At 39.1% G+C, this 229,724-nt stretch overlaps 1 protein-coding gene across 1 annotated transcript; it reads right to left on the reverse strand.

Annotated features, from left to right (window-relative positions):
- Positions 1-36,843: 36,843 nt before the first annotated feature.
- On the reverse strand, positions 36,844-192,083 carry ITGA8 (integrin subunit alpha 8). The gene is made up of 30 exons (XM_045534060.1): positions 191,724-192,083; positions 190,903-191,036; positions 164,398-164,498; positions 161,304-161,427; positions 156,861-156,922; positions 155,819-155,864; positions 152,043-152,168; positions 151,045-151,089; positions 149,304-149,347; positions 147,530-147,586; positions 143,276-143,328; positions 133,141-133,346; positions 130,731-130,922; positions 108,836-108,881; positions 106,357-106,464; positions 101,637-101,692; positions 101,076-101,230; positions 99,682-99,819; positions 99,107-99,174; positions 96,996-97,143; positions 91,468-91,560; positions 86,817-86,896; positions 82,332-82,412; positions 73,687-73,792; positions 70,922-71,080; positions 62,325-62,453; positions 57,317-57,430; positions 49,216-49,317; positions 41,513-41,635; positions 36,844-39,759 (listed from the first exon to the last, which is right to left on the reverse strand). The coding sequence occupies exons 1-30, from the start codon at positions 191,930-191,932 to the stop codon at positions 39,673-39,675; spliced, it is 3,192 nt and encodes a 1,063-aa protein (XP_045390016.1). The 5' UTR covers positions 191,933-192,083; the 3' UTR covers positions 36,844-39,672.
- Positions 192,084-229,724: the final 37,641 nt, after the last annotated feature.

Below are 229,724 nucleotides of genomic sequence, written 5' to 3' on the forward strand. Positions count from 1 at the left end.
GTCCCCTGAAGCAGCATTTTGAATAAACAGCTCTTTCCTCTCATAAACCAAGACGTTAAGAATACTTCTGGGGTCCCGCTCGTTGCTTTGCTGGTCCTGTTTCCTGTGCTCTGTTGATACGTCCCTTCTGACTTCTGTCCTGTTGGGGTGTATCATCATGACTAATAGTATGGGGTAAATAGGCCACAACATTAATACTATTCCATTTTGGGAATGGTCTAAGTTACAGGAATCTTTTCTGTGTTTGGAAAGATACTGTGTTTTCTTAAAGGTCTTTTCTTTGCAGCAATCAAGATTTTAAAAATTCCACAAAGAAATATTTCCACTCTTGGTCATGCTTGATATCACGCATCACTTAGAATTGGATGAACATAATTAAAATAAGCAGGAGATTCAAACACACGCAGAAATATCAAGACTTCTGAATGTCAGTGCAGAAATGTAAAGTTGGCGTCTCTCATCAGCAATGCCTCTGTTCTGTTTTCCCAGCTCGGGGACTCCATCAATGGCTACATACGTCTGCACTACCGGCAGGCATGTGTGCACTGCTAAAATATGCGACTTCTAACTATATACAGACCCCCAGATTTTTGATGATGATGATGATTTCTTTAGGACAAACAAACACAAAATGTTTGGAGAAAAAAAATGTTCTGAAAATGTAAATAACATTTTGAATACCAGTCTGGCTGCTGCATGATTAAAAATCATTCTGTTTTCTGTTTACTCTAAGCTCATTACTTTAGAAACCACTGAACCTGGAGATTAAGAATAAGTTGTCTACTCCGTTAGGCTTCTCTTTGGGAGTCATCTACATGATTTTTTTTTTCTTTTTCACTAAATGTGTGTGTCCAGAGATGGGAACATTGAGTATTGTTCAACCTCTGGTCTCCTGGTTCATTTATCTGAACTAAATGGTAATGATGCCTTGTGAGTTTAAATTCCTTAGGGGTATTCTGGCTTCATCCAAGCTATCATTATTTCTTGCCCAAATGAGTAAGAGTCTTTATAATAGTCTCACTGCATTTACTTTTATTCACCATAGTCTATTCTTTACATAGTAGGATGAGAAATTTTAAAAAGGAGGAAAAAAACACAGTAGAAAACTGGATTATGTAACTCCCTTTCTCTCCCATGGCTCTCCGTCACACTTAAATTCAAATTTTTATTTTACCATAGCTTGCAAAGCCTTACTTACCTGATCCAACCCTCGCTTCTCTCTCTGGCATTACTTTTTAAAAATATTTTGTGTTTTGAGTTTTTATAAATTTATGAGTCTCATAAATTTACCATTTTTGCAACCATCACCACAGTACAGTTTTAGAACACTTTCATCATCTCAAAAAATGATCACAAGACCAGTTGCTGATCAGTCTCCACTCCAATTTCCAAGACAAGCATGTATCTGCTTTTATCTCTATAAATTTACCTTTTCTGTACATTTCTTATATGTGGAGTCAAACAACATGCAGTCTTTCATATCTGGCTTCTATATAAGCCCCAAGTTTCATAATTTTGGGATTTCTCCCCTGAAGTATAAATCTCATTGCATGTGCAGGTAACATCTGGCTCTCATTGCATTGTCCTATGGGGAGTTGGGGCACAGGAAACTGACATGACCTGATCTGTGAATAAAAGGACTTTACTTGAATCTCGAGGTCTCCTGTTTTTATTTGTATATGTGTATATTAAGAAATAAGTCATTAATAACATGGTTGTACCCCTGTATATAAGTTTGTTTTCTCTTGCTACTTTTAAGATATTCTCTTTGTTTTTCAACAGTTTGCGCTATGGTAGGTATACATGTGGATGTCTTTATATTTATGTTACTTGGGTTTGCTGAGCTTCTTGGATCTGTAGATTAATGTTTTTCATCAAATTTATCAAGTTTTTGGTCATCATTTCTTCAAAAAAAAATTTTTTTTTGCCCTTTCTTCTGTCTCTTTTTCTTCTTGGACTCCCATTATATGTATGCTGATCCTTGATGTTGTCACCCAAGTCTCTGAGCCTCTGAATATTTTTCTTCAATCTTTTTTTTTTCTGTCCTTTGGATGGGATCATTTCTATTGTTCTGTTTTCAAATTCATTGATTCCTTCGTCTGCCATCTCAAATATGCTGCTGAAACTCTCAGGTAACTTTTTTATTTCAGTTATTTACTTTTCATCTTCACAGTTTCCATTTGGTTCTGTCTTATTAAGTGCTTATCTTTCTTGAGATTTCCTATGCAATGAGTCATTGTTACCATACTTTCCTTTAATTATTTAACCATGATTTTTTTTAGTTCTTTGAATATATTTAAGCCAGCTGTTTTGAAACCTTTCTCTAAGTCCAACATCTAGCAGTGCTCAGGAACAGTTTCTTTTGACTGCCATTTTTTTTTTCAGTATAGCTCATGTCTTTTTGTTTCTTTGCACATCTCATACTTTTTTGTTGAATATTTTATAGTTTAGATGGCATATTTTAGCAACTCTCTATTCTGACTTTTCTTTTTCTGAGGATTGTTGTGGTGGTGTTGTTGTTATTTTCTTTAGTAATTTGCCTTGAAGGAATCTGTGAATTCTGTCTCCCCTGCATTGTGCAGACATTGATTTTTTTTTCATGATTTTATTTCTAAGTCTCATTCTTGAGGAATTGCTCCTGTATTTGCACAGTTTATTGTTCAGCGAAAGATTCGCCAGTGGTTTTGCTCCGATACCTCAAGACTATGAGGCTTCCATCCACTCTACCATTAGATCTGTGTGGGGCTATGCAGCAAATTCAAACATCAGGCTGTGCTTAAGTCTGTCTGGGCTTTTATTCCTCCATGCTCTTTTATGTCTCCTTTGTGCCTGTACACAGAATCTGTTAGCCAGAGATGTGTGGGTGGCTTAGGCTCCATTCTCTACTGTACAAAGAGCTTCTAGCCAACCTGAGATATATGGAAAAGTTGCCAAACCCCCTGGGGCTGAATCATCTCTTGGAACTCTCTGTTAAATCCTGAGCTAGTCTGCCAACCTGTTGCTGTTCCCAAGCCAGACCTCAACCTCAGTCTGCTGGAGTGGCTGATTTTCCTTTCACTTGCCAATGTGGACGATGACCGCTCTAACTGGCAATGCTTCAGGTCAAGTAAGCTCACTCTGAAGGCAATTGTGAAGCTCTTACTTTCCATGCCTTAGTCCATCCTGGCTGAACTATTGTACAAAAAGAGTTTGAAGGGAGGGGAATGGGGAGGGATAGGAGCAGCCCTGGCCAAGAACTCTGCTGTTTTTATCCAAAGTTCAATATTTTTCACAAATAAATGACTCTCAGTGTGTTGTGTATCTTTGGTTAAATTTCAGAATGCTGGGATATTGGTTGTTTCTGGCAGTTTTGTCCAGTTTTATGATTGCTTTCTGGGGAAGGATTTGTTGACCTGCTCATTCTGTCATTCTGATGGTCAGATGCTTCTCTCTGACTTCCTGGTATTTGTTTTTAGTTTTCTTTCCTTTTTTTTTTTTTTTAGTAAAGTCTCACTCTGTCACTCAGGCTAGAGTGCAGTGGTGTCAGCCTAGCTCACTGCAGCCTTGAACTCCTGGGATTAAGTGATCCTCCTGCCTCAGCCTCCTGAGTAGCTGGGACTACAGGTGCACGCCACCATGCCCGACTAACTTTTAAAAATTTTTGTACAGATAGGATCTCACTATGTTGCTCAGCCTGGTCTTGAACTCCTGGCCTCAAGCAATCCTCCCACGTTGGCATCCCAAAGTCCTGGGATTACAGATGTGAGCCACCGTGCCTGTCCTCTGGCTTCATTTTTACCACTCTTCCCTCATTCACTGTGCTCTGGTCTCACCGATCTTGTTGTTTGTTGAAGTCAATTTCTCCAGCTTGGCCATGTGATGGTTATGTGTCAACTTGCCTGGGCTAAGAGATGCCCAGATAGCTGGTAAAACATTATTTTCAGGTATATCTGCAAAGGTGTTTCCAGAAAAAATTAGCATGTGAATCAGTAGACTGAATGAAGAAGATCCATTCTCACCAATGCGGATGGGTATCATCCAGTCTATGGAGGGCCCGAATAGAACAAAAAGTGGAGAAAGAGTGAATTCTCTCTTTCTTTCTAAGCTGGGCCATCCATCTTCCCCTGCCCTTGGGCATTGGCACTGCTGGTCTTGGACCTTCCAACTCCGGGACTTACATGAGTGGCCTCCTGCCCACCCCCCCGAGTTCTCAGGCCTTCAGCCTCAGAGTAGGGGTTACACCCAGGGCTCCCTATCCTCAGGCCTTCAGAATTTGAATTATGCTACCAAATTCCTGGGTTTCCAGCTTGCAGGTGGCATGTTGTGGGACTTCTCAACCCCTCTAATCTCATGAGCCAATTCCCACAGTAAATATCCTTTTGTCTATTTACATCTTATTGGTTCTGTTTCTCTGGAGAACCCTGACTAATACAACCTTTACATCTCACCTAATTATTTCTTTCTCTTCATTATTCAAATTTCTGCTCAAATGTCATCTTTTCAGAAAGGCCTTCCTTGCCCATCTTAAAATAGCCTTTTGCTCTCTCTTCAGACTCTGACTCTTTATCTTGCAATCACCAATATTATGTTATTAATTATTTTTAATCATCTTTTCCCTCAAGCTCCTAAGGGCAGGGATTTTGTCATGTTTGCAGTGTGTCCCCAGCACCCAGATCAATTCCTGGCATATAGTACATCTCAGCAAGCATTTCTTGAAAGAATGAGTTGACAATGAAATCAAACTTTGTCCTCTACATCTATGTCTCTTCTCTATGCATGCTTGACACTCACTTTTCTTTTTCTTGCTCTGAAAATGTTTGCATAGAATGTCCAGTCTTAAAATTGAAGCTCAAATGTCTTCATAAAAAATAGGAGCCCTATTCTCAAGCATGGGGCAAGAGTGGATGCACCAAGGGACAGAGAACTTGCGCCATGTTAATGATTGGTAACAAGATACAGGAGACCATTAATGCACTTGAGCGTGTCTCGGTATAGTATTTATTGCAGAAATGGTAGGGACACTACATTCCTCTGAGCTTGCTGTTCTGTTTCTTTTATCTCACCTTCTCCTTTCTTAACCCCCATCTCTAGTATATAAACCAATCCACATCTCACCAATTTAGGTTGTAATGGATGTTTGCTGTAAAGACAGATAAAATGACATGGACACACTAATGGAAAGATTAATAGAATAATCAGAGAGACAAAAGAGAAGTTGCAAGATCACAGGTAAGAGGAAGGACACTTAGATGCTGGTCAATATTCCTTGCAACGAGTAGGAACTCATCTGTTCTCTGAGTGGAAGAGAAGATGCCGTCATGAGAGTGGGCAGAAAGGTCTATGGTGGCCTGCAGGAAGGAGGCTTGATCTGCTCTTCTTGGAGGAAGGAGGTGGGCAGGGATCAAGAGAGGTGTTTCCAAGGAAGTCAAGCCTGGTGTGAATTCTAGAGGATCGGCAGGGGTTTGCTGAGCTTGGTGGGGAGTGAGGGGTAGGATATTCCAGGCAGAATGAGTGGACAGTTGCAAGGAACAAACAATCCACCACATAATTGCTTTTCTACATTAGTCTTCAGAATTATGTTTGTTTAGGTTAATCTGATAATTAGCTTTGAGCACATAGCAACTGAGTGTGAGGGAATGAGGCCCCCAGATAGGCTACATGCTAAGGTCAGTGAGCCTAAGTTTGAAATGTCCACAAATAATACTCTAGAAGAAGAATTCACAGGGATATTTGAATGATGCTTGCATTGACATTTTATTATGAGATTTCCATTGAATATACATTTGTAGAGATGATTTCTCCACCATTTCCGACATACTGCCAAATATAGTGTTTTTACTTTGTTTTGTTTGTCCCAATGAATTGTCATACATTTAGTCCATTCATTTAGATGAGATTTTACTGACACAGTTGACCATGAAAATAAGTAATAAAAATAGGAAGTTTAGGGAAGTGTATTCAGAGCAGTCTGGTGAACTTTGATTAAATGAGGAATTATACTCCAAGAGCCCAATGAATTGTTGCAAAACCAGCCTGGCCGCAAGCAAGGGTTCAGTGTTAGGGAAGTTCAACACTGCCATTGTCTTCCGATAATGGCTTCTTCTCTGTCTCTATTAGTCATCTGACTGCAGTTAAAATAACATTTATTGCTTTCTGCTTAATGTTCTAGAACAGATCATCAGGAAGCTATTAAAGCAGAGACAATGGGTAATTTTAAAATGTGCACAATGTCCTAACCAGCCCTCCCTCAACTTGCTGTAATTGGTTAAAGTCAGAGGAGCTAGAGGACTAGGCTGTTTCATCCTTACCCTGGAGTATGCAGCTGGATCTAAACACAAGGTAGGAAGTTAGAGCCCAATAAGGGTCTTCTACCTAGAAAGGGTCAGAAATGGAATAGACAGAGCCTACTGGGGCATCTGCCTTTGTAAATCCCTGAACCTGAGACTGCAATGAGTTTTGGTGCGGGGCCTGGATTGGGGAAAGGTAAGAATGCAATGGTATCAGCTATTTTTCTTCCCTATGCAACTTTGGTTCCCCAGCCCCCTTGAAGGAAGGGACCCAGGACATCCATTTGTCTCACCACTTCCTCCTTAGGAACCAGTGAGATTGAAGACGTCAGTGTGGAAACTGAGGTGCTTCAGCCTTGTCTAATAAGCCCCATTTCACCTCATTTCATCTTCTTTTCAATAAGTGGTTCTCAGGTTCAATGCACATTTGTTTTCTTCTTTGAAAAATATACTGTAGCCTTCAGACTGAATATTTAGACATTGCCTTCTGAGTCACCAGCACACAGATTCTTCCCTACATCTGCCCCCTGCAAAAAGTATTTTGGGAAAATGAATTATACATGGTGTCCTGCTTGGATGACCCCAGCAGAGCCCTGGTGGCAGGCAGTCTTCTGGGAGACCCGGGCTAGATAGTGAGTCCTATGGTTGTGGACGGGGCTTAGGGAGTGATGTATGCCCCGGTTCCTAAAAGATCATGGACCAGTACTGGACCCTGGCCTGGGGGATGGGGACTGCAGGATTAAGCAATTCATTTGGAAATCCTTTTTCATGATACAATCACTCTTATGACCAGAGAGTTCTTTTGTTCTCTCTAAATATCACTAACATGTCCCCCTCTCCCTCTCTCCTGCCTACTGACTGCAAAGACCTCTCAGGGAAGAATTTCCACCTAAGTATGGTGCTGCGTTCACATAATTCTTCCCCAGTTGTTTCAGTCAAAATATGTACATTGAGTTTTTTTAAATTTTTAATAAAAAATAGTATAACCATATAATGGAATACCATGCAGCCATTAAAAAGAATGAGGGAATTCTATACAGGTTACCAGAGAAATACATTATAAGAAATATTTTAGACCAAAGAACAGGTTGCTATATAGTACGATACTATGATCTATTTTTGCTTATGTCAACAGAAAAGAACCCGAACTCTGTAAAATAATTCAAAGAGTTTTATTGTGAGCCAAGTATGAGTGACCATGGCCCAGAGCCACACCCAAGAAGCCTTGAGCAAGTGGTCTCCACGTACATTGAGTTTAAAAAAAAATTTCCATAGATCATTTGCCATTATGCATGAATTCAAGTACGCCATGTGAATGCACAAACATCACAAACTCTGAAACACAACTGTAGTGTTTGAGTGTGTGAGTGTCATATAATTATCATTCCAAGGGCAATACCTGTTATACTAAACAAATCCCAAATCTCCATTGTTCTCAGGTCACTGGGATTTAGTTTTTCTGTTTCATTAAATAGCAGGTGAAAATTAATCAACTTGTAGAGAGTAGGAAAATCATATTATGTTAGGAGGAGCACTTTCACGAATCCCCAAAGAACATTGGTCTTTGGTCCCCGATTACACAGAAAGAATTCACTGTGAGTTTCCCACACCCCCCTTAGATGTCTTGACTCCGTTTCAATTTTGCTCATACTTTTAGAGGTCTATGTTTTGACTAATTTTCAATTAGATGTAGAACTTTTCCTGGCATCTTTAATTCCATTTTGTTTCTGTCTGAGTTTTCTTCAAGTTTTGTTTATTTTCTCCATTTTTCATCTTCCAGGTCACTAACAAGGATGCCCGATGGTCAACTCCAACACTTTTCTCAAAAGACTTTATGGTTGATTTATCATCCACCCAATTTTCTCAAGAAAGCTACATGATGCATTTTCTCACCCATTTTATTGTCCTTTAACATTTAAAAAAAAAACACTAAATTATCGATACAATAATTTCACACTAACCTATACCATATCCTATTTCATTGTACCATCCAGGTTAAAGAATTTAGCCTAACATTGATTTCTCAGAGATGGGTATTGCTTTTAGTTCATCTGCAAAGCAGCAAATCATTTCTGAAATATTTTCTGGAGGTGTAAATGAGTGAGATAAAAGAATTTAAGAGGTTGCTTTTTGGAGGAGCCATCCGTAATATAGAATATGTGATGTAGCCCAAATCCTCAAAGTTGGCTAGAAATATCTTGTTTCTCCTTTATCATTTCTTTGCAAAATTCAGGCAATTTCACAGTCCCCAAAGCCTTGGTCTGCTTCACTATCTTTTTAGCCACTAACTGTAGGATTTCCCATTCCCCGACATCCACCACTTGATTTCTTCCAATTTAGGGGATTTGTAATAGAATTTAGATTTCGAAAGAATACTTTTGCAAGGAAGGGATTGCACCCATACCAATGAGGATAGAATCTCTTACATCTTAGAGAAGCTATTTGAGACCCAGGATTAAACTTGCTTAACAAGTGTTGAAGTTTCAGTTTAAGTTTACTAAGAAAACCCCAAACCTTGCCTGGATGGTGCATGAGGAATGCAGGTATTAGCAAGAGATTTACGCTTTGGAATAGGAGCTTCTCTGTTGCACAATGGCCTCCCCTCGGTAGGGCGGGAAGCGAGGTGGTGCATATCGTTGAGTGAGTCACGGGTGACTGGAAAATCTTAAGAGAGCCCAGCAGGCTAAAGAGATGGGCTCCTCCGTTCCACACACAGATGTCTTGCGGCTGCCTGAGGCCAATAGCCTTGTGCTCTTGGCGTCTCTGTCCAAGACCATGTTTTGGTTGTATGGTTGTTTATTTTGGAAATGTCATAATAAACAACTGAAGAGAGGATATTAGAGAAGGCCTCCTTGGGAAAGGATACAGATTCTTTGGGGACATGAAGCCTCATGCATGTGGCCTCTGATAAGAGGAAATCGCCATAGATAATATTTGCTTTTGCTACATTCCCTAAGGATAATAAAATAGAAACAGGAACAAGTGGTAGAAAAAAAATCTGTTATTTGTTTGCCTAGTAAAACCTTCTGTTTTAGTCATTTTGGTTAAATAAGGGAATAAGGACACTTGATCCTGAGCTGAGTCAGTGCCCTGAGATGACTGACAGGACCGGCTGGAAAGCCCAAGAGTTGTATCTGGTGGGATGAGACCCACTCTCACGCCTCCATGACCACGCCAGCTCCTTGGAGGATGTGGCAGGGCTGTTCTGCCTTTTCTAGGTCTCTGGTCCATCTTTTCTGCTACAACCTGAGAATTTCTGGTGTAGAGTGAGGCTGGAGACAGGGTTGCAGCCGTGGCTAAGGAGGAGGAAAGGAAAAACTCCAAGTATCTCTTCTCACGATGGCATGATGTTGTTTGTGCACATGCAGGGGACCGTCCCCTCCCCAATCTCTTTGAGCATGGCTCTGTAAGGGGTTTGGCACACACACAACAACCGCCACAAAAATCCATGAACCAGAGCCAAGTCTTACATCACCAGGAACATGTAACATTCCCTATGTGAGACCTGCAGCCACAGGGCCCATTGCTCGGGGGAGAAAATGGGGTGCTGGCTGCACATCTTAGTCTGCGACCCTCTCCAAGACCCCTGCCCCTCACCCAAAGGAGGAAATGTCTCCCAGGGAGTCCCTGAATTACTCAAAGCTCATCAAAGAAAGGACTCGAGTTCCCTGCACAGTTGTTTATTTTCCTTCCTAATTACCAAAGTTTAAGGTATCTTTCCTGAAATGTTTTGATTCAGAGATTCTGAACATAAATTTTGCGAGGCTGACTTCATTTAGCTTGCAATAGAGTTAGAACCTAAACGGCTGGGCAGGAAGATCTTTGGCTTCCAAAATCCTTAATGTGGAAGAAGTGGGTGGGAGAGTCCGGGAATGCTGAACTGCTGACACTTTCAAAGGGATTATTCAGGTGGACAAAGACAGACAAATAACCATGAAAGCCACAAGCCATCGCGTTAAAAATAGAGGACTTTAACAAGAAAGCACTCCCTAGCCATCTGAAGTGGGGGTGTGTGTGTCACACTGAGATGAAAGGGATTTAAATCTCAGAGGAAGTTTCCTCTCATGTTGTGGATGACAGAAATGAAGACTGAACTTTATTATCTGATCTGAAGTGGGGAGTTGGAATTTGCTGAAGGGATACATATGGTTGACCGGGGAGGAAGAAACAAGCAAGTTTCAAATAAGCCCAGGAAAAGCTTGTTTGTTTCTTTGTTTATTTACGCCTAAAAGCAATAGAATCTGGCCCTGTTTGGACTGTAATTGACATTCATTTCAAAAGGGAGAAAACAACAAAACAAGAAAGAAAATACACTCCTGGCGCCCAAGTTCTCTGAGGAGCTTCGTCCCCTGGGACGCTCTTTCTCGATCTTTCTATCCACAGGTGTACTCTGGGGAACCACCAACGCGCTGAGAAATAGATGCCAAGATGAGAGCAGTGTGGGGAGATTATATAGGAGAAACATTCGTGTAGAGAGAAAATGAAGAGGGAGGCAGGAAAGGCTGAGCGAGCCGTCAGACCCTTCTGTAAATATGACCCAGAGACAAGGAGCCAGAGAAGGAAGGTTGGGAGCAAACCTCCAAGACTGCCGTGCAGTTCAAGGAAGGCTCAGTGAGGTCACTGCAGGGTCCTTGAGGCAAAGTCGGGTCCCGTGTCTCTGAGAAGTGCTGTGTCTCTCAGGGGTGCTCCCCTGTGCCTAGTCCTTGGCTAAGTCATTGGGATCAGCTCATGAGAAGAGTGACCTTGATGCAAACCTGACTATGGATTTTAGGTCATGTATCTAGACCTCTTGGTTAGTCACACTTCCTGTAGTTGGAGGAGTGCAACATGCATCTCACGACCACCACCGTTATTCAATGGAGTATTCGCAATAGTAGGACCATCTGTGGAATTGGAAGGAGACTTGAAGACAATTGTCTGAACCTACTCACTGTGCAGATGAAAAGACGTGGGCACCCAGGGCTGGATGACTTTCAGGACTGGGCAACACTTGAGGGGTGGAGCTAATTTTGTCCCTAGAACATTCAGGTTTCTAGAACCGTAGAGCAGCTCCTCCTCCAGTGCTCTTTCCACTAAGCCAACTCCACTAACCAAGTTGTATGCTAGGTCACCATTTAAAAAAAAATAAAATTTATATTTGTGATGATAAAAACATATGCATTCTAGAAAATTCAGAAAATCAAGAGGAGTAACAAGAAGGAAAAATATTATTCATTACTTATCCAACCAACCACTCAAATTCTTAACTGTTTGGTATATTTCCTTACAGTTTTTTTCTATGAATTTTTTTTTACATATTGACATATCTACTGCATAAAATTTGAATCTTGATTTTTTTCACATGGCATCATAACAGGCATTTCTTATGTTGTAAATATTTCATAAGCTTAATATGAACGACTACACAATTCGTTCATCTTTTGGTTCATTTACTATGAACTATCTGAGAACGAAGGAATATTTAAGACATTTAAACTGAATGTAATTCTGCAAGTAAAAGTTTCTGAAACTTATGGCTTCAACCTGGGATATTTATCCGATGGGAAAAATCTGCAACAATTCTTCTAGTTCTTTCTTTGTAATGTCCTTCCTTTGACTTTTAAAGAAAAAAATTAAGAGTGACTTTTTAAACTTCATAGTACTTTTCAGCAGAACATTTATGTGTTCTCAACTGTTTCAATATACCTGCTTTGTGTATCTACCCATTCATGTTTTAGAGTTTTTGTTTTATTTTATTTTGTAAGCTCTTCGGAAGTTGAAAACAGGTTTGCTGTTTTCAGACTAATTGTCCGGGGGAGACCTTTCTTGAACTACACAGCAGTCTTGGAGGTTTGCACTCAACCTTCCTTCCCTGGCTCCTTCCTAGCCAGACTTTCCTAGTAACTCCGAATTTCAGGAAAGGATGAGTTAAAACTGGTTAAAAGCATGGGTTTTGGGGAATCAGACAGATCTGAGTGTGAACCTCAGCGTGGTCCGTGGGCATGAGATGTGGATCTGAGTGTGAACCTCAGGCTGGTCTCTAACTCCTGGCCTCAAGAGATCTTCCTGCCTCAGCCTCCCAAACTGCTAGGATTACAGGCGTGAGCCATCATGCTTGGCCTCCTGTACCTTTCAGATAGTGTCTTTTTGTAAAGTCTGTCCCCTTCTTTGCTCCTTCTTAAAAACCATGTGACACTGAGAGGTAACTGATCTGTGGGATCTTTGATGCTGAGACGGCAAAGCCAGTGGGTTCCACTGGTAGATCAGGAGCGGAGTATAGAGAGAGAACCAGGTGTCTTAGTGGACCCAGTCTAGTGATTGAGAATCTGGGCTCTCACCGATCCCTTCTAGTCCATTCACACTCTTCACAAAGGTAAATAGGAAAGGTTATTTGTGATGACTTGTGCAAAGGGGCCCAGTGAAACCAAAGCCAAGGCATCACTCCCAGAGGCACAAAGTCTCCTTGTTTCCTTCCCTGTTTCCTGGAGTGAGTTAATAAAATGGCACCATGGGAAGCAGCTCTGTTGATCCTAGCCAGGGGCAGGAGCTCAGCTGGAGTCTTCTAACTGAGCCAGAGGAACATCAGGTATAAGATTTTGGCCATTGTTGGTGGATACTCCACGTGCACAGAAAGATGCTTAACATCTCCGTAAAGTGTTGGAATATTTGCAAATAGAATTTTTTTTTTAAAGCAGCGACAGGCCTTGTAGAATGTTTCCAATTACTGCAAAGCACTAAAAACATTGATGAGAGATGTCTGCATGGTTATTAGACTTATAAAAATTATCTCACAGACTATAAGGCATTCCAAAGTCCTGATAATTATTAACTGTTTATCCCAAATACCTGGCTTATTTCTAACTGAGAGAAAACTGAAAAGCCATTCAATGTCTTGGGAAATTCAGAGTTAAAAATTAAGCCCACTGTTGAGGAGCAGTTAGAGAAGTTAGAGAAGCCCAAAGGCTTTAAGCAGCAATGGAAATTATGTCTCTGAATTGTATTTGTCATTGAGAATACTACTTTGGATTAAATACCAATTAGGCTAACTGTCCAAGTGACACATGAACCGTTTAAATTATCTATAGAGAGCTTCTGTTTCTTGTTGAGCTGTAGAAAATCTACAAAGTGGCTTCCTTCTTTCTTAAGTGGGAAGAGTGTCAATGAATTACTGTAGAAGTTACAGCCATTCCAATGGTGGTGTTTTTTTTTTTTTTCTGCCAAAGATTAGGATCAAATATCTTCTGTTTGTACCCTTTTCATTATTTTAGGCTCAAATTAGAATAAAGTCACTTCTGAAAAGAAAGATCAGGTCTGAGAAAAATAAAGTATTCCTAACTATTGGAATCATCCTTCTCATCCCTTTGAGCACTTTGTCTTGTGAAGTGTGGGAGGTTGAGCAAGTGAAATGCAAATTAAGTTTCCACCCTCCTGAAATTAGCATGTAATAACAGTAACAAAGAATTTATGTGATTTTAAATCTCCCCAAGGCCAGTATGGATTGACGGAGACAGCCTTGGGTGGTAAGTTAAGAAACCTAGACTTTAAACCTATGCTGTGCCACCAAAATAGCTATGTGTCCTCAGGAATGTGCCTGACACTTTCCATCCTATTGTTCTAGCACCTTCTGAAGGGCAGAGCCAGCATCTGATATGCCTGGGTCTCCTAAACCACCTAACAGATTCCTGTGTCTAATAGATGTTCAATAAATGTTGGTTGAATGAACAGACTTCCTACATTTCTGTCATTCTATTCAATGACTTATGGTATCATAGATTATTTTTGTCATGGAGAGTCAAGTTTTACTCTCTTAAACACCAGCTTTTAGACAAATCCCTTAAAAAAGGAAGGCAGGAGAGATGTCTCTCCTTCCCTGCTCTGCACACATGCTAAGAAAGCCATGGCTGTATGTTCTTTGAACTGGTATTCCCCTGGCTTCTCTATCTGTGCCAGAGCACTTCTATCCAGGATGAATTTCACTGGTCATGAATATTTCTTCTTATTTGTCCACTAACTAGGGTCACGGGCACCCATAAGCTTGACACTCTGAACCCCAGTATGCAAGTTGTCTCCCCGAAAGAAAGGGCCTCTGTAAACAATGAGTGGGTCAACTTTAAAATTCCATGTTACAAGTAAACAGAAGAATTTTTCCAGGATGGTGGAAGAGGTAGGTGATAGATACCAGCAGAGCCAATGAAAAAAATTCTCATTCCTCATTAGCAATTTCTCTTTCCTTCTGACCCCTCCTGTTCTGGTTGAGTGGACCCCGCAAACCCATGTTTGTCCTACACGTCCCCACAAGTCCAAAGGCAAGTCCATTTGCTGAACAAATGAACCAGCATCTTCAGGCTTAGTCTTATTTTTTCTTTGCTTTTCTCACATTACTATGTGTGTCTACATTTGTAAACTGTGTATTAGTTATAACCATTGGGTTTTGTAACCATTACCATGTTGAATTCTGGTTTCATTTCAATGTCAGCATTTATATCTAAATTTAAAATCCATTGGAATTCAAATCTCTACTCAAATAAGACAAACATAGTGCAGGTATTACCCAAATAAGTTATTAATAGATGCCTTTGAAACAATTGGGGAAACTTGAATACAGACTAGCTATCAGAAAAGTATTGATAATTTTCTCAATAGTAATAATATTGTGATTATGTGGGAAAATGTCTTATTTTTAGACAATGCATAAGTATAATATGGAGGAGTAAGTTTCATGATGTCTGTGATTTACTTTCAAGTGACTTGCAATATCTATTTATTATCTATTTATCTATTTACCCATTATTCTAGATAAAACAAATATGGCAAAATATTAACAATTTTGGGTTCTTGATGATGGGTCTACGTGCTTGAGAATTGTTATGAAAGCATCAGAAAAAGTGATACAGCATATGTTTCTGGTTTGGGGGATGAGTGTGACCCCAAAGGTCATCTTGCTCAGGCTCACCTCCCACTAGAATTGCCCTTGACTCATGGGTGTTGAAGAAGAACAATATTTCCTTCAAGGAAGCATTCCTTCATCTCTTTCGGCAGCTTTTTCCGTATTTTATTATCTTCACAGTCAAGACGTTTTTTCTTATGTCTATTTCAAATGGTAACTGAACTAGTTGAAGCTAAAGGCTATTTTGGTATCTTCTGATTTCAAAACTCAGTTGAGGGTGTGGAGAAGGTATTAGATTTTGACTTTTCTTCAGGATTCAAATTCCCACAGGCATCCTGGAATGGCTGGTAAGGCAGACCTCTCTCCAGTGAGGTCTGATACTTATCTGGAAACTCTGAGAGGAAACAGGATACACAAGTAGAACACTGAGCCAGACAGCCACATGCACCCCACAACTTCATTCAGTTCCTTCCCTGAGTGCCCTGTCTAAAAGAGCACCCCATTACTCTCTCCCTGTTCCCTTGATTTACTTTAAAAAAACTTATCTTTGATCATTGCCTGACATTATATTATGGGTTTGGTATTTATTGCCTGTCTCTTCTGCTAGAATGTGCACTGTGAGTTTGTGTTTGGTCTGTTTCAGTGGTTCTCCAACTTCAATGTGCATCGGAAACTCCTAGAGGGCTTATTGAAAAACAGACTCCTAGGGTCCCACCCCCAGAGTTTGTAGTTCAGTAGGTCTGGGGTGGAACTCAAGAATTTGCATTCCTAGCAAAATCCCAGGTGAAACTGATCCTCTCAGTCTGGGCCCCACATTTTGAGAGCCATACATCTATGCTTCACCAGATGTCTTCCAGCTTGTAGAATATTAAGTGCACCATAGGTACTTGCTGAATAGATGAATGGATGAATGGATGAATGGATGAATGAATAAGAGAATGAAAGAATGGGTGAAAGCCGGCTTGCTGATGTTATCCTTGGGTCCTGGAAATGGGTGAACTTTGAAATCCAAATGACAAGCAATGGAAGGAAGCAATTGTGGTTCCCACACTGGAGGCTTCTGACTCAGGGTCCTGTATGCTTTGCAAGGAAGAGCTTGTGCGCACAGAGTCATTGTTTTAAATAAGTAACAACCCTGGAAAAGAAATTTTGGGATGTTAAAAACATTTGAAGCTTTTGAGTATGATATGATAGAGGAAAAATTCTATCTAATTTTCTTTCCATTCTAAAGGAGGCACCCTTTTAAGAGATGCTTCATTTGGAGTTGTGTGGTTAGGGGGTACCTTGGTGAACACCAAGAGACAATTCTCCAATCGCATGTAATCTTTAGCATAGCATCTCATGCCCCAAATACTTTTGATTGTCTTCTACTGATACAAGCAAAACATGCTTTCCACCATGTAGAGAACTGGGTTATTGAACTGAATGCCAGAGAGTAAGAACAGAAGAATCATAGGTATTCTTATTAGCAGTGTGGTCTATTTGTGTGCAATGATAATTTCCAAATGACACAAATGATCTCATGTTTCTTGGAATTATTCTGTAGTGGACAATTTTGTGTTTAAGGAACTTTGGGAAAGTTGAGCAATTTATGTTTCCAAATGCACATTTGTTGGTCAGGCCTATGTGTACACATGCCCCACTACAAAGCTAAGTTCCAGTCTGGAAATGCATGTGTGCGTATATGTCACACACACACAAACGCACACACTCAGAGGCACCAACTAAATCCATGAGTTTGCACATTGGAATTTAGGCTGAAAAAAGTTGCATTGCCCTGGGTGAGCTCAGACAGTTAGGGGAGTGGGGGTCTGGTATGTTTTCAAGGTTCTGTTTTGGTGTTAGATTGAGTGGAGATAGAGTGACCATTAATTTAGCAGAGCATCTGGGATCTTTAAAGCCAGAAAGAGCTATACAATTTATCAATCTTAATTTGCTCGCACTGCAGTTAGACAGAGAAGAGCTCTGGGAAGCTCTGACAGGTCCCAGATGTTCTCTGTTCAGCTGATATCACACAGCAGCAGAGACTGCACAGCTCTCACCACCGACTTTCTCAGCCCTCCTTAAGCCTTGTCCATTGCACTTGGGGCTGCTGTGTTAGTGCCTAGACAGTATTTAGTAGCAGAGACACACTCCTTGGTTGGAATTCTCTGGGCAACCCTCTTTGCAGCAGGAAACTACCCTGTTTCTGGGGGCCAGGGTGAAATGTTCAATAGAATAAATATTTGTGTCCTTAATTGGAAGATTGAAAGGGCGTTGGCCAACCTACCCAGTGTCCAGGACATGCTAAGATCCCCACAATGCTTTCCTGGGTCAGCCATGTTTGAGGACCAATGGAAGAGTCATTGTTGTCACTTCATTATTTTTAAGTTCTTTGAAGGTAGGAATTGAATCTTACATGTCTTTTATTTTCCTACAGTTGCTCCAATGTTGCTGTATATGGCAATGCTCAATTCATGTGTATGGCTGGATCGGATCACTGGACTCTCCCCAACTTATCCATTTTCATAATTCATCTTCTCCTCGAAAATGAGGTCATTAGTTCCACAGCACTGAAAATAAGCAAACCAGTTTCTCTCTTCTTTTTCTTCATTTCCTATTCTGTGCCCCAACCTGGACCAGGTTCTGGGTGTACAGATGTTGATAAGATAGATGGCATTTCTGGCTCCACAACCTTTAAGGTGTGGTGGTTGACACAGAGAAGTAGAGACAGGTGTTGCACACAAAGCAGTAAATGCTCTAGGGGCAAGGATGAGGACTACTGGGTTTTATGAAAGGGGCTAGCTGAATTTTTTATTCTACTCTTGGGGTTGGATTGATTCCTAAAGCATAAGAAGTAGTGAGTCAGGTGATTCTTAGCATGTAGTTTACAGAGGAGTTGAGCATGGGGTTTCATTGTTGCTGGGTTGCTTTGACAGCAAGGAGAGAGGGATTAATTTCTCATTACTTTCCTAGTGGTGACCTTAGGCATGAAAAGAGGAAGTGACTTTTCCTCTGTTACATAGAGGCATGAGCTTGTTGGCATTTGCACTATTCCTTTGAATTAAGCCAATCTGTTTCAGAAGGCTTCAGTAAAAATGTAGCTGCTCTCAGGGAGAGGAGATACAAAAGTCATCAGCCATCAGCAATTTCAAATGAGTTAAATTATTTCTTCATGTTTTCTAGTCATCTCTCTGGTCTCGGAGGAAATGAACAATGAGGCTGTTGAATTTTGAAGAGAAGAAGTGAAGTTCCGAGGAAGGGAGTAAAAACAGAGATGGGAGGGTACTGGGTTTTGGAACACTATTTCAACCTGACGTTACTGGGTCTTCCTTTTACTCCTCTCAAAACATCCCATGATCAAATAAGTAGGATAAACACATGTTTAAAGAAAATGAATGTTTATTTATAGGGGGACTTTTCAGAGCTGTGATTATGCCAAGGTGCATTGTGGTTTTTCAAGGGATGTTATAAACATTAAACATTTCCTAAGTGGACTTGACCTCCGAATCTCTTTTCTGGGATTAGTTGTTTCAGGCAACACACTTTGAAAAATTCTGGTTTGGTCTGTGGAGTGATTGAAAGGACAGACAACTGCAGGAGAGGCCCCACAATGTCCCTGCAATGGCCAAAGCATTATATGGTAGAGGGTGTTGGGTTGACTCATTTTCAACAGGGGTCAGCCTTATGTCTTGCATGAATATATGCTTGTAACCTACTGTAGCGTTAGGGATATTTTAGTTCAGTAAACAATCCTTCTCTCATTTATTTCTTTATTTTTTTCTGATTTACTATTTTTGTAAAGTTTTCCAGTACATCCCTTAAGATGCGGTAGACCTGTAGAGTGTTTGAGCTCTGGTGCAAACGTTGCATCCCAGTAAAGTGTGCAAACTACATCTGTAAAGAGTACCTGGCAATCCATCTTGTCCACTTTGACCCTCCTTTATCTTGCTTAGTTTATCAGTTCATCTTGGAAACACACTTTCACCAAGCTGACCACGACTATTTGTATACACTTGGAAGACATTCCACTGGAAATTAACTCTCAAAATGCTCTGTCCGATCCAGCAAGGAAGTGGTAATCGGAGCCTACTGTTTCATCACTGTGTTTTCCTTCAGATAGTTTCCTGCGGTGTTATCAGCCGGTTGAGGATTAAGAAAATCTCCTGCAGGCATTCCAAAACCTCCTTCCAACTCTTGGGGTTTTCTTCTGGAGCAAGAAACGTTTACGATATGTCTGTGCTAAAAGCTGAGAGGGCAAAATCTCAGAGGGGAAAGCAGGGGAGAGATGTTTGTTTTCTTTATTTCAACTATTTAGACGTCCCCCCTGCACGAGAGGCGCTGCAGAAAATGTGGAAAGGCGGACGACGTGGAGATGTGACCCTTGTCATCTGGCAGCTGACAAGGGAGGAAAACAAGATATCTGTATGATGGATGAACTATGAGGCAGATAAGGGCCAGTACGAGATAACAGCAAAATGCCCTGAGAGTCACACTCTGGGTGGAGGGAGAGATTTTTGTGAAGACTTCAGGAGAGAGGTGGCACTTGACATAGGCTCCGAAGGGTGGATGAGATGTGACCTTGAAGACAGTTGGGGAGGGAAGAAATGGGAGCAAAGATGTGAACATAAGATGTGTTCAAGAAGCATGAGGCTTTTTTTTTTTTTTTTTTTAGCACCAGTAAGGAGTTATCCTGACTCCTCCTCCACCTCCTGCACGCTTCACTCAATGGGTCCGCGGGTTTTATCTCCCGAGTAGCTCCCAAACCCACCACCGATCCGTTCCCACCTCGTCTTTCCCAGCCCGTCTTCCTGTAATTGGCTCCTGACTGGTTTCCCTCTTTTCCTGCCCGGGCTGCCTCTGATCTCCTCTGCACACACTTGCTGCCAGAGAAAACTTCCTAAAGGGCAAAGCTGGCTATGTCACATGCCTTCTGTGGCTGCCCAGGGCCACCAGGATAGAGTCCGGATTCCTTATCGTGGCCTGGGCTCCATAGTTAGATGGACGTGGGCTCAAATCAGTTACAAGTTAGAGGACCAGCTGTGTTAGCTTGAGCTGGGTAAGCAAGCCTCAGTTTCCTTATCCATAAAGTGGGCATCATTATTAGTAGCCATCATAAATATTCCTGTTTTCTCTCCAGTCCCTCCCCTGCCCCATTCTCACATGATCACTGCCCCAGGTCTACAACTGCAGAATGCTCTCTTGGCCTTACCTTAACCTCCTATCCTTTTCCATTTCCCCTTCCACCCGTCTCTCCAGACTAGTGGACTCTCCAGCATCCCTGCCTCTTGGAATTCTGCTGGAATCCCCCTCTCCATACTCCCTGTGGTCCCCAGGGACATCTGTGTGTCCCATGCCACCCTGTACATACCTCCCAATGTTCTGTGCCTTCATCTTTCCATATCTGGCTATTTCTCTAGGATAAATTCCCAGAAGTGGAATTGCTGGTCAAATGACACATGTATTTTGAACTTAGACACCTAGTGCCAGATTGTCCCCTAAAGAGGGGTGTCAATTTCCACTCCCACAAGCATTGTATAAAAGGACCTTGTTGCCATCTACTTTGCTAGCCTTGGGTAGCATCATGCGTTTTAGTCTTTGCCAATCTGATAGGTGAAATATGACCTATCATTGTTATTGCATATGACTTCCTTTGATCTCTCTAACAGTGCTTCATGCTGTCAGTATTTCTACCTTCGTTTTTGGCCCATTTTTCTAGTGGGTAGTTTCTGATTTGTAACATACCCTTCTACATTCTCCTGCAAAAAGATGCACCACAAATATTTCCCCTAACTTGTTATTTACCTTTAAGCTTACGTTATGTTCCATGTCTTTTGTTTATTTTTGCCTCAGGGAAGTTTAAACGTTTTATGTTGCAAACAGCTCCATATTATCCTTTTCAAAATCTGACTATATTTTTCATACTTAAAAATGCATTCCTCATGGTAGGATTATAAGAAATATTCTACTTAATTTTCTACAAATATTTTTATGGGATTGTTACTATTTTTTAAAAATATTTAAACCTCAATCTAATCAGAACATATCTGGATACAGGATAGAAGATAAGGCTCACTTTCACTCCCCCCAAACTCATAACTCATTGTTTCAATAGTGTTGGGTAACAGTCATTTCCCATGAACCACAAATTTAAAATATTTGCATCATACAGTGTGTGTTTGTGTGTGTGTGCATGTATGTCCCTAGTTCCTGGACTCTTCACTCTTTTCCATTGGTCTATCTTTCTATTCCTGTAGAGGTCTATACCATTTTAGTTAATATAGCATGATGGTATATTTTGATATCTGTCAAGTCAACCTTCAACAGTCTTATTTTCTGTAATTTTCCTATAGCCCTGCCCTTGCTACCAGGAGTGAGAAAAGAATTCACACCCATCTGCAGTCCCAGGAGATGCTTGGGGTTCCGGGGGTGTCATTGGCCTGAATGCACTGGGTTGGTGTGATCTTTCAGAAATCCTCAAAATTGGAGGATGGCCTCAGATTTCAGGAAACTTTCAGGGTTCCTGGGTCTTGGTGCTGGGCCAGACCTCTGGGAAGGCCTGTGCACGTGTGGACTATTCTGTAACGGTGAAGGTTCTAGGGATTAGGCATGCACCTTCTGAGGCTTTTCCTATAAGAGGAAAAATTCCACAATCTTAAAATTGGGATACCTAAGCTGCTCTATTCCTCTTAAAATACGAAGGTGGGAAATGACAGATTGCAAACGTGAATGTGGGTGACTAGAACACTGTGTGAAATGTTCATTTCCAAAAGAAACAAAGTGTTGTTTATTCAGGCCATGAAATTCTTTTAATATTTTTAAGGCCAAGAGAAGAGAGACTCTACCCCAGTACCTTATATGGGCCCTGTTCCTGCCCTTTCGCGAAGAGAGAGCACTTGAATTCACCATGCCTTCACTCATAGCTTCATGTTTCCATTCACCGAAACTCTCTAGCTGTCCTAACTCAACCCAGGCCCCAAAATACCATCCACCGGACATAGATCTAGAAAAGCAACAAGCGAGGTTTGGATTAAGCCCGTGAAGAAGCCTGTTGCAGAATTATTACACGAGGAGGGGAAAATGGTTACACAGGTCAAATTCCACCGAAGCAAGACTTGGGCTAAGTCTACTGTGGTCTGCGTGTTCTTAGTGATCAATGGTTTTCCTTTTAATAGTTTATCCCCTTAGGGAGCAGCCATCTTTTGTTATTGTGCATTTTTGTGGTGACCAGATTTAACCTATAAATAGAACTTGCATGACTATGTTCTTCTGGGAATTAGGAGCTTATCAGCCCTAAACTCAGCTTTCCTAGGTGACTTGTCAGATTATGGATAAGGCTCCGTTTCTCCTTCCTTCGTTAGGAAATGACACATTTTTGAGTGGTGGTATCATCAGAAACTGTGCAATACACGGAATTTCCATAAAATGCTGCAACTGTGTTTAAGGATTTCTTCAGGCAGCTGATTTCTGCTCTGAGTTTACAAAATGAAACCCAGATTTCCTTCTGGAGATGTAAACAGAATTACTCCCATGTAGAAGCACGGCCAGGGCACATAAAAATGAGTAATTCATTAGCTTCCAATTGTATTCTATTGTGTGTCTGCATTCTTGAATACAATTGGTCCTCTGGGAAGGGAAACAAATGGATCTTTCAGCTTAACTCTTCCCGTATGGGAAAAAAAACTTGCTTATCAATAATCTAAAAAATTAATCTTCCCAAATCAGAATGAGATTGAGTGTGCAATGAAAGCATCAATGTGTATTGGGTGTTTTTGTTTGTTTTGTTTTGTTCTTTGACAGGCAGCCTGTCTTTAGTACAAATCCCAGGAAGACAACGATGCTACCTTAGTGGTAAACACAAGACATTTGTTGAGTGCCTAGATGTGCCAAGACACAGTGATAGGCTCTGGTGACACAGAGGCAAGCACAGAGTCTCTGTCCCCAGGGCTGACCACTGAGGAGATGGTGAAATGCACATGGAAGGAGCATATGTGATACTATGACACAGGAGGGCCAACTCACCCATCTTAGGCATGGGGCTCCGGGGATGACCACAGCCTTTTAGGAGCTGATGATGTCTGAACTGACTCTGATGGAGAAGCAGAAGTAGGTCCAATGAGGAAGGGGATGAGAAAGGTGTTCCAGGCAGAGGAACAGCATTGGCAAAGTCATGGTAGTCAGGTAAGTCACCCAGTGTCGGGGGACAGCTGGGAGCTGGCGGGAAGGGGGAATAGGAAGGAACACAGGCAGTGGCAGTGTTGTGAAGAGCCTCCAGCACCATTCTCCCCAGGGTGGTGCATGGCCTCCGAAAAGTAGGTGGAGAGTTGGGGTGGAGGGCGGGTGCGTGATCAGATTTGTACTTTGGGATGGTCATTTTGGCAAAAGGGTGGAAGAAAGGATGCTCTACTGGTGGGGATATGAGACCCACCAGTCCGACTCCAGAGTCTATGAGCTTAACCACCATGCGGTACTGCCTCTCGTGCGTCTGAACTATTGTATAGTATTTCACTACCATGGGAAAATTATTTTTAATTTTTTTATTTGTACATATTTATGGGTTACAAGTGCAGTTTCATTACATGTATAGACTGCATAGTGGTGAAGTCAGGGCTTCTAGTGTATCCATCACCCTAATACTGTACATTGTACTCAGTAAGTAATTTCTCATGCTCCATTCCTCTCCCTCCCCTCCCCCTTCTGAGTCTCCATCGTCCATCATTCCACACTCTGTTTTCATGATTTAGCTCCCACTTATAAGTGAGAACATGCTATATTTGTCTTTCTGTGTCTGACTTGTTTCACTTAGCTTAATCACCTCCTGTTCCATCCATGTTGCTGCAAAAGACATAATTTCATTCTTTTTGATGGATGAATAGTATTCCATCATGTATATACACTACATTTTCCTTATCCAACCATCCATTAACACTTAGGTGGATTCCAGATCTTTGCTATTGTGTACCATGTTTTTAAAAAACTATCAATATGAATTGACATTAAAGTGGTTCCAAAATTTTACTATTACAGGTAATATTACAGAGATATTTTGCTACACATATATACATATTTCTGTAGATTAGGCATTAGGCAGTAGGTACTGCTGAGTTATCAGTTAATGGATACTTTAACGTTTTATTATATACTACCATAAAAGCTCTACCAAATTGTATTCCAACCCACAGTCTATGAGGTTATCGTTTTCTTCACCTATACATGATATTAATATTTTAATTTTTGCTAATGTAGTGAGTAAAAAAATGGCATCTCCTTTAAAAAGGTTGCATGTCCTTAATTACTAGTGAGGTTTTATATATTTACTGATCATTTTAATTTTTTCTTCTGTGAATTGCCTATTAAGAGCCTTTGTTGATTTTTCTGTTGGGTTCTTTATTTTTTCTTATTGATTTTGGGATTCCTTTATATAGTGTGGATATAAATTTATTGTTTCTTTCAGGTAGCATTAAAAAACAGAGAGAAATGGCATAGGGTATGGGTTATAAGCACAGTCCCTGAAGTTACACTGTCTGATTCTAATCTTGGTTGTGCCACTTACTAGATTACTGTGTAAATGCCTAAGTTATTCAACTTCTCTGTAACTCAGCTTCCTGTCTTAAAAAATGGGAAGGATAATAATAGTACCTACTTCACACCATTATAGGATTAAATGAATGAGGACACATTACATTGGTACCTGGCACCTAGTAAGCACCATATGAAGCAGTAATTATTGTTATTTGTTGCAAATATCTTCCTATCCACTGCTTGTGTTCAACTGCGTGCTGTCCTTTGTAGTGAGCAAGTTCAACATTTTTGAATAATAAAATACATCAGTCTTTCTCTTCACAGCTTCCAAATATCATGTCTTTTCAAAAGGAGGCCTTCTCTATCGTAAGGTTATTTATTAACAAATTCTGTTTATTTTAATACTCACGTAGCACTCACCCCCCTCTTTAATCCATATGGACTTTCTTTTTTTTTTTTTGAGACAGAGTCTCACTCTGTTGCCTGGGCTAGAGTGCCGTGGCGTCAGCCTAGCTCACAGCAACCTCAAACCCCTGGGCTCGAGCAATCCTCCTGCCTCAGCCTCCCGAGTAGCTGGGACTACAGGCATGTACCACCATGCCCGGCTAATTATTTCTATATATATATATACATATATATATATGTATGTATGTGTGTGTGTGTGTGTGTGTGTGTGTGTGTTGTGTGTGTGTATATATATATATGTTTTTAGCTGTCCGTATAATTTCTTTTCTATTTTTAGTAGAGACGGGGTCTCGCTCTTGCTCAGGCTGGTCTCGAACTCCTGAGCTCAAACAATCTGCCCGCCTCTGCCTCCCAGAGTGCTAGGATTACAGGCGTGAGCCACCGCGCCCGGCCCATATGGACTTCATTTTTGTGTGCAGTGTGGGAGAGACGTCTGCCTGCTCCGTGAGAGAAGCATCCAGTATGATGTGTCCACCAGCAGGCTGGTCAGTTCCGCATGAATGTCGCCTTCTCGGGGGCTCAGCATGGTCTCTGCTGTTGGCTGGGTGGGTCCTCTGCAGTGGTGGGAGCCTACTATGTCTTGGGGAAGGAAATTCAATGTTGTTGAGATTCTGAGTGGCCTCCAGCCCATGGCCCGTTGTCCATCACACATGCTCTGTCCTGTGCCCCAGGAGGCTGACAACTATGGCCTGTGTTGCCCTCTGCCATCTGTTTGGGGCTGGGTGATGACGGGTATTGGTGGGAGACCAGAAGACGGGATGAAAGAGAGGTCAGAGTGTTTGTTCCCTTTGCTCTTTCCCTGACTGGCCACAGATTTGTCCTCTGTAAATAATCCTCCTTTTAACACTCTTCAGTTCAATCCTTTGAATATTCTATAGGTGTCCTGCAGGGACTTTGATTAATAGAGCACTAGAAATGAAATGAATGAAAATGTGAAACTACAAAGACAAAGGTTCAGACAGGAGGAAAACATGTAAGATAGACACATACAATAGAATTTGCTAGCAATCCAGCCAAAAAAATCTGTGGATTATAAGGAAATAGAATGAACAAAGTCTATAGTCTATGGCCACTCATTTCCTTGCCCATTGTGGGAGAAAGTCAACTATTTGTTTCAGCAATATGAGATGCTCAGTTGAGATTTGAAGTTGGTGATTGTGTGGTGTAGCACAGGATTTTCTTCTAAGATGAATATTTGTGTTATTTCTGTTGGGGGAGGAAAGTGTACTGGAGGAGGGAGTAGATGGTGCTGCTGTCAACACATAATTAAAAGGATTTTTTCAAGGTCATGTTTTTAAGGGACCTATGATTCTTGTGAGATAACAAGGATAAAATGTGGCTTGAGCTACAGAAGCATCGAAAGAATTTTTAGTGATTGTGTACAAAACCCTTTGACCTGTGTCCTAAGACTTGCTCCGTGCTGTAAACTCCTTTAAAAATAGCCTCATTCTAGCTGTGTGAAGAATTGCCATATTGTTACCCACCTCCTACAAATAAGGATACCATGCCATCGACTTGGTCAAGACGATACAGTAAGAAAGATTGAATTAAAAACTTAAGGCTCCTGATACAAGGGTGTATTAATTGTAGACAGATAACATTTAAAGAGCAAAAATCTATCCTACATAACTGTGATTATTTCCTTCTTGTTTCTCATTTAGCTGACTTATGGAACATGTCCCTTTTCTCCTCTCTAACTTGCTTTGAGTAGTTTGGTATTTTCTACTAATTCAAGCACTGCAATGTTACATGTGAAGTGAATAAACTGCAAGTACCCTTGAACTGCTGCTCTGGTATGGGAGTGGGGAGGTGTTGTAGTTTAAAGATTTATATGGAGAGTTGTGGGCCACCTGTTTCTGGGCCATGACAATCTGTTTCAGCTGGGACTCTGGGCAGGAGGTGCCATTTCCTATCCACCATGTTTTCATGAAGGTCATCTCCTCTCTGCAGTGTCTTGATCACCTAGAGGGAATGTAGACACAGAGAAAAAGCAGAGCAGTAGAATTTCCAAGACACAACCAATATTTTTCAAGCCAATTTGGAGAAAAGTAACGCCCCCATAAAAATAAATTAATGATAATTAAATATTTAACTATTTCATTATGTATTCAGTGCCTAAATAGTAGTGCTTGGCCCATGGTAGTTACTTAATGGCTGATTATCAAATGACTGAGTGAACAAATTCATGAATAAGGACTTAGCACAAAGGACTCTGAACAATAAAGATATCCTGGGAACATAGTGTGGGGTTAGTTAGATCACCTTGAGACTATGGAAGATAATTCAGTTTGTACCTTGTGGTAGGTAAAATAATAGCCTTGGATAGAGGCCAAGCTGGTGGACTAGAAGCAGCTCACACATGCCACTCTCATGGAGAGGCTTGAATGTGGCGAGCAGATATTCACCTAAGTCATTCTATGAAGCTAACATCATTTTTTACAGATCTAGAAAAAATAATCCTAAACTTCATATGGAACCAAAAAAGAGTCCAAACAGCCAAAGCAATTGTAAGCAAAAAGAACAAATCTAGAGGTATCACATTACCTGATTCCAAATCATACTACAAGGCTATAGTAACCAAACAACATGGTACTGGTATGAAGGTAGACACAGAAACCAATGGAACAGAATAAAGAACCCACAAATAAAACCATTAGCTATAATCAGCTGATTTTTGACAAAGCAGACAAAAACGTACTCTGGGGAAATGACGCCTTATTCAGTAAATGGTGCTGGAAAAACTGGATAGCCACATGCAGAAAAATGAAACTGGGTCCCTATCTCTCCCTATATACAAAAATTAACCCGAGATGGATTAAAGACTTAAATGTAAAACCTGAAATCATAAAAATTCTAGAAGAAAACATTGGAAAAACTCTTCAGGATATAGGCCTAGGCCAATCCAAAGAATTTATGACTAAGACCTGAAAAGCAAATGCAGCAACAATAAATATAAATAAATGGGATTTAATTAAACTTAAAGGTTTCTGCACACCAAAGGAAATAATCAACAGAGGAAATAGACAACCTACACAATGGGAGAAAATGTTACAAAGTATACATCCGACAAGGGGCTAATATCTGGAATCTACAAAGAACTCAAACAAATCAGCAAGAAAAAAGCAAATCACCTCATCAAAAAGTGGGAAAAAGACATGAACAGATTTTTCTCAAAAGAAGATAGACAAATGGTCAACAAAAAAATAAAAAATTCTCAATATCACTAATCATCAGGGAAATGCAAATTAAAACCACAGTGAGATACTACCTTACCCCTGTCTGAATCGCCATGAGTAAAAAGTCAAAAAAGCAATAGATGTCGGCACAGATGTGGTAAAAAGGGAATGGTTATGCAGTGTTGGTGAGAATATAAATTAGTACAACCTATATGGAAAACAGTATGGAGATTCCTCAAAAAATTAACCTACCATTCTATCTAGCAATCTGACTTCTGGGTATCTACTCAAAACAAAACAGTCATTATATTTAAAAAAAACCACCTGTGATGAATGTTTATTGAAGCAAAATTCACAATTGCAAAAATATGGAAGCAAACTAAGTGCTCATCAACTGATGAGTGGATAAAGAAAATGTGGGGTGTGTGTGTGTGTGTGTGTGTGTATATATATATATATATATATATATATATATGTGTGTGTGTGCCATGGAGTACTACTCAGCCATAAAAAGGAATGAAATAATGTTTTTTTGCTGGTTTTGTTTGTTTGTTTGCAGCAACTTGGATGGAACTGAAGACCATTATCCTAAGTGAAGTATCTCAGGAATGGAAAAACAAATACATGTTCTCATTTAAGTGGGAGCTAAATGAGGGATACATATGGTCATAAAGTGGTGTAATGGACATTGAAAAACAAAACTAAGAAAGGGGGAGGGTGGACGGGGAGTGAGGAATAAAATCCTACCTATTGGGTACAATGTACACTATTCTGGTGATGGGTACCCTGAAAGCCCTGACTTCAGCATGATACAGTTCATCCATGTAGCAAAAACACTTGTACCCCCTAAATCTATTGAATTAAAAAAAATAGTGTCCCAAAGGTATCCATGTCTGAATGCATGGAGCCTGTGAATATGTCATGTTACATGTCAAGGGAGAATTAGGGTTGCAGATGGAACGAAGTTTGCTAATCTGCTGATTGTAAAGTAAGGAGTTTACCCTGGATTATCCTGATGGGGGAGGTGGTGGGGGAGGTCAGAGTCAGAGAGATTTGGAGATTTGCTGGCTTTGAAAATGAAGCAAGGGGCCACGAGCCAAGGGATATAGGCAGCCTCTGGAAGCTGGACAAGGCAGGGAAGCAGCTCTCCCATGGAGCTTCTAGAAGGAACACAGTCCTGCTAACACCTTGATTTCAGCCCAGTGAGAACTATTTCAAGACCTCTGGCCTGTAGAACTGGAAGATAATAAATTTATGTTGTTTTAAGCCACTAACTTTGTGATGATTTTGTAACAGCAGTAATGGTAATTTCACTGTGTAGTAGATATTTGTTGATTTTCACCTGTGTGCTGATTCTTCTTTGGGGAAACACCCTTCTCAGCCCTCAGTCCATGTACTTTGGGATACAGTCAAGTTCCTCCTTCATATGAAATGTGAGCACGTGATTCAGACATGGCCCATTGAAGCACTGTATTTGTCTGGTCACAGCTATTAGCTAAGGATTGGACAGATCTGAATCAATTAAAAGTAAAAGACTTTTTTGTCTGTGACCTTGGTGAGCCGGGCTTCTGGGCTTGAACTCCAGAGATGTGCAGAGCCTGCTTGCCACCTGGGAGAGCCCAAAACTAAAGGTAACGTGGAGGAGCTCAGAGCCAAGAGAGGGGGACAGACTGGGTCTCTGGATCAAGCTGCTCTTGAAATTTTCTATTATGTGAGCTCATAAATTCCTTTTTCTGCATAAGCCAGTTTAAATTTGGTTTTCCAATTCTATCACTAAGCTTTTAGGGAGGAGGTATAGGGAAGTGATAGGAACAACTCTATGTCTTTTATAGTGCATATATGCATGTGTATATATATAAAATGTACTGTATATATTCTCATTATAGAGTGCCATTCTCAATCAGTCACTTTTTCATCTTTATAAAGATCAGAGCTAAATTCTCCCTATCCCCAACACCACATGACTTTACAGGTCTACATAGACAAGTTGTCTGTTGGACTTGACCTGACTGTTCTCATCAAGACTATATCAGGAAGACAGTTCCCTATTATGGGATTTTGCTGTAACAAGTCTTACTTCCACCTTTGTGTGGTCTACATTATAATCCTGCTTAGCATAATGAAACTCTTCCATCATTTGAACACATTTGCTATGAAAAGTTTTAAATATTACCAGGAGGTCATTTTGAAAGTGCAATAATTTTTTTAAGTGATTTTTCTTCACTAAATAGTTCCGCTTGGTTTACTTGTGGTTTGTCCATATTGAACTAATCTATTTCTTTAAGACTCACCAACTTGAGTTTTTACAAATCAGTGGCTTTATTAGTTGAAGCAATATCTTATCAGAGGATTATTCAGCATCAAAGGGCAAAATTCGCTCTCTGATTGCGTGGGAGCCTGTCTTAGAAGGCTTCATTTTAGACTGAAGGCTTGCCCTTCATTGATAAGGATAAACTCACCGGTTCAAGTGCCCGCCATGGCCAGGTGGGTAATGAGTGGAGTGGGCTGGGTGGGATTGTGGTTGACCAGAAAGCCCATGTGTGTCTGTCTTGAGGGGGCCCTGCCACTTGGGACCAGTGCTTGTTCTTATAGAATGTAGGCACTGTGCCTCATCTTTTAGGTTTTCAAAAGAGGCCAGAAATATTTGTGTGCAGCTTCAAAGTTTCACATATAGGATTCAAATTAAAATAAAAAATACTCTGTGAATCAAATAAATCTTAAGCAAACAATAAAAGTCAGGTCCATATGTCCATGGGCTGCACTGTGGCCCCCAGGCCACCAGTTTGTCCCCCCAGAATATACTAACTCACCTTTGTATCAAAAGATGGCATTAGTCTCACTTCAATCATGAATCTAGTTGGGTTTACTGTGCTCTTGCTTTATTTCCAGGTGTTTGGGGACATTATTAACCTTGGCATGGTCAAATAAGTGCAAAAGTGATGGCACTGTTGAAAATGCTAGTAAGAAAAGGCGTGTAGTTAGGATGGAAGAACATTCGGGGGAAAACACACAAGGAAATGGTGAAGAAAATGGTGAGAAAATGACTCAAGTTGCACATACGTACTGGATTAATCATTTGGAAGTTGGCATTATTCTGAAGGAGAAAGAGAGAATCCTATAACATGTGAAAAGTTCGTGCCCACGCAATCTACAAGCTTAGCAAGAAAAGAAGAAAAGTAATTGACAAAATAGAAACCATTTTGAGTGTTTGGAGGATTTAGCATAAAAAATAGATGCCTACTAACCTAACATTAATTCAGGAGGTGGCTACAGATTTGTTGAAGAACTTAAAAATTATTAACACCTTGAAAGTCCTGCTGACACAGCTTTTGTGGCAAGCCATGGTTATGCCCATTGGATCAAGGTCTATTTTGGTGAGGTGGGAAAATGATGAATATTGGAGCTATTAAGGAGTTTGTTGTGACATTTGTGGATGTCACCAATGAAGAGGGTTATTTTTCTCAACTTTGAGTACAGCAAGGAAAAGTGGAGATTTATAGCTAAGGAGCAGGGTGAGGGTCAGTGGATGGAAAATTACTAAGAGGAAACCTCAGGGGTGAGGGGGATTCTGGCTAAGGCCGACCAGGATCATAAGATGTTCCCTTGGGGAGGGAGGGGTTGAGGAATTTGGTCAAATATGGAGGATGGAAGTTCTTTCCGAACAGACTTAGGATTCTTGCTAGAACTAGACTCTGCAAAGATAGAGATAAAAGCCCAAATTCAGCTCTAATCAAGTAAGAGCTCCAGGAGAGCCTGACTAAAGTTTGCTCAAGGAGAGAATCTTTATCAATACTAGAATTATCCCTGTTTTACTGATGCGTTGAGGTCTATAGAGAGTAGGTATCTTGCCGGTTTACAGCAGAGTTAGTGGCAGAACTGACATTCAAATCCAGGTCTGCCTTATTCTAGAGACCAGGATCATACAAGTTGCCATCAGCAACAAATATCGAGAGTTCCTGCTGTTTTCTATGCTGAAAGCAGAGAAGGAACCGTTTAAAACAATGGGTTTGAAATGGCTTTTCATGACCTCAATAATCCCTTTGAAATTCCCCCAGAATTCCAGAATCCTAAGAGCTAAAATCTGTGAGGGGCTTCTAGATACAAAAGTACAAAGCAGAATCCTTCCTTCAGTTTACAAAGAGTTGGGAGTTAGAACCACAGAACTTTTGTTCTCTTCTACTTTCAGAACTCTATGGAGATTCGTGCAGGTGAGTAAACATTCTCAACAAGAGGAACCTGAGTAGGCTCTTAACAATTATGCTATGCAAGTCCCCTTAGGCTGCAGATGCAGGGCAAGTAAAGGGACAGTGACATGCCCTGAAATCTCAACCTGATGTACCTTATGTGGAGGGAGCAGCATCTCATTGATGGTGCCCTGGGAGTTCCCAGGGGTAGCAAGTGCCTGTGGTGACCTGGGAGCTGGGGAGATACATCCTTCCCCGCCCTCCACCCACCTGTTCATATTCAGGGTCTTAAGATACTCATGAGAAAATTCTCCCTAATATACACCAGAGGAGGGTTCCCTTACAGAAAAGGAAAAAAAAATCCATCTTGGATTACATGTCATGATTGAAGTACAATGAAGCATATACATATTATATTTTTAAAAATTTTGTAGGGAAGTGTATAGGTGTACGGGAATCCGTCAGGTCATTCAATCAGTTATGTCCCGTTAGGCTTCCTGTTCTTGAAGTCATCCAGTTATCTTTGTTTTCCTGACTCTGCCATCCATGGTAGTGGCTGTTTTTCCCAGTTCTGGGTCATGGCAAATTTGAGCAATGCCTTCTCTGTGTTGAGCTGTGGGGCTTGGGACCAAACCCTACAGCCCCAAGTTAAGGAAATCCCTTCTGCTTCCCACTCACTCAGTACTCAGCACCTTTTGGTTTCTAACCAGCGAGGAATGTACTCGCTTATATCACAAAACTCACATTTATCCCCTTTGTCCATGAGAATAAGATGATTATTTTAAGGGACAAGAAAAATGGAGAATGAGACTGTGGCTGATAGGTAGTAAGAAATCGCAGAGTAGAGCAAAGCAGATGAGTAAATTATATGAAAAATGCAATTGTCTTACTCTTCTAATATGTGCATAGAGGCAGTAAGGGAAGGGAAAACATATAAATATTTATAAATCTATTATATACTCAGTAACACTAGCATATTACCTGGGTAAGTAGAAATCAAAAAGACTGATAGGAATATACTCTCTTTAAACTCTTTGGGCTATTCTTAATTCAAGTGCTTTTTCGTATTGGGTTCATTGTCAAATTGTCTCATAGGATAGATACTTCTGAAGGAGGGGGTTAGGAGTTGAACTGTGTTCCCCCAAAAGGATATGTTGAAGTCTTAGCCCCCAGTATCTCAGAATGGGACCTCATTTGGAAAGAGAGTCTTTATAGAAGTAATCAAGTTAAAATGAGAAAATTAAGGAAGACCATAATTCAATATAACTGGTGTTCCTATAACAAGGGGAAACAAAGACACAGGTACACACAGAGGGAAGATGGAGTGAGGACACAGGAGAATACCATGTAAAGAGAGAGTACAGGTGTGATGCATCTACCAGCCAAGGAACACCTGAGACCACCAGCAGCCAGGTAAGAGGCATGAAAACAGGTGCTTCTCTGGAACTTTCAGAGGGAGCATGGCCCTGCCATCACCTTGATGCTGACCTCCAGAACTATAAGACAATAAATTTCTGTCGTTTTAAGCCATCCAGTTGTGACACTTTGCATGGTAGCCCTAGGAAACTAGTGCAGAAGAGAAACATGGAGTTTTTAAAAGTTAAATATCCTTATAGAAATACAAATTGTAAATATATATGTACCCTACAGTCAATTATAATAAATGACTGGAGGTGGAAATCTGAAACTTTGAAGCCAGGAAGGTCTACTGTTACTGTTTACAAATAAATCCTGCCTAAAGTTTGGAGAGAGCAGGACAATTTGCTGATGACTGAGTTGTTTCCATAATATAGCACATGATCAAAATAAGCCACAGCACAGAGAGCTCTTTAATATTAAGAACATTCCTAACTGCATCATATCGTGGCACCAATAGAAGTCAAATCCAAGACTTTTTATTATCAAGAGGCCCTGGTATCAGGCTACACTTCCATATGGATTTTGGCCAACAATCGTAAATAACAGAGAACTTACTTATAAACAAAGGCAGTGTGTCAGGCAGATGGTAGTTGGGGGCTGGGGCAGGAGAGATTAAAATGGCAATAGAGTCGTACCTCATGCATGCTGGTTATTCTGAATGCTCCATTGACTTATGCATCACAGGGAGGAATTATAGTTTTACTCAGCTCCCAAATGAGTCTAAAGTTTCAATGCTTTAAACCTCTCATGCTAAAGAAATCAACATTTTAATGTCATCAGAGTTCTGAAAAAGAAAATCTGCTGTATTTGGGAAAAAGAACATTGGACCCTAGGGAAGTACTGTCTTGGCATTCACAGGTATCAACCAAAGGTTTTCGTGGTTTAGATCTTTCTGAGGGGGCCAGAATGCTCTTTTCCATACGGGTAACCTGGGAACAGGGTGCCAATTTAACAGAGGAAATGTGCAACGCATGAGGGAATTCTACTTTGTCAGAGATTTCTTATCTCATTTTGCCCAGTCTAGGCATCCAAATCTCAACTCAAAATGTTTAGAAGTATTGATGCAGATGTCTTTATTATAGAATGTCTTTTTTTTTCCTTTGGATAGATGCCTAGTAACGGGATTGCTGGATCAAATGGTATTTCTATTTTTAGCTCTTTGAGGCATCTCCAAATTACTTTCCACAGGGGTTGTACTAATTTGCAGTACTCCTATGATATCCTGAATTAAAAACAAAGAGAAAAAAAAGAAAGCATTGATGAAGTTAAGTGTGTACATATAAAATGGCAGGAAGACGCAAAGATATTAACAGAATTTGTGGAGAATACTAAGCTACCACTTGGTACATCCAACTACAGAGCATTTTACTACTATGAAAGACCTCATAAGAGTATCTCTTCTTCCTCACTATGAGAGTATATGTAGGATGGATCTTTCCATCTGTGCCTAAGACGACTTTGTACTAGGTTGGGTGCTTCAATGTTCAGAATCAGTATTATTGAATCTTGGATTTGGTTTTGTATATTTTCATCTGGGATACACAGGCACCTCTGGACTACCATAAGCCTTTAGATAGTTTAGGTTTTGAAGTGTGAGTGATATACAATATGAAGTGAAGGGATCAGCTTACTGCTGGCTGTAGCCTACAGGGAAAGCACCCAGGCATAGGTTCATCTCACGGGGATTCATGAATGACAGACAGAAGTGGCAAGTATTTACATATCTTAAGGGGTATGACCAATCTATTGGTTTATATTGAGTGATATTATATTGTATATTATATTATATTGACTGATAAATATTAGAACCCAAAATTAAATGTGTACATTGTTTACTGAATTTTAATGAAATTACAAATTAAAATAAGGTTGCATTTGAAAACAATGACCAAACTATTTAAACTATGCTGACAGAGTTGTGAAGGAAATGGCACATTTAGGTTAATGCAAGCTGATTTAGTCCTCTTAAGAGCAATATGTTACCAAGAGCCACAAAACTCTTTATATGCTTTGACCAAGCGATCTCAAAGTTCATTCACTGAAATAAACAAAAGAAGTCCCAAGTATGAAAGCATTCAATTAAAAGTGTTTTTATAATAAACCTCTACACTCTGCTGACTATGGTAGCATTCAATTTAATACTATTCTTAATACATGAAACTGTGAACAGCTATTTCCAATAAGACAGGGACACTAAACAAATATGGTTCACTAATTGGATAGAACATTGGGTAACTATTAGAATAACATTGTATGGACATTGTAAATAGGTGTTTACACATTTGTCTGGTGCTTAGCAATGGAAGCAGATTGCAAAAGTACATGTTCACCATGATTATTACCATGCACATACATATATTCATTCACTCATTCATTCTAGAAATTTTTTGATCACTGACTATATACCAGGTGTCAGTGCTAGGTGTAGGAAACATACAAATAAAAGAAAATGGTTTCTGTTCTCACTGAGGGTCAGCCTAGCTGGAAGATAGTCATGTGAACACGTGGAAAAGTGTGGTAATTCACAAAATGCTACTGGGGGACAGGAATAGCCTGGAAGTTGGCTGAAGATTCAAGGCAAGGGTTCATAAAAGAGCTAAGGTGTATATATGAGCAAAATTTGAAAGGCAATGTGGAGAAAAGAAATCAGTTATGTAAGGGAGGCGGTATCAGAAGTTACTTAAAAATTTTTAATGTCTTTATTGAGATATGACTCACCGCAAAATTTAAAGTGCACAATACGATAATTTCTAGCTTACTCACAGAGTTGCGCAACCATCAACACAATCTAAGTGTAGAACATTTTCATCATCCCAGATAACATCGTATTTTTGCTCTTCCAAATTTCTTTCAATGTTCAATGTTTTTATAATAAGCTATCAAGGTGTAAAGACAGAAACCTTCGATGATGACCATTATGGGAAAGCTTTATGTTGCACATGAAATAAACCAAAAGCATGCCATCGTGTCTTTCAGTTTTAGTTTTATTAGTGACAAGGTAAATAGGTACACGAAAACCTTCACAGATATCTACACATGTATTTAAATAAAACACGAATTGATTTCTAAGAATGGGGTTTCAGTGGTGACAAGTACATGTTATTTATTTACTGTATAAAAACTTCCAAGTTTATAAAACAATTTGCCCATTTTCCTGTGTCTTAAAAACTAGCTGCAAGAATTTAAAAAGAGAATTCTTTGACGAGAAATACAGATAGACCCTCAGAGGCGCACAGCACGTGGTGAATTAGGAAAGCGATCGGCAATGGGAATCAGATACACCCAGCGCGTTGCCGGTGTGCTCTCCGGGTGGAGGTGAGGCTGAAGCACCGATTGCTGGAAAGTTCACCTGACTTCAGTTTCCCCCCTTTTTCCATTGGTTTCCATATTCTAAGGGGCAGAGAGGGCCTGTGTGCACGTGCATGACAGCCCTCTGCAATGCCCACAGGTAGCGACGCCTGTGGGCAGGTGCAAGGTGCCCTTCCCCCCCCAGGGAGGGGGCCACTCTTGGCTGAGGTTCCCGGAAGGCACAGGTCACCTCTGAAGCCTTCATGCCATGCTTCGTTCTGGGTCCCTGTCTTCCTCCTGGCATTCCCCAGGTATGTAAATGAACCATCTCTACAGCGGACTATGTTTATCAGGCTCCAAGAGTTCTGAATTCTGTCACAACTGATAGCTTAAACGAAGGGGTGCATTCTCTCAAGGGACCTTCTATGACTCAAAATCCTCAGGAGCCAATCTCTGTTAGTCACAAGTCAGGCAGGACAACTAGAGTTAGGCAGTAACTGAGGATAGAGAGAGCTAAGCTGCCTAGCGTCCTGCACATCATGCCCTAGATGGGCCACCTACCTGTCAAACCGGTTCTACCTAGAGGACTAACACCAAAGACCCCCAGAGGCTGGTGGGGGCCCCACAAACTCACTGAGGCAAGTTCAATCCTCATTTCCAACCAGCTACACAAACTGGGAGCCAGGATTCAGTTCCCGACAGACATGAAACCACTACCATGACAGGATTTAATTCCCAAGCAGGAGGAATAGGAACTGCACCAGTGTGTTTCTTCCATGTGCCTTTCATTTGCTTCCCAACGAGGTTCTGCAGCCGCAGCCAAATGGCTTCCCTCCAGGTTACGGCGTGACTTATAATTTAGTGTCTGTGGAGTTTGGTTCATCTTTCAAATAAAGTGTAATTGTTGAAATTGGAATACACATTTTTCTTTTTTTCCAACGGCTTTGTAATCTTAAGGATTTTGGTCAGCTTGTACTATCATACTTACTATTTAGGATATTAATTAAAAAAATAACTAATGCCAGTGTAAACATGCTTCAGATACATAGGTCTATAAAATATTGCACGTAAAAATGTATTCACCATTTCTTCATAGTAACTTTTCATGATAAAAAGGATACAAAGTGGTGCAGACTATCTATGAATCTGGCTGTTCTATTTTACTTCAAAATGATACGATTACGCATGATTATGGATTATTTACAAGAGTTTCAGACATCAAAAATTTTTGATGGTTAAATTCAAGGTGATGGGAAAAAATAGCTTAAATAAAAGATTATTCTTGCCAAAGTTATGTACTATAAAGATTAGCAGTAAAAATGAGTAATAAAGTTAGAATAAGTGACTTTAGAAATCAGTTTTCTTGGTTTGTCTCACACCTGTATAAATTTCTATTTCCATCTTACTTATGTTCAACGAGTTTTCTCTGTATATACAAGTATAAGATCTAGCAGGGAAAATAGGTATTTAATTTCAAGCTAAATATTGGCATTGCTTTTTATAGATATTAAAAATAATGTTTACTACTATTATTAAATTTCTTTTTTTTAATTAATGGACTTTGGGCATTTTTACCATTACTTTTAAACACTCGACAGGGTAGAGAGTACCTTGAAATTGATGTATTAGCTAAGTCAGTGGAAAGATTTTACATTTACATATATAAAAAAGGAAGTATAAACACATTTTGCAAAGCTGAATTAAGCAGCTGTGAGTCCCTGTACAGTGTGAATAAAAGTAATTTCAGATAGAAGGCAGCAAGGTATTAAGTGAAGCTGTCTCCTAATACCAATTTGCTTTTCCTTAACACCGTCTACATCCTGAAGATGCTCTGTTATGTTATTTGCACACAGTGGTTACCTTAGGAGGAAATTGAGTGAGTGATTTCAAAAACTAGCTAACCAAATCTTAGTTTCAAAATCCTCTAGATGACCAGATTTTCAAGCTAGAGAAATGGAAAATAAATAAATAAACTTGAATTCCTCACTTCCAAGGTTATCTTGGTCACTTCACAAGTACTTTCACAGTACCCATGAACATATTGCCTGTCTCCCTGAGCCACAAAATCACTAGAAATATTTCTTTTTCCATAGGGAGGTGTCAAATATTCCATGGGATACAGTAGTGTTGGACGGTTCGGTCTCAGTTCACCTTCTAAATTCTATAGTGATTCAGACATTTCATCTCAGCTGGATTTGCCTGGACAACAAGCTGAGTTCCCATACCCATTTCAAAGTGTCTGCCAGAAACAGAATGACTAAAGCAAAAGAAAATCTTGCACCATTTCTGATCATTTCTGCAGTGTTTGCATTTGCCTTTCCAAAAGTGTTCAGTGAGCTCCCATCACAACTTCTCCAAAGCGCAGTGCAGATGAAGTGATGTCTCCCGGGCCCCTCTCTTTCCCAGGTCATGGGCAGGTACAGCAAAGCCTTCATTTAACCCTTCCGTTCTCTCTTTTCTTTGAACAGGACCAGTGTTTGAGTTTTTTGGTCTTTTGCATTTCCTTGTCACGCGTCAGTGGTCTTGGCACTTGTCAGCTGTTCCCTGTCAGTCATCTCATCCTGGGGTGGTCTTGCTCTGTCAAAGAATCCGCACTGCAAAAAAGAAAAAAAACGGGCTATCGAATCAAGTCATTCTGGGAAATCGCGAAACCTCTCATTTAAAGAATTTTCACTATGTATTTTCTAAGGAGCTTGGAGTTCTGCAAATATAATCAGCCCAGTTCTCCATATTAGGAGGTAAAAGTGGCGTGTTTGTTACCTACAGAAAAGACTTCACTGCGTAGGGCAAGGCGAGCAGGAGGGCAGAGTGTTCATGTCCTTCCTCCTGTCATGTCATGGTAGGGATAGATGTCTCTGGACCTTGGATATTTTCCTGGGGTTACAGCAACACGTCCCAAGGATTCCCTCTCTGCTTTTCTGCATGTTTGCCGGAACCAGCAGCAGTGCTAACTGTGACCAGGGAAGGGACATTTCTCATGGAGTGTACTGTAGGCTACGCGGGATGCATTATAGGAAGAAGTGAGACCGTGTATCCTTCTGCACTTGGTGGAACATATATGATCTAGATCTAGATCTAGATATATAATATATAGAGGAAGAATCAATTTGTCATTTATTTCAATGCCAAAACCAGGCAGGCACAGATATCTTAGTGAGTTTCCAAAGATTAATCAGTAACCCAGGAAATTGGTTATTCTAGAATCTTCCTCCTCCTGAATTTCAAATTAGTACTTTGCCAAGTAGAATATCTCTTTTCCTAGAAACCTGGAACCTCTATTTTTATTGTTTCTCAGGTTGGAAGCCCAATTCACCAGGTTTGGCTTATAACTAACAGGTTGTCTTTCTTTCCCAGGGTTAGTGGAATATTGTATCAACTGGCACATATGATCGTATCTTATATTCCCTGGAAATACAGTTACTACAAATAATAGAATAACACAAAAATCCATTCCAAGGGTGTGTCATAGACTTTGTGGGCTCACGATGGCACAAAACAGCTGATAATGACCAGAAAAGCTGTCTTTAACTCAAAATCAAGGTTTTCTCAGTTTATAGGTCTATTAGGAATGCTGTGTATCGTTTCAGAATAAAAATACACAAGGTTTTTAGGGAACCACAGTAATAGCAGTTAACTAAGATGTGACTGGGTCACTTATAGTCAGGTACTTGTCATGTTTCTACTTTAGAATGGAAGGCTCTGTGCAACTTGGCAGTTGTGTAGGTTGTTGGGCCAGAAATTAATTCCTATTGTAGACTTTTAGACCAAACCTCGGTAAAACACATCAAAGAGTAAGTTCAGGTTTCCTAATGGAGACAGACTAATTGACAAAATTAAAAACTAAGTCCAAGGATCTTATAGCATACATGATATACTTGGCCTAAATGATAGTTGAAATAAGAAATCAGAACTGACCCTATGTTAATTACATCTGTGTAGCGCTTATAAAGAAAAATCCCAGAGGGTTGATGATAGAACCATGTCAATAAAAAGCTTAACGTTTTGGTTCATTAGACAGGAAAAAGAAGTCCTCAGAACATTAGCACTCGAACCATATTGGAAAGAAGATCACAGGTCTCGGTTAATAAAGCCTAACTCTCTATATATTTATTTACAAGAAATCTCAAGATGAAAGCAACATTAAACACCCCCAGTCATCTTAAATGTCAGCCATGTGAGCATATTAAGTATGCCAAAGCAAACACAATTTTCCCTTTATGCTCTTTAGACTGCTCAAAATCTCCAACTATGCCTCCAGCACTGTCTTTTAAAATCCCTTGCAATATCCTTCTAAACCCCCATAGTGGGCTCTCTAGTCCAAAAGGAAAATAAGGTAAATCAACTTACCTTCCATAGAGCTAAGGTTAAAAGGGCCAGAACCAACAATCCAAGAAGTATTGCTAGTATTATTACCCATAATGGGATTGAGAAGGAAACATTTGGGGTTGCCCAAATAACAGATGTCTTTATCTGAAATGGAAAACAAAGCAAATGAGCTCTGATTTGAAACCTATTTGGTAAAATAAAGCAGTAATTACTAGTACAATTTTGGGAGTAGTTCTGAAAGGATCCATATAATCATTGAAATAATCCTAGGGGAGATTTGAGAGATTATAGCACTTGAACATGAACTCTAAAAAGCTAGCACATTCCCAGGTCTGCCAGGTCATGTGAATATCTAATTACAGATGCTTGGTGGGTGGTTGGCTTATAGCCACAGAAACCCTAGAATAGAAATGAGGTGGGTAGAAAATGAACAAGGTGGAAAAGAATGACCTTAAATTGGGCTGTACCTATTATGGCAACAATAGCCAAAAGTAGCTTCCATAGAACACTGAGTCTCTCCAGTGTTCACTGAGCTTGTGAACAATCATGAATGGTTGTTTGTGCAAGAAGGGGAGAAATCATCTAATCTAAACCCTTCATCTCACAGATGAGAAAATTGAGCCCCAGAGGGATTAAGTGATTCACATAACGACTCAGTATCTTTAGCACTAGACTCTGTGCTCTATCAGTGAGGGAGAGCCCAGAGCATGAGGTTAGTCATCTTGTATTTTATGGAAGCAACTGCAATGTGCAAAACGAATGTTTAATTGTCCTGATGTGTTGAAGCTGCCCTCAACCCTAGATCCAATGTTTAGATGCAGAATTAAAGCATCTGGGGGTTGGAGCCCATTTTGTCCCCCACTGTGGCAAGGGAGTTTGGAAAAAAAATGAGACCTTCCCAACCAGACTCCATGCTCAGTGTCTATGAACCGACTCCTCCGTCCCACGTGGGCAAAAGCACTTCTGCTGCTCCTGTGCTGGGAGCTTGTGCCTCTGGAGGCCCAGAAAGCTAAAAGGCTACAGATTGCCAAAATAAACCAAAGAGAGACCCAAAGAAATGCTAACCACTTGAGGTGATGGATACTCTAATACCCTGATTTGATCATTACACATTGTATGCAATACGGAAATAAATATCACATGTACTCTATAAATATGTACAATTATTATGTATCAATTAAAAAATGATCCTTTGCACATATATGGCTATATGAGCAAATCGGGAACTAGATTATTTCTCTTTAAATCCTTTACCCTTAGTTGATGACACCTGATGACATGTACGAAATCCGTGCTCAATCCTGACATTTTAAGGTACTAAGCGAAAGGGCCTAAAGTAGCATAGCATGATGAACATGATGTTATTGGAAGCAGATGGACACAGTTTGGTAATGAGAATTTCAGAATTTTGGAACGGAAAAGAACAGAGTGGTCACCTACTCGCAAGCCAGTTACAGGGACCCAGGAAAGAGAAAATCTGGAACCATGCAAAATTCTGAGGTTTCCTATAAATGTTCCTTACCCCTAAGCTCTAAATCCACTGAGGAAACAACGTAGTTTTCATCCATATTTTGTGTGTGTGTCAGACTTCACTAAAATTTGCTAACAGGTGATTCATGGTAAGACAGGCAATGGTTGATTCTGAATCTTCCGTCTCCTGATTTACCTAATCCATATCTTAAGTCACCTCCTACTATTTCATGTTAGACATAGGAAACAGTCCTAGTTTGTTAAGTTAAAACAACCACCAAACATGCTAAAAGTGTTGAAACAGGGCCATAGACTTTTCCAATTTTTAGTTTAATAAAAAGAAATGGGATGGAAGGAGTGGATACCCACTCAGTGCTTTGCTACGTGTCTTTGCTACTTGGCTGTTGCAGGTTTTTGATGTATTGTCTATAAAACTTATCTGTAGAAATAAGCATGGAAGGTCACTTACAAAGAGCTAATAAAGATATTTGAAAGTTTTTGAAGCAGTGATGAAAGACTATAAATAAAACTTGAAATGCACCAGGATATGCTTATTAGGGTTCCTGGAAGCCGGGAACAACTTTATAGGGATAGCTACAAAACCTATTTGTTTACATTTGCTTCCAAAGATTCTTACAGCAGGGTCTTTAAACAGTCCGTGAGGAGAGGATCCTCAGGCAGTGATCCAAAATTCTGAAATTCTCGTTATTAAACGGTTGCAGGTCTGCTTCCAGTAACATTAGGTTCCTTTAAAAAAAAAATACCACTTCATACCCTCTGAGTACTTTAAATGCTAGGATTATGTGCATGTCATACACATATCCTACATGGCATCCTGGGCAACTCACGAGGGGGAGAGACACACAGTCTTCAAAGAGGATGATCTCTGAGTGACCCTCCTCCTGTACCTGCATTCTGCTTTCTGGGCCCTCTGACTTTAGGGCATCCATGTGGCACTGAGGCTGCCTGATCTTCTCAATCTACAATGGGTGCAGCTGCAGAGATCTTCCTTTGCCCCTGGTGTTTTCCTAAACCTACATAGGCTTTTTGTTGCGTACTCAAAAATCCATTACACTAAGGACAGTGGAAATATAGAAAACTAATAAGAGCATTTCTTCAGACGCCCAGTGCAGAGAAGATAGCTGACAGTTGCTGGTAAGAGGTGAACAAATGGTTGAATGTGACACGTCATTAGAAGAGTCACATGCACGTCTCAGAAAAAGGGGTTCTTTGGGAATAGAGTGATTGGAGAGTCATGTAACATATTCATGTCTCTGAATCTGTAAATGGGGATGGGGCTTTCCATCTGCAGGTGGAAACCAGTAAAGCAAAGCTTGTCCTGAAACTCAATGCTCTGTACAGATAAACTAGAGACATGAATTGTACAAGCAAGCTTAAAAGGAAAGGACCTAAATGATCACTGTTACAGGACCAAAGGTTATTTCAATATGCATTAGTGTTGTGGAACTGCAGGCTAGTTTTGGGGAAGCATAGACAAGAAATAAAATGTTGACAAATACTAAAACTTTATTACTTCTAATATTTGTATCTGTCTTACAGCTCATTTTGACAAGCCCACAGGAAGCTTAGTATCCATTGGATAATAAATAACGAAAAACTGAGTCCTAAATTTTAGAGTTTCTAATGACTAAATGCTGATTTATAGTAAGAATCTTTTATTCATGTAAAATAATATTTATTAAACACCCCATGTTCTCTGAAGCTCTGTGGGTATTATTATCAGCTCCAAGTTGCAAACTTATTCTTCTTTTTTTTTTTTGAGACAGAGTCTTGCTCTGTTGCCTGGGCTACAGTGAGTGCTGTGGCGTCAACCTAGCTCACAGCAACCTCAAACTCCTGGGCTTAAGCGATCCTATTGCCTCAGCCTCCCGAGTAGCTGGGACTACAGGCATGCGCCACCATGCCCGGCTAATTTTTTTTTCATATATATATTTTTAGTTGGCCATATAATTTCTTTCTATTTTTAGTAGAGACAGGGTCTCACTCTTGCTCAGGCTGGTCTCGAACTCCTGACCTCGAGCGATCCACCTGCCTCAGCCTCCCAGAGGGCTAGGATTACAGGCATGAGCCACCTCGCCTGACCGCAAACTTATTCTTGATCAGTGCTGCCTAAAAGAAATACAACGAAAGCCACATGTGTCACTTAAAATTTTCTAGCAGCCACATTAAAAGGAGTGAAAAGAAACAGGGGACATTAATTGTTAATAATATATTTTATTTAACCTTAAATATCAGCTCTATTATTCATTAATGGTAAGACTATTATTTTAACATGTAACTGATTATTATTAATCAACTATTATGTCTTAATGATAAAACTATTATTTCAACATGTAATTGATTATCAATCAACTAGTATTTAAGGATAAAACTATTATTTCAACATGCAATTGATATAAAGATTCATATATTACATTTTTTTTACTAAGTTTCCAAAATCCAGTGTGTATTTCACACTTGCAGCAATAACGATTGCTGAATTTTCAGTGGTTAAAGTGAAATGTCGTCCTATGAAAACAATAAAGCTGTGTTTCATGGAAAAAATATTTTATACTGCCTCCATTTCTAAGTTGACATTTAAATGAGTGAAAATGAAATCAAACTAGAACTTCAGTTCTTCCTTTTCACTGGCCATATTTCAGGTACTCATTATCCACATAAATAGTAGCTGCCATATTGGATTGCACGGATCTAGAGCATTTTGTATAATCTCAGAAAATGGTGACATTAGCTGAATTACTCAAGTCTTTCATTATAAGATTCTCTTACCAAGGAAGAATGCCTGTCTTAGGGCAGAAGATGGAGCGTCTTGAGGACCAAAGGTTTACTTTTAGAATGTGGGCTTGTGATTTGATATTTCAACTGCTTTAAGAAAGAAGTTGAATAACTGCAATACTTAAAAATCAAAGGAGAAAAATCCAATCGTGTGCTAACTCATCAACAAACTATTTTAGTACATTTTTATTTATCAAGAACTTGTAACTATTTAAAGAAATGGCATAAAATTTTAACAATTCTTGTATTATAATTATCTGCAATTTTAGGAAGTGGGATCTATAAATTTTAAGAGGTTTAGATTTTTTAAAAGTCATCCTAAGTAGGGAACATTTAATCTTACCTTCATCATGTCATAAATCTTGTTGTTCTTCATTATGGTTGAAAGACCATAAATAAACCTTTAATATGCCTACATTTTATCATTGACATTTATGATATGTTTTTGTATATTTTGACAAAAAAATGCCAAGGTAGAAGGAAAAAGCTGCCTTGTATTTGCAACAGTAATTAATGTTGACATCTGTATTTATGTATCACAAAATCTTGTGTAAACATACTTCAGTGGGGTCAGAAGAATGTTTTAAATAAATGTACCAAGACATCCTACCTAGAGTGCCATTTAGAACAAAATAATAACATAAAGTGGACCGGCTAAGCACACGTTTTAACAACATTTAACAGCTCCTATGGAAACAGTAGTTTGTGCCCCAAACAATTGTTTAATATAAGAGTTCCATTTTAAGGTGCTGAAGTTTTGCAAACAATTCTGAAAATCAGATGGATTCACCACTTATGTATGAGTTTTAAAATAAGGATTTCCATGAACTATTTTACAATAACCACTTTTGGAATTATACTGTAGAATACTACTCTCTCATAGATGTAAATTATAGAATTGGGCATTAGTTGCATGACATGCAAATGTCAAAATTCATTGGTAAGCCAAGAAAATATTCAAAAAATTGAATGATTTTTTTCTATTGCACTGTAGTGACTCAGTGTTCAGTCATATGTCTTTGAATCATGCAACCTTTCCATCGCCTCTGAACATGACAAGTGTCACGTTGCATGAGGAGTTTGTTGCAAACACAGACACTATGCAAGTAGCAGATGGGGATTGCTATGTTCTTCCATATGTAAAACTAATACAGGTCTCAAGAAATGGTTGAATTCTGATCCTGCTGGAAAGGGCATACAAACAAACTAATCATCCCACACAAGAGTCTAGGAAAACAGCAAATAGTATTAATATTTAATCTTAATGTAAAAGAAGGAAATGAGAGATTTTCCCCAGGGGCAGATTGGAGCTCTGATGAGTTCTTTCAAATCAAGCCACAGAAAGGCCATTTCCCGCACGAATAGCTAACTTTGTACTAGAAAGATCTTCTCCAGTTAGTCAAATATGGGGAGACTTGAAAGCACCTCCATTGAATGTTTTTCCAATAACCTTTACATAATTGACATGGTAAATCATCTACATCAAATAAACAGTCTGTTTTTTTTTTTTTCTTCTTGCAATTTAGTAACAGGGATGGCAGGACCGGGGGAAGCATGTATTAGATCGTTTTGTGGATCTTTTGAGATGAGTTGAGAACAGCAGGCTGTCACCTGCAGCCAGCCCAGCAAGATGCAGTCCTGTTGACGGAATGGACTGGAACATGTGTTTCTGTTAGGGAACACGTGCTCGGAGAAAACAAAAGGGCCCAGATTTATTTCCCTTACAGACATAAGCCTTTGAACCTCTTTGGATGAACTCTCTATATTAAAAACCCAAAGACTCTGTTTTCTAGGGTGAACATAAATCCAACCTATAGCAGACATCTCTGGAGAGAAAGAGGGGTGGTCTAAATGAAGAAAGATGTGGCAATGCTTGCTTTAAAACATCACCAGAGTTTACCGAAATCATTTGTGTGAATCTTAATTGCCATTTCCAGTTTGGGCTTAATGGACGTGGCCAGAGAAGGTGAGACATTTTGGGAAGGTTACTAACATTTATTGAGACTAAAGTCTTACTTGTTCTAGGTATTACATGATGCTAGATACTTTATATACAAAATACTCTTAATTTTCTTAACAATTCCATCAGGCGGATGTGGTTAACAGCCTCAGAGAAGTAACGTGACTTCCCACGGGTTTCCTAATTAGAGCAAGGTGGAGCCAAGATTAAGCCCAGGTGACTGTATCCTCAAAACCTTGGATTTCCTCTAGGCCACCTGCCTGTGCTAGAAGTTCTCAGCCCTGGCTCTCCTGCAGAATTGTCACTTGGGGAAATTTCAAAGCACAGCACCAGGGCCCCCCATACCTATTCAATCCCAATATCTGGGGGGAGGTCTTAGCATGTACATATTTTTAAAGTTGCATGCGTGATGGCTCTGCTGCACACTCAGGGTTGAGAATTACGAATCAGTGGATTAATTTAAATTACTCCAAGTAGATGAGGCTAGAAAGCTTCATTATTACAATTAAGATTGAGGCTAGAGAGGGATGAGAATAATACCAACTCATATACCATCTAAAGCAGCAGTGCTTCTTGAACTTTACTGTGCACATAGATGTATCGATGATTTTGATAAAACGTGGATTCTGACTCGGCAGGAATGGAGTGAGGCCTGCTTCTGTATTTCTAATAGTCCCCTGGTGATGCTCATGCTGTTGGTAAAAGTTACAAGCACTAAGGGACCAAGAGTTCAAGTTGGGTGTTGTAAATAACCCACTGAACGACCAAGAGATGAAGGCTGAAATCTTTAATTTTTTTTTCTTTTCAGAGCACTCTTTTTTCAGAAGTCTGGGATCACCTTCACAAATAAGCAAGAAAGCATAGTTTTGGTAACATTGCCTGCTGAACCCCTCATCCATTCCTCCCTCCTCTCTGCCTGGCCTTGCCAGGTTGCTGAGGATGTGAGAAGTTATTCTGTGACAGATATTTGGCTGTCAGTAATATTTAGTAGCCTCAAGTTTTAAAAATGACATTTCATTCAACTGAAACCCATAATGTACTCCTTCCCCTCCCATCATAGTTAAGATTCCTTGCATAGAAATTAACAACGACCGTTCAAAGTCACGCAGTTGGTCTGTGACCAACTCCCCATAAGGAAGATTCTCCTCCCCCCCACCTGACTCACCATGCTGTGTTTAAAATTAAGGAACCAGTACGATTGTGTTCTGACGATAATTGCTATCTATATGCATTTCTCTGAAACAAAATGTCTTGATTAAAAATGGTATTAGTCCGGCCCTATAATTTTTTGGGGTAGAAATTTATATGGAAAGTTTAAAAACCAGACCAAAAGGCACTAGGAAATTTCCAGGCTAAAGTGAGAAAAGAGTGAGCTGAAGAGGGACACGTTTCTCAAGTCAATATAAACACTCAAACCTAACACAAGTTGGATGGTGATTTTTAAAAAATTATTTCAATTAACTTATTTGTGCCTTTATGTATTTGTAAAGATACTCACTGCTATGCTTCCTCCGGGGAGCTTTGCTGGCTGGTCTTTATAAGGCATCTTCTTAACCTCAAAGGACACCAGTGACACAAGAGCATAGGGATCATTTTTTCTCTGAAAGTAAAAAAAAAATGACTTAAATGTATTCCTTATAAAGCTTTTAACAGTTATACTGGCAACCACCCAACTGTTTGCAGTGTTTTCCATTTCCAAAGTCAAATCTCCAAAAGCAAGGTTTCTTCCACCGTTTCAGCACGCAAAGAAAAAAGAGAGAGAAAGAAAAAAACATCTTTTTTTGTTAAAGAAAATGCCCTGGAGCTCTAAGGAATGGAAACCTGGGTTACTACACTATGATCAGCTGAGCTGGCATCAAAGTTGTGCTAGTTTTGCACGGTAGGTCAAAGGCATGGCACAGGTGAGTGTTTAAGTCAAGAAAAACAATTATGGGCAGAGTCATGATATATATAACAACTGTATTATTCTTATGTTAAAAATAATCTCCTCTTCCACACAGCAATCAGCTCATGTAATAGCAATCACCGGCATACCGTAGGCAATTTAGGATTGAAAAACCAACTGGGGTTAATATTCCTGGACAATATCTTGCACCTTCATCTTGCCCCAGCTGGCTAGTAATCCTCAGAAAATGCCCTGTTCCTCTGTCATTTCTGCACCATTTAAACTGTGGTTTGTAGCCCACTGGCTGCTTCGATGATGTACTTTTGCACAGTGATTTTCTTATGGTCATGGTACTAATAAAAGTGAGAGTTGTCAACCAATGGAAAGGCAAGTGAGGCTTTTGAGTTGGTGACGTACCTATTGTGGCTGCCAATGTCAACAGCTCTCACTTTCCCACCTTCCAGCTGCTTATTTCCTTCTCAATAATTATTTCTTACGCAAATATCCATTTTATGTAGCCCATACTTAAAGATTCAGCATTTACCAAAAACTAAGCCTTTGGAGAGGACAAAACCTAAGCAATAACTGGTCAACTTTTCAGCTGGAAAGGAGGTTTCGGTTTCAAGCAACAATCACAGCACAAGGGATCATTTAGGATAAACCTAAATAATAATCTTATTTTCTGGCTGGTTTGCATGGTCACCACATGGACAGAAACAAACATGGTGAAGGAAGTCATGTTAACCAGGAATTGTAAACCTTCTATCCTGGATCAGAAAGACAGAGAATGTTTATGCCCTTCTGGGTTGTATGACAGAGCCGTTAAAAGAGTCCAATAAATAGTACATTGATTGAGAGAGAGCGAGAAAGAGAAAGATTGCAAAAACACATTCCTCTTTGGCTTTGGCTTTCAAGGCTACAATAAGCAGAAACTGTGGAAGTACAGAAATTTGGGCTGGGTGGGGGGTTAGCACACAGTGACTTGTGCCACTCTCCTGTATCTCTGGAAGTTACTCTTTTCCCTGGAAGGACTTCAGTGTGTCGCTACAGATTGTTCTGGTCTGACTCTACTTGTGCTAAATATTTATTGTTGCAAAATTCCTCCATTACTATTGACTTTTTCCAGACACTGAGTCTTCTTTAACAGGAAAGGGAAGACGTAATTTTCACTCTATCGGCCTCCTACTGCAATGGACTGTTACACATAGAACTGAAGCTTGCAGGTTAGAATAACCATTCTTCCCTCGACTGTAGTGTCGTAATGACGGGAGTCGCGCCTCATTGAAAAGTTGTTCTCCCTCATTTCAGTAGGATGTATGGCTGTCATGTAGACTGTACGGGCTTGGGAATTCATTAAGACACTCCTCTTCCCTCTCTTAGGCAAGAAGTAACAGCCAAAAAGTAGTGACCATCAGCAAATTGATGACAGGCAAGTAGTTTAGTCATCCTTCTGGCTATTCTGTTAAAAAGTTGTGTAGTCAGAAAAATTGGCATTCGGGAGATGCCTATGTTTTTTATGAAAAGTGGAATTTAATTTGAAAAGGCCAATTACAATTTTCAAATTTATGACGTTATAGTGTTACAATGACATAATTTTTGTTGTTGTTCAGTCTTTGAAAAAACTGCAGTGCCAATAAATGCATGCCAATAAAACAATTATGTGATAAAAGACTCAGATGGTAATTTATCATCAGGAGGCTAAATAACTGGATTCTCTGAATTACTGTATTGTTAAAATAAGCTTTTTCTTGGACTCGAATTTTTTTTACCTGAAGTTCCCAATTTGATGAAAGACAGTTCAAGAAACCATCTGCCATTTCTCTGTAACATTTTCCCCCCTTTTCTTGAGAAGATAAGGGAATGAACAGACTAGTTATGAAATAAATTATACAGCAATCGATGTGTAGCTTTCCTGGAAGATAAATTTTACTATATCTGCAGAATATTTTGCAAAGCCTCTTTGCAGTACGTGTGTGCTTCTTCTGTATATTTCAACTACAGAATAGAGAGAAATTTGCTTCCCATTTCTTCAGAGTGGGAGGGAATTTGTGACTGGCTGTGATTATGGTACCTGCCTTAAAGGAGGTAACAGGGTTCTGATCGGATGTCACTGAGGGTCTCTAGTCTCTGTCCCAGCAAATGAAACAAAGGTGATCAAACACCTCCTCCCTTGGACTCTGTCCCTATTTGATTCCAAGGAGTGAAGCTGACAGTTTTAGGCAACGTTTTTCATGACCACACCCCCTGCCAAGTTAAGGCTAAATAGATTACAGGCGCCAGCTTCATGGGAAGGGCTCCTGCACTGCTCAGACATATGACACCCTCTCACCTTTGCAAGAGGGCTGGGGACAGATCCAGCAACACCCGATAGTGCTGGCCATCATTTGAGGCAGGAAATAAAGGGACAACAATGACCCTGTGGACCTGTCTCTGTGCCCTGGGATCCCGAATTGTCTGCCTTATTGAACTGAAGAGAGTCCAATTAGGATGTGGCTCAGAGAGGAGTGGCAGCCTAATTTTTTTAATTTACTTTTTTATTGATGTATGATGGTTATATGTTTTTGGGGTACATGTGATCTTTTGATACTTGTATACAATGTGTAATGATCAAATCAGGGTAACTGGGATATCCAGCACCTCAAACATTTATCTTTTCTTTGATTTAGGAACACTACACATCTTCTCTTCTAGCTATTTTGAAATATACAATCAATTATTGTTAGCTATAAATTCCCTACTGTGCTATTGAACACTAGAATGTATCCTCTACCTACCTGCTTTTTTTGTGCTCATTAACCAACTTCTCTTCTCCCCCCACTTCCCTTCCCAGCCTCTGGGAGTCACCAGTCCACTCTCTACCCAAATAAGGTCCACTTTTTTAGTTTCCACACATTCGTGAGAACAAACAGTATCTGTCTTTCTGTGCCTGGCTTATGTCACTTAACATAATGACCTCCAGTTCCATCCATGGTCTCTCTTCAGTTTGGAAACCTTGTCATCTCAACCTGGAAGGCTTCAGTTGGAGACAGGTAAGAAAATGAAATGCTCGCCTCTGCCTGAAATGCCAGAAGTTTTTGCCAAACTCACTGAACCAGAACAGCTTGTGGTTTGAGAGCGGGATAAGGTGGCAAGGATTTGGGAGAAAAGCCAAATGTCACAACAAGTGTGAGCCAAAGCTGCTCACGAAAGACCCTCACAGGAGACTGGCTGGCTAGGCACAGATGTCCATGCTGGTACGACCTTGGATTCCACTGTGCTTTTGCATCTCAAACCAACCAGTCAAGGCGGCATCTCCAGAGACCCCAGAAAAAGGTATCAAAAGTCACTTGTTGTTCCTGTTCTTGGGTATTGTGAAGTTTTTACATTTCCAGAATATCTGCTGTTTTTAGAGCTATATATCTTAGGCCAAGAAGGATAATTTCTTATGATTTTGTTTGTTGGTTAGCTTGATTGGTTTCATTCTGAATAGACAAGGACTTGTGGGCCAGCCAAGCCTAGCACTTGACGTTAGATATTATATTCATTAAACATGTTATGATTAGCTACTCTGGGCCAGGTGCTACAGGAGCCAGGCAGGAGATTCAAAGACAAAGAAAACATTCCTCCTGCTTTGAGGAGCTCACACTCTGGTGTCAACTATAGATATGTTTTCTAGGAAGCTTCCTCCCCTTTTCTCCCCCCCAAAACTTCTTAACATAACACCACAAGTTTTTTTTTTTTCCATTTCATATAGGAGAATTGCAGCATTTTTATTTGCTTAGCAGTTCTGAATCTAAAAGTTTACTTGTATTACTTGGATGATTCATGCTTATATCTAAGCTTTGAAGGAAAGCCAACACGTTTTGCCCCTTGGTCTGCATATCACATCGTTTTGTTGTCTTTGCTGGCTACTTGGGAAAGCAGGAGGCTGTTGTGTTTATTCAAACCACTGACATTGTAATGTAGGGATAAAGCAGAAAAGGAAGGTCAAGAGAGCATGAGTGCAGCCATTTTGACTGATACGAAACCCTAACCATCCTGAACAGGGAAGTTGCCAGCAAATCACCAGCCCGTGACCACCCAAAGATAGATGAATTACTAAACCAGATGCCTTACAAACTACACTTACCATTCTGTGATAGCATTTATGATTAACTTCTATGGCTTGACCACAAGACAATGCTGGTTGGGTATGGCTGTTTCAACAATGTTTTTTTTTAACATTTAAAAACATTACCATTGCCCCATAAGGAATCCCCCTCCTGCTTGAGAGAGGATCCCCACTCTGTCTGTGGGGTAGGATCTGTTGTCTGTCTGTCTCAATAAACCTTCCTGCAGCTAGTTAGCTTGCACTTGAATTCTTTCCTGCACGAAGCCAAGAACCCACTTGGTGAGTTCAGGGGGCTTTCCTATCTTCCTCCCCTGCATCAATTGCATTTAGGAAAAAGTGGATTCTTGATAAAGGTTTTTTATCCACCTTTTGAGATGGCAGATGACACTGCCATGAGGCAAAAGTGGGACTCATTATTACTTTATCACTTTATGAGGGGATATAAGGAAAGTCGTTAAGCTAATATTAAACACAATCCAAGTCCACATTCATAGATGTGACAATTGACTATATGATCTAATCATGCAATTTTGAAGGGAAATATACTTCCCTAACATTCCAAAACAGTGCTGTCCCATAGAACCTCCTTCAATGATGGAAATGCTCTTAATCTGCATAGATCAATACAGTAGCTGTGAGTGTACTGACTCCTGAACACTTGAGATGTGATTAGTGAGACTGAGGAAATGAATTTTTAATTCTATTTAAATTTAAATACTTGAAGTTTAAATAGTCACATGTGGCTATTACTGCTGTTTTGGACAGTTCAATTCAAGAACTACAAGATGCTTTCTTTACTGAGTTCTGAAATAGCATGCTATGTAATTTATATATCCTTGAAAAAGTTATAAGGCTTTAATACATGGTATTTAAACAATCTTTACGTAGTAGTCATAGTACAATAATCTATAATATAGGCGTTATAGTTGAGCAATCTATAGGGTAGTAATCATGGTATGAAATCTACAGAAGGCAGTTATAATATAGTAATCTCCAGCTATAATATAGCATAGTAATAAACACAGGACAAAAGCTCAAGATTCTCTCTCTTATTAGCTATGTCACCTTAGGAAGGCCACTTAATCTCTATGTCTCAGTTTTGGTCATCTGTAAAATGCAGGTGACAGTAATAGCACACATCACAGGGGACAGCTTTAAGAATTAAAATGAGTCATTCATATGCAAGCATTTATCATGGTGCCTCACTATATGGTAATCACTCAGTAGAAACCTGGCTATTTGCAGACAAACAGACCTCTCTGGAAAGACTGGCTGGCTGTTCCTTAAGTTTAGAGAACCACTGAGATGTAGTCTGTTCTGAGTCAACCAAAGTGTCAACACAATACCAAAGTAGGCATTAATAAAGCATATTGCTGACAAGCTAAGCAGAATAAACACCATAAATAACTTATTATAAGTGGTTCCATTCAAGCTGCCCATAGAATCAGTGAATTTTTAGGAATGAAAGGGGCCTTAGAGTCCAATCCCTCCATTTCACAAATGAGGAAACTGAGCCCCATGAAAGTTCAGTGTCCTTGAACACAACAGGCAAGAATGGAACTCATCCACCAAAGAGAAGAGAAAACAGATTCTGTTTAATTTAAATCAGGACCATTGCTCCTAGAACTTGATTTTAATATGTGTCCATAGTTTACACATCACTTTGCTAATAGGCAGTTTTCACATATGGATATATGTATATAAAATTCAAAAACATGCTCACCCATATGTTCACACATAAACTTTTGCCAATATTTACCAAAACTGCAACAGCGTCTACACTGACTTTGTTCTGATTCACAATTTTGCCCAAGATTAGTGATGATGTGTCTACACGTAGATGGAAAAATTGTGTAGCCAACAGAAAGAAAACAGAGTCATAACAAAAATGACTCAAATCCTAATTAATTACTGCCCACCACACTAGTGAGGTCAGTGGACTATTTTAAGAAGCTTATTTAGATGAAAGAAATTATTACAATACTGTGGCAAAATGGCGTAAGGCTTTGCTAGTGGGGATGTAAGACTGTTGTTGACTAAAGCGGGTTGAATAAGGTCCCTTAAAAATTCACATCCATCCAGAATCTCATAATATGACTTTATTTGGAATCAGGGTCTTTGAGATACAACTAAGATAAGGTTTGATGAGATTATATGGAGATTATATGCCTGACACATGGCAGGGGCTGCATAAGTATTTGCTGAGTGAATGAATAAATAATGGTTTGACTTAAAAAAAAGGAATCAAATAAATTGGGCACTACACCTCTCCTTAGGTCAGTGGTTCAAAACTGGGGACAATTTTGTCCCCAGAGGACACTGGCAACGTCTGGAGACATTTTTGGTTGTCACTGCTCGGGTGGGGCTACTACTGGCATCTACTAGGAAGAGGCCTAAAGCCACTAAATATCTTATAATTGGTCAAGACTTACCTAGTTCAAAATATTTCTAGTGCACAGGTTGAGAAACCCTGCCTTAGGTTTAAAAAAAAAAAGACGGAAAGAAAGAAAGAAAGGTTTCACAACACCTTGTAAAAAATAACTTACATTTTCCTCACATCTATTTTAGAAACACAATTCGATATTTAAGGCATAGAGAACACAAAACTCTAGAGACACAAAATTCTATGTTTCTAGCAAGAATCAAAAGGATTCTACCATTTGATTTTCCTATGGCACAATGAACCAGATGAATTTTTTTAGTGGTTCAAATATGAGCAGTAAGGAATGGAGGAGATTTCATTGAGGTTGTGTTTTCTTTTAAATATTCCCCCCAAACAATAAGGTCATAACACAGTCGTATCATGTAAATAAACAGGAATTTCTGAAAGGAAAAAATTCATTTTCTTAGTATAAGAGAGATTTTAAACTTACACAATCAGTGGAATTGTTCCTGGCTGTGCAGGAAGCAATGGTATTGGTAAACCGCAGCAGTGAGCAATCAATACATCGTGTGCACCTAGCCCATGTGGCAGGACCACCTGACAAGACGAACTTTCTAGAACAATCTTCCTTTTCCCTTCTAAACTGATTTCTATTTTTACTTTTCTGGTCAGATGGCTTGCACTGCTTCTCACATTCACTGCCCTTTCATTGACTAATAATTGCTGGCGCTGGGTATATATAGTGGTGAGCTGAGTATACATTTTTAAAACCTACTATCTTTTTTTTTTTTTTCTTTTTAAAGAGACAGGGTCTTACTATGTTGCCCAAGCTGGTCTTGAATTCCTGGGTTCAAGCGATCCTCCTGCCTCAGCCTCCTGAGTAGCTGGGATTACAGGCAAAATTTACTGCGCCCGGCTTAAATATCTAAAGGTCTAAGGGACCTAGGATATTTAAACTGTCTTCCCCCATGGGAAAGAGGACCAGTGCATCTTGGCTCAGCCCCTCCACAGAAATTTCCTTTAAAATTAAATGTTTTACATTAAAAATATAAAACAATTTTAAAGCTTAAAAAATTCCAAAAATACAAATTTTAAAAAAGATAGAAAAATTAAATCAAAAATTAAAAAAAATTTTTTCAAAAAAATTGAAAGTCTTTATAAGAAGGCTTCCTGCTGGGCTTTTGAGAAGAGAAATGGTTCCCTGGGAGGGGTGTGTATGTGCTTCAGTGTTTTTTTCTTACCTGGAGGAACGTGTGGGCCCATAACCGTGATCTGACTTTCAGGACTGCACTTTCTCCTCCTTCTAATCGTCCCACCGCACAGGAGATTTGCAAACACTCGATATTTGTACAATTCTGCAAAAAACAACAACAGCAGGAGTGCATCAATGTCTTTCAATTGTGGCAAAGAATCAACACTGAAGTCAGTTTATTTTCATTTTATTTCTTCAGAAGACATCATCTTATTCATAAAACAGTAATTTAAATAAAGAACAATACGTTTGAAACAACCGAGAAAACACAGTTCAGTACTAAGGATGTGTCAACTTTAGTGGTAATGTGGAGAGAAAATGGAACACAAAATACAATGCAAAATTTAAGTTCTTTTCTAAGGATTTTAAAACAATCTTTGTGTAGCAGTGATTAAATTGTTTTGTTTCATTTTCTCAGAATTGGGGGAGACATTTCTTACAGTCACAGCACCTGATGTTGGATTAGGCAAGTCCAGGAGGGTTTCAGAGCAAGGCCCTGAGTCTATATTAGACTCAAAGTGACTGACCTACTGACAAGCATCTGTTCCATGACATTCTTCTCTCTGTCTAAATTACTTCCGGTTGTAAAGGAGACCCTTCTACAAGTCACTCATTAGGCTGTTTTTCAAACCAGTTTTAAACTAGTTTCTAGAGTTGCCTGATGTAAAATGGGTAACCTTTAACATATGAAATCATCTTCTTGGGAGGTATTCATTCATGATGACATTCTATCTATCAAATCGGATTTTCTGATCAGATCCCAGCATGAAAATAATGTGTGTCCATTATTAATAATAATGGACACATCACAGTCCATTTTCCATGTGCCACACACAGAATAATACTTCTCCAATTATGCTCCCTCGCGGATTTGAATTCATCTTGTAGCCTATGCTTATTTATTTCTCCTGTCTCAAGCACTGAGCACAAACCTACTGGTGCTCAATAAAAGTCAATCTATTGGATATTATGGGAAGCAGATGACTGAGGCATTTCACTTTAATAAAACTGATAAACCACGGAATAACTCAAGGAACATATTACCATGAGAACCTTTTTCGAGATCTCAAAAGTCTCTGCAAACAAAGTGGTTTGTAATGTATATCTGATAAATTCCAGTGAGACAGATTTTTTATTATGTATGATGTTTCCAAACACAGGTGGCTGGGCTGTCCTTGTACCCACAGCAGGAGCAAGAATTCTCAAAGCTCTGTGGTTGGTGGCTCTTGGCAGGGCTGTCATGTTTACCCGCACTCCATGACTTACACGCTTATCCCACTCTCTGGAGGCAAGAAGAGAGCCAGGGTTAATAGTTGTTGTAAACTCCCTGGAAGTGGGGACCCAGTTAGTTAGCTTAGCTGGAGGATTCTGGTGAAGGCGAGGCTTGGAATGAACCTTGAAGAGATAGACGCGTAACCTGGCAGAATGGGACGACTGACCTGTGGTTCTGTCATACAAGACCAGGGCGTGCTCAAGATAGGGCAGGGCAGGGTATATGCAGGTGAGATGGACAGACGGAAATGAGAGAGCAACAAGGGAAAGTCTATGTGATGAAGTACCCTGGCCCTACGCCTGCTAAGGAGGTTAGATTTTATACAGAAGGTGCTGGGAAGCTGCGATGCTTTTAAATCAAGAGGTAGGATCAGGTTTGTATTTGAGAGGGACAGGTTGTGCATGAGGAAAGAGAGGGGAGAGGAGAGGAGGTGCAGGAGGGTGACAAGTGCCCGTTGCAAGAACCCAGGTGAGCAATGCTGAAGCCCTAAACTGAGGCAGCGGGACTGGAAAGAGAAAGATGAATTTTGGAGAAGTATAGAACAGCAGTCCCCAAGCTTTTTGGCACCAGGGACTGGTTTCATGGAAGACAATTTTTCCGTAAGTTGGGGGGTGGGGGGGAGATGGTTTCAGGATGATTCAAGCACATTACATTTATTGTGCAGTCAAACCTCTCTGCTAATGATCATCTGTATTTGCAGCTGCTCCCCAGTGCTAGCATCACCACCTCAGCTCCACCTCAGATCATCAGACATTAGATTCTCATAAGGAGCACAACCTAGATCCCTCGCATGCACAGTTTACAGTAGGGTCCACACTCCTATGAGAATCTAATGCCACTGCTATCTGACAGGTCAGCGATGCGAGTGATGGGGAGCAGCTATAAATACAGGTGAAGCTTTGCTTACTCACTCACCGCTCACCTCCTGCTGTGCAGCCCAGGTCTCAACAGGCCACAGGCCAGTACTGGTCCATGGCCTGGGAATTGGGGACCACAGGTATGCAAAGTGGAATCGACAGTCGCTGACTAACTGAAGGTTGGGATGGGGTGGGGTGGAGGGCACTCTCTGCATTAGGACTGATTGGGAGGTTGTGGTATTCCTGAGCCTGGGAATTCTCCAGAAGAGGCACATTTGAGGGGTCGTGGACACACGAGCTTTGGACACATGGGGGCTGGGGTGGCTATCAAACATCCAGACAACCCCTTCAAGCCTTGAATACAGTGAGGGAGGCCCCAAGAGGGCAGGAGGCACCTGGAAATGACTGGAGTTACAGTCATGCAAGAAATTGCCCTGAGAGGACAAAACCAATGGAAGAGAAGAGAAAAGGACCAGAGATGGAGTCCTGAGGGACAGGGGCATTGAAGAACAGGCAGAGAGAGAAGTCTTAGAAGAGAAATTCTAAGAAGGGGCCAGCCAAAAGGTAGGGAGAGAACCAGAAGAGAATGATTTTGGGGGAATTCAAAGGATGCGATAGTTTCAGGAAGTGGCCAGTCGCTCACAGTCTGGAAGGAATTAAGACAGGTAAGTCTGCTGTAAGCTGAGCAGTGAAAGGGAAGACAGGAAAGTTTGGGGAGAGGGAGATGGAGGTGACAGTTTCAAAAGCAGCAGACGCCAAGATGAGAAAGGAAAGAATATGCTTTCCTTCCTAAGCAGAGGAGAAATTATTTCCCAGTGTTATAGATATGAATTTTTCTTATGCAAATTGGAAATTATGATCCCAGCACAGGATGTTGACATTTTGAGCTTTCAGATTCCTAATCAGAAATGTGATGCAGTAAGTTGTTTTTAACTAAACAGAAACTGTAGGAGGTCTTATTTAGCTTTTGATTTTAGAATAAACTTTGCATAATCACTCTCACTCCAGAGTTGTTTTGACTTGAGGACATGGGGAGGTGAATGATTTGCAATATTTGAACCAATAAGAGAAAAAAGGAATGATATATGAGTTAAAATCAGATACAGAAATCAAGGATTGCCTTGGCCCTCATCTGTGAGTAAATATGTTACGGTGGTATTCAGAAGTTAAAAAATATCTTACGTCAAAAATATTTAATGAAAAACAACAGAAGGAGAAAAAAATTTGACTCTGCAACACAGATGCATAGAATTTTCCAAAGAATTTTAGTTATTGCTCTCCACTGCCTCCGTGTACCCATGAATGTCCAATGAAGTAGAAATCGAAAAACACTTCAATCTTGATTTTTCAAATTGTTAGTTTTGCACAGGTTTAGACACTGGCTTTCAGAGGGTTTTCCCATTGGTACAGCATATTAGAATTCTACAGATGTCAATTTTTATTTTCTGTTCTAATGATCCCCCTGGAACATTTTTTTAAGAGATAATATATGGAGTTTTATTAATTTATTCTAAAAGAAATAGTACATGAATTCCATACTTTTATGTTTTTTTTAAAAAACATTACAAAGTCATAAAAAATTTACAAGTACTTGATTCATAATCTTCCAATCGTCACAGCTTTTTGCCATGTAATTTCAGGTCCTCTTATTATACTAAATGCTCCTCGTTTGTAAGTTGAACTGATTATTTAAGTAAGACTTGGTCATTGTACTTTTCTGCCCATTTCCAGGTTAGAAACATCTTTGACTGTCGAGATGAAGTACATGAAGGTCAAAGAATGTTTAAGACACACTTTTTTAAAAACCATTTTCACCATTTTTAGGTGTATAATTCAGTGGCATTAAGGACATTCACAATGTTGTACCATCATCACTCCCATGGTCAGGGAAGAGGATGGATGTTCGCGTGGAGAGATAAAGCTCTAGAAGCTTCGGCACTGGGACAAGGGGGAGAACTGAATCAACAATGCTGACTCATGAATGCCGTCTACAGTTTTGCAAAGGGCTAAGCTCAAGTTCAAACGACCACAGACCCCAATGCTAAGTCTCTCCAGCAGTTTTGGCCCAGGAAACACGAACACACCATTCTTGCCTCTTCCACGCAAGCAGAGGACCCTGAGATTCTCGTCCAAGCGCCACACACCGAGGGCCCATGGGATGGGCAGTACCTTTTTATGATCACTTCAAACTCTCACCAGCTCGGCAGCTGTGAACGGGCTAATAACTGAACCTTCATGCTCTCGAAATGGATCAAAGGTCACATTTGATGTTTTCACCATTATTTCTCTCAAGTGGCTTCTATGGCACGTTCAGAAAAGTGAAAAGGTCATATTGCAAATGCTCCTCAGTCCTCACAAGAAAAGTCACTCATGGCCGGGTGTGGTGGCTCACGCCTGTAATCCTAGCACTCTGGGAGGCTGAGGCGGGTGGACTGTTTGAGCTCAGGAGTTCGAGATCAGCCTGAGCAAGAGCGAGAGCCCGTCTCTACTAAAAATAGAAATAAATTATACGGACAGCTAAAAATATATATAGAAAAAATTAGCTGGGCATGGTGGCGCATGCCTGTAGTCCCAGCTACTCGGGAGGCTGAGGCAGGAGGATCACTTGAGCCCAGGAGTTTGAGGTTGCTGTGAGCTAGGCTGACGCCACGGCACTCACTCTAGCCTGGGCAACACAGTGAGACTCTGTCTCAAAAAAAAAAAAAAAAAAAAGTCATTCATGTCTCGCGATATGTACCGCCAAAAAAAGGCATATCTGAGCACCAGAGAAGACTGAAAACAATACTTGGAGTTAAAACCATCTGTATTTGGGAGTTCTGGCCAATCCGATCTTTCGCCTCGCCTCTGTGCCCGCGCAGAGAACTCACCAGGACTTTTGCAGGGCTCTGTCTGTGGAACTCGAATCCGGGCGCGTCCCGCTTCCTGACAAGGTGAGGGATGGTGGCATTTCGCAGAAAGGCGCTAAGCTCGGGGGTGTCCTCCGGGGACGCGGCGGGCTGCAGACACAAAGCAGGGGACATCACATCCAACTGCATTAACAGCTGTTACCTTTTCATTAGCCTCGAAGGCCGGGCAATTTTTTCCCCTCAGTGGAATATGAATCATGTGACAGCTCAGACATGATTAATCGGCAGCCTATTCAACAGCAGAATGACCTGCACTGACAAGGAATGAGGCTTTCCACTCTCCAGTGACAGGATCTCCTGAAGCGTGGAGGACGCATTCCTAAGAAGTTTATCTTGCAAGGGGAAGATTTTAAGCAGAAGTCATTTCCCCTTAAGGACAGAAAACATAGAGGCGACTTGTCAGGTATGAGTCATAATTCTCTCCTTACTTTCCCATTATATAGTGGGGCTGGGTAAACTGAGGAACATTCTGTGTGGGGAGATGGATCCTGAGGTGGCAGAAAATCGAGGCGCCAGCCTCACTTGGGGAAACAGCCGGATGTGCCCAAACAACCCGACAGCCACATGGCTCAGCCCCACGTTCCTGTGCCCATGAGAAGTTCTCCTTCAAAACAGAACCGTGTCCTAATGAAAATGACTCTTCCAAAGCACGCTGCATGCCCACTGTGCTGGAAGGGATCTCCTTTTCAGCCCTGAGTTTGTTTTGCAAGTGTTCTAGAACTTCACGATTTTATCTCAGGTTCCGTGCTGGGTCCATCGGATGGCTGAATAAATATTTTGAGAGTTCCGATAAATCACACACAATTCTCCCATTAACATTCTTTATTTTAGACCCACTGAATATAGAAAACGAATTTTTTTGCTCCTCACTGCCACGCCAGAGAATTATGTCTTCCTTTCACCGTCTCTCTTTATATTCGAGGGAGCAATCGTAGCAGCTCATCTCTGTGCAATGCTGCAGATGTAGGAGGCACCACAAAAAGATGAAATAATAGTGCTCGGTAGGTCATAAGGATCTGGAAAATTTGACAGGACAAACAGAAAGACAAAGTCCAGACCCCTGGGCAGGGCACGCACAGGTCTAACGTGCTGGCTGTGGCCTTTGGTTGTTTTTCTAGACTCATCCCTCACTGAGAGCCCTCGTGTCCAGTTTCCTGGCGTGTGGAACTACTCTCCTTTCCTGACTGCCCAGGCACACGCCCTGGGCCTCTGTCTGCTGTCCTGCGTGCCTGCCCTTGTGCCCACCTGTGCCCATCGGGCTGCACTGCAACCCCCTGCTAACTGTTCTGAGTTGCCCAGTGAGAAAACGTAAAATGCAAAACATAGGGTCACGTAGAATCTCCCAGCATGCACCCGAAAACAGGGAGATGAAGAAGATTTGGGAATGAAAACTAAGACAGGGGAATCAGATATAAGAGGACAGCCAGGAAAGCATGGGTTTGTAGAAACCTAAGGAAAGGAAAATTGCAAAACTAAGAATGCCGAATCCTGCAGGTGAGTAAAGAAGGGTGAGGACCAAAATGGAGTGCACGGGGGTGAGGTGTCACCTTGGACGGGCCAGCTCCACAGGTGCTGGGACATTCCAGGACCATGGCAGAGCCTGGCACCATGAGGAGGAGGGTAAAGCCCAAGATTTGCTCACAGGTGCTCAATGATGGGGGATCTGATAGAAAAGCCTTTATAGCAGAAGATAAAAAGTGAGTCTAGAAAATTGAGAATTATGAAAATCCCTAACCTCTCATGTGGTTTCTATTATGTAACCTGTGTGCATGTGTGAGCATGCATGTATGTGCAGTGTTTGCTTTCAGATGTGCAATTCCTTTTTATTTTCTTTGCAACTTGCTGACAGTTATGTCACAGGTCAACTTTGCAGTTAATCACAGAGGAGAGGTGCTGGAAAGAACTAGGGAATGATTCTTTATTCTTAAGTTACAGCCTATTATTATCAGTATTATAGTAGCAGCAGTAATAGTAGTAGTAAAACAATATCCCCAAAAGAGGAACACTCAAACTTCCTATGTATTTTCATTGGCTATATCTTGTGTACAAATAGAGAACATATCCTATTAAGTGTATATCATTCACAAATATTCATAAGTGGTCTCGCAATAAAATACAGGGCTTACTCTGAGCCAGAAAATGAGCATGTCCCACGTCAGAGGTTGATAGAACATGTTCTTTTCTTTTTGTAACACTTTTACAAAAAGAGAGGAATGCCACTCTTAAACACCATGGTCAAAAAGTCTTCAACTGGCTTGTAAACCAGTTTTCTCAAATGGCATTCCAGAAATTATTTCAAAAAAACAAAAAAAAAGCAAATGGAATTGAAGAAGTTATCCAAGAAATGTAAACAACAGTTAAAGCCTATTTTCTAGATGAACATTTGGAACCTCTTTTACAACTGACCATGAACCCACAGGCCATGGTTTTCCTTTAGGGTTGGAGGATGCTGACCTCTTAGCACCCGCATTAGGCAGACACTCAGTTCTGAGTATAGTTTGTTAAACACTGTGAGAAGCTAGTTATAAACACTAAAGTATCTTCTTCAGAACAAATGAAAATGGCTTCTTTCTGCAATAAGGAAAGCCTTGTTGGGAAATATGTTTCTTTTTCCAGCTGCTACTCAGAATTTGACCCCAAAAAGAGTTTTCTATTTTCATAACTCTTCGCCAAACTCTTCACTCTGGTCTAGGTTTAAATTTATGGATTAAAGGGATACTCTGTAACCAGAATGTGCAATACAATTGGATGTAGCATTTGAAGAAAAGGATTGGATGAAATAAGATTAAGGGCACTGTGAATCCAAACAAAAGCAATGCATGCCATCATTTTCTTGTTTCTAATTTGTCTTTGGACTTCAGGTATTCCTAGCACACAGCAATGGTAGACTACACTCATGTACTTCTTCGTCTATAATTAAACCTAAGTGGATACAAGCCTAGGGGGTCAGTCCACCATGTAATTTTCTTTAAGACATAAATGTCGAGAATTTGTAGGAAAAGAAAAACCCCACTTTTTTCTTTTGCCTCCTGAAAAGTTCATGCAAAGCGTAACAAAAAGAATCAACTCCCTTCCTTAGTGATGTTGAAGCTTTTCTCAGTCTTTAGATATGGTGTTTCTATATTTTAAAATATACACACGAACCTGAAGACCATCTCAAAGAGAAGACAAAGCAAAAAGACATGGACCCCAGAGTGTATATTCTGTCTTTGGTGGTCTACAGGCACTGTTAAGAGTAGAAGGTGAATGAAACCCTCCAACCCTCAGAGAACATTCCCGTAAGAGAAAAAAAGCACAGGACCTCTGGGGGAGAGGGGGTCAGATCCAGGAGCAAGCTATACTTGCCCCTCGTGCAGCACAATTGCAGAGGAAGAATATTAAAATTGGGTACAGCTCTTCTGATCAGACCTTCTGAAATAAAAAACAGCTAATTTTTTTTTTCCTGGAAGGAGAGTTTATAGTAGAAGCCCAAGCATTAAAGGAGCAAATAACAGACATCAAAGAATGCTTTAGCTGTGAAATAAATTATGGCTCCAATGTTTAAGGGCCTTGAAATGATTAAAAAAAGAATCAGTAGACAATGGTAAAGATATACTAAATACTCTTCTTCCTTTTGTGCTTTGATTTTTAAGGGGTATATGTGTGTGTATGAGAGAGAGTGAGAGAGAGAGAGAGAGGACTGAGAACTGTTGTTCCAGGAAGTAACAAGTGTGCCCACATTCTGAATTAATGAAAACCAATAAAAGAAGGCAGTTATGAAGGAAGAAAGTACTCTTAAGGATAAGACAAAACTATGCAAATTTGCCAAGCCAAGCCACTGTCTGCAGGCCCACTGATTTTAAACACAGGGCTATAATCCTCAACGAATGAACTGTTTCCGTGTTCCTGTGCCCCATGTTTGTACTGTTGTACTATCTGGTTGTAATTTGGACTCCTGTGGGATTGGTCTTGTTCAGGAGACTAGATCTCCGTGGCAACCTCCCACTTTCCATGGCTCTAATGGCAGTTTTTATGAAAAGTACTGTCTTTCTCTCCTGTTATATTATTTCTCATCTATAGACTCTTTCAGACCATTTTTTGCTCCAGATTCTTCCTTCTTGAACTCAGGCCCAGAATGGTGTATTGTGATCTTAACACAGGTTATATTTCAGTATCTTATTTGTCCTCCTGTCCTAGGTACAGCTTTACATTCCATAGCATTTTTCCTTGGCATCTCACACTTGGCTGTTTATTACAAAATCTTGCCAATTTAAAAAAATCCTTTACTCTTTATGAAAATGTTGTTTCCTTAGCAGGGTTTAGTTTTTCAAGTTCATCTTATCTAAAGATTGTAGCCTGTTTGCAGGACTCTCCAAACCCTAGGCTAGAGCCCACCAAAATATGAAAACTGGTAGTTTGACACAATTATTTTACTGCCTTTAGCATAGTTGAGAAATACTTTACTCAACTCTAAAATTTTATTCCAAGAAGGATCTAGAACAAATTAGGTTTAATGGATTGGTTTGGATGGTGCAGATGGTTGAATGCTTCAAAATGTTTTAGATGGTACAATGTGAAGAAATTGCCACACTGAAATCCTCTATCTCTGACCTAGACCATAAAGCCTGGAGAAACAACCTTCATGGACGTCTGCTTATGCCTCGAGGTTTACAGAAGACAGAAATGAACTTGATGAAGTAGAAATTATCAGGAGAGGAACAGAGACCCAAAAAGGCAGCGAGCTTTGCACTGAGAGGCAAAAGTGAGCATGGGAGTAAATGAGTCCCTGGTACTTCTGTGTCCCTGTGCTGACTTCAGGTGGGTCTTGGTGTCCTCAGATAGGAACACGAGAGGTTGTGTGATAAGGACAGTAAGATAACTGTTTCAAACTACCATTTTCTTATTTTGGTGAGCTTTATCCTAGGGTTTGGAGAGTCCTCCAAACTCTCCAAAGCCTACAATCTTTAGATAAGATGAGGTTGAAAAACTAAACCCTCCTAAGGAGCCAAAATTTTCATAACAAGTAAAGGATTTTTTTAAATTGGCAAAATTTTGTAATAAACACCCAGTGTGAAATGCCAAGGAAAAATGCTACAGAATGTGAGGCTGGACCTAGAACAGGAAGACAAATAAGTAGCTCAAATGTAACCTATGTTAAGACCACAATAGACTGGTGTCCCCTGCTCAAACTTTGGGGAACATTTGGGTGACTTAGTGGGATACACAAAGTGTGCCAGTTCCTATTGTGAAAACTGAACCTTGCTGAGAGGTCTTACTGGATGCTGAGGCTTATGTGGGAAGACTCGGAGGCTTATGTTGTATTTGGAGCACCTATTCAATTTATAGACTGGTTATATTTCAGAAGGTTTTAGGCTAGATGTTTGGCATTTAGATTGCATTTCTCTTTAGAAATGGTGTTTTAAATGGTGGTTCAGATCTCAAGCCAGTCCACAAAAAATCTACTTAATCCACAATATGGCTTTGATGTTGCAAAATTGTGTATTTGTAATAAAAATAATAATACCCAGGACTGGGGCCATATGAGTAATTTAAAAAATAGCAAAAAAAAAAAAAAATCAATGTGTTAAGTACATTTTATCAAATGCTGATGTTTAGGTGCAAATAGATTTCATTAGAGGGGAATGAGAATGTATGTGGAAATTTTGTAGAGATTCTCAGGGGATATCTGAGAAATTTCAAAGGCTTTAGAGTTGGTGGCACTGGTTCCTTGGAATGAGTGGCCTAGAAAATGTTTCTAAGGAAATCTTGGTGGTTTCTTTTTCAGAAGCAAGTTTTCTTAGCGATCCTTAGGGATTGGGAAGAAGAAATGAAGGAAAGAGAGCTTTTCCAGTGGTAAGTGGGCAAACATGAGAATACACAAGGAAGGGAGAAGTTTACTAAAAAAGTCTATTTGAACATAAAAGAGGGATTTTGCGAAAAGGAAATCAACTGAATGGTCAAAGAGGCTAACATAGTGTGGGAACTGTGTAGATTCCTCTACTTCAGAAAGCTGGGATGCGGGCTCCCCTCTGACAGGTTCATGGTTGGCCTGGGACATTTTGGGGGCTAGTCCAGTAGGGGCTGAAGCTTCCTCAGAAAAGTAGAAGGACTTGTAGACATGAACTGTTCACAGGTGCAGGTGTTTTAAGAGACACTTGGCACCTATCATCTCCTTACAAAGACACTGTAGAATCAAACAGTAAGGAACTGGACCTTAGTTCACTCACTAGATACGTAAGATTGAAAACTGGAATTTAATTCCTGCCTTTACAAACATATTTCTGCCTCCCTGTTCGTTTTACTAAGCCTATCCTCTCTCTGCTTCTTACTAAAAGTAAAACTATCTATACTATAATTAAAAAAAAACAGCAACAAGATGTGATGCTAATTTGAATCTGAGATTGATATTATAATTACAAATTTCTCAAACCATTCTGTAGAAGAAAGCAACGGATTAGAACTAATTTGTTTTTCACTGATTTCTAACTCATATTTAAGACAGAGAATACTGTTTATCTTTGTGTTATCTAGGAAGAAATATTAATAAATTGCCAAGTAAGTTAATAGCAACTTCACCAAGAACTTATTAACTATTTTAAGAGGAAAATAACTTTCAAATATTCTCAATTGTTCGAAGCTACAGAGATAAAGTATACTGATTGTTAATTTTTGAAATTTATTGATTTATTAAAAACTCTTTTAGACTCTGGGGCATGTATTCAAGGTAGGCAAAAGTACTGTGAAAATCTGAAAATAATAACATTTCAACTTTTTTATAAATTCAGAATTTCAAGAATTCAAAAATTGTTGTAATTAGTTATTTTAGGGAGCTATTACTTCATATTGTAATCAAATCTTATATTCTATGTCCATAGATTGAGAGTTTTAGAAAATAATCAAAATTAAACTGCTTTTAGATTTTCAGTCAAAGTCTATACTTTAAAAAATAATGGGGTAGCAGGGAATGCCAGGTGCTTAGTATATACTACTACTGAGTTTGCATGCATCTGTCTACATTGAAGGTGAGTCATCTATTAGTGCTGTTCGAGTCACTGCAGATAATTGTTAAATTGCTACAAAGAAACAAATAACTCACAACCAACATGGGGCACATTAAACAAGTTACATAATATATATAAACATACATAAATAGTGTCAGATATAAGCTAAATATTATGCTCAAAGACAGTTAGAAGCCTTCTGGATATTCGTGACCTCCAAGACTCTAAGGCTGAAATATAGTATTAATATATGTTAAATATAGAGCAGGAAATGTGAATGTTTTAATTACTTAAACATTATACATGCACATTTGAAGATGTTATTTTATAATAAGCTACTGTCCCTGAAGACGTTAAAATCATCTCAACGAAGAGCAGAGAGGAAATGGGAAAAGAATTCCAGGGAGGAAGTATTTTAAATAATTTTGTGTCATACAAGTGGCCTTATTTATTATTTCCCCATAAAGAAGGAGGCTTGTTACCCCTTAAGTCTTTTACCATTGAACCCCCTTTTAGTCTTCCTGTCTGAATAGGAGGCGTGTTGGGTTGAAAAAGAAAGCCTTTCATCATGGGCGGTGACCCCGTGTCACTGGCTGGGAGGAGAGGCAGACCTGCTGTGTCTTGGATGGTTGAGTCACAGTATTCCACGAAGCCTGTCCTTGCGCCATTTCTAACAGAGACACTGTGTCCTTGTAGCTACTAGGAGAACGTTCTTTCTTAAATGAAGTTCTCTTCTGAGGACAACATCTGATCAACAAGGTTTTGTTTTTGTTTTTGTACAAATGAGACATTTTCGAGGGCTTATGCTAATTCATTGATTTCCTTCCCAGAAAGAGTTTAAAGCCAAATTTGGATCTTAATCTGCATGGGATCAGCTCTTTGGACACTTGAACGCCTTGTTAATGACAGCGCAGCCAGGAGACCAACATTATGGATGAGAGGTGGAGGCTTGAAGAGAGACAGACTCTCAGGTCCCATCCCAGACCCTGCATTTTATAGACCCCTGGGTGACTCAGACGCATTTTGAGAAGCTCTGCTCTAGGCTTCTCTATAAGCTTCAGTAAAGAACGATCAGGTCCTGAACATTCCAGTCTGGGAGTTGTCAGGGCACCGAGATGGCCCTTGGCAAATTATCACATTTCACCACTTGCAATTGGCAACAGCTGGAAGAGCCTGTTTTGGCAAAGATCCTCCTGTCTTTTGGCAATAGACCAAAAAAGACGTTAAAAATTGCATTTTGTACCAATTCTCCCAAACATAACATGTCTATTTATGCTTTCATGTTGGTTGTGCTGCTATCAAATCATATATAAAAAGTGCCTATTGAAATGGACTAAATAAATGACAAGTCACCATAAGCAATCTAAAACTAAAAGAAATTTAAGTTTTCTTGGAGGGATATTTTAAATTAGGTTTGACATTTTACGTATAAAACTAGAAGAAAAGGTCTGACCAATGATCATTGAAGAAACTTATTACTATAATTACTTCACTTAAAAAAAAAACTATTCACCATTTTTATTTTTTCCATCCTATAAAAAAAAATAAATAAAGACGCTGGTTAGACCAGACTCCTACCTTTATATCCTGTGGGTTGATATCAGGATTTGTTTGACAAAGCAGAGGTCCCAGAGTTTGAATATGAAAAATATAGAGAAGAAATTCATCCCGGGCAGCGAATGGCCAGCCCACCTCCAGAATGGTGTCGCTGATGGCACTGGGTCCAATATTGTGTAGCTGCAAACAAGTGGCATATTATACAATGGTGTAGCAAAAGGCACGGAGATGAAGTAAAACTCCATATACTCTTTACTTATTTAAAAAAGTAGGTATTATCGGTTTGAGGTCATCACTTTCTTTAAATGGAAAATGAGAAAGCGTCTATGCGGCAAGAAGTGCTCTGAAAGCATGGTATCCTGGCATTTAGAGAATATTCCTCAATCTGTGAAGCTCTAAGTATGGATTTCATCAGCAAAGACCATATGAACCATGTCTGATAACTGTGATGCTTACTTTGACTTTATATTAATTTAATCGTAGTGCTGGAAATGCAATGTCAATGATACGCTTTCGAAACTTAAGGATTCTTTCTTTACATTGAAATCTACCTCCTCTTTCCTGACTACTGACTTGTCAATTGCAACCATATGCAACGCACTCTCTTTCACCCTCTGGAAAAACAGCCATCCATCAAGTGACAAAGCTGGTGTCTGCTCACCATAGTTCATGCTGCGTGTGCGTTTCAAAGCTGAGCTCCGTCTGTTTCAATCAGCAAATCTCAAGGGAGGAAAGGCCACATCTCATAAAGAGATGAACATTTTTTAACACACGAAGCCTGTTCTTGGAGAACGCAAAGATTGTTGTGTTCCCAAAACACTAAATACGTTTACAATTACCATGGCTTTAAAAATTAACTTCAAAATTAGCAGGGATCTTCTTTTTCTTTTTTCTCACAGTTCTAACAATTACGATGATTTAAAAAACAATGCACAATTATGTTTGTTTATTAGGTGGCCTATTTAATTTACATTATCCAAGAAGCATGGCATCTGTTGATACAGTACAGTTTGAGACGTGAGATTAGCATGCAAGAAACATTGGATGATTGCTTTTAGCACTCCTAGTAATTATTCTAAACTTTTAGGATCCATTTATGCTAAGATTAGAAGCAGGGCTGCCCTAAGAATGATTGATTCTGAATATGTTTTCAAACTTTAAAGTTTCACCATTCTTACATGGAAACCAGTACACACAGCTTTAATAAATTATTTGACAGCTTTCCCCCGCCCCCAGTGAGGTTCTTAATGCAAATGGCCTTGGAGACTGTATTATCCTTTTGCTATCAAAAGAGCTTAAGGAAAAGCTTTGATCCACTTTGGACCAGGCTTCTGAATCTGCGCCACAGGTTGGGCAATGAGGGAGGATTTCACGATGACACTGCCCAGAAGTTGAGGCTTCTTCCCTACATATGCAAACAGCTCATCGGTGTTGAAAAGGCTTTATTATTAATCTCAGAGGTTGTTATTTACGTCCCTTGTAGGTTCAGATGAAAGTCATGGTCAGAATTACCCGATCGGTGGCATGAGTGTCACAGGGAAAGGACAGAAAGCATTAATTAAGAAGGAACCTGGACTAGAAAATGCCTTAGACATCGTTTTACCAACATTCCATTCTCGTTCCCTTGAAAATGAATAGGAATAACTACTTTCTACTGATAGCCTTGACTTTATCAAAAAACAAAACAAAACAAGCACCTGACCAACTCCTAAATTAACCCTTTACTATATGTTGGTTTCTAACCGTAAAAAAATTTAAAGGTTTCATGTGACATGTCAACAAATCTTTTCCTTATTCCCAATTCAACACTTGAGATGGGAAAAGAGCATCAGGTCCTTTTCATGCTTTTGGAAGACATTTTACTAATCAATAGACTATTTTAAATCTCAGAATAAGTTATTCATTTCCAATTTGGGTTATTTGAATGAAAAATAAAATTATTCTTATCTATCTACCACCCACCCATCTCATGTATGTGCATTTTTTCAGTATAACAGTGAATAATTCATCAAATTTTCTTTCTAGTACCTTCTAGCTGGTGAACTTCAATTTAGGAGATGTGTGGGTTTGAAGGATATCTGAAAATGTGGGGAAAAATGGAAGTCTAGAAAGCTAGCCCTTTTTATGCTTAGGCTATTCAAATATTAAAAAGACAGGAAGTAAAGAACATTAAAAAAAAGAATACTAACAAGATAAAATGCTTCTCATCATGTAATGACAACACTGAGAAGCAAGTGAGCGTATCTGGGGTTACTCAACAGGACACCTGCCCCCAACCCCCTCCCCAATATGACAGCAGAACAAGCACAAATCCAGGCAGCACAGAAAGCTCAGACCTTGGATTGGTGTCTTTTAAAATGCTATGCAAGCACACTGGGAGGCCGAGGCGGGAGGATAGCTCGAGGTCAGGAGTTTGAGACCACCTCTGAGCAAGAGCGAGACCCCATCTCTACTAAAAATAGAAATGATCTGGACAGCTAAAATTATATATATAGAAAAAATTAGCTGGGCATGGTGGCGCATGCCTGTAGTCCCAGCTACTCAGGAGGCTGAGGCAGGAGGATCGCTTAAGCCCAGGAGTTTGAGGTTGCTGTGAGCTAGGCTGACGCCACGGCACTCACTCTAGTCTGGGCGACAGAGCGAGACTCTGTCTAAAAATAAATAAATAAATAAATAAATAAATAAATAAATAAATAAATAAATAAAATAAAATGCTATGCAGCGTTTATTAGTACAGAGCTTAAGAATAAACCCCTGACGACAACTCTAACATAAACAACGACTACCTCATAGATATGTTCCACCAATGGTCCGACTTCCTCCTCCCTGCGGGGCTCCACTTCCAGCTCCCAATTATGAATGGGCAGAACGACCTGAGGCGGGTGCGACACTCTGAAACAGGGAACGCCGTGTTAGTCACCGAAGAAGGCCCAGGTAAAGAACCTTTCACTAGTGGGCAGTCCACCGACAGCAGAAGGAAAAAGCAGCTCTTAATTTGTTGGTGTGGATACTGCCTGCTTGGAAAAAATATTGAAAGTGATGTCCAGCTATGTGACTAAAGTGATACTGAAGGACCTGAAATATCTACTTTAGGCCCTTAATTACTGATCTCTAGCCCAGAGACTATTTTACAGCATCTCATCTCCTGGGCACCAGGGAGCAGAGTGGAGAGCGTTCCTGAGTTAAGACTAGTAATTGAACGTATACATGTATAAATATATACATTTATTTATCTAGCCTTGTAAGTGTAGGGGTGTGTGTGTGTGTGTGTGTGTGTGTGTATAGGTTGTATAATCCCTGGTTTAAGCCATATCAAGAAATGGGACTCCTTTTTTTTGTGGATAAAACTCTAGGATTCTGTGTTATGCTAAATGTCCAATCATGAAGAAATATAGTTTCTGGTTAAAGACTGCAGTGTGGAAAAGTAGCCACTGTATATTCCTCCTTCCCAGATTTCTTTGGTTTCCTGTTGGTGTAGTCATATCTTTCACAAAGCCAGGCCAGAGCCAAAACAAAATAAATTCGATTGAGTTCTAGAGGTTTTCTTATAGGTAATTCAAGGGTGAGAGAGAAACAGAGTTAGATGGTATAATCATGCAAGCGGGATATTAACTTGATATACAGTTATTTTTTCCTATGATCAACACCTAGAAAGTGAGCACTGGATGAATGAAATACAGTAAATGGTATTGTTCCATGTTAAAAGCTGATTACAAATCAAATTGTTATTTCTATGAAATCTTAAAAAGGATAATTCTCAAAAAAAACCCACATTGTTTTTCTAGCAGTTTCTTGGTAAAAGAATTCCTAGATCTATTCAGCTAAAAGTATCATCAACAAAAACTCTCTCTTTTGGCAATCATATGTCTTAAGTGCCCTTTTAAAGGTATCCAATAATTAACACAACCTCTAGTAACTTCAAATGCTATCTTTTTTCTCTTCATCTGGGTAATCTCTTTCTATATAGCAGAAAGCAAAATTTATTGGGTTAAATTCTAACTCTGGAGCAAGTAATTTAATTTATGTACGTCTCTATTCCCTCATCTGGAAAATTATGATAAACCCTTTGGGCTGTATACCACAAAGGATTGGTAAACGTCTCAAATGCTTTGGGTCAAAGTTAATTTGACTGAACAGTTTTCTAGGGGTAAGTACTTTTTTTGAAATGAACAACCCACAGAAATGTTACTAAACTGTAAAGCTCTTTGCATATGTCCTTAATGTGCAAATGTTAAATAAAATGTGCAGGGTACAAGTTTGCTGGGCTGATACTTCAAAAATTTCCACCTTTATATTGGTTTGTCATTAAGCTATGGTCCCTTTTCCTACTTGCTTTGACTAAATCATGTTAGATCCAACACAGAGTAGGATGTGGTAAGGAGAAGAGCAGAGGACATGTATGGCAGATTGTTTTCATCAGAGGGAAGCCCAGAGAGCATAGGCTTCCATTCCCATGGGGTTTTGACAACCTCACCACCCAAAGCTCCATTCATTCTCAGCTTGGCAACAGAGAGTTGAGTCTATGCTCAGTATTCATTGTCCATTGTGAGCCTCTAGGGAAACTTTTTTTTCCCTTAGCTCAGAGAACAAATATAGAACAGAAACTGAACACATTTTGTCTGAAAAATTTTGTTCTTATGGGCACTCATCATATAGGACTAGTCATAAAACATCTAGGACCACAAAATCATAAATATTTAGACTTTGACAGGTACTGTGGAGACAAGGTGGTCAAAACCCCTCATTATATACATGAAAGAAAACTGATGCACAGAGAAGTAGTGGGTTAGTTGCAGATGAGAAGTTTGCTCCAGCTCAGACATCTAAAGTATCACCTACTCTATCTCCAATATACAACACACCATGAGGGGCCCTAAGCTGCAGTGATATTTAGTGAACACAAACTTCCTGGTGCAGTTCTGTAACAAAGTCAGATATAAATCCATGCAGAACTATATTATCTATCACAGGCCACAGCAAAGTCATTCAAAAAGCGTGACTCACAAAACTCAGTTATTTATCCACTGAAGATTGATTTAGATCTGGGGAAACCATGGCAAAGAATGGCTCTCTCCAGATCCCAACTAAATCAGTGAAACACTGTTCACTGTTTTCAAAGTGAATGTTTTAGAAAGAAGGAAGAAAGCAAGGAAGAAAGAATATAATCAACTAATTTGCCTTGGATGAAGAGCCAATGCAGTAATCTAACAACCCTACTGAATAGCCTTCCAGCCTATGAGGAAGGATGAAGCATTCTTCCACTGAGAGCCTAAGAAGATTGGGGTACTGTCAATGGTAACCATGAACACTAAGAAGGGATTTTGGAGAAAGCAAGGAATTAGGGGTTTTTTTAAATTAAATTTTATTCTGAGACAATTGTAAATTCACATGCAATTGTAAGAAATGATATAGAGAGATTCCAGGTATCATTTAGCAGTTCCCCCAATGGCAATGTCTTGCAAAACCAAAACGTGATATTGTATATCACATCAGAATATTGGCATTGATATGGTCAAGAACATTCCTATCACCACAAAGATCCCCTTTTAAATAGCTATACCCACTTCCCTCTGTCCCACCCCCTCCTAATCTCTTGGCGACCACTAATCTGTTCTCCATTTCTATAATTCTGTCATTTCAAGAATGTTACATAAATGGAATCATACAGTATGTAATCTTTTTGGATTGGCTTTTTTCACTCTGCATAATTCTCTGGAGATCCATCCAGGTTGTTCTGTCTATCAATAGTTCATTCCTTTCTGTTGTTGAGTAATATTCTATGGCACGGGTATACATTGTTTAGCCATTCAACCATCAAAGGACATTTGGGTTGTTTGCAGTTTTGGACTATTATAAATAAAGGTGCTGTAAACATTTAGGTATAGGTTTTTATGTAAACATTAAGTTTTCATTAAGGTTTATTCTGGAATAAAAGAATTAGGTTTTCAATGTTACCAGGAAGTTCAAATATGAGGATTTGGTAGTATGGTGTGAACCCTATTTTCATAACCTTGTTATCAAACCCTATTAATCCCAAGTAGCAAAGTCTACCATTTATTGTATGGAAGAATTGTATCTCCTTTGGATAGTATTCTACGCTTGGTTATTGATGTTGTAGTGTCTCTTAATACAAACTTATTCAATCCCAATTATTTTACAAAGCCTGCAATTTTATTACTTTTTGTGAGCTCAATATATGTGGTAGGGGCCAGGCGCGGTGGCTCACGCCTGTAATCCTAGCCCTCTGGGAGGCCGAGGCGGGTGGATCGCTCGAGGTCAGGTGTTCGAGACCAGCCTGAGCAAGACCCCGTCTCTACTAAAAATAGAAATAAAAACTATCTGGACAACTAAAAATATATATAGAAAAAATTAGCCGGGCATGGTGGCACATGCCTGTAGTCCCAGCTACTCGGGAGGCTGAGGCAGTAGGATCGCTTAAGCCCAGGAGTTTGAGGTTGCTGTGAGCAAGGCTGATGCCACGGCACTCACTCTAGCCCGGGCAACAAAGTGACACTCTGTCTCAAGAAAAAAAAAAAAAAAAAAAAAAAAAAAAATATATATATATATATATATATATATGTGGTAGTGTTTGTTTCCTGTGGCCAAATTTACTTTTTACAGACCTATTTAAATTGATCCTTTGTACCAATAAATGGCATGTAAATCTGCTAAAAGACAATGTTGATGTTATCTAGCTCTGAAACGAATGGAACAATTCTCAGTATTTTTCCCCACTCAAAAAAATATGTTTTAGTTTATTTCTTAAATTAAAAAAGAACAATAAATTTTTAAAAAACAGTTTAAGATAGTGTGTGATAAAAACATTGGCATAAACACCATTGGCAAAGAAGAAAATTAGATTTTTCTGAAGACTGAACATGGAATGTTTTCAACACAGTAGCTGTTTGTTCCTTGGAGAATTAAACATTGGAACCAATATTTCTGCTGTATATTTGGAGGAAAGAGTTTTACCACGTAAAATGGCTAAAAAGAACCTCAAAACTGTATTTGCAGGATAAACTGTGGTGGGTTGTTGGACAATAGTCCAGCAGCTGAAATAATTGTACCCACATGAGAAATCCAATTTTAATTACTTGTTTTGATTATAGGCAAAAATGAAATTTCCTTCTTTTTTTACTGTAAGTGATGGCAGAAATACATTTGAAAATTTTAATCTCATAAAATGTATATGTGAGAATAAAGACAGTTACATTAACCCCTTAACTGCCCTGGATTTAGTTATGTCTTAACAAATAAAAACATTTCCCAGTTTTCAATTTATTTTGGAATTAAGAAACAGTTTCAATTTACGTTTGGTTGCCAAAACTAAGATACACGAAGCTTAAACAAGGAGACAAAAGTTTATACATGCTAGCTGTAAATTTTAAAAAGAAATAAAATAAGATAGTAAGAAATAATGCTTATGCTTGCTTCTTTGATTTTTTAAAATATTGTTTTTCTCATTGAGAAAGATATGAGAATGAAATTAGAAATCAACAAAAACAAAACATCTAGATTAGCTCCAAATGTCTGTAAATCAAACAAGTCACTTCCCATGAGTTAATTCATGACTTAAAAAAGAAATCACAAAGGAAATTAGGAAACATTTTGAGCTGAGTTATAATGAAAACCCAGCATATCAACATTTTGGTATGCTGCTAAAAAAAAGACTCTTAGAGGAAAATTACAGCACTAAATATTTGTGTAGGAAAAGAAGTCTCCAGTCAATGATAGAATTTCTACATAGAGGAAGTAGAAAAAGAAGAGAAAATCAAACCCAAAGTCAGCAGAAGGTAGGAAATAACAACAAGAAGAAAAAAGAAAACTTAATGAAACCAAAAACAGATTCTTTGAAAAGATTGCTAAACTCTAGATAGACTGATCAGAAAAAAAAAAAAAGAAAGAAAAAAGGAGAAGATGCAAATTGTCAATATTAAGAAGGATGGAGGGGGCGTCATGACATTTTAAAGACACTGAAAGAAAAATGATAGAATATTCTGAACAACTTTATGGCAATACATGTAACAACTTAGATGAAATAGACAAATTCCTTGAACAACAAACTACCAAAGCCCATTTAAGTAGAAATAGAGAATATGAATAGCCTTATATCTAAGAATGAAGTTGAATTGCTAAACATCTTCCTACAAAACAAAAACAACAACAAAAAACCCCTCTAAACTCAGCTGGCTTCACTGGTGAATTTTACCAAACATTTAAAGCATAAATAATACCAATTCTACACAAACTCTTTTAGAAAATAAAGCAGATAAAGGGATACTTCTAACTCATTTTATGGGGCTAGTATTCTACTGGTAGCCAAAGCAGAAAAAGATATTGTCAGAAAAGAAAACTATAGATCAATAGTTCTCATGAACATATATGTAAAAGTCACTAACAAAATTTTAGCAACCTAAATCCCAGAATGTATAAAAAGGGTAATAATCATTACTAAATGTGTTCCTTCTCCAGAATGCAAGTTTGGTTGAAAATTCAAAAACAAAAATTAATCAATTTACCACTTTAATGGGCAAACAAAGGGAAAACCATTTAATTATCTTCATAGGCACAGAAAAAGCATTTGACAAAATTTAGCACACATTCATGTTAAAAATTCTCAAGGAAACTAGAAATAAAGGGAACATCCTCAACTTGATAAAGGGCATTTAGAAACACCTTGCATCTGACATAAAACTTAACAGTAAAAGACTGAATGGTTTTCCTGTAAGATTGAGAAGAAGGCAAGGATGTCTCCTTTTACCAGTTCTGTACAGTCTTGCACTGGTGGTCCCAGTCTATGCAGTAAGGGAAGAAAATGAAATGAAAGGCATAACTATCAACAAATAATTTAACCTCGCCCAACAAGAGATCTGTCTGGCCTTTGACCTCAGCTTCTGGGGAGTAATTTCTAAGCTCAATGTAACTAATCATTAAGCAAATGAAAATTAAAAACTCAGTGAGATACACTACAGTTTTAATAGAATGACAAAATACAAACATAAGGCACATACTGGCAAGGATGTGGTGCAGCTGGACTCTGACACATTGCTGGTGGGAATGCAAAATGGAAATGGTATGGCCTTTCTGGAAAACAGTTTGATAGCTTCTTATAAACATACACTTACCCTACAACTCAGTCACTCCATTTGTGAAAACAAATGTCTCAACAAAGACCTGTGTGTGAATGTTTATAGCAGCTTTATTTGCAATAGCCTAAACTGGAAACAACCCAAATGCTCACCAACTGGTGCATGGAAGAACAATTCACTGGACATCCGTATAATGGAATACTTCTCTGCAATAAAAAGAAACAGACTGCAGATACACGTAAGAACATGGATGTTTCTCTCAAATGCATTACGCTAAGTGGAAGAAGCCAAACTAATTCTCAGTGACTTATATGACATTATGTGACATTTTGGGAAAGGCAAAACTATAGTGACAAAAAATCAGCCAAGGTCTGGGGGTGGGGGAAGGGTTGATTCCAAAGGAGCTCAAAAGAACAACGTGGGGTGAAGGTACTGTTCTAGATCGAATGTTCTCATAACTCTTCAAACTGGACACTTTAGAAAGTGTGAATTTTATTTTATGTAATTTATGTGTCAATAAACCTGACTTTTCAAAAAGCCCACAAATCCCATAAACTGTGAAAAGATAATTTGCAATCTGTATAACTGATACAGGATTAGTGTCTACACTCTGGAATAGAAAAGAATTTCTATATACTAATAAGAAAAAGTCAACTGCTTCAGTAGAAATATGTGCCAAAAAATGAACAAGAATTTCCCTGCATAGTAAGAATAGTCAACAAACATATTAAAAAATGCTGCTCGATCTCATTTAGGAATTGGGGAACTGCAAATTAAACCTTCTGTAGGACACTATTAATATTTCTTATCTATCAGGCGGGCTCAAAATTAAAAAGCAGATCATTTTGAGAGTTCATAATGTAGAGCAGTGGAAACTTTTGTCCACTTCTCATGGGAGTGTAATTTGGTATAACTGTTTTGAAAAAAGTTTTGGTATTATTTAGTAAAGTTAAATAGTATATACTCTGATCCCAAATTTCCACTTCTAAGCATATGATCTGTTGTCATTCTTCTACATGTATGCTAGAAGATATGTACAAAATAGTTTGTGAAAAGGAAAAAAACAAAAGCTCAAATTTTCATAAATAGTAGAACGGATAAAGTATGGTATATTTTTATAATGTAATACTCTTACACAATAGAAGTGAATGAACTACTGGCACATGCACTAAAATGAGTGAATCTCAGAAAAATTTGTATGAATGAAAAAAAATTTTACAGATGCATACATAAAATAAGATTTTATATAGATAGGTTTCAAAAAAACTCAGGCAGGATTTCAAAAAAAATCCCAGGCAGGATAGCATGCTCATTTCTGAGCATGAGTTCTAAAGATAGGTTGCCTGTATTTACATTCTTGCTTCCAATTTTCTAGTGTAACCTTCATCTCCTTGTGCCACAGTTCCCTCGCTTGCACAACGAGGATACTAGTACGTATTAGGGGATAGCATCTAGAAAGCATCAGAAAATGTTTGGCGTTATCATTATTCTCTAATCCACTAGGGGGCGGCTCAGCGGCACCAAGACAACGCTCACTCTGCGTTGGAAAATCCCAGTTGTCATCCTGGAGGAGTGTGAACCACTCATGACCCGTGGAAAAGGAAGGGATCCAGGATTCTGGAACCTCAGTGACAATTTGGTCCAAAATACCAGTTGGCATTTTTAGCCAAGTTGTTGACTGTTCTGAAGAAAACGGAATTGTAAGAACAAATCAATGAAGGACGTCCATCGTTGCACAAGATAAGAATAACACGCAGTCCATTTCTGATTTCCTTTTTCCCCCAGGCACGGATTTTCCAGCTGGGAGTCATTCTAAGCTTCTTCCATGAACCCTTCCCTCCCGTCTGTCATTCAATTTCTTACTAGTGCCTTCCTCAATGAATAGGATCGAAGGAGAAGGATATAGAGTGTAGATCCAATAGATCCAATCGTCCCTCTCATCTAAAAGTTGGCCATTTATTAAACTCAAGATGTGGTGAGGCTAAATCATTATGCTAAAATAATTATTAGAGAAATGATTTTTTTTTAGGCAATCACATGGTTATTTATTTTATCCGGCTTCTTATCAACTGGTCTTTATAGTTCGATTACCTTGTCAATTTGGGGAATAAAGTGATCTCTTGTTTTGATATCCTTAGAGTTTATTATTATTCAGGCTTTACTCCTCCAATGGAAGACTAATGATGAGCAGAAAAGAATAAAAATTGGTAACCAAAGTGAACTGTGATCTGTAATGCATTAAGAAAATTCCATGTCGTTTTCATTAGTATTTTATCATAACGCTTTACATACAGAAAGCTAGTATTATACTACTCCAATGCCTTGTTTATTATTATACTTACCCTCTTATTTCCACTTGTGCTATAGCAGTGATGTTGATTTGCAAACTCACAAAATTGCTGTCTGGATTGTCCTTGTTGGAACTAAAACACAGCAACAAATGATTTAAATATATTTTCTCCCATGTGTTACCACAATACACGGTAGCGAAATACATTCTGTATATCACAAGAGTAACACACATTGCTAACCTGATCATTCAGAAAACAAGAATATTCATTCTACAAAATCATAACCATTTGTACAGGGAAATGCTAAGATCCTTCATGATCAACAGCAATGTAACAACTTTCCATGAGAGGACACTTTATCTGGAAATACAATAGATATCTAGAGAACCTAAAACTTTTTTTGTTTCAATGGCTAAACCAAAGAGGCATCAAACTGAGTTCATTTTCCAGGCCTTGGACAAATTCCTTAACATCTCTGTGTATCATGCTCATTGCCCATCAAATAGGAAATGACAGCACAGTCAACTCCTGATTCTCCATGCTAATAAAGAGGAAAACTGGCAAGAATAATCCAGAATAGCCCATAATTGAAACAGCATTTGCATTTGGCTCTGGAATGCATCATACCATACCTTGTTTTGGCAGCAATTTTATCTTCCTTATGGTTTATTTCTTAAGTTAATATTAAAATAAGTGTACATGCAAACTCACTGGCTGACTAGGGCAAGGAGAGGGGAGTGAATTAAAAGCACGGCCAATGGCTAAAAGCAAGACCTAAGGAAGCTGGGCAATTCAGAGGCAATCAGGAGATGACACGGAAGTTTTGGAAATGCATCAGGAGTCTCAAGATAGAAGGTGTGCATCTAATAATACTTCTTTGAACAGTGGCAAAATTATTTTTTAAGTCTGGTGGTTGTTTTTCCTCTCAAGCAAATATAATTAGATACGGAACTTAACTTCTAAAAAATGCACGTGTTGAGCAGTTCGTGCTATAAGGAAAATTAACATGCCTCACAAGAGGCTCAACCAGTAACTGAGCTTTGGAGGCAGCTGCCATCTGCATTATTGTCCTATTGTGCTTCCATCGAAGTCACCAAAAGCATTAGGCTGCTTTTAGAAAACTGAGATGTGGTCACATCACCAATAGCAGGTCATGTTTATATTCAGGTCTCATTAAGAAAAGAGAACCTCCTTTTTTTCATCATCAAATTGGTCAGAACCTGCCAATTACCACCATCACATTGTTAGAGCTTGGGATATCATCACTAAGCTTCTGATTGAGCCTAGAAGGACTTGTTCACCAAAGTTTGAACCTCGATGTCCAGGCCATTTTATTATCAAATCTGGAGAGTGCTGGTAAACCAAAAAGTTATTTTTTTGTTATTTTTTTTAAAGGCAGGATTCTGAATTCTAACCACTAAGAAGTGATGAAGAAATTTTACTTATTGCAGAGTTTATGGTTCCAAATATATTACAGGTAACTCTTTAATTCAGAAATTTAAATGTAAAAATCATTCTACAGATTAACCAAATTTTGTTCTATTTCACAACTGCTTTGCAGCAATGGCAATTAGAATTATGAAACACCAAAGTGTCATTTCAATTACTGCATCATTCTACTGTGTTTTGTTTCCAGGTAGCTTAAATAACACAATTTTCATTTCACACAATACCCTGAATATGTAAATAGATGTCAAACATTGAGATCGTCTTTGAACATAAGTCTAATAGGAGACTTCTCGCAGCTGTTTTGAAATGCAGCAAGAACAATGGCAGATTTGGAGTCCAGACCTTCTGTCTGGCTAATCAAAATCATTTTCTGCCACCCAAATTTCCATGACACTTGCTACTGCATACCAGTGGGGCCAAAAAAAATCTCCTGGTAAGAAAGGAACCAGGCTAAATGCTTCCTTGACCTCTTTCCTGGAAGGAAACCTCCTTCACTGATAGCACTGCTACATCCAAACAAGCAATACATCACTGCTGTGGACACTGAGCTATTTATACCATCGGTGCTCGTTCTACGCAAGGAACGATGAATTTCCTCTATACGACTACACCCTATGTCATACACCAAGGATAAACATGTTTTTCACTTTATTCCTCTGATGCTATTTTCTTTTTCCTTTCTATTTCCTATTTTTGAACATCCCCTTTATGTTTTCTGTGGTCTTTGCAACGTCAGTAAAGATAACACATGCTCATTTCACCTTTATTAAGGAAGCAACTTCAAGGATGTTCGCAAAGATCTGTTTGCACGTGGGAATTGCAATCTGACACCCGCTCTGCCCCGGGAGGAAAATGTTTATGTCATATAGAGTGAGGGCATGGAGAGACCATTTAATGCAAATATTTGGTCACAGGAAATATTTTAAGTTTACTAACTTACAAAGCCCATTTCTCTTTTGGCTTTTGTTTGTGGAAACAGGCATTTAATGTAAATAAATGCTTATTTACATCCTTGGAGTCTGTCAGCAAAGCATGCAGATAAATGCTTACCTCTCAAACACCCTAGTATTCGAGTTGTACTCAAATACTGTATTCTCAAACACTTTTATCTCTATAATGTGTGTCTGAGAAATTTGATGCTTTATATAGATTGCAGTTCTTTCCAGTTTTTGCATTTTTATATTTTTCAGGATAATGTTAAAATTGTCATGAGTAGAAATGAAATATAATCATGACCCATTGTTTAGATGAATGGGGATTTTAAAAATGTGGCCATTTCTATTTTACATTGAATTCAGCACTTCATTACTGAATTGATTATTTAAATGATGATTTATAGGATGGATCTAAGGAAGGCATTTAGAACATCAGGTAGTATCTTTTGCTTCTTGAACGAGCTGCTAATTGTACTCATTCTCTTCTTGGTAACTGCAATCAAGAGTAAGGAGGAAATACCAGCGAATTTGCTTTGTATCTTTGTACTAGACTTTCTTTCTAAATAAAGGCTGTGTATTTTATGAGAGATGTATCTTTCCATAAGTCACACGAAGCTTCATGTCATTGCAGGATCAATGGCACAGACAATGATGGAGAGAAATGGAAACTTGCAGGCTACTGAATGGGGTGACACTGTTCCTTCACTGTGGCATGTTTTTTTTTTTTGGCTATAAATTTAGAAATATAAACAGAAGATCTCCAAAATGAAAATATTTAGGACTGCCTGAACCTTTTGGGAAAATATATATATTTTTGGACATAAAGAAGTTATTTAATAAGCTTTTGGTAAAATGAAGGGATATTACAGAATAATTCATTCCATCTGCACTCCATCACTAATTCAGATAAAATTTTTTTAAAATGTCTAAAATTCAGCAGAAAATATCTAAGTTAAATTCAGAAAATACCCCATGGAGTTTGTTAGGGTGGATTATTTTTGCAAGACTGCCCTTACAAAGTTCAGAAAAGAACACCCAAGGTAGTAAGTTAGAAAACCTTCCTCCCTAGAAATCCATCACAATTTGGTAGGAGGAAGTAGTTCGTGATGCAGGTTGCAGATTTTTAATCTGCTACATTCTTACAGAGTTTATATATATTTTAAAAACTCTAAACCTTTCATAGAAGTAGCTATTAAAAAGTAATCTGATGCAAACAGTAATTATTCTAAAAGTTACCACATTCTAATGACTAGAATTCTAATTCTGCAAAATATCAAGGTAAATTTAGAGATTAGCCATGGTATACACTAGCATGTGAGAACCAAATTGTAGATATCAACTTCATAGTCATTTTAACAGTTACAACAAGGGTTCAATACACTGGGATCTTCCTGCCTTAGCCTCCCATCCTTTTCTTTTAACATTGGTCTAGAACCATTCAATGGATTTCATTACCAGCTAATGGGTTGAAGTCCACAGCTGGGAAGCCCCAGCCTGCGTGCCACACTACACTCCTCTGTGGATCTTTCATGAAATATTATTTCCAGCCACAAACAAACAAACAGAAGGGATGGCAAGAGGGTAAAGTCACGGGTGAATCCTCGAACACGGTCAGCTTCAGAAAAGGAAGAGAGCTACCTGCATGTTCATCTTATTGTTGGTAGAGAAGGCTCTGCTCTCAAAATATAATATCTCACCTGCATCCTGCCATGGTGCCCCAGGTAAACCATCAGAGACTCATTCACTTTTGAAAATTAAGATTGCAAATGCAAAATCTATGCAGAGATTTTGTTCTCAGGTAGTGGCTGACACCCAGCTGAGGGTGTGGCGGGTTGGGTTGGGGGAGGGCAGGAGGGCATGTGCCTAGGAATGAGCAAAAGCAGAGGTGAAGCTGGTAGGAGGTTGCCCAGGATGAAATTTTACTATCTCATAACTTGGCCTGCATAATAGAATCCCTTTTTCAAAACGCAAAATATTGAAACAACCAAAAATGACTGAGAAAAACAAAGAAAAAAAACAGGCTGTGAAAATTTGGGCTCTAATTTCATAGGAGGTTTTAAGGGGAAGGACCTTGACAAATGACATCATTTCATTCTGGATCGTAATGTCATCATAGAGTGCTGTCAAGACTGTAGGCATTTAAAGGTCTAACCTTCTGATTTGGAGATTGAAGTTAATGCTCATATTTGTTTTCTCAAGACGTGGAACTGCAAAGCGGAGGCCCAGAGAATACTAAAAATAAAAAAAATAAAAATCACACAAGACACAAAGTTATTACATGGGGGAGACCTTTGACACAGCATAAAAATCTTTTCTAAGTCATCCCTGCAAAACTCCACCCTGGATTGCTGTGATTGTCCTTTTTTTCTGCTTCTACCCCAGGTGGCTGAGAGCCCAGAGGAAGTCACATAAGGGCACTGTGGGGCCCAGAAGGTTCAGGTTACTATACATTTTGGTTCTCCTTCTCCACTTAGTACTGCACCAACTCTTCTCTGGCTCTCTTCCTTATGCACTAAATTGAAAACAACTCAAATATACGAGAGGAGATTGATGTAGAAAACTAAGATGCTTCTGTTGGGTGGACAGTCATGTAGTCATTGACACTGTAGCTGTGAAGTCAATGCAACAATATGGAAAATGCTTCTAATGTATAATGAATGACCAATGACAAATAAAGGTTACCATGTTCTATGTGCCATCTGTTTCAGCTATGTTTTTAAGTCTATAAATGGAAAAATTACTGTACAGGAATGATGATGTACTATAAGAAAATATTCCAGAATAATATGTTGTCAGATTAAATTTATGGTTATATGGATTATTTTTCTCCTTTCTTTATTTTCTAAATTTTTTTTTTTTTTTTTTTTTTTTGAGACAGAGTCTCACTCTGTTGCCCGGACTAGAGTGAGTGCCGTGGCGTCAGCCTCGCTCACAGCAACCTCACACTCTTGGACTCAAGCGATCCTTCTGCCTCAGCCTCCCAAGTAGCTGGGACTACAGGCATGTGCTGTTATGGTTTTTATAATTTGAAAATAGATAAAAAGAGGGAGAGAACTAAATCCAACAATGATATAAATAAAGAAGTGAAAATAACAGCTAACATGTATATCCAATGATGTACTTTCTCTCCCAAGCTCTGTACTATACCTTCCATGCATTATCTCATGTAACCATGACACCCACTCTGAGGTAGGTACTGTTACCATTGGCATTATGCAATCGGGCAGCAATCTGAGGATTAGGGAGATTAAGTGCCTTGCTCCAGGTGCAGAGCAAATAAACTACCAAGTTGGAATTTAAATCCCTGCGAGCTGACTCCAGAATCCGTAATCTCAGCCACTTCAGTATGAGAATCAAACCAGTAACAAACACTTGTGTTAATATAAATCAGTAATAATATAAACTAATAATAAATGATCATCTTTATCGTAAGTCATCGTCAGCATCTCACTGGCCCTTACTGATGTGCTATGAGCCATGCACTGCCCTAGTGGCTTTGCATTTCTCATATCATCATATTGCTCCAAACGTTCCCACAAGTAGGTGTTTTCTCGTTCCAACGTGACTTGCTCAAGGTATCTCACCTGATAAAAGGCATAGCTGGTGTTTAAACCCAGATGTGTCTTAGTTATAAAGCATGTGTATCCTTATGCCCCAGCAATGATGAATTTTTTTTATAATTTCAAAAGAGCAATTTTCTATCAGGCCTCTGCATGTACCCTTTCTCTCTTCTTTAGAAGGCTTTTAGCTTTTTCCTGCTCTTTCTACTTAAAGAACTCCTACTCATGCTTGAAAGCTCAGGACAAGAGGTATCTCCTGCAGTGTATCCTCTGATCCTACAGGCTGGGCTAGGCAGAAAGTTTTTCCTCTTTATTCTTGGTTTCCTTCTTTACTACTCTTCCATCATGGAATCTATGATATTGCTAATTTTGAGTTTCTTATTGAATGGGGATTGTTTAGTTTCATCTTTATCTTGTCAGACTCTAGTGTAGGACCAGGCATATAGGAATGGTCCAAGACAAATTGTGGAAAGAATGATGAGCCTGTGCCCTTGTTTGCATACTTCCAGTGATGGGAGTCTTACTACATTGCGATGGAGGCTGCTAATATTGTTCTTCACTGCAGAGCCATTCAGCATGGTATGAAAACACAATGAAGGCATGACAATTTCATACTAGTTAGAGGTGTGAATGTGTTCTTAACTGGTACCAAACACCAGGTGTCTGGGCCATGGATTCTAAAGAGTCTTTGTTAGAACCATCATTTTCTTTCATTTTCCTGCTTGAGAAAATTTGCAAGTTGTTATGAGTCTTATTGGAACATAAATATTTTATATTACTATAGCTACTATATGGAAATGATTTTACTATTTAAAAATAAGAAGGAAAAACTTCTGAATACTACCTTGAATGTTTAATAAAAAGTCACTTGGAAACTATTTTTTAAAGATATTGGAATGGAAATAGATATTCCTGGTGATTTATGAGGCATTTTTAATATTTAGGACTGCTTTTACAGTTGGAATTTTACTACACTCCACTAAGAATCTTCTTTTTAAAGTACGAAATGAAGAAATAAATAAATCAAAGTGTTTTATAACAAAACAGAATGCAATAAAATTTGATGTGTTTAAGGGCATTAAAGGGTGAGATAAGAAAGCTATTAGGTTTCTTCGACTATAGACCTCAGAGATAAATGAATATAAACAATTTACTTTTCTGACTTCTAAAGATTATTTGCTGGTAAAATGGATTGGCATCCTTTCACATAAACACATTCGTGGTTAAGACCACACTGCTACTTCTCCTCCACTTTGAATGACACTGGTGGCCAGTTTTTGTTTCAAGTTTATTCTTAGTTATTGATGATCTTAGATGATCTCTGGTCTAAATGTTGCACTTCTAATACTGAGAAAGGAACGAGTGACCTACAGACGCTAACACTGTTGCTAGAATGTCAATGCATTTTTCTATTTGGTCTTAGGTAAACCTCCTCATATCCAGTTAGGTGGTAGGATTCTTCTTGAAAACTGGCAAAAGGATTCACTAGCTCTTAGGTAAAAGGATTCTAATAAAAAGCGTTCTAATATCTCAGTTTGGACCTCCCATTGTATCTTTCATGGCTTCATTTTAAAATATCATCTGTTATTCGTTAGTTTTTATCTGAGTACTTTTCATAATTTGGGGGACTGCATAGAACATGGGCTCTGTGGTCAGGCCTGGTTTGAACTCTGGTTGTGACCTTGATCACCTGTATGACTTTGGGCAATTCATTTGAGTTCTCTTGGCCTCAGTTTCCTCATCTATAAAGTGGAGGAAATACTTGATTCATAGGGTTGTTCTGAAAATTCAATAAAATGACATAAAAGGGACCTCCTGACCCCCAGTGATGAGTTTATAACACAAAAGACAGTCAATCCACAGTAAGCAATAATAATCTATTAGAGGAATTTACCTTTCTTTTAAATATTTATTTATTTTTGACCTAAGAAGTAAGTTTACTGGACTACAGTTTAGCACATTTTTTAAATGCCCAAGATCAATGTAATGTTATAATGTAAAAGAACAAAATTATTATTCTAGCTTAATATCCTAAAATATAAATTGGGAACGGGTATTACTTGAGAAAAGCTTCAAATGCTCACGTAAATGTGTAAAACATCGGGCTAAGAGATTTACTTACTAGAAGACTGATCAGCACCTTTAAAAAACAAATGTGTACCCGAATTTCCCAGGGAAGGATATATACTTAGCTATGACTACAGAATTCCCTTTGAAAGCCTTAACTCAAAGGACTAACACTCTTTGGAATATGCTTTGAGAAGTTGCTTTAATACAAGCCTACAGTTATAGCTTTCCATGAATTTTTTTTTTTCAAACAGGCCATTTCACCCATAAATAAACACCTAATTTTAAGTAGAAGAATATGTATGTTCAATTTATGTAAGATTTAATTATTAGGACTTTCAGACTTCAGAATTTTTGTCTGATTTATAACTTCATAAAATAATTGCTACTGTCATATTTAGTACAAGAAGGTACCATGAATATACTTAAACTACAATTGCATAAAATAAATTTATTGTCCACATTGTAATCCTGAATGGAAAGTTTTAAAACCTGAAAACAAAAAGGAGGAGGAAGAAGAAGGGGAGGAGGAGGAGAAACAACTCGTATTTTTTCACAAGCATGTTGGAGATCATTATTAACATTTTTTTTCCCTTGCTACAAAGCTACCAACAATTTTCTATATTATTCTTCAAGTAAGATAATGGAAAATATAAACCTGGTAAAGTTAACTTAAAAAGTGCATTATGGTAATATTTTTTAATATGGAAATACTGTGAATGATATTCATATAGGAAGTATATTGGAAATAAAGGTTAATTAATTATCCTTATTAGGGTCTTTGCTTTAATTAGGTTATTTTTAAAGTCACTTACTTTCCACTGTATTTATTTTTAAATTCAAAGAAAGACTATAGCTAAATTCAAAGAAAAAATATTTGAAGAAAAAATTCTATAGTAAAAGAAAGTCTTCATAGATTTGTTGTAACTAAAAGACACATAAGAGTAATATCTAAAGAGAAAGCATAGAAAAGTATGCATCTTTTTGTGTTTTTAACCTGAGATTATTTGCTCTGTGTAGGTTAGAATGCTAAATCCCACTACCCTGGTAATTTCCTGCGTAATTTGTTTTAGCTGCCATGTGCTGACTTGCTGAGTGCTAATTGGAAACTTTCCCTTAGTTCTCTGCAAAATTCAGGTAGAAGGAAATCAGCAAGTACTTCTGGTTTTCTCTTACATTTGTTCCAGCCACCATAGGGTTCCCGAGGTCACACACCACCATCCTGGTTACATTTTCCGCCTTGTACTCACAGCTCAGTGGTCGCAATTCCTACAAGGGGACAGAACACCAGCATGGAGTTCAGGGGGCCAGAATCAATTACATCCTGTCACAAAAGCAATGCTGGGGGCCTGGGGGGGGAGGGGGGTGCTCCTGATGTCAAACACCTGTGTGGACAACTGTGCACAAAGATTAATTTGTGACCATTAGCTCAGAAGAGAAACTTGAGAGAAAAAGGTAGAAGTTAAATTTTAAGAAGAAATGTATTGGGATGGTAAATACATTTATTGTGTTTGATTGAGGATGATAATGCTTAATACAGTATTTATGTTCATTATTTTCACCAATGTTAACATGAAACCCAGGGCATGAAGATCACAAATAATTAGACATGAGTAGACAAATGTATTCCTTAGGTTAGTGTTGCAAAAGCAAAATGACAATGATATGCACAGATGATTATAATACTCAATGACCGCAAGAAAATTGCCTTGAACACAAATTTCTACATTCCATGGTCCCACTTTGAGATAACACAATCAATTTAGTTCAATCCTTCAAACATATAAAGAGAACACCTTTATATTTAATCAGTACTTCTGATCTTCTCCCCCTCCCCCCATATCCTATTCTGATAGAAGTTTGTAAAAGCTCGAGTTTGAAGAGGTCCTTGGAACTATATGCTGGATAAGGTCTCAAGGTTGTGCAGAAGAGAGCAGGAAGTCAAGGTGTGTCCTCGAACTGCTGCTCTCTGCTCCCAGATCCACCCTGTGTCCTCGTGCACTCCTAGCCACCCAGAAATCCACCCCTCACTCTCCACCTCGGTTCTTTTTCCATTCTTCAAAGCCTAACGGCCACATTCTGGCCCTGCTCTGCTTTGGGTAAAGCATGTAACTAACTTTAAAATCCTCTTCCCAGAATCACCCAGGTAGCCACACACATCGAAAGTTCTGTTTTAATTAATGGGAAAGGAGTGAATCACTGATGTCTGGAGGTACCACTTAAGAACACGCTCTCCAAATACCCTGAATGTCATATTAGTTACACTGAAGGAGCTAAGATGTATATTTTCAAAAAGCCAGTAACATATTCTTTTTTTGTAAAGGGAGTTTTAAAACATATATTCAACTTCTTAAGGACCCATAACTAACCTTAACAATGCAGAGATGTTTTGTGTTGGGATTACTAACTCAATCACAAAAATAGAAGAGAACCACCCAGCAAAAGCTTTCAAAAGTCCCCATGTGTCCTTTGAATATAATTCAAGGATTTAGTTTCTACAGTAAATATTTTTTATCTTACCTAAAGGCTGAAAGTTAAATGTATATTTTTTCCAGCTTTCTATTCATAGAAATAGTTCTTTGCCATCAATCAAAGCTCTTTTCTCCTTCACACACCCTCCTGCCTTTTTCTTTTTTTAACCTTTATTTCCTCTCTCTTGTGAAACAATGACTGTTTTTCTAGATATTTCTAGATTATTTTCTTCTGCAGTTCCAGGGACATTCTTGTTCTAATCCATTTATAGCTCAGTATTATTCATTCACTAAAAATATTAACTGTGGACCTGCTATTTACAGGCCCTGATACATAAGACCACTTCTCCTCACTGAATTTTTAATTATTATAATAATTATAACAAGTAATTATAAGCAATTGTAACAAACAATGGAAACATGCAATTACAGTAGAGTTTGGTACATTTTGTGATAGGAGAAATAAATAATGGCAAAGGAAAAGGAAGACATGTGCATAGATTCAAGCAACCAGAGAAGGCAACTTGGAGGAAGTGGCATCTAAGCTGGTGGCAGTGCAGATCAGTGGTTAAGAACAGGGGCCTGGACCTAAAGCTGACGTTTGAATCTTGTTTCTGCTACATAATAATGGCACAACCTTGTGCATGTTACTTAATTTTTTCTTATCCATAAAATAGGGATAATGAGAGCAGTTTTTCCAGAGGCTGTTATGAGGATTAAATAAATTAAATACATGCAAGAACTTAGAACAGTACCCAGCCCATAGCAACTGTTCAATAAAGGTGAACAGTTTCGACTACTATTATGTCTCAGCTATCATTAAGTCTCAATTATTATATGAAAGATGAGTAGAAGAAAGAAGCAGAAAGAAGTAAGGTAGATAAAGAGGATGAGGGAGTAGAGTTGGTGTGTCGGGAAGAAGGAACCGTCGGAACAAGCTCTCAGTGGCAAGAGCAGAGGGACATTGCAGGCACTGAAAAGAAATTCAGTCCAGCCGGAATTTAGGGTGTGCGGGTAAAGGAAAGAATCAACAAGTAGCCATGAGGCTGAAGCGGTGAGCAGGGGTGATGGCATTAAGGGCCTCCCAGGCACCTTAAGGATTTGAATCTTATCCTAAAAGCAATGGGGAGCTGGAGAGGTTTTAAGCAAGAGAGTGACATACTCAGGTTTGCATTTTGCAAAGGTGGTTGTCTCTGCAGGGAAGGGGCCGCAGGCACAGAAATGCTGAGATAAAGCAGGAGACTTGCAATAATCTGGGCAAAAGATCATGCCAGCCAGGGTGAAGGTGGTGACGGTGGCACGCAGATGGAGAGAAGGCAGAACTAGAAAGAGTTAGGACTCACTTTAGGCTTTAGAAACCAGGGGGATGCGGGGAAGAGGGCGTGACTGTAGGAAGACCAAGAGTCTAGTTATGGACGTGGTGGAAGAGAGGTGGCTTGAGATTGAAGGGAGATGAGTATGAGGTCCCCAGAATAGCCAAATTCATAAAGACAGAAAGCAGAATAGTGCTTGCCAGGGCCTGGGGACAGGGAGCAATACGGAATTATTTTTAAGGGGTACAGAGTTTCTGCTTGGGATAAAAAAGTTCTGGGAATGGATAATGGTGATGATTGCACAACAATGTGAATGCAATGCCACCGAACGGTACCCTTAAAAATGGTTAAAATGATACATTTTATGTTACATATATGCTACCAAAATAATAATGATGATGATGTCAACAATAAAGATGAAGCACGTAGACTTTTATTCCTAGAAAAAATTTAGGAGAAAGGTCACCGAGGGGAAATATAAAGGCTGGCTCAATTATGGTTTCTAAAGAAATGATTAACATCGACATTTTCTGAAAGGTGAATCTCAACGAAAGAACAGCAAAACTTACAATCAGATAATTCCTAAGGCTTTTCCGCTTGAGAAAAAATTGTTTTTAAAAAACAACTTGAACTGAGTTTAAATAAAAAGGTACACAAACCTCAAACTGCTTGAAAACAAAGAAGAACTTGGCATGTGGCTTAGCCATGTAAAATTCTAAGAATAAGTCTCTGCCCAAGGGAAATTGATGGAGGAAAAAAAATAGTTAGGGATTTGTTTGAGATTATGGGTAATGTCTGTTGTAATGTTTCCGGCCAAAGATAGAATGATAAGCTCTCTCCCATGTTTTCCATGCAACAAAGTGAACAGTAAACTGGATGTTTTGCTGAAAGAAGAATATTTCAGAATAGAAGCTTTGTTTAATAAAGCCAGGGTTGGAATGACAAGAAGGGAATTGAAATAAAAATACAAATGGAACCCTGAAACATTTTTTTAAAAATGACATGCTTGAGCTTTATTTTTGCATTTGTTTATGTATTATTTGCATGGAAGTATTTGTAGGTGGTATTTATCTTTTTTCTTTTTTTTACTGGTAGAGATTTTATTATAAGATGACATTTTAAATTCAAAATAATTATTAATCATCATCTTTGTAAGTTGTATGTATAAGTGCTCCATTGATTCTTATTTTTTAAATCTTGAAGTGACTTTATAGAGAAATGAGGATAAAATCACATAATTAAAAAAAGAAGAAAATGGGATGACTGTAAACCATTCACTGGAGAAATTAGGGTTTAAATTGATTTTCATGTTTGAAATAGAAGAGAAATAAAAGCAGGGTGGAGAGCTGCAAACACTCTTGAAAAGAAGTGGAATGATTTTTCCTCTGTATTCAAGATCACTGTTAACATGGAAGAGTTAGAACATTTTTGGATTATTTTTTAAAACCCCTTTATTGAGATATGATTGACATACATAAAGCTCTATACCTATTTAATGTATACAACTGGATGGGTTTGGAGATATTTTTTCTATAAATTTCTTAAACAGAAACAATTATAATTTTAAATGACTGGCAAGATACTTGTTACTCAACTAGATTTCTTTTTTTATTGAGAAGATAATTCAACTACAACAAAAAATCATGAGACTAGAAGTGTGACTAGAGAATTTTATATTCCCTAAGTTTTTAAATGCCTTAAAAACACCAACATCACCACAGTTCGTTAACATCTCTTTGGAGGAATTACATTTGGTTACGATATTCAATCATTAGAATGTTTAATATCCTAATATTCCATCAAGGTCCTCAGAGGATGCAGTATTTGGAAACAAGGAGTCATTTAATAAATTTTAGTTAAATGAACAAATCTATCAGCAAATATTTAAGGAGCATCTATGATGTTCTCAGTCCTGTGAAAGAAATGTAAAATTTGGTCTTTACCCTTAATTGTGATTCTATGTATTTCTGAAACTGAGGGACTGTCTCCATTGTTCCATAATGTATTTATAATGGTTTTCTAGACCAAGGATTAAGAACACTGCAGAACCTAAGTATACTTTGGGAAGATTCATGTTCTGGTAATAAAAGGAAAGATTATAAATAGCCCTGTTGCCATTTTAATAAATAGTGGCATTGAGCACTGGCAAATGAGGAAGGCCAGGCTCTTCCTGGTCATCATTCTGACAAGGTGGACAAAGAAGAAAAAAATGAACTTGTTTCCCTTCCAGGCTGTTATCAGTGCCCAGCGGGGACTGGTTGGATCTTCTTCCCCAACCGATAATGAAAACCAGTCTCGGACGCCGCTCAAAACTGAAAGGAGCTCAACTCAAGGCTAGAAAAGCCAGCGAGGGCAAGAGAATTTAGCTGGGGAATTTAGCTGATCGATCACACCGGTAAACTGCTTCTTTTAGCCAGTTTTGTTCTCTTCCTTGCTTCAGCTCTCAGTCTTTGGCCAATTTATCTTTGCACTGTGGCCAAGAGACATTAACACCATGCAAGCCCATCCCCCTTGCTGGTTCATTGCTATGACCATGTAACAAAGTGAGGTACTGTTAGGCTGAACCCAGAGGCTGGTGGGAGGTTCCATGGGAACGGTCCCTTTAAACTGGCCCCACCCACTTTGAGGGCCTGCCCAAACTCCACCCCTTTGAGAGCCCGCCCAAACCCGACTATAAAAACCCCGGATGCCAGCCATATCAGGGTTGACGCCATCTTTGTCTCTGTTCATCTGTTTGCACACGTTGAAGTAAACTTTCCACCTGTCCCGGGCCTCGTGCGTTCCCATCGGCGTTCTGACAGGTACCCTTTTGCTCTCTTTTATGTAGAAAGCAACTTTCAGTTAAAATGGCCCTACTTCACATTTATTTCACATCAACAATATCCCTAGCTCTTTACTGCAGATAAGCGGCCGGCATTACCTTGTTGTTGCGTTCGATCCCAACGTAATCTGCCTCTTCTGGTATCATCACAAGAAGTTCTGCTTCGTAGGCTCCTTCCCCTTCATTTCTTGCGTTTATTATGAGCATAAGGTGATTTTCATCTCCGATGATGACCTGATGCTTATCTCTGAAAATGCAGTTTAAAAAGAATTATTATTAGGGCCGGGCGCGGTGGCTCACGCCTGTAATCCTAGCCCTCTGGGAGGCCGAGGCGGGAGGATCGCTCGAGGTCAGGAGTGAGACCAGCCTGAGCGGGACCCCATCTCTACTAAAAAATAGGAAAAAAAATTAGGTAGGCAACTAAAAATACATAGAAAAAATTAGCCAGGCATGGTGGCGCATGCCTGTAGGCCCAGCTACTCGGGAGGCTGAGGCAATAGGATCGCTTAAGCCCAGGAGTTGAGGTTGCTGTGAGCTGAGCTGACGCCACGGCACTCACTCTAGTCCGGGCAACAAAGCGAGACTCTGTCTCAAAAAAAAAAAAAAAAAAAAAAAAAGGATTATTATTAGGTCAGTCTGAGCAAGAGTGAGACCCCGTCTCTACTGAAAAAATAGAAATTAGCTGGACAACTAAAAATATATAGGAAAAATTAGCCAGGCATGGTGGTGCACGCCTGTAGTCCCAGCTACTCGGGAGGCTGAGGCAGGAGGATCGCTTGAGCCCAGGAGTTTGAGGTTGCTGTGAGCTAGGCTGACGCCACGGCACTCTAGCCCGGGCAACAGAGCAAGATTCTCAAAAAAGAAAAAAAGAATTATTAGGTAACTCTATTTCTCTGGCTTCATGAATATTTTTCTTAAGGATGTATCTGGGGGAAAAGAAGGGAAATGGTAAATACAAGACAGGACAAAAAAGAAGCTGGATTATCAATGAAGAGATAATGGGAAGAATCAAAAGAATCATTTCTGGATAAGAAGAGCAGGAAAACACCCAGGGGTGTGCTGGTAAATGTTTAACAACCAGTTCTCAAAAAAGGAAAAGTATTAATTTATAGCACTGTCAGAGTCCAGTGGTGTAAATCCACCCACTGTGATCAATTTCAGGCGACCAACGTGTAACAATTTCTAGCAGGATTCCTACAAATTTAACATTTGGCTTGCAAGCTAGAATGAGGCACCTTTGGCAAATCCCTGGAAACATACCCTAAGAAGAAGATGAATGATGGAAAAAAAGGAAGAGAGATGGTTTAGAAAGCAAGAGGGGGAGATTAACACAAAGTGGGTAATAAGAGGGAAGAAATAGATAAAATTAGATTTTAAACAGCCGACAGAGGATTTTGAGGTCTTCTAAGTAAACTTAATTCACTTTGTACTACAAACCCAATCAGCATTTGGAAATGCCTCGTCCACTTTTGAACCTTACTCAAAGCCATTGCCTTTGACATTTGAGAAGTTAAGAAATTTGGGAAAAGTCCCCTTGAGGAGTTACCAGGAAGATTCCAAACACTCCAGTGGGATAGTTCTTGGGAGAGAAAGGAGCCCAAATCTGCTTTTTCTACCATAGGATGTTTTACCTCTTAGTTCTGTGTCTTTCTATTAACGTAACATAGTACAAATTTCAGTGTTGGAGTAAGGCTTCCCATTACTGGCAACTGTAAAGCCCTTTGATTCTTATTTGATTTTGTGACACCTTCTGCTTTACTCCATAGAGTTCCATGTAAGTTATTTTTTTTTCAGTAAATTAAAATTAATTTTATTTTGACAGTTTTAAGGATGACTTTGAATCAAGGGGTGCTGCAAAAACCAGTTTGGTTAAGGTGTAGATGGAACCTGCCTTTGCCTGCTTGACTGAGGTGAGTAAATGTAACCCGAGCCATCCCATAGATGAATTTACTTTTAACAAAAACATTTTTTTTTCACTTCTGCTAAAGATGAAACAGCCCAGGCAGAATCCTAGGGCATGTCACTGGACACTAATGACAAAGAACTGACCCAAACCACAGGCTAACCCAAAGCATAGCTAAGCTCAAGAATTTCATGTAGCATATTTTTTTTGTAGTCATTGTAAGTGTATACTGTCTCCTTTAAGAAGCTTTAAGTAAACACCTGTATTCCATTAGATATAATGCACACGTTTATTTATTTAGACTTACGGTCTAGCCGACAGCTTCAAGTCAGGAACACAGAGGTTGTCTTCCCCACAATCCACCAGGATGTGAGCCTGTGTTGTGCAAACATGCATCAGGAACAACCTGGGAAAACCTGAATCACATCCTTTCTCTTGAAAAATCTGAACGATTCCACAAATTAAACCAAAGCTTTCATTTCACTGTGTACGACTCTGCCCAGCAATATATCCTATGTAACATGGTGACCTTCCAGTATAGGCTAGTTTACATAATAGCCCAATTCCAGTGCATTCTCAAATGTCTGCAAAGAATGCTACTCTGGGAATGTTTTGAGGATTACAGGCTGTGTTGCTTCTATTACAGTTACGTTTTGAACAAATTAAATCTTGGTTGCACAAGAGGAAGGGCTTCTGAAAAACACAATGATGCAGTGTTTTAGAAAACATGTTAGGAAAAACTCCCGAATGTTACATGTCTGTGTGCAGGAATAAAAACAAAAGGGGCTGACTTTCATCTTAAGACCACAGGAGCAACCCCACCCCCACCCCCGCTCCAGAGCTTGCTTGGGAAAGTGCTATCAAAGATCACCAGTGACTTACCTGTTCACTAACAACATTTTCCCTGTAGTGGTTCAGTATTGGTTTCACTTCCAGGCCTTCTTTAAAGGTGGATTCATTCAAACTGTAATTCAAACTAATGTTGATTGGAGATAATTTATCTCGGAATTCAGTTTCATCCTAGAAAAAATAATCACAAACTCCAGAGAGGGTCTATGAAATAGCTGCAAGATGTCAGTCTGCAAAAGGCAGGGAACACTTGATGTTACTCAGTGAAAGTGAATGATGTAGCAATTATCTTTGCAGCAGGCTTAGATGCGTGCAGATTTATGCAGTATATAGTAGCCAGCGTAATTAATATACATTCCATGATGAAATCATTTAGAGTCATGGCTTCAATGAAAGATACTTCTAAAGGTAATCTTTGGGTTCTCCAGACCTTCAGCAACTCACACAGAATCAGTCAGTTCACAGAGTAAAAGATTGCATTTATATACCATAAATGTCACAAAACCCATAATGAATTTGGATTTTTGTTTTCATGACGTTGCCACATTGTATGAGTCTCTTGGGCTCAGAGGAAGAAAATATCTTGGTTCCCTTCCTCTCTTACCAGCTTTTTAAGCCCTTACTTGCATGAACTTCAAAACACCTTCAGTACACTTGAAGTTCTCTTGGAAAAAGAAACAGAACTCCTCCCTAGGAGAAGGCTGAGCACCAAGCAGAAAGCACGAAGGACACAGAGGATATGTCATCCTTCAATTGTGTGCCCATCAAGGCCATTGTAAGACATAAGGGTCATGTGCCCAACTCTTCATTCTTGAGTGTGATTGTAAACTTGTGGTTCCCCTTGCTAAGTTCCTTAAAGGAGGAGAGGAAATGAGAATGGATGATCACGCCCTAACAACTGCCAAGGCGAAGATAGATCATTATGTTGTCAATATTTTCAATTTTTAAATTTCATGGTAGGTTTTGGAGTAATTGGAAAAATACATTGCTTTAAAAAATAATTAAAAATTACTTTTAATAAAAGTTTTGAATACCTAAATGTTTTCCTGAGTTGGCTCTGAAATGCACATTGATAAAATCTAACAAGACAGACTCACATAGGAGAAAAATTCACGTAAATTATGTTGAACTTTTATGTTTTGGGGGGAGGAGGTGGCTAGAAATGAAAACCATCTGAGTTTCATGCCCTTACAAAGATTTTGTTCAAAACAAAAAGAAGCCTTAGAAATTCATAGCAACACATCATTAGGTTAGTTGAAGTCAGGGTCATGAAGAGAGCATTTGATCTTCAAATCAAGTTTCCTCCTACGAAAATGGAAATAAACTGATGGATCTATGCAGACACATATGATGGTTAAATGGAGAAAAATGGTTGGAATTTGGATATGAATGTGAAAGGCCAGAAAAGTTATTTCTGGAACACTTACTCGAAGGTAAACAATAAAATCCTGGCACTGGAGGGGTTTCTGCCTCTTTATCACAAGAGGGAAGACACGATGGGACTGATGGTTGCCAAGGAAGAGCGTTCGTTTAATGGCCCCTTTTTGTTTCAGGGAATCTAATTGCACCTCAGCCACCATAGCTAAAGGACAGAAAGAAAGTAAATATAATTAGGAGAGGAAAAGTATTCAGTGAACATAGTGCTCTGTCAGATAAATTCCCATTTCAAGTTGCTTATTCAGGAAATTTTTTTTATTATTAGACTCAAACATGATACATGAACTGAAAAAATTTTATAAAACACTCTATAAGCTAAAAAATTTTTGTAATGGTTTTATACAAATTGTCATTTTCCTCATAATTATATCTTTGTATAGATAATATTATCACCAACTTTTGAAGTAATATTTACGTAGAAGTTTCCACAAAGGCAATAGGAATCCTGGTATTGATAAAGCCCTTGAGTTTTAAATGGTCTATGCAGAGAAATGGTTGCTGTTCAATTTTCTTAGTACAGTATAGGAGTGTAAAAATAAAAACATACTCACCTATTGTGTTTGGAATGCTCTGGCCTGCTACAGATGCACATACTCTTAAAGAAAAGCTATGGAAAATAATAGTCAATAATTTATTAGTTAATAAAGTTTTGAATCTGAAGTCGAAATTTTCCTTTACTTCATCCCAGATAAAATGAATACATCATTTTTCCTCTGTACTTCTAATTATTAATATACACACACATATCTTCCACAATGCTAATACAATTGAGACAGGTTACATTATTATATGGAAGGTGATAATTGAAAACATTACAAGAAATTAATTGATTTAGTCAATTAATTTCTGCCTTTATTCAATAAATACATATGAATATCTTCCATGTGTCAGGGAAGGAAGAATTAGGCAGCACAGCAAGCGAATAGCTAGAGAATACCTGGAGGTGAATAAGAACATGGCCGCATTTGAGGAACCTAACGACATTGTGGTTGGAGCACTGAGCAAGTTGGGGAAGTTGCAGGAGGTAAGGCTGGCTTGGTGAAACGGTGGGAACAGGGCTTTGAAAGTCATGCTAAAAAATGTGGGTTTAATTCTAAGAAGCACAGAGCACCAAGAGCACCAAGGTATGCTTAACTGCAATCGCTCACTCTGCTTGGAAGGAGATGGAACTTGGTGGAAACTTACTAGGGGTGGAATAAGCCTGTAGGTAGAGAGAGGATAAAAGGAATGGGAGAAAGTGAGAAAATACGGAGCTTATAGTGGCTGTGTCAAGCTAGGTGGGTGGAATGCTGTGCGTATAAAGACGAGAGGGTAGAGGCCCATGAGAAATACTTTATAGCTCTGCCTTGAACATGAGCTGACATTTCCCCACAGTCCGAGGAAATGTCTACATTGGCTTGTAGGATGACCTGCACTTGGCTTTCGTCTGTGGCCATGGAAGGAATGAGAAATGGCCAGTTGTCTCTGCCTGAGTTTGCTGAATGAATGTGCTTATCTCCCTCCTGAAAAATTCCAAGCCCTAACAGGCAGCATCAGAGATGGGGCCTTTCCGCATTTCTAAGAAAGTAAAAATACTTACATGTGATTTAATGACAGTCTTAAAATTTTTACTAGTAAAATATAGTATGATTTGACTATTTCTACAGAATTCAAAGGAGTAAATAATCCCTAATCATACTTTAATTATGTGTCAGCTTCCTGTGTCAAACATAATGAAAAAGTGTCACATCTGGGATTCATCTATCTACCGTGACCTCAGTCAATGTCTCCCTTCAGGGTAAATAATTTGCCACATACCATTAAGCCAAAAGTTTCCTGAAATGTCTGCTATTACAAGTGTTTATTCCACTTCCCCAGAGAAATCGCAAATTCCAACCCATTTTCCTTCAATTAGAATTATTCAAGAAAAACCAATAGTTAATCACATCTCTAAATTTTGTAGTAAGTCTGGCTTTTAAAATTAGAATTTTTCTGTGTCCAACTCTTTTGGAAGTACTTGGCTATGTGTTAAAATCATCCATTGACCTTTCTAATCTATTTACCATTACATTGAGTAGACAAAGCTCATTGGCTTTTATAAGATAAATTCCTATTTGTAATGAGCTTATCAACACATATCAATTAAAATCATTTTAGATGGAGTATTTTTAGCAATTCAAAGGCAATAACATTTTTGAAAAGGGAATAAATCAAAACTGTAAAAGTAAACATCATTTCCTCTTTGTGAGAATATATTTGATTAATGATGTTATAGCTGATGGTTTACTCTTGATTTGTGAATTACATGTTAGTATCAATCTATATTCTTTCTTAGAGAAAGTTTGTTACTTTGATATCATTAACTGGATGACTTTAACTTTTTTCATATAAGTTTAATATAGTAACTGCTACACCTTCCTGAATTATTGATAATAGCACCCCTGCCTAAATCTGCCCATTTATAGATAGCTTTAGCAGAGAAGAATTTGTCAAGTCATAACTTTTCAAGCACTCTGTTCTGATCTATAAAGAAAAATCTCAACATGTTATAGTAGCAGATTGATGCATTCATTCTGAACTTAGAAAAACATTATATTGTATATGTGTCATATATATTATATATATCATGTGTTTTATATGTATCATAGCATTAGGTCCATGTGCAGGTATACACCTGATTACAGAGTACACTTGGGTCATCAGGGAATGCTTTCAATACTTACTGAATTAGATTTAAAATTTCAAACTAGAATTTATGGTCATATTCACTTTGGCTCATTAGTCTAAATAGATCTGATTGGAACAAAAAACATGAAATCAAAGTCCCTCATTGCATAAATTCTAAATAGAACTATTTGTGATCAGTGCTTCTGATATGGTCAGAAGGCAAGACAAGACACTCTGTGACCTCTACCAGTAGTCTTAGTAGAAGCATAGTTGGAATAATGATTCTGTTATGTGACTGCTCATGGCCAAGTATGATGAGGAGGGAAATGAGCTAAATGTGAAACATGACTTAAAAGTACAAAGCAATTCATTTTCATTCTTACCAATTGAATCCTGTTTCAATGATAGCAAATATCAGATTTTATGTAAAGTCACTCATACCTAGAGAGTTTTTTTTCAGGTTTGACAAGTGGATAGTGATTAACTTTTACATGTATAAAATGAAAATTTTCACTAAATAGTTTTTCTTTCTCTAATTGATTAGCAACCAATTATATTAATATTTATTGAGCTGGCTTTTTTTTTCTAACTTAGAAATGCCAAGAAGATATCTTACAAAACTGCAAAGCTGTTTGAAAGACACAGAAATCCACATTGATGGATGTCAAGAACTATTTGCCAATTAGAGTTTACATAATAGTTTTCAGATGTCCAATACAAGGTTATATCAAATATAGACAGAAATAACAGCAAAGAAAATCAACAGAGGCCTTTCAATCATTTCAGAAAAACTAAGCTAAATTCCTAGAATAAAAAAAAAATAAAAGCATCAAAGAAACATGTTTGACATATTCTAGACTGAACCAACTGTTAACTTTCTATTTTCTGATACTCTGAGGCACCATTCAAAACTTTTGCATGTGAAAATAAAATATCTTTTAGAAAATACATGCAGTAGAATACAATAAATAATTGTAAAGGGATATATTATACATTTGTCCATATAACAAATTGCATTTTATCTTAATAATAGGATTTAATGCAACAAGAGAATGGTTTGTGAAAAGAAAGACATTTCCTTGTTAAAAAGTAATATTCTTTCCATAAAACCAAACAGATCCCATAATCTGTTAAAACCACTTCAATCTTGTAAAAATATCCAAACTAAAAACCCTTAGAAAAAAATTATCTAGTTCAAAACAAAAACATTACCAGAGTGTGCCACATATGCGTCAAAGAATGCAGCCTAGAAGTTCATTCAGTTGTGTAGGTGCAAACACGACACCATTTGGCGGAAAATACTAGAGTTTTAATACTCATGATGTAGTAGCAGCTCTCACAGTTCATTTACTGGTCATTTAATCATGCCAAGGTAAGGAAAAATGCTGGCTCTGTCACATACTTTCTCAGATCAGGTTTTCATTATACTATTTTATGGTTTTAAACTATTTAAAAATGTGCCCGGGGCATTTCCCAACTACTTTCAAAAGCAGTTAAAGGACAGGACATGCCTCCTAACTCTCCCTACCCCCAGCTCCCAGCAATAGGATATATTTTTGAAAGAATCCTTCAGGGTCCTCCTTACTCCCCACCCACCCACCACCTCAAAAGCTTTGACTTAGTATGAACTCCTGTCAAAAGGCCATCAACAACATGCTAAAATTGGCTGGAAGTAACTTCTTTGGGTCAAAACTGGTTTGTTGTGCAATTCTAACATTCTCAGGAACCATGCTGTCTGAGATAGAGCATATCTCCTGGAAAATAAGGGCAAATCTCAAACACCCAAGGATTGACTTTTTTCAGAGGATATACCCTGATGGTATCATCCAACATAATGATTTTTGACCTTTGAGATCCTACATATTGAGAAACAAAGCGATACTTTCTTCAGCTGTGTTACAATCAAGTTCCATTTGGCACTCCCTTCAGGTGACTGACATGATTCACAAGAACATGGCTTATGCGACTTCTCAAAGTCTAGGCAAAACTTCTATGGTCCAGGCAAGGAAGAATTCTACCACTGTTATTAATGATGGCTACAAAATACAGTTGAGGGCCCCAAAATCTCTACTTTTATAATGTTTCCCTTCTGTCTAGTTGTACATGATAAGTTACAGAACTGACATATGTTGTCAGCACAGGAAACTGTAATTTAACCCAGGCTTGACTGTTTAAAGAGGTGGCATTATATTTGTCTGAAAAGCAGTATCTATAAGCATATGTAAATGCAAGAGTCAAGGCATTTTGTTATATTTTTACTTTGGTTAATGTTTATTTTAGTAAACTGAGAATCTAAAAGGGATCTTTAAGATTTGTTTCACTGGGAATTTTCCCAAACATTTTCATGCTCTTCATCTAACCTAGAGACTGTAGATTGGAGAAGTCACCTTTGTATGATATATCCGTAGGCAAAGAGCAGCATCATGTCATAGATCCTTTTGAAAAGCTAACTCCTTGCTACTCAAATTTGGTCCACAGACCAGCAGGATCAGCAGCCTCATGGAGCTTTTTTTCTAGAAGTGCAAAGTCTCCCCAGACTTACTGAACCCAAAGTCTGCATTTTTCACAAGATACCCAGGTGATGTGAATTCACAGTAGAGTTTGAGAAGTGCTGGACAAACTCACCAGGCTGCAGGTGTCATAGAGTCTGGAATCTGGCAAGTTTTATTTTCAAGATTGATAATCATGGGGTGCAGCAGAAGCTTTGCATCCACAGTCACAACCGGCCTCGCTCTGTGGGGAGAAAACACAGGGTTTGCGTGAAGCACAGGAGTGACAGGCAGAAGCCCACTTCACCACAGGGAGAAATCCACCTCCAGAGGCCATTGCCAACGTTACCAGCCTTTGTGCCAAGAATTCTGCTCACTGCATGAATAGGTGGGCACACTCAACTAATTACCTCAAAACACACGAGTACAAATAAAGCATGCTAGGGAGCCACCAAGCAGAGTTGCATTCACCAACCTTCTTTCTTTATGGAGTGGGCTCTGGGTATCGTGACAATATTGCTGTGAAATACCGCTCTGTGATCTGCTACCATATCTCTATCCCTGGCTAAAGAAATACATCATCTTAACAGCCACTTGTGTCTGTAAGTACTTGAATGTCACAATTTTTGTTGCCTCATTGATAATTTTTTATTTCTAGCGATAATTTTCTAGCTGAGCTTTGCAGGTTGAGCTATGTGAAGGTGGTCTTACAGAATAATTCTGCACTTCACCCAGAGCAGTGGTTCTTAATCCTGACTGCACGGTATAATCACCCAAGCAGCTTTAAAACAAATTTTATGTCTAGACCCCACCACCGACCAGCTGAACCAGAACCTCTGTGGTAAGGGCCAGGCATTGGCACTTTAAACAAACTCTCCAGACGATTCTATTATAATTAGCTAACTTTGAGGAGAGAGGCTTATACAGAGTAAACTCAATTCCAGCTACCTAGATGTAGATGTAGGTAACAAAAAAAGAGAGTCAATCATGGGGGAAGGGAAAGAGTAATTTTTAAAGCTTAGTCTCAAGATATTTTAGCTGAGAGCCAAAGTCCCCAAATGATAGCATGAAATGATACCATGCTGGATAAGTTTTCCCCTGACAGAAAGGAGGGATGTGTCTTTGGGCAGAATGTCGTTTAGGACACTGCTCTAAACAATTGAAAACAGTGGAGCCCACTGGTATTTTTCCTCAGTTCCTTTATGCTGCATAATTTTATGTTTGATATTGTGTTAGCTCCAGGCCTTGGAAAAGCAGATGATAAAATGGAATTAGACTTGCAAAAGATTTATGGAGGGCAAATTCCTGTAAGGAAAAAAGGGGAGACGGTGGATAAGGCTGGAAGTTCTGGTCCTCAGAAGGACAGAGGCCTGGAAGGAAGGTGGATACAAAAGTTCTAGCCTGGGCAAGGGGTTCAAACTTTGAACCAAAGTTGCCCTTGAGAGTAGTTCCATGTCTTGCAGAAATAGGCCTACAATTTATTTTCTTGTTGTGGCCAATAATTGGCTGGGCACAGCTCATGGAAAATATGTCCTTGGCACAAAGGTGGTGGTGGATTCGGAGCGTAACAGCTGGGTCCTGAGTCAGTCTTGCTCCAGCAGCTCTGCGTGGTGCACCTTCTTAAACACCACACACCCAAGCACCATACTTCAGACACTCTGAGAGTTTCAACTGTCTGATTCTTTAGAACCTGAAGTGGGGAGGGGGCGGTATAAGTCAGCCCCCTTTGAGTTGATGAAGAAGAAAATCTTACCTATTTGAGGAAAGCTAGCCTTAGAATCTCTCTGGGAGTTGACCAGGTTAGCATTAATGCCTGGTACACCCAGATGTGCTCTTTCTTGGCCTTTTTTTGGAAATCCTGACCTCACAGTATCTTGAATTCTTAAAAAAGATTTTTTTTTTTTTTTTTTAAGAAGAGAAAAGAACCTAATGTTTTGGGCACCATGTACCAGTTACTATTCTGTGTTTTTCACGTGAATATTCTCACTGAATGTTAACAAAAGTAACCTTATAAAGTAAGTATTGGTATCCTCTTTTGTGGATAAAAAATCTGAAGCACAGAAAGTTACAGAAACTTGCCCAAGATCACAAATCAGCGTACAGAATGGCTAGGCTTTGAATCCATAGATGTTATATTTGAACTGTTTTCAGTACTTGCTTTGGGAGGCTACCAATTGCTAGTATGTTCTATTCCCTAATTTAGAGTCCCGTTTGAAAACAGAAGTCAGAGTAAATAGTAACATTCTTCCATCTTGCACCTCTTACTTACAAGTGAACATTTCAATGCATTTCCAAAGCAAAGAGAAGAAATCAAATACAGTAACACTTAAAAAGTGGGCCATTTTGTAAGTAAGATCTGCTGAATTTCATCTCTTATTTAACGTTATGTTTATAGGGTCTGGAAGTTTGGTCATGCAAAATGAGAATAAAAATACAAAGGGAAAAAAGAAAGGTCTAAACATTGAAAGCAACAAATACCTCCAGGCTTTAAAAAGAGCATCTAAATATCTTCCAGAATAAACAGTTGGACTATGCTTTTTAAGGCAAAACTAACAACAAAAAGAAAATGCATTTGAAACAATGAGAAGAACATTTGCATACCACCAACCACATACCTGTAAACAGCTACTTTTCCTGTTCCAAATGCACCCACAATCAAATCTAAAAAAGACAAAAACACAAAGGCACAAATCTTACAGAGACAATTTACTAAGCTCATAATCGTAAGTAAGACATAGAGTATCCGTAAGTGCTGGTTGTAGAATGAGAGCCACAAAATAAGAGGAAATCACACCTTTCTTAAGACATTTTGGAAAGGATATTGGAGCTTCACTATATCCAACCAATATGACAGGTCAATCAGTAGACCTGAAGCCATTCTGCACTTATGAAGGCCAACTTTCTAGAAATTCATCATAACGTCATTTATGCTATCCACCCGACTCAAGGTATACCTCTCAAGGAAAAGAACAGGGAAAAAGCATGTGCTTGGTGTCTACTAGGTACCAGGCTCATCACACATACTGCCTTACTAGCAGCAACCCTACAAGCAAGGATAATTAGCCTTACAGTGTGACATTCTGATTGTCATTTTGACACAACCATTTGCTCTTTATAAATAGTGTGGATGGTGGGTATACTTTGAGCAAAGCAACCAGTAGTATATAAAATAATTGACATATCATTATAATGATCTCAAATAATAACAATAATAGCACATTGAACACTTAACTCTATGCCAGAAATTCTTCCAAAGGATTTACTTTAATTGATTTCTAACAAGAAGTTAGGAAGTCTATGTTATGAGCACAATTATGCAAATGAGTAAATTGAGACTTAAGAAGGTTAAATTATAAATTCCCTCATGTTGGCTGGGCACATGCCTATATAATCCCAGCACATGGGGGGCTGAGGGCAGGAGGATCGCTTGAACCCAGGAGTTCAAGGTTACAGTGAGCGATGATTGTGCCATTGCATTTTAGCTTGGGTGACAGAGGGAGACCCTGTCTCAATCAATCAGTTGATCAATATAAATAAATAAATTCCCTAATGCTCAAACAACTAGGTAAGTGGTGGATCTGGGTTATAGTGATAGAGTGATCTTGGACTAGTTGAAGGGTAATGCTTCCAGTGATCTCAGTGTCTGGTCAACATATAGGTCAAAATGTTGCCTTTTCCTAATCTGATTTACAATGGTTACTCCTGGTGGAAGCAATCAAACAGAAATAAAAATGACAGTGCCTAAATCTGCAGAGTAACGTTCAGACGTAAGAAAATCGGATTTGGTAGAAACAAGGGCCATGGAAGAAAATTTAGAATAGTTGAAACTATAATTGTTTAACTCTATTAATAATAGGACATAAGTGAAAATGGAAAACAACAAAAGGGAGGATTTTATTTGTCCACTCCTTATAGAATTAGTATTCTATATGAATAAGAATTAGTATTGTTATTAAGGAATTAAATTGGTATAATATAGTTTGCACAGAAAAACAATTTATAGCCATATTCCCAGGGCACCCACCTTTCCAGTATGTGCAAACAGAGCCACACTACAAGCACTTATGATTCTTCTCCTGAGGGCTTAGTACTCCTGGGAATAACCTTTAGCCAGTTATGGGTGGGAATGGGAAGGTAGCCCAGCTACCTTATCAGTCAAGAGAGATAACTCTACGGTACATTCTCTATTTCCCCAGTCACATGGAGCCCCAGTTGCCTACAGTAGCAATCACTTGCTGATAATCTCTACTGCATCCTTCTTTTCCATGTCTCTCTTCTCTATTCCTGTACTAGCATCTCTCAGGATCATTTCTCAAATAAACTAGTTTTCTCATTTTTGTATTAATGTCTGTTCTGGGATGACCCAACCTAAGACACAATGAGCCATGTTAAAATTTTTATTAAAAAAAAAATGTACTCAAACATCCTCGTGATCAAGACCACAGTCATTTGTCCTCTGTTTTATTGGTACAGAATCAGTTCAGACCATAGGCTCAGGATTTGACTCCAGTGTTCCATATCTAGAAAGATGTGCATGCCAATGTTCACATAAGTCAAACAAAGGTCATCTAAAGAGCTCTGTATGCGTGAAATTGAAGACCACATTAAGAAAAGGGCTACAACTTGGCCAACCATGGCTCATGGAATAGACCATTCTTTTCCAAGCATTTAAGTCTTTGAAGCCAGAAGGCAAAGGTTCTAAGTCTGTTGATTTTTAAAATCATAATGCTAAATTATATCAGAATTTCAACTTTTCCAACTATGTTGTTCACATGTATTTCTGTTACATTGGTCCCTTCTCACATACAGTACATTTTGGTATGTCAGAGGAAAAAGAGCTACTCATTTAAAGAAATATGAACCCTGTTCTTCCTGTGTAATTACAAACTCCAATATTTAGACAAGTGTAACACAGGTGGCCCTCGCCTGAATCCATATCTGGTGACATGATGCCCAATAGGAGAGCTCTGTTATGAAAACTGATTCAAGAGGACTTATGTGCTTTGTTCTTGGCTCCAAATAAGGTTAAATATTTATATAATAAGATTAGACATTTTATAAATAGCAGATGAATTTTAAGAATTGACTCTCTGGAAATGGCAAAGAAAATAAGACTGTAAGCCCTTACAGGGCAGGAATCTTTAGGTTTCTATATCCCAAATTCTTCATGGAATAGTATGAGTTGAAATAAATAATCTTTGCATCCACAGTACCAGGCACAGTGCCAGACATGGAATAGGGACTTCATAAATGCCTGATTAAATAGGGGGATAAGTAATAATGTGATAAAGATGAGAGAGATGAAAAAGATGAGACAATTAAGACAGGCTAATGTAAACCACAGTTAAATTCTGCTGGGCTTTTGCATGTACACTTGAAGCTGTTGTGAGACAGCCACACACAGGTTCCAGATTCTACAAAGTAATACAGATCACAGCTAGATTGCCACCATAGGTGACAATTTGAGAGATACCTTCCTAATGGCAACGATGAAGAGGCCTTTCCTTTAGGAACTTTGAAGTCCTGTGCCTTAGGGTGGGAATTTTCCTACTCTGGAAAAATAAAATAACTGGCAAAATAGGCCACAATTTTCTTTATAAGAATCTGGCCACAGTTATCCAGAAGCCAAGAAAACAAGTTATCTACCACAAAAGTCTGTTTGCCTTTTGAGACGCTACCTTGGTATTGTGCCTGCTGGAAAGGCCAGAAGCATTTATACTCAGGACCTTAAAATCATCAGATCTCTATAGGGGAGGAGAATTGATTTGCTGATTTGTGCTTTAAACTGATTTCTCTTTCCAAAATAAGAGATTGGTTTTGATAAGCACTATTAAGTTTCCATATATACACACATACAGATGTGTGTGTATACAGTATATATGTTATGTATATGTTCCATTTATATACACATATATTTATGTTGGGGTGTGTATATATGTGTATGTATGGAATAATACTTAAATAATATTCAGAAATAATACTTAAAAATGTCATATCGTTCTGTGCTTAGGAATTTAAATGGTAATCTGGAGACAAAGTAATTTTGGTGCTGATATGTGGATTCATAACCATGCAAACTTTTTCTCCCTAACTTTGAGACAACAGGTCTTATACCATTATCTAATGCTTACTTTTTTTCTTATAAAAATTTCTTAAAGGCAGATTCTGAAAACAAACAAATGAAAACCTTTGCCTTTCTCTATACATAGACACTTAGCTGTTTTGGTTTTTTTCTTCTTGAAGAAATAACTGGCAGCTAAAATTGGTTCTTTCCCCTCAATCAAAAAATGTTCTCAAAGTGCTGGAGGACTTTGTTATTATGGCCTCACACTGCCTGAGAAACACTGTTTATTTTCCTTTTGGCTTTTGATGGAACAACTAAGTACTTTTAAGGAAACAAAAAGGGGAAATTAGCATGAATGCAGGATCAGTTGGCAAGAAAAAATAACCCTAAAAATGTGAGGTCATAGGGGATGTATTACACCTATGTTTTGAATTTTATTTCTCACAAATTGTTATTTTTAAATGAGGACGAAGGAAAGAGCCAAGTCTTTAAAAGTGGTGCTTGGACTGTAGAGTCTGATTTCACTAATCCATGAGTGAAATTTGAGAGCTGGAAGAAGTTCTATTTGAAAACATCAGCTTTGTTTTGAGTGTGGATTTGAGGTTTGGGTTCAGTGGGCAGGGTGTAGTGAGGACAGAGAGTGGAAACTTCCAAGGGAAGCAGCAGGCAGAAGGGGAAAGCAAAAGGAAGAGGTGACAGTATTAGATTAAAGAGTCAGCTGGGCATGTTGGCATGTGCCTGTAATTCCAGTTACTGAGGGAGAAGGATCGCTTGAGGCTGTGAGTTCAGTACTACAGTGTGCTAGGATTGTGTCCATGAATAGCTATTGCACTCCATCCTGGGCAACATAGCAAGACCCCATCTCTTAAAAACAAAGAATCACCCAGAGTCATTTTGTGGGAGAGGTCTCTCTGACCACCCAAGCACCAACCTTTCCTAAACTACACTAGCCTTTCTTACTGGTACCTTCTCATCTCTCACATTCTCATCTTATTGAGAAATATACTAATGTTGAAGTCTGCTGCCGAAATGCCATCAGACACCTCCTTTTTCATTTTGCAATTTAAAAATATTTACTGTTTTAAAATAATTCTAGACAATGGAATTGCCATAAAGAATTTTCAAATCAATGAGAACCATGAGCATGTAAATCTCACAGTTGTATGAAAAGAGTATGATTAATTAAAAGGGAAGACCGCCTTAAACATGACTAAAACATGTGGAAATCACAAAGAAATTTTAAAATTTAAACTTTTTAAACAAAAAAAAATGTAAGCAAGTTTGAAAGAGGAATGAAAGAAAGAAGGAGAAGTGTTTATAATGTATATGCCTGATTAAATGTCAATATTTTTCAACACTTAACAGAATGGCACCTAGTGAAAAAGTAAATGTTAATAATTATTATTATGCCTAATTTGTAACAAATTCATACAAGTTAATAAAACTATGAGCATTCTAATAAGATTATAAACAGGCAATTCGCATAAAAAATAAATATGTATGACCAACACATATATGAAAGGATGTTCAACTTCACTAGTCATCAAAGGAATACAAATAAAAGGAACAATGAGTTGTCATTTTTAACCTTCCAAATTGGAAAAGATGAAAATACTAGTACTAGGCAGTGTTGAGTAGAGAGCAGAGAACCAAGAACTCATATATGCTTTGTTTGTGGGAGTAGAAATTTGCATAATTTTCATGAAAGGTAGTTTGTTGATATATGTATGATAATGTATACCTTTGACCCAGTGTTTGTACTTTTAGGAATTTATCCTGAGGATAGTTTGGACAATTGTGCAAAGATACATCAAAAGCTAACATTGTAAACATTTAAAATGTAATTACCTCCTTTAATTGTTACAAAAATTCCATGAGGTAGACACTTTTACTATCCCCATTTTACAATGAGGAAAATGAGGTATAGAGAGGCTGTATACACTAAGTGGCAAGACCAAGTTTTAAACCCAGATAGTCTGTCTACTGAGCCCACACTGTTCCGTTTTGTCCACACTGCCTCCTAGGAGCATATCTACATGCTATTTTTGTCCTCTCTTTAAAATTTTTAAAAATTAAGAATGCAGTAAATTTCATCCTTTGTTGTATACAGATCTAAGAGCTTTGATAAACACATGCAATGCTTTCAGCTTAGTACATTTGCGATTCATCCACAATGTTGCATGTACCAATAGTTTGTTTCTTTTTATTGCTGAGTAGATTCCATTGGGTGGATGGCGCATAGTTTGTTTACCAGTCCCTGGCTAAGGGACCCCTGAATTGTTTTTACTTTGGGGAAGGTGACTCTAAACCTCTGTGTACAGGTGTTGGTATAGCTAACAGGCCAATTTTGATTCATACATTGTGTCTCATCAAATCTCTCTAAAACCTTTGAAGCCTTCTTTTAAATGCAGTGTTGTATTCAAGTGGCAAATTACTGAGTAGAGGTTGAGAAATTCAGAATTTTAAATTCCATTTCACTTTGCCACTGGCTTCTGAACAACCTTGAGTAAGTCACCATTCATTGCCAAATCTCTGGTGAAGTCTTTGAGGTTCTCTAGATGAGAAAATCAAGCGCTCAGTAACATTGGTTGGGGTCAGATGACTGCAGTCTGTGGGCTCTGATGTACCCTCCAGGACTCTCCTTTGCCTCTTTTTTTTTTTTTTTTTTTTTGAGAGAGTCTCGATTTGTTGCCCGGGCTAGAGTGAGTGCCATGGCTTCAGCCTAGCTCACAGCAACCTCAAACTCCTGGGCTTCAGCGATCCTACTGCCTCAGCCTCCCGGGTAGCTGGGACTACAGACATGTGCCACCATGCCCGGCTAATTTTTTCCATATATATTTTAGATGGCCAGATAATTTATTTCTATTTTTTTAGTAGAGACGGGGTCTCGCTCTTGCTCAGGCTGGTGTTGAACTCCTGACCTTGAGCGATCCACCTGCCTCGGCCTTCCAGAGGGCTAGGATTACAGGCGTGAGTCACCGCGCCCGGCCTCCTGTGCCTCTTGACTCAGCCTTGCTCCTGCATGTTTGGGGTCTCCTTGTGCCACCACTGAGAGACTGTTTCTGGCTTTCTCTCTGGCTTTGCAGCCTGTTCACCTGCATGACTCAGCTCCCTAGATGTCCAGCTCCAGTGTTGGCATTGCCCCTGCCACGGCTCACAGAATCTCCTCCAGGAAACATCCCTGCCAAGCCTCTTCCCACAGCACCCAAGCATTTTAAAGACAAGTAAAGCCTTTCAAGCAGAATTGTTTACCTGGACACACCCAGGGTCAGCTCACTTTTATACGATGATATTAAGAGAAATGACAGGATTTGAGATAATGTGTGACATGGTGGGGTTAAAGATGGCATGTGCATTTGTCAACGTCCACTCATAAGTGGGTTATAAAACTGGCTTAAGCATTTGGCATTGGAAAAACAGCTCATGTCTGTGGGAAGCAGGCATTGAGATAAGTCTCCTTGAGTTTGGCAAATAGTGTTAATCTAAAAATAGACAGAGGTTGCCTTTCTTCCTTGCTTTTTTATTGCAACATGCAAAATATTCCTGAGAGGAAGTTTATGGGCTGAGGAAGAAATGTTTGGAAAAAAAAAAAGAATGCATGATTTTATCCCAGAAAGTAATAATCCTAACAATCTGTCTGAAATGCTTCCAAATGAACTCTGAAGAAAAACATTTATGAGTTGGAACGTGGTATTAGGTTGCAACATTCTAATTTACTAAGAGTTTATTTTCCTTTTTTAAAAAATCCCACAAAAAATAAGAGCGAAATATCAAATGATGAGTCTGCTTTATGAAAATAGTTTTCTGTACGTTATTAGCATCCTGTGGCTACGGGGATAATCCCTCTCCGTTCTGTTGTTTGATCATCCACTTGTTGTTTTCTATGTCACTGGATCAAAGGCATTTAACTTTATCCCTGTCCTGGCCACACTGTATGTGTGCTGTCCAGTCAGTTGCTGAAAGTCCTAGAGAAAAGTCAGGACCAGTGTCACTTATAAGTGGCTGCCTGTTGAGAATGATTTCACAGTCTCCAGAAGAGGCTGACAGTCACAAGAAATGTCCCCCACATCCAGCCGGATAGACAAACTGCTCTGATTAAGACCTTATGGGACTTTGTACAATGCTAAGTGTTCTAGGTTGAATTGTGCCTCCCAAAAGTCATGTGTTGAAGTCCTAACTCCCAGGACCTCCTAATGTATCCATATTAGGGGACAGGTCTTGAAAGAGGTAATTAATTTAAGATGAGGTCATATGGGTGGTCCCTAATCCAATAGGACAGGTATCCTTATAAGAAAAGGAGATTAGGACACAGATGCACACAGAGGAGAGGCAATGTGAAGACGGGGAGAACACAGCTATCTATAGGACAAGGAGAGAGACCTTAGAAGAAACCAACCCTGCTGATACCTTTACCTTGGACTTTCAGTCTACAGAACTGTGAGGAAATAAATTTCTGTTTTTTTGTGCCACCCAGTCCGTGTTTTGGCAGCATGAGCAAACGAATACACTAAGATACAAATGGGGATGGAGTTCAAAGGCAGTGTGGGAGAAGGGTTCCCTACATGGGTACCTCATTCAACAACTCTTTATTGATCACCCGTCATGAGCCAAGTCCTGCCCTAGCCTAAGTGCCCAGAATTTGGCAGTGGGCATGCAAACAAACCTTCCCTCGACCTCCAGCTACTGATAGTCTATCAATCAACTCGCCAAGGAGGCTTGTTAGAAACACAGGCCAGTATCCACTGCATTAGATTCCCTGGGTGGGACCCACTTCCCCTGGATCACTCACATCCTGATGAGAATAAGGTCATTATATCTTTCCCCACCCCATGTTTGAGAAATGGTGTTAAGTTTCTGCAGTTGGTATGCAGCCATCGTCAGGGACAGAGGATGAGGGGCCTGAACATCCACCAACATGAGCTTCAGCTACTTCACAATTCAGTTGAAGTCTGGCTAGACTGAGAGCTTTCTGTTTCACACTCCATGAACTTCTCTTAGGTAACCAGCTATTTATATCATCACAGGAAAGTGTCAGTAAGAAAATCTAAAATGATTGCCATATAGAAAGAAGAACATCCCAAGAACAATGTTTGCAAATAAGAAGTCCTGAAGAGGATTTTATCACTATATTATTTTGAAAATCTCCCAACTATCATCACATAGGAGATTTTAGACAAAGATTACCTGAGTCATCACCTTACGGCGCATGCCTGGGTCTGGGGCAAAGAACCTGGACCTCGGCCTTGGAGCTTGTTTCCCTCCCTTCCACCTCCACTTGGTCAGCAGAGTTTAAAAATAAGAACGATGAGGTGCTCAAGGTGATGGATGTCCTAAATGCCCTGACTTGATCGTCACACATTGTATGCATGTATTGAAATATCACATGTACTCCTATAAATATGTATATAAACTATGTCTCAATAAAAAATTTTAAATATCTCAAAAAGGAACAAATGATGTGCAGAGTACTTTACAGTTTGCAAATTGGCTCCACAATAGTCCTGAGTGGAGGGGATTAGTCTGATCATCTTTCTGTTGTGGCTGGATACTCAAAGGTTAAGAGATGTATATCCAAGACTACAGAGCTGGGAAGAAAGGAGAATCGGGTCCCCTCACTCTGACTTTGGTGCTCTGTCCTTCACGCTGGCTACTGGTTCTCCTGGTCTAGCAGCTTGAGCAGCAATTGGCATCTAAATGCCTAAGGTCAAATGTCAGATGCTTGCCAAAAATGAGTCTGCCGCTTGGAGTGGAGCCTCCTGTTATCCCAGGAGAGGAATTCCAATGCTTACTTTATTTTTATTTTTTATTTCAGAGTATTACAGGGGTACAAACACTTTGGTTACATAAATTGCTTTTGCAGCACCCAACAAGCGTGCCCATCCCCCAGATAGCACGCACCACATCTGTTAGGTGTGGTAAATACCCATGCCCTCCCCCCTCCTCCCACCTGCTCAACATCCTATGAATGTTACTTCCCATATAGGCACATTAAGGTTGATCAGTTAGTACCAATTTAATGGTGAGTATATATGGTGTTTGTTTTTCCATTCTTACGATACTTCACTTAGAAGAATGGGTTTCAGCTTTATCCAGGATAATACAATAGGTAGTTCATCATTTTTGTTGTGGTTGAGTAATACTCCATTGTATACATAGACCACATTTTGTTAATCCACTCATGCATTGATGGGCACTTGGGTTATTTCCACATCTTTGCAATTATGAATTGTGCTGCTATAAACATTCAAGTGCAGGTGTCTTTTTTATAGAATGTCTTTTTTCTTTGGGTAAATGCCCAGTAATGGGATTGCTGGATCAAATGGTAGTTCTGCTTTTAGTTCTTTGAGGTATCTCCATACTCCTTTCCATAGAGGTTGCACTGGTTTGCAGTCCCACCAGCAGTGTATGAGTGTTCCTATCTCTCTGGATCCATGCCAACAAAGGCCACCATCACCATCATCTCTACTTATATTTCCATACTCATTCTACATGGGTGTAAAATACTTGACTGGATTTAAGCAGAGTTGGAGGTAAAGAGAGATGAGAATGACAGTATATGCAAAGGTGTGCAGCAGGTAGTTGGTCTAACCATTTATGCACATTTATTCATTCACTTATTCACTTAACAAATATGTTGACCATGTATGTTTTGTGCCAGCCACTGTCTTGGGCACTAAGATTCCAAAGTGAGCAAAACCAAATCCAGTACCAGCCCCAACCAATATAGTGTCCAGTGTAGTGGGGCAGAAGGAACATTTATCAAGTGACATGTGTGATTTCCATCTGAGATAATTGTTTTCAGGGGAAGGACAACAGTCAGGGAAGGCTTCCTGAGGAAGTGACATCTGACCTGAGTTTCTAAGTGGGAAGTGAACTCCTGGAAAAATGGCCAGGGTGCACAAGTACTTTGAGGCAGAAGGCATGCATCAAGTGAATCATGTAAAAATATGGCTTTTAGTTTGCATATTAATAAATTAAAAATGATGTATAGAAAGAATGTGCAGAGGGAGGGCAGAAATAATAGGCAGTTCTAAGCACAAGAGAAATTTATTCCAACTAATTCATATTCCACCTTTCCTCCCCCATTAAAAAAAAACATAACCATGAAGCAAGTTTCTATTAACTATATTTTTACAAGCAAGATCATGTATATAAGTGATGTATTATCATATTCACTGATGCCCTGGATGTCAGAAAGAAGCCAGTGTCTGTGACTATTTGGAAGGAAGTTAGTTCAAACTTAAGCTAACAGATGACGTGTAGCATATAAATGTAATAGCCATACAGTTAGATTTCTTCTACCTGGTGAGAGAAATGTGCTATATTTACTACCTACAGGTGGGGTATGATTTGAACTTGCTTTGAGACAGAATCTGGGGTGAAGCATGTGGAGGGATGCAAGTCAGGTGTGTGAGGGAGACACAGCTTCATTTTTAAGATCATCGATTCAGCTCAGTATCCAAGGCACAACTTTTCAATAGGTCTACCTCTTCGAAGGTGAGTCAGAAATGAGGCAGATGGAGGTACTCATAGGTCTTCATGCCAGAATAAGCAAAATAAGAAATTTCTGTTTTAGAGAGGTGACAGTTCCCAAGGTTTCATATTTTAATCTAAGGCCGGGGAAACAAAAGTCATCATATTATGTTATTGGACTTCAAAATGACTGTAGCTAATAATCTTGGTTTTGGTCTTTCATAAGTGCAGTTGTGAGTATACCCAACAGTCACTCTCAACTTGGATCTGTGAATTTCTGAACAGGAATAGAAATTCCCCTTTGGAAAGACATCACACAAATAGGTTAGTGTATTTGTGAGTGGCGGGGCAGTGGCAGGTAGATAGGTCAGGTTCATCTCAGCAGTGCATGTAGCAACCATACAACTCTTACCATGTAAGTCACGACAGCTTAAAAGCAATCATGATGAAGATATTTACACCATGGAAATTGGAAAATGCTACAAATCTGGGTTTTTCTTTTCTTTTCCCTGGACAGGTACTTGTTAAACATTTACCAACACATCTCTGAATATAAAGGTACATTTCAATGTTGAAGATATAGACAGTGGGATCTCTTGAGAAGTGTGCAGAATAGCTCCTAGACTCTCCTCTGATGGACAGGAGATTGGATAGCTAGCTGGCAGTCTTTGTGCCCTAGGAGTTGAGAGTGGCCCTGGGTCTCTTAATCTCCAGACATCCCCTGTTTCCCCAGAGTTGCTCCTGCACTCATCTCGGGTCAGTTCATTATCCTCACCTGGAATACCTTAATGACTTTCGACCTTGTTTATTTTTCATTATAACTCCTCCTGCTCATTGCTAAAGATTGAGGTCCTTAAAGCATCATTTTGAAATATGAAACGTCATCTTTTCCACTATTTTTCTAATAAAGTCCTAATTATTTAACAAGCTATTCAAGGCCCTTTGTTATTTGTCCTGGACCTACCTTTCACCTTTACCTCTCTCCATTTATGCTTCCATCTATTTAGATCAATTCACTTCCAAAATTGCCTTTCTTTAGAGATAGCAAATATTTCCTTTGTGTATGGCATTTATTTTTTTGAATGATCAAAAAATACAATAAGATATGTTTTAAAAATTTTGCAGTGCGTGCCAACAAAGACAAACTAGGCTCACGCCTGTAATCCTAGCACTCTGGGAGGCCGAGGCAGGAGGATCGCTCGAGGTCAGGAGTTTGAGACCAGCCTGAGCAAGAGCGAGACCCCATCTCTACCAAAAATAGAAAGAAATGATCTGGACAGCTAAAAATATATGTATAGAAAAAAATTAGTTGAGCATGGTGGCACATGCCTGTAGCCCCAGCTACTCGGGAGGCTGAGGCAGTAGGATTGCTTAAGCCCAGGAGTTTGAGGTTGCTGTGAGCTAGGCTGACACCATGGCACTGTAGTCCAGGGAACAGAGCAAGACTCTGTCTCAAAAAAAAAAAAAAAAAAAAAAAAAACCTGAAAGTGTCAACATTATTTTATGCCAAATTCCTTCAAAATATCTGCCTGTACTATGTAGTCACAGAAAATTGTGGGTCCCTTTTCTCCTGACTTGTATATCACTGAGTACCAATTCACAATGTTGTATACTTTGATACAATAAAGGCTTCTCAAGAGTAGGGCATTACCTGGATCAGACGGTGATTGAAATATGTTGAATACATATGGTTCTCTGCTATGTCTCATCTACTCCTTGTGTTTACTGCTTCCATGCTACCTGATCTTTTTAAAATTACTCTTACTGTGTCAAGAACACCTAACATGACATCTCTGAGTCTTTGCCCATGCTGTGTTCCTCTTCTGGAATGCCTTCTTCATGTGATCACTTATAATTACACCTATGTCTTAAGATCCCACTTAACTCACTCCTCCCATGAAGCTTTCTCTCGTCACCTTAGCGAGAAGCAGTCTCTCTTTTTAACTCATTTCTTATTTTTTAACCTTCTTAAAACTCTTCTCACATGCTGCCTGTAGTAGAGTTAACTGTTGAATGCTTTATATCCATGATTATATTGCTTGTTATGGGCCTAGATTATGTCAATGTAGTATCAATATGTCATTTATAACTAATATTTAATGACTGCTACTAGATGCTATTCACAGTGCTAACTGCTTCATATATATTATCTGACTTAATCTCCAAACACCACATTAAGGGAAAAAATTATTATTGGGTATTGTTATACCTGTTTACCAGTGAGAAGACTGAAGCTCAAGAAAGTGGAGTAACTTGTCAAGGTTACATATTTCAGACAGTGTTAAAGCCAGAATCTGAACTCATACCCATGAGATCAAGATCTTTGTTTAATTGAATGCTGTGTTCTCAACATCTGGAACAGTGCTCTGGCACATGGAAGACTCAGTATGTATTTGTTAAATAAATGAAATAATTGCATTTCCAAAAGCACAATCTCTTGAAATCATATAATCAATATATATTCTACCATCATCATTATCATCTTTAAAAATGAAGACAGTGTTAAAAAGTAAGGAAATGCTTATAAAAGCATGGGCAATGTCAAAAGAACACTGGAACCAATTACAAGGAGTTCCCAATTGCCAAATATGGGACAATTTCAGCAACAAAAATACATACTGTAACAGGTTATAACCCATAAAGTAAAATAAACATTGAGTCCTTATCAATATAAATAAATGGGGGACAAGAGGTATCTTTTCCTTACATTGGAATTGCAATAAATAAATGTCCAAGGAATGATAGACATAGGAAATCACAATTAGGCAGAAATAATTATCGCAGGTGAGACTCATTAATAGATCTAATATTGACAAATATATGATAAGAAACAGGATATTTGTTATTGATATCTCTCCAGAGACATTTATTATTACAAAGGGAAAAACAGTCACTTCATAGTGGGGAAACATGACTGGTATCACCTCAAGCAAGTGATGAAAATGCAAAAAGACAACAGACATCATGTACCTCCTGATATGATGCACTGGGAAGGGCACAGCATCACTTGTGTGGTATTCTTACCAAAGATATATAACCTCAATCTGATTATGAATGAACATCTGACAAACTTAAGTTCAGAGACATTCTTCAAAATGTCTGGCCAGTACTCTTCAAAAGTATCAAGTTACGACAGTAAAGAAAGACTAACAGGATGTCACAGATTGGAGGAGAATAAGGAAATAGGATAACTAAATGCAACACAGGATCTTGGATTGGATCCTGGACTAGAAAGAAGAACAATAGGGAGACAAACGGTGAAATTCTATAGGATTTCTAATAGACCTATTAGTGACCATTGTACTATGGTTATATAAAATGTTAACATTAGGGGAAGTTGGATGAAGGATTTATGAGTTGCTACTATTTTTTGCAACTTTTCTGAGAGTCTAAAATTATTTTCATGAAAATGTTAAGAACAAAGTAGATCTGGAATGTTCCCAGCACAAAGTAATGAAAAATGTTTGAGATGATGCCTGTTCCAATTATGCAGATTTATCACTGCGCATTGTATGCTTGTATCAAAATAGCACATGTAGCCCATAAATATGTACAACTATTATATATCCATAAAAATTAAAACAAATTTTTAAAAGTCTTTTCTAATTTTACCATCTTTTTTTTTTTCTCTCTAAGAACCTTAATAATCTCCCTAACATTACAGAGTAATCTAGGAAGGCAGTAAATCTAGCTCTGGGATTATAGGATCAAAGAAGTTTAGAGTTTAAAGGACTCTGGGAAAAGGAGTCCATATACTGCACACTTTGAGGTGAGGAAAGCAAGACCTAGAGAGGCTGAGTTACTAAAATCACATTTGGGAGAACTGGTTCCAGAACCCCAGTCCTTTCACTCTTCATTTTTACTTGCAATTCACAACGCTGCTTGATTCAAGTCCAAGAACTGTTTCAGTGGAATTAATTCAATTTAATCTAAATTCATAAGATATTTTTACAAAGATATAATATTCAAATTTCTAATGTGCTTATAATGAAATTATGAAAATCTTGCTGCATAAGAATGTAATGTTTTGCTTTTCCTACAAACTTGAGTAGCAGTTTGAGTTGGAAAAATAAACTAAGATTTGAACTTAGTTCAACTAAACTTCAAATCAATAATTTTAAGGAGCTCAAAGTTTAATTAAAATGCATTATTCCCTTTAGGTAAAGCCACCCCTTTATTTTTTCTCATGTGTAGGTTCTCTCTTGCTCACTTGTTTCCTTATATCCCCCTCCCCCCGACACAGAGCACTCGTTGAGACAGAGGAGTGCTGGTCATTTTATTTCATTGAGTGTAATTGTCTGAAATGGCTTCATGATATAATCATATATTAGGGGCCTGAAGGAGACAATGATAGTCTTGGCATTTTGCCCATGTTTTCCTCCAGTTTTTATTGCCTGTAAGATTTCTGCTTCTCGACAAAATCTGCACTTCCCCTCTTCCACTCTCCAATGTCTGGGCTATGCATTTAGCAGATGGTGTTGTTATACACTCATGTTTAACCAGATTAGACTAGATCATTGAATTTTAAGATTCCTGACTGTCACAGCTGTTTCTTCTCTGAAATGCTTTCACTCAATTAATGTATACAAGACACTCCTGTGGTCAATCCCAGTTTTCCAGAGAGCACCAACATAGAAACCTGAACACATCTACATTTTGAACAGGAAAATGAATTCTGGTGCTAGAAATGAAAATAGTTATGACTCCTACTTGTGTATTTGTGCCAGTGACAATATTTATTGTAAAAATCTAAAAAAATACTGGGTGGTTAAGCTACATGTAGGAAAATTATTGCACACATTATTTCCGTAACCAAATCTCTATATTTCTATAACTAAAGCCCCACATCTGTACATTATAACAGCAGTCCCCAACCTTTTTGACACCAGGGACCAATTTCATAGAAGACAATTTTTCCACAGATGGGGGGCGTGCAGTTGAGGGTGGGCAGGCCACGGATAGGTACTGGTCCATGGCCCGGGGATTGGGGACTGCAGGTCTATGCAATGGCTGGAATGCTTTGGACTCTTAATTATCAGTAGAAATAACGGCTATTGTTACAAAAATGTTAACAATATAACTGACCCCATGCCTGTTCTTTTCTAGCATTCTTCCTTCCAAAGACAAGAAAACTGAGTGGTCCTGCTCACATATGGAACTTCTGTAACTTGCAAAACAGATCATGTGACAATGAGTACATGTAAATCAATCCACCTTTTTACATGTTCGTGCTTTGGGTTATTCCAGGTACTGTGTGAACTTATTTTGAGTCAGTTTGGAAGATGAAACAGCTATAATGCACAATAAGTATGTATAAAACATGATAATCACATTGCCCTACTCTTTCTCTGTGTGAAAGGCAAGAAGATTGCATTAAGAACATGAGGTCCCCAACCTTTGCGGCACCAGGGACCAGTTTCATGGAAGACAATGTTTCCATGGACGGGGGATGGGGGGTGTCGTGAGAGGTTTTGTGGTGTAGAACTCAGGTGGTCACGAGTGGCCCATTTCCTAACAGGCCACAGACCGGTAATGGGCCATGGCCCAGGGGCTGAGGACCAGGAGCTTGCTGCTATTCACTTATGGGGCAGTGTGTGTGCCCTGCCATTAATGTGAGTAGTTTTCACAATAGGCTGCCCAGAGACGGGCGTGCAGTCAGCAGTGAAGACCAGGGGAAGCCAACACTGCTATGCTTATAGGTGCTAAGCATTTTTGCTCCTGAAATGAGGGAAAAGTCTTCATCTTAAGAATGGGAAAACCAACCCAGTGTCACCTCACCAGAAACCATCACTGTTGGTACGCACAGTTGTTCAGGTGCATTCAGTTCCATAACAACTCCGGGCAGTTTGACTTGTTTCAACTCGGAATTTCAAATGTTTGTCTTTGCATTTGTTTTCTCATGAGTTCTTTGGGTGACCGGGTAGATAAGGTGACCAGGTTTGGGATTTTGTTTCTATTTACGATGGAGGAATAGGGTCATTGAGAGCCCACGTGCCCATGTGTGAATTTTAAAAGGTGCCCTGCCCTTTCCAGAGTGGAGGGAACCCCCTGATATATGAATTTGCTCCTTGGCTGGGCACACTATGTACATGATTTGCAGCAGCCCGACCCTGGAATTAGCCAAGGTTCTGGAAGTAATCAGGGGAATTGGAGGTGCCAGTATATGGAGCTATAGAGCCTGTACATTTTCTTCTTGTATTGTGTTTAATTAAGACCAAATGATTACACAATTTCTAAAGGCCAACATTTTCTTCATAAAACATTTCTAAAATTCCCAAGCATAATCTTCAGTAACCATGTTTGAATTTTTTCAAGTCTTATTATTACTCTATTTCAAAAAACACTTGCGTTTTAAAGACTTAATTAAATGTTTCATAGATTTGCAGATCCCTACAGCCTATGGATTCTCTGAAAAAAGCCAAGGAAACAGCCAAGAAATAAAATGATCTGTCAATCCTGTGTGAAGGCACCAGCCCTGAGCTTCATTTCTTGAACACATAATTCAGTGGATTTGAGGAAAAGACGTCAAGCCAGCGAAGAGGGTTCACAGCACCATGGATACATCACCAACGACAAAACCTTACTGAATCCGAATCACTCCCTAGGCTGGTGCCACGCAAAGCTACCCCGAGCGCCCACCTGCTCAGTGCCCAGAGCCCTGGCTGTGCCGTGGGTCCCCATTTCTTGGAGTGCCACCCCCCCATCACCCTGCATTGCCCCTGGATAGGCACAGGTATCTCAGACTCACAGTGTTCAAAAATGCTCATTTTCCCCAAAGTTCTGCTCTTCTTCTTTATTTCCTGTTTCAATGAATGACACCACCATTTAGCTAATCACTGAAGCCAGGAAACTGGAAGTCATTTAAAATCTTTCTTCTCCTTCACCCCCTACATACAACAGTCACCAAATCCTTTTGATCCCACTCCCAGAAAGCTCCTGTGTCCATACCTCCCTACCTCTTCACTGCCACTACCACATACAGGTCACTGTCAACTCCAGCTGAATGACACCAATAGGGCTTCCTACCCATCCATGCTCTGCATCAGAGCCAGGGTGTCGCTTCTGAAGTGCCCCTCATCATAAAGTCCAAACCACAAATTGCTTCTCCACCTGACTCCCAGCTCACCTCTCCAGCCTCCTATTCTGTTTATGTGCTGGTGATTCTGAATGTCTCTCAGCTGTCCTCGGTGTGTATTCTCACTAGCTTTTGCTTTCACACCCGCTGTTGCCTCTGTGGCCTCTGCTCCACCGCTATCTGCTCCTCAGTCTTCACATGAGGCTAACTCAGAGGTTTCCTACAGACAGGGACAGGTGTCCTCCCCATGGGCTCCCATGGCAAGCTCAACAGGTAAGTAGCACGCACGCTAAGTTTCAAAACCGCTGCAGTAAAGCTCGTCACTCTACAACTCACTGCAGAGTGTGATATGAGAACCAGCAGCAATGGCTGCACCTGGGAGCTTGTTGGAGATGAGGAATCTCGCCTCACCCACTTGACCTGCTGAACCAGGATCTGTATTTTATAAAAATGCAGGTGATCTGTGTGCACCTTTAGCAGGCAAAACACTGATCTAGAGAGGCCCGGTTCCTAACATGGTTACACATTGAAACCACCCAGGTCACTTAAAACGCGTCACCATAGCCCAAGTTCCATCCCCAGAGATTCTGATTTAATTGGTCTGGAGGGTGATCTGAGCACATGGATTTTTTAAAGTTTCCCAGATAATTTTATTGTGTAGCCAAGGTTGAGAACCACTTATACCAGATGACCAGGTACATCCTAGAAGAGGAAGTCAATTTTTTGAATGGATTGTGAAACTCAGAAAGCACAATAATCTAAAAGGCAAAGTAATGTTGATTGAAAAGAGTAGGACCCCAGAGGGAAAGAAAGTTGTTTTTCTTTTTCAGTTCCAAAAAGGACTGGTTTGGAAAATCACAAGAGAAACCATGGAGGATGAGAACATACAGTTTATAAAATGAAATATAGCATTTAGAAAGCACACCACTCAACTTTAGGGAAATGGCTTTCACTACTTCTCAGGCAAAGCATCAGAAGATTGCAACCCAATTAAGTGCTGGAGCAACAGGATACCTGGGTGGAAAATTGGCAATAGCTAAAGGAAATCGAGGTGGATAAACCTAAGGGAAATCTCAGAAACCTGAAGACCCCAACTTGTGAGTATCTGAGTCCCAACAGTGGCACAGAAGCACTTGGTAAGAAAGTGGACTACAAGAGGCCAAAATAAAATGAGGAGGCTCCAGGCAGGACACAGAGAACTTTTAGAGATGACATCTTGCTCTATTCCTCAGGCTGGAATGCAGTGGTGCAGTCATAGCTCACTGCAGCCTTAAACTCCTGAGCTCAAGCGATCCCCCTGCCTCAGCCTCCTGAGTAGTGGAGACTACAGGTGCACGCCACCATGCCTGTCTAATTTTTCTTTTTTTTTTTCTTTAGAGACGGAGTCTTGCTATGTTGCCCAGGCTGTTCTCAAATTCCTGGTCTCAATTGATCTTCCTGCCTCAGCCTCCCGAGTTGCTGGGATTACAGGTGCCCAGCTTAACAGGGAGCTTTTGAACAGAGGTCACTGTGCAGACTACAGAGTTAGCTACAGAAGTTTGAGCAACACCTCAAAGACCACAAGGGACAGCCCTGCCCTCCAGCCAGAGACCAATAATAGCAGATGATGCACTTGAGCCAGATATCCCTTCCCACTCCCTGGCCAACAGGTACACCCCTTTCTACTCCATTCCTTGGGAGAGTGGCCGCAGAGGGAGGAGGAAGAGAGTCTTGAATATGAATGTTTACCCAAATAAGACTAAGTGTGAAGCTAGAAGTGCCTGCAAGATTGAGGTTTTCTGCCATGCTAGAAATGGAGGCTTCAGAGCTAAGTGAAATTCATTTGTAGAAAAAATGAGAAAAGTTCCATGTCTGATTCCTGAATTATGCCTGCAGATTTCAAATCCATTATACTAGTAATCTGCCTATCAGGGAGTTTTCTTCTCCATAGGTCCCTGGGGTTTTGGTGTCAAGACAGAAAGGCTTCTTTGAGTGGCATTCTTTTTGGAAGAAGAGAATCGGGAAAATGTTATAGAATTATGAATCACAGCACATCTGTAGTCCTATGTGACAGGCAAAATTGGGGCCAGAACCCAGGTCTACTAAGATGCACAGATAAAATCAGAAAGCCTCGACTCTCTTGATGGATGAGAATTCAACCAAGCACCATTGATGGGCCATAGTAAAGGACATTTAGTTCAGCGACAGATGAATGTACTGCATTGACACCACTGATTACTATAAATTGGACTAGCCTCAGCAGATGAATTTATTGATTAGCATATGGCTTCAAATGAACTTTTTCTGATTGTTAAGAAGGGATGAAAAAGACATAATTAAGTGGTGATCAATACTAACATTGCATGAACTTTAGCTTCTCTTCCCTGTCCTGCTATTTTTTTTTTTTTTTCTCACTGAAGGGAATATTCCTTGTTACTCTCCTTCCTGGCTCTCATTTGGGACATGTTTAGCCCTCACAGGAAGTTGATGGACTGGCTATTTGATGGATACATCCTTTATTTCCTTTGCCTTGTGGAAGGCATAGTCTTTCTGTCTTTCAAGTTCCCTGGTCTTAGGAGTGGGAAAAGGAAGCTTATGACAAGCATAATGAATAGCAATAACTTTCTAATTAACTGTTTATCTAAAATGCAACCGAGGAGTTGAATTTCATTAATCACTGTGACATATTTTGGGTAGGCCACACATAAGGGACTAGATTTTTGAATTATTTTACATGTATTATGTAATGAGAACCCCCCCCCCGAAAAAAACTAACCATCATTGATGACTATAATATGAACTAAGAAAATAAATTTAACTAAACACTTTTGAAATTGACACAGGTAGAAAGCATTAGTACACAATATAATACCAAATCTGCTTTGAGTCCACAATTATGTCTGTGTTAGTGTCATGAAAGGTTTCTGGCAAATTTAAAAGAATATGTTGTGGTATCCTTTATGCCTAACCCCAGAGGAGAAGAGAAAGCCAAAGATTGAAATTAATGATGTATATTTAGGCAGTCAGCTTATTGGACTGCTACCCCAAACCAGAAAAAAAGCTCCACATATGGAAAATGCCCAGTTAGAGGAGGGGCTGGTGGAAGGAGACAAGGTTTTCACAAGCAGCTGAAGCTGTCATTTAACTATTAATGATTTCCAAGTACTTATTGAAACCATCTTAAAATAACCAACATAAAAGTGAAAATCAAATCAAATCATAAAACCAAGAAGTCTAATGTTCTCTGCTTAAAAACTCTGATTACTGAAATAATCCTTTAAGACAAATCCATATTTTCATTTAGCATGCACAAAACATAAATCATCTATCTGTGTTTTATGACTTTCCATGAGCCTTCAATATTAATTAGGAAATCAAGAATAGTTTATGATTTCTATCACGAACCAGTTCTTTTTTCCTCTACTTTAAAATATCCAATCTATCATTGGAAACTCACAAAATATAGCTGGAAAATATGCTTAAAAAACATGACCTTCCTAACAAACGATGAGGTTCATACATTAATTAATATTAATAGTAACTACGAGCTCAAAAGGGAATTACAGGGTTAAAATAAATTGCTCTGGAAAGGTATCTGATGCAAGCTGTTTTTGTCAATGGAGGCCAAATGACTCAGGAGTTTCAAACGAAAACTTGGGTTGGGAAGTTTTATGTCCAATGCAGCTTTTTAAGCCATCTTGCCTTCTGTCATTGTCTCTTCACAGGAAAGGGAGTGTTTGTTTTGTCTTCCTTCAAATTCTTGTGAAAGTCACTCCGGAATCATACACAAAAGCCCTGTTCCATCTTTAAGCTTGGCTTTCATTGGTAAGAGAGAACTGCCTATGTGTGCTGCGTTTTCCACACAATGAACCCTTTCCAGGAAGTGGACTGTCATGTGTGGAAAAAAAGAAAACCTTACCTGGGTAATCATTCTTGTCTATGTCTGAATCTCCTCTTAAAGTAAAGCCAAATCCAGAAGGGAGAGCCTGGGAGGCCCACACTCCTTGCAGAATTTGGGAAGGCTGGGTGTTTAGGCCATCTTTGTTCCCATTGTAAATGAACACTTTGCCTCTTTGATCCTTGCCTGCAAAGGGCACACCGATGGCAATGTCTACAAACGGAGACATGGAAACATATTTGTTTAAAATGAAGAATGTTTTAGAATAAAGTACAATCAAAGAGCAATATTGCTAAGTCCAAAAAGCTTATTACTTTTTCCATGAAAATTCTGTGGCACTGCAACAATAGTAAATTATTTGTTGCCTTTTATCCATCCAAGAAGTATTTATCCAGTGCCTATTATGCGCCAGATGCAGTGGGTACAACAATGAATCAGACCCTCAAAGCTCCTGCTTTTAGAAATCTTATATTGTAGTACAGGTAATAGTTTGAATAGAGAAATAATCAAGAAAATATCAAAAGTGATAAATGCTATGTAGAGAATCTTAAAAATATTTATATGATGGAGAACGATCAAGTTGTTGTTTTAGAAACTGAAATCTAAGGACAGGAAGGAACCAACCACGTGAAAATCAGAGGGAAGAGTACTTCAAGCAGAAGCAACTGCTGTGCAAAGACCCAAAGGTGGCCTGTTGAGAAGTGGCCAGAGAGGATGCTCTGCATGGGAACTCAGTGAGTGACTGAGATAGCAAGAACAGATCACGGGGCTGGGTGAACCAGGTGAGGCACCTTTGCAGGGTACTTAGGAGAGACTTGTTTCAAAAAAAAAAAGAAAAAACCGCATTCACAAAAATTGTCACTTTTTGGTTACCTAGTCCCATGAAGTGGGCAAGACCTATTCTCTAGTTGATATCGGGAAACCTAGAGAGAGCCATGTGACCTGGCTCCCACTTAAATACGCCATTACCTTCCACACATTCTGTGTGTCAGATTGGTCTTGAAAAATAAACATAAGTACTTAGCTGTACTTGAAGAGGAGTTCTGATAACACAATTACCATACAGTCCCCCGCAGTAGACTACAGTGTGTGTTCTCATTTGTCATTCTGTCATTTCTCTCCGTTGCTAGGTAAGTGTGGATAATAATGAATAAATTCTGATTCAGTTTTCATTATGTTAATGAGGGTTATAAATCCACTTTCATTTAACAGGTAAAGTTGTTCAGATTTTTGTGGAAAAACAAAGATACTGTCCTGTTGCAGGTGAAAAGGAACAGTTTCTTCACTTCCTCTAAGTCACTGACTTGGCCTCTGTCCCCTTGTTTAATCCCAGTGAGCTTGGCATTTTTTTTTTAACCACTTTATACTCAAGAATGCCAAGGCTCAGAGAAGCTTAGATTCCCTTTTATGTCATTAAAAATGCTTCTCTTAGCTTTTTAAAATGCCACTAAGGGTTTGAGAGAAAGACAAACAGAAGAAAACATGATTGAAAAGACAACTCCATAGATAATTTACCATCATTTATTTCACTTGGGTGATCGGGACTAGGACAATTTTGGAAAGCAACAGGTCACTTAAAAGGTGAACTTGTCTTTGTTTAATTTCCCTGGAAACATAACCTTTTAACATGTACTTAGGTTTTATGGCACTTTAAAAATTATTAACTGTATATTGCCTAGAAGTGTTTTTTCAGAGGACTCCTAAGTGTGCAATAGCATTTACCAAAGGTACTAATGAATGCTGATCTGATGTGAATTCTCCTGAGGCTACTTTATTAGTATAAATTCTTGTTCCTTCCTTGACTTAAATCAAGAAACCCACTATGCTTCGGTTCTTAACTCAAAGGTCCTGAAAACATATTCTAAATCTTTTATGAATAATATGCATGTTTTTCTGAGGAGAGGATATTTAGAAGGCATTCATAAATTCCCAACTTAGAAAACTACAAGCCTAAGCTAAGAGTTTAACACTACTTTTTTGCAAACATTGAAATTGCCTTTAAGCTGAAGTTTGCAGACCAACAAAAACTCAGCATAACCTACACATAACCCATATAAGTTAATCAGAAAGCAGATACTTGCCAATATATCAACATGTATTTGTCTTGAGTCTCTTGATAGAAAAGATTCTCTAGTTCTTTTTAAGTCACCAAATCCAAACATCAATTTTAAAAATAATTGCTGCCACTGTTGAGAGCGGTTATAGGACAGCCCAAGTCAAATATGAGAAAATTTCCATATATTATATTAGTCAAGACATATAAACTTAAGTTTGCCTCGAAATTTTCCATAGTTCATTGAAAATCAGTAATAATAACTGTACCCACACATGCCATGGTAAATATTGCTTTAAAATATCTCTCATTTTCTTTATGCAACAGTAACATGAAATTATGACACGTAAATGACTTCTCCACATTAGTTTAAATTACCATTGTATCCATCTTGGTTCAGGTCCCCTAAGTGCACCACAGCACTACCGAATCTCCCGAAAGTCTCGGTGCCCGTGAGTACCTGTGGGTCTCTGAAGAAGAGAGAGCTCACTTGCAAATACAGGTAGACTTGCCCTACTTCCCGAGGGTTGCTCTCGAATTCGCGTTCCATAAAGAGAGGTGCTCCAACCAGTATGTCATCCATTCTGTAGGGAACAAACATGGCAATCAGCATACTGGCCGACAGAGTCATTTTGGTGGCTTTGTAATCAATTCGATTAGTACATTTCCATTGGTGTTTTTCCTTTTCTGGGGGTCATTTTATAATCATCATACATCTTTCATTGCTTTGTTATGTTTATAGCATAGAATACTGTAAGAAAATAAGAGTTGTTAAATTATCACTGTGAACTTTTTAGCTTTGTTAAAAATGACTGTTTTAAGAAAACCACAGATATTTCACCCTTTTCAGCTTTTTAGTGGACTTCCAGAAACTGTAATTACACAAAGAAAACATAGCAAGAAAGGCCTAAATAGGTTTTTCTATAAGTAGATTAGAGTTTGTCTACAATGTATATGACTATGCATTTAAATGATGCAGTTGTCTTGCAGTAATAGTGTTTAAAATAAATCTGTCCTTCCCTTTCCTTTTGTTACCTTGATTTAAATAAAAACAGAGGCCAGAGAGGTGTATAAGGTGGCTAGAAAGTTAGAAAACAAATTTTCATCCCAAATGAAAATTTATAATCTACATTGAATATGTAGATTATGGCAGAAAAAAATAGATAATTCTTAAGGGTAAAAAAAATTCAAGAAATAGACACCTAAGCAAATTATTTAGACATAAAGACATAATCAACAGCTGAATAAAAACCAAAAGTGGTTAAAGGTGTTTCCTTCACAGAGCCAGATGGGCAGGAATAGGAATGAAGGAGGAAACTGCACCATGAGCCTTCTAAGGTATTTGATTTTTTGAAAACATATGTATGTATGATTTTTGCTTTAAAATTTTTAAGAAAAGTCACACCAACCAAACTACATAATTTGACCTATACTAATGACATCTACTAAAGTTTGTCTGCAGACACCATCTTGGCAGATGCAATCATTTGAACGGTGACCTGAGGCAGGAACACAAGTTTGTATGTGGCTTTTATGTCTATGTAGATTGAGTAATTCACTGAAGTCTGCCAAGTAAACTAATTACTAAAATATTATTATCATTAATATGATTTAGTCATGTGTATCATTAGTATATATTAATAATATATCAATGCGTATTAACAATATACTCATGCAACATATAAAATTAATAATTTATATTATAAAACAATGTATAATAAAACCAATGTATGTTATCAATATATTAATACATAATATATTAAAATATAAAAAATGAATAAAATATATTGATAATATAGTATGTAATATATAAAATCTAATAAGCCAATTACATATATAAATATCATAAATATATTAATAATATTAATAGATTCTACATCATGAGTCTCATATATATCTTGAATATCATTAATATCAAAATGCAGTGATGAGGTGGGAACAGTTACTGAGAGCAAGAAACTTTCTTTAAGATCTGAGTGGTCTGCAAGACACTAGACATTGCTTTGTCCCACCCTCTGCTAACTTTTCGCCTTTCCTGTGGTGTTTATCTACTGTCTGTTTCTCAGCCTGAGTCAACATACATTCTGTGTGTCTACCATGTTTAAGGTGTTGTGATTAGTGATTTAAACCAATTATGTTCCTAATTATTGTACAAGTGACATTAAATTGCTACTTATTATAAACAAGGAAGATTGGGAAATATATGAGAGATCCAGATTAATGCTAGAGATCCCAGACGGGGGGAGGCTTGGTACTTGGAGGGAATCAAGGAAGGCTCCATGGAGCAGGTGGCATTGGACCTGGGTGGGACTCTGACAGGTGGATCTAGAAGTAGGCTTTCCAGGGGGTTGTATTGTGAGCCAAGGCAAGTGTTCCTGGATGGAACAGTGAGTGGTCCAGATGTGTTTGGTACCAGAGGGATTCCAACAAATCTAACTGGAAAACCAAAATGTAAAAAGAATTCCTAAAACCCAACAATATGAAGTCATATATAGCAATAGCATATATCATTATTATATATGATATACTACTCTATATTATTATATATAATCTATAATTATATAATATACAGTAAGAACAATAAGAAAAGTACTAAAAAACTGGACAAAAGATCCACATAGACACCTCATCAAAAAAGATACAGATGGCAAACAAGCATATGAAAAGATGCTCAATATGTCATTAAGAATTTCAAATTAAAACCTCATTATACACTAAAAATCTCTTAGAATGGCTAAAATCCAAGATGCTGACAGCAGTAAATGTTGGCTAGGATATAGAGCAAGAGGAACTCTCATTCATTGCTGGTGGAAATGCAAAATGATGCAGCCACATGGAAGACAGTCTAGCAGTTTCTTACAAAGCTAAACATAGGCTTACCATCTGATCCCACAATTGTGCTCCTTGGCAGCTACCCAATGGTGTTGAAAACCTACAGCCATACAAAAGCCTGCACACAAACGTTTATAGCATAGTTGCCAAAACTTGGAAACAACCAAGAAACTCTTCAATAGGTGAGTAGATAAGCAAACTGTATAATATTCATACAATGGAATATTATTTAGCAATTGGAAGAAATGAGCTATCAAGCTCCAAGACATGGAGGAACCTTAAATGCATATTGCTAAGTGAAAGATGCCAATCTGAAAAGGCTACATACTGTATTATTCCAATTATATAACATCCAGGAAAATGTAAAACTATAGAGACAGTGAAAAGATCCAGGGTCTGATAGGATTGAAGGGGGAGGAGAAAGGGATGAAGAGGTAGAGCACAGGGGACTTTAGGGTAGAGAAACTATTCTGTATGATGCTACAATGTGAATTATGCATTTGGCAAAGCCCTTAAAACTATACTGCACAAAGAATGAACCCTAATATAAACTGTGCACTTTTTCTTAATAATGTATCAATATGGGTTCATCAATTATAGCAAATGGACCACACCATTGCAAGATGCTCATAGGGCAAACTGAAGGCAGAGGGGAGAGGAAGTACGTGGAAACTCTGCACTTCCTGCTCAATTTTTCTGTAAACCTAAAACTGCTCTAAGAAATAAAGTCTATTAATAATAAAAGATATCTGGAAAAGTAAGTTGACTCCAGATAACATGGGAAAAACGAGAGTTTTGGTGTCATACTCATCTAGATTTAAAATTTCTTCTAGTAATTAGGTGTGTCATATTGAAGAAGTTACATTACCTCTTTAAAATGTGAATAGTATAGAAAGAGGTTGCTTCATTGGATACATCACTTGAGATTTCTCTTTCTCTCTCTCTGTCATGTTACACAGTAGCATTTAATAAATGGTAGGTTTTTACCAAGGCACTGTGCTAGGTTTTTACCAAGGCACTGTGCTAGTTGTTGAAAGGGATACACAATATTTTTACATGTTATAACAATGCAAACAGAAAGAGTACCTGCTAAAAAAGCAAAACACACTTGCCTTCCCCTCTCCTATCCAGTAGAAAACAGAAACAAGAAGAGTAGCCCTAGGATAGTCTGGGGCCTCGAGCTGCTTCTAGAATAGGCTCTTGTTTCCTACAGCAGTAGACAAAACATACGGACAAGCACCTAGAGCCATTTCTGACTGACCACACTTTATAACAAGGAAGCGAGGGACTGTGGCACAGAAAGGCCGCCCTGAGTAATGGCTATCATTTTGGTCCCAGATGCCAAAACAGAAAGTGCATTGCTAAACTTAGGTAAAACGTTTTTGTAAAAATGTTGCAAATACATTTACTTTAAAAAAAAAGCTTCCATTGCTCATCACACTGCTGTGTCCTAGGCTGGGCGGAGAGCAGGGATTTGGCTCTTCCAGCCCGTGGCTTAACTCGGAGGAGCCCTGGTTGCCTTTATTTCTGAAGTTATTGTCAGTATGAAGAGGCATGTGGTAAATACCCAGTTGTATCTGTGACTGCCTTGTGGCCTTGAAGTGAAACATCTAAAGTCACTGGTTCTCTATTACAGAGATTTAGCAGGGCCATTTTCTCATTCTATAGAGAGTAATTGGTCCCAGAGGATATGAACATACATGGGGACTGACAGTTGGCTCAATGCATTTCTCACTGCCAACACTGAGTCCTAGAAATGAAAAATTGTTAGACCTATTACTGTGAAAGCACATCCTTGGAATCCTTAGATTCTAGAAGTCATATGACAGCATTGATTTATTTGCTTAGAAATACATTTCCCTAGATACTAAAGTGTAAGTCTCTTAAGATGTTCTAAATGCCAGAAAGAGAAAGAGACATTTGTTCTTAATTTACAATTATGTTCTCACAGAGTTGAGAGACATTAACTGTCTTGAGTCAATTGGTATAATGTGTCTTGTAGAATATTTTGCACTTAGTGTAAATATTATTTTATATTAGTAATACCACTTAAGAGTCACAATATATGTTATTGCTTAGGCTGGTGTTTTAAAATCTTAACATGCAACCCATTAGTAGATTGTGAAATCAATTTAATGGGTCTTGACCAACATTTTTTAATGAAATAAAATATAATAGAAAATAAAGTGAATACATTATATATAATTGTAAATATTGTTCTGTGAAACTTGTTTTAGTTGTCTGTGTGTGTGTATTGAATCGCAATGTCAAAAACATTTCTTATAATGGATCACAGGCAAGAAATGGTTGAAGAACCATTGCAATAGGCTGTGTGCACCATTAAGCTATTTCAAAATTTATTTGTCAAATCCTTTTTTGAATATACCCAATTCAAGCTTAAAGTTTTAAAATATTTATTAGTAAAGATGTTTTTCACTGACCTGGTAAGTAGTTGTGTATAATAGGCTGGATGCCATTTTAAGAGAATATATGTTTATAGGCATAGAGACATTAAAAAAAAACATATATTTTAATCTAGAAAATATTAATGATGGAGAAATAATGTTAACAATATGGTGTTGTTAAAAAACCATTTTCTCTGTCTGGATCTTATTGGTAGTTTGAATGATATCTAAGTTATTACATAAAGGCTATTCATAGAAGTAGAATATATATATTAAATTTCATTGTATTTGAAATGTCAAATGTTTAAGCACAGTTTTTTAAAAATATCTGTGTAGCATTCACACAGGTTTTATTTTTGTCTCTTTTTTATGTCTAAATTAACTCTGACAATCACATACAATGCAAGGCTCAGTATCTTTCCTTCGAATGCTGTTGGAGACAGAACATTACAAATATTTCCCTTAAAGCAAAGCATCGATATAGTGATAAAGTATGAGATAACCCACCAATGAGAATATCCAATATAAAGAATGTGAATTCAAGTTTTCTGCAGCCAAATGGTATTAATGTGTTGCTATGCTTTGAATGTATCTCTCAAATTTTATGTGTTGGAAACTTAATCTCTAAATTCATATGTTAATGAGTAGATAGCTAAAGTAATCCGAGTGGGGCCTCCATGATGGGATTGGTGGCTTTATAAGAAGAGGAACAGAGACCAGAGCTGGCACAGTCTTGCCCCCTCACCATGTGATGCCCTGCACCATCTCCCGACTATGCAGAGAGTCCCTACCAGCAAGAAGACCCTCACCAGATGTAGCCCTTCAACCTTGGACTTCCCAGCCTCCAGAACTGTAAGAAATAATTTTTTTCTTTATAAATTACCCAGTCTCAGATATTCAGTTACAGCAACAGAAAACAGACTAAGCTATGTATTGATTTAACATATAAACTTTTCTGTTTCTTTTTTCCTAGGGGTACATATTGCATGCTCATGCCCATAGCTAATATTCAGAATGTGGTTATTTCTTAAAAGACTGCAGACTAGTAGACTGTAGAGTAGGTATCTAATCAACCTAATTGTTTCGTGATAGGCAAGAACTAATATAACTTAACTGATTACAGAAATCAATTTTCAACCTCTTAATGTTTTAAGTTTCTAGATTTCTTGCCTAATTCAATCATAATGATATATCCTGTAGGAATAGACATACTTTGACTAAATCTACCATAAAAACATAGTCACCTAAAATTGTTTCCTTTCAAATATATTTCTGTCCAAATTGCCTTAAAGTTAACTAACTGTTAAGAATCTATTTAAATTTAGCTCCTTTTGGCCCTGCAGTGGCCAAAAACAATAGGAGTGTAGAAAATGTCTAATGGATTCATTGGTAATTCTGTGAATTCCTGAAATAGTATAAATACTATAAGCCTCAAAAGCCATAAGAAAAAAAGCAAAACAAACCACAGATTTGCTTGCTTAGGCACAAGATGAAAAATACCATCTCCATTTGTTGTTAACAAGTTTGTCCAGAAATTCCTAACAAAGTTTACATTGACAGAGTTTGTAGTACTGGCTGTCTTAAGATAACCAAACTGAAGATAATTTCACCAGCTTGTTTATATGTCACAGGCTTCACAGTATCAACCACCAACCAGCATGCACACGATTGCTTGTTCTAAACTTTTGGAACCCATTCATAATACTGGGAGATCTTTTCTTAAAAAGTACTGGGGAAAATTTCCACCAATTTACTGATTTGGTCACTTTACTTATTGTCACTGCCTTTTTTCCCTGATGTTGAGATTTTGGAGCTTCTATAGGTGCCTTGCTTTTGTTGCATAGTAGATACAGAAGATATATGTTTTCAAAGTGTGTTCATTGGATAGCCTCACTCACAATAATACTTAATTGTTTCCTGGTTGGAGAAAGAGAAGTCTGGTTCAATCCCATAAATGTGTGTGTGCAGGGCAAGTCCTCACTTCTGAACCATGAACAATTATCTAGCCAAGTCATTTCCTTAACCTTATAAATTTACTATATATGTATTATCATTATTACAATTTCAGACTTCACTAAAGTTGTATGTCTTTATGGGATCTTTCTTTGACCAATCTCAATTGTTTCCAGAGCATACTTATTTATAATAGGATCTTGAATTCACATAGCATCTAAGTAATTAAAAACAGAAAATTACATACCGACGGAGAATTTGTGGGCACTTTACCTTTGTGAATGGCAATGTTAAGTTAATGGACATATTATTCAATGAAGTCTAAAGAATTCAGAAAATACTAGCTCAGAAAAAAAAATAGTGTGCATTTTTTAAGAACATCAAGAAAGAACAAATTATCGCTTGAAAATTCCTGTTAGTTACTACCATGTTGTTTTGATCAGCAAGAAACCAATGAGATCTTTTTCTCACAAGGGTTTTCTTTTTTTTTTTTTTCTTATCATGGCAAAAAAATGTACTATAAACATTGTCACAAAACTTTGAGGATGTTTCCAGCAAGGAGAGAGTACCCTGCAAAGCATATTGTAAAACCTGGGAAAAGTCTCGCAAGGGTTCAAAACAGGAGCAGCCTATGGGCAGGAACACAGGGAGTGACTCCAGATGACCAGGGGCAAAAGCCCTTGAGCTTGTCGTGTGACTCTCTGTGGAGAGAATTGTGTCTATGCACATCTGAGAGGCCACAGTGAGATTTTTTGTTTCCACCATATTGTAGACTTAATAAATCAGGACAGCATGCCATGTTTTGGCATCAAGTTCTTCTTCAACTATTTTCTTTTTAAATTACTAAAAGGCTTTGACAACTACAGTCTGCCTAAATTGGAGACCTTGAATGATAGTCCTAATGGTCACTTTCTTTTCACAACTCAGACAGCTGCAGATCAAGGCAATTTTAATTTTAAATTGATTGCATTGGGGATAAGATTGGCATTCAACTATAACTTCAAAATGTATACAGAGTACAACTACTGCTGTTTCCCTCCACTGCTCTTGCTCTGGTCCAAGCCACTGTCCTGTCTCACCTGGCACGTGGCAATAGGCTCGCAGAAGGCCTCACACTCTCTAGACCAGGTAGACAGGGTGCACCTGATGAAACAGAAGTGTGAGCGGCCCACACCTCACCTAGAGCTTCACCTGGAATCTCCATGGCATGTCATAGGATGTTGCATCCCTCCTGGAAACAGACTTATTGTGGTCCAGGGCAGAGTGTGTGTGGCACTGCGTGCAGCAGTTTGGAATAAATGCAATGGCCTACACATCGTTAGGATCTGGCTCCCCCGTATCAACTCTCTGGGTCTTTTTGCTGATCCCCAAATATGCCAGAAGCTCTCACCTCAGGGAGTTTGCACTCTTTGTTCTTCCCCTGGGAACACACCTTCCCCATGGACCATCCTGGCTGTTCCTCACCTCCTTTAACTCTTTCCTTGGCTGTCACCTCATCACAGAGGCCTTCCTGACATACCCAATTTAAAATTGCATCTCTGTCAATATCCCCTATCTTCTTTCTGTTTTTACTTTTTAAATTTTAATGAATAGACTTTATTTTTTTAGAGCAGTTTTAGATTCAAAGCAAATTTGAGCAGAAAGTACAGAGTTCTCATGTTACTCCCTTCCATGCCCCACCCTCTGCCCCTCCCCACCATCACATCCCCCACCAGAGTGGTACATTGTCACAATAAACCTCCATTTATACATGATTATACACCAAAGTCCACAGTTTACGTTGAGTTCACTCTCAGTGTTATGCATTCTATGGGTTTGAACAAATGGATAATGACATGTATCCACCATTACAGTGTCTTACAGAGCAGTGTCACTGCCCTAAAAGTCCTCTGTGCTCTACCTGTTCATCCCTCCCCCTCTCCCCCAGAACTCCTGCAAGCACTGTCTTTTTATTGTTTCCATAGTTTTGCCTTTTCCAGAATACTCTGTAATTGGATTCACATAGTATGTGGACTTTTCAGATTGGCTTCTTTCACTTAGTCATATGCATTTAAGGTACCTCCACATCTTTTCATAACTTGATAGCTCATTTCTTCTTAGCACTGAGTAATATTCCATTGTCTGGGTGTACCAGAGTTTATTTATCCATTCACCTACTGAAAGACTTCTTGGTTGCTTTTGGCCCTTTTGGTTTTTTCCTCCATAGTTCTTATCACCATCTAACATACTCTTTATTTAATTTACTTAATTTTTGTTTGTAGCTCTCACCTTCCCAACTCTAGTATAATCTCCCCAAAGTTAAGGATTTCTCTCCCATATCCCAGCACTTAAACAGAGCTTGCCAGTGCATAGCAGATGTGCAAGAAGTCTATGTTCAATGAAAGAGTAAAAAAAATACATTTTCCAAAAGGTGCAAAAGTTAATAAATTTAGTTCCAACCATATGCTACAATAAAATATATAAAGTACATTTATAGCTATGCTAAAGTCACAGAAAATACTTATCAAAGATGTATCTAAAGCGCTTAGCCTGGATCCTGGATAATAAGTAGGATTCTTCAGGTATCTGCTTTCTATGAAAATGTGAGCTCCCTGAGAGCAGAGACACATTCTATCTTATTCACCTCTGTATTCTGAACACCAAGAACAGAGCCTGGTACATAGTAGATCCTCCAACAATATTTGTTAGATTAATAATGGTTTTCTTATTTAATGATTTGTTAATTTACCTGTCATGTGCTTTTAGTGGATCAAAGTGGTGTTTAATAATAATTTTTTTTCTGAAGTAATGACATAACCACAACCATAATTCACCATGCTATTTGGTCCAAGGTCAACTGTAACTTACTACCACAATCTGAAAAATAACATTATTATTAAACCTTCACCATGGGTGTTACCAGTATATTGGTTAAAGCAATGGTCAGCAGAAAATAATCTATTTATATGAAAATGTTTTATGAATGTATCACATGCTAAGGGGAAAAATTCTAGGAGAAAAAACAAAAGAGACAGATGAATGTCCTCAATGGCTATGGACTTTGAGTGGCCAAAGACTATTCACTTTAAAAAATTAAAAATAAAATGCAATAAAATAGTCCTCTACTAGAAGTGGCAGATGTGGAAAATATCAGTAAAGACATAAAATAGGATGACAAAGAATTCTTTAATAGACACATCCTCTTGTCCTGAACAACAAAAATTTAAAACAAGAGAGCCTCTATCTTGAGAAAGTATGTAAGGATGTATTGCACAAATGAAAAATGTGACGTCTTTATAGATGTATATAATATACAGTGAGTGGGGGAGATCTTATAAACTTACCCATCATTGTTAACATCTGATACAACAACAGTATATCCAAAATAAGATGCCATCTGCAAAAGAAAACCTTAAGATGACATATTTTGTGTTTAACAGTCATTTTTATAGTTACCTCTCAATTATTCCTGAAAGATTTATCTCATTGTGGTACCTTTTTTTGCATTTAACTTCATAGATTCTTGGACATGGACAGAGTCTTTGAGTCATTTAGTCTAACCCCTGGTGCAATGAATAATTTTCCCCATAATAACCCTGACATCTGCTTGGACATCCTCTGGAGATACTCAACAATTGGCCCATTCAACTTGTGGACACAAATACTAGAATGTTCTTTGCTAAATTGGGCCCTTCTATAACTTCTAGTTCTTAATCCCTCCTGTTTCTGCAATCTTAAATCTCACAGAAAAAATTTAATTCCACTTCCGGATGAGGTCTCCTATGAAAATATTTTCACTTGGTTCAGTAGCCAGCCCCTCTTTCTTAGTGAAACCACATGTGGTCCCAAAGAACAGATGATACTTGTGAATGCACTGATGGAGAATAGCAAGGTAGGACTTGAGCTCTCTGTTTTGGGCTCTTTATATTATTGAAGCATAAAAGCAGTTTTAATTTTGGGGGACCACACATCTCAGTGTCACTTTATATTGAGCTCATACTCAACAAAAGCTCCTAAGTCTTTTCCATGAACGTAAGTAGTGTATCATCATCTCCCCACATTTTATCTCTGAAGCTTTTGTTTTTTAACCTATGTTTTGAGGATTTATAATCTTTTCAGATTTGGCCCATAGTTTGTTTCAGTTTGCCAATTTTGTTTCCATAGTGTGCTATCCAAAGTTAGCCTCCCTTTATATAGTAATTTAATCAACATACAACCCACGGGAGACTTTGGTCTGTTTTGTTTACTCTTCTATCTGCACTTCCTGAGCAGTGTCTGGGCTAAAGTAGGCAACAGGTACCAAATACTCTTTGCAGAGAGAATGAATACATGAGTTGACAAGTGGCATGCAATAACTCAATTCTCCCACCTCTTTTCTCTATTCCAAACATATACAGTGAAATTCTTCCTCATGTGGCGTTGTGTGGCCTTCACTCATAGGAATTTCACCATTTATGTATTAAGTTCTGAGGTTCAGAATTATAAAACTAGATGGTCTTGAGGACAGAAAGTTACAGAAATGCCAAATTTAGCAATGTTTAAAAAGCTTCTAATGATAAAAATGTAAAAACAGATCTGTGAGAAGGAGAAGTAGTGCTAGATTTTCATTTTAATTACTACCACGTAGGAATAGTTACTCAAAATTTATAAATACATCCAACTTCACTATCATCTCAGCTGTATTTCTCCATACCTTTCATAAGAGTATCATGAGAGATGTAAAATGCTTTGTTGAAAATTTCAGAGTAATAGACTAAAGGCCCCAAATTTTAGCAAAAAGGTATCAAAAACATTTTTCGTCCATTAAAAATCTCTGCTAATTAAAGTTTCTTGACAAATCAGTCATTTAAAATGTATATCTCTAGCTAGGAGTTGAGCATTTTGGGATTTTAAACCATGATCTGGAAGGTCAAGATGTAACTTGCCACGGTTCAAGTGTGAAGCTTGCTAGAAACTCAGTCACCTGGCCTGGTGATACAGAGAGGAATTTCATCGCCAAAACAAATTCAACTTGCAATGGGCTCCCTTAGATGGCAGTCCCACATTCAGTGTTGAAAGAAATGTGGCAAATTTCACCAGGTGTTACCCAGGAAAACACAGGGTAGTGTTTGTTGAGAAAAACAAATAAAACATATCTCTAAGAACCCCAAAATTCAGGGCAGGAGACTGGAATATCAAGAAATGCTGATAGGGTTTCCACTCTGCTCCAAGTGTATTTGTCAGGGCTTTGGAAAAGAAAGAATTTCAGAAAGGCAGACTAGAACCTGTAATCAGTGTCTGGGACTTTTAGCTGGCCCTTTCAGAAACTACGTGTCAGCCACCTGAGCCAGCATCACACATCAAGGTAGATTCCATTCCATTCCGTAAAAGCAAAATGCCACTAAGTTCTGGGGTCTGAGAACAATCTTATATTGCAGGCCCTGTTTAGAGTGTCTGGTGGTGAGCTCTTGGTCACTGCCCTTCCTCCATCTAAGATGTCACTGGCCACTCTTGGGTTCCACTCTGTTGGCAAGAGTCAGCGACCTTGCGCTTCTGCCTCTCTGCCTTGCTATCACTGCAACCCTCTCCTGATCCTCGATGTGTGGAATTTTGACAAACTGTCCATTCTGGTTCCTTCCTCGAAGGGACTAGAAATTGCTCCTTACCTACTGCATTAGCTGGGATTCTGTTGAGAATGGATCAATTGCGTGAAAATAGTATACCACCATTTTCTCCACCTAAAATGGTCTGAGGCCACACCTCATCCACCATTCTGCTTTTTTCTGGGGATTGTTACCTGGTAAATCTTGCCACGTTTCTTTAAACACTAAATTGGTACTGCCATCTAAGGGAATCCAATTGTTAGTTGTATTTGTTTGGGCAACCACTCTTCTCTCTTCTTCAATTTGAATTTAATTAATTTTAGATTTATTGCTTTCCCAGTTTTGTTTGCATTTAATTTTAAATTAAATTTGTAGTTCTGTTTGTAAATAGTCACATATGAGCTACAAACACAAGGAATTTATTGATTTTAGATTTGTCCTATATTTAAACCTGGAGACCAGGAATCTACATGTTACTGAAATAGATATGCAATAGTATATGATCATTGTAAGCATACATATTTGCATGCATGTCAAATTATAGAAGATTTAATACCACATGGGAATTTGTTTTTCATTTAATCCCCAAGCTTTTTGGCACCAGGGACCGGTTTCTTGAAAGACAATTTTTCCACGTACCAGGAGAGTGGGGTGGTTTCAGGACGATTCAAGTGCATTATATTTATTGTGTACTTTATTTCTATTATTATTACATTGTCACTTGCCACTCACTGATAGGGTTTTGATATGAGTCTGTAAGCAATTGACTTATTATGGTCTCTGTGCAGTCAAACCTCTCTGCTGCTGACAATCAAAATTTGCAGCCACTCCCCAGTGCTAGCATCACCACCTCAGCTCCACCTCAGATCATCAGACATTAGATTCTCGTAAGGAGCCACAACCTAGATCCCTCGCATGCACAGTTTACAGTAGGTTTGCACTCCTATGAGAATCTAATGCCCTGCTGATCTGACAGGAGGCAGAGCTTATGCGGTGATGCCAGTGATGGTGAATAGCTGTAAATACAGATGAAGCTTCGCTGGCTCGCCTGCTGCTGTGTGGTCTGGTTCCTAATAGGCCACAGACTGGTACTGGTCCACTGCCGGGGGTTGGGGATCACAGAGCTAAAGGAAGGGGCCAGGAAACAGGGTGGAAGGGAATTAACATTTCTTTGGGAGTGGTGTGGGAGGGAATCGTCTAAGTAATCTGCAAGCCTTGATTTATTGCATTTTCAAAGGGAGGTTGGGAGATAGATATTTTAGTCTTGCTTTGCAAGTAGGGCTCAAAGAGGTCACATGGTTTTCCTGTGGTGTCACACAACTCATGAGTGGTACAGTGGGAACTGGAAATCTGATCTGTCAACTGTGGAAGTCCAGGCTCTTTCTCTTATCATTTCTTAGACCAGTACCTTCATGTATTTCTAGACGATTGAAATGTTCACCTCCACACAAAACTGCTTCCCACTGTACTTAGAACAAAATCCCTGGTCCCACTAGGATGGAGTGAATAGCCCTTGCCACCTCCATCCTAAACTCCTATGTCCCTCTTGCTTATAGACACAGTGACCTTCGCTCTGCTCCTCAGACACGCCCAGATGGTTCCTGTTCAAAAGCCAGATTCCTACTAGCTGTTCCCCTGTCAGGAGTGTCCTGGACAAGACAGCGTAGTTGCCTCTCTCTTGTCATTCACATCTCAGCCAAAATGAGGCCTCCCTGACACCCCACTCTAAGAGCTTCCTTGCCACCTCCCTCCCACATTATTACTGTTTTATCTTCTTTATGTTACGAATCCTAATGAACTGTCCTACCCCCACCCCTGCCCTGCCACCTCACTGCTGCCTGAGAGCTGGGATTTTACTATCTGATGCACTATTGCACCCCCAGTGCCTAGGACAGTTTCCAGCATGTAGTAGGTGCTCAATAAATACTTGTTGAATGAATGAATAAATGATATAACTATTATAGTGTACTATTGGCACAGAGTGATATTAATTATTTGCTATTAAAATGTCTGTACCTGTTCACCAGTGAAATTCTGAATAAAGGTCATATCTGTAGAGTTAATTATTGAGACCTGAAATTATAGAAATTAGATAGGTTACAGCATTTGACATAGAATTGGAGAACTTTTTAAAAAGATTACAACTTGAATCATACAAAATTTTTTGTGAAGAGTGATAAATGGTTAGCTATATGTGAAACAAAGATAAAAGCCCACAAGAATGATCTTTAAAAAAAAGCCAGTTGAACCATTTGTTTATAGTTAAGTCTGGGCTACTTTCAGACAAAATGCCTACTTATTAATCTCAGGTGGGGAAATAAAAGCTGAATTCAATAATGCTGAGAGCAAGTAACATGGTGGTTAATTTAGCTTATTTAATCAGGATTTTTGTCTAAATCCATTTCTGTTCTCATGCTCTTATAAGAAATTGATAACTATGGCTCTTTGCAAGAAAAATGAGATTTTAAAATGCTATCCACATAGCAAAAGCATTCCTTTTAATTCTACTCAGTCAACCATTATGTTTTCTAGATACTTTTTAAAAGATAAACTTCATTCAAAATATAAGTTTTTCTTTTCATAAGGTCTATTTATTTTCTTTTCCTAATTTCATGGTAACTAGTTGTAATGGGTTTGACTGGTGATCCCCCCCCCCCTTAATTCATGTCCACCTGCAAGCTCAAAATGTGAGCTTATTTGGAAATAGGACCTTTGCAGATGAAATTAGTTAAGGATCTTGAGAAGAAATCATCACAGGTAGGCTCTAAATCCAATGACAGGTATGCTTATAGAAAGAAGAAGGGACACTCCTACATACAGAGGAGAGAAGGCAGAAAACCACCTGAGGACAGATGCAGAGGTTGGAGTGATGCTGCCAAAGCCAAGCAATGCCAGGAGCCATCAGAAACCAGAAGGGGACAGTAGGATCCTTCCCTAGATGCCTTGAAGGGAGCGTGACCCTGCCCACAACTTGAACGAATACACTGGTGAAATAATGATGGATTGCATTTCTACTATTTGAGACCTATTAAAGTGTTGATCGTTAACAATGGCACCCTCTGCAATTATTCCTAAATTATGCCCGTGGGTAGGGCCAGCTTCATGGGTGTGTGACTTGTGCAGTCACCCATGGCCCTGTGCTTAGATGGGTCCTGCCCTTGGTTTAATGCTCTACTGTCACTGTCCTGAATTTTTTAATAATTTTTGAACCAGGGGCTCTGTGTTTTCATTTTGCACCAGGCCCCACCAGTTATGTATCTGTTCCTGCACAGAGATCAGAAAGAATTTAGCCTTGCTCGTTTTCCTTCCTTATTAGTAGGCAAACAGCATGAATCAGTAGAAGGTCATTAGTAAAGGAAACTTAAAAAGACTTAAAAGTTGCATGAAAGAAAACATTTCTCTGCATATATAGATGTCCCTCAACTTAACAACGGTTCAACTTTATGATGGTATGAAAGAATACATATTCAGTAGAAACTGTACTTTGAATTTTTATTTTTTCCCAGGCCAGTGATCCGTAGTATGATACTCTTACTTGAGATATTCAACATGTTATTATAAAATAGGCTTTGCATAGATGATTTTGCCTAACTGTAGGCTAATGTAAGTGTTATAAGCATGATTAAGGTAGGCTAGGCTAAGCTGTGATGTTCAATAAGTTAGATGTATTAAATGCATTTAGACTTACAATATTTTCAACTTATGATGGGTTTATCAGGATGTAACCCCATCGTTAAGTCAAGAAGCATGTGTACAAGAAAACATCCTATAATGCATTCTCAGTACTCACATATCCAAAATTCTGTGCTCCTCTTGGAACCCCGGCAACCAATTCTGGGGATAAAAATAGTCATTTAGAAGGGAAATTACATATATATTTTAAGGCCACATAACAAATAAGTGGGTAAAGACAGTGCTTTTTGAATGAGTGACCATCATGTAGAAGGCTGGAGGCTTAAAGTCAGGGCTTTGCATTTACTGTTCCATTAGCTTTTGCTTTTTCTACAGATTATAGAAAACAGAAGAACAAAAGTTGTACTTTGCCATTTACCAGTCTTCATCACCAGTCTCCAGTCATTTCTGCCTCTAGAACACGAGCCTGGCTTCTCAGGTCTGCATATCATTGGTAAATTAGATCTCCTGCTCTGATTTCTCCAGCTTTCACTATGGGGACATCTTTTGTACTAGTCTAAAAATTACAGCTCTGGTCACACTAATACATTAAAACAACTTTGGTTGCTAAGGAAAAGACACATAGCATAAATTGTATGAGGCTGGCCTTCTAGAGCTGTTTGATTAGGGGACAGTCTGATTTCTTTCTTTCTTTTTTTGGATCGCAGGCATAATTAAATTGTATTTATTCCTTGGCTAAACCTTTCTGGACTTCTCCTATATTTTGATAAATTCCAGAATCCTTTCTATGACCTATAAGAGTCAACATGATCTGGGCCCTAACCTTTTGTATAATTCAATCTCATTTTAATATCAGTATCAAAGTCTGACCAGCCAAACTGAGGTCCTTGAACGCTACAATCTTTTCCATGCCTTAGAATACAGAAATTGATTCCTATGTCTGGCCCCTCCCCCATCCTTCCAGATTCTATTCAAATGTTCCCTCATCACCAAAGCTTCCCTTACTATATGTTGATAACTTTTTCTTAGCACTTATCACAATTTAATTAGGTATTCTGTGTTCATTATTTAATGTCTATCAGCCCAATGGATTGCAGACTCTGAGATTAAGGACCATTTGTTCACATCTGCATGCTCAACACTTAACACAGTGCACAAAAAATGTTTGATGAATGAATGGTAAATGCCTCAGGAGAGAGAAAAATAAGATGATGTAAAAGTTGACAGAAAGAAGCTAAAGAAAGATTTCTGGAGAAGATGAAATTTGAAATTGGCTTAAAAAAATAGCATTTGGCCACTGGAAGGTAGGGGTGGGGTACAGGATCAAAGGATTGAAGACAAAGGGGACAGCCAAAGCAAAGTAGAGAAGACAGAACATGAGGGGCATATGTGAGAACAGGGATTAGTTGCTTCTGTTATTTTGAGTTTGGGCATGTCCAAGGGAAAAAAAGGAAATAATGTTGGGTGTTAGATTGGAGTCAGGTGGGGAGTATAGTTTTGGACATGTCCAATATGAGACACTAGAAATTAAAGCAAAAAGAAGGATCTTGATTTCTCAAATTCAATCTGTCACTAACAGCATAGCTCTTGTCTAAGTTATTCAATCATTTGCTTATTTTTCATTCATAAAATGGGACTACTGCTCTAATTTTTGTTGCTTAACTAGACTTTTAGACTTTATAAAGATATTCATTCTTATAAAATTCTTTGGGACTTAAAAATAAAATACTACACCAAAGTGTATTTTTTTCCCTATGAAATATTTTCATAGACATTTTGGGATTCCATGAATATTCATTTTGTATAGCAAAGAAAATCACATTGACAAAGGCCTTTTAATGTCATTTTACCTTTCCCCCCATGCTTTATAAATGACTTAAATTCAACGTGTCTCTCACCTTGCTGAGAATCTCCAGTAAATTCCCCAGCAGCAACTGAGTATCCTGTTTTCAACAAAAGAAACAAGCTAACCATGCTTGATAACTTAACAAATAAGTTATATCTAGAAAAAACAAAAGGGCTACCACGTTACTGCTTTATTTAGAAATCTCCACACACATTATAAAATAAAAGTTAATAAAGGGAAATTTAATCACACCAATATAAACACTTCCACAAATAAATCTGCTACTACTCATCTTAAGTAGGAGCGTGGCCAAAAAAAAAAAAAAATCAGATTGTGAGGTCAATTTTAAAAGCATCAATGCTGAATAATCCACCCATAAGTGTAAATAGAAGCTATTACATTTTAAGAACTGCGGATTAATTCTGGTCAGACATGCTGCTCTGAAAGATACCCTTTCGGTTTGCTAGTTCTGATCACCAACAAGGCCTACTTCCTAATTCCTTTAATGATGGTTTCCACAAATTTCACTCAGTTCTAAAGTGAGTTGCCAGCTATAGTAACAAACATAGCTACATGTTTTTTTTTTTTCAAATTCATCAAGCAATCAAAATCCCACTAGGATACCGAAGATGGGGAATAGTAGTGATAAAATAACATTGTGTTGTTTGCACATAATAAATTTTGAGAATATTCTAGCAATAGGAAAACCTCTTGTGCTGCTCTGGAACTGGAGAGGGGTGCTATGATGTTGTCCCTTTCGCATTGGTAGCAGCACCACTAACATATTATATCTACTACTGGTGAAATATTTTATCTGCAACAGACTGTTATAAAGACTACAAAAGAGCTGCTCAAATTCTGTAGGTTTACATCATGGCTGAAATGATAGTCATATTTAAAAAGGAAAAAAGTCAACTCTAAATTAACAAGGAAAAGGAAATTTGTATAAGATGCCAAATAACATCAGATAAGTCAGGAATGAAATTTGCATCTACATTTAATATGCTTGTCTTTTGAGAAACCACAAACATTTTGATCAATGCATCTTACCAAGGTAAGTATCGTCATAGGAAGCTGGCGCCACTTCCGTCTGCTTTTCACCAGCCAGTTTCCTTAGAATATCCTTGAATGAGTAATTTGCAATGATATCTGCAATACTGGCAGTGATCACCTGACCTGCATTTAAACAAATTAATACCTTAAGTGAATGAATGCAAGAGGCAGGCTTTCCCTCAGCAAACACAGGATGCTTGAACAACACACACTGCCTTGAAAGCTATCATGGAACTAACTGCTTGCATTTTTGATGATGCACTTTCCCACCTGCAGTTACAGCTGGGTAGAACTTTCCATTTTGACAAAAGACCAGAGATGAGCCACAATATTTTGTCAGTCTTCCTGCTGCTCTCAGCGTATATACTCCCACCACCTCCAAATGATAAAAGGATCGAAGAGTGAAGACACTTGCAGGCAAAATTTATGTAATTAAATTTTTATTCTAGAATTTTTATTTTTAATATTTATTCTAAATTTTTATACTAGAATATTTTAACTAGAAGGAAACTTTGAGATCATCTAGTCAAATATAGCTTCTTATAGTTGGGGAAAGTGAGATCTAAAAAGCTTGAGTGCATTCTCTCAGGTCACATGGTTTTGCTAGTAGGATATTTGGCTTTATAACCATGGTCTCTTTTGGCATTCTAATACAACCTTTCTGTGCTCTTGCAAAATATAGATGTGATATTTAATCTAAATCATTTACTTGATGAATAGATATATCAGCTTAGTTAAAGGAAGGAATTGCATAATCTTGAGCCATCTGCTTTTTATGCTAAAATACAGAAAGAGCATAAAATTATGAAAGCAGAAAGAAGCCAGGTGCAATGAGATCCAGAATTTCAGAAAAGAGAAGCCCATGGCCACCAACATTGATATGATAAGAACTTTGGCTAATCTCTCTCAGATAAAGTCACTCTGAGAAATCCTGAAATATGATTGTGTTAGAGTGGACAATTGTCTAAAAGACAGCCAGAAATTTCCACTACAATTTCTATGCATTTCCATATTTGTTATGGACATCTATGGCAAAAAGAATGATCTCATGCTCTTTGGGAGAAAACTGAAGAAATGCTTTCAAAAGACTAACATCGAGCATGAATTTCAAAGCCAAATTATTCTTTGGGAATTCCCACAGTCTTTCTGTTTGAAGTCCAAAAAGGAATAAAACTGTCAAACCAGGTAACAAATATTTCCAAGTGATTGGAACTGAAACGACTGTTCTGATATTAAGACAATGGTATTTACACACAAATTTCTGAACAATATCTGTAGAATTTGCCAATTTTTTCTGAGTAAGAGCTAAATACCTCTCCCACATACACACTGCCTTTGCATGTTTCCTTTAGTTGAATCTATAAACATTATAGCCTTAGGCCTGAATAAAATTTTAAATTATGTGTCTCAGACAAATGTTTCCCTATGCCATTGCCAAGGCAAATTTTCAACAAATCATTTGTATCAGACATTGTTTCAACTTAAGGCAAAGAATGAATTATATGAAATTAACCACACAAGTTAGAAGAAACTCTTTTAAAACATAAACATAATTTTTAGTTCATATCCATCTGCTGTGTGAAATATATTGTTTTTCAGTTTGCAAAGTAATTTTTAAAGACCAAAATGTTAATTATTTGATGTTCATCATTGCATATGCATGAATTAAGCTAAGCAGTAAGCTCATATAAAATTTAATCATAATCCGTCACTCATGGATATCTCCCACTGGCTTTTAAACATGATCAGGTCTCTTCTATTAAAAAAAAAATTCCCTCTCAACTACTCATCAGTCTCAGATTCTACTTTATCTTTATTCTAAACTTTACAGCCAAAATTACAGAATATTCTCTGTGTTCTATCTTTAGGCATCCCATCCACACCTGTGGTTTCACTTGTCAGCAACATGCAAGTGATGCAAATTTACATTTCACCCTGGATGTCTTCTCTAAGCTTAAGCCCTAAATACTTATGTTAAGATGTTTGGGTATCTCAAACATTTCCATACCCAACCAAACAAAAAGCAAATGCATCATCTCCCCTCTCCAACCTACCCCAACCAAGCCTGTTTCCTTCCAGAGTTCTCAATCTCAGTGAGTGGTACCCATCTGCAACCTTGCAAAACATAGCACGAGTCAGAAACATCCTTGACATCCTCCTTTTTCTCACCCCTGAATACCAATCCATCATTTAGGCTGTTAATTTTGCCTCCCAATTATCTCTCAAATTTCTCCTCCTTCTCAGTTTGTATCATCATCACTGTAAGAAGCAAACATCTTACCTAAAACTTATAGCTGGTTTACCTTGCAAACTTAAATTAGTTTATATCCTTATAACACTAGTTTGCTGTTACTTCACTTTGGCCAACTTCCAATCTATTTTCTGTATTGCAACTAGAGTGATCTTTTCAAAACACAAATTTGATTTATAGCATCCCATCCTTAAAATGCTCCAATGGTTTCTCACTATTCTCAGGACAAATGACATCTTCTTAGCTAACGCCATCTGGTTGAACTCTTAAAATCCACCAGTGGTTTTTCTGTTGTTTATAGGATAAAGACAAAACTTCTTACTATGGCCTACAAGTCCCGCAAGCCACTCTTTCCTCACTCTCTTAACTCTGGTCACCCTGACTTTGCTCCATTCTCACCCACTCTGCACTCTGCATGCCATAAAACATTTGCACATAATCCTGCCTCTCTTTGCCTAGGTAACTCCTACTCAAGGTCCAGATCTCAGTTCAGGGTTGTCTGCTTCCAAATTAGTTGACTTTTGGGCTGCTGCTGACTCATGCAGTACCTTTATAAGAAACAGCACAAGTCATCCCCTCTGGGTAGATGCTGTCCTGCACCTGGGTTCATAGTGCCGTAAGCAGAGCACAGGTTGTATCCCAGCTCCCTGTCAGCCAATGGGCAGAGGATAAAACACACCTGTGTGCAACCACCCTGGAGAAGCCTCCTGCGCTCTCATGGCCCCATCATGACCTGCCTTTCCTTGAGAGTGTCTATCACGCTTAGAGTTTTCCAGGTACTTCTGTGAATTATTCAATTAATGCCATTAGCATTCCCATGATATTAACCTCCATGACGGTAAGAATATGTCTGTTTTTACCCATTATTGCATCCTCAGCATCTAGCACAAAGCCTACAGAGCCTCAATAAATTCTTGGTGGATAAATGAATTGTTAAGTTGCAAGAGTATTTTTAAAAATATTATTTATGTAACAAAGTACAAGTTGAAATGATGCTTCTGTTCTCACTTATGTGGGGAAGCTAGAAAAGTTGATCCCACAGAAGTAGAGAATAGAACAGTGGCTGCTAGAGGTGAGGAGTGGGATAGGGCAGGGAGCATGGTCAAAGGTTGGTTAGTGGATACAAAAGTACAGCTAGATGGAGGAATAAGTTCTCGTGTTCTATAGCATTATAGAGTGACTACAGTTAACATTTATTGCATATTTTCAAATAGCTAGAAGAGCAGATTTTTGAATGTTCCCTACACGAATGATAAATGGTTGAGGTGATGGCTGTGCTAATTATCCTGATTTGATCATTGCACATTGTATACATGTCCCAAAATACCACGTGTCCCCTAAATATGCACAATTATTGTGTCAATTAAAAATAATAAGAGAAAAAAAAAGATGCTTCATTTGAGAAACTATGAATAGGGACATAAAATTAATGCACTAGAAAGTCAACATCGGACAATACTTCTGCTTTGTCTTTTTGTTCGTAACAACAAACATGCTTTTCTTCTCTGCTAACAGAACATACCTTGCCAGTAAAAACTCCCAGGTCCTCCTACAATAAGGTCTCCATTCTACAAGACAGAAACAGCAACAGCAACAATGATTGGAAAAGAAACACTGACAGTTTTTAAAGGATGACAAATTATTGTTCGTAAGCATTGCTCTCACAATTTGTTACTCATCAAAAAGCAATTGAGACTGTTATATCTGAGGCCTGCAGGTCATTTTCTTTCCTATTTTGCTTTCAATTATTTCGTGTGTTATCATATTAAATAATTTTAATTTGACTCAGGTAAGTTGAATGCTCTCCCTTGAGAATATATAAATTCAGTTTTTTGGCACTGCCTCCGATAAGCAAAATATCTCAACATGTTTAATGCTGTGCAATTTAGCAGACATGGTCTTTGGAGCCTTGGTGATAAAAAGTAAATTCTGTTCCAATTTATTTCAAGGCCATGGAAATGCCTATTTTTTTCATACATCCGCAAACCCACCTCCTTCTCAGGAGAGAGAGCAGAAACTCCGCACTAGCAAATATAAACATTTTTTCTCATCTATTTACAGCCCAAATTTCTTTAACTCTCAGTGGAAAACCAAACACAGCCAAACAAAAAAGCAATGATAAAAAAATATATAATGATAAACAGTAAACAGATATTCTTCCTGGACATCTCAGTGTTGAACTTTGTGAAAGGATATATGAATTTTAATATGAAAATTAAATCTAATCAGTCAATCACAGCTAAGAGATAAAACAATTAATAGATTCTTGTGATCTTTTTAGATCACATTTCTTCACCGAGTTTTTGAGATTTCCATTTAAAAGTGATTGCCACAGAGTGGGAAGGAAGCTGTACTTCCCATCACATGTACTTTTGTACCATTTAATAGCTGTTGTGGGCATAGATTAATAAAAATAAAGAGAAAACAAAGAAGTTGCCAACATTGACTAGATATGCTCTTTAAGGTTCTTTGGTTATCATTATTTGGGGGATGTGGAAGTGAGAGGTAGAGGGTAAAAGAAAATCAGATTAAATATTAGAAGCTGCAAGACCAAGAGAATTCACCTTATAAAACTCCAGACTAAATCCTGCTTGGCAGTAACCCTGGCCTTCTGGATCAGCATTGCCTAGAATGATCAAAATATATACATGTTAACACATCATCATTGCTAAGATATATTTTAATAACCAATTCAGGATGTTCTGTGGTCTTCTCTAGAGACTTCTACATTTAAAATGATCAATATGTAGTTGTGTGTGTATTTTTAAAATTCATTCCAAGTAACTTATTAGACATTTTCCATCTATTTTCTTATCCCATATATCACTGTGATTCTAGAGTAAGAATAGCATTCCTTTGGGTTGTGATATTAGGTTTTACAACTCACGTTCATTTGAAGAAATAAAATCTTTATCTTTAGACTATGTTCCAAACTCCCCATGTGGCAGTAATGTGTCTCTTCATTGCCCACTTGTGCTGAGTGAAGGCAGATGGGTCGTTCCTAACCAGTGATGCCCTGAGAAAGGGAGCCCTAAGCATGAGGACCCGAGTGGATGCTTTCTGCTAGGGGCACCCACAAGGGTTTCCATTTCTATGTTCTTTAATAGGAAGTTAATTTTAAATTATTCTATTATGATAAGTTAGGTAAATTGGGAAATTACATTTACAGTCACAATTAATCTCACAGGGACATTGCAATGTTAGCGTTCACAAAAGAGAAAGCTCTCTAGCAATGGCTTGCTTTGTATTCTGTCCAATGTAGTTCACTAAGATGTCCAATAAGATCTCACTGAACAGTTAGTTTTGTGAACTCTATGGGAGGCTAACACGTGGAGTCCACGTGTTTATATTATTATAAAAAGTCTCTAGGCCATTAGGATCAGGAATTTACTACTTATAACTTGTACTTTTTAAAGACTTTCTACCTCTTTTAAAGTGCTTACATTACAGCCAAAATGTGGTCAAGTAGGGGTGATCTCAGGCATGAGAAATGAACATGCAAATAATTAACTCTTTTCTTATCAAGGATATCCCTGAATGGAAATTAAAGTAAGAAGGCAAGAAAGGAAATGCACATCATCACCGGAAGAATTTATAGGCTGGGCATGTGCCCATTCCAGAAGCCTTTTGAAATGGATCTGGCCTTTCCAGCTTTCCCTAGAATCTCTTCTGTTTCTCTTTCTCTCTCTCTGTCTCTGTCTCTTTTTTTTTTGGTCAATACTTAGCTAATTTTAGCATTATCACCATCAATTCTTTCCAGATGTTCCCTTTGTTTTTAAAAATATTTTTCTACATCATACACTGTATTTTAAAATTTCTTCCTTATTTTACAACTACATTTTATGGTTTATAGTTATGAATCCTATAAAGTTCTCAGAAAACTCGTCTGTATAAGCTCCAATGTCTTGGTACCAGTTTTCTAGAAGTTATGTGTGTAACTATTTATATGCATCCAGAAATATATAGGAATACCTGATATATTGCTATGTGAGCATGTATCTGTTACCTTGAGCATATTTAAGAAAGATATTGCACAAACATTTTTTAAATATCCTTTTTAAAATCAACTCTGGCTTTTTACTTTTAATATTGTAAATTATTCAAAAGGAAGGAAACATGACCATGCTTTGAAAGTATCGTGCTTTAAAACAGGAAACTGAAAAACATGAAGAGAAGATCCTAATTTTTCACAAAATTCATTGAGAAAATAATCAACTTCAAATGTTTAAGTGGCAAGCTTGAGGTTTTTTTTCCTTTACAAAGTTATTTTTTTTTTCTTGTTGAGTTATAATTTATGAGAGCTGAAGGAATCTTTCTTCTGGAACTTCAGAGCATCTGTGAACTTTACAGTTATGTCCCAGAGTGAACTCAGGAACCCAGGGAAGCACGTGATCACACACTATTATTTGTTGGCTTCCACAGTAAAGTGGGAGGATGTGGATGAATGATCCCCACCCAAATTATGAATGGCCAAAAGAGCTGTAGGCGTGTCATTAATATGAATGAGCAGTATGGTGGAGTGGGTTCGTCGAATTAACATGAGGTGCTTCTTTAAATTCTCTTTTGAAAATAATATTGTTAATGTCCCTGTTCTGTGTTATTGAGCATATGCTCATGAACAAGCTGGCTTTGTGTTAATGATGTGTGAACGTCCCCACCACGACAGGAAGTCTGCTTCTTGGATGACTTGAGGAAGAAGTATTAATAGGAATAGGGAGATCCTGAGAATGTGAAAACTGTAGATGTACACCAGAGCTGAAAGAATGCTTGGCCATTTATAGAGATATTCTGCAACTCCACATGAGCTCTAATTTAACTTTGTTGAGCTATTCTTATTATTTAGGAAAATAAAGAGTAAATAAATTGGCATCATAATGTGTCCATGTAACTCAAGAGGGGAGCATACTATAATTTATGTTTTTAGATAATGGTTCAAATTCACAGTGAAACTTTTTTCCCAAGTGTAGATTCCATGTGCTGCATTTTAACCTGAGCTCTCACATCCCACAGGCAGTCAGGCAAAAAGGCAGATGCAGAAGCAGTGACAAGTTTTATAAATGATCATCCTTGATGGTAGTTGAAGAATAGAATATATTTTCAAGGCAAAAGGCATTTGAAGGAGGGGTTCATCTTTTTAGTTTCAATAGTTTGCTGTTACAGGGAAGCATCATTAACCAATCGTGAAATATATGATATGGATGGTTGTTAACGTTGATGAAACAAGTTCAGTGTTGAATCTCAGTTCTACCATCCATTTTCTGAGTAAATTTGGGGTTTTATTTATCTCTGTACCTGAATTTTATCTTTAGCATAATAGTACTGACCCCTTACCAAACCCAAGAGCACAGCACCTTGAATGGAACGTGCACAAACTGTGTCTCTTGTTGGCTACTGCCTGTGCCTGGGAACTTCCTCTCCTCCCTACGCCAAGGGTCATTGCTAGAAAAATCCCTTCCTATGATCCCATCTAAAAAGATCCTCCTCTCCCCACTCCCCCAACATAGGTCACTCCCTCCTCTCTTGTCTTGCTATAGTTTTATATGTAGCCCTTTTCACTGCCTGACATTATGTTATAAACTTATTTATTTACATGTTTATTGTCTGTCTTCCCTACTAGCATGCCAGTTCCTTGAACACAGGTGTTTGTTTTCTCTTGTTTTTTGCTGTATTCCCTAAACTAGAATAGTTAGTACTCAATGTGTTCAAAAAAACCTATGTCAAATGAATAAATCATTATCTACAAAGAACCCCCATGTTAAAGCTATTTAAAATAAAATCCTTATTCCACAGCCTATTCATGCAGCTGACATTTGTCATAATGTGAAGAAGTGTCTGATTTATGTCAGTATTGTTAAACAGAAAGTCATAATCTTCTCCTTGTAAAAATCTTTACCCAAACTCATGAGAGTTAAAATGTTCCTCTCCCAGTTCTTTAGATCTCTAACTCTCAGGGCCTCTTTGTTAACCCTCCAATATCACTACCGATCCATTCATTCCCTTCATTGTTTTATTTCTGATATTTTCTCATGTTCTTGCCTAACTTAATCTTGAATTTTACAATAATTCATGCACAATGGAAAAAATTTACTTATAATCTTAGGGATCAAACCAATTTGGGAGTGAACTTTTTAAAAAAATCAATATCCTGAAATCAGTCACTAGGATGTTCTTTCTAATAACATTTTTCCCCCAATGTGGTCTTGTGAATTATCAGGAATAAGAATGAAAATCCACTGGCTGCTTATCGAAAAATCCCAATGATCTATCTGGCACATAGAAAACTGGAGGAGTTCACAAAAGGACTCTGAGTAGACGAATCAGCCCACCCATCCATCATGCTATCCCCAAGTCCTTGGGTACTCCACAAAGATGAAGTGATTAAACAGCAGAGTCCCAAAGATAGCACTGACAGGCTTGCTTTAGAGGATGCTTTGCTGGAAGATTCCTAGAACTGCCAGATGAGATTTGGGCTCTAAGTGTACAGAGTGTTTTTGAAAAAAGGGGATTAAACACCTAAGCAGAAAACCATATTGTACAGATAACCTGAGTACACAGCTGGCAAAGAAAGCAACAGCTGTTGAAAACACAGATTTCAGGTTAAACAGAAACCTCAAGCATTATGTATCCTCAGGTCCAAACATGCTAATTAATACCATTCCTGCAATAAACAAGTAAAGTAGGCAGTCAGTATTCTTTAGAACACAGGCTGTGAATTTTGAGTAGACTAATGGTTTAAGGTGTAAAATAAGGAACCAATCAATTCTACTGCAAAATATCTAAAACCAGAACTTTTCTAAAACATGCAGGAGAATCAGCAGAATTCCATGCCTTGGCCCTGCTGTCATATCAAGACACCTGCAAAGCTGTCACAGATCTTTACCTACCTCCAACACTTTTTCCTTGTAACCTTACAACTTATCAATGGGGGTTTGAGCTTCCTGCACTCCTGTCCATAATAGAAAAACTCTTGAGCTGAATTTCAGTTTCAGGGAATAAAAATAACTTACTGTTCCGACAAGGAGAGTACTCAGCATAGGCACTGAAATTCTGAATTGCTACATAGCAAGTGCCAACTGGATCCTTTGCTGGTGTCGGTCTAAGAGTTCTCCAGTGATATAAAGGAGCACAGGCCTATGAAACAGTAAGGACAGAAAATGCATTTTTGATGTAGGTTTCTTATACTATAGTTTGATTTGAATTATTAATTAGTATACCCGAATTTCTGATAAACCAAGTTAAATTATTAGGTGAATTAATTGGCCCTCAGCATGCTAATGAGTACCATGGTCATCAGAGTTAAGTTAAACTTCCAAAGCCAATTTTTAATATTAATACACTGTAGATTGGCAAAAGTTAAATATATACATAAAAATGAGTTCCCCCCATAGAATCTCAAAATTTTTGCCAAAGAAAAGAAAGAGAAAATAGTTTCTAAAAGCAAAGAACTCATATTTTGTTTTCTTTTTTTAAAATTGGACCTACATAAAAGCAAATGATCAAATAGTGAATGAATCAGTGTGATGTCTTAAAGTGAGAAATATTTCCTTTCTTTGTCTAATTGTTGCTAAAAAAGTGACTTTCAAATCAAAGGAGACAAGTGAGTTAACATGTTTTGTGGATTCTCCTAGTTTATCACCAAAGTTGCATCTTATGACTTTTTAAATCTGAACATGCTACCACATTTCCATGGTGTTTTTGGCTTGAGTTTTTAATTACATGGTTTTAGTCATGGCAAAGCTGAAGTGAAAAGACAGAATTTTATGCCTATCTTAGCAATTTTATAAGAGATGATCAGGAAGCCATTAAAAGAGCATGTTAATGACCTATAAACATTTCCCAGGTATTGAACACTAGATGTGAAGCAACCCAAGACTCTGCCTCTGCTTGTTATGGAGAAATTTATTGAGATAAACTCCAAGGACCTCAGACCACCTTTTTGAGAGAGGTGAGTTTATCCAAATCATTTTGTAAATGCCTTCTCAATTCTAAGGCGGCAAAACCCTGAAGGGTTAGGAATGAAAATGTTCCATGCTTATTTCCAGCTAACATATAGAGTGGTAAATTAAATAATGGTATGTACTATACAAATATTGCTCATACTTTGAAGCCTCTTTTAGAATTTATTTAACTGTTCACAGCATTAACCTAGAGTTTTGTATATAAAATTTGCTTAATACATGTATGTTGAATTAAATTAAATACAGGCCCACTAGATAGAAATTGAAATTTGTATAAAATTATATATCCCAATATCCCAAAACTTTCTAACTCATCTGGGTTCCCTTATCTTAGAGTCCTCTGAGTGAACTGACAAGTCACCTAGTTAATAAACTCAGTGTAAGGTGTGAATAGTGAAACATAGTCTGGACAGTGAAGCAGTCACCTCTGTAGCTTGATATTATCCTACCGGCCTCACCTTCTGTGTCACCAAAGGACATTTAATGCCATGAAAATTCTATCCAGTGTTTGTCTGATGTCAGCTCTAAAAAGTTACCCTGTTTGTATCTGCTCAGTTTCACAATGATGTGCAACATACTAATGTGGTGTGTTTGAGCTTTGACCCAATCCTAACATGTATACCTATGATAACTGGTTATTCAAAATGATATTTCTGTAGGTAGCATTTTGCAGTTCTAATAATTATGTCACATGGGGGAGAATTCAATTATTAATTCTGTGGGGTTTCAGGACTTGAAGAAAAGAGTTAACTTGAAATATAATTTATATTATCCTATTTCCCATCACATAATTGAGAAAATGCAAACATGGCAAAAATGAATGATTTTTATTGTGAACACAATGTATTATTTTATTTTTAATGGTTTTAAAGATTTCTACAAATATTGAATAAAAGTACAACAATTACAAACATGTTACAGATAAAATTTCAAGACTTAAAAAAAAATCAAACAGTACCCAAAAGATTTTTTTTTAGCCCCAAACAGTTGTTAGATGGAATTACTTTTTCGTTTCTTATTTTTTTTTTTAAGAGACAGGGTCTTGCTATGCTGCCCAGGCTGGTCTAAAAATCCTGAGCTCAAGCAATCCTCCCATCTTGGGCTTCTGAGTAGCTGGGACTATGGGTGTAAGCCACCACTCCCAGCTTAGTTTTTCAATTGTAATTCACATAAGTTCTACCTTACTAAAGGATAAAAAAGTTCTTACCAATTCTGAAATATGAAAACTGTATATTAATGCAAATACAATTCTATAGGGACTACATTGTAAATGCTGGATTTTTTTAACTAGAGAAGGCTATCTATACTTTATACATTACCTGTTTTATGTCAAAATCTTTTTGGGGGTTAACCACAGACTAAATAAAGCAAGGCATTTCCTTTAGATACTTATTATTATTAAATCATAATTCAAATAGCTTGAAACAAATCCTAAAAGCCAAAGTTATTGCTTTGTTGTTATAAGGAAATTAAAGCCAATAGGTTAAAAAATTCCCCTAACTAAAAAAAAACTTCCAGATTATTTCAATAGTCACTTATTTCTCAATAACTTAGACATGTATCATTGCTTAGAGCAACAAAAGAATAGAATCGTAAAGTCATAGCACTTTAAAGCTGAAAGATACTTATTTGGGAATGAGGGGTTTGTTTGTACTTTAAAAAGTATTAATGAACTCAGAAAATCATACAGTTACTAGTTTTTTAAATTATTACTAAAGAAAACTTTCCTTTAGTTCTGAAAAGGACCAATGATATTACAGTAGATTAACTTTTTAAGTATTCTTACAGTAATACCCCTATTTCTCTGGTCAAATTTGAAGCAGCCCTTTAAATTGATCTTAATAAAGTATTTATTATACCTCTTTAAGATTTAGCTTTTACTTTTCTATCTTTCTTAACCATTTAAAAAATATTTGACAATATCTAACTGGTCTTCTGGAAAACAAGCTTTATTTCCTGTAGCTTTAAACACTAACATATTCTTAAATTCTAAGCATTAAATTTATTTTAAAATGCCAATGAGCTTATCTTTGAAAGTCTAACACGTTCTTACATGAAATAATTTTTCTAAATATGGATTTTAAAATATTTTAGTGCACATAGTATTCCAAAGCAGTACCACAAACACACAATTCATACTCACCACAACTTTCCCTTTGTGAGCTTTCACTGTTGCTCCAAACCATTGGTTTGATTTAAACTCTATAGGTTCTTTGGTTCCATTAACTCTGATCTTTCTGTTGTCTAAAAAAGAAGATATGAATTGTTAATAATTTGTAAAACATGGAAGCCAATTAAAATATGTAATAATAAATTTGTGTATTAAAAATATTTGAAGGACTAATACTAATCCTTCTCAAACTCTTGCAAAACATTGAAGAGGAGGGAATCCTTCCAAAGGCCAGCATTATCCTGATATACTAAAGGGACACTACAAAAAAAGAAAATTATAGGCCAATATCCCTGATGAACATGGATGCAAAAATCCTCAACAAAATACTAGCAACCCAAATTCAACAGCACACAGAAAGGATCATTTACCACAGTCAAGTGAGATTTATTCCTGGGATGCAAGGATGGGTCAAAATATGCAAATCAATAAATGTGATACACCACATTAACAGAATGAAAGACAAAAATCATACAATCATACAATCATTTAACAAAATTCAACAAGAGAGGAAAAAGGGAACAAAGGATGTAGAAAACAACCAGAAAAAATTAACAAAGTGATTTAATTCCTTACCTATCAATAATAACCTTGAATGTAAATGGATTAAACTCTAATCAAAAGACACAGAGTAGCTGAATAAATTGAAAAAAACAATATCCAACTCTATGCTGTCAACAGGAGATCCATTTTAGCTTTTAGGACACAAACAGGCTGGAAGTGAAGGGATGGAAGTAGGTATTCCATGCAAATAGTAACCATAAGAGAGCAAGGGTGGCTATACTTATATCAGATAAATTAGAATTTAAGTCAAAAACTGTTACAAGAGTCAAAGATGGTCATTATTTAATGATAAAAGGGTCAATTCATCAAGAGGACATAACAATGATAAATATATGTGCACCCTATGTTGGAATACCTAAATATATAAAGCAGTTATTAGTGGGTATGAAGGAAGAAATAGATAACAATACAATAATAGTGTGGGGACCTTAATACCCCACTTTCAACAATGGATAGATCAACCAGATGGAAAATTAACAAGAAAATACTGAACTTGAACTGCACATTAGACCAAATGGATCATACACACACAAACATATGCACATACCTTTCCATTCAACAGCAGCAGAATATGCATTCTTTTATAGACAACATAGAACATTTTCCAGGATAGACCATATGTTAGGCCACAAAACAAGTCTTGACAAATCCAAGAAGATTAAAATCATATCCAATGTTATTTCTTACCATGATGGCATGAAACTAGAAATCAATAACAGGAAGAATCTTGAAAAATTCACACATATGTGGAAATGAAACAACATATACCTGAACAACCAATGATTCAAAGGAGAAATTAAAAGGAAAATTTAAAAATTTCTTGAGATAAACAATAATGTACACACAACATCTCAAAATGTGTGGTAGCAGCAAAAGTGGTTCTAAAAGGGAAGTTTACAGCAATACATGCCTACATTGTAAAAGAATAAGGATCCTGAATAAATAGCCTAACATTGTGCCCCAAGGAGCCAGAAAAAGAAAAACAAACTAAACCCAAAGTTAGCAGGAGGAAGGAAATAATAAAGATCAGAACAGAAATAAATCAAATAGAGCACAGAAAAACCATAGGGAAAAAAATCAATAAAATCAAGAGTTGGTTCTCTGAAAAAATAAACAAAATCAACAAACTCCTAGCTAGACTAAGAAAAAAAGGACGAAAAATTCAAATAAATAAAATCAGAAATGAAAGTAGAGACATTACAACAAATGTCTCACAAATGAAAAGGATCATAAGGGGCTAGTATGAACAACTGCAGTTCTGAGCTGTATAATAATGTTTCAGTCAATGACAGACTGCATATATGACAGAGGTCCCATAAGATTATAATACTTTATTTTTACTATACCTTTTCTATGTCTACATATATTTAGATACACAAATACTTACCATTGCGTTACAACTCCCTGCAGTACTTAGTACAGTAACATTCTATACAGGTTTGTAGCCTAGGAGCAATAGGCTATACCATACAGCCTAAGTGTATAGTAGGCTACACCATCTAGGTTGGCATAAGTGCACCGTATGGTGTTCACACAATGATGAAATCACCCAAAGATGCATTTCGCAGAACAAATCCCCATCATATGCATGACTGTATATGCCCACCAAGTAGATTACCTAGCAAAAATGGATAAATTCCTACAAAAATGTAACCTACCAGAATTGAATCAGGAAGAAATAGAAAGCTTAAACAGACCAATACCAAATAAAGAGATTGAAGAAATAATTAAAAACCTTTCAACAAAGAAAAGCCCAGGATGAGATGGCTTCACAGCAATTCCATCAAACCTTCAAAGATTATTACTTATACTTCTTAAACTCTTTGCAAAAAAACAGAGCTAGCGGGAATATTTTTAAACACACTTTACAAGGTCAGTATCACCTTTACACCTAAGCCAGATAAAGGAACCACACACAAGAAAAGAAAACTACAGGCCAGTATCTCTGATGAATATTGACGCAAAAATTCCTGAATAAGATATAAGCAAACCAAATTCAGTGACACATCAAAAAGATTATATATCATAACCAAGTGTGATTTATCCCTGGCATGCAAGCCTAGTTTAACATATGCAAATCAATCAATATGATACATCACATTAACAGAATGAAAGATAAAAACCACATGATCATCTCAATTGACGCAGAAAAAGCATTTGACAAAGTTTAGCATCCTTTCTTTATAAAAACTCTTAACCATTTAGGTATAGGAAAAAAGTTCCTCAACATAATAAAGGCCATTTATGAAAAACCCACAGATAACATCATGATCAGTGGGAAAAAACTGAGAGCTTTTCTTAAGACTCACTACAAGGCAAGGATGCCCACTCTTGCCACTTCTAGTCAACATAGTATTGGAAGTACTAGCAAGGAGAACTGGACAAGAAAAAGAAATAGAAAGCATCGAAATTGGAAATATCCACATGCAGAACAATGAAATTAGACCCTATCTCATCCCATATACAAAATTCAACTCAAAATGGAGTAAAGACTTAAATGTAAGATCCCAAAATTATAAAACTAATAGGAGAAAACAAAGAGAAAAAGCTGTTTGACTTTGGTCTTGGCAGAAGTTTTTTGGATATGACCTCCAGAGTACCGGCAACAAAAGCAAAAATAGCCAAAGGGGACTACATCAAACTAAAAAGCTTCTGTGCAGCAAAGGAAACAATGCACAAAGTAAAGAGACAACCTACAGAAGGGGAGAAAATATTTGCAAACTGTATATCTGATAAGGCGTTAATGTCTGAAATATATAAGGAACTCAATAGCAAGAAAACAAATAAGCTGATTAAAACTGGACAAAGGCCCTGAATAGATATTTTACAAAAGACATATAAATGACCAACAGGTATATATGAAAAAAATGCTCAATATCACTAACCATCAGGGAAATGCAAATTAAAACCACTATGAGATACCACGTCACCCCTGTTAGAATGGCTGTTATGAAAAGGACAAAAGATAACAAGTATTGTTGAGGATGTAGAGAAAGGGAATGCTAGTATACTCTTGGTGAGAATGTAATTTAGTACAACCATTATGGAAAACAGGACAGAGGTTCCTCAAAAAATTAAAAATAGAATTACTGGATGATCCAGCAATCTCACTTCTGAGTATATATCCAAAGGAAATGAAATCAGTATGTGGGAGAGGTATCTGCCCTTCCATGTTCATTGTAGCATTATTTTCAATAGCCAAGGTATGGAACCATCTGAAGTGTCCATCAACAAACAAATGGATATAGAAGAAGATGTGGTGTATACACTTTGGAACACTAACACTAGCCTTAAAAAAAGAAGGAAATCCTGTTGTTTGCGACAACATGAATGACCTGAGGATATTATTTTAAGTGAAATAAGCCAGACACAAAAAGATAAATACCGCATGATCTCACTTGTATGTGGAATCTAAAACAGTCAAACTCATAGAAGCAGAGAGTAGAATGGTAGTCACAGGGGCAGGTGGGGGGGGGGTTTGCAGATGAGAGATGTCTGTCAAAGGATACAAAGTTTCAGTTGGGATTAATAAATTCTGGAGATCTGTTGTATAGCATGGTGACAATAATTAATGATAATGTAGCATATACTTTAAAATTGCTAAGAGAATAGATTTTAAATATTCTTCACCCACACATGCAGAAAAAGGTAACTATGTTCGGTGATAGAGATGTTAACTAGCTTGATTTAATCATTCCATAATGTATACCTTTATCAAAACATCACGTTGTACACCATAAATATATATTAATACAATTTTTATCTCCCATTTAAGTACTAACCAGACCCAACCCTGCTTAGCTTCCGAGATAAGACGAGATCGAGCATGTCCAGGGTGGTGTATGGCTGTAGACCAATTTTTTTTTGTCAATTTAAAAAAATTCTTGAAAACCAATATTCACACAAAGGGGGATTTCTCTTTGATTAAGTCTAAGCTAGAAGATGATTTTCATTAGGTAAATAGGAAATGAAAATATTTACATGAACATGACATTTTACAGCTTAAAACAAGGATTTTCTTAAGTTTTCCATTTCAGAGATAAATGTGCTGTAAACTTAATGTAGACCCTGATAATCTTGAATCTACACTTCAGTTATTGCTCTGTTTCAAGTTAAAGAGCAAATACATATGACTGTTCTAAAAATTTTCAAATCTTTTCCAATAGTGAAACTCATGAGATTCTCCCTGGTCCCAAACACATGAGCCTCCTCATGGTCTGAAACACACAGGCTTCTCGGTGTGCATTAGCAAGAATCAGCAAGAAGGACTTCAAGGTCTTGGTTTTTAACTGAGTAACATGTGTCTACACAGCCACAGAAGATAACACCCCAACACAATCTTACATACACTTTGCACATGTCAGTATGAGGGAGACCATCTGGGTAGAACTCCACACAATTATAACACACTTCAGCTCTTAATAAAAAGCAGATATCTTTTTTTTTCACTCTTGATTTCCCAGTAAACTTATTTCACATAGGGTTCTAACTGCCCAGTTTTAACTGGAGCTTTATCAGTCATAACTAATGAATTTCTAAAGACATTTGCACTAGGGCATCTTACTTGTATGTGTTTCCTATGATATGCATTTTATTTTTCTTCCTTGACTCTATAATAAATACATTACAAAATTAACTTTTAACTCCTATTAAGTAAGGCCAAAAGAAACATGTAATTAAACCTTCAACTGAGTTTAGTTACAATTACAGACTTTTTAAAGAATAAATTACATATCCTCATTCTTAACATAAAATTTACATTTTGATATGTTAGTAAAATGTAATGAATTTCCTTCTTAAAACTCTTAGGCTTTTGATGTTTCTGGACTTTTTTAGAAAACAAGCTCTGGAAATTCTCACCTAAAGTCCACACAACTAGCAAAGAATTAGAGCATCTTACAGTTTACAGCCTAAAATGGAAAATATAAACATTACTATTTATGTCTAGGGAACTTGAAAGATTATAGAACTCAGAGCTGAAGAATCTTGCCACCACTTGGGTAACCCGGGGCAATTCGTTTAATGTTTTGGAGTTTTAATTTCTTCTAAACTGAAGCTGAGAATACTTCCTCCTTCACAGGTGGTCATAAAGTTGCAAAGGTCACATGAGGTTAATGAACGTAAAAGTTCTTTACAAGCGGGAAGTCACACACTATAGAAATCTTGTAGCAATACAGCTGAAAGTCCATAACTTAAAAAAAAAATCTGTTAATTAGAAACCTGGAAACTTAAGCCCAAGAATTATAAAGGACCTCACAGACAGAGTCATATAATATGTTATCATTAGTGATTTGTGGCACTCAGGAATGAAATCAGTGACACCTCACAAGATTGTCAATGTGGCTTTGGTAAGCAGAGGGACAAAGTACTACAGCAGTTGTGAAATTTCTACACTATTAAAAAGCTGTGAAAAGAAGATTGGTACCTCAAAAATTCAAACATCGTTAAATGAGATCTTAAAAGGACTTAAGAAAAGCAGGCTTCTGTGAGGAAGGAAATGAATTACAGAGGTAAATAAAAAAAAAGAAAGCAGCTCCATGCTGGGTCTTCCTTTGCTAGATAGAATGATGCAACTCTGCCTGTGTGGTTCCCGAGGCATCTTTTCTGCTATTATAGTAATAGGATGAACTGTAGTTATTTTTTTTTCAGCAACATACCTCTTCTGGACCAAAAGTACAAATGAATGGACTTCATTAATTTCATGCCCAGCCCAAGGATCCTAATAAAGAAGATGTCCACTATCCCAGGGCTCTATTTACTAAGAGGTGTTTTGATCTTGGTGTGTGATCCTTTCATTGATCTCTGAAGTCAACAAATCACCTTTTTAAAATTTTGTTTTATTATTTTTATCAATTCTCTGCCTTTAAATCTAACATTGTAATTTAACAAAATTTCAAATAAGTAAGATATATTTGGGTTGATTGTGAAGATGACCTTTCCCTAATTTCTCACCTTCCTTTTCTGAACAAGATACTCTCATGCCAAGTAATCCAACAGTGCTTAGTACTATCTATGGCATACTGGTGCTCAATGACCCTTCCATGCTTTTGATTTAATTTGATCTGATCTTCACTGAAAACAACCTCCAGGTGATATCTGCTGATGCTCAGAACCACTTCTGCTCTTCTAATCTCTCCTCTGTATGACAAGGGATGAAAACCTGGAAAATACATTTCTCAGACTCTCTTACAAGCAGGATTCTGGATGAATGAGTGTCTCAGGAGAGATCTGGGAAGAGGAAAAGAGAGATATGCCATCATTTTCAGCTGTGGGCAGCACAAGGGCATCGGCGGTGACAGACATGATGTTCTTCCAGCAGCTCCCAAATAGCCTCCTGGCAATCAGCTCCTTGGTGCTTTGGGCAGCTGAGATCAAGTCTTGTCATCCCTGAACTTCCAGATTCCTTGACCCTCAGGCAGCAATGTTCCTGACCTCTACATCTCTGCCTTTCCAATGGCCCTGAAAACCTCTCAGCCTCTGTATCAAATTCCTCCGTACCTGTAATACTCAAAGTGGTCTCTGTTTCCCTAACCAAACCCACTGAATGACATAGGACAAAACATTTGGAGTAGGGCCACATGTCCTCTGGAGCAGAAGGAAGTCATCTGGTTATCCCAAGAGTATTGTCAACTCCACGTAACTCTAGAAAGGACCAGTGGTTCTGGGACATGGTGGAGCTCATTAGTTACCTAAGCAACTCTCTCAGCAGATCACACACTAATGCAGAAAGCAAAGAAAAAGCCAGGAAAAACTTTTACAGTGACTGCATGCAATTTAAAGTTTTCTAAATGGCAGACTATTATTAACAAAGTTAATCAATGAAAATAAAAGTAAAACATTTTTCAAGAAAAGGATCAATATATTTAATATGTAAGAGCCCCCAAATCAATGAGAAAAAGATTAAAATTCAATAGAAAAAAGCTCTAAGGACCTGAAGAGGCATTGCAGTAAAAATAAATCAGATAGCCTGTAAATTCATGGAGACGTCCTGAGCCTCAAATTAAAACAATAATGACTTACGGCTTGTCACCTACCAATCTGGCAATAATAACAATATTTACTGTATTTTCATTATATAACAACTTGATGCAGAATTTTGGAACAGCCATTTGGCATCATGTATCAAAATTTTAAAAGTATATTTTCTTTTGACTGAGAAATTCTACGTTTAGGATTTTGTTCAGTGGAAATAATAACACAAACACTTGAAGAATCAATATGAAGATATTGCTGTACTATTTGTAATACCAGAAACTGGAAAAACTTCCATGTTTATAAATAAGGGACTCAGAAATTTCTGCTATCTATAAAATCAACTACTATCCAACTACTAAAACACGTGTAATAGATTTGTATGCATTGATACAGAATAATGTCCACAACATATATTTTTCTTTTTAGCTTTTCTGAGGCTTTTTAAAGTACAGAAAAGTAGAAGGACTTAGTATGTCAAACACTTGTATTCCCACCAGGCAGAATTGACAATTGGGAAATTTTTTCAGATTCATGGACATTGTGGTACCTTTTGACACCCATCTCCTGTCCCACTCCCCTTCCTTCCTGCTCCGTAGGTTGCCACCATCATGAATTCAATGTATTTCCCTCTGGCTATCTAAAAATATTGTCCATGAATAATATAGAATTGGGGTCTACAAATTTTTTTTTCTGTGATGGACCAGATAATACATGTTTTAGGTTTTGCAATCTCTGTGATCTTTGTCACAACTACTCAACTCGGCCCTTGTAGCAAAAGCAGCCCATAGACAATATGCAAAAGAATGGGCTTGGCTGTGTTCCAACAGAATTTCATATATGAACACAGAAATTTGAATTTTATATCATTTTCATGGGTTATAAAATATTATTATTAAAAAAAAAATGTTTTCCAGCCATTGAAAAATGTAAAAACTACTCTTACCTTATAGGCTGTACAAAAACAGGTGGTGGGCCAGATGTAGTTGTAATTTGCTAACAATAGAATATTCTTTTGTGTGTTCTTGTAAACTAAAACAAATGGCACTATATTATCTGTATGTAGCAGTCTGTACTTGTGTTTTATGTTCAGTTTTATGTTTGTGGTCAGTATCCATGTATAGCTAGCTAGGTAGCTAACTAGTTAGAAAAGACAGATAGATACAAAGACATTAATATATAGAAACAGATGCATGGATGGGGAGATAGGTCAGTGGGTAGATCAATCAATCAATCAATCTAGCTCATTCTTTTTAATTCCTATATAGTATTGTATCCCATTGGATAATTGTCTACATTTTATTTATTCATTCCATTTATATATGCAAATTTAGTTGTGTTTCTTTTCCCCAGTTTTTCCAGCACTATAAACATGAGCTCTGAGCATCCTCATATTCATGGCCAGCTGCCTATGTACAAGGGTTTCTTCCTGGCTCAGTCCAGAAATGACATACTCATTTTCTCAGACATGCCAGCTGATCTCCAAAGTAGCTACAATTTCCATGCCCACTAGCACTTCATGAACGAGAGATCCTCAGCTCTTGTTATTGTAGGACTTGCAGGTTTTTCTCAATCTGGATGACTGTGAAATGGTATCTCATTTTGTTTTCATTTGCATTTCCCCAATGTTTAGTAAGCTTGATCATCCTTTCAAGTTTATGGACCATTCTCTTTTTTCTTCCATGCATTGCCAGTTCATATCCTTTGCTCATTTTCTTGTTCGGTTATTAGTTTTATTGATCAGTAAGAATTCATCCTATATATTGGGCATTGATTCTCTTTCCCATATCTATATTGTAAGCATCTTTTCCTAATTTTTTCTACTCTTTTGTTTATGGGGAGTGTTGTCCATCCAGAATTTATTCTTGTTTATAAAGTGGCATAGATATCTTATTTAAATATGAAAAGCCACTTGCCCCAGCAGTACTTACTGAACAATCCATCTCTTTTCTCAGGGGTTTGCAATTCCACCTCTGCAATAATAAATCCTGACTTGGCCTAAGAGGCCAAGGTGAGATGTGATCTGGCCCCTGCCAACTTCTCTCATCTCAACCCCTCCCACTTTCCCATGCTCATCAACCTGCAGACACACTGACTTCTTGTGCTTTGAACACACCCAGCTTTTTCAGTCTTGCCATTGCATTTACTCTTCCCACCACCTGGAGTGCTCTTTCCCTGTTGTTCCCCTTGGCTGCCTTCGCATTACTCAATATCAAACTCATTGGTCCAATACCATGTCCTCAGACACATGCCCTGTGACCTCAGTTCAGTCTACACATTGTCATTCACTCTCCCATTAGCCTTTTAAATTTCTTCATAGCACTTGCCATTATCTAAGTTGATCTTATTTGTTAGTTTGCATGTTTACTGCAATAGAATACAATACTATAAGGAGTTAAAAATCTCTATGTATTCATATGGATAGTATCCATCCCCTGGGAGTAAACACAGATTCCATGAACAGAGACATTCTCTGCTTCACCTCTGCATGTCCCACTTCTAGAACAGTGCCTGCCAAGTTCCCATATATTCATTCAGAAGTTTGTTTAGAGTACACTACGATGATGCCACTGCACTCTAGCCTGGGTGACAGAGCAAGACCCTGTCTCCAAAAAAAAAAAAAAAATGAAATGTTCTCTGTGTGTGTGAGATTGTGTGTGTCTGTGTACAGACACTAATATGTGAATGATGGTTATCTTGAAGGCAGGGAGTGTATATGTTTCAATGGCCTTTTATATTTCCATTTAGTATATTTCTGTATTGTTTGAGTTTTTAATGTGAGCATTATTACATCTATGATGTGAAAAAAAAAAAAAAGAAAATCTAAAGATAAAATCAAAAGATTTACAGGCCAGCCAGCCTGAGAAATTTAGATGGGTGTTAGCAATACAATTATTGATTTGGCTCACCCTACATTTCTAGGCTTTGAAGCAATCTCCCTGAAATTGGCGGCTTTGGTCTTTGGTCAGTCTAGGTACAAATCCCAGTGGGTAGCACACCTGCTGGCTTTTGGCTCCTTTATTCATGGGAATATGCATTTCAGAGCAGGAATGAGGCAATGCAGAATATGGTGCACATGTGGGCTACAAGCAGATTTTTCTCATCTTTTAGCTTAGCAACATGGGAGGAATTAGAAGAAGTAAAGATAGATCACCATGGGAGAGGGAAGACGAGAGCTCAAACTGACACAGGTGTGACCAAACATTTTGGCAGACATGGTAATTTTTGAAAACTATTTATAAAGCCCTCGACCTCGTACTAGAAAACAGTAGGTTTCCCTATAACCTTCAGTCATCACTTGAAGTCTGTCTCCTTAGGGATTTTCTTAAAGCTGTTATAGGAGCTGCCCAGACATTTTTAATCAGGAAAAGGTGAGAAGCAATCTTTAAACGTTTATCTGTAATCTTTACCATTGTCAAATTTATGCTACAAAAGTTTTGTTTGAATTGAAATGATGTGTTTGAGAACAGGAAATACTCGTATGTAAAATTCAAAGTAAAATAGCTGTGGCCAGAGAACTCCTTGTTTAAGAGAAACAAATTCAAGAAAAGAACCTGGATTGATTTTTATGTCACAGAGAATTAAACTTCCAAATGCATGACGCCCAATACTCCAGAACCACTATGAAAAAGCATTAGCCTTCACGCTGTTGGTCACCTTTTTGTGAATTTTCGAGTATTTAAGGAAACATTACACTAATTCATTTTTCCTTATGATATTTAAGAAATGTGATATTCTGATTAAATGAATATTCTATATAACTGAGGTTTATTATTTATATCATATATGCATACTACATTCAAATATGTGCATACACAATAATTAATTTTCTTGTCTTTACTTAATAGATCAAATCTAAGTAACCTCCCTGCACACCTGAGGATCCTGATCTTGCAGCATACTCTCTAGGAATGGAGCTTCCTTTCCATTCAGGTAACTTTTTTTCTTTTCCCTTAAGTTTCATTCCAAGGCCTTCTTTCGGACTTTTCTCTTGCAAAATTCCTTTCCTCCTTGTTCAAATCACTTCATTAAAAACCTCTTTTAAAATGTAGGGCTCAAAACTCTTTTCAAATTGAAATTATTTCAGATAGTTGTTTTAAAATTTCTAAGTAATAAGGAACAAAACTTGCATAAAGAATTGCATAAAGCAAGGCCTGGCATGGCGGCTCGCATCTGTAATACCAGTACTTTGGGAGGCCGAGGCAGGGAGTTCACTTGATGCCAGGAGTTTGAGACCAGCCTGGACAATATAGCAAGACCTTGTCTCTACAAAATAAAAAATAAGAAAAATTATCCACGCATGGTGGCACATGCGTATAGTCCCAGCTACTCGGAAGGCTGAGGCAGGAGGATCACTTGAGCCCAGGAGTTTGCAGCTGCAGTGAGCTATGATCATGCCACTGCACCGCAGCCTGGGTGACATAGTGAGACCTTGTCTCTAAAAAAATTTAAAAAAAGAATTGTATAAAGTAGCAGGTGAAAGGCCATTAGAATCCAACTCCCTGGACACAGTTGCTGGTAACTTTGGTAAACTCATCCAGCCTGTCAGAATATAAGAGGCTTCCAGCTCATTTCTCTAGTTCACTGAGAAATAAACTATTGTTTTTCCTGGAAATCATGAAACGTTTATTTTAAATTATTTGCTCATATCACTATTTAAATGTTTGGTTTCATACATAACCAAATAGTAATAAAGTTAAGTGCATGCTCTAAGTACATGGTTTTAAAGTTGTAATAATAATGTTCAGAAATATGGATTTGGAATAGTAATAGTACAGATTGTATTACAATCTTCCTATTATATAGTTTTCCTGATCTGGATGAGAATATAAATTTTCTGCTATAATTATTTTCATGTCTAGACTGTCTTCCCTGAGAATAGAGATCATGTTTCTAACTTCCTGTCTTGAATAAGCAATAGTGCCTAGCCCTAGCCAGCATTGTTTAGACATGTGTTTAGTGATAAATATGAATGAGTTTTTACATCATGTAATATCATTTGAAATGTTTTTCACATGTACCTTGACTAATGTCACATGTAAGATTTGTTCAGGAAAACATGGACTTCTGTGGGTACAACATAAGTGATTTGTGGGTGTGTGTTATAGAGGGACAAGAAATTAGGAGTTAAGAAATCAAAGAATTATCTTTCAAAGGGAAATGATAAGCCATCTGAGGCAGATTGTATTAAAAACAAAAACAAAACTCCCAAGTATGATGCAACCGCCAGAAAGGCAGAGCTGGGTACAGTTGGCTTGTATGGATCGAGACAACATTGACCTCATCTTCAACAACTCACTTCACTATGTCCACACTGGCTGGAACAGTTTTCTCTCTCATCTGCCCATGCCAGAGACAGACACATGCACATGTATACATATACATGCACAAACACAGATGCGCATACATGCATCACTCTTCAGTTCTGACCTTTCATGTTGCTCTCTCTGAAAAGCCTCCCCTGACATGCAAAAAGCACCACCCTTTTATTCAAGAATAGGAGTTCTTCTTTTGCACACCTAAAGCCTTCTTTACTTTTTGCTGTTGTAACACTTAGGCCTGGATTAGAACTGTCTTCCATCAAACTTGAATGCTGCAAGGTCAGAGAGTATGTGTGTCTTTTTCATTATTTTTACCTAATTTCATGGTGGCCCCATTAATGAAACCAGAAGCTTGGAAGGCATCCTTGACAATCACCAATCCTCCAATCCCAAATTCCATTCAGCTCAATTCTTGTTAATTCTTCCTTTTCAATATCTCAAGTCCTCAAGTCCATCTACATCTTTCCATTCCTGTTGCCACTTCCCTAGTAATGACCCCCATTCTCTTTAGTCTCAGTTATGTGACGGTTTCCTGGCTCATGTTCCTTCCTCCAGGACTGCAACCTTCAAATCCGTTCTCTATCCTGAAGCCAGAGTTCTTTCTCAAAAGCAAAACCAGTTTTCTAAAGCCCTTACCTTGCCAATATCATCCTTGTCATTCTTAACTTTAATGTTTTTCTTTCAGCTCCCTGAATTTTTCATACTTTCTCTCCTTCCCAGATTTTCTCCCACTTGGGATAATTACCTGGGATCACATATCTTGGTCACAGGTACATCTGGGGAAATGAGAACTCTCCATGTGCCTTAGATGTCGCCTTCTGATTTTCGGGAGTACAGCGTGCTTCTGTTTAGTGCCCCATCATTTATGTGCTTCGAGAAGTAATGAAAACCTCTCAGCATGGGCATCTCAGGAAGCCAAATGACTGACATAAATTCCTTCAAGATGACCTCAAAGGAGCGCTTTTAAAACAGGATATGGTTGGGTTTCAGGTTGAAGGCTGAGTAAACGCACCTCCCAATAGCACTTGGAAATGTATTTACACTACCTCCTGTTGCGTGGTTGTACATTCCTCAGGATCTTACCCCTGCTGCCAAGCGATGTCGCAGTAAAGGCTCCCAACCACTCACCTAACGAAACAGTTCATATTGTGGTTAAAAAAAAAAAAAAATCACCCTTCCCAATGTGATACAAAATAGGCACTGCAGAATTCAATCCTTCTGTGTCTGCAGTTTATCCTTATGGAATATTAACACTCAAGACAGAATTGTTCTCTGGAAGATCTTAAATACTATCCCAAACAAGGTAGGACCATGCTATAGGGTGAGCAGAGGCAAAAATGTCTTCATTCGACTCACTGCCTGGTAATCCTATTATTTTACTATTCCATTCATTCCGCCATTCTGTTACTACTATTCAGATTTTCTTCTTCTCCCAACCTTCTCCTTGAATTCCTTTTTCACTCTCAGCTGATGGCTTTGCTTCTTATTTCATTGAGCAAATGCGAGCAATAGAAAAAGATCATTTTCTTCCTGTTACCCCCAAGTTAATCATTGTTTCCTTGCAAACTACAATCGTGCTATAGTATCTTCTTGACAATTACATTTCTCTGGTCCAATTCATAGCAAAACTCCTTGAAAAAAAATGGCCAACCACTTGCTGTGTCCTGTTCGTTGTCTTCTATTCTCTCTTGCATACTTTACTGTGAGTGGGTTTTTCAGTCATCAACAACCTTTAGTTGTCAAATTAAGTGTTCCATTTTCAGTCCTCATTTCACTCCACCTCACAAGAGTTTCTTCATTGGCTTCACAACTTTGCTTTTACCTACCTGACTACTCCTTCTTTGTGTTTTTTACACATGGTCTGAAATCGCCAGTATTTCCCTAGATGTCAGGGTGCTCCAGGACTCAGTCTCAACCTCAATCTCATCTTGTTTCTGCTCTTGGTTCTTGGCCTCACTTTCCTTCTCTCCTCTCCCCTTCATCCACGCTCACTCCCTAAGTCACGGCCTTAAATATTGTCTACATACTTAGGGCTTCCAAATTTGAATCTTCAGACCTCTTGCCTGAACTCTGGGTTTATTTATCCTACTGCCCATTTGACATCCACTTGGAAGTCTAAAGAGCATCTCCTATTTCACACACCTAGACTGAGCTCTTGGTATTGCCTTGAAGACATTCTCCTTCCCCCCTGTTCTCTAAGTCCCATTCCTTCAGTTCTTCAGGTCAAAATTTCCTCTTTCTTGTGCATCTTTCATCTGATCCATACTGATTTTCTACTAACTGCACTTCCAAATAAATCTCAAATCCAACCACTCTTTTTTTTTTTTTTTTAGACAGTGTCTCACTTTGTTGCCCGGGCTAGAGTGAGTGCCATGGCGTCAGCCTAGCTCACAGCAACCTCAAACTCCTGGGCTTAAGCGATCCTACTGCCTCAGCCTCCCGAGTAGCTGGGACTACAGGCATGCGCCACCATGCCCGGCTAATTTTTTCTATATATATTTTTAGTTGTCCAGATAATTTTTATTCCACTCTCTGTTCCATTGGCCTTACCTTGCTTTTTCCCCACTTGTAACTGGCTATTCACGGTGAGCTCCACAAGGCCAAGGCCTTGAGCTTTGTTCATGGTCATACTCCAATGTCTAGAATAGTGTCTGCTTGTGGGATGTTGCTAACAGTAGTCATTGCAACTTCATTTTACCATTTGCTGATATCAAGCTTTATTTTCAACTCTGCTTTCCCCCTTAGATAACACTTTTATAAGTAAAAGTGTGTTAAAATTAACACAACAGTGATTTCAGGGAGAAAAGGCATTATGATTTGATCAGATGTCACCCCAGGAGTCTGACTGAAAGGATCAAGGTTGCCCAGTCTTCCCAGACAGTCACTGCAGTAAAGAATGGAGACCAGGGGGGACAGGCTGAGGACTGATTGTTGGTATAAACGTCTCACTCGTATCTTCAAATCTGTTGCCAGAAATACCGTCCGTTTCTTGCCATATGTCTGCTCCTGAAGTATGGGAGCATACACAGAGTTGGGGACTGTAGCCCCAAAGAACTCTGTATGCCATTTGAGTGCCTCAAAAAACATGTCCTACAAAACGTGTTCATTAGAAAAAGAAGATAAACCAGATCTAATCACATTTCCCGAAGGCAACGTCTTTTGTTGCATTTCCTTTCTCATGCTCTTTTAAAGATTGCAGAGGCCAGGCTAGGTGGCTCAAACCTGTAATCCTAGCACTCTGGGAGGCCGAGGCGGGTGGATCCTTTGAGCTCAGGAGTTCAAGACCAGCCTGAGCAAGAGCAAGATCCCATCTCTACTAAAAATAGAAAAATTAGCCAGGCATCATGGCGCATACCTGTAGTCCCAGCTACTTGAGAGGCTGAGGCAAGAGAATTGCTTGAGCCCAGGAGTTTGAAGTTGCAGAGAGTTATCTGCATTTACCTGGGGCAACAGAATGAGACTCTGTCTCCAAACAAAAAAAAAACGTTGTAGATACAATTTTGATGGGTACAAACAAATAAAGTATTCCATATTTAAATAAGTTGGCCTGGCCAACCTCCTGGGCAGGGTCTGGCCTATGAAATATGAGAAGTAATGAATGCCAATTCTAGGTGGAAGCTTTAACAGTGTGCAATTTGCCACAGCCCCTTTCTTGTTAGGGTGATCTTGGATGCATGTATCAGTAAGGAACCTCTATGAGCCTGGGTCCTTGGGTGGCTTGAACTAGTCATGCCTTTTTATCAACTCACACTATACATAGAGTGTGGGCAAGATACAAACTTCAGTTGTGTTAAGCCAGAGATTTGGGGTCATTTGTTTGTACAACCATTCCCGGGCATGCTTTGTCCTAACAAGAGTGCATAGAGATAATGAATGTCAACAGATGTGTTATTCTTTGAATCCAATGGGCTTCCTTAGTTCATGAATTCTTAGTTCCTTCCCTAAGAGAATATGCATGGGGAGTCTCATGGGAGGGGAGCGAATGCAGCCATTTCCAAACTTGTTTGACAGGGGACCCTTTTTTCTTTTCATTCTCCCTTGAAAGGCTAGTGTAGAAGAGATTTTGAGAAATGCTGTTCCAGCTTTTACTTTGTCAGTTTCCTTCCTCCCTCTGCCCCAACTTCTCACTCTTCGCTGCTCAACCAGTATTGTTGACTAGTATATTGACATGCTCTTAACTTATGTAAACAGGCAAATTTTTACTCTACGGAATATTTGTAAACCTTAGTTGGGACTGAGTAGAACAGGGTACCGCAGTAGAAATGCTCTAAATAGATTTTATAACTCATCCTTTACACAAATATAATGTTTTAAAGGGGGAAAAAAACCTCATTATTATACATAACAGATCAAGAACTAAATACCAATTCATGCTGTGAAATTTAATGCTGCTTCATGAGATTATGTGGATGTTTTGACTCTATCAAATGCCTTCTCTATTCTAAGGGTCATAGGATTATGTAGAATATGGTCACTTTAATTTTTTCTAATGGCCTCCTGTAACAAGCTTTGCAAACTGATTGCAGTAGAAACAGATTGTCAGTTAACTTCTGTCATGCTCACCTTATCCAGGCATACTCAAAAGCTGTTGTTATACTCACAAACAGCTTCCCTCATCCTAAAAGTCTGCAAAAACTGCCATGTCACACCCTCGAATCTCTGTTTCTATTGATTTAGAGACAATCGGAATGAAAACGGGTGAGACTCACACTGCGTCTTCTTATTTTTACACGTGTCATTGTTACTGAAAATATCCTTGGTCTTTAGTCTTTTGGAATATAAGTATCTAAATGTAAATGAACACATTTCTAAACCACCCTACCCCTACCATCAACACCCAAGACAAAAGAAGGAGCAACTAAGATTGTCATCTTCCAATATAGAGCTTTAATTTTGATCTTTTATTTTAATCTTTACAGCACTTCAGTGAACTCAATAATTTCAATTAGAATTTTTGGCATGTTTATTTTTATCATTATTTTTCCTGATCATAAATAAATACCTGTTCATGATTTTGAAAACAAGAAAAAAGAATACATTTTTAAAAAAGGAAAAAAGCTCAGTGTTGCTCACATTTCCCAAAGACAGCCTCTTATTGCATTTCCCTTCTTGTACTCTTCAAAAAGTTGTAGACGCAATTTTGAATTTTATACTTTTCACTTAACATTAAAACAAAATCATCTTCCCATATATGAATACTGATTCTTTGTAGACTTCATTTTTTATGGTTATATAATATTTAATTGTGTCATTTATGCCATAATTTAATTAACTATCTATAGGCTATTCAAAAACATTACTTTTTTAGTGTTATACGCCGTCTTCAAAAAAAAAAGTATTTGCAGCCACTTTAGAATTAATTTCCAAAACATGTTTCCTATTGGGAATAGTAGGAAGAGAGAAGCTGGAAGTACCAGAAAAGCAGTACTGGAAGATAAAGTGTTCTGGATGGTTAAGAAAGAGGCACCAGGACACAGCACAGGGTGAGTGGGGACACATGTATGGATTAATAATAGTTGTTTGCCCTGTTTGGGAGAGAAGCTGCACTGTGCTGTGATACAGAGATTAGTGTGGAAGCAGTGTGGCAAGGGAGGGCTGGCTCAGGCTGGAGACATCCGGGGACATCATAGGAGATGACAATTGAGGTAGCTGGAATGGAGCCATCATCTGGCTACAGGGGGTTGGCTTCCCCCGCTATACCTGGGGTGAAGTGCGATGTATAATGTGGGCCTTGTAGGGTCCTCGATAAACCTATTCCTGCAGGGACGGTATGTGCCCTTCTCTCTAGTGTTGGTATGTCTTGGAATTCAAAGCAGATTGACACAGAGGCTTTTGCAGTATCATATTCAAATCCATGTCCATATGTCAAATATCAGAGCTAAAGAATAAAACTTGACCAAATGTTGCTAAGTAAATGACCTGCAGTGCAGTTATACTATTAATAATTTTGATAACTACTACCGTGTGTTTGAAGTGAGCGCTCTTTAGGTTAGTGACTGCCAATGAGGGGGTCCTATGCATGAATTTCATAAAGATAGAGGAATTACACAAGTGTAACACTTCATTGCATAAATGCATTCTCATTCAGCGCGTTTTCATTTGCAATTCTCTTACCACTTTCTGAACATACCCTTTATTTAAGGAAAGTTAAAGAAGTTCCTACATGCTGATCTGACTAATGGTTCACCTTTATTCTGGGGCAGTTGCCTGAGCACCTTAGGGATGGTATGTGTCCTCACAGTCCCAGGTCTAAGAGCTTATTGTCCACATGCTCACAGCAATGGCCACAAAACCAAATTTAATTATCATATCAAATATGTAACTCCTGCACATTCGCCATAAAGTTTTTCTCGCTTCATCTTTTTTGTTTTTATTTATATAAAAATATACACATTTATTTTATCTATATATTGTCACATTGATATATATAATTTATTCTATTTATATATTTATAAAATTTATTCTTGGTGACACACAGCTCTGTGGGTTTTGACAAATACATACAGTCATATATTCACCACCATAATCAAGATACAGAAAGTTCCACCACCCCCCAAAACTCCTTTGTGTTGCCGCTTTGGAGTCAACCCCCCCACTCCCAATGCCTGTTAATTATTTCTATAGAGATGTATTTTTGTAATCTATGTCTTACTTTTACTAAAATAATTAGAAGGGTAAAGGATCACTTTCACCAATGCTTATGGATCTAGAAAAGTTTCTTAATTTGGCAGACTTGGGCCAATACACCAAATATCAGAGACCCAAGTTCTGGCCTTTCTGCAAGCTCCAGGTTGAGCTCTGTTCCTCCCTGACTGTCTAGTGATACTCATCTGACAGCTGCCTGCCTGAATTCCACAGCATCCACAGCTGGTGTGTTAGGTGCATTAGGTTTTGAGTATAAATCACTTAATGAATCGCAACTTGCTTGCCTGTCTGAAATCTCCTTATAATGTAACTTAGCATTAAAATTATTTTAAATCTATTTTAGGATTTCATTATGGAGGTATACCTCACTTTATGCAATAATTATGTTCTTTGTAAACATGCATTTAAACTTAATTTTAAAAAATTACATATTTAAAAGCCCTAAACATGCTTGCTGGTTAAAGGATGAATGAGTGCTTTTAATGCAACCAATAATCAGTATTTTGTCTATTATTCTCAAAAATCTATGTTCATGTACCTGGATGGTATCCATCGGGGCACACCTGAGCTGAACATTTTAGTAATGTTGGCAACTTTCTTCATCAACACAGTCTACAGATACAGGATTCTTTATACACAGCAGGTCAAGTTTGAATGTGCACATCTCAACCCATCAGCTTAAGTGTTAAAGTGTATTTTTCTTCTTTTAGAATAATTTCAAGACCCTTTCAAGATAATTTCAAGACATTTCTCCTAGAATGCTGCAGCTGCCACACGGAATATTCCTGCGAAGAACCTGGAAGCCTGTTCCCTTACACAGACTTCCAGCTTCTTGAAAGAATTTTGCAGATTAAGCAGCAGGCACCTAATGCTCATATGATTCAACTAGCTGTAGAGCAGATCTGTTTCCCATTTCTAGCTAGAGTTTCAAGGACTTCCTTTTTCTAGTTGCTTCCTTGGCTGCTATGCGCTCTAGGGGCCGCTGGCTCCTCCCCTCTCATATCAAGACATGAACAGAAGCTTTTCAAAAGAGGATAGACTAATGGCCAAGAAACATGAAAAAATGCTCAACATCTCTAATCATCAGGGAAATGCAAATCAAAACCACAATGAGATACCACTTAACTCCAGTGAGAACTGCTTTTATCAAAATGTCCCAAAACAACAAATGCTGGCATGGATATAGAGAGATAGGAACACTTACACACTGCTGGCGGGACTGTAAACTAGTACAATCCCTATGGAAAGTAGTATGGAGATACCTCAGAGAACTAAAAGTAGAACTACCATTTGATCCAGCAATCCCAGTATTGGGTATTAACCCAAAGGTGAAAAAGACATTCTATAAAAAAGAGACCTGCACTCAAATGTTTATAGCAGCACAATTCACAATTGCAAAGATGTGGAAACAACTCAAGTGCCTATCAATTCATGAGTGGATTGATAAAATGTGGTATATGTATACCATGGAGTTTTACTCAGCCATAAAAAAAATGGTGAACTAAACACCTCTTGTATTAACCTGGATGGAGCTGGAGCCCATTCTTCTTAGGGAAGTATCACAAGAATGGAAAAACAAACACCACATGTACTCACCATTAAATTGGAACTAATTGATCAACACCCATGTGCACATAGGAAAATAACATTCATGGGAAATCGGGCAAGTGAGAAGGGGGGAGGTGGGGACAGGTATATTCACACCTAACGGTACAATGCACACTATCTGGGGGATGGGCACACTCATAACTTTGACTCAGATGGTACACAAGCAATCCATGTAACCAAAACATTTGTACCCCCGTAATATTCTGAAATAATAAATAAAATAAAATACAATAAACGGAAGTTCCCTAAAAGAAAAAAAAAGACTCAGTTGCATTCTGTGGCATGGAAGTCTGAGTCAACTGAGAGAAGTTTAGGGCTGAGGGTCGCCCTGTCAGGCTATCGCATCCAGGCATAGTAGTCATCATGAAGTGCTTCTAGAATAAGGAAGACATCCAGCTAAACCTCTCTGGAGGACTCGTTTGGATTAGCACTTTGCAGAGGAAGATTTCTGCATATACTGTGTCTGTTTATAGACATATGTATACTTTGTTCTGAGTAGCAAAGCTTACTCTAAACATGACATTATTAATTCTTAAAAGGAGTAGGTTATCTTGGGCTTCCCTCTGCCCCTTTTGACTTTCCAATTGAACTTATTAGAGCACAGATTTCTGCTGTCCCTGAGTCCTGTCACATTTCTGTTATTTCCTCTGTCATTGACTTGGGTAGCTCTGACCTACATTTTTCTTTTCTTTGTTCCTGAACAAAAACTGATTTCTTTCTGAGGAGGCTAAAGAAGCAAGCCTTATGTGACCAATATGTTTCCCAACCCTCACATGAGAAAGAGGGCGCACCCAACACTATCAAAAAACAACCTTGTGCCAGTCACAAAACCAGATGCTGTAAGCTGCTTCTTATTGTGGGTGCTCTCAACACAAAATAAAACAGACCCCCCAAAACAAAGGCTTCCAGTCTCCAAGCTAAAATGCAATTCCAGCAAAAATCTTACCATTCTATAGCTTTGAAATAGCCTAACCAAAGATACTAAATTGAGGCCAGGCAAATTCTAGTAGTCTTTTTCAGATGATTTCCAAATCTCAGTGGCACCTCCCACTTCTTCCTGTGCACTTTTTATGTGGCTCCTTAATTGTGAATGGTTCCCAGCTGCATTGCCTGTTACTATTAGTGTTATGATGACTGCCATCATTAATTATCACATGCTGTTATCTTTCTTCTCAAAACATTTCCCTTGAGCATTTAAAACAAATATTTGTGGACTGTGCTTTTGTTAGTATTGTTGCAATTTGTTCTTCCATCATTACAAAAGGTAAGCTGTCTTTCATTGTTTCTTTCATTTCCCCAGGTAGCTGGAAGGGTTATAATCTAACAATCCTTATTTAATCCACACGTTGGTTTGGAAAATGTAGGAAAAAGAAGAAATGAACCATGGGGTAGACTTAGAAGTGAGAAGCCTGAATTTGGCAGATGTGATGTTTTAAGCTGTTTAAGACATGGGACATGGTTTACAGAGTTCCTGAGACAAAAGTGAAAGAAATTAATTTGGTGATGGGAGGAATTTTCTTCTATTGAAGTAAGAGGGAAAGACAGCAGGGAGATGAGAGAAGTGCTTTTTGGAACCACTTGATTTTGAACAGAGCAGGAAAATTATCTACTCTTTGCACCTCCCCCACCACCATATGCTTCCTTAAAGTTTCCTTTTTCTATACTTGAAAGGCCCACAGAATTTAATAGTATTCATGCATTTGAAGTGCTAGGCTATTCCAAGCTTCCTCTGTTTTTGCATTTATCATGAGAAGTAGTGAAAAAAAATATCCAAGTTATATGATAAGGTAAAAATAAATAATGATTATTTAATGGAAAGAATTAAACTAAAAGGTAGTTTTTTAAAAAGGCAGTTGACCTTAAATAAACTGAGATACAGGATCACCACCAGATTCAGGGACTCAATTATAGGTCAGGCTCCCTCAATGTCTAGGCTGAGAGAAGTTAGTAGGTTACCACGGTAGAACACTAAATTGTAAACCCCACAGGGGCCTGAACAAGTTGAAACAACTTTATCAAAAGGTCAAATTTACTTAGGACGCCTTGAATTCAGATGTAACAGTAAAAGTTGATGGGGTGAAAGACCAGGAAATTCACAGATGTCCTTACAGGGGAACACTTGCAATAATTCCTACCAAGACAAAGCCTGCTTCTAAATCTCTGCTTTCTACAACCCTTCTACCAAACTGCTTTTTCTTTTCAACCCTTCTCTGGAGCATTATTTAAATTAGAATTTGTAAAGCCAACAGAGGGAAGACAAACAGTGCCTTCCATGGCTCCATGGGACCCAGCCATGATCCTGAACTTGCGCTTCATTAGGACCAGTCCTCTCTCCATTTCTGGAAGGAAGGCGGGTGCAGAGGCAGGCTTTAGAGTGGGCAGACCCCTATTCCAATCCTGTCTTTACTGCTGTCTGTTGTACAGTCATGGCCATACCTTTGATGTCAGTTTCCTTATTCCTAAAATGTATCTTACATATTAGTTGGTTTTTGTTTGTCTGGTTTGCAGATTAGAAATAATGTATACAAAGTGACCAGTACGTGGCAGTGATTAATAAAGGGAATGCATCTGGCATCATTGACTGCTAGACCCAGAGTCAGCGATGCCTGTTTCCACCTTTTATCTTTGGTTCCAAGATTCTACTCTGCCCACAAAAGTGATGCTCAGACTGGAAATAACTACACTGGCGTCTGCTGTACCTTCACTTTTGCAGCTTCCAGTCAATGGCAGCCACTGTCAGTTCCGTTGTCTGAGAGCATGTGGATAAAGCAGTAGGTAGAGATGGGGTGTCGAGCATGGGCAACCACCCGGTAGCAAACACCTGAGCTGTGGTCCTGCGGCTCCCTTCCCCACACCCATTTTTAAGCCATTCCCACTAGCAATCAAGGTTTCTGGGCCCACAGTACCCCCTGATGGCTGACATGGGGAACTTCCTTTTCCCAACTATTCCTATCCTCTCTCTTAGTGGAACTCCCCTGTCTTTTACAGGTCACCGCTTTGTCCATTCTGTCATGGACCATTCATTACTCACAAACTTTGTGTAGCCTTTCCTGCCTCGCGTTTTTTCCCCCTTTAATTTCCTGTTCAATTATTTCAGGGATATCTATTTCCCTCCCTCTTTCTTTCTCTTTTTTCCATTAATGAATCCTCAAATTACTGCAATTATGGTTGATAGGTATAATGGTAGGATGAGTGCATTTGTCTGTCTTTCAAGAAAAACCCTGTACATTTAGAAGTAAAATAAGACATAATGTAGAACCAACAGCATTAATCTTTAAAGTCTCTGAGACATCTAGATGTCTTCCTAACCTGCACGAAAGAGGCCGTCTTCTTTCTCTAAGTAACACTGATCTTTTCTTGACATTACTTTCCTATTTGTTTAATTGCCAATATTCTACTGGTTTGTCCCTGACTATTTCATTGAAAATATGATTCAGCTACAATAAGGGTTAAGTGCGTTCCTGTGGGCTATTCTGGAAACCAAAACACAATCTTTCAGCATTATTTCTCTATGAGAAAGTGAATTCAAAGCTCCAAACAACTGTTTCAGAATAAACTTTGGAAAATATTACCTATTGTAACTTAATATTGGAAATTTTGGGCTGAGAGTGGTAAATTTTTAAAAATTCATATTGATGTCTGAATTCTCTGATTTTTATCTATTCAACCATGACATTTACTGGGATTAGTATTTAGAAAGTTATTCAGATGTAACCAATCTGGGCAGACATTGATTCTTCTGTTATCAAAGAAAAAATATACTAATCAGATCTTGGTTTGATATGTTATCAGAATGTCATAGAAGGTTATTAAATTCATTGCTATGACTATAGGTTGCTTCTTAGTGAAAACACATCAAACATGTCTCAAAATATAAGTACTCATTTTCCTTAATGTAAATTCAAATAATTCTTTGTTTGTCAAGGTCTCAGTTTAAAATATTTTAAAAAAATACAAATGATTTGGGCATGAAATAAAATGGCATTAATTTTATGCTTAAAAGCTTAATTCTTTTGATTTAGGAAGCTTATTCTTAAACTAGAGGGCAGTAATCAGAAGGGACCCCAAGTCCTGATAAAATAACTAAAAGATTTCTGCCACAAATTAACATCAAAAGGCTTAATTTTTCCAGTTGCTAAATACTTATATTTCAAAGTGAAATCTTATAAAAATTGGTATGAAATAACTGAGTCATTTAATAAAATGATAAATAAGCTCTTGTGACCATATATAGATAGGCATGAAAAATACAATTTTAAAGTGCTTTTAAAAAATACTTTCCTAATTTGGTCATAATTCAAGATAATGCTTGCATAGGATTTTTTTCCCCTTTGGAATGATTTCCATATTTATAGAATTGAAATTATTTTCTCCTTTAACATAAAAGATACAAATTAGCTAAAGTAACAGGTAAATATCACCCAGCCAATTTCATCAAAATTCCATGAAACTGGATATTCTACATAAATTCTGTATGCATATTGATATAACAATAAAAAATCAAGAATGATGTCATAAAATAGTTGTGTAGTCCAAAAGGTATTTTAACTGATTGTTCATCAAAGACTGTTATTTGATCTGACATAGCCACATTTTTCTGGAAAGAGATATTTGCTTTCTGATAATATATACCTTTTGAATTCATAAAGTTTTGGTGGTACAAATTAAAACATTCAGTGTTAATGTTTTTGAAAGCATTACGTTTAAATTATTTTCTCAGGACCCAAAGAGAAAACACCAGAGGAAACATAACCAGACTGAATTGTTTAAAATGTATTTTCCCTTTAATTAAATAAGAAACATCTGTCTAGGGATTTTGGAAATGAATGTAATCCATCCACACGCTGCCCGTACTACTTTGCATCCAATGTCTAATATTTTGAAAGAAAATTTTTTCTTTCTGTAAAGAATTAAACGGCAACATGGAGCGATGTCTGGGTCTACAATAACCAAGACTTGCCTCCAGAGTTTGGGCCCTGGAAAAGAATCTCTTTTGCCAAATCTGCCCTTGGGAAACAAAACATTCTCTTCATCTTCAAGGTTAGGGCGTAGCTTTTGTATTTCTCCAAAGTATCCACTCACCCTGAAAATGTTCATCTCAGAACAGGAAGGAAACAGGAGTTGCTAAGGATGCTTCCAAACACTCAAGGTCAAAATATTGTCCCTGCTCTAGGGTTCACGAAACATTTTCCTCGCCTTTACTAGGGATTGAAAAAGCTGATGTCTCTAGGGACCTGCACGACCCACAACACAGACACATCAGACAGGCGAAATGAGCACCGTACAAAGAAAGTGGGACGTAGACTTCAGGGTGGCTCTGGCTCTTTCACACCACGGCTCACAGTTCAGAAGGACAAATATCACTTACTGGTGGTGTCAAATGGTATCTGCTTGCACTGCGCAGACCCCTCCGCGGGCCAAGGACAGTAATAGACGGCTCCCCCTTCCACGATATCGGGCTGGCTGGTGTTGGCTTTGGGCGCCCCCACCAAGACACTCGCTCTGCGAAAGGGTTGGAGAAAGTCACTCGTTGGGAATCAGAAAAGTGCGAGCATGCAGGGCAGCCTCGGAGCACAACGCCCGCGGGGACTGGAGGAGGCGCAGAGGGCAGAAACGTATTTATGATGGGGACCGACTGTCAAACTTGATTTCCTCTTGGAAACCTACGGGCGCCAGAAACCTGGTTTAGTAGAGGGTGCACAGGGTCCTGATTCCTCTCTAGGTGGAGCTATGTGTATACAGTGAGATGAGAGACGAGGGGGAGGAAAAAGCCAAGGACAGAGCCCAGCTGCTTGTAGCCGACAGCAATTGCGCCCAGACACAATTGTTAAGGGATATGTATAAACAGACCCTGTTGTGGTCTTTGCTTTAACTGGCTTGAGGCTGCTCGGTCCCGTTCTCTCCTTTGTATGATATGCGAGTCTTTGTCCCGGGGACTCCCCAGGACTTGCGTGTTCTAGGCAAAGTGGCATGTCTCTAGTTGAAAGTTCACAAGGCTCTTTTAGCATGGAAAGGGAGCGAGGAGGCTGGGGGAGCGGGCGGGACCCCCGGCGGGTAGCGGGGCAGGATCCCAGGCGGCGCGGTCCGCCAGGATGCGGGGACCTGCGCGGGGCCCGCGACGGGGCGCCAGGGACCCGACCCGTGTGCGGGTTCGCCCGCGCGCGCCACCTCCCCGGCGGGGCGACTTACGTGCGGGCGTCGGGAATGTGGAAGTCCACAGCGTAGCCGAAGTAGCTGCCCTCGGGGCCGCTGTACACCGTGAGCTTGTCCACGTCCAAGTTGAACGCCTGCGAGGCGGAGGACCACAGCATCATTCCCAGCGCTGCCGAGACGCACCAGAGGGGCGCGAGCGGCTGTGCCCGGCTGCCCCGGGGACCGCGGCGGGCCCCGGCAGACATCGCCCTGCGCCCGGGCGGCTGCTCCCCGGGGAGCGGGAGCCGAGGACCCCGGCGGGGCAAATGGCGGGGGTGGCGCCCGGCGGTCCCCAGATGCCCGTGTCCCGGGTCGGTGCGCGCGGCGCGCCCGAGGTGACAGTCCCCACGCCTGCTCCCGCCCGCCCGCCCGGCCGGCTCGGGGGCTGGCCCAGGCGCGCTCGCCCTACCCGGTGGCGGGCGGGGACCCGAGCGCTCTCGGCGCCTCCTAGAGGCGGGTGCGGAGCTGGCGACTCCTGGGCTGTCCTGGTCCCGCTGGTGGCCGGAGACACGCGCCTGCTGGGGCCGCCCGGATCTCTACTGCTGTCGCATCTCAAGGAAAATCTAAGTCTCCCCTCTGTCGCCTCAAGCCGTTACTCAGAGAAGCAATGTCCCACGTGGAGCGAGAGTTTGCTCTAGTTTTCCCAAATGCGCGGCTTGGGTGGAAGAATGTGAAAGCGAACTCCGCCACCAGGCGGGGACAAAGCCGTTATCTGTTCGCGTCCCCTCTGCAGCCTGCTGACCCCTCGGGGTCCATGCGTTTGTTCCACTGTGACTGAGAGTCAAAGTTGAAATGCGACAATCCTCCTCGCCCCCGAAGCCACCCCACCTCCCAGCACAGCTGACTAATAAACAAAGAAAGCCTCCAGATTTTATTTAGGTCTTTCTCAAAGGCACCTTGGGCATATTAAATGACTTGGTTGTAAATCTGGCCCCTGTGTAACGGTGATGAAGACTGGCAAAGTTAGGAAAGCTGGAATTTATAGTTTACTCTCAGCAGGGGGAGACGGGGTAGGGTGGAATCTCCAAGAGTTCCAACTTTAGTTCCCATCCACAGGGATTACTGGTCTCTTTCCACGTCCCCTGCGTGGGGGAAGAAGGAGAAGAGAACAGTCGCCTAGATGCCCTCACATGACATGTGGCTGGTCTTCCACCAGCACTCGACAAAATTGGGCAGCATGAAACCGGAGGGAGCTGGGGTTACATAGAAATGAAATTTAGACACAGAAGAGGTAAGTAGTTTCTGAAGCATTTTAACATTTGGTGGCAGATGTAGACTTAGGTAGGAAATTGAATAGGAGGCTTAGATTTGGGTGTTGGGGGAGGAGACATTGAGGAGAAGTATTAAAGACACAAAGTCTGGGATTAAATGGTTGTGCCAGGGGGTGGGAGTAAAAGGAGGGGGTTGGGGAGGGGCGAGAAAGAGGGCCGAATGGATCTCCGGAAGCAGAGGATCTAAGAACAGTTATTGAGGCAAATACTGGCCAGTTCTAGAGCAGAAACAGGACATACCCACAGGGGTTCAGTAAGTTTAGAGGCAAGGAGGTGTGTGTGGGTGGGGGAAGGGGGGTGTCCGGAGTAGTCGTTGGAAGGAAGAGAAAGCAATGAGCTGTTGTCCAAACTGCACCGGGAGATGAGGACTTCAACCTCCTTAACAGAAGGAAGGGACGAGAGGGCCACAAATGTTAAGGAGCAGAGAAAGCACCAGAAGATGAATGGCAAAAGGAAAGAGTCCAAGGTGCCTCTGAAGGTATCTACTTAGAAGAGAAGAATAATAAACAGTAGCCGTGAGGTGAGGAGAGCAGGTTCCAGAAGGAGATGGTGAGTTAGATTCTGGACGCATTCAAGGTGGGTTAGTAGCCTGGAATTAGTAGCATAGATTGCAGTGTGGGGTGTGGTCCTTCTGTCCCTGCCGATTTGAGAGTCTATCCAGAGAAAAATAGTTGAGCCCACTGAAAAGCTGGACTTTCTCATCTCCCTTCCATGAGAACCCACTTGGTAGACTGATTTGAATTTTATATCTTTACTTGTCCCTGTAAAAATATTAAAAATAAATACACTATCAGATGGTTCCCCTGGTATATCATCATGTCTGGATAATTTCCTAACCTGGTATTCCTTTCCCAGATAATGACTTGGGAGTAGATGGTAGAAGACTGTATTCTTGTGTTGGACACAGGGTCTGTTACTCTGGTCAAGTGACTATTGTTAACAAAAGTGACGTTCCCCGCAGTAAATTTCAATGAGTGATTCACATGCAGCCTAGGCATGGGAACGTTCAGAGCTGTTGTGGACACTGAAACTAGAAAATAACCTGTACTAGATCATTTCCTGACACTGGCATGCTGAAATTTGGCAATTTGTCATATTGCATGCAAGCCTTAGGCTGATGTGAAACGTCTAAATAGGTAGAAAGTAATAGCATGATCCTAGACCTGCACTTGACCCATGTACCAACTTACTGGGCAGAACTAGTTCCATATTACACAATGCTTTGATCTGAATAGGGCAGCACATCACCGGGGTATCCCCTGTTGTACCTGCTTCTTAGTTCCCTGGCATATTCCTTACCTTTTTATTCCTTTTATTCCAGATAGTGTAGGTAAGGAAAAAAATTCTGCTTATTGACATATAATTGGTTATATTCTTGTTTCTTTCTTCCAAAACACACATGAGTGTTGACTTAGTCAAGTTTATATTCTTAATATTGTCACTTTCCACTTCATAGATGAGGACATGGAGGTCTGGGGAGGTACAATGATATGCGTGTTCACAGAGCAAGTACATGGTAGGATTTGAACCCAGGCCTAGCAGGTGCTAAAACTTGCTCCTCATGCTGTTAGGTCTACGAGGAATAATTTTTTAAGGCTATGATAATAATGAGAAGTCACCTTTGTAGAGGCAGTAAGATATTCCCAGGTGACCCTTTGGGCACACCGATGAGTAGTGCTTGAGAGAAGGCACAAGGCGGCTGTGTACTTTTAGTTTTCCAAAGGATCTTAGAAAAAGGCTTAGTTGCACCTTGGTATTCAAAGCGTGGTGGAAAAGCAAACTAACTCGAAGCTCTTTGACCTCCATGGGAGGCCCAAAGCCTGGGAGAGTAGTAAACCTTCCAAGAAGCCAGGAAAAAAAAAAAAAAACTACAATAATTGCAGGGAATGAATAAGTCTGAATAGGTGTCTTGTACACTTCACCGTTCTGACACGTGGGAACCATGCCAATTGGTAAGATCTGAGGAATCGTCAAAGAAACACATGGACAGTGTGAGAGGTCTCATGCTGAATGAGAAGTTTGACATTTTAAAGATCTACTAGCTCGGATTTATTTGTCAGAAAAGCAAGCCTGGGAATTGTTTACCGTGCTGTGAGTATGTGTGTATGTTTAATACTGGGAAAGGTATACATAGTTGTTTCCCTAAAAAGAAAAGAAAAAAAACCCAAAGGTCAAAGAAGGAACAGATTGGGCCCAAACTTTCTAAAAATAAACAAGTAAAGAGCACCACAGGAAAAAATGGTCTTGTAGCCATGCACAAAGTACTTATAAATAGAGATGCTGTAGCATTTAACCAGTTAGTGCAATACTTTTTAACCAAATATGTTCATAACTTAATGCCCAATTATTATTTCTGAATACATTTAAATCTTTATATGATGAAATGTGATGATTCTTGAAATCAGGACGTATGAGAGTCCTGCTATGATTATTTCATTACTATAACCACACTTTCAATATGTTAACTAAACTATTTACAAAAATAAATGAGTGTGAAAGCAATGTGTTCTTGGAGGGTCCAACAGCTTTAAAAAACGAATGCACCAGAAATGGCAGGTCGTTTTTCAGTCTCCTCTTGTATTTTGGGTAATCGAAGTGATCTCAGATTTTTTTTTTGCCCAACTCTACTCAGTTTTCCTGCAATATTAGAAACAACTGATTATTTGAAACTGGTTAGTTAAACTTACTGAGGGGGGAAAAAAAAAACCTTTAAAATCCATCAAGCGTCTCTGCTGACATAAGCTTATGTCTGCAAATTTTTTATTCTGGTCCCTGGAGGATGAATTTCATCATAGTAAAATCCTTTTTTTTCTTTTTGATGATTTTGTTTGTAATTCTTTTTTATGATATCCCTTCATGATTTTATTGGCCACTTGTAACTTAAAAGTGCCGCAGCCGTGGCCTCTGTGGTGGCAGAAGTTCACGTGCAGCCAGCAGTTGGTTTAGCTGAAGGAAAATTCCCACTCATTGGAATCAAGACTCCGACTTGATCCCTTTTTAGAACAAGCCTTTAAAAAAAGAGCTCTGCTTTAAACAAAAATAAAAATAAACAAAGAAATGCTTCCTCTAAAGGGAAGGTAACTGAGAAAAACTTATGTTCTTCCAAAGTATTGACCTTTGGGGGTAAATCTTCCTGAAGGTCAAAGCCTTTGGGGTTAGGAGGGGTGCTTGAACTTATAATTAGGATCTGGAATGATCTGCAGGTTTCAATTAGGGCCGGTTCATTCCAGAATCCTGAGAAACCTACACACTCCTGGTATGTGGGTGGGTTGGATGGGCCTTTTAGTAACTACTGGCCAAATGACTACAGGGAATTTCGGGGAGGGAGTGGGACTCACAGCAACTTAGTTTTAAATTTGGAGTCTGGCAATTGAGGAGCCCAATTCCCCAAGGGCTCACATTTGAGTCCAGTGCAAAAGGAGGCTGCAGGAATATATTTAAGAGGCTTTTTTAACAACAAAAACAAACAAACCCACTAAGTCTTCATACGGTGCTAGGGTTCAGAGCAACACCACTCCTGTACTTGGGAAAGAGAGCAGTTAAGATGGAAAATGAGGCATTCTCCCCTCTCCTGCACACACTAGGACTCAGAAGCAGAGGCCTCCCTGAGCACAGTGCTGCAGACACCTTCATCCACCCTGGACAATGGCAGCAGCAGCAATGGATTTGGTTCCTGGAAGATCAGGAAGCTCTTCTAAATCTTCTTCATTTCCCTTGTGGGAAAGGCTGCAGGACCCAGGAGTGACGCCTAAGGTCTCCTACAAATAGGTGGGACAGTCATGGAGGAAGTTCTCCACCTGCAGGAGTGCATGAAGGCCCCGAGCATCTGTTATGTTGATCTGAGTGTGTGAGGCGAGGTTGCTGTGTTTATTCTGCCTTTAGAACCACAAGGACGTTTAGGACTGCCCTCTAGTGTCTGTGATCCTATTCAAGTGTGAGATTTTCCCATGAATAATACAAGTCTTCCTTATGAAAAATGAGTTAGCTTCGCAACAATTTTAATGATTCTTACAAATGGATTTCTAAAATATTTTTCACCAAAAACTTTCCAAATATTGAGTGGACCTCTCCCACATTTATTAAGGTCACTTCCTTTTTATAGCTTTGCACATCATCAGGTGAAAAGGGGAAAAAGAAGAAAGAGAGAAGAAGAAAGGAAGGAAAGAAGGAAGGAAGGGAAGGAGGGGAAGGAAGGAGGGAGGAAGTGTCCCATAAAAACAATACTTAATATTTTCCCAACTAACAACAAAATCCAAATTAGATTTCTCTGTCATCCATGCAAAAACTATCTCCTACTCAACCTCACTTGCATTCCTGATTTTGTTGATTTATTTATTCATTGTTTTTAATCCTTTCAACAAATATGAGCACCAACTATGTCCTAGGCACCCTGCAAGCAATGAGTATAGAGGTGAGCCAAAGAGATGTAGGTCCTCCCTTCATGTAGCCTATGATCTAGTGAGGTGCTGGGTGGCAAACACACAAGCAAACTGCTAAAAGTATAATTAAATGGATAAATGTCAGGAGGGAACCTTTAGGGTATGGTATCAGAAAATAATGGGGGTGGAGGTAAGATTGCGAAGCCTTCGTGAGATATTTTTCATCAGAGAGGACTAAAGCCAAAGAATCAAGTAGACTTTTCATGACATGACTTTTTTAAAAATATATGATTATAACCCTCCTTACCCAGATCTGGAAAACAAGGAACCCTATGGCTTGTCTGGGGTTTAGACACTGATTTAGAAAAGTCCAAGCTTAGCAGAATTCATCTGTGCACACCAAACTCCGTTAAGGCCTTTAGTGCCCCTGTAAAATGCCATATGCCACCTATGGTATCCATGCAGATTGTCATCTGTGTAACTTACATAAAAGGGCCTTCTATTTATCATGTAACAGTCTTCCACAATGGAATTTGCCTAAATTATCTACAATAATGGCCCCGATCATGTTAATTCTGTCTAGACATGTAAAAATGGCTCAGCCTGTTTCCAGGATTAAGAGTCTTTGAAAAGAAGAACAACTTGGAAGTTGGAAGTGAATTTCTTGTCTTCTACTTAGATTGTTGAAAACGTGACTAATTGACTTAAAGTGGACTTTCGGGTTTTTACTGTTTTGATTTATTCAAAACCGTGTCCTTTTCCCAAAGGCCTCTGGGCCCACACACACAAAAAAAAAAAAGAAAGAAAGAAAAGAAATATGACAAGTTAAATTAAAACCAGCAGATGAAAGTTAAAATACTCTCATAAAGAAAAAAGAAAGATGCCAAGTAGCATTACTGAAAGGAGGAAAAAATAAACCAAATGGATTAAACTTAGCCCATTTTTCAACCACTTTGCAAAGAGGATATGTTTAAAGTAGGTGTTAGAGTGACTTCCTACAAAATCCCTGAAAAACTATTTGCCACTACCTATTATCATACCAAATCAGGGAAATAATGGTAATCCCAGGGAGAGAAGGGATCTAAATGCTGGTTGTTTTTACAGTAATGGCAGGATTGTTTGTGTGGGCCCTTAATCACTGTGTGGTCTTACTCATTGACATCTCAGTCATAGGAGCTAAGTGATGAGCCCTAAACGTAGGTGACATTTCTCTCTTGAGCTCTAAATCCTGCTTGGTTTAGTTATGGTATGATTCTCTTTGGAAACCAGGGCTATTTATATGTGCAGAGGCAACATAGTGTAAGGTCTAAGAGCATGAATTCCAGAGCCAGATGCCTGGTCCATAGCCTGGTTTTACCGCCTAATCCTAGAATGATGCCTTCTTTATCCAGATAGGGTTTGACACTTATTTCTGGCAGTCTGCTATGAGCACTAATACTATTCAGTCACTTTAATCAATTTTCAGGGATTGAGATGGTTTGAACCTGGGTTTCAGTTGCTGGAGGGTCCCGTTTCTTTCCCATTCATCCTTAGTCTTTGAGTATAGACCTTTCATGTCTCAAATCTAAATATGGGATATTTATCATTGATTAAATCCTTACACGACCATGGATTACAATTTTTCTCTCTTCAGTCCCACAAGCCCTTCCCACCCCCACCTCCAAGTACTTCATTTCAGTAGAAGCATAGAAGCTTCTTATAAGGAAAAATAGCTACAAATATTGGCTCCTAACTCTGAATTTCCTTCTTCCTTTGGACATTGAAATTATAAGGAAATTGGACTTATGATTTGTTAGTGATTTATAAATGCTCCAGTGCCTCTAAGAACATTGAAAAACTACTTTGTATTTTCTAGTTGTTCTTAGCAAGAGTGTTAGTCTGAAATAACTGGTTTGGCATTACCAGAAGCTAAAGAGTTTGAATCTGAATAATTAGGATGAATTATTTTGCTTCTATTAGAAATGGAAAATTCTAATGTGGGACTTGGCTTAGGGAAAATAATTTAGCTTTACATATTTTGAATTTGAAGTACTATCCATACACCCATGTAGAGTTGTCCAATAAAGGCTGAGTGGTCCTTATCCAAAATGCTTGGGACCAGAAGTGTTTGAGATTTTGGAATATTTGCATTATACTTACTAATTGAGCATCCCATGCCCAAAAATCCAAAATGCTGCAATGAGCATTTCCTTTGGGCATTATGGTGCTCAAAAAGTTTCAGATTTTGGAACATTTCAGATTTCAGATTTTTGGATTTGGGATGCTCAACCTATAGTTAGATTGAAATACAGGAAAGAATCTCAATAAATAAGTTATTTTTTACATTGGATTTCACATGTGGAGAAAAATATTTACCAATGCGATTATCTCTGGCCTGAAAGATCCAAAATGCAGAGAGAATGGGTGACCCTTTCCTGCTAATAGGTTGCTAATATTTATTGGTCACAAGCTTGATGCTGTATTTTACCTTTTAGATGCATAATTTCTTTTAATGTGTGCAGAGGCAACATAGTGTAAGGTCTAAGAGCATGAATTCCAGAGCCAGATGCCTGGTCCATAGCCTGGTTTTACCGCCTAATCCTAGAATGATGCCTTCTTTATCCAGATAGGGTTTGACACTTATTTCTGGCAGTCTGCTATGAGCACTAATACTATTCAGTCACTTTAATTAATTTTAATATTCTCATTTTTAAAATGATGAGACTTTGGCTTGAGGAGTTAAGTGACTTGAACGAGGTTATAAGGCTGGTAAGTGGCAAAACCTGAGGGTAAATCATAGCATGTCTGTCTGCTTTTTCCATTACTACGTTTCTGTTTTCTAAGTTTGGGACAAAGCACTACCATTGGTCTCTGAACAGTCAAAATAAGGAGCATTAAAGCAAGTGCTACCACTGAGTGGGCCTAGAAGTGCCAATACCCCAGTGGCAACAGGCACAGCCAGGACCCACATCTTGGTTTCTAATACCATTCTCTCTTTAAAAAAACAGAAAAAGATCCAGGCCCCTTAAACAGTGGCCCTTGTTCTAGGGCTGTGGCAGGTAATATACAAGTTTAATCTGGTGTATCTTGTAATGCAGAATATAAGGGAGGGCTCGAGAAACGAACTGATGGGGTGTTTCAAAGGGACACGTGAATCGACTGAAGGAGCTCTCAGTGGTCACAGCTGGAACAACCTGAACAACAAAGTCATGCAGAAGTGAATTATAATATACAATATAAAATAAATGTCCATGAATCCACACTGATAGAAATAAGTCATTGAAAAATAAATAAATGGGGAGAAGATACAAATTCCCATATGAAGAATTTCAAAAAATTTATGTAGCTATTTCAAGGAGATGGAACATAACTCCCCACTTCTTAAGTGTGAGCTATACACAGTAGTGACTTTCTTCCAAAGAGGAGAACGTGGAAGGGGCTGTACAAGGTAAAGATTAGCATCAGCAGTGGTAAGTCACGTTGGTAGCGTATCCTTGATAGGATGTGATAAGAATGGCACTTTTGCCTCTATGGCCTTCCTCCCCCAAATCTGTAACCCCAGTCTAATCAAGAGAAAAATGTCAGACAAACACAAATTGAGAGACATTCTATGAAATATCAGACCAGTATTTCTCAAAAGCATTACGGTCATCAAGAAGAAGTAAAGTCTGGAAAACTGTCACAGTCCAGAGGAGTCTAAGTTGACATGATGACTAAATGTTATGTGGCAACCTGGATACAATCCTAGAACACGCAGAGAGAACTAAAGACATCTGACTAATGTTAATTATAATGAGCCAATAATCTTGGTCCACTATGACAAAAGAATCATCCTCATGTACGGTCTTAACAACAGGGGATACTGCATGCAGGATATGTATTGAAACTGCTTATAATATGTTTTGCTGGTTTTCTGTGAATCTAAAACTGTGTTAAAGTAAAATGTTTAAAGCCAAAATGCTGAATTGTGTAGTTGTTATGCCTTAAAGATGACTTATCCTTTATGATGTTTCTCAGAATATTCTAAAGATAATGTTCATTGCTTATCTGGGGATCAGATTTTTTTTTTCTTTTATTTTCCTCACTGAGCAGGACTCATTCTTATAGTCAATATTCTGCCACATGTTGGCAGAAGCCCTGGACGTAAGGAAGGCTTGGGGGAAGGCAGGACCCTCTGAAAATTGAGCTCATATATCTGTATGAACGAGGAAGTGCTGTAGGCAGACTTTAAAGACGCAGGTGCAGTCCCCATATGTGAAACCTCTCCAGAGTTCCATCCCACTCTTCCTTGGTAGTAAATTTTGTTCTCGCTTAGTAGAGAATCTCTGCAAATCCCTGAAAACAATATTTGCTCTTAGATATTTTGGATTAAATCCTCCTATTGTCTTTTCCCTTTGAATCGTCTCCTCTCTTTGCCCACAGAGAAACTCCCAGATTTTTCATTTTATGTTACTGAACCAGATGATCCCTCTTGAGCATTGCTGTTTCTGAGACTAAAAAAAAAAAAAAAAAAAAAAAAAAGAATCTGCTCATGCTGTGGGATTTAACAAACACTTCTACCTCTTCTCTTCCAGACCTTGTCAGCTGCACTGTTCCAGCAGCACTCAAAGCAGATCTATGACTCCAAACCCCATTCCTCCTGGATTTTAATGCTGGCCTTCAGCCAAGAACTCCTCCAGCTGTGTTGGCCTCTGATTTTTCTTAACTCTTTCTTCCTTTTTACTCTCATTTTGAGAGTCAGAAATGGAGGAAAAGGAGATTCATTCATTCTTCCCACAAATGTTGACCAGATGCCAGCCACGGTGCCAGACTCTGACGTTTTGGCCGTAAAGGAGGCAGACGAAGTCTCTGTCCACAGACAGGTCACTTCCTAATGGATGGGTGACAATCATGGAGGATATAGTATAAGATTTATTCACATGCATAATTTCATTCAGTTCTTATGATGCAGGCACTATCGTTATCCTTGTTTCCTGAGACACAGTGATCCTTACTGACTTAGTTACACGACTAGTAAGTGATGGAGAGGTACCATTTAAATCCAAGGACTCAGATTCCAGAAGATTCAGATTCCCAACCACTATAATATTGATATAATTGTTCTTTTAGGGCCGATAAATACTATCCTATTTCTTTCTCTTTATACTTTAAAAAAAATTGTATGCTACTTTTTAAAAAATATTGGTAATGTGTTCTTATTAAAATTTTAAAAAGAAAAAGCAGTTCTTTTTTAAGGAAAATGATGCAGTTGGCACTCACTAATTACTTATATAGCAGCCAACACCTCTCTGATTTCTATGGTGAAGCTGTCCTTCCTCTCCTCTCTGCCCGTGCTGTGGGCGAGGACCCAGATGATTCAGGTGAGACGAACCCACCATCAACTCTATGGATGGGCTCTGGGCAGCATAAGCCAAACAACCTGTGCCCCCCTTCTAGCTACAATGATTGGTGGGGATGAGGTTAGTGCCCCAGGCATAAGCCAATCAGTGCCTGGCATTCAAATAGCCACAGTGATTGGTTCAGGCTCAAATAGCTGTGCAACTAGAGATGGTGAGAGGTGAGGCTTTCTGTCCTCCTGGTTGCAGGAGGAAGTATATATTCCCGGTTGCTGCTGGTGGCCATCCTGGAGGAGTGGTGGAGGAGGCCTGAGAGAAGTACAGATAAATGGGGCCAGAGTTCTAAGTGGACCACACTTAACGTCTGTGTCACTTCTGGACTTTTCAGTGATGTGAGTCATAAATATTATTTGTTGTATAAGTCATTTTGAATTGGAGTTTCTTATACTTTCACCCAAAAGCATGCCGTCTGTTACAAATAATTTGGTATATTTTAGGCATATAAACCCTAAATATTTAAGTAGGTTTTTTAAAAGGAAATCTTAAAAGAAACAAACAAAATCTAAATTATCCAGAGGGCTTCAAACATACAGAAAACACTTGCAGACAAAATTGGATCTCTGACTCGTGAAAAACATAAGATGAAATAAAATACATATAGCCCAGGTGATTCCTTTGTTTCTCATATGAAGGCAATCAAGATTGGGAGTTAGTTAGTAGTTTGGGGCCAGATGTAACAGATGCTCACTTAATTGGCCCACAGTACACAGGTTTCAGATTGTAGCGTCCAATTGTCTTGGATTCTGTTGCTAAAAACATTCCTGTTTTTGCCAAACAATACTGTTTTGGAGGTTTGCCACCACGAACACAGAGAACTTGCTGTGATGAACATTTGTGCTTTTCGTGGGATCCCGAGACAGCACTAGATTATAATAATGTGAGAAGGAAGACATCAGCCTGCGTGAGCTCAATTGATTACACGTTACTCACAAGACTGAAAAGCACAGCTTCATTCGCAGCTAGTAACTAAGAGTGAAAATAACTGCAATGTGATTAGAACTTTAAAATACATGGGAAGTTGCAGTCTGTGTGTGGACATCCAAGGACATTCTTTCCATGTCCAATTTAACGTTCCATGGAGACCTTAGCCTACGCAGGACAGAGGGCCAAAACTAATCAAGAATCAGTTAAGATGTGGCAGAGAAGACTCAACTTTTACCCAGCGGGGAAGCTAGTCTGGAGAGGAGTGAGCTTTCTAATCTGAGACATCCCGTTATGTTTTTAGCTTCCCTGTTATCTTTGTTGACCCAAGGTGGCTCTATAGGAAGACACTAGAAAACGGCAGCTTTCCCCTCTGCTCTTGGAACAAAATCTTAAGAAAACACTAAGTCTTCCCAGCAGTGGTAAAAACAGAAGTGGTTAGAAGTTTTACCTTCCTTTTTTTTATTTTTTTGGCATTACTGCATCTGACATTTGGGACGTGGATAGGCGTAAATTTATTCCCTTGGGAATAAAATCACAGCTGGGTCTCTGCTCTAGTCTCTCTTAAAGTTAATGAGGATGAAACTCACATAGAGCGTGAATGTAAATAACATCACAGGTGGGCAGATCCAAGGCTCTGAATAGGTTGGGCTCCAAAAGTCAGCTTTTGTGAGTTAAATGGAACTTGGAACCCATCCTCTGATAGGAACAAATGTGATCGTCAAAAAGTCAGCCCACCTGGTTTGCTCAGAATGGTTTCAATAGCAGAACAGCACAGCACAAAGCCCAGCCATGGTGCATACAGGTGCTTCGGGGGCGGGGGCGGGGGCGGTTCAGACCTCACACTTGGGTTGCTGTCCTTGTTCCTGGCTGCGGTGGGCTTGCGCGCTCCCTGGCAGTGCTGTGGGGACTTGAGCAGGGCAGTGTGGAGGAGGTTGTTGGTGGGTGCAAATAGGCCAGGACTCAGGTATGGAAGAAACTCGGTTTGAACTGGCTATGAGAGGGGAATGAGAAAGTCCGTGGCTACTAACAGCATAAGCCATAAGGTCTCGGCTGATGACTCATCTCCTTTTTAAAAATTCTTGTCACCTTCAAGGACAACATCAAGGACGCAGACTCTGCCTAAGTTCACCTTTTTGACAAAATAAATGATGGGACATTAATTCAACTCAACTGGGCAGGGGGGGTGTCCTGTGAACACACGGCCTACCGCAGAGTTTTATGTGTCGGGATCTTTAGAACTGTGTCTATCAGAAAGGAAAGTCAAACCCGAATAGACATGAAACTGTACCTGACACAAACATCCCTACAACACAGGGCTCGCCATAGTTTTATCTTCTTCACATCAAAATGTGAGCAGAATTAAGTTTTTCTTATTTGTAAATTCTAATTCAGTTCAATTTTTATTTCAGGAAGTACACATGAATTTTTCATAAAGAACGTAAGTACACATCTCTTGTATATTTTGTATATGTGAACAAAAAACATCTATCATGAAATAAATTATATATAAAATTTTTCCTCGGAAGAGGGTCTGTAGCTTTCGTCAGCTCTTCAAAGTAAGTGTTCATAGCCCCAGACAGGGCAAGATTCACTGTTCTGCAAGAATGAGAGTATAGTTATTAATCTCAGATCCACTTATGGTTACATCATGATGGACAGTTTTTGAGAAGAACTACAGGTTTTTCAGCAACATCCAAAATGGTGAGTTTAGGGCTTATTCATTTGAAAGTACTAAATGCTTCAATTCCTGTTTTAAGATGACAAAGGCCAAATGGAAATATGATACTTGAGGAGTTTTAAATCTATGACTTTGCAATTTAAGGGGAAACGTAGTTATACGTACATTTATATTATAGGTATTATTTAAAGGTACATGCACATACAAATTATCAGAGCTGCTAATGCTTGATTATTAAATCAGTATTTCTTGCTATGACACCTGGTCCAGGTTGTCATTAATGGAAAGGTATAGTGTGTAAGCTCTTTGAGACTGGGAGCTCTACCTTCCACATTCTTTGAATTTCCCTAAAGACCCAGTCTCCTGTGAGCCATCTTTTTATATATATGTTGCAATCAATTCCACATCCAGGTAAGAGAAGCACTCACTGTTGGTCTAGCTCTATTACCCTTTGTCCTTCTATCTCTCCCTACTCAAATTTCTAGTGATTCTCTTCAGGTGTTATTCCTTTTGTCAGTATCCTCTGCTGCTACTCTAAATTCTCCCCTGAATTCTGTTATTCCCTTGTAATATTTGCTCACATGACCAGCTTTCTGTTTCTGTAAATTCATACCCCTATCTCCTGGCTGGGCAGGAAGGAACCGAGAGCATGAGCATTTGACAAGCGTCCCCTGAACACGCTCTGGGGGATGTCAGACAATATGCTGGGTGCTGAGAACAGATACAGTCTCTGCCCTCAAGGAGTTAAAATCCAGGCGGATTAAGCAGTCTGGCAAGATCTCCCGGGACCTTCTGCCCCTCAGCAAGGAGGGGAAGGGGCTTGTGTGAGTGGACAGTTGGGTGCTACCTCCTCTGCTCTCTTTGTGCCGTAGAGCATTGTATGGGCACTAAGTAAACAAGCTAGCCGTGTCCTAGTTTCATTTTACAGAAGGCAAGCAAATGTACGGAGATGATCATTGTATAAATAAATTCATTTCAAAAATTAATCTCTCTGAAAACATTCCAATTGCCCCCCCCCCACCCAAAAAAGCCCCATTTCTTTTCAACTACTATAATGATGTCTCAGTACTTTGAAGAAAATTGCTTTGGACTTTAATTAGTCCCTCCTTCAGTCAACAGATGCTTATTGAGCACAGGTGGTTATGTGCTGGGTCATGGAGACACACTAGAGAACAAGACAAAGCCTCTGTCCTCAAAATTTGCAATCTACTGTGCAGAGAGTAGGTGGAAAATCTATTCCAAATTGCCACTTGCCTCATTTCTCTTAGGTCTGGTCTAATTTCCTTCAAGTCATGTAAGTTCTGTAAATAGATAGCTAATGTGGTTCGCTCGGTGGAACCTAACTTGGAAGTCCTAACTTCAAAGCCTCCAGGGTGTGGCGGGGGCCCCCTGAGAGTGGCTCCCTCAGTATCAGGGACAATGGCCTGTCTGCCACTGCCCCTGATCTTACTGGCTATGTGAGGATCGCTTTTCAATAGAGAGACAGCCGAAACTTTAACCACACTGAATTGAGTCATGATAATAATCCTTTTGCCAAATTCTCCTACAAGAGAGACTGTCTCCCATTCATGTGCACTCCTGTGAAACTCATAAGGGTGAATGTGATCCATCGTGTTCCTAAGGTTTTTTCCAGAAACATCTCAATTTGATTTCTGAGAAAACAAATGGTAAACTTTCCCGTTCAAAAGCCTGGGGTTCAGGCTCCGAAGCAGTTAAGGGCAAATATCTCATCAGAGTGGGATTTTAACTCTGTGAGATCCTGCTCTTCCCCTCACCCTAATGTAACCTGCACTTTGCTCTGATGCATTGAGACGTGACGCATGTCCCTCTGTTCTCACTCAGGCCCCTACACTAACATACTCCAGAAACAATGATGCTATTTTTCTTTCTAGTTCTTTCCAACACTGTGACTCTCAGAAGAAATGGATACCATCCTGGCCAGGTGGATGCTCTTACAGGTTTGGGGTCCATCTGCATCCAATTATTTTAGCCACAGCCCTCTGTGGCCTGGGTGGAGGATGACACCCCATTACTGGCTACCTGTACCTGTTGGTTACTCTCTGACCAGGGTCCCCACTCGGCACCGAGACTGATTTATCTCCTGGTCCAAAGATGTCTGGGCCACCAATGTACCCTCACAGGGAATCCTTTGCCCCCCTCAAAAAAAACTTTGTGATGTTGTGGCTCTGGATAACAGATTGCTTAGGTCTAACAGCCTGGCATCTCCTTGAGGAGGTGGTCGTGGGAGATGGAGAGTGCAGGGGACAACGGGGAGAGTGTGGCCTTATGTGCTGACTGAGGGGGCCCAGCCCAGGTTCCACCCTGCCTGTGCCACAGCACCAAGGCTGCAGACCACCGGGCCTATTGAAAACATTACCTGTGATCCACGGAGACTTTTGGTGGCCTTGTATGCTGCCAACTAGTGGACATGTCTGTGCATTGATTGACAAATTTAGAGGAATCTGGACCCTTGGAACCATCTTCTTCCTATTGATTAAACTGAGCCCTCAACACTAGGAACTTAAAAATGAAAGTGTGACCTACTTATTGGAAATTGTGGGCAAAGAAGAAAATGGTAGCAACAATGGACTATCTACTCTCTGTTCTTGCATACAAGCTTCCAAGGAGGATATCATCTTGGGTGGAAGGTAGTGGCTGGCACAGGAGGTGACACTAATAAACCTCTTGCACCCTAGTTCAATGGCTGCTGGGACATCACTTTTTCCTTGCTTGCTTTATGGGGAAATCATGCCCAAGGAGTTGGGTCTCTTCACTGACATGTCCCCTGCAGCAGTCCTCCTCCTCAAAGGGTTCTCCTTCCTCATAGCATCTGCCACGCCTCCTCCTGCCCCTCTCCTCCCACTGCTTTCAGGGTGGAGCCTCATTTCCACCAGTGGCTCTTCTTGTTCTTCTAGAAACTGCTTACAAGCCATTGGCCTGGTTACTAAAATACAATCAGAAGAGTAGGGTTCAAATTCTACTGATGCAATCTCATGTAACTTAGTGACTTAAATTCTTAGGAGTATGAGATGTATCTGGAGCCGGGCATGGTGGCTCACGCTTGTAATCCCAGGACTTTGGGAGGCCAAGGTGGGAGGATCACTTGAGGCCAGGAGGAATTTGAGACCAACCTGAGCAATAGCGAGACCCCATCTCTACAAAAAATTTTAAAAATTAGGTGCGTTTGGTGGTGTGTATCTATAGTTCCAGCTACTCAGGAGGCTGAGGCAAGAGGATTCCTTGAGCCCAGGAGCTTGAGGTTGCTATGAGGTGTGATGACGCCACTGCACTCCAGCCAGGCAACAGAGCAAGACCCTGTCTCCAAAAAAAAAAAAAAAAAAAAAGTATCTGTTTAGGTCAAGCTAACAAGAACAAGGTCATCTTTAATTGATCATAATTTTTAAAGCATTGTCAATATCTAACCTTAAACATGTTCACTATGACTCTTACCTCTCTTCCAAGAGAGAGAATTCACATAATATTATTTGGGAAATAACTTGAGCACAGACTGAAATTTGTTCTCTTTTCCATTGTACCTCCTAAAGTGAAATAATCTCAAATGGAATTTGAAGTCATTGCCTGTTAGCCCTGGGGTGAAGATCTGTTGATCCTCCATTAATCCCTGCATGGACAGCTGCCACCCTGTCTGTCATGAGGGCCACCTGTATGCACAGATCTCCTAAGCATAAAACACCTCCACAGATCACCTGGCCGCAGTGTAACTGACCATGTAATATTAGAAATCAGCCCTAATACTGGAACTCATTTTTGGAAAGCATTGCTCTAGAGGGGTGATTCACATCCTTTGCTGTGTCTCAGAATCACCCACAGAGCTTTGAAAAGGTATGTGCACTGAAGTTCCACCCTGAATATTCTGATTAAGTAGAAATCGCATGAGGCAAGTGGTCTATAGTCTTAACTGCATAGCACTGATTCTGTTGTCAGACCAAACAGCAGACTATTCTAGACCTTCCAAGGCTGGCTCCATATGTTCTTTGCCCATCCCATACAGACTGTTACACATATGGGTTGTATCCATTCATGCTCAAATGATGACTGCAGAATAGCACCTCTTACTAAAAAAAGACGACCGCTCTACGTAATCACAGCAGAATTCTGTTGTGATGACTCATCACAGTTCGCTGGCCAGAACACTCGCTTTGGTATACATCACTCTCCCACCCCCACTGGTCCTCTGCCATCCTTGGCACCCCTGTACTCCTCACAGCTGGTTGGTATTAAGGAAGCTGTCACCATATACATATAAGGAGTTCAATAACTAGAGCTGGGCCCCCGGGGCAGTTGAGAGGAGATTTGTGAGTCTGGGCTTGCCTCCAGACACAACGCGCATTGTGCCCACGCTGGCTGCTGGAAGACCACAACCTCTGACTCTCTGAGGAAACAGCAGATGCTATCTGCAAGGTCTTCACACCCCAAGCATTCTATGAATGCTCATCCAAGACTCAAGACTCTTCTCCACGTTGAGCCTCTGTGTGTGTGTTGGAAGAGGTTCTTGGAACCCAATGGCATTAAAGTCAGCCACTGGGAGGTGTCTGGCTCTGAGAGGTAGGGGAGGGAAGCCTTCTCCCATCTTAGACATGAACATTGAGGGTTTTGCTGGATGAAGCTGGGAATCACCATCCCTCTCTTCCTGGGGGAAGGGGGTGGCTAAATCCAGTGGGCCCCTTTTAAGACGCATCCCAGTAAAACCCAAGGTGCAGTTCTCTTTGATAAAAGCTACTGCAGCTATTTTGTTTGACTCATGGAATGTTCCCAGACTCTGCCCACCCCCTAGTACAAACCTTTTCACTGGCCCTGGCTTCTTCGCATCTGTATTTTCTCTCCATGTCTTCCTTCCCTTACCTCTAGTTCTGGTCTCCTTGGATTGCATTACTGACCAGCTGGTCTCCTGGATTCTGATTTAAATTCTTCTCCAAGATGCCACTTCTTGGGTGTCTAGTGGTCAAGTGCTTTTTTTTTCTTTTCTAACATCCTTTCTCAGACCCAGCACCCAAACTCCTATTTTTTGAGCTGAGGCAGGGGTGAGCCCCACAACATTCAGCAGGATTTAGTAAGAAAAATGGATCCCACTTCCCAAATGTAGGGAGGACATTGCAGAAGGAGATTCCTACTCCCGGTGGGATTTCTCTCTTTGATTCCCCCAATCTGTGACCATTAGTCTTGAACTATTTCTCAATTGCTGCATTGTTATTTGTAACTTTTTATCTTGTTTCTTTCCTCTTACTAGATTGCTAGCTCTTTGAGGGCAATAATGTGCTGTACATCCTTTGTTTCCTGGTGGTATCGATGTAGTCTTTTATTTGGAATAGGGGCCAAATAAACATCAATACATATGAACACTAAGAAATATGCAAATATATATCACTGGTGCTCACTCTATATACAAAGATAGAAATAAATGTGATACGCTCAGTGAAATTTCTGTGATTTTATTTTATCAGAGACAGGGTCTCACTCTGTTGCCCAGGCTGGAGTGCAGTGGCGTCATCATAGCTCACTGCAACCCCAAGCTCTAGGGCTCAAGCCATCCTCCCACCTCAGCCTCCCCAGTAGCTGGGGCTACGAGACTACAGGCATGCGCCACCATGCCCAGCTAATTTTTTTAATTTTTGTAGACATAGGGTCTTGCTATGTTGCTCAGGCTGGTCTCGACCTCCTGACCTGAGGTGATCCTCCTGTCTCGGCCTCCCCAAGCACTGGGATTATAGGTGTGAGCCATGGCACTTGGCCTGTGATTTTAGATAAAATGTATTGGTTGAGTAATCGGAGGCTTCTAGAAGGAGTCAGTGCCAGATAGCAAGAGCCTACCCAGCCCTCACAGGAGGGGGCAGGGGTCTGACAAATGCAACAAAAAGATTTATTGAGAATAGCTGAACTCATACTTCAAAATGAGAACAATATGCAGTTTACTATAGATTTTTTCAGATCCATCCCTCAAAACTATCAGGAACACATGCTGGATTGTAATAACTGTCTTCAGTTCTTCCTCCTTCATGAAACGTCTATGGTGTTAACCAGAGTGGGCTTGAGACTCTTGTCTGGAATCTTCTTTTCCAGGCCCCGGGCTTTGTTCTGCACCAGCTGTGCTGTGATGTTTTCTTTTTCCTTCAAAGTCCGTATAACTGGGCATAGTAAGCAACTGGTCTTTGCTTATATAATAGCTCTCAGTACAGCCTTTAAGTAATGAATCTGTCCCTGTTGGTTTTTAGGGAAAGGTTTTGCTTCTCCCAAGGTGTTCTGCAAAATGCTGGCTAGATTCTTTTCAAATTGATGTTGTACCTCTCTTTTTCCCTGTACCTAGATTAAACTGTGCTTGGGTTCTCTTGGCAGGCTTTGCTCTCTGTAGGCAATGAGGAGCTCTCTGTCCAATGAACTTTCTCTGTATACTTTTAAACAGCTTTGGTGGGCACAGTGGCGTCCTGCGTGCAGTCCGAGTTGATGATGGATTTTCCTCTGTGCTCCCCTGACACACCTGATGGCCCAGCATGAAACAGCGCGAGGTATTGTCACCATATATTGCCTTCCAGCTCCTTGGTGGGCCCTCGGGGGATTTGGTTAATAGGAGGACAAGGAGAGAGTTGCTCTTGTTTGCAATTAGAGATTAAGGTGGTTTGATCCTGACGGTGAATTATGAGTGCATAGGAAAGTTTGATCTGATCCAAACAATAAATTTAATTTAATCACCTTGGAGCCAGTGACAGATTCTGCAGACAGGGGAGCAGGTGTGAGAGGACAGGGGAGCAGGCAGAGGCAGGAGGCTGGGAAGCAGCTCATCCCAGGGGGCAATGAGGTCTTTGGGCTGTAAAACTTAGGAGAAAGGAAATACCTGGGCATGGAGAGAGTGGGGGAGGATTGATTGAGTCCCTTGACTCTTTGAGACCTTTGACCTTGCTGCTGACACTTGGGAACTCAGAGAAGGTGGAAGTTGGCTCTGAGCTAATGAACTGAGTTTGTGACAGTCTTTTTAACAAGAGCCCAACTGCCCACACTCGTTGGCTCACGTGTTACTTGGTCTTGGGTCCTTGCGTTTGGCATGAGCGCCAGCGCGTCACCGTGGGTTCAGGTTTTGCAGACTGATTGATCCCTGCTTCCTCTGCTTCATACTTCCTACCCCTAGCTCGTAGAACTCTGCTGCCAATCTGTGCGAATCTCCAAGGACTTGTGTGACTTTCTTCCTGCTGCAGGGCTAGCAACATAAGGCTGCCTCTTCTTTAGGGCGATTTTTCCATATACAGCTTCCATAAAAATGATAATAGTGGCCATAAAGTAAGTTTTTCATGGATTCTTAAAAACAAAAAACAAAAAACAAACTACCTGGTGACATTCTTTTCCAGTTTGCATATGGAGGGGTTGGGGGTTGGGTGGCTGTTCTGAGAAAGGACAACCTGGGAGATGTGTTTTTTCGCAACAGAGGCGGAGCATATTCTGGTGCATGGCTTGGCTCTTGTTTTGTTTTGTTTTTGAAAACAGCAAAGCCCAAAGCTCAATTTGTTTTTGATTATCTGCAATTGCTGAAAAGAGACGCTTTGTCTCTGGCAGAGCCAGAGAGGAGGAGTTTCTATGGCAGTAATGTAATCCCAGATATTTTATGTGGCCTCAGTAATCAAGGCCGACGGTGATAAGCGCTCACAATTCTCTAGAGCGGGAGGCTGGATAGGGCGGCCAAGGCAATAATTTGTAAATGGCTGAAGACGGTGCTGGATTCAAATGATAAGATTCTGGACGCATCTGGAATCATAGCTAACCTGGCTCTTGCAATGCAGGTGAGCTATTGAAGGCAGACGGCCTGGGTTTCTAAATAGGGCTAAGCTACATCTCTGTTCTCGTGATGTCCTGGCCACCAGCTGCCTCTGCATCTGTGTGTGTGTGTGTGTGTGTGTGTGTGTGTGTGTGTGTGTGTGCGCGTGTTTTGAGTTTAGCTCTGAAAAGCAGAATTAGGGCATCAGAGGCTGCTTTGTGTCCTTTCAGTATAATAAAATTTTTTTTTCTTGTAATAATTCAGACATTCTAGGTCTCATGTGGAAGTATTCAAAAATACAGTAACTGGAAAGACTTGAGTCACGCCATTAACAGCTTGCTGGCACAAAATAAGGAAATGTGAGACGATCCCACTGGTCCTGATGAACCCTGTGTGGATTGCGGAGCTTTTTAGTCACAAGACAAGCTGCCTTCCCTGTGGTCCGTCCTACCATATCTGTCTTCCATGTGACTTGCTGCTCCACGAGCTGGGTGCTGGAAGAATAATGAGACATCCTTTTTTTCCTCACCAAAGAATAATCCCCCCCCCAAAATACACCCTTAGACCCCCCTCCCCTCTACTTCAAAGTATATAATTAAATCAGAAACTGTTCAGATTTTGAGAAAATTACATAAATAAAAATGTGAAATCTCAGTTGAAGAATAAATCACAAAAATCTATCATCACGCTACCGACTTCATCCCATAATCGCATAATCCTGGCAACCGATGGACAGAGTTTGAACACGTAAATCACAGTCTTTGAAATCATGACATTACATATCATTGTATTAAGTAGAACAGATACATGGAGAATCTCCAATTTTTACTGACAGCACTAAAAATATGGTGTGCCGATACAACTGCATAACTTGCCTTTATATTAAACCACTTATATTGTATTTCCCATGATAATTGTCAAGGCATGAAAGTGCAGAAAATACGCAAAGGGAGTATTTCTGCAATGCTGGTAAATTTGTACCTGGTCATGTCTTGGGGCCAGAAAGTTTTCTCATTGTACGAATTGCTAATATTTGACTCAGTCTGTATTTTGGAAAATTTTTCATGGATAATAAATTTTTAGAGCCGTATTCAATTCTTTTAAGGTCAAATTGAAATAAATGTATTCTTTTTCTTATCATAAACCAACACATATATTTATGGAAAAATTAGAATATATAACTAAGCATAAAAATGAAAAGGAATCTATAATTCTTCCTTCCCAGGAGTAAATATTATTAAAACCTTGGTGCACTTTCTTCCATGTTCTTTGCTGTGCATGCGTGTAGTATAACTAACTGGCCCAGTGTGCCAGGAATTGCCCTGAGGAATTTCCTGGATACTGGGCTTTCAGTTCTTTTAAAACTGGACAGGAGAATTGATTCATATAGACAAACTTCTATGCACACACAAATATATACACACAGTAGTAAGTAAAATAATTTTTATTGAGGACCTATGCGTAGGGCCAACACTGAGCTCTTCATATGCATTATTTTATTCCCATATTTTAAGAGGGAAACCAAGGCTTAGAAAGGTGTTTTGTTAGTAGCGAGTGTCCTGTTATTAAGTCTGTTTTCCTGTTGGGCTAGAATAGTGATACAAACTCTTTGTCTGCCACATATGTGCATTTTTTCCTGGTTATTTCCTTTTTACTTTTACTTGTGGTTTTCTATATACAGAAATTATAAGGTTTTATGTGTCAGGGCTATCATTTTCCTACTTTATGTGATGCTTAGAATGTTTTTTCCCTTCCTAAGTTCATATGAAAAGTCACTTAGAACTTTTTTTTAGTTCTGTTAGTATTGTATTCAATTTTTTTTTATTTCAGCATATTATGGGGGTACAAAAGTTTAGGTTACATATATTGCCCTTGCCGGCCCCCCAAATCAGAGCTTCAAGCGTGTCCATCCCCTAGATGGTGTGCATCGCACTCATTATGTATGTATACACCCACCCACCCCCACATCTGCCCAACACCTAATTAATGTCATCCCTAAGTGTGCTCTTAGGTGATGATCAGTGAAACCAGTTTAATGGTGAGTACATGTGGTGCTTATTTTTCCATTCTTGGGATACTTTGCTTAGTAGAGTAGGTTCCAGCTCTATCCAGGAAAATACAAGAGATGCTATATCACCATTGTTTCTTATAGCTGAGTGGTACTCCATGGTATACATATACCACATTTTATTAATCCATTCATGGATTGATGGGCACTTGGGTTGTTTCCACATCTTTGCAATTGTGAATTGTGCTGCTATAAACATTCGAGTGCAGATGTCTTTTTTATAGAATGTCTTTTGTTCTTTTGGGCAGATGCCCAATAATGGGATTGCTGGATCAAATGGTAGATCTACTTGTATCTCTTTGAGGTATCTCCATGTTGCTTCCCATAGAGGTTGCACTAGTTTGCAGTCCCACCAGCAGTGTGTGAGTGTTCCTGTCTGTCCGCATCCACGCCAACATTTATTGTTTTGGGACTTTTTGATAAAGGCCATTCTCACTGGAGACAAATGATATCTCACTGTGGTTTTGATTTGCATTTCCCTGATGATTAGAGATGTTGAGCATTTTTTCATATGTTGGCCATTCTTCTATCTCACTTAGAACTTTTACCAGTTTTCTTATGGTATCAAACTTATTTGGAATATGCTTTAATACAGGGTGTGAGGTAGGGATTGAACTAATCTTTTATTCTCATGAGGATACAGGTTGACACACAATTAAAATAACCCATCCTTTCCTCTTTGATTTGCAATCCACATGTTAAACACACACAGACGCACGTGTGTACGTAAACAAGCTCATTTCTAGGCCTTCTGTTCCCTTGGTCTATTTCTGGGCCTGTATCACACTGTGCTGATTATTGTAGCTCAAGGATGAGGACTGGGTGGACAGAAGAAGTATTAATATTAATTAAGTGTAACCCTAATTTAGGAAATAAGAGAGTAAAGATGGACCTATAGGTAGATAACTTTCCAGCCATGAAAGATTTCTTCCAACTCAACCGTACTTGTAAATGTTTGCTGATGTTCAGTGGGGGGAACTGTCTATATTTCAAATTCATGTGTTGATGTTTTGCAGTTCCCATAGAGACAGACCACGGAGACTTACAATGAGATTTGACCTTGTAAAGCTCTTAATAGCTGTAACAGACAACTTCTAGCCTTTTGTCTGTTTCGTGGCTCCACGGCACCACACAGGGTCTGAGCTCACAATGTTCTTTCTCGTTGCAGGCTGAGAGCTCTTCACTCTCTTTTTTCTAGTTTCCTTCTACTTTCTGGCTAAACAAGGAAATTGGAAGGGATGATGAGGACAAAAATACCAAAACTGCAAAAGGAAATGGCTTTCCAGATTCTGTGATACCAATTCCAAGGGTATCACAGAATCTGGAATTCTGGTCCCATTCTCTAGGGACTCGATGGAGTAGTCCAAGTTTTCCTCTTTATCCTTAACTATGATATTAACCATAATTAAAGGTAAAGAAAACATCAGGGGCACCGCTTCATTGTAGCAATAAATATGTTTCTCCTTGTTTGGTGGTGCTGCTGGAGGCCCTAAAGCTGGTTTTAAAACAGTTTGCTCAGTAAATGTAATTTCAGCTAGTTCACATTTTTTGAAAGCACTGAGAAAAAAGAGACAAGTGATTTCTCATCTTGCTGTAATTTCTTAGTGGTAGCAAATTGACATCTTACCAAAAATATGCTTGTCCTGTTTGCAATTTGCTTTGGCTGTAAACTAATGATAAAAAGTAGTTTGAAAAGGTTATCAAGTTTGGATAAATATGCCAATTGTTTTGTGGTCAAGCGCTTGAGAGTGGAGAGAGTTTTTTGTTTTTTCCTCTCCAAGGCAGTGTTGTAGTGTACAAGCAAAGGCAGCCAAAAATAGCCACTGAAAGACAAAGAACGTCTGCAATTCCAGGTTTTGTTGGAGTCTGTAATCAACTCCATGCATCCTAAAATCTTAATTTAGTTCATAAAGATAGCCTTAGGCAAATGAGCTTTAACAGTCAAATATAAATGAAAGATATATTTATCAGGTTGGGCAGTTGGTGTGCAATCATCAAGAGGCAGGGACTTCCTTAATAAAACTGTGGAATATGTGCTGAGAGAGATTTTATTTCAGTAGCCTCAGTTTTTCACTTTTCAACTTCTTTTTCACATCCACCTTTAAAAATCTGAAAATTCCTTCCATTTGTGCATTCATTCATTCATTCAACAAAGAATTTTCAAATGCCTGGGGTGTGTAAGACATTAGGTGCTGAGGACACAGCAGGGAGTGGATACTTGTCGCTGTCCTCACGAGGCTCACATTCTAGGGAGGAGAGAGAGATGATAAAACAGTCAAGACAGAAATTGCCAAATGGGAAATGGTGCTTCAGAGAAAATAACACAAAGGAACGGAGAGAGCAAATGCCTGGCCAGCAGGTGGCAGTGTTGGTGATCGTGGCAGTTGCTATTTTATTTAGAAAAGACGGGAAAGGCCCGGCTAGTATAGTGGTGGCATTGGGTAAAGATCTGGGGAAATTGTGCGAACAGGCAACGTGGGTGTCCCGGGGAAGAACGTTCCAGGAAGAAAGATCTATTAACGGAAGCATAGAAGCCATGTCCAGCTGAGTCCTGGAGAAGCAGGAGGTGGTGTGGGTGGAGCTGAGACTGGGCCAGGAGGGGGAGGGGAGGCTGATCGGGAGGGCCCAAGAGGAGCCTCTACAACATGGGGGTTTTGGGGTCACATAAGGATGTTGGTTTTTCTCTGAGATGGGAAGTCTTTGGGGGATTTTGAGTGGAGACGTGACCTTGGCTTAGGTCTCAGTAGGATGGCTTGCTTCAGTATTGAGAGCAGACCCTAGGGATGCAGAGGGGTTAGGGGAAGGGGGTCTCATGAGGAAGCCACCGCAACAAAGGACGAAGATGAGGGGGCTGGATTGGACGAGGGATGAGAGAGAGGAATGAAGGTGGCAACTGGAAGAACGAGTCTGGATCACCCAGCTGTGGTCCTGGGTCTCTTTCCTTTTACCTTAGGCCCTATCACTCTAGTCATCCTGGGGTTTTTTTTTTTTTTTTTTTTTTTTTAATAAAATTTAATTTTTAGAGCAGTTTTAGCTTCATAGCAAAATTAAGCAGAAAGTACAGGGAGCTCCCACATACCCTCTGCCCCACCAGAATGGTGTATTTGTTACAATTGATGAACCTATATTGATACATCATTATCACCGAGTCCAAAGTTTATGTTAGGGGTTTACTGTTGGTGTTGTGCATTCTGTGGATCTGAACATGTATCCACACATGATAGTGTCACTGCTCTGCAATTCCTCCATTTATTCCTCCCTCCCCCTGACTCCTGGGAACCCCTGATCTTTTTCCTGTCTACATAGTTCTGCCTTTCCTAGAATGTCATATAGTTGGAATCATACAGTACGTAGCCTTTTCAGATTGACTTCTTTCACTTAGTAATATGTATTTAGATTCCTCCATAACTTTTCCTGGCTTCATAGCTCATTTCTTTTCAGCGCTGCATACTATTTCATTGTCTGGGTGTAGCAGTTTATCTATTCACCTGGTAAAGGAAATCTTGATTGCTTTCAAGTTTTCCGATTATGAATACAGCTGCTATAAACATCCTTATACAGGTTTTTGTGTAAACATAGTTTCAATTCATTTGTGGAAATATTAAGCATTCTCATCAGCAATGAATGAGAGTTCCTGTTGCTCCACGTCCTGGCCAGTGTTGGGTGGTGTCAGTGTCTTGGACTTTGTCCGTTCTAATAGGTATGTAATGGTGTCGTATCATTCATTGATTCCATTGTCAATTAATTTTAAAAATTAATTGGCCCTTTGCAAGCTCTCATCCTCCTGGCTCGCTAAGGCCTTTGAAACTTCCTCTAGGTTTTCAGAAACACTCTTTCTGGTCTCAGAGTGGACAAACCAACACACAGTGGACATCGCTAGTGGGCAGAGTCACCTGAGACCTGGTGCCTGTCTTTACACAGCTTCAGTCCACTCAGGTCTCTCCCTGCCCCGACCATATGTCTCTGTGGAGGCCCCATGACTCGCCTTCCTCTTGCTAGTTTCTCAATCAGAATATTCCCACTTCCATGACTTGCTGCTCCCATTCTACGGTTAGCTTGTTAGAGCATATGCACATTTCAACCATCATATTTAGGTTGACAGTGCTCAGATGCCCATCTCCAATCCTAATCTGTTACCTAAATTCTAGCCCTGTATTCCTTGGTCCCTAGAGAATCCCACCTTGTTGAATATCTTGCTATTTTTTCTCTTGCTGTGTCTCAAATTCTGCATGTGTTATCAATAATCTCTCTCTCTGCCTCCATGTCTCTCATTTCCTATCTGTCTGTCTGGGTTCTGCAGGCACCAGTCATATTAGTCTCTCTTCCTCAATCCCCCTGCGAATCCATCAGCAGGTCCTGTTGACTCTTCATCCGAGTAGATACAACAACTGGACAACACTTAATTCGTCTGCTGCTAGCACCTAGTCCAGGCCAATCTCTCTTACCTGGAGTCCCAAAATAGCCTCCTAACTGGTCTGTCCCCTCTACTTTTTCTCTTTTATGATACATCCCTCACAGAGCAGCCAGAGTGATCTTTTTAATCGTATCCTAACACTTTCTTGTTTAACATTCTCCAACAGTGCCCTGTAACCATGCGAATAAAATTCAGACTTCTCACCATGGCCTAAATCTCCTGTGTCATTGGACCTCTGGCTTGCCTTCTGCAAACTTATCTCCAGCTTTTCTCTGTCATTTCCAACTTTCAAACATGCAAACCTAGTTCGCAGCTCAGGGCTTTTCCACTTGCTGTTCCCTCTACTGCAAGATGCTCCCTCAGCCAGCTCATAATTATCACTCAGGTCTCCCCCAGCCCTGATCTCCTAAGGTCATGCGGTTACCACATCCCCTATTAGTCCCATTCACTCTCCACCCCATTTCTTGTTTTTTTATTTTACTTTATTTTATTTTATTTTTTGAGACAGAGTCTCATTCTGTTGCCCAGGCTAGAGTGCGTGGCATCAGCCTAGCTCACAGCAACCTCAAACTCCTGGGCTCAAGTGATCCTCCTGCCTCAGCCTCCCAAGTAGCTGGGACTACAGGCATGCGCCACCATGCCCAGCTAATTTTTTCTATATATATTTTTAGTTGTCCATATAATTTTTTTCTATTTTTAGTAGAGACGGGGTCTCGCTCAGGCTGGTCTTGAACTCCTGACCTGGAGCGATCCACCCGCCTCGGCCTCCCAGAGGGCTAGGATTACAGGCGTGAGCCACTGTGCCCGGCCTCTACTCATGTTTTATTGGCCAGAGCAAATCATAGGAATAAACTTGATTGGACTGGGAAGCAAATAATTGGGAACATGAATATACTCTTGTACAGTTAGCAAAACATTTTAGATGCAGATAAGTGCTACATTTAAACAATGAGAAAACAGACCCCTGGGGATGTGGAGAAGGAGTTCAGTGTCATGGCCAGGGTGAACTTAACTAAAAGTTGATCTGTACGCCATCTCCAGGAGGCGAGGGGCCGAGCCTTGGAATATCTGCGTAGAGAGTCTCAAGAAGAGGGAAAGCAAGTGCAAAGGCCCTGGGGCAGGAGCCTGCATATGATTTGAAGGACAGCAAAAAGGCCAGTTGTAGCTGGAACATAGGAGTGTCCTTGTGCATAGTTACCAGAAATAAGATCAGAGAGGAAATGGGCGTGGGGTGGGAGATGCTCACGTATAAGATGACCACAGGAGGGTGTTGAATGGGAGAGTGACACCTTCTGACTTGTATTTTAATAGGGTCATTCTGTCTATTATGTCACAAATAGACTGTCATGGGGCAAGGTAGGGAGCCAGGATACAAGTCAAGAGGCTTCTTGCAATAATCCAGGCAAAAGGTAAAAGTGGGCTTGTACCAGAATGGAAGGAAGCAGGGAGGTGTTGAGATTTGGATGGATTATGGATGTATTTTGCAGGCAGAATTGACAGGCTCTTTTGGTGGTTTGATTGTGGGATAGAGAGAGGGATTAAAGATGACTTTAGCATTCGTTAACTTCAGCTCACAGCTATTAATATCGATTTAGTCCAAAGTGTCAGTTTCAAACGCAATGTCAATTTCAGCAGCCCCCATCCTTCTCCCTGCCTGGGCTAGTACAGGTCTGAACTAGGACCCCCGGGAAACAGGAAACCTTCTCCCACACTCACCTTTGATCCTCCCACGTGTGGAGTGGGGAGGGAGGAGAGGGCAAGTGATGCGCCCTTCTCTCTGTAACTGGGAAGTCTCCCATCCTCCCTTGGCCTGTTGTCACTCCTTTTCTGGCCAATGCTGAGCCACCATCCATGTCTGCTCAGTGGGTTCCCATGTGCTGCTCTCTCAAGTGGTGGGTACCCAAGTGAGTTCTTTAGAAGGTGCTGAGGGGACTCCCTTCTGCACCATTCCCTGATGCGTGAGATTCCAGGTTCTTGGTGGGCTGCTGTCCTAGCTGGGCCATCTGGAGATCACTCAAGCGTGGCTGTGTCCCCTGGTGTCCCAGAACGTAGAAATGCAGGCTGCTCCACCTCCCGGCCATGCCTTTTCCGGTTCTCTTCCTTCGTGTTCAGCTGGGCATGTCCCCATAGCCCTGTATCTGCTGTATGAGAAGGGCTCTCCTTCCTGCAAGCACCCACTGTCTCGAAAAGTGTTTCCTTTATTGCCTTCCTCACTTGGTTTCGGGGACGGGGGGCTGCCACCTGCTCCAAAACCCACATGGAGGAGGGCGTGGCCTCTCACCATGAGTACTGCACTCACACAAAGATGACAACTCCCGAGACCCCCTCTGCACCGCCTCTTCCCTCTCTTTAGACAAAGAAAGGGCGGCTGGTAGGTGGGAGGACAGTGGCTGGTAAACCAGAGAAGCAGAGTGGAGCCAGAAGAGCTACCTAGAATATTTTTAGGTGCAGGTGGCTGGGGACCGACCGCAGAAGGAAGGATAAGAACCCTCCTTACTTCCTGTGCCTGAACACGGTGGACTCTCTCCTTGTCAGTCTAGCCCAAGGCTCAGGGACAAGTAGGTCCAATGAGCACTTACTGGTGCATGTGTGACCTTGGACCTTCACCTCTAGGTTTTTCTCTCTCACTTATGTAGTAGGGATTCAACACACACTCTACCACGTCCCCTCTGTCCAGAGAGCCCCCTCGTCCTGCCTGCTGTATGCAAATTGTCCATCGCATATTCCACCCGGTTTGGGCTCCTAAGTACCCTTGATCTTGCCTATCCTGGGTGATACCTTTTCTTCTTAAAAGTCTTGACTGAGGGGTTTGCGTGTGGCCTTCTCCCTTCCTGCCAGCCCTCACCCCGTTTCCACGCTGCCTCCCAAGACTTCTAGGCACCAGACATAGTTGTGCTCACCGTGATTGCTCCATGAGAGTTTCCTTCCAGGCCCTGGGTACTCCTGCTCCAAAAGGATCGGACCCTCTGCCGCCGAAGTGAAGCTTTGATTCCCTCGAAGTTTGGCTTGATATTGAGAGAGAGACAGCACCCTTTTCACCTAAAGTGATCTTTCAAATCTTGTTGTCAGAGGTTTTAACCTGAACTTGCAACAGACCTGCTTCAAATTGCACCAGTGAAGGTTCATTGGATCACTCAATGCAGTCATTTTTTGGAGTATGGGCGCTTCAGTCTAATCTTAGTATGTTACTTCATTCCACACTCATCTCTTATCCAGGGGTAGTTACTGTAGCTGTCACATTTACTGAGGACAACTGGGGAAACTCTTATAGCCCCAGAGAGTTTGAGAAAATTCCATTAATGAAGTTTTCTTTACTCAGTGGATGAAGATGATAATAGATTACAAATGGATATTATATTAAATAGCAATTCAGCACATGACTGTGGAGTACTGATTTTGCTCTGTGATCTGTTACTTACTTGCAGTACAGATATAAGTAAGACCAAGTTGCTGCCTCTCACAAGCTCCAAATTTACTGCAGTGATTATTGACATTGCAAGTGAAGTCGCAAACCTATTTTTATTTTTTGTGAGTTCATATTTTTTTATTTCAGAATATTAGAGGGGTACAAATGTTTTGGTTAGGTGGATGGCTTTTGTACTGCTTGAGTCAAAGTTATAAGTGTTGCCCATCACCCATATAGTGTACATTGTACCCGTTAGGTGTGATTTCACCCATCCCTTCCTCCCCCCCTCCCCCCTGCATGATTTCCACTGAGTTTTACTTCCCGTATGTGCTAATCAGCTAGTTTCAATTTAATACCGAGTACATGTGATTTTGTTTTTCCAATCTTTAGATATTTCACTTAGGAGAATGGTCTCTAGTTCCATCCAGATTGTTGCAAAAGGTTATTAATTCATTTTTTTGTGGCTAGGTAGCACTCCATGGTACACAAATACCACATTTTATTAATCCACTTATGAATTGATGGGCACTTTGGTTGATTCCACATCTTTGCGACTGTGAATTGTGCTGTAATAAACATTCCATTGCAGGTGTCTTTTTGATAAAATCACTTTTTTTCCTTTGAGTAAATACCCAGTAGTGGGATTGCAGAATCAAATGGTAGGTTTACTTTTAGTTCTTTGAGGAATCTCCATACTACTTTCCATAGAGGTTGTACTAATTTGCAGTCCCACCAACAGTGTATAAGTGTTCCTTTCTCTCTTGTATCCATGCCAGCATCTGTTGTTTTGGGACTTTTTAATAACAGCCATTGTCACTGGGGTGAGGTGATATCTCGTTGTGGTTGTGATTTATATTTCTCTGATGATAATGAACATTGAGCATTTTTTCCTGTGTTTATAGGCCATTAGTGTATCTTCTTTTGAAAAGCTTCTCTTCATAACTTTTGCCCACTTTAATGGGGTTGTTTGATGTTTTCTTGCTGATTTGCTTGAGTTCTTTGTAGATTCTGGTTATCAGCCCTTTGTCAGATGTGTAGCATGTGAATATTTTCTCCCATTCTATAGGTTGTCTATTCGCTCTGTTAATTGTTTCCCTGGCTGTGCAGCAGCTTTTTAATTAAGTCCCATTTATTTATTTTTGTTGTTGATGTGATTGCCCTTCGGGTCTTCTTCACAAATTCTTTACCCAGGCTGATATCTGGAAGAGTTTTTCCAATATTTTCTTCTAGAATTCCTATGTTTTCATGTCATAGATTTAAGTCTGTGATCCATCTTGAATTAATTTTTGTTAGTGGCAAGAGATAGGGATCCTGTTTCAATCTTCTGCGTGTGGCTGTCCAATTTCCCAGCACCATTTATAGGATAAGGATTCTTTTCCCCAGTGTATATTGCTGTGTATTTTGACACAGATCAGATGGCCATATGTGGATGGTTTTATATCTGGGTTCTCTGTTCTGTTCTGTTGGTCTATGTCTCTATTTTTGTGCCAGTACCATACTGTTTTGGTTACTATAGCCTTGTAGTATAGCTTAAGGTGCAAACCCACTTTTAGAAATCTGCTAAAAACTGTGGTCCTGTTTGTTCCATTCCCTAAAAAGTTGGATTCTTTGGGAGCTTGAATATTTTAAATATAGTTAATTTTTTTCTGTCTAAGGCACAATATATTTTGTATACTGTTGCTGTTAGGTAGTATTTTTTGATTGGCTAGAATACTGAATTATTGGCCTACCATTTACTTACTTTAAGCCAGAAAATTTATGCATAATATTTAGATTAGAATGCTCACAACAATCCATTTAACGGGTAAAAAGAATACAATAAAAAACAAGGAACTTGTCTGAGGCTACATAGCTGGTGAATGGTAGGATCTCTGTCTGTCAGAGGTCCACTCTGATCTCAGAGACGTCTACCATGCTAACTTCCAGCCCCAACCTCTTGCAAAGAAATGGTATATATTTCCATTAGGAGTTTGGTACTCTGCCAGATGTGAAAAGATAGTACCAACTGTCTTGGAACTGTAAAAATGAGTAGATAAAAAGTGTGGCACTAAGTAAATAAGAATATATATGAAATGTGGTAAATAAAAAGAAACACTATCTCACTATCTTGCTGTTTTATTTCTCCAGAGCACTGTGATTTTAGCAAGGCATATTTCCTTTATTAAATTTTAACATGATTATAGATGTATTTATAGACAAAATGTTTTAATTTAATTCCACAAGACAGCTGGAAATTGCTCACATTTGCTTTTTCACTCAAAATATTTGTTTAGAATTAGTCAATTGATTTAATATGTAACATCAGTGAGTGTGAACAAGAAAAGAAGTGCAATTGACAGGGAGGAAAATATTATTGCATAATGTAACCACTGTGTTGATAGAATGAGTTAGCATTCTTCAGTAGAGACGCTTACTACTAACTGTGGTTCAGAACACAGTGAAAAAAATATTTGTACTGTTGGTCTTACATTCAGACAAAATACCTTTATGGCAGACAATATTTTTCATGAGCAGAAAATTGTAAGTTACATAACCTGCTATGACAAATATTATATTATGTGCCAGTGAGCCATGTATGTATTTTTTCTTCTATTAAATTGATTCTTATTTTTCACAGACTGTAAGCTGGTGTAAATTTGATGTGCAGTTGGCAACGTCTCCTGGGTACTTAGGGCAACACTCTGTTTTCCCCATTCCATCTTCTTCATGAGGAAGAGGCGGGCAGGGAGAACAAACATTTGTTGACCATCTAATATGTGCTAGCATGCTTTATGCTTCATATCTTATGTAGTATGTATGTTTAGCAATGTTTGATAAATTCTTGAGAATGAATGAAGATGAATGATTTCAACTCCATCTTATATACAGAAGGGATTCAGAGGGGGGAAATACACCACTCCAATGCACACTGAGGGCAAGAGGGCAGAGGAGGGACCAGTCCTTATCTTCATTGTGTTGCACTGAGCAAACTCGTTGGATCTTTGAAGGTGTGGGTAGTGTTGACTTTCCTCAGGGCTTGGCACCCACCATGGTTTATAGGAGCTCAGGGTGTGGGGTTCAGGAGCCAGTCAAGCCAGCCTTGCATCTCAGCACTGCTGGGTCTGCTTGTGTGGTTATATATTTATGTTGAGTATTCATTTTGATACGTGATATGCTATTCTGTTCATCATGTTGGGTGGTATTTCTTTTGTTGTGCTTCTTGTGCTATGGTTTTATAAGAGCTGTGAGGTTTAACTTTTGGGTGAGTTTACACTAGTGGGTGTCTATTGTGCCGATTCATGCAGAATGCAGTTCTGAGCATTTCCTGTAGGGCAAGTCTAGTAGTGACAAATTCCATAGCATTTGCTTGTCTGGGAAAGTCTTTATTTCTCCATCATTTATGAAACTTAGTTTTACAGGATACAACGTTCTTGGCTGGCAGTTGTTCTGTTTAACTGAAGCTGGGGCCATAATCCCTTCTGGCTTGTAAGGTCCCTGCTGAGAAGTCTGCTGTTAGCCTGATGGGCATTCCTTAGTAGGTTAGTTGTTGCTTTCGTCTTGTTGCTGGCAGAATTTTCTCCTTCATTTTGATTTTGGCCAAGTTGGTGACTATGTTTCTTAGAGATATTCTATTAATATTTGCTATGAATCTTCCTGGTGTCAGTGACCATCTTGTATCTGGATACCTGAATCTCTAGCGTAGATTGAGGAGGTTTTCCTCAATCATTCCCATGCATAGATTTTCCATGCTTTTAGCTCTTTCTTCTCCTTCAGGGATACCTATAATTCATAGTTAAGTTCACATAGTCCCATATTTCCCTGAGTGATTGCTCAGTCTTCTTTATTCTCTTTTATACATCTTTGAATGACTGGGTTAGTTTAAGAGGCTTGTCTTGAAGCTCCGAGATTCTTTCTTCTCCTTGGTTTAGCCTGTTGTTAAAGCTTTCTGCTGTATTTTGAAATTCCCTAAATGACTGTTTCATTTATTTAAGTCCTATTATATCCTTTCTTATGTTGTCTAGCTCTGTTAGGGACATTTTCATTTTTTCACTGATGTCTTGACATTTTTTTTGGCTTTGTTGGTTTTCAACTTTCTCTTCAATTTCTTTGATCTTACTTGCCATCCATATTCTGAATTCCATTTCTGACATTTTGACAATTTTCTTTTGATTGAGGTCAACTGCTGTATATCCATTGTAATCCCTTGGGGGTGTCAAACTGTTTTGTTTGTTCATGTTGCTGGAGTTCTTTTGCTGGATTCTTCTCATCTGAATCCTCTTCCTTCAGCTCAGAGGTGATGGGTTTGCAGGCCTCCTGTTTTCCTTTTCTGGGAACTTCCCTATGTAGTGAGAAGAAGGGCTGGTCCCTAGATGGCGCTTTTGTGTCCTATTCTGTATGACAGACTTGGCAGGAGAAGGGGGGTGGGACGCACTGAGAGCCTGTAATGCAGCTGTTCTGTTTTGTTCCATTCCCGTGTGATTTTCAGTTGAAGCTGGTGCTGGATGATCTTCATGTGGAGTGGTGGGTTGTTCCCCAGTCCATTGTTGGAAGCTTGAGCTGGGGGCGGGGCGAGACCCTCCCCATGGAGGCTAGCATTGTGGAGGACTGCTCTGCTCGTGGTCTCCCCACCAAGGTGACAGTGGCAGCTGGGAGAGGGTATCTAGGCAGTAATCTTGGGGGTTCAGGCTCTGGGCATTTGCTTGAACCAGGTCCAGGTGGGTGTAATGATGGCTTGAGGCCGGAGGGTCCCTGGTGGAGGGTTAGACCACAGGGTGGCACTGTGGGGCCTAGTAGCACTGGTCGATCCTCAGGGACGGAGTCTCGAGGTCCAGGGGTAGCATGGGAGCCTCTGGGGCAGAGCTGTGGTCTCAGCAGCTGTGGTGAAGCCCAGGGGCAGAGCCTAGGGGCCCAACAGGAATGCTGGAGCCTCAGGGGTGGAGTGGGGGCAGCACCCGTGCCTCATGGGGGAGCTGTAGGACCAGGCACAGCAGGAGCCTCAGAGCCGGAGCTGCAGCCTGGAGGTAGGGAAGGAGCAGCTTGGGCGGGGTAATAGGGTTGGATGGTGGCACAGGAACCCTGGAGGCAGAGCCACATTGGGTGGACAGCTACTATTTTAAATATTAAACTAACTGTTCACTGGTGCAACAGTCCCCTTTGAGTCACGATGTATTATACACATACATATATGTATAATTTATTTGTGTGCTTTACACTTGTATGGGACTTCTGTGCCCATGATAATGAGAAATACTTGTCTATAGGTTTTTTTTTTTTTCCTTATAATGTCTTTGTCAGGTTTTGGTATTGTATCAGGGTCATTCTGGATTCATAAAACGAATTGTCAAATTATTCCCTCTTTTTCTGTTTCTTGGAAGCCTTCGTTTAAAATTACTTTTTCTCTAAGTGTTTGGAAGCATTTGCTAGTGAAGCCATGTAGGCCAGGTGTTTTGAGGAAAGATTGTAATTATTAATTAAATTGAACAGATAGGGGATTTTTTTTTTCTTGTGTGAGTTCTTAGTTTTTCAAATAGTCCATTTGATCTAAAGTGTTAAATTTATTGGCATAAGGTAGCTCTTAATATCCTCTAAGCCTTTTAATATCCAGAGAATTTATGGTAATCTTCCCCTTTTTGTTCCTGATGCTAATAATTTATTTCTCATTTTTACTTGGTTTTGTTAGGTTTATTAATGGTTTTTTTCAGAGACCTAACTTTTGGATGTGCTGGCTTTTTTTCCCTCTGTTATATATCTGCTTTCTATTTCATTGGTTTCTTTTTATCTTTTATTCTCACAGATCAGTTTTTAGTGTGTTTAGAGTTGTACAGCCATCACCACAATCTAATTTTAGAACATTTCATCACCCCAGAAAGAAGCTCCATCCACATTATCAGTCATACCCCAATCCTGTTACCCCACTCCATCTGCGCTCTAGTCTTTGATGGCTGTTAATCCATTTTGTCTATGGTTTGCCTATTCTGGACATCTCACATAAATGGAATCATGCATGTGGCCTTTTATGACTGTCTTCTTTCACTTAACATGTTTTCAGGAGTCTTCTGTGTTTCAGCATGTGTCAGTAATTTTTTAATTGACACATAAGATTTTATGTATATATAGATGGCCTTCAACTTATAAGTAAAAATATTGTAAGGCAAAAATGCATCTAATATCCTGAGAAATCCACTGTAAAGTCAAAAAATCATGAATTGAACCACTGTAAGTTGGGTACCATCTGTACTACATTTGTTTATCCATCCATCAGTTGATGAACACTTAGATTGTTTCTATGTTTTGGGTATTATGAATAATGCTGCTGTGAACATTTATTTCTCTTGGAGATACACCTAGGAGTTGGTGTTACTGGGTCATAAGCTGTCTCCATATTTAACTTTTTTTTTTTCCCCATATTTAACTTTTTGAGGAACTATAAAACTGCCACCTGAAGTGGCTTTACCAGTTTACATCCCCACCAGCAACGTGTGATGGTTTCAGTTTCTCCACATCTTCACCAACACTTACCATTGTATCTCCTTTTTAGTTTAGACACCCTAACGACTATCAAATGGTATTTCGTGGTTTTGATTTGTATTTCTGTAAGGACTGATTAGCTTGAGCATCTTTTCATGTGTTCATTGGCCATTTGTATGTCATCTTTGGAGAAATTTCTCTTCAAAGCATTTGCCCATTTAAAAATATTTTTTATTGTTGAGTTCTATGAGTTATATACAAATTTCTTGTGAGATAT

The sequence above is a fragment of the Lemur catta genome, chromosome 1, assembly GCF_020740605.2.
Source record: "Lemur catta isolate mLemCat1 chromosome 1, mLemCat1.pri, whole genome shotgun sequence".
Classification (NCBI taxonomy): Eukaryota; Metazoa; Chordata; class Mammalia; order Primates; family Lemuridae; genus Lemur; species Lemur catta.

Coding starts and splice junctions, on each gene's coding strand:
- ITGA8 (XM_045534060.1), bottom strand. CDS start 191,932: ATGTCTGCCGGGGCCCGCCGCGGTCCCCGGGGCAGCCGGGCACAGCCG. Junction 99,820..101,075: donor ATTTTATTGTTTACCTTCGA/GTAAGTGTTCCA, acceptor TATTTTTTCTAG/GATGAAACTGAATTCCGAGA. Junction 82,413..86,816: donor TTCAATCTCCAAATCAGAAG/GTTAGACCTTTA, acceptor GCTGTGTTTTAG/TTCCAACAAGGACAATCCAG.